This window comes from Myotis daubentonii, chromosome 2 (genome assembly GCF_963259705.1).
Source record: "Myotis daubentonii chromosome 2, mMyoDau2.1, whole genome shotgun sequence".
Taxonomy (NCBI): domain Eukaryota; kingdom Metazoa; phylum Chordata; class Mammalia; order Chiroptera; family Vespertilionidae; genus Myotis; species Myotis daubentonii.
The window spans coordinates 195299700-195527080 of NC_081841.1; the positions used below are offsets into that span (position 1 = coordinate 195299700).

Below are 227381 nucleotides of genomic sequence, written 5' to 3' on the forward strand. Positions count from 1 at the left end.
AACTCTGTCTCTGAGGTCAACAGACTCGAGTCTTTGTTGCTAAGATTATTTGATGTGGGTCAGAACCTCATTGTCCTGAGGGCTTCATGCTTAAGGGAGTGGTTGTTCAAGGGCTTGTATGGGAGTTGGAAAAGGCTATTTTCCGGCCCCCTTGTTCCTTCTCTAAGGGGGTCCACCACATGAGTAGTCACATGCCAGGGGAGGAAAGGTACAAACCACATGACCAGCGATATGGAAGTTGGGTGGGGGGGGAGTGTCTAAAATACGTAACTGGTGATATGCTAGGGAAAGAAAGATCACCCTGGGGCGGGTCCCCCTACACTACTTGCATTCCCAGTTTTGTCCCTTGCATCTGGGGCTTTCCACCCTGGTGACCTTCTGTACCTGGCTGATGGCTCCTACTCTGTTCATGTCTGTCTAACTGCTTACTATGTCAAAGCAGAAATCTTCCTTCTCTTTGAATACAGAAGGGTAGCTGGGTGGTAACTTGGTCATTTCTCCACTGAGAATTGGAGTGTAAGCAGTCAGCCCCTGAACCTGATCTTGTCTATGACAGTTTTGACAAAGGAGAAGTGATGCGGGGTAGTTTCCACGGTTGGGTCCTATAAAGTTTTGAATCTTTCACTTGGGTCTCTGAGAAGTCTTGCTCGGGAGGATGTGTGTGTGTGAAGCTAGCTGCGTGTACTAAGTCCATCTACCCTGGGACTCAATTTGTGAGTGTCCAAACCAGTCATGTCAGGAGGTTGTCTGGAGTTGCCAGATCTGCCCTCAGGTTCTGTCCATATCAGTAAAGGTACGAAATACGTGAGCATAGCCTCCAGATGACCCTCAGACGTCATCTAACTGCAATAGAATGAGGTACCCCAATTGAGAGCAACTGAGCCCGTCTCCAAACCTGAGAGATAATATATCATTTAAAGCCATTAAGTTTTGGAGTGGTTTCTGATGTAGCAATAACCAGAACAACAGCATAAATGTTCTTAAACTAGTAAACTTCTAGCTGGGCTACTTCTATTTAGGAACATTTTTGTGTTATGCCCCATGTATTCATCCAAATCTTTGAAGTCAGACATTTTTTGTGATTCAACCTATCTTCGCATGTGCTTCAATATTAAATATTCAGGACACTCAGTAAATGCTAAATTTAATATGGTTCCCTCCATTCTAATATATGTACATATACATATGTATGAAAACATATGTTTTTCCAACATTAAAATAAGCTATGTATACATTAATTTTTAAAATCTTGGTGCTAAGTTTACTTCTGAATTTCTTAGCTGATTATTTTAATGTAAATATAATCAATTTCACACTACTACTTCTACTTTACATAATAGAAAGATGCCATATTTCAATAATGTTTAGGGTAAGGTGGAAAAAAGGTGAGTTGTTGTAAGGGTCTACAAGGCAGGAAAAGGGGCACTTATTGTCTGTCTACACAGAATGCCAACAGTAATGCTTTATATTGCTAAACAAAGTAAATATTCTAGCATTGGTTCTTCCTGTACTGTCTGTGATAAGATTGACCACGTTAACATGATAACTCTAAGAGGGGAAAGGCCATGTCTAACTTTCACCCCTAAGAACTCTGAACCGTCACTTTATAAAAATTTACCAGCCTAAATAAAAACAAAATCTATCATTGGTACTAGAAAAATAACCTCACATAGTTTTGATTTACCCTAAATCAGTGGCATAATCTTTAAATTGATAGGACACTATCAAGTGCCAAATGCAAGTGGGTGAAAACTATTAGACAGTTATTAAATACTAGTGGCCCGGTGCACAGATTTGTGCACACTGAAAGAAAATTAATTAGAAGAAATATTTTAATATCACTGTTCACCCTTTCTCTATAATAGAAGTGTCAACCAAATTCACGACCAACAATGACAGATCGAAACACATGCATGAGATTGGTGCCAGCAAGAGCTTTATATGTTTGGCGCATGCGCGAGTCAACTTAGCCTTTTATATATAGAGAATAAACTTGCTTAATTAGATGTGCTTTCTGATTTAGCTAAACTTTTTCCAGCCCAGTGAAGCACCCCAACTTCTCTTTCAGGTAATTGTCAGTAACACAGCAATAAATATCAATACAAAGCAGATTATTATTGTAGATCACACAGGGAGAACAAAGGGTAAAATATTTAACTGCAGCAGTGTTTAACTATATTCTGTGCAGTGAGAAAACCTGAAGTCATTTTCAAGGTCCACCATTTCTTACTTTTTTTCAGTCGGGTCAAGTTTCTAAGCTTTCTAAATCTCTGTTTTCCAGCTGATGAAAAGAAAATAGGATTCCACTGAGTCTCCTATCTACCTACTTCAGGACTTCTGTGAGGATCAAATGAGATGAGGCACGGGAAAACGCTCCACAGACATTTGGTTAAAGTGTGAAAATGTTTGCACCTGGCTATAAAGCAAGTCGTGTTCCTGGGCTGAAGAAACTGCAAGGAGGCTAGTCATCACTATGGAGAGGAAGCCAGGTGTTGCTATGTGACATCATTACCCGGATGGTTGGACACTTAGCATATTAGCCTTTTATATATATATGTAGACTAGAAGCCCGGTGCACAAAAACTTGTGCACTGGGGGGGGGGGTGTCCCTCAGCCCGGCCTGTGCCCTCTCGCAGTCTGGGACCCCTCGGGAGATAACGACCTGCTGGCTTAGGCCTGCTCCCGGGTGGCAGAGGGCAGGCCCAATCCCTAGGTGCAGCCCCTGGTCGGGCTCAGAGCAGGGCCGATTGGGGAGTTGGGGCACCGCCCCCTGTCATGCACAGAGCAGGGCGGATTGGGAGGTTGTGATGCCACCCTCAGTCACGCTCAGGGTAGGGCCAATTGGGGGGTTGGGGCACCGCCCCCTGTCACACTCAAGGCAGGGTCGATGGGAAGGTTGCGGCGCCACCCCGTCACACACAGAGCAGGGCCAATCGGGGTTGGGGAGCTCCCCCTGTCACGCACAGAGCAGGGCCGATCAGGGGGTTGAGGAGCTCCCCCTGTCACACACAGAGCAGGGCAGATCAGGGGTTTGGGGCGCCACACCCTGTCACACTCAGGGCAGGGCCGATGGGGAGGTTATGGCTCTACCCTGTCACAGAGCAGGGCCTGTGGGGGGCGGTTGGGGCGCCGCCCTCTGTCACCCACAGAGCAGGGCGGGGGTTGGGGTGCTGCCACTGTCACACACAGAGCAGGGCTAGTGGGGCGGGGGTTGGGGTGCCGCACCCTGTCACACACAGCAGGGCTGATCAGGGGTTTGGGGCGCCTTCCCGTCACGAACAGAGCAGGGCGGATAGGGAGGTTGTGGCCCCGCCCCTGTCACACACAGAGCAGGGCCGATCAGGGGGTTGGGGCGCTGCCCCGTCACGCTGATCCCGGTGCTGGGAGGCATATTACCCTTTTACTATATAGGATAGAGGCCTGGTGCACGGGTGGGGGCCGGCTAGTTTGTCCTGAAGGGTGTCCCGTATCAGGGTGGGGGTCCCCACTGGGGTGCCTGGCCAGCCTAGATGAGGGGATGATGGCTGTTTGCAGCTGGTCACACACCCTTCAGGGTGGGGGTCCCCACTGGGGTGCCTGGCCAGTCTGGGTGAGGGGCTGAGGGCTGTTTTCAGGCTGGCGGGTGACTGAAGCTCCCAACCGCTCTTTTTTTTCTTTTTCTTTTTTTTTTATTCTGGGCCAGCTTTAGCACTGAGGCTTGGCTCCACCTCTTGGGCCTCAGCTGCTGAAAGCAGGTATCTGGTTTGTTTGGGTTCTATAATCAAAACACTGTTTCAACTCCAGCTTTGAGATCCCGGCTGGCTGAAAGCAGGTTTCTGGGGTTTTGTTTAGCTTCTATATTTGTAACAATGTTTCAAACTGCAAGCTCAGAGGCCGGCAGCGGCAGGCAGGAAACGTTGGAGTCCTCCGTCACTGAAGCAAGCAAGCCTCATGTTAGTTTCAAGCTACCTGGCTGCCGGCCGCCATCTTGGCTGGCAGTTAATTTGCATATCACCCTGATTAGCCAATGGTAGCGGAGGTATGGCTAATTACCATGTTTCTCTTTTATTAGATAGGATTATTAGATAGGATGTGTTTATCATAGTTTAAGAGCAGAAAGAAAACTCAGCTGAATTTTTATACAAGTTTTTATTTACAACTTGTTTAACAACTGTACACTTTTTGCAGCCTTGAAAACATTTTTGTACTTGAATGGGAAAATATAGTTTGACCAAATCTTAACTTTATTCTTCATATACATATACATATATTATATGCATACATATAAACATGTACATATAATTAATACCATAACAAGTTGGCAGTCATAGAATTAAATGAATGATATTAAAAGGAAATAAAGATTTCAAAAAATTAAAAATTTGTCTTGGACTTTATATCTGTAATTTTAATAAAAATTTCTTACTGAGGATCTCTATCCATTCATTCACCTCAGAAAAACAGTGAGAAAATCCACCAATTTAACAGAGTAAGTAGTTGGTAAACATGTGGAAAGATGCTTGTATGCCAGCCAATGTTGCTAAATTTGTATTGACTCCACTTGTAAAGTGAGAAATTTAGCCCTATGTGGATTTCATTTTTGGATTATAATGACAAAGAAAGAAATTGTGAAATGATTAATAGTCAACCAGAAATAAGAACATACCTAGCAACCTCCTTTTGACAAAGGCTAAACTTGGGTGGATAACTACAGTATCAGATATGAAACTAACAATTCACAGAACAATCAATAATACCTAAGACATGAGTATAAGGCTTTAGAGCTGGGACTGTAGTCAATACAACTCCAACTCCAATATACTAAGGGGTTTTCCAGCTTATCTGAAAAGTTTAAAAAGTACTGGGGGGGCGGGGGGCAGAGGGGAGAGGAGGAAGCCTTTTTCTATCCCCAAATCTTTGATAGAAATTATTAATAAAAATAAGGCAAATTATTAGATATGTTTGAATTTTACCATTCATTATACAACCAAAAATTGGGTGTTATAAATGAGGCAATTGTCAAAACATGAATATTGCAACACAAGACAAACCGGACATAACTCTTCCGAGTACACAGCATTCTGAATTACACATAACCTGCAAAGAGCAGAGTTGGTGACGGCAATGACATTTTAGTGCATATGACTTTTAAATAACTGAGGCTATTAAAAAACAAAGGCTACTATTAAACAATCAGAAGGCCTCAACTCATTGATTGGTACTTGTGTACAGTTATTTCCTGTATTTATACTAAAATGCTATTTCTTATTTCAAGCATATTGAAAATGTCCCTTAGTATGGCTCTCTGTAGAACACATTAAATTAGGCCACCAAGAAAATAATGAAATCAAATCACACCATTTACCCATTTGAACTTGAACAACAAGAATTTCATCATAATTGGCTTGGAATTTGATACTACTGGAACAAATCTATTGCTTAAAAATTTTTTGAAAGGAATACGAAAGCATCATGACTACCTAACAGGATAGTTTAAGTACCAAACTGAACTCAAAAGAATTATTAGTTTCTATTTTCATTAAAAAACTCACCAATGGCCTGGCTGGTATGGCTCAGTGATTGAGCACTGACCCAGGAACCAAGAGGTCACTGGTTCGATTCCCAGTCAGGGTACATGCCTGGGTTGCAGGCTTGATATGCCCCTTACTGGGGATCGCGCAGGAGGCAGCTGATCAGTGTTCCTTTCTCACTGATGTTTCTCTCTTTTTTTTTTTTCTCTCTCATGGATTTTTTTTTCTTTCTCATGGATATTTCTATCTCTCTATCCCTCTCTTCCTCGCCCTCTAAAATAATCAATAAAAACAGAAGAAAAAAACCCCTCACCAATGCATTTATAGATCCTTTTAGTTATGTTAAGTGCTTTAGTAATAGGCCAAGTAAATTAATAATTAAAAACCTTTTCATTAATTAAGTCACTGGAATAAAATGTTTGCTTCATGTATGTATGCTTCATACATAAAATTTAGCTTGATTCCTAATCCAAATTATTAAGAGCAAGAAACTGAAGAAAACCAAAGAAATTATTTAGATCTTGATGTACCTTTAAGATGGAAGACAATATGATCTTAGGGACAGAAAAACTGTTGGCAACTTTCATTAGCTCTTTATAGATTTAAAAGTAAAATAGAAGAATGTGTTTATCCATTTTTTTATAAATAAATTAAGCATTCATCAGTTTCTGCTTGGTAAATGTTAGAAACTATCATTATTGTTAAAACACTACATAAAAAAAACCCTGAAGATACTAAATTATGATTTATGAAATGATATAATATGCCTTTCTCTTGTCCTTATTTTCCCTTTGGGTATTATTATAGCACTGGCAAAAAGTATTTTCTGCAATGATAAAAATATTCTAAATCTGGTTTGGCCAATATAGTAATCACTACTTATGTGTGGCTGTGGTTAATGAAGTACTTAAAGTGTGGCTAGGTGACTGAGGAATCAGATTTTTATTTTATTTTAAATTGTTACATGTGGCTAGCAGCTAATAAATTGGACAGTGCAGGTCTAAAATCTACTCTAATCTAGATTAACAAGATGCCAATGGATGATCAAGACAATTAGAAGGAGACCTATCCATTCAACAACTAATTAGTAGATACCCAAAACATATTTCGTTGTGTGCGTGCATGTGTGCAAAGCACATCAGTAGAACAGGCAGTACTGCAGAAGGAAATACTACAGAAACTTCTCACACTATAAAAATATTTCTCTCACCTGACAATACAAAATAATACAAAACTCTAAGAGAATGTTCTTATGCAAAAATCTTCCTATTCTTTGGCAGTAATCGTGTGTGTCAATGCTTATGTAAAAACAACTATTCTAATACTTTTTGACTATCATTTAAATGCTATTATATTTAAGTTACAAATGGAAGAGTCCTGACTCCTAAAAACATCTCTTAGTAAGCTAAAAACTTTGCTATATTTGAATTCAGGAAAATGACCAAGTTCACAAAGCATATCTGTTATAGTAGAACTAAGAATATTTCTGTAGTATTTAGCCCTCTTAGAGCCAGCCTTTCCCCATCAACTCATGCCCACCACTTACCAGATTCTCTGACTTCATAGCTCCTGGCACTTGGCTTTCTTTCTCCTGTCTTTGGGTATATGCAGTGATGAAGAAACTATGAACCTTAGTTAAAGACAGTTTGTAGGTATTTTAGGAGCCAGGGAAATCAAAGGTAAGAATATCTTCTGATTCACCAGAAGACTGTTTACTTTTTATTACTGCAACTCCAGGAAACAAAACGTTTCAAGGGTGTTTGCATTTGGGAGAACTTGGTTTCATGAGTTACTAACTTATTGTGAAATATAAATTTTAATTCATGTTTAGCAACCCCAACCCACCTTCAAATAGATTTCCAGACTTAGAACTTCAGATCTGACTTTAAAAATTTTAGGAAGAGTACAAAGCCCATTTAGGCAATCTTTTACATTTTTCTTAGTGAGTGCTCCAAAATAAGGAAAATAACCCCCGTGGAAAAGATAAAAACATGCCACAGAAAGGTAGAAGGAAAAAAATTATCTAATATTAGTAAAGTGCTGTGAATCTTGCAATGAAGTATAAATAATACATAAATGATTAGAAGTAACAGTAAATAATAAAACTCATTTCTAATAGTGACATATATAAAATAAACATGATAGAATGTATATACAGTAATCACCGACCATATGTTGACAAATACACCAAGAATAAACGAGTCCCTTTTATTAATTTCACAATATAGTTGCTAAACTAATTACTATCTTTTGTCAATTTATCTCTAAAGTCTCCCATGTACATTATTAGAACCTCAGCATGCTTTGCTAGTTTTCTTTTTCTCACTTTGAGATTGTTCTTCTCATGGCATTTAATTTTTCCTTTAAGCTCTGAGTAGATATAATTCAGGATATTTGATAGCCCCTGGGGCCTAAAATTTTGCGGCTATGGATACCTTCTCTGATGACTTCATCTTCAGACCCTAACCATCTAATTCAGAGCCTGGTGATAATGTATTAGGTATATAAGGACTCTTCTTGAATATATATTTTTTAAATGTATACTCTTGCCTTCACTTTAAAAAAATTTTTCTGTGGTGCTATTATGTATAATTCAGAGGGAGAGATTTCTTCTCATCTCATCAAATCACAGTATTCTTTTTTTAAAAAAATATTTTTATTGATTTCAGAGAGGAAGGGAGAAGGAGAGATAGAAACATCAATGATGAAAATCATTGATCGACTGCCTCCTGCACACCCCCTAATGGGAATTGAGCCTGCAACCTGGGCATGTGCCCTGACTGGGAATCAAACCATGACCTCCTGGTTCATAGGCCGATGTTCAACCACTGAGCCACACTGGCTGGACAAATCACAGTATTCTTAATGACCTTAAATCACTACCTTAGGTCTAGTAATGGGCTAACAGTTTCAAAATGAAAACAGATGCTTTCCCCTCCAATATAACATATATAGTGTGTGCCTGGTTAATGCCTAATGAAGGGAAGGATAATTAAAAAATAAATTATGTTTTTGCCTATTCTTTTTTATCGGATGATCACATAATAAAGTCAGAAAATTTTATGTGAACTTTTACTTTAGGAACATTTATTAAGACAATGTAAGTTTTAATTGTATTAATACTTCCATCTGCCTGGATGTGTTTTATAGCTAGGCCATTTCTTATCCCAAAAATCCACTCTACTCTCTAGGATTTGCCTTAACAGCAGTTCTATTACTTTCTCAGATTTCTATGCTCACTTATATACATCATACAATCTTATCTTACAGAATGTTATTAGAAAATATTAGAAAACAGAAAAATACTGAAGAGACATAGCTGTAATTGCTGATATATAATTGTTAAAAAACATTTATAGATCCCCCAATACTGCCCAAACTCATAACTAGGTTCAGGTGTCTAGTTTTTCAATAACTAATGTCCCTTCTCTATCATTTTAAGTGCAATGTGAAGAATCCAAGTGCATTTAAAGATAACATTAAATATAAAGGTCATAAGTTTTTATATTCATAAAGATAATACATGTGAATTATATTATCTTTATGAATATAAAAGACTATTAAAAAAATCAGTACATACTTCCCAAAAACATAATCAGTGATTTAAAAGAGAAGTATGTCATTGCATCTGCACTATCCTTCATTTACAAAAAGGAAGCTAAATATTAATGCTTCCGTGATTTGAGGGAATGGGGAGGGGTAGACATTAGCTGTTAGAAACAAATTATTTCATGTGTTTTAGGCTTCTGAGAAATGAATGATATTTACTGCAAAACTTTAGGCCCTAAAATTATTGTGCTGACATTAGACAATAAAACCTTTGCAAATTTTTCAATAAAAGGAACATACACCAATTCTTATTTAAATATCTTTATAGAAAGTAAAAAATTGGATGACAGATACATAGAGAATAACCTTCCTCATATAAAAACTACATGATATAAAATCATTATAGTGACAAATTATGAGCTCTGAAACCGCTTTCTAAATGTAATGAAACTGGGCTGTACAACTACCAAAAGAAGCTGCTGAAGTTAACAGTGGGAGCTATAGGGAAAGAGATGATCATTACTGAATGGAAAATCCTTTTAACTTATATTAAAAAAAAGGACAAAATGAAAAAACATGCTCAAAGAATTTTCAAAGTTTCTGATATCCCATTTTAATTTTGTTGAGTGCACTCCTTCATCCTACTTTGGGATATCACACGGGCTTTGCTGTTAAGAAGTACAATGCTACATCCGTTCAACAGCCATTTCTAAGAAAAGGGCCCCTTCATAATACAAGGCTAAAAAGTAAAAATATCCTTCCATAGTTTAATGAACAGACAGCAAAAAGCATTTTGCCTTAATGTTGTTATTTTTCCCTTAGCAAAAGCAAGATGCTGAGTACTTTTCTCTCACTGTAGGACCAGAGATGTCTGATTCACGTGTCTGTGCACTAGCTAGGTTTGTACTTACTAGCTGTGAGTTGTGGGTGCTTTTTCAGATAAATCTCACAGGTTCCAACTGAGGATAAACTGTAACATTCCTGGAGTCTGAGATCTGGACAATTGGAGATTCAATGCAGAGTTAAGATAATTTAAAATTTTAGATTTGTGTTGCAAGATAATTCTTATATCGGGATAAAGATTTTCAAGTTTTTAACATGGTTATTATCTTTAAAGGATAAATGCTTATCTAAGAGCAAGAAATACTAAAAAATATTTTATGCCATTAGTTAACAAAACTGTTATTGAAAAGGAGATGCGAGTAAAGCAGCACATAAATAAAATGTCTTTTCTTCAACTAAACTCATCTTTCACTTACAACTTATTGCTGATCTATTTGGACAGCATGAAATAAAATGTCTTTTCTTCAACTAAACTCATCTTTCACTTACAACTTATTGCTGATCTATTTGGAGAGCATGAATTTTCATGCCTTTGTGAAAACTAATGAAATATATAGGCTGAAGTCTCTGGCTGGATAACATTTAGCTTAATTTTGTACATTTGAGCTTTTATTATATAAACAAAGCAATAAAACTTCAACAAAATTACAAACAATATTTCCTTATTATAATCTAAGTATCCCATTAAGCCAGTGGTTCTCAACCTTCCTAATGCCACGACCCTTTAATACAGTTCATGTTGTGGTGACCCCCAACCATAAAATTATTTTCGTTGCTACTTCATAACTGTAATTTTGCTACTGTTGTGAATCGTAATGTAAATATCTGATATGCAGGATGTGTTCAGGCGACCGCTGTCAAAGGGCCGATCGACCCCCAAAGGGGTCGTGACAGGTTGAGAACCGCTGCATTAAGCCAATGTTTTTTGTGTTGTTTTTTTGAACCAGGCTAGTGCTATCTAACAGAAATAATTCAATCTTGATCAATTTTGGAACATGGGTCCTTTATTTGGGGACTTCTTTTTCTTGACTATTAACAAGTAATTAGACAAATTATAAAAAGATATAACTGAAATTTTGGGAAGTTCTTTTAAGTACAACTGTATTGTTTATTCTCTTTTTAGATGTGGTAAACTACAATATTTGCTGCATTTTTTCCATAATGAACTTCTTAAATAGACACTGCAGAACATAAATTTTATGCTTTAATATTCCTTAGTTATTTACCTTATATTTTCCTACCATGGCTAGAAGGAAAACAGCAAATAAGCTTTTTGATTATAAGAATTCAGGCACTAGAGTAGGCTGATGGATCACCTCAACCTAATGCAATAACACTGTACTTAGTCCATTGGTGAGGACAGGACTAGCCCCACTGCCCAAGTGCACTGTGGCCACTGTGTCTAAGGGGTTTGTGATAATACAGCACAGCTCACATCTAAATAAAGCACCCAATGTCTTCCACCTTCCAGAGAGACCATGCATCATCGCAAACCTCCTGAGAAATTACTAAGCATTACAGGAGAGATAGCAATTTCATAAATCCTGTCCAAAGCTGGACAGAGTTGTCACTGTTATAGCTAAGTGTTACTCCTGCTTTAAAAAAAAAAAATCAAACAATGTTTAGAAATATAATTTCTTCTATATACTTGAAAGTAATAACTTTAAGGGTACAGTAAAGGAGAGTGAAAGTTATCACTGTAAAACACCAAAATGATAGCATAAAACAACAGATGCTGAAGAAAAATAAGAAGTAAAACTTCCTTCTAAAAGCTTGGCACCTTTCTAACCCATTTAGAGAACTATATCTGAGTAGGTGGGTGGGTCAGAGACCAGGACTGGGGCAGTAAAGAGAGAAGTAAAATAAAAACTTCGCATCTTATAGGATATAATCCTTTAAATAAATAGTTCATAGACTCTTTATGTCCATCTATCTTATTCTACAGGTATAATTTCCCAATTATTTTAATTTAACCAAGATTAGTTTCACACTCTGTTCTAAAACAGGTGAATCCTTATGTGATTTGTAAAATCGGGGTTGGGGGTAAGAACCATCCTAAATAGTTTTTGATCTTTTATTGTCAAAACTTTTTATGTTGATTAGTTTGGCTTAGCCTCCTGAAATCTCGCAATGCACTCTACTCAGGGGTTCTGTCCATTATCACTAATTCTTGCTGCTTTATGGTCATATTAGGCAGAAGCATTCACACTGCGCTTAGATTTCTGTACTTAATGTAAGAATCAGCACAATGCATAAAGTCATTTCTGTGTATATTCTAATACTTCCTTCAAGTACGATTTCTGAGGACAAATGAAAACACTACTAATTTATAGGTCGATTTTCTTATAAAAATTGAAGTAGGAATTTAAAACCAAACATTTGAGTACAATTTATGAAAATTCTGAATTACATTTGGCTTGATTTAAAATTACTAATTTGTATTAATATACAGAAATAAATGAAACCTGAACTTCCAAACAGCATGTACATAAAATAAAATCCTCTTACTTGGTGACCTATCTAAAAACAAAAACAAATTTAAAAATTGACCTAATTTCAGTAATTATTTTGCTTTTAATAAAATGGGCTATGGTGTAAGAAAAAGGCTGGAGGAGAACTTAAATATAATTGGGAACCAAATGCTTGAATTAATACGTAAAGGCAGGCAGAGGCATTTCATTTTCAAATAAATGATATTTTACATTTATGTAGCACCTTATATACTCAAAGTGCTTTACAATCATTATTACTTGACAACCATTCATCAATGTAAATAAACATGGTTTACAATCAAGCTATCAATGAATCTAAACACTTTGATGCAACCAAATACCCAAGAGAATCTGTTCAGTAGCAAATTCCTGGACTAATACAAAGAATTAAGAAAAAAATGTAAGAGAGACCTGTCACAACAGCACGTATAAGAAGTCCTTTGCTGATCTTAATGACTGATATTAAGATGTTAAGTATCAGGAATTATTGAGGAATAGAAGTGTTTATATTAATGAATAAATAAAACAAGAGATGCAAGTCAACAAGGAAGTTGCCCAAAGGGTAATGCTACCTATTACTTGTAAATATATGAAAAATAGGTCTAAGATATAGAGGGCAATTGAAACCATTAATATCAGCCACACTACCAGATTCTGATCCTCAGTTACTGTGATATTCCAAAATAAGAAACAATTAATGCACTGCCTGACTTTTTTTCTCTTCTGTAACTTCCCCCCAATAACCTAACCAATGCATTCACTTCTGCCAGCAACAAGATAGCAAGAAATAATAAAATTCTATGTATTTATGTTTTAAAAATAGTTTCCAAATCTTCAAACAAATTTAATTTCCTATAAAACAACGTGAAAACTAATTTTTCCCTCTAAATAACTCTACCAGGTGCCATAGGTAAGATCTAATTAGCACCTCTGCCAATATATTTATGTCTTTGCAAAAAGTGCATTTGCCAACCATTCATTTTATATAGTAAATATGCAAGTTATTTGAAGTGCATTTGGAAAACAATTGAGAACACAGATTAATACATCATAAAAAGATTAATTCCCTTTAAACAAAGACATTCTTATAAAGCATGGTAACACAGAGGCACAATAAAGAATATAATTCTTGTATATCAATATTGGCAGAAAATCTAATTCATTACAAAGCCTACATACACCATTGGGGAAAGGACATTTTCATACAAAGAAAAGTACTACACTATTATCCAACACTTTTAATTGGGCATTGAAAAAATTTTTGGCACATGAAAAGGAACTGAAAAGACTACAAAATAAAGGACCAAGAAACTAAAACATCATAGATACGGAGAGACAGTCCTCAGATGAGGAACAACTAAATATTAACATAACATAGAGACAAAAAATAAGCTGGCTGAATTTCCTGAAATGGTGTTATGTGTAACAGAAGTATGTTTTGAATGCAGGATGTTTTTATTCTACTGGCAAGACTTGTCTACCTTGCTGTGGCTGGTTGAACATGGCCTGGGTAAGATCTTCTCGTGCTGGTTGCTTGTCGTTGCCTAGCCAGAAATGACTGCCCTGAACCTGTACTAGCAAGTCTATCTTCAGCCGCCTTTTTATGCAGAGTCATTCCCTATATCACACAGAAAAAAAAGGTAATCAATGAAAAAGTAGTGGAACATACTCTCATAAAAGGCAATTTCATCATGCAGATTTTCTTACATTGCATCAGAAGGCACAATTAGAAATGTTAATTCTGCTCATTATAGATTAAAATTTTATAGATATTTCAGTTCCAACAATTAGGTACAAATTTTCCTTTGGAAAAATGAAGAGTTAGTTTTCTGAATAGACAATAACCAAAGCAATACATAATAGAGACAGATTTTGGAATATAGTACCGATTCTCAATCACATTTCCCTTTCAAATCAAATGTATGAAGTGATTTTCCAAGAAAAACAGTGCAATTGATTGGTAGCAGTTGATTCACAAGGGGCTGTGGCAATCAGGGCATATTTAGAATGGCAAACCACAAATGCACCTGCTGTTCCTTAAGGTGGAAAGGCACACTAGATTTCATACATACCACCATGCTGTTTTTCTTCACTTCAGGTGGACTTGTATTCTCAAACAACTTAAGAAAAGTTCCTGACAGCCCCAAACAGAGGCCCAACAGGGAGCAGGGGGTCTTTCTTGAAGACAGGAGGATGGCCTACTAGCTTGGAAGGGAGAAGAGCCATAATTGCTGGGCCCAGAGCACCTTAACCGGAGAAAATAACCTCTGGGGGGTGTACTCTAAACACAGAGAATTAATCACAATGAACAGCCTATGAGGAGATCAGGAAAAGAGTGGTTTTGGTCGTCATTTAATAAGCCAGTGAAGAACCTACACCAGACAAACATGGAGCACTGAGAGTGGCTGTTTAATCTGACCAGTGACTGGATACAAGTAAATGGATGGGAGGAAGTGGAAGGCAACAAGAAGGAAATGAGCAAATTGGGAGCCAGGAGGAGGGTCAGGCAGCTAAAGCTAAGCTATACTAAGACTCACAGCCTTCCCAGAATGAAATGGACAAACTGGCACAGAAGGCAGAAGACTAAAAGGTAAGTCTTCCTATCACTAGTTAAAACACTGGGCATGGCTTTGCATTTTTAATAGAATTGCAGTCTATCATATATTCCCAAATACATTAACACATTCCTCCATTTTGCCTACGAGACAATCCAGAATAGGTTTTTCACTCGATCTGAAATCAAAGCATTTAAGGATCTGAATCAAACTGACAGAAATCTATTGGTAATCTTTATTCAATTTGGCTACATATAAGGTATCCTCCAAAATGTATACACTAATAGTTGATAGCTCAATTTTGAAAATGAAATGTATTTCAATAAACAATGCCTTTATAATTATTCAAAGTATGTGTATATATTTTTTTGGATACCCAATATATTTATATTTCATTTAAAATATACTCTTTTTTTCACTCTCATATTCCAAGCAACTTATTCAAATTCTTCATACACTTTCAAGACCTCAGTATCCATCACAAAGCCATTCTCTGAGACACTCAATACCTTTTCCCAGCACTTGTCATCTTCACTTCCATTTCGGTTGAAGGAGATGCAGAACTTTCTGAATGTATGTATGAAGCTGTTACTGGCTATATTACCTGAACATTAACTTGTGTTTAGTCTACTCAGTTATTCCTTCACTCTATGAAGAGCTAAAAATTAGGACTATTCTTTAATATTATATCACAGGATAAATAAGTTTAGTTCCATTAGAAACACAATATGTGGAGTCATAAAAATCAATCAAGAATAAGAAATTACTGCCCTAACCGGTTTGGCTCAGCGGATAGAGCGTCGGCCTGTGGACTGAAAAGTCCCAGGTTTGATTCCGGTCAAGGGCATGTACCTTGGTTGCGGGCACATCCCCAGTAGGAGGTGTGCAAGAGGCTCCTGATCTATGTTTCTCTCTCATTGATGTTTCTAACTCTCTATCCCTTCTCCCTTCCTCTCTGTAAAATATCAATAAAATATATTTAAAAAAAAGAATATGAAATTACTAATAAGGATTGAGGGCAGAGCTCCAAGATGGCTCTAACTTTTAGGAAGGATATAGAGGAAAGAGAATAGGTGGAGTCAAGACTAGTTCCCAGAGAACTTCCTTAAATATATAACTTTTTCCTATTGTTTAATTTTAATTTTCAAGAAACCTATACTTGTTAACAGTAATAGTATTTTAAACTTACTGATTTTCTCTTTTGTTTTTTTACATTGTGATAAAATCTTAAATATGTACTTTTAACCAAGGCAAATATAAATGTGGACATGTCATGAAATTGTATTAATTTTAACAAAGATCAAAACGTAGAATTAGGAGGCCTGGGACACTAACCTTCAAGACACAGTATCAATTATAACTGTAAAACAGAAATAATGGTATTGTGCCATTAACACAGCTTTAGTGTTGAAGAGGATTGCTGAAAGGAATCTGGTTTAATTTCCTTTCTTAAGCAACTAACAATTAAAGGCAGAAAGCGGTCTTACTGAAGAGAAGAACAAAGAAGAAAAAAATGACAAAAAGTATTGAAAAGAGTACAGTATTCTCTAAAAACCACAACTATTTATATCCAGAAAATCATATTAAAGCAGAATGTGATGAGCATTTATTTTCCCCTGCAATACATTCAAAGTTTTTTGTGTGTGTGTTGGAAATCCAATTTCAAAACTTCCAGTCGTTCAGGGTCTATCAATCATAAACATGTTTTAAACCCTATGAGATAGTTAAACTACACTCAGTATAAGTACCATTCATGCAAAGTCCCACAAAACAAAAGCTACTGCTTCACTATTTAGATTATTACTAAAGTCCCTTTCCTCTCGAAGAAAATGGTTCTAAGAGACAGAAATCAAACTGTCATTTATCTTTCTATTCTCTAGGGATAATGATATGTTCAAAATATCCTAACCATGCATCTGATGGTTCTCACATCTGCTTTTCAGTCCCAAGATCAGCATTAGGTTTTGTTAGTGTGTGTTAGGATCGTATTACTTTCAGATTCCTTTGGCAGAATTACTTCTACAGTAAAGGGCATGTAATAAGTATTACATATTCACTGAACTTTACAATATGTTTACAGGTGTTCTTTTCTTACCATATTGTACCAGGCACTAACAATATATTTTTCTTCCATCTCTCTTTGACTCTTTGTTTTCTCATATTCTTTCTAAAATACAAGCACATGTAAACATGAAAAGCAATTCAATATCAATAGTCACAATTTACTGTCTACATTAATGGAGACAACCACATATAGTAAGGCTTCTAGAAAAAACAATAAAAAAATGAAATATCTTATTGTCTAGTACAGTGAACTACCTCTAATGAATGGAACATTCGGTCCCGTTCCTGAAGCTGATTTTTAAGAGCTTGTATTTCTGGTGCTGCTCCTTGATTTTGTTTAGGATCTAAAGTGCGGATAACCTGTAAAAAGTAATAAAAGAAAATATTTACAAGTCTCAAACTGAAAGAATGTAACAGCTAAGAAAGCACTTATTTAAAAAACGAAAGATAAACCTTATGAAAATGAAAGCTATCGTACAAAGATACTTTAAAATTTGAATGTATGAAATAATATTCAATTATTGCAACTTTTAATTATATAAAACTTTTTAATTATGTAAAAGAATCAATTATAAGAAGCCATTTTTGCTTAAAATTAATAAATTTTACTACAGCAAACACTACTGACAGCTATTTAGCCTTTCCCTTTCCTCTGATTTGGTTCAGCTAGCCCTTTGCCTCTGACCAGACGGGTACTGAGAAAGAGGTCTGATGGTTTAAAAGGCTGTCACTGTGATCTATCTCTTCTGTCAGTGGCTCGGGTTAGGCATGGGTACATGATGCAATTCTAGCTAGCCAACTGGAGGTCTTCTGGGAAAGTCTTTTTGCTTTTTGGCCCAGTACTTTTAGCATCAAAAATAGGCAAGCCTATAGAAAACTTGAAAGAGCAGAACAATAAAAATCCAGATCACCAATTACTGCACTGCCACATCTGACCCCTCCCCCTTCCCGCCGCCACACACACACACACACACACACACACACACACACACACACACCCCCACGCTTGCTCGTTTGGGGGACTACTTGAAAGCAATCCGCAGACCTCATGGCATGTAACCCTTAAACACGTCAACATGCATCTCTTTTGACTAAGGACATTCTTCTACATAATCACAGTAAGATTATCATCTGTAAGACAATATTTCTACAAATCATCAATCACTATTTGGGCCACATCCACATTTCCACAGGTGTTTCCAAAATGTCTTTTCAAACTGCCCTTCTGCCCCTGATCCAAGGCCCAAAGATTAATGTATTACATTTGGTCGTTAGGTGCCTTTTGGCTTTTAAAAATCACAACAGCCCCTATGTTCCCCCTACACTCTAATGCCTATTTTTGTTTTTCATAACATTGACTTTTATCCCAAATTCTGCATTTATTTGATGATTTTCTGAAAGTGTTATTTAACTGGTTCTAATACCCTTATTTTCCTTGGGAAATGAAAGGTAGGACTAGAAGATTGCTTAGATTCAGGTCAAGTATTATTGGCAATGATACTCTATCAGAAGGCACAAGATGTTGGTTGTTCTACCATTAGTGGAGGTAATTCTGATTACTACTTAATGTGGTGACTGCCACTTATTTCCTATATAAAGGTTCATTTTCCTCTTGGTACTTCTTGTTCTTCTCCTGATGCTCTGCATGAGAAGTCACTGTACCTGCATTTTGAGAAGTCAGTGGAACATTATCGGAAAGTGAAGTGAGATGTCCATGAATGCATACTTACACTTTTAGCTTTCTCTAAATATTTCTTATATCGTTCTTCCATTTGCTTCATTTCCTCTTCTTTCTTCCTTAAAGCTTCCTGTAACTCTTCAATTTTTAAGGCTACAGATGAGACAATAAAAAAAAATTTTTTTTAGATTGTAACAACTTTAAAAACATTTCAACTAACAGTAAGTAGTTAATAGCTTTGAGATGGATCTATTCCTATATTTTTTAAAAAAACAATTCACAATTTTTTTACAAAAAGCTTTTCTTATAAACAAAAACTCTACTATGAAACCACTCAAATTAAAAAAGATCCATTGAAGGATGGATGGATACACAAAATGTGATATGCATATATATACAATAGAATATTATTCAGCCTCAATTCTGATATATGCTACAACATGGAGACATACTAAGTAAAAATGAAAGACTTTATGCTAAGTGAAACAAGCCAGACATGAAAGGACAAATATTATGTTTCCAGTGGTATGAATAGGAATACTTAAAAGAGTGAAATTCACAGAGACAGTAGAATAGTGATTACCAGGGGCTAAGGATACAGAGCTTCAGTTTGGGATAAAAAAAGTTCTGGAGATGATGGTAGTTGCACAACATCACTACACTGGACAATTGAGTGATTGCACAACAATATGAATATACTTAATGCCACTGAACTGTATACCTAAAATGGTTAAAATGGTATGTTATGTACATTTTACCACAATGAAAAAAAGTAAAACTCTATGTTTTACTTCACCTTCCACAAAAAAGAATGAAGTCAAACTACAAATATATGTAAGTTTAAAAAGAAGTAAAACTTTGACTTATATTCAACTACATCACAAAAGAACTAATTTAATAAAGTATTCATTATCCCTCACAGTTAATGAATGAAAAACACAACTATAATTAGAAATTTAAGAAATACTGTGAAGATGACTATATATATATATATATATAAAAGAGTGTATATATATATATATATATATATGTATGTATATATAAAAGATATATATATCTTTTAAAAAATAAAGCAAATTCTTTAAAATAAGGCCTATTTCTAAAATAAACAATTTTATATAAACTCATCACTAGGGTGAAGTAAGGCTAACTAATTTAACACTATGCTAATTAGAAAAAACTCACAGCTGTTGTTAAATCTTGGTTCGAGATCTTCAATAATGGCTCTTTTCTTCTGCAATTCATTATTGGCTTCATGTAGTTTCTCTCTGTAACAAAATATATAACTGTGTCACCTACTACTGTTCAAATGAAAAATGTAAGTTCTTTATTCATGGGATTCAGTTGCACAGCTCATAGTGCTATAAAACAAAGATGAGTCTGGCCGGTGTTGCTCAGTGGTTGAGTCAACCTATGAACCAGGAGGTCACGGTTCAATTCCTGGTCAGGGCACATGCCCCAGTTGTGGGGTTGACCCCCAGTAGGGGGCGTGCAGGAGGCAGCTGATCAATGATTCTCTCTCAGCATTGATGTTTCTATCTCTTTCTTCCTCTCCCTTCCACTCTGAAATCAATAAAAATATATTTTAAAAAAAAGAATACTTAAAACAAAAATGGAAAAGACAAATCCAACATGAATTTAACAGATTTTTAAAAATAAGTTAATCTTAGAGTTTGAAATAGTAGTCGCTTTTGCCCCACTCTGCACAAGAGGGTACAAAGAACTTCATGATGCTTATATTTTTCCTAGGAAAAAGGGTATTATAAAAATTAAATTTAAAACTTTGCTGAGGTTTTACAATGCAAAATCTTATTGCAAAAAGTTGATGTTCTAAAAATAAGGAGAGAACACTATGCCAATAGAAAAAAAAGATATATGCAACTACATGGATAGATATCACAGACTGCTGAACACGGAAAGTCACATCAAATAGGGCAATAATGAATGAGTACATTTATATGAAGTTCAGAAAATTTAAAAATTTAGGAAAAGTGATTGAGATTAGCACAGTGGCTACTTTAGGGATGTAATCAATCAATTACAAGGGACAAGGATAAATCCTGGTGGGTTGCTGCAAACATTCTATATGTTGATATGGGTTACCTATGTATGTAGGAAAACATTCATTAAGCTGTTTGTAGACTTAGGGACTTAGGATTTGTGTATTTAAGTTATATTCCAATACAAGTGTAAAAATATGAATTAACAAAAAGAAACTTTGTTTCTGGCATTTATATGTGTAATTCTCCTTATACAGTATTTAGTGTGGCACTCTATAATATGAAAGAAAAAAGGCTGCCAAAATACAGAAAAATAGAAAACTTTGTTTTCTCTATTTCTACTCTTTTAAATGCATAATCCTATATAATAAAAGGGCAATATGCAAATAGACCAAACAGCAGACAACCAAACAACCAATCAAAGCGTAATAGGCTAATGATACACTAAGGCTGCCCAACCGTTTGCTATGACATGCACTGACCACCAGGAGGCAGATGCTCCGACTGGTAGGTTAGCTTGCTGTTGGGGTCTGGCTGATTGGGACTGAGCAAGATGGGCCACACACACTCTGGAGCTCTCCTGCGGTCCCTCCCCAGCCTGATCTTGCATCAGTGGGGTCTCTCAGCCTGGCCTGCACCCTTTCGCAATCTGGGATCCCTCGGGGGATGTCGGACAGGCGGTTTCAGCCTGATCCTGCAGGCCACTCCCCTTGGGAGAGCACCAGACTCAAGGCTCATGGCTGGCAAGTGCTGCTGTGGCAGCGCGAGCCTCTCCTGATCGGGACTGATTGGGTGTGAGCCTGTGGCAGGCACAGTGGGGCCGGGATCAGCGGAAGTGGCAGGTAGGAGCTGCAGGCAGTGTTGGACTGCAGGTTTCAACCTGACCCCTGCAGGCCACCCAGAGGGACCCCACCCACGCACTAATTCGTGCACCGGGCCTCTAGTATATTAATAAATCTTTTTCAACAATTTATTGAAGGTATCACACACACACACACACACACACACACACATAACAGTGTGGAAATAAATTAAGTTTACAGTTGTATGTGAAACAGAGTTTATTCTTGTATTATTATTTATTACTAGGTGCCCAGTGCTCCTTGAAAGGGACTGTGGGCCGCGAGGCTGCAGTGGACACGGGGGGGGGGGGGGGGATGTCTTGGCCCATCCTCCGTGCCCCCGCCTGGCCCCTCCAGCTGCAGCCCCTGGTCCCGCCTGCCGGCAGCCCCACTCCTGCTGCTGCTGCTGCTCCCATGAGCTGATAGCGCCGGCCCCACTCACACCCACTGATGGCGTGGAGTGATTGGGGCTGCCGCCAGCACCGGGTGCAAACAGCACCAGCAGCAGGTGGAAAAGCCTTGAGGGGCGATCGGAGCCTTCCCTCGCAGCCCGGCTTTGTCCAGAAGGTTGTTCGGAAGCACGTCCCATCTAATTAGCATATTATACTTTTATTATTATAGATTATTATAGATTGTATTGTTTTCTATATGAACAACTATAATCCTACTTTTGCCCCACCCTGTACACACACACACACACACACACAAAATAAACATATATAGTTTGGTTACCCATCCCAGAGGTAACCAAACCTCAGAATTTTAATCATTCTCATGACTTTTGTGACAGGCCTTTGTATTCCTATAAAATGTATTGCTTAATTCTGCCCAATTTTTACATTATACAATACTTATACTATATGTATCGTTCTGTGACTTCCATATTTTACTTAATATTATGTTCTTGTGATTCATCTATGTTATGTGTTAGTTCTAGTTTACACATTTTTACCCCTGTATAATGTCCTATTGTTGAAATTACCTTACTCTATCATTTTACAATTGGTATTATTTTTTGACTGACTGATTTTGTGAGACTGATTTTTTGTTCTACTTACGTATGCATTCATTGGTTGCTTCTTTTTAAATTGATTTCAGAGAGAGAAAAGGAGAGAGAAATAGAAACACTGAAGAGAGCAAAACATCGATCGGCTATCTTCTGTAATCCCCCTACTGGGGATTGAGCTCACAACCCTGGCATGTGCCCTGACAGGGAATCGAACTGGTGACCTCCTAGTACATGGGTCAACAGTTAACCATTGAGCCACATTGGCCAGGCTATTGGTTGCTTCTTGTATGTGCCCTGACTGAAGATTAAACCTGCAACCTTGGTGTATTGGGAATGATACTCAAACCAACTGATAAACTTGGCCAGGGCATTAGTAGTATTTGTATTGTTTCTACTTTTCTGTGATTATAAACAAGTAGAGGCCCGATGCACAAATTCATGCATGGGTGGGGTCCCTCAGCCTGGCTGGTGATCAGGGCTGACTGGGGGTGTGTGTGTGTGTGGGGGGGGGGGGGGAAGGCAGCCGGCTGGGACTGCGGGAGGTTGGCTGTGGGAGCACACTGACCACCAGGGGGCAGCTCCTGCATTGAGGACCTGCCCCCTGGTAGTCATTGTGCATCACAGCAACCGATCAACCGGTCGTTTGGTCACTTAGGCTTTTATATATATAGATGATCTTCCATACTTTCCTCTACTTGTCCTCCGGTACACATGGACAACAGCATTGCTAGGAATCTAGGGCAGTGATTTTCAACCACTATGTTGCAAGAATTTTTAAAACATGAAATACTTGACTAGTCAAGGGCACTGACCTCTTTTCCCTTAGGTTGTCAAATAAAAATATGACAACAGCCAACACAACAATAGCCTTCCAGTGTGAATGCCCTGTCTTGAACCATAAATATATAGCTCATATAATAGAGTTGCATAATAAGGCTGTGTGTGGTTGGTTACTTCTTGGTACCAGAAATCCTTGTAAGTATATGCATCTGATTTTTTAAAAAGTCACTATGGAGCAAAAAGAGTAGGTAATTACCATTATTATTTTTGGGGTAAATCAATAAAATTTATATATTTTTTTGTCAGATGGGCAAAAATGATTTTTTTGGTGTGCTGCAGATTTTCAGTAATTAGTTTATGTGTGCCATGAGATGAAAAAGGTTGAAAATTGCTGGTCTAGAGCACATATAGGGGAGTGGAATTGATAGGTCACAGAATATGTTCATGTTTAAGTTTACTAAGTAAACTGCTACATACTCCTGCGAGCAATGGTGAGAATTACCGTTGCTCAACATCTCTGGCAAGACTCAGTGTGTCTGATTCTTAAATTTTACCGATTTGGTGTGTGTAAAATGGTCTCCATTGTCACTTTAAATGTGTATAAAATTGACCATCATTTAAGATGTCTATGGTCCCTGTGTCTTCCCAAAGATATGATGAAGTCCTAATACCCAGTACCTACGGATGTGACATTTGGAAATAGAGTCTTTGGAGATGTAATTAGTCAAAATGAACTCATACTGGACCAGGGTGGGCCCTAAATCCAATGATTGGTATCCTTGAAAGTCCCAAGAAGGCACAGACTTACGGAGAGAATGCCATATGGAAATAAAGATAGAGATTGGAGTGATGCACCTACAAGCCAAGGAACACCAAGGATTGCTGGCAGCCCCCAGAGATATGAGAGGGGCATGGAACAGATTCTCTTAGGACTTACAGAAGGAACCAATCCTGTTGACACCCTGATTTCAGACTTCTGTTAGAGAATAAAATTCTGTTGGTTTTAGCCCCCTACAGTTTGTGGTAATTTGTTATAGCAACCACAGAAATGAATACAGGTCTCATCTCTAATCAATTCTTTTAATGACGATTTTTACCTTGTAAATGACTAAACACAAAAAATGGTCAGACCATAATTTTATGAAACAACCGGTATTTTCTTTTTGCCAATAAAGGAATGGGAAGAATTCAGTACTAAATCCTGACTCTAGGTAACCTTACAATGGCTGGGAGGCAACATTTTCTGTTCTAATACATTAAAAATCTGCCTATTGTTAGACTTGCTAGCAAGTATCAGTTGCAAGGAGCATCTCACCTTCCCCACATTAAAAAAAAAAATTTAGCATGAGGTAAGGTGCCAGACTACAGAATGTCTTTCCAGTATCAACAGAACAAGTAAAAATTATCTCCTGAGGATATCTGTTTTACTATAGTGCAACACTAACATTCTAACAGGTTCACAACTCATGGTTACCCTGCACTCAGTGTTTGCAAGGAGAGATGTTTGCTAGAAAGTGACAGGAAGGATTAAATTTGTTACTGGGTGTGAGAAAAATCATAAAACATTCCTAACATTGTCAACCTCAGATAAAGCTAAAGATGGATGAAAATTTCTTCCTTATGAGAAAACAAATGTAATATTTTGAAATTTATTTCACCATTTAGATTAAAAAGCCATGTTCTGATATATCTGAAATTCAAGGAAATGTTTGATAGTCTGCTACTGATAAACTTTATAATACTTTTTTCAAAAATTTACTTAAAAGGGAGGATTCAGGTCAGAGGAAGAGCAGCAGGAGAGATCCCCTTGGTCTCTCCCCTTGAAGTTTCGGCAATTTGAGCAGCTATAACTCAATAAAGGAATCCCCGCTCAATGTACAGTCATGCCTGAGATCCGCACATTGAAGCATTAAAAAGGTGGGCCAGCAGGAACAAACTGGGTAGGCTGGAAGGCAGAAGGAAGATGAGCCACTGCAGCTGGGAGCTAACTGCGGGGCTCAGCCTGGAGCGGGGAGGAACCCAGTTGTGGCTGGTGCTAGCTTCAGCCAGGAGAAGCAGAGAGACTCGGTGGAACGAGCAGCATGAGCTGAGGCTGAGTCAGAGACTGGGGGAAGGACACAACACGGGGTGCACCTGTGCCTCTTGGGTGGCCGGAATTCTAGACTGAGAAAGCCACAAAGGCCTGCTGCCTCATAGACTCTATCCTCCCATCTACTTCGGTGTCATGTTGTGGAGTACATTACCTGAAAACCCGAAAACTGGTACTACAGAATCACGATTTTTCCCGGAGCAAAGGGTGTACTCTGTGACTGGTCCCAGGTCAGGGCAAAGGGAGACCCCCGCAGAGGTTCAAGGTCACCATTACCAAGAGGGCAAAACAAAGAAGGCAACAGAGTTCCCCCAGGCCACCCAACCCACACGCATTGTGGCTACACTGATGGCAGCCAGAGACACTGCAGGGTCAGCACTGGAATTTCCCAGAGCTAAAAAACTTGTGATTTAACACCACCTACTGGAAAATGATAGAAAGACCTCTTTGTATTAATCTGCTAGAGAGGTGCCACTCAAACAGATACCTAGACAGAGAAGGAATTTATCAAATACCATGAATAACCAAGGTAGCAAGGAAGCTCAGAAAGACAATGAGAAATATCCACAAAGCAACCTTAAACACAAGGAAGTATGTGATCTAAATGACAGACAATTCAAGATTGCAGTTCTGAAAATATTCAATGAAATGGGAGAAAATACAGACAGGCAATTTATTGCACTCAGAAAAAGAAATTAATGACCAAAACAAGTATTTTACCAAAGAGACTGAAATTTTAAGAAAGAACTGAACAGGAATTCTAGAGATGAAGAACTCAATAAAAGAGGTAAGAAATGAACCAGTGAGCCGTGTATAGAGCATTGGCCTATAGACTGAAGGATGCCGGGTTCTATTCCAGTTAAGGGCAAGTGCCCAGGTTGCAGGCTCAATCCCCAGTAGGGGCCGTGCAGGAAGCAGCCGATCAATGATTCTCTCTCATCAATGATGTTTCTCTCTCTCTGTGTCTCTCTGTCTGTCTCTCCTTCTCCCTTCCTCTCTGAAATTAATAATAATAAAAAATGAACCAGTGAGCATAGGAAATGGAGTGAAGCAGATGGGAGGAAAGAATTAGTGATATCAAAGATACAAATCTAGAAATTATTCAGAAGGAAGAAGAGAGAGATTTGAGCATTAAAAAAAATGAAAGAAAACACTCTGATTCCACCAGAAAGAGCAATATGATAATAGGTGTTCCAGAAGAAGAAGAGAGGGAGAAGGGAAAGAAGAGCCTATTCAGACGAAGAGGTGATGAGAACTCCCCACACCTATGAGAATAGCTAGTTCCACGAATCCAAGAGGCAAACAGAACACCTAATGACTCAAACCAAAGAGGTCTTCTCCAAGGCATACTATATTAAAACTGTCAAAAATTAATGACAAAGAAAGAATTCTCAAGGCAGTCAGGAAAAAGAAGAAAGTAACCTATAAAGGAAAACCCACTAAGTTATATTTAACTTCTCAGCAGAAACTCTACAAGCCAGACAGAGTGGAACCAAATAGTCACACTACTGAAAGAAATTACCAGCCAAGAATAATATATCCAGCAAAGTTATCCTTTAAATATGAAGGAGAAGTAAAACCCTGGAATCTCATTTGAAAACAGTTCTAAAGCAGTCATTGTTCCAATTTGAGGATCTTTGGTGGAGACGACCCTTTAGACACTCTTCATATACATCTTGCAATGTTCTATATCTTCAAGGGATACCCAAGCCATTGCCTAAACACTGTGTAACACCTAATATAAAACACTTATGTTTCACTGGGTAATATAAGAATAAGCCTCAATAGCTTTTATACTTACAGATGTTCTTCAAGTTTCTTTTTTAGAAGAACTGACTGAAAATGGAAAATAAAAAAATAATTTATTACTTAACATTTTACAACTAATAGTTATTTTCTAAAACTTAAGCTCATAGTATTACCTAACTCTGAGTGAGCCCTCAGTCATCTCTCTGGTCAAAGAGCTCAAAACACATAATGTACCAAGTTTATTTCCCTTTGATAAGGGAGAGAGCAGCCCATAAGTAACAGCAATCAGTATAAAATACCCAGAAACTGCATCTCTGAATTACCTATTTATAGTTGGGGGGGGGGGGGGGGAAGCCACTCATGTAGACCTAATAATATCCCTGGACTCAGCAGGCAGGTAGAACTCTAATAATAATAGACTTTCCATAAGACATTTTTTATATTGTTTCCCTTGCATCATGATAAAGTCTGGGATCAATTTCCATAAATACTTAAGACTTATTTGATCAGTGATTTACAAATAGGCACATGTTGCAAATAATTTACATGATGGTATGGGAATATGAAGGATGATATATACACAGAATTTAACATGCTAGAGAATGCAGCTTTGATGGGGTATTTTTTTAAAAATCCTGAAAAGCAGGAGATCAGAATTGACCTAAAAATAATCAAATAGTAAATGGCATTTATATAGGACCCTTAGGTTTCATAAACTTAACACTTGTAAGGTACATATTAATTAGTGAATTCCATGAAACATTCTGAGGTAAATGGTTACATAATTAATTCAGTCAAACACAATTAATATAGGCTTATTAAACAAATTGTTCAATCAATCAATAGCAGTGATAAGGAGAAAAAACTCCACACACTAAGTTCTTTGATTTTCAGTCACTTTATTCGATAACGCCTACAGTAACTATTTAATCAAATCCATTCTAACACAACTCTGGAATATTTAAAATTCATTTCTTTGTACAGTATATTAACTATAGCTAGATCAGTGGACCATGAAGTCCTCCATCACTGCTTCCCTCAAACATAAAAAAGATAATAACCCTATTAATTTCCTATTATGCTTGTTCCTTCCTCAGTACACAGGGTAAAATGAAAATACTTTCTAAATACCTTAAACTTTAATTTTTCACTTATGTTGTAATTAGGCTCTACAAAATTAATTTTAACTCTGAGAAAATATATAATAAAATAATGATTTAATGAGTGGTTAATATATCAGGCACTGCACTAAAGCATGTCATATACATTGTCTCATGTGAACCTCACAACACTGAGTAACAGTAACCTATCTTATAGCTTAAGAAGGTAAGGCTGGGGAGATATTCAAGCTCTCAAGTGACAGATATCTTTTCAGAATCTTAACTGTAAAGCGCATAAACCTATAAGGCAAGTAATATTGGCATGTCCATTTTGCATAAAATCCCCATAATTTAAAATTTTAATACCATCAACTATAATGGCAGATAATATATAAATAATAAAATTGCTCAATATAGAGAAATGAATAGGAAGCCATACTTACAATAGCCTTGAGCAGAAACCATGCCAAGAGACAGAGAGGACATATTAGTATGAAGCAAACACAGCAGCCAATAGAAGGAACGATTTAGTAATTCATGAACAGAAGTAAAAGATATGCATTTTTTTTTCAAAAATGTACATTTTTCTTTCTTCTATGGTCTCCTCATCCTGTCTTGTTCTCTGGAGTTTTATACACTGTGGCTAGCTCAAATTATCCATATGACTGGATATAACAATGCTTTTCTGCTTCCAAGCTAAAAATAAATGACATAAAAATAATAATAAAAATGTGCAAACCATCCTACTCTAACTTAGGGTTACTGCAATAAGTAGAAATTATGTTGTTCTTCAGAGGGGACCAATCCCATTTGGCAGGTAGTTCTATGTATTATATATTCCTGAGATGCAACACTGTTGGTTAGTGAAAGAGAAGATGAAAGCAGCAAAAGTCTGTTGGGGGAAAGAACTACGTATCCTGCACCACACTACTTCTCTAAACCATTTTGAGGCATATCATCAGAAATAGGAAAGTTTCAAATGGAATATTTCCTAGATGTAGACAGAGATCTGAGAGAATTTCTAAGAATTTAGAGCAAGACATCTCATGAGCATCTGGGCAGTCAAATAAACTGACTAATTTATACAAATAGTACTTTAGAGGGCTTGCATTTCACTTCTGAAATATGTTCTCTTAAAGTAGTGGCAAACAGCATATTTAATTAAATTTGATTACCCAGGTGTACCTAACTAACCAGGCTATGCAAAATTATTTTTTTCAGAATAAATTTATGCATGTTTTAATGTAAGTAAGAGAATCAAGCATAAAGGTTATCGCTACAGCACTAATGTTGAGCTGATACTGATGTTTCACTGTTTTTACTTCCAAATGCATCACAGGCCCTTTGTGTCTCTGCCACAACAAATTAACAAAAGACGTCAAACTCTCAGAGACCAAAACTAAGTTTACATTTACCTCAGTGTGAGAGACCTAGAGATTTCACTGAACTAAGAGAAGTTCCCCACTTTGGTTCATCTCTCAGATACTCTTCGTTAGGTTTAATAAGATTTTAATACACAAATGGTGGTTTTGCTTCATCTCTTTATGATTTAGCATTCTGGGTAAAAGCAAGTTTTAAAAGTAAACCATGACATTTTACAATAGCTCCATTTTAATAAAGGAACAAGGCAGTTTCAATGTTGGTGACAATTTTAGGAAGTGGAAATCAACCTGGGAATCTAAGAACTACCATTACATTAATTCAAGGATGAACTAAAACCACTGCAAAGAAAAGCATGCTGCCAATATGTGCTCATGAAGCTTATGAAACTCCTAAAACTAGGTCTTTGATGAGCCTTTTTACATCTAATATTCTCAGGTTTAAGTGCTGTCCTAGTTTAACTCTCCTTTGATTGCTCTTGTCCTTATACCCTCTTCTGTTAATAAGGCTGATGAAACTGATATCTAGTGTTGACGCAGATCCCCAAAATGACTCTACCAATGAAAACGATCAAATAAGTTTACACTCAAAAGCCAGAGTTTATAACAAATTACACTGGCAACAGGAAAACACAAACAAAAAGAAACCAAAGAAACCCAACTGGCCGAAGCAAAGATTGGTCACTAAAACTTAGGTGTCTTTTTCCCCGTTCTTTACATTATTTTTGAGCATTTTATATTGTATACTGCAGTTCTATTGTATATTGTTCATTCAACATAACGAATTTGCAAAATACGGATCATTTGCACTGCATCAGAGACTGACTGACCACTACGTGCTACACAGCACTATTACGGATGGCATGAGGAGATGAAAAAGGACCTGGTGGCTGGCTCAACACATTTACTACCCTCTAGATTTGAGCATGCCAGTCAAGCAGGCAGGGCTATGACAGATATGCAGAGTGGCTAAGGAAATATTTTTAACAGGTTGTGAACTTAATTTGAGTGTGTTTTAGGGGTGGGTAGCAAGAGGGATTCAGAATTTAAAGATGATGGGATTCTAGAGATGACAATTTCCTTGAATATCACTTTTACATAAAAAATTTCTACCTGAACATGTTAAGTTCTACTAGCATTGTTTTTTGTTTGTTTTTGGCCACAGGGGAAAACCCTATACTTTGAAATCTGAGTTGAGCACTTGTAAAACATAAAGCTCAATTAACTTCTTAGTTGATAGCTACAAATAAACTTCTAATTCCCAGTAGAATAAATTGGAAAGAGACAATAGGGTATCATTTGGCTCTTTTTGGGAATGCTAGTAAAAGGAAAACATTGTTTCTTTTCTATAGTCAATATACGTAATTATAAAGTATTTTGATAGAGAACATCAGGTAAAAGAATAAAAGTTATAGGTTTTGTTAATACTATGGAACTGTTGGACCATGGTTGGTACATATTAAAACTTACATCTTCTGCTTTTGATCCTTGATCCTGTAAAGACTTTTGCAATTCTTCAACCTGTGACTGTACTTCCAGAAGTCTTTGATTCACCAACCTAGAAATCAAATGTACATTAATTTTCCAAATTCTGACTTAACATATCTTTTTTCTTAGGTTGTCATATGGTTAGAGACAGTATAGTTAACAAAATAAAGCCTAAGGTTATAGTAGTAGTAGCTCGCTTTTTAAATCATTTTCATAGTGCATGAAATTTCTATGATTTCCAATGTAGTGTTTTGTGGACACATTCTGTTGAATTAATGTGCCTATGCATATCTATTTATCTGAAGTTCACTTTGACATACATTTATTCAAACTATGTGTCAGGCACTATGCTCACCACAAGTGTTAAAGATCCCTGCACTTAAGGAATTTAGTGGGGAGGCAAAATGTAAACAAAATAAATATGACATAAATACTTCAACATAGTGCAAGATGTATACAGAAGAATGATGACTGCTCAGAGAAGCAAGGTCTGTACCTAATTGTGTGGAGAAATTAGGACAGGCCTGACTTAAACTGAGATTAGAATAACAAATAAAATACATAGTTAAGGATAGAAAAGGGGATTTAAGACAGAGAACTGAACATGTCCTAAGCACACAGAAAAATGAGAGGGTACAGTAAGATCATGAATGGTATGGCTGAAGAATAAGTTATGAGGGGTAAGAACAGCTGAAGATGAAACCAGAGAAGAAAAGGAGAAGTTGGGTGCAATCTTGTGTAAAATGAAAAAGCATCAGGAACTTAAAAAAAAGATGGCCTAAAATTAGGCTGGAACTGGAATAACCCAGCCAACCTTTAATAATGCTGATTCTGAAGCTCAATCTTCATAAATTCTCTTGGTCATTATGATGCAACATTCAGTAGCCCAGTTTGGTTCCCTAGGTCTTGGATAATGTTGAGGACTGCCAGAAGGAAGATACGCGATCAGATGATATTTTAGAAAGATCACGCTGGTTTGAGAGTGAAAGATGTATCAAAAAGGTCACAGAGCACGCATGAAGGCCCGGAAAATGCTACGACACTAATTACCACATATGTCTGAAACAGAAGGGACAGAGAGGAAATGTACTGGGAAGGCACAAGAACTCAAGGAATAAAAAATAACACTTAGGATACTGACTAGGAAGAATGTAAAGAAAAGCAGAAGAGTAAAAAGGTGGTCCACAGCAAACCACCAAGCACAGAGTAGAAAGAGGAATCTCACTGGAGAATAAATAATAAGAAAGTCTGGAAAAACACAAGACAAGGAAGTTACTGAAATTAAAAAAAAGAAGTTTGAGGAAGGAGGGGATGATCAACAACAATGAATTATTAGCAGAGAGATAAGGAAAGATAAAGTCTTAATTGCTCCCACTGGATTGGCCATTTAACAGATGACTAGTTATTTCAATAAGAAATATTTTAGTGAGATGGTAGTAGTAAAAGACAGATTGCCCCAAATCAAGGACAAATCAGGGAAATCAGTATTCAGAATCTAACCAGACAGAAAGTGTAATAAGATGTTTTGTGGGGTTTTTTTACTCAAGAAGGTACAAGAAATTCTGATCATAGACCTACATTCTATAAGTTAGTGAAAACTGCAGTAAAAATACAATCAAATCTATAATAATTGATGTTTTTCACATCAGGAAATATAATATTTGAGTAGGTTTTCAACAGTGGAAGAATTATCTGAAAATCTATATTCAATATGAAGAAAGGTACATTACGAGTAGTATGTTAATTGTCTAACTTTTCAGAAAGCAATATGAAAATGCAGTATACATCAAACTATAAGACTATTTCAAATACCCACCTTAGCCATTTTTAAAATTAGTCAAAAATATTGCAAGCCTATTAGGTGGAGGCCACTGTAAATGTCATAAAACATAAGTCAGTCCATATCAAGATGTTCTTTGGAAAGACTTGAAAGCAACTCAAAAGCCCAGTAACAGGAAATGGACAAAAAGCAAACATAGTAACAAAACTGCTCAAGTTTGAAGTAGCTTTAATTTGTGATTAGAAAGGGGAAATGTAGGGCTTTGATATCATTTTGCTTGAAGAAATAGAGAAGGGAACACTATTATAAAGAGGCACAGTACTTTTGGCAAGTTTGTCCATAAATGGAGAAACAGCTTAAAGTTCTCTTAAAAGGAAATGGAATTAACACATTATCACTTCTCAAAATATAATTCATGCCTTTGTTTAAGCTGCAGGGGAAGGGAACCTTTTTTCTGCCAAGGGCCAATGGATATTTATAACATCCTTCGCAGCCCATACGAAATTATCAACTTAAAAATTAGCCTTTTATATTTGGTCAAACATTTAATTAACTCACCCGTAATGCCTTGGCAGGGCCAGACCAAATGATTTCGGGGGCCATATACAACCCACAGGCTGGATGTTCCTCAACCATGGTTTAAGAGAATCAAAATCAAGACAAACAATCGAGAATACCTGTGGCTCAATGCAGCTGCCTATATACATTCCTACCTATTCTCTGTCTCCAGTTCATTCTTGCGAAGATTTGCATCATCCAGAAGGCTTTGCAATAAGGCAATTTTTTCATTGTCTGAACCCTCTTGATTAAGTTTTAATATCTTATTTTCATGCTGAAGACGAATAAGTTTCTCCCTAAATGAGTACAAGAAAAACTGATTATCTGGTACATTAATACAATCTATATATATAAAAGCCTAAGTGACCATTTGACGGGTAGCTAAGACACGCACTGACCACCAGGGGGCAGACACTCAACGCACAGGCATGGAAACATGGAACAGACTGATGAATCTCAGAGGGAAGGGGGGAGGTTGGGAAGAGATTAACCAAAGATCTTGTATGCATACTAGAGGCCTGGTGTACGGATTTGTGCACCGGTGGGGTCCCTGGGCCTGGTCTGTGGGGTTTGGGCCGAAACTGGCAGTCTGACATCCCCCAAGGGGTCCCACATTGCAAGAGGGCACAGGCCAGGCCAAGGGACCCCACCGGTGCACAAATTTGGTGCACTGGGCCTCTAGTATAGTTATCAAAATCCAGCTAAGTATAGTTACAGCTTTAATACATAGAATGGAAATGAAAAACAAAGTACCTACAAAGAATGCAGCTCCTGTTGTAACTGGATAAGACATTACATCTCGGGGCTTAAGTACTTTCTTTTTGAAAATGGATAATCTGAAGGTAACTCTCCAAATATCATGATTTGTAATGAAAGAGATTTCAAAATCCTATTTTTTTTCTGATTTGCACATTGAAGCTATGAAAGCATTTACATATTTGTTCTTTAGTTCTTATAAAAAACATGATCTCTAGTGCCATATTCTTAAATTACTAATCATTTGATGGCAAGATATACTATCCAAAGAAGAATGCCTCCAAGATATGCAGTCCAGCCCTGACTGGTTTGGCTCAGTGGATAGAGAGTCGGCCTGTGGACTCAAGGGTCCCAGGTTTGATTCTGGTCAAGGGCATGTACCTTGGTTGCGGGCGCATCCCCAGTGGGGAGTGCACAGGAGGCAGCTGATCGATGTTTCTTTCTTTTTTTTTTTTTTAAATATATTTTATTGATTTTTTACAGAGAGGAAGGGAGAGAGATAGTTAGAAACATCGATGAGAGAGAAACATCGATCAGCTGCCTCCTGCACATCTCCCACTGGGGATATGCCCGCAACCCAGGTACATGCCCTTGACCGGAATCGAACCTGGGACCTTTCAGTCCGCAGGCCGACGCTCTATCCACCGAGCCAAACCGGTTTCGGCCGATGTTTCTTTCTCACTGATGTTTCTGACTCTCTCTATCCCTCTCCCTTCCTCTCTGTAAAAAGTCAATAAAATATATTAAAAAAAAAAAATGCAGTCCACCCATTCCTATATATATGTAAAATTTTTGTAACAAACTAGATTATCAGAGCCAACTTATTGGACTGCATTGCTGTGGGATCCTGTGTTATGACAAAAGCTTACACTGAGGGATGTTAATAGCAACAGCCACAAAAAGCTTGCCACTACATTTACTGCAGGGACGATATAATTGATTATTAATCCATGTCAAGATATAACTGAAGATCTACTTCTTGAAAATATAATTCATTCTTAATTTACTCATACCAGATGCTATAAAAAGCTGTGCTTCTCATGGAAAAGAAAATACAAAAACAAAACAAATATACACAAAACAGTCTGCTCTTATTTTATAAACACCATAAATCTTATAAAGCAATTTTACTTTTGCTGTTGAAAATATGAAAGTCAAATTTGTGGCCCAACTCAAGCAATTATATAAAACTTGGTATATTTTATGTATGAACAACATGACTTTAACATATTTTTGAACTGTAAGTAAAAACACTCATTGTGGGGGGGGGGGTGAGAAAGGATAAATGAGAAGAAAATAGAAACCCTCTATAACCTTATGGTGCAAAATAACTGCTGCTGAAATACAGCCTTCTACTGCGATGCATATGTACACACATGCCAGCAGTTTAAAAAATGATCACATAGTATGTTACATTGATACATGCTATTTATACTTAAATTTTCACAATCATTTCATATCAGTAAATAGTATACTTTAATATTTTAAATGACACATTAACACATTGAAGAATTGTTATTTAATTTAATCATTGGGCATTTAGGTTGTTCCCAACCTTGAGATTTAATATGCTAATAATCATCAGCTTTATAAATATACCTTTGTGTATATCCTTCGTTATTTCCTTAGAATTAATTCCCAGAGAAATAAATTTTGGGTCAAAAGATAGTCACATTTAGATAATATACACTTTTTGCCAAAATGCTCAGAAAAAAGGTTGTACCACCATAAGAATAAAAATTTGTGCCCTGGCTGGTCTGGCTTAGTGAATAGAGCATTGGCCTGCAGACAGAAGGGTCTTGGGTTCGATTCCGGTCAAGGGAGTGTACCTCAGTTGCAGACTCAATCCTGGCCCTGGTCGAAGCATGTGTGGGAGGAACCAAATGATGTGACTCTCTCACACCGATGTTTCTCTGTCTCTCCCCTGCCCTTCCACTCTCTCTAAAAATCATGAATAAATATTCTTTGGTGAGGATTAAAAAAAATTTTTTTAACTAAACTGATTATGGTAATTATTTCACAATATATACATATATCACATCATTATGTTGTATAACTAAAATTAATACAATTAATATGTCAATTATATCTCATTATTAAAAAACTAGAGGCCCAGTGCACAAAAATTTGTGCACTGGGGGAAGGGGGGTGTCCCTCAGACCGGCCTGTGCCCTCTTGCAGTCTGGGACCCCTCGGGAGATAACAACCTGCTGGCTTAGGCCTGCTCCTGGGTGGCAGAGGGCAGGCCCAATCCCTAGGTGCAGCCCCTGGTCGGGCTCAGAGCAGGGCCGATTGGGGAGTTGGAGCGCCTTCCCCTGTCATGCACAGATCAGGGCAGATTGGGAGGTTGCGATGCCACCCTCAGTCACGCTCAGGGTAGGGCCGACTGGGGGGTTAGGGCACCGCGCCGTCACACTCAAGGCAGGGTCGATGGGGAGGTTGCGGCGCCACCCCGTCACGCACAGAGCAGGGCCCATCAGGGGGGTTGGGGCTCCATACCCTGTCTTGCACAGAGCAGGGTCAATCAGGGGGTTGGGGAGCTCCCCCATGTCATGCACAGAGCAGGGCCGATCAGGGGGTTGAGGAGCTCCCCTCTGTAACTCACAGAGTAGGGCCGATAGGGGAGTTGGGGCACCGGCCCCTGTCACACACAGGGCAGGGCGGATCAGGGGGTTGGGGTGCCGCCCTCTATCACCCACAGAGCAGGGCCGATCAGGGGGTTGGGGCGCCGCCACTGTCACACTCAGGGCAGGGCAGATGGGGAGGTTATGACTCTACCCCATCACACACAGAGCAGGGCCCGTGGGGGGGGGGGGGTTGGGGCGCCGCCCTCTATCACCCACAGAGCAGGGCCCATCAGGTGGTTCAGGCGCCGCCACTCTCATACTCAGGGCAGGGCCAATGGGGAGGTTATGGCTCCACCCCGTCACACACAGAGCAGGGCCTGTGGGGGGCGGGGGGATTGGGGCCCCGCCCCCTGTCACACACAGAGCTGCAGGGCGATCAGGGGGTTTGGGCGCTGCCCCCTGTCACGCTGATCCCGGTGCCGGGAGGCCTCGTGGCTCCACTGATCCCGGTTCTGGGAGGCATATTACCCTTTTACTATATAGAATAGAGGCCTGGTGCATGGGTGGGGCTGGCTGGTTTGCCCTAAAGGGTGTCCTGGATCAGGGTGGGGGTCCCCACTGGGTGCCTGGCCAGTCTGGCTGAGGGGATGATGGCTGTTTGCAGCTGGTCACACACCCTTCAGGGTAGGGGTCCCCACTGGGGTGCCTGGCCAGTCTGGCTGAGGGGCTGAGGGCTGTTTTCAGGCTTGGACTGAAGCTCCCAACCGCTCCGTTTTTTCTTTTCTTTTTTTTTTATTCTGGGCCAGCTTTAGCTCTGAGGCCTTGGCTGCTGAAAACAGGTTTCTGGCCTTTGTTTACCGTCTGTATTTGATACAATGTTGCGGTCCGGCTCGCTGAAGCTCAGCTGAGTAAAGCAGGTTTCTGGGTTTTTTTTAGCTTCTTTATTCACAACATAGTTGCTGAGAGTTGCAGCTGAGAGGCCAGCAAGTCAGGTGGGGAACGTTGGAGTTCTCTGTCACTGAAGCAAGCAAGCCTCCCTGTTCGCATCAGCTGCCTGGCTGCCGGCCGCCATCTTGGCTGCCAGTTAATTTGCATATCTCGGCCCAACTCTGTGAGTGACAGGGGGATTAGCCAATGGGAAGGGTAGCGGAGTGACACTAATTACCATGTTTCTCTTTTATTAGTGTAGATTAATTTTTAAAAAGTTGTACCACTTTATGTTTACTCTTTTCCCCATACCCTTAATATCAGTGACAATTACCACTTATAGTAGTTTTTGAAATTTGATAGGTATATTTCATTATGTATTAAACCTATTAGCTCATTGTCTATAACACATGTTGCAAATTTTTGTGCCTTTTACCATTTCATTATCTTGATAGCTCTCTGGACACAGAGTATATTTTAATTTTATTGAGTCATACTCAAAAAAGTCATTTTATTTGTGGACTCTTTATCATTGTTCTTTTCCTCAATTTAAAAATCAACTGCATTACCAATAAGCTCACTTAATAATTTTTTTGGACATAACCATTTACTTATGAATATTCATAAATAATGTGTTCATTCATTCAAATTTTAACAGTCCAATATCATTCATTCAAATTTTAACAGTCCAATATAAAGTACCACCTCAGATGGCAAAAAAGAAAAATTTACAAGATGCTTCCAGAGTTGGTGTTGGATTATACTCCTTTTGTGTTTCCTTCTTAAATAAATGCCAACAACAATCAATAGTCTTTATTTACTTAACAAGTATTTTAATGCCTATTTTAAATCACAGTTTATAAAACTCTTAAACAACCAAGGATATTAAAAAGAATCAAGGCCAGTGTCAATTTAAAAAGGGGGCAAACAGACTCACAGAAGATAAAAATAATATTCAGATTCAGCATTCTCTTTCTCCTGGACACTTGGTGTCTCCCCACCAATCTTTTATTCTTTTTTCAAAATATATGTTGTTATTAATTTTAGAGAGAGAGCAGGGAAGGAAGAGAGAGAAACATCAATAAGAATCATTGACTGGCTGCCTCCTACAAGCCCCCTACTGGGGATCGAGCCCACAACCTGGGCATGTGCCCTGACTGGGAATGGAAATGGTAACCTCCTGGTTCATGGGTCGATGCTCAATCACTGAGCCACACCAGCCAGGCCAGTCTTTTATTCTTATACATAAAGTCGGGCACATAGTGCAATAAATGGAATTTTTAAAATGCTATGAATAAATAAAAATGTAAGATACTAGTGAGGGAAGAATAGAACAGATGGGGAGATATTTCCTCCTGTCTACTGTATTAAATCTTTCCCAGACCATTCCACCTAATTAAAAGATGAGTTTTAGTGATGAGTTACTTTGCAGACTGATGGCAAAACATAGAGTTTGCTTTGGGGTCAAGTGGTTTTATGGCTAAATGTTTGCTAAGGGTACTCAAGCAGAGAGATGTCAGTTTGCTGTATAAGTGTGAAACATTGTCCTACTAAGTAAGAAGATCAAGTCTCTTGGGCCAGTTGAAAAATGCACCTAACATGCTGAAATCATGGACATCTGCTACTGAGTTCATGCTGAAAGTGTTAGTAATAAAGAATCCTATATAAGAAAAGTCTAATATGCTAAGTGTCCGGTCGTCTGGTAGTCCATTCAACCAATCAAACCGTAATATGCTACTGATATGCTAAGGTCACTTAACAGCTTGCTATGACATGCACTGACCATTGGGGGGATAGAAAGCTGACCAGTCGACCGGTTGCTATGATGTGCACTGACCACTGGGGGCAGACGCTCTGAGTGGTAGGTTAGCTTGCGACATGCCCTGGAGCCCTCCTGCTTCCCTCCGTGACCCAGAGAGTGCACTGGTGGCGGTTCCTCAGCCTGGCCTGCTCCCTCTCGCAATCTGGGACCCCTCAGGGGATGTCGGAGAGCCGGTTTCGGCCTGATCCTTCAGACCAGGCCGAATTCGTGCACCAGGCCTCTAGTAAGGAAATAATCCTCTTCATATTATAGAAAAGTAAGTTTTCTCCAGAAATAGTGCAGTGTGGCTGAACTTTATGATCTCCTTACCTGATTTCAGGTGTAACAATCTCTGCTGCCAGACTATCTGAAGACTCCTGACTTCCCAGAGGCATTAATCCTATAAATATGTAAACATGAATGTAAGGGTAAGAGAGAACACCACCATTTCCTTTAGTTTCCAGATGAAATCCTACTTTGAGCATCAGTTTTAATAGCTAAAATTTTTGTTTTAGTCACGTAAAAGATCATGTCACAGTTGTTTTACATTAATATTATGTCATTTGAACAATTTTAAAAAATATTTTATTTTATTGATTTGAGAGAGAGAGAGGAAGGGAGAGGGATAGAGAGAAACATCGATGAGAGAGAAACATCGATCAGCTGCCTCCTGCACATCCCTACTGGGGATCGAACCTGCAAATGTGCCCTAACCTGGAATCAAACTGGTGATCTCTTGGTCCATGGGTCGATGCTCAACCACTGAGCCATACCATCCGGATCATTTCCATTTTTAAGCATACAACTGAATGGCAGTAAGTAAATTCACTATGTTGTGGAATCATCACCACTGTCTATTTCTAAAATTCATCACCCAAAACATAAATTCTGTAACGATTAAGCAATAACTCCCCATTCCTTTCTCCACTACCATCCCCCATAAACCTTTACCTTCTCTCTCAATAAACTTGCCAATCCTAGATAAAGTGGAATCATACCAATATTTGTCCTTTTGTATCTGGCTTATTTCACTTAACAAAATATTTTAAAAATTCATTCATGCAGCATTTATCAGAACTTCATTCCTTTTTATGGCTTTTTATTTCATTCCATGGTATGTGTATACCACATTTTCTTTATTCATTCATCTGTTGATAAACACATGGGTTGTTTCTATCTTTTGAATAACGCTATTATGAATATTGGTATACCAGTATCTAGTTGAGTCTTTTGGGATATATACTTAAAATTGATATATGCTTTGGGTATATACTTTGAATTCTTTTGGGTATATACTTAGAAATGGCATTGCAAAATTTGGTAAGTTTATCCTTTTTTTAAATACTTTTATTGATTTCAGAGAGGAAGGGAGAGGGGGAGAGAGAGATAGAAACATCAATGATGAGAGAGAAACATTATTAGCTGCCTCCTACATGCCCCACACTGGGGATTGAGCCTGCAACCAAGGCATGTGCCCTTGACCAGAATTTAACCTGGGACCCTCCGTCCGCAGTCCAACACTCTATCCACTGAGCCAAACTGGCTAGGGCGGTAATTTTATCTTTTTTTAAAAATATATTTTATTGATTTTTTACAGACAGGAAGGGAGAGGGATAGAGAGTTAGAAACATCGGTGAGAGAAAAACATCAATCAGCTGCCTCCTGCACATTCCCCACTGGGGATGTGACCGCAACCAAGGTAAATGCCCTTGACCGGAATCGAACCCCGGACCCCTCAGTCTGCAGACCGACGCTCTATCCACTGAGCCAAACTGGTTAGGGCTTATCTTTTAACTTTTTTTTAAAAAAATCTTTATTGCTGAGATTACAGATATCTCTATTTTCCCCCTCACCCTATAGCTCCCCTCCACCAGTTCCCACCTGATCCCAGGCCCTTGTCACCCTATTGTCTGTGTCCATAGGTAATGCATACATGCATATAAGATCTTTGTCTAATCTCTTCCCACACACCCCCACACCCCTTTCCCTCTGAGAGTCGTCAGTCTGTTCCATTTCCATGCCCCTGATTCTATTCCATTCACCAGTTTATTCTGTTCATCAGATTTTTTATTCACTTGATTTTTTAGATTCATTTGTTGATAGATATGTATTTGTTGTCACTTTGTTTTCATTAATTTTTTATCTTTACCTTTTTTTCTTCTTCCTCTTCTTAAAAATACCCTTCAGCATTTCATATAATACTGGTTTGGTGGTGATGAACTCCTTTAGCTTTTTCTTATCTGTGAAGCTCTTTATCTGACCTTCAATTCTAAATGATAGCTTTGCTGGGTAGAGTAATCTTGGTTGTAGGTTCTTGCTATTCATCACTTTGAATATTTCTTGTCACTCTGTTCTGGCCTACATAGTTTCTGTTGTCTTTGTCTTTTGCCCTTGGCATTTTAATTATGATGTGTCTTGGTGTGGTCCTCTTTGGATTCCTCCTTTTGGGGTTCTTTGTGCTTCCTGGACCTGTAAGTCTATTTCTTTCACCAGGTAGGGGAAGTTTTCTGTCATTATTTCTTCAAATAGGTTTTCAATATCTTGCTCTCTCTTTTCTTCTGGCACCCCCATAATTCGGATGTTGGTACGCTTTTAGTTGTCCCAGAGGCTCCTTACACTATCTTCCCATTTTTTTCATTTTTCTTCTTGCTCTTCTGGTTGGGTGTTTTTTGCTTCCTCATATTTCAAATCATTGACTTGATTCTCAGGATCCTCTAATCTACTGTTGGATCTCTGTATATTATTCTTTATTTCAGTCAGTGTATGCTTAATTTCTGACTGGTCCTTTTCCATTTTTTTGGCATTCTCACTAAGATCTTTGAAGGTCTCACTAAGTTCCTTGGAGGTTTCTAGAAGATTCTTTAGTAACCTTATAACTGTGGTTTTGAATTCTATATCCAGTAGTTTGCTTTCTTCCATTTCTTTCATTTGTGACATGTTTCTTTGTCTCTGCATTTTGGCTGCTTCCCTGTGTTGTTTCTATGTATTGGGTAGCTGCTAAGTCTCCTTGAGTTGATAGAGTGGCCTGGTGTAGTAGGTGTCCTATAGGGCCCAGTGGCTCAACCTCCCCAATCATCTGAGGTGGACACTCTTGGTGCACTCCTTTGTGGGCTGTGAGCACAGCCTTGTTGTAGTTGAGCCTTGATTGCTATTGGTGTCACTGTGAGGAATTGATCTCCAGGCCAATTGGCTGTGGGACCAGCTGTGACAACAGTGGGAGAGCTGCTGTGCTGGAGACACCCTTCTGGAGCAGGACTTGCTTCAGTAGGGCATTGGTGCTCCCTGAGTCTGCCCTTTGAGTGTGTCACTTATGGCTGTGAAGAGTTGTAATCTGGTATGCTCTCACACTGACCACTGGGTACACTGGCTCTTGGGTCTCCAGGAAGGTGCAAAGTCAGCTACTGCCTGGGGCTACCCAGCAAGAGCTACAGAGAGATCTGTAGAGTCCTCTTCTTTGTATCAGGTTTGGAAGTGTCCATGCAAGGCCCAGCTGTAAAGCAAGGCAGGCTGGTGCTGGATGTCAGCCTTGGGCCTTTTATTTATAACTTTGGGGCTCCCTGACCCAGCTGCACCTTGTTTGACAGGTTTTAGGCTGAGAAAGGACAGGCCATTCATATGCAAAAGGTGCTGCGCACAGCTTGGGTGGGGTTGTAAATTGCGGGGTGTGTGTGTGTGTCTCAGGGAATCTCCAGGGCAGAGGGAACAGAAAGGCTGCCAGTCAGCCCTGCACCAGGGAGATCCCAGCATGGGAACAATGACCGCCGCGAGCACCTCCGTCTGGAAGAAAGCTGCCCCCAAGTTCCTGCTCTGATGTCAGACTGTCCAGTTTCTCCCCGTATGTGTCTGGGTCCCCCAGAGCCTCACCCGGCACTGGAGCTCAGAGGAAGTGGGAGCTTGTAAATTTAGCTTGTGGTGCCGGCCTTTTAAGAGGAGCAACTGGGCATCCAGCAGCTTGTGTGTCACTCAGCCCCAATCCGCACTGGTTTTACAGTCTGTAATTCTTACGGCCCGTAGGGACTTCTTTCCCCAGCTCTGGGACCCTGGGCTGGGGGTCTGGTGTGGGGCTGGGACTCCTTGCTCCTCCGGGCGGCCTCCACAGAGACGACCTCCCTACCAGCCCGTGCCACGCCTCCGCACCTCCTAGTCTCAGTGTGCTTTCTTCTTCACCTCTCTAGTTGTGGTACTTCCACTCAGCCAGCTTTCCCGCGGTTCTGGATGATAGTTACTCTGTATTTTAGTTGTAATTTTGATGTGGTTGTGGGAGGGGGCAAGTACAGGCATTTATTTACCTATGCCACCATCTTGGTTCTTCTTAACTCTTCTTTTCTTTTTTTAAATATATATTTTATTGGTTTTTTACAGAGAGGAAGGGAGAAAGATAGAAAGTTAGAATCATCGTTGAGAGAGAAACATCGATCAGCTGCCTCCTGCACACCTCCTACTGGGGATGTGCCCCCATCCAAGGTACATGCCCTTGACTGGAATCGAACCTGGGACCCTTGAGTCCGCAGGCCGATGCTCTATCCACTGAGCCAAACCAGTCAGGGCTTAACTTTTCTTTAAAAATATATTTTATTGATTTGGGAGAGGAAGGGAGAGATAGAAATATCAATGCTGAGAGAGAATCATTGATCGGCTGCCTCCTGCACACCCCCTACTGGGGATCGAGCCCACAACCTGGGCACGTTCCCTTGACCAGAATCGAACCCGGGACCACTCAGTCCCTAGGCCGATACTCTATCCACTGAGCCAAACCGGCCAGGGCTGTGTTTTAACTTTTTGAAGAACCACCAAACTCTTCCACAGTGGCTGCCCTTATTAATTTTACATTAATCAGCCACACAAGAGGTTTCCAATTTCTCCCCTCCCTCCCCAACAATTGTTAGTTTCCTTTTTTTCCTTTTTGGCTACAGCCAACCAAATGTTTGCAATGTGGTATCTCATTGTGACTTTGATTTGCATATCTCTAATGACTACTGATCTTGAGCATCTCCCCATGTACTTATTGGATATCTGTACATTTTCGGAGAAATGCCTATTCAGTACCTATGCCCATTTGTAAACTGAGCTGTTTTTTATTGTTATTGAGTTGTAGAAGCTCTTTATATATTCTGTATGTCAATCACTTGGTAGATATATGATTTGCAAATATTTTCTTCCATTTTGTGGGCTGACTTTTCACTGTTATAATGTCCTTTGATACACAAAAGTTTTTAATTTTGATGAAGCCTTGTTTATCTATTATTTCTTTTGATGCCTGTGTTTTTGGTATCAATTTCAAGGAATCACTGCCAAATCCAATGTCATTTCGAATTTCCTCTATAGTTTCTTCAAAAGGTTTTATAGTTTTAGTCCTTACATTTAGATCTTTGACTCATTTTGAGTTCAATTTTGTATATGGTGTAAGGGTCCAACTTCATGCTTTTGGATGTGGATATCCAGTTTTTCCAGCACAATTTGTTGAGAAGATTTTCCTTTGCTCCACTGAATGGTCTCGGACACTCTTGTTGGAAATCAACTGACCACATATGCGAGGATTTATTTCTGGGCACTCTTTTCTGTTCCATTGGTTTATATATGTCTGTAGCATGCTGTTTTGATTACTAACTTTATATTATGTTTTGAAATCAAGAAGTCGTGAGTCTCACAACTTTTTCTTTTTTTTCAAGATTGTCTTGGCTACTCAGGATTCCTTGGGATTCCATATAAATTTTAGGATGGATTTTTCTATTTCTGGAAAAAATGCTGTTGGTATTTTAATAAGGACTGCGCTGAATCTGTAAACTGCTGTCGGCAGTACTATCACCTTAATATATAAAGTCTTAAATGATTTCCTGTGATAAGAGCACTTTTCTCTTTAGATAAAAGTCCCTTAAACCTGGCCTGGTGGCTCAGTTGGTTGGAGTGTTGTCCCATACACTGAAAGGTTGCGGGTTTGATTCCTGTTCAGGGCACATAATCTAGGTTGTGGGTTCTATTTCCTGTTGGGGCTGGTATGGGAGGCATCCAATCGATGTTTCTCTCTCCCATTGATATATCTCTCCCCACCCCCTCTTTCTCTCCCTCTCCCTTCTTCTCTCTCTAAAATAAATAGGCATATCCTCGGGTGAGGATTTAAAAAATAAAGTCCCTTAACCCTTTGAGTGCCAACCAATATCCTAGGAACTATGCTAAAATTGCCAAAGCATTTTTGCTGATTTTACAGCAGTTTAGGAAAAAAATTATGAATCGCAAGTAAATGAAGTTACATATTCAAAAACTTAAGGAAATTTTTACTACATTGACATATTTAGCAATATCATCATCACTAATAAAAGCAGACTCAGAACTGGACGCCATTTCGAAGCTTTGATAGTGCTCCCGGCACTTTTGGCGAAAGACAGGAGGAGCGCGATTGTGCTTCCCGGCACTCTAGGGGTTAAAATCAACTCCATATATCAGTTGAAAAACAAATCACTGAATTTGAGTTTGATATATATATATAATGTTAATCCTCACCTGAGGATATCTTTTTCTATTGATATTTAGAGTGTGTAAGGGAGTGGGAGAGACAGAGAGAAAGATACATTGATGTGAGAGAGACACATCGATTGGTTGTGCCCTTGACCCAAAACCCTTCAATCAGTGGTCTAATGCTCCAACCACTGAGCAAAATTGGCTAGGGTGAATTCGATATATTTTTAAAGAGGTTATGAGGACCTTTCCAGAATAAGACTTTCTAGATTTATTATTAACAGAGATGATTTAATACATTTATACTTTTGAGCTAATAAAATCAAATATTTAAATATAATTAAAATATAAAGTAGGCAAGTAAATTTGATTCCGTAACTATAGACTTTTTGCCACAATATCTATGTAACAGTTTAAAATCTGTACAATTTTTCATTTCAATTGGTCACTTCACGAATTTTTCATTTTTATCTATTGGTCCAATCATCTTAAATGAATCTAATCATTTATACTAATACTGTATTAGAAATAAGTAATTTTGCTTGGGCTACTGAAATGGTTTTACCTTGAGTTGTAAGCTGCCCTTCTTGAGCCTGAACACAACGAAGTTCTTCAATGGTTTCCTTCAGAGAATCCCTTTCTGTTCTTAACCTCTGGAGAGATTAAAAACAAGGGAAGTTAGTGGAGGTTTTATGCGTTTATTCATTAGTGGACTTTTCCTTCCCTAATAAAATGATAAATAGTAGGGAACATGGATGTTTTGATCTTCTATGAAAGGATCACCGAAGGTAAAAGATTACAATAATTTTTTCTCACTTTACAGTACTGAATATCTACAATGTGCAAGGCAATATGCTATCCACAGTTAAACATAAGAAACACAACTGTCTACACCATCCTTAACAATAAGTACCTCATTATGTATATAACATTCTTTTTACTAAACACACAAAAAAATCAAAGAATTTAAATAATCAAAATCATGATAGAGAAAATATTTTTAAAAGATTCAAAATATGCTGAATAACAACCGAAAGAATTGTGTCTTCTATAATAATCATACAGAAAACAAAAATTCTACATAAACTTACAAAAAGTCATGAGCAAAACAATATAAAACAGTAGAATAATAAGTATACATAAAATTAGAAGTGAAAACATTCTTTTAATCTTTTATTTTAGATCTACTTCTGAAATATACATGTGAATCTTAAGTTTAAACTTAAAAATAAATAGGATCTCGAATTTTTAAATTTATAAATAGAAGGAATTAACCACAAAGCATGAATTAAATATCCATTTTAATATTAGTAGTCCTTAAAACCAAAATCCCTAATATATATACTCACATCCTTTTCTTTTTGAAGACTATCAACTTTTTCTTTTAGCCGCTTATATTCAAAATCTAATTTATCTGCTTTCTTCGATTCTTCTGATAATCTATTCTGCAGTTCTACTACCTGATACAGAAAGATACCATTAATTTTTATAATCTCAAACATTAGAAATTATCACTATTTTCTTCTACAAAAATCCCTTCCCCACAAATATATTTTTTAAAAATGTGTATGATACAACAGCCTAGCTGAATGGAGAGAACCAGCAACAAAAATCTGTGACTGAGTTCTAAAATCCAGACAAGGATGGGGAACGTCAGGCCCACTGGCCGCGTAAGGCCTGTGAAAGCATTTGGTCAGGCCCTGCCAAGGCAACTGCAGGTGGGACTCGAAATGCAATAAATTTAGGAGCTTTTTTAGTAGCAACATAAATTTACATTAAGTCAATTGTATTAAGCAAATAATGTTATACATATCCAATGGCCCTTGGCAGAAAAAAGATTCCCTACCACTGATCTAGAGTAACAATGTTCAAGATGATAAAAAACATGGAACTTCTATTTCTTGCAATACAGATAACTGTATAGTCTAAAATCCTTTTAACATAAAGTCAAAGAAATGCTAGAGGGGGAAAAAACCCAATTGTGTAGGTAAGCTTTTAAGTAAGTAAGTGAAATCCTCACTTGCTGACACAGGAGTGGGAAGTACATGTAGAAGTAAGAGGTGCAAATGGCCAAAAACAGGAACCCTGAGCTTTGAATTTAATGGAAGACAGATGGTTGTTAAATCACCTTGGACTCAAAAAGATGATGAGTCAGGAAATAGGTGGGTGAGGAAAAAATCCATTAGCTGGAAAAATCAACAGGGAAACTTGCCTTTCTTAAAGTGAATGCTCTGAGTTTGAAAAAGTATAACTTGAAAATTTGCAATACATTCTAATACATGAATTTGTGTTTAAAAATGTTGCCACATGCCTTGTCTGGCAAATCTTAAGCCAACAAATTAATTTAAAATAGTTCTGTTTGGTAAATGTTGTGGAAAATCTGACATAAGCAAAACCTACACTGTCTGGAGGAATACCACCTCAACCCAGGCCACCCTCCAGTATTCCCCAAGATAAAGAGGAGCCACTCTAAAGAACAAAGATCAAAAAGCAACAAGCCACCACCAACAACGGACAGCAGAAAAGCATAAATAACAGTAACAGCAACAACAAAATGGTAGACTAAGACCTCCAAGGATTTAGATTGTAATTATCAGATATAAAGTACTAGATTTAATACTTTACAGATAAAGAAGGAAATCTAAATTATAAAAGGAATAAGAGCCCATTAAAAATGATCAGGCTGCTTTGAAAGTGCATCTATAGACACTTTGTAAAAGGAAAAATATTATCAATGAAAAAGTGTATTAGGCTTCAGATGGGAAACAGATTTGTGTTTTATACAATTTTTCTACAGTATTTCTAGGTGTAGATATCTTTTTATTTACTTTGTAATTCATTGTTAACACTAAATCTGATGTCCTCCATTAGTTCTGAAAAATGTTTAGCCATTCCTTCCTTCAAATAATATCTTTCTATAATTTCTGTTCTCTCCTTTGGACTCTAATTAGGTCATTTCTCCTTTTAATTTCACACCTTTTCATCTCATTTATAATTTTCTTCATTTACATTTATTTATTAGTTAACACTCTAGCTCATTAATTCTTTAAACCTTGTTATATGTTTAAAATGCCATAATAAAATGTGGGGGGAAAGTGTATCCACCAAAAAAACCTGCCAGGGCTGTTCTACTAAAACTTCTCCAACTCATTTTATTAAGCTAGTATGACTCTGATGTGAAAATCAGATAAGGAAAGTGTTAAATAGAAAAGTTCAAGTGAATCATTGAGGCAAAATATTCTAAGTAAAATTAACAAAGCAAATCTAACAATGTGAAAACAACAAATAAATCCACAGTGACCAAACTAAGTTTATCTCAGGACTGCAAAGATGGCTTAAGCATAGAAAAATCCAGTAATATAATTTGTCACATTAATAGAGAGGAGAAGCACCATAGGGGTCTCTCAGGAAAAGTTGATGATTAAATTCAACATCCATTTAAGACAGACACCCTGAGCAAGTTAGAAATGCAGTGGAATTCCTTTATCCTAGTAAAAGGTGGCTACAGAAAACTATAGCAATCCTTATACTGGTAAAACGTTTAAAGCATGCTGTATAAAATCAAGAAAAATGGTTGTCTACCAGTATTGCTTCTATTTAAAATAGTATTAAAGGTCAGACATGCTGATTAAGAAGAAAAAGAGACTACAGAGTAGAAAGAAAGAAAGCTACTTTTATTTTACATCACTTTTGGCAAAAGATACAGCAGACAATACTAGAAGTAATATGAAAATTTGGTAAGGTTGCAAAATCAGTGTACAAAAATCAATTTCAACCAGATAAATGAGCACCAAGCTGAAAATGGTATACTTTCTTAAAAACCAAGTACATAAAATACCAAAAGTAAATATAACAAAACATGTGCATGATATTTAGAAGTATAAAACTTAATGGAGGGAGGAACCAAGATGGCGGCATAGGTAAACACCTGAAATTGCTGCCTCACACAACCACTTCAAAAATACAACTAAAAGACAAAACAGACATCATCCAGAACCACAGGAAGGCTGGCTGAGTGGAAATTCTACAACTAGAAGGAAAGAGAAAAGCACACTGAGACTCAGAGGAGGTGTGAAAGTAAAGTGCAGAGGTACAGAGGCATGTGGCAAGGACTGGCAACTGAAGGCGCAGTTGTCTTTTTCAATCGAGAGGGAGACACAAGCTCCCAACTGCTCTGAACTCCAGTTCCGGGCGAGTCTCTGGGGACCCAGACTCATATGGGGAGAAACTGGACTGTCTGGCATTGGGCGGAACTCGAAGGTGGCTTTCTCTCAAAGGTGCTTGCAGCGATTACCAAGGGACACTGAGACCGGGGGCCTCTTAGGGTAGGGCTGAGGATCAGCCATAGCTGTTTGCTCCGCCCTATTGATTCCCTGAGACCCCACCCCACCCAAGCTGTGTGCAGAGGCTTTTGCATATGAATGGCCTGGGTCTTTGCAATTTAAATTACCCAACAAACTGCAGCTGGGTCAGAGAGACCCAGAACATCCAAAAGAAGGCCTAAGGCCCCACAGCAGCTTGCAATGCTTCACAGCTGGGCCTCACCTGGGCACCTCCAAACCCCAAACAAAGAAGAGGAATCCACAGATCTCTCCGTAGCTCCTGCTGGGTAGCCTCAGGCAGAAGCTAAATTAGCACGTCCTTAGAGATCCAAGAGCCAGTGTACCTAGTGGTCAGAGTGGGACCATCCAGATTACAACTCCTCAGATCCATAAGGACACACTCAGGGGGCAGACTCAGTGAGCACCAAAGCCCCACTGAAGCAAGTCTTGCTCCATAAGGGTGTCTCCAGGAGAGAAGTTCTCCCACCATAGACACAGCTGATTCTCACAGACAATTGGCCTGGAGGTCAATTCCTCCCAGTGATACCAACTACAATCAAGGCTTAACTACAAGACTGTGCACACAGCCCACAAAGGGGTGCACCAAGAGTGTCCACCTCAGGTAATTGGGGAGGCTGAGCCAATGGGCCCTATAGGACACCTAGCACACAAAGCCACTCTATCAACACAAGGAACCAGCCAAATTGTGGAGACAAAGAAACAGGTCACAAATGACAGAAATGGAGGAAAGCAAACTACTGGATATAGAGTTCAAAGCCACGGTTATAAGGTTTTTCTTGCCATCTTCTGTGTTGCTTAGTTTGCGTGAGAATTAGGAAATGTCCACATGGCTCTGCCTTACAGGGCAGTTATAGCCAGAGCATCCATCCTTAGAAACCTCCAAGAAATTTAGTGAGACCCTTGAGGATATGAAAAAGGACCAACTAGAAATAAAGCATACACTGACTGAAATAAAGAATAATATACAGAGATCCAACAGCAGACTAGAGGATCGCAAGAATCAAGTCAACGATTTGAAATACAAAGAAGCAAAAAACACCCAACTGGAAAGGCAAAAAGAATCCAGAAATATGAAGATAGTGTAAGGAGCTTCTGGGACAACTTTAAGCATATCAACATCCAAATTATGGGGGTGCCAGAAGAAGAGAGAGAGCAAGATATTGAAAACCTATTTGAAGAAATAATGACAGAAAACTTCCCCTACCTGGTGAAAGAAATTGACTTACAATTCCAGGATGCACAGAGAACCCCAAACAAGAGAAATCCAAAGAGGACCACACCAAGACACATCATAATTAAAATGCCAAGAGCAAAAGACAAAGAGAGAATCTTAAAAGCAGCAAGAGAAAAACAGTTAGTTACCTACAAGGGAATACCCATATGATTGTCAGCTGATTTCTCAACAGAAACTATGCAGGCCAGAAGGGAGTGGCAAGAAATATTCAAAGTGATGAATAGCAAGAACCTACAACCAAGATTACTCTACCCAGCAAAGCTATCATTTAGAATTGAAGGTCAGATAAAGAGCTTCACAGATAAGAAAAAGCTAAAGGAGTTCATCACCACCAAACCAGTATTATATGAAATGCTGAAGGGTATCCTTTAAGAAGAGAAAGAAGAAAAAGGTAAAGAAAAAAATTATGAACAACAAATACATATCTATGAACAAGTGAATCTAAAAATCAAGTGAATAAAAAATCTGATGAACAGAATAAACTGCTGAATATAATAGAATCAGGGGCAGTAGAAAGGGAGTGGACTGACAATTCTCCGGGGAAAAGGAGTTTTGGGGGTGCGGAAAGAGACTGGACAAAAATCATACACCTATGGATGAGGACAGTGGGGTGGGAGATAAGGGCAGAGGGTGGGGTGGGAACCGGGTGGAGGGGAGCTATGGGGGGAAAAAAGAGGAACAACTGTAGTAATCTGAACAATAAAGATTTATTAAAAAAAAAACTTAATGGAAAGATATATTCACTGATAGGAATATTATTGTCATAAAGATTTCATTTATCCTTTACATTAATCAACAGAATCAATGTAATTCCAATTCCCAAAAGTTTTGGGTATAGAGGGAAAGAAAAGGTCTAAGAACAGATAATTTTGAAAAAGAGCAAGGTGCTGTCATACCAAATATCAAAGTTACTAAAAATCTATAAATAATAAGACTGTGAGGTACTGGTGTAAGAATAGACAAATAGACCAATAAAGTAGAAGAGAGTGCCCAGAAACAAACCCACATATTACATGGAAATTTAGGTATATGATAAGTTAGACTTGTAGACTGTGGAAGAAACTATCAGTAAGAGCTGCTAGGTTGACTGCTTGTCCAAAGTATCCCTAACCTTTCGCCCTACACAAAAATGTAGCTTAAAGACATAAATGTGCAAAACAAACTTAAATCTTTGTTAAGAAAATAGAGATTAGTCTTATATTCTTCTGTAGGAAGTGTTTTTTTAAACAAGGAATAACAAACATAAATCATAAAAATGTATTTAAAATTCATTATATTAAAATTAATCTCAAAAAGGTAAAAAGGATAGGTCACAGATTGGTAGGAAATATTACTTGTATAAAAAGATTAATATCAAAAACATATAAAGAACTTTCATAATCCAATTTTTAGAATGATTCTAAGATAAAAATAGGCAATTCACAAAACAAATGTGATCAGTAAATATATTTGTAATTAGGGTAATGCAAAACAAAGTATAAGTATAAAGAGACCATTTCATATCTACCCAATTGTCAAAATTTGAAGTTTGAAGTATTATTGTTAGTGATGATGTGGAGTGGGAAAAATCATGCAAATTTCTTGCTAATAATACAATCACTTTGGAGAATAATTGGGAAGTATCTAGTTAAATGAACATATTGTATGGAAGAAATTCTATTCAGTTGTAAAACTTTCACATATATATAAAACAGGTAAGGTTCAATACTGTTTATTCACAGTGGCATTTCTTGTAATATGAAATAAAAAGCTGAAACATTCTGTCAGTCCTTCAAAAGGAAAATGGATAAATTATGTTATAATCCAGTGATGGTGAACCTTTTGAGCTCGGCGTGCCAGCATTTTGAAAAACTCTAACTTAACTCTGGTGCCGTGTCACATATAGAAATTTTTTGATATTTGCAACCATAGTAAAACAAAGACTTATATTTTTGATATTTATTTTATATATTTAAATGCCATTTAACAAAGAAAAATCAACCAAAAAAAGGAGTTCACGTGTCACCTCTGACACGCATGTTATAGGTTCGCCATCACTGTTATAGTCATTTAATAAGATACTATACAGCAGTATGAATGTATGGGAGAAAGCTACTAGTACAGTGGTTCTCAACATTCTGGCCCTTTAAATACAGTTCCTCATATTGTGACCCCAACCATAAAATTATTTTCGTTGCTACTTCATAACTGTACTTTTGCTACTGTTATGAATCGTAATGAAAATATCTGATATGCAGGGTGGTCTTAGGTGACCCCTGTGAAAGGGTCGTTCGACCGCCAAAGGGGTCGGACCCACAGGTTGAGAACCGCTGTACTAGTATATACCTATCAACATAAACAAATCTTGCAAATATACTACTGAGCAAAACTAAATTATAGTAGAGTTCTTTCACTTTATAATTTATATAAGGTGGAGCAAAAGCAGGTTTACAGTTGTTTGTATGGAAAATAATACAATAATCTATAATAATAAAAGCAGAATATGCTAATTAGACCAGCTGTGAGGGAAGCCTGGATCCCAGGTACCTGCTGGCGGCCGGAGGGAAGCCTGGGTCCAGGCAGCTGGAGGGAAGCCAGTGCCGGCAGCCAGGAGAAAGATGGCCTATTCTTGCACGAATTTTGTGCATCAGGCCTCTAGTTAATGAATAATACAAGAATAAACTATCTCAAGTACTCAACAACTGTAAACCTACTTTTGCCCTGGATATCCTTAAAATGTGTCAAAATGCTATAAATTTAATCTACATACATATCCTATATAATAAAAGGGTGATATGCAAATTGACCCTAACAGCAGAATGACTGAGAATGACTGGTCACTATGACACACACTGACCACCAGGGGGCAGACGCTCAATGCAGGAGCTTCCCCGTGGTGGTCAGTGCGCTCCCACAGGGGGAGCTCTGCTCAGCCACAAGCCATGCTGACGGCTGCCAGTACAGCGGTGGTGGTGGGAGCCTCTCCTGCCTCCTCAGCAGCACTAAGGATGTCAGACTGCAGCTTAGGCCTGCTCCCCGCTGGCAAGTGGACATCCCCAGAGGGCTCCCGGGCTGCCAGAGGGATGTCTGACTGCCAGCTTAGGCCCAAACCCCCCGGGGAGCAGGTGGTCATCCCCGAGGGGTCACAGACTGCGAGAGGGCACAGGCTGGGCTGAGGGACCCCTCTGAGTGCACAAATTTTTGTGCCTGGGCCTCTAGTGAATAAATATACACATGCAGCAAAAGAATAGAGCAGTAGTGCCCTGGCCAGTGTTGCTCAATCGCTAACATATCCCCTGATCACTGAAGGGTCTGGAGTTCAATCCCCCATCAAGGGCACATATGGGTTGCAGGTTTGATCCCCAGCCCCGACTGGGGCTAATGCTAGAGGCAACTAATCGATGTGTGATATTTCTCTCTATCTCTCCCCCTTCCTCCCTCTCTTAAAAATCAATGGAAAAAATATCCTCAAGTGAGGATTAAACAAAACAAAGAATAGAGCAGTGATTTTCAACCGGTGTGCCACAGCACACTGGTGTGCCCCAAGAACTTTTAAAATATGCAATACCTGACTATTTAGTAAGGGTCACTGATTTTTCCCCCCTTAGATTGTCAAATAAAAAACTGACAACAGCCAACACAACAATAACTGTCTGGTGTGAATGAGTCAAAATTATACCTTTTTTTTGGTCAGATCAGCAAAAAATATATTTTTTGGCGTGCCGCAGAATTTTAATAATTACTTTACGTGTGCCATGAGAGGCAAAAGGTTGAAAAATCACTGGAATAGAGAGATGCATAGGAAGGAAACCACGAACAGCATAGCGGTTACTATAAGGAGGGGAAGAGTATGTTTTATTTTTTAAGCATGGACACATGTATTATTTTTTTACTGTTGCATATTTAAGTATTATATAATAAATTTAAAAATAAAAAGCAATAAAAGGATCTGCTATAGAGACCAGTCAGTAAGCCCTGGAGAAGAACTAAGTTTCAAAGGTAAAAATCAGAACACCATAAAAGCGAGTCAATAGATTTTTGATAAGCCAGGGGAGAACCTGCTTGAAAATGTCATCAGGACACTGTTACAATTCTTTACCTGTCTCTTATATGTCTCAAGTTGACTTCGAGCCGCATTGGCTTTTCTTAACTCTTCCTCTAGACTGACAGTGTTCTGCATATACATAGTATTCTTCTCTTCTAAGAGTTTAACCTGCCGTCTCAAATCACCAAGGTCTTCTAGCTTCTTTTTATATGATTCCACTTGGCCCTCTAGTTTAGACACTTTATCAGAAGAATGTCTAGAATAAGATGGGAAATCAGAAACACATTCACAGTTATATAACTATTTTAGATAGTGCTAAAACAAGAGGGATTGTGAGATAATAACACATTCTAATCAAATTATAAGATCAAAGATAATTCCAGGTTAATTTTTCTGCTCAGGTTAAAAAATATAACCAAATTACAGCAAAAATTGTAATGACAAAGGTTATATAATTTAAGGAAAGCAAATCTGTGTGTAGCAGGGGGTAGAGGGTTGGGGGTGTAGCCAGCAGACACACATGCAGTGGTAGAAAAAGCAAAATAAACTGCAGTGTCCAAATAATTTGGCAATTACAATAGCTGTTTCAGTGTAGTAGTTGGGGCAGATGGGGACACATTTTAGGGGATTAAGGAGAGAACATAAATTTTATCCTGTATAATCTAAATTTGTTCTGGAGGGAAGGAGAGAGTAATAAGTCTCTCCCTTTTTCTAAGATGAGAGAGAACTAAATGTATATATATGCTAAGGAGGAAGGTTCAAATGTGAAGAGAAATGATAATTCATATAACACAGTCCCTGTGTAAGCAAGAAGCATTGAGATCCAGAACATTGAAGAAGAAATTGGCACTGGACAGGAGGAAGAATAACAAGTCTATCTTCTAGAAGCAGAAGAGAAAAGATTAGTGGGAATGCAGGGAATTCGGGAGGTGCAGGAGATATAGGACATGGAGAGTTCCACAGTTCATGGCCTCTTTCCTCTATGCAGCAGGAGACAATGTCATCCATTGAACATAAGGATGGGTGAGGTGGGGTGCGATAGGCATGCAGGTGAGAAGAGTTATGAAAATATGTCATACCTAGAAGAGAAATGGGAGACAGCCATCTACTGATGAGCAGCAGAACGGTGGACCAGTGGTAAGAACCCAGTGAAGAGTAAGCTTATTAATTTGTAGTAGGACAAAACTGTATCACTATGTGAATTTCTCTATTTGTTCTCAGTATTCAGAGCAAAAGTGTAAAATATAAGTGGTTAGAATGATCCAACAGAGGATAGATTATACAAGAATGGCAAAGGTGGAAAAATGAAGTGATAGGGAGTGAGGTGCCTAGTGGGCAAATAGTTGAAGTGAAGATAAAAAGGTCCATCAAGGAGATGAAGCCTTGAGAGATATGACAGTATTTGAGAAAAAGGAAGACCAAGTGACTGCAGGACTCAAAATTAAAGAAAAGGAGTAGTAATAAGAAAAGCTCCAGAGATACACAAGTATAAAGTAATGGTCAGAGATTAACTTCTATTGAGAAACATTCATATAGCACTTATTTGCCAGACTGTTCCAAGTATTTACAAATATAAACTCACCTAACTCCATATATAAATCTGAGGTATGTGTGTGTATTATTTTCATGTTACAGATGAGAAAATGGTTACATGGAAGTTAAATAAATGATGGCACTGAGATCTAAATCCAGGTGGCCCACCTCTTGAACATCCTACTCTTTCCAGAGATCCTAGAGCTTGTGACATTGCTGGAAGAACTGTTCTGGGTGATGAGAGGTCTGGCACTGTACAAAGATGGGAAGATTGTTTACCTAAGAACATCTATTTCATCTTTTAGAGACTGAGCATCATCTGCCAAAGTGGTTAGTTCATCGTTCTGTTGCCGAAGTTCAGAGATTTCCTTTTCTAACTCTTCACAGCGTATTCGATAATCATCTTTGGCTGCTTCTAGTCTGTAACCAAAACAAAATAAACCAAGAGAGTACTATTTACTGTCTAATAATTCTCCTTAGTACAGTAAACAGAAATAAAAAGCATGAGGATAAACTCTTCCTGAATTTGTCTCCTACTTTTGTGACCATGAACTATAATTCTAAGTTTTCATTATCCTAAAAAATGGATTCCAATGTTCTGAGGCTAGTGAAAAGATAAAAACTAATTACCATTCCTTTATTTAGAAATTTAGACATCAAGTAATCCTTGTCAAAATACAGATGTAATTTATTTAAATTTTTAATTATAAAATTTATATTCTTTGTTGAAAATTTACAGAATACAGAAAAGCAAAAAATAGAAAAATCATGTGTTAAACTAAATAGACAACCACTATTAACAATTTTATAGTACACCCTCCAGTCTTATTTCTGTTCAGGTCTTTTTATCTCCACAAATGTGGATAATACTGTTTTTACTTAATTTGTTTTACTTAATATAAATCCCTCATTTAGATTTATAAGATTCTTTGTCTCTAATGTCACAAATATTTATCACTATTTACTTTTAATAATCTTTATGTATTTAATGTACTGAAATTCTTAGTTGGTTTTTATGTAATTCAATTGATAAATCTTATACTATATAGTTTCCACTTTTAGTATATGATTAGAAAGGTTTTTGTCATTTTAATCCTATATGGTCTGTTAGTATTTATATGGTTTCATTTTTAACATTAAAATTCTCAATTTCCCTGGAATTCATTTTGGTATCTGATGTAATGTAAGAATCTAACTTTTCCTTCCAAATATTTACCAACTGTCCCCAAACCATTTAACAAATAATTTAACCTTTCTCTATTGATTAGAAAAATACCACCTTTATCATGTTATACTCTCTTTATATACACTTGGGTTTCTGGATCTTCATTTGTGTTATTGGTTTGTTTGTAACTTGCTGTAGCAGTACCAAGCTATTTTACTTAGTATAGGTTTATAACATATTTCAACACTGAATATGGGAAGTACTCCCTCATTAAACTTTGTTCTCACAATGTTCTGGGAATCTCTTGATCATTAACACTTCTACATAAGTTCAAATTGGAATCAAGTTCAAATTACGTAACAATTTAACAGAAAAAGACATTCTTAAAAAACTCCATGAAAAACATGTTATCTCTCTCCATATATTAAAATATTATTAATGTATAATTTACATGTTTTTGTCTTATGAGTCCCTAATATTACAGTCGTCCCCACTTATCCATGGTGGATACATTCCAAGACCCTGAAACTGTGAATAGTACCAAAATCTAAACTAGTACATACCATGTTATTTCCTATGCATACTTACCTTTTCACTTAAAGGAAACACTTTCAGCTTTTCTTTGGCATATCCCAATTGCCAGCATCACTACTGTTGCATTTCGGGGCCATTATTAAGTAAAATAAGGGTGACCTGAACACAAGCACTGCAATACTGCGACAGCTGATCTGATAACTGCGATGCCTACTAAGTGAGTAATGGGTGGGTAGTGTACACAGGGTGGATACACTGAACAAAGGGATGATTCATGTCCTAGGTAGCATCCTACTACTCAGAATAGTTTGCAATTTAAAAGTGATTAATTACTTATTTCTGGAATTTTTCCTTTAACATTTTTGGACTGCTGCTGACCGTGGGTAACTGAAACTGCAGAAAGTGAAACTGTGGACAAGATGGGACTATTGTACATTAAAAAATTTTTTAAGTACTTACTATATAGAAATTTTTCCTGATGATATCAACTAGTTATTACTAGAAAAGCTTATGATCAATGCAAACTTCTTACAGTTACTTCTCCCCATTAAATATCTATTGCTTCTAAGAACTTTCCAGTTGATACTCTTATCTGTTCTAGGTAGACAAACATAAAACCTACAAACGGTTTGGCTTTCCAATATTTTCATCTCACTTCTTTCTCTTTTTTATTATTATTATTATTTTTTTAAATATATTTTTTTATTGATTTCAGAGAAGAAGATAGAGGGAGAGAGAGAGAGAGAGAGAAACATCAATGATGAGAGAGAATCATTGATTGGCTGCCTCCTGCACACTTCCTAATAGGGATTGAGCCCACAGCCCGGGCATGTGCCCTTGACCAGAATCAAACCCGGGACCCTTCAGTCTGCAGGGTGACACTCTATCCACTGAGCCAAACCAGCTAGGGCTCACTTCTTTCTCTTATTTCTTTCTCTAGAAAAGTAATAACAGCTAAACCTTATATAGCATCTCTGTGCCAGGCAATACTTTACATATATTAATTCATTTAATATTCCTTTCAAATTCTAGAAAGTAGATAATACTATTAGACCATCTTATAGTAGACAGATATGCCCAAGTCTACATAGCTAGTAAGTGGCAAAGCCAAGATTTTTTTAAATGTCTAGTTAAAAGTCAAATAAATTAATATTCATCCTATTATATCAGACTATAAAGAATAAAAAAAATACTAAGATATACTGTATTGATAAAACATTTGAATTATTAAAATACTTGAAAACACAATACTGTAGTATGTATTCTGAAACTGTTTCCTTTATAATGAAAATGTAAGGCAATTCTAAATACCACTTTCCCAAAACCATACTTTAAAACCTGGCCACAATTTGAGACTTCTGTCCAAGATGGCGGCACAGAAAGACACTGAACACACCCATCCCATAAACCCATTGAATTTACACTTACAGAGCAATTCCCCCTGAAGAACGAAGGGCAAGTGAACAGCTTCTGCACAGCAAATGAGAAAAAGGGGGAGAGAGAGAGAGAGAGAGAGAGAGAGAGAGAGAGAGAGAGAGAGAGAAACACAGAAATGGGTAGGAGAAACTCAGACATGGTATGATAGGAAACCCACTCCCAACACACCACTTGCAGGAGGGAGGGATCATCGACTCTCCTATCCTGGGGCATAGCAAAAAAGAGAGTGGTTTAAAGGGCACCTAGAATATAACAGAAGAAAATGGATTTAACAACCCTAGGGCATTAGCCAACTGGAGGGAAGCTGTGGAAACTCTCTTCCACTGTCGGAAATACAAGGAACACCACTGTTGTGCTCTCCTTCCACTTTAATCTCACGGTGGGAGCATAGTCCAGTACTCTAGCCAGTTTGCCAAGGCTGTCCAAGTGTGCACCAGGCCCTGGGCCCACACCAGCTCCTTGGCTTGCCCCTGGGATTCCCCTTGGCTTGAGCCCTCTCCAACTACAGCTCCAACTGGCCGGCCAAGGAAGCCCCAGTGTGGCTTGCCCCCAGAACTTCCTGTGGCTGATGCCTGCACAACTGTAGCTCCACTCAGCCTGGATAAGGTGGCCCCAGTGCAGCTTTACCCCAGGACTACCCATGACTTCAATCTTAGCTGGCTCCAGCGTCAGCCACTGCTAGCCACTACGGCAGCCACGGTAATGCTCAGCAGCCCGCTCTAGCTCCAGCTGGCTTACCAAAGGCACCCAGCATACAGAGTTTACAAAAAGGAAGCTCCTATTCAAGGCCACTGCTTCCATACCAGGAGGGGTTGCTGTTTTGCCTAATCCACAAAAACACACACAGATAGACAGCCAGAATGAGGAGACACAAAAATATGTTCCAAACGAAAGAACAGGATAAAACCCCAGAAAAAGAACTAAATGAACTGGAGACAAGCAACCAATAAGATAGAGTTCAAAACACTAGTTATAAGGGTGTCTATGAACTTGGGAGAAGAATAGACAAGCTCAGTGAGAACTTCAACAAAAAGATAGGAAATATAAAAAGATCAGAACACAATACAAAAACTGCAATAAAAAATACACTATAAGGAATTAACATCTGATTAGCTGATGTAGAAGAACAAGTCAGGGAGATGAAAGACAAGGCCATGAAAATCACCCAATTAGAACAGCAAAAAAGAAAAAAGAAAAGAAGGTAAGTTAAGGGACAACATCAAGTATACCAACATCCAAATCACAGGTTCTCAGAAGGAGAAGAGAAAGATAGGGACAAAAAAACCTATTTGAAGACATAATGTCTGAAAACGTCACCAACCTGGTTAAGTAAACAGACATCCAAGTCCAGGGAGCACAGAGAGGCCCAAACAAGATGAACCCACAGAAGCCCATACCTAGACACATCATAATAAAAATGCCGAAAGTTCAAGATAAAGAGAAACTTAAAAGCAGCGGGAGAAAAGAAGCTAGTTATATACAAGAGATTCCCCAAGAGACTATGAGCTGATTTTTTTAACAGAAGCTTTGCAGGGCAGAAAGGAATGGCACGATGTATTCAATGTGACAGAAGAGAAAAAACCTATAGGCAAGAATGCACCAGCAAAGTTATCATTCAGAATTGAAGAGATTAAAGAGTTTCCCAGATAAGCAAAAGCTAAAGGAGTTCATCACCACTAGACCAGCACTGAAAGAAATGTTAAAGGAACTTTAAGAGGAAAAGGCCAAAACTAAAAATAAGAAAACATAGGAAAACAAAAATTTTACTAACAAAAGCAAACATTTAGTAAATATAGTAAATCAACCAATTATCAAGCTAGTAAAAAGGTTAAAAGACACCAGTAGTAAGAGCATGTGTAAATACAATAATAAACTAAGAAATTCATACATGTACAAGATGAAAAATATTATGTCAAAACATAAATGTGGGGCCTTGGCTGGTGTAGTTCACTGTTTAGAGTGCCAGCCCACGCACTAAAGGGTTGCAGTTTTGATTCCTGGTCAAGGGCATGTACCTGGGTTGTGGGTTTGATCCCCAGCCCCTGTTGGGGTGTGTGCGGGAGGCAACCAATCGCTGTCTCACATCACTGTTTCTCTCTCTCCCTCCCTCTCTCCCTCTTTTCCACTCTCCCCACAAAATCAAAGGGAAAAATATCCTGGAGTGAGGATTAACAAAAACAAAATGAAACATAATTGGGGGGGTGTGAGTAAAAAATGTAATGCTTTTGAAATGTGTTCAAACCTAAGCAAGCATCAACTTAAAATAGACTACCATAAACATAGCTTATATATGTATATGAATCTTAGGGTAACCACAAACCAAAACCCTATAATAGATACACACACACACACACCAAAAAAAAAAAAGAAGAGAAAGAAACCCAAATAAATCACTAAAGAAAGTCATCAGTGTACAAGAAGAGAGGAGGAGAAGAAGAAAGGAACAGACAACTACAAAGAAATCAGAAAATAATTACTAAAATGACAATAAGTATATACATTCATAGTTACTTTAAATGTAAATGTACTAAATGCTTCAATCAAAAGACAGAGTGGCTAAAGAGAAAAAACCAAAACAAAAACAAGATCTGTGGATATTCTGCCAATAAGAGACTCACTTAAGACTGAAAGACACAGACTGCAAGTGAAGGGATGGAAAAGATATTCCATGTAAATGGAAACAAAAAGAAAGCTGGCATAGCAATACTTATATCAAATAAAGTAGACTTTAAAACAAAGACTGTAACAACAGACAAAAGGCATTGCATAATAATAAAGGGACCAATCCGACAAGAGGCTATAACTTCTAAACACCAATGCAACCAATGTAGGAGTGTCTAAATATATAAAGCAATTACAGGCAGTCCTCAGGTTACATAGGACTCGACATACGTCATTTTGTGGTTACGTCACCATCTCCCATTTATTTATTTAAAAAAAAGTTTCCGTCATTTCAACGTACGCACGTATGTGCTTTATGTTTTTTATTATTTATTTACCACAAGTAAAGGTCAGGAATTATCATTCTTTTAGATTCTTTTACTGTTTCACTTCATTATTGCTGTGTATGTGCTCCATGTGAGTGATGTATGTGCTTATGTAGGTGGGTTCCAACTTAACAGCAAAAATCTCGTTATATCACGCCATAGGAACAGATCTCTGATGTAACCTGAGGACCTACTGTATTAATGGACATAAAGGGAGAAATTGGTAGTATTACAAGTCATAATAGCGGACTTTAACATCTCACTTACATCAGTGGGTAGGTCAGCCAGATAGAAAATCAACAAGGAAACAGTGGCCTTAAATGAAACCTTGAACCAGAAAGACTTAATAAACAGCAAAATATATTTTTTTTTCTGGACCATTTTCCAAGATAGACCACATATTAGGCCACAAAACTAGTCTCAGCAAATTTAACAAGACTGAAACATAACAAGCATCTTTTTTGATTACAATGATATGAAACCAGAAATCAATTACAAGAGGAAAACTGGAAAAAAACACAATCACATGGAGGCAAAAAAATATGCCACTAAACATTCAATGGGTTAATGAACAAAATCAAGGATAAAAAAAATATCTCGAGAAAAATGAAAATGGAAACACAACAATTCAAAATCTTTGGGCCACACAGCAAAAGCATTTCTAAGAGAAAAATTCATAACGACACAGGCAAGTGAAGGGATGGCCTACCTCAAAAAACAAGAAAAATGTCAAATAAACAATCTAACCTTACACTTAAAAGAACTAGAAAAAGAACAGTCCAAAGTGAGTAGAAGGAAAGAAATAATAAAGAACAGAGCAGAAACATATAAAAAAGACTTAAACTATATAAAAGATCAATGAAACTAAGAGTTGGTTCTTTGAAAAGATAAACAAAATTGATAAACCTTTAACCAGCCTTATCAGGAAAGAGAGGATCCAAATAAATAAAATCATATAAATGAAAGAGAAGTGACAAACAATACCACAGGAATACAAAGATTTATAAGAGGATACTATGAACAATTATATAACAAACGAATTTGACAACATAGAAGAAATGGATAAATTTCTAGATGCATATAATCTTCTAATACTAAATTAGAAACAGAAAACCCAAACAGAGCAATTATACTAGAAATGAAATTGAATCAGTAATCAAAAAACTCCCAACAAACAGAAGACCAGGGTCAGACAACCTCACAGGTGAATTCACCAAGCATTCAAAGAAGAATCAATACTTATCCTTCTTAACTATTTCAAAAAATTGATTGAAAAAGAGGGAAAGCTCCTTAACTCATTCTACAAGGCTATCACTACATTGACACTCAAATCACACACACACACACACACATTACAGGCCAATATCCCTGAAGAATACAAATGCAAAAATGAGCAAAACGAATTCAGCAATACATAAAAAAGATCATATAGCATGACCAAGTGGGATTTATTGCAGGGGTGCAAGTATGGTTCAATAACCACAAACCAACTCAGGTGATATACCACATAAACACAATGAAGGAGTAAAAATCATATGATCGATAGATGCAGGAAAAGCATTTGATAAAATTCAACATCCAATTATAATAAAAACTCAATAAAGAGGGTAGAAAAAGAACATACCTCAACATAATAAAGGTCATATATGACAAACCCACAGCTAATGTCATACTCAACAACAAAAAACAAAAAGCTTCTTCTCTAAGACCAGGAACAAGACAAAGATGCCCACTCTCACCACTCTTATTTAATGGAGTATTAGAGTCCTAGACACAGCAAGCAAGCAAGCAAGCAAACAAAATAAATAAATAAATAAATAAATAAACATACAAATTGGAAAGAAAGAAGTAAAATTGGCACCATCTGCAGATGACATACTATATATAGAAAACCCTAACCAAAAAAATATTAGAACTAATAAATGAATTCAGTAAAGTTACAAGATACAAAGTTAATATTCAGAAATCTGTTGCATTTCTATGCACCAATAACAAACTATCTGGAAGAGAAAACAAAACAAAATGAAACAATCCCATTTACAATTGCATCAAAAAATACCTAGGAATAAATTTAACCAAGGTTGTAAAAAACCTGTACTGTGAAAACTACAAGATGAAAACTGATGAAAGAAATTAAAGACACAAATAAATGGAAGGATAAACAGTGCTCATGGATCAGAAGAATTATTACTGTGAAAATGTCCATACTACCCAGAGCGATCTACAGATTCAATGCAATCCCTACAAAAATACCAATGTCATTTTTCTCAGAACTGAAACAAACAACCCTAAAATTTATATGGAACCACAAAAGACTCTGAATAGTCAAAGAAATGTTGAGAGAGAAAAAAATTGCAGGTACCACACTCCCTGATTTCAAACTATCCTACAAAGTTATAGTAACCAAAGTTATAGTAGCAGTATGGTAATTGCACAAAAAACAGTCACATTAATCAACGGAACAGAATAGAAAATCCAGAAATAAATTCATGCTTATATGATCAATTAATCTATGACAAAGAAGGCAAGAATACACAATGGGGAGAAGACATTCTCTTTAATAAATTTTGTTGGGAAAACAGATACATGCAAAAAATGAAACTAGACCACTTTCTCACACTATATAAAAAATCTAAAAATGGATGAAAGATTTAACTGGAAGACTAAAACCATAAAACTCCTAGAAGAAAACATGCAGTAAACTCTTTGACATTGGTCTTAGCAGTATTTTTTGGATATGTTTCCTTGGCCTAGGTAACAAAAGCAAAAATAAACAAATGACACTAGATAAACTAAAAAGTTTTTACACAGTGAAGGAAACTAGCTTCAGATGAAAAGGTAATCTAGTGAATGTAAGAAGGTATTTGTAAATTATACTAGGTGTACCAGTTAATAATGCGTATTTTTTTCAATAGATGGAGTTACACATATGTTGATATATATGCAATTTGATATGTATGCTATTTCCTGGTATTGACAGCAAGCTTCCAAAACTTCGTATGTCAAATTTACTGAAGGTGTTAACATCATAGACATTTTTACGCTTAAAAATGTTGAATTTCATGCCAAAAAAAGAGCATTTGCAGGAAATTTTAATTCATTACTTTATTTTGAAGAAAAAGTTACCGTATACTTCGGGAAGCTTATGGTGAACATGCTCCATCTCAAGATACTTGTGAACGCTGGTTTAAACGCTTTAAAAGTGCTGATTTCAATGTGAAAGACAAAGAACATACAGGTCAACCAAAAAAGTTTGAAGACCAACAATTATAAGAATTATTGGATGAAGATGCGTGTCAAACTCAAAAACAACTTGCAGAAAGATTAAACATTGCTCAGCAAACAATTTCTGATCATTTACAAGCAATGGGAAGATTTTAAAGGAAGGAAAATGGGTGCCACATCAACTGAACGAAAGACAAATGGAAAACGGAAAAGTCATCAGTAAAATGTTGCTTCAATGGCATGAAAGAAAGTCTTTTTTTGCATCGAACTGTGACTGGCGATGAAAAGTGGATTTATTTTGAGAATTCCAAATGCACAAAATCATGGGTTGATCCAGGTCAACCATCAACATCCACTGCAAGGCCAAATCACTTCGGAAAGAAGACAATGCTCTGCATTTAGTGCAGTGGTTCTCAACCCTGGCTGCACATTAGAATCACCTGGGAATCTTTTTAAAATCCTGATTTCTGGGCCTCATCCTCCAGAAATTCTGTTTCTTTGTTATGGGGTGGGGCCACAACATTAGTAACAAAGAAACAGAATTTCCGGAGGATGATGCTCAGAAATCAGGATTTTAAAAAGATTCCCAGGTGATTCTAATGTGCAGCCAAGGTTGAGAACCACTGATTTAGTGGGATCATGAAGGTGTGGTGTATTATGGGCTTCTAAAACCAGGTGAAACCATTAATACTAATTGCTACCTACAACAAATAATCAATTTGAACCACGCTTTGATCGTGAAATGACCAGAATGGGCCAGAAGACACGGCAAAGTAATTTTGCTTCATGATAACGAACCACTACACACTTCAAAACCAGTTAAAGACACGTTAAAAGATCTTGCCTGGGAAGTATTAACCCACCCGCTGTGTTCACCAGACCTTGCTCCTTCAGATTACCACTTGTTCTAATCGATGGCACACGCACTTTCTGAGCAGCACTTCAAAACGTATGAAGAAGTGGACAATTGGGTCTCTGAATTGTTTGCCTCAAAACAAGAAAAGTTGTATTGGGACAGTATCCACAAATTACCTAAAGATGGGGGAAATGTGTAGCTAGCGATAGACATTACTTTGAATAAAGCACTTTTTTTAAAAAATACATTTTTATTGATTTTTTACAGAGAGGAAGGGAGAGAGATAGAGAGTTAGAAACATCGATGAGAGAGAAACATCGACAAGCTGCCTCCTGCACACCTCCTACTGGGGATGTGCCCGCAACCAAGGTACAAGCCCTTGACCAGAATCGAACCTGGGACCCTTCAGTCCGCAGGCCGATGCTCTATCCACCGAGCTAAACCGGTTTTGGCTGAATAAAGCACTTTTGATGTTTCTCTTGAAATTATCGTGTTCTCTTTGGTTACAAAATCTGCCATTATTAACCGGTACACCTAGTATAGTTGGTAAGGGGTTAATAACCAAAATATACAAATAAATCATTTTAACCCAACATAAAAACCAAACAAAAAAAACAATCCAATTAAAAGATGGGCAGAGAACCTGAATAGACACTCCTCTAAAGATATACAGATGGCCAATAGATACATGAAAATATGCTCAACATCACTAATTATCAGGGAAATGCAAATCAAAACCACAATGAGATATCACCTCACACTGTCAGAATGGCTATTGTCCAAAAAAATACCAAAAACAAAGAACAAGTGTGGAGAAAAAGGAATCCTCATGCACTGCTGATGGGATTGTAAACTAGTTAAGCCACTATGAAGAAGTGTGGAGGTTCCTCAAAAAATTAAAAAGAGAATTACCATATTACTCAGCAATTCCACTCCTAGGTATTTATCCAGAGAAAACAAAAACAATAATTTGAAATGATATATGCACCCCTATGTTCGCTGCACCATTGTTTACAACAACCAAGTAGGGAAAGATGAATAGATAAAGAAGATGTGGTGTATACATATACAACGGAACAGTACTTAGCCATAAAAGGGAATGAAATCTTGCCATTTCGGACATAAATGGACCTAGAGTATTATGTTAAGTGAATTACGCTGGAGAGAGAAGGCAAGAACTATTTGATTTCACCTATTTATGAAATCTTTAAAAAGAAGCAAACAAAGGAACAAAACAAAATAGAAACAAACTCATAAAGAAAACAAACTAATGAAACAGTGAGGTAGGGGAATGGACTGAAAAGGTGAAGAGGATTAAGAATTACCAATTTCCAGTTATAAAATAAGGCATAGGGATGTAAGGTACAGTATAGGGAATAGTCAGTAATATTATAATTACTACGTACAGTAACACATGGGTTACTAGACTTACTGTGATGATCACTTTGTAAGGGATATAAATGTTGAATCGCTATGTTGTACACCTGAAACTAATATAATATTGTATATCAATTATAATTTTAAAAAACTAGCCACAACTTAGAAACAAAAAGGTAAAAATCATATTTAGATTTTACTGTCCACCAATTCTTAGAAAGTCAAGATGCAAATGAAGGATTCTCAAAGTTTTTGGTCTCAGAATCCCTTCATAGTATTAAAATTACTGAGATTCTAAAGAACTTTTGTTTACATAGGTTTTATCTATCAATATATAATAAACCCATTATGTTAATACAGACAAGATAGTTCAGTGGTAAAAGTGGCAGTGTTTGACACTTCAGTGACTGAAATAGTCCGATTTAATGAGAGAGCTGGGTTGTCATAGCTGTTTCTGCATTCATCTGTTGTTTCGGTTTTCAGGCTGAAGCATATGGAGGAAATGCAGCTTTCCCCACAGGTGTAGCTGGGAAAGAGAGCGCTCTCAGACTCTGAGAGGGTCTCAGTGAGCCTGCAGGGTCCTCAGACCACACTGAACTGCTGATGTAAACCACAGGGGATGGATTGTTTCTACAGTTTCTGACTAAAGGTTTTAATTTTTTCCTGCTAAGGCAAAAAGAAAATAAAAATCCAGAAACATTTCGTTGAGGAATAATAAAGGATAGGCTGTCATACTAAGTTAGTTGATAAAGTAAAAATATAATTGATATTTAATGTCTCTTACTATTTTAACACTGGAAATCTACCTCTAGGTAAGAAACAGGTCATAACATATTTATAATAGTATTTTTATCATACTGCTAAGCCCTTCAATTTTGTGGTTCTGTTCTGTGTTGCAGGACGCCAGGTTTTTCCTTTTCTTCTTTTCTCTTTCACTATCTAAGTGCTATCAGTCCCTTCCTTATTCCTTTCGATCTTTTTCTTTCCCAGGTGTGTTTAGAAGACTGTCCCTTTAAATCAGTTTGTTCTTTAAGTAAATCTGTCTCTAGAAATCATGTACTTGGCATTTGTATCGTGTCTCTTTAAACTGGGTACTCAAAAGGGTACCAATCTCTTTAAATTCAGTTCCAGTATCTTTTTATGGCATCAGGCCCATTAAGGGGATGCACTGCCCTGGCCAGTGTGGCTCAGTTCGTTGAGCACTGTCCAGTACACCAAAAGGTTGCTGGTTCGATTCCTGGTCTGGGCACATGCCAGGGTTGCAGGCTCAATCCCTGATGGGGAGTGTGCAGGAGGCAGCAAATTGATATTCCGCTCTCACATCAATGTTTCTTTCTCTCCCTTCCTCTCTCTCTAAAAATCTACTTCTCTATCAACAGAAGAAGATGCACTTACTTTGAATTTTGTTCCCTGTAGTTTGTGGTCTAATCTCCATTTTTGTTTTAAAAATGATTTCAGATTTTGAGTGAATTTAATCTTTTTAGTGATTATTCCAACTCACCCATAGGCCCCTTCACTAGAGTTCTTCTGTCTTCCTCCAATTTCTTCCGCAGTCTGCCTTTACTTGCCTCCGTTTGCCTTTCTTGCCTGGCAGAATGGGGGTAGGACAGGTGTGTGGGATGGGGCTGGTGTTTGTTTTCTTTTTTTCACTCATAGTTATATTTCAGCTGGGGCATTCTGTCTTCAAGTAATACTGAAGTGTAGCTTTGGTAGAACTGTTCCCTTGATGTAAAGCTATTTCAGGTTATGTGGCAAGATTTTTGGAAAGTTGTTTATTACACAGCGTCCTTAGTCTGCAGCTACCCAGAAGTCCTAATACTATATTCTTAACTTTAAGAGATAGTGACCAAATTTTTAAAAGTCAGACTTTAGTGAGTGGTTTTTTACCTGAATGTTTCTTCTTGGAGCTGTTCTAATTGAGTTTGGAGCTGCAGATGCCTTCTTCCTGCTGGACTGTTAGGATCTTCTATAGGGTCAGATTGATTAAGTCTTTCCATTAATACCTGATTCTCTGCCAACAGGCTGCTTTTCTCCTCTTGCAATGCTGCAACCTGTTAGAATAAAGGAAGACAGCAGTTATTTCTTCCAATGACACCGGCATTGCCATAATCACCTGTGAATTACCATGATAAGTTAAAGCCTATTTTTTAAAAAGTACAATAAAAATTATAAAATACATAAAATAAATAAAAAGTACAATCAACCTCCACTTAAACCATTCAACATTATTTTTGGAATATGGCACAAGTAGAGTAATATATTAAGAGTAAGCAAGAATTCATTATTTTATTTATTTATTTATTTAAATATATTTTATTGATTTTTTACAGAGAGGAAGGGAGAGAGATAGAGAGTTAGAAACATCGATGAGAGAGAAACATCGATCAGCTGCCTCCTGCACATCTCCTACTGGGGATATGCCCGCAACCCAGGTACATGCCCTTGACCGGAATCGAACCTGGGACCTTTCAGTCCGCAGGCCGACGCTCTATCCACTGAGCCAAACCGGTTTCGGCAAGAATTCATTATTTTATATCTGAAAAGACAGTTAAGCAAAGATATATAGAGGGCAATTAAGCACACAAAAAGATATTTATGATTAGTCATTAGGAAATGAAAATTAAAACCACAATGTTACACCAATACACTTTGACTACAATGGCTAAAATTAAAAAACTGGATGTACCAGAGCGCACAAATGGAAGCCTCATACACTTCTGATGAGCATATAAAACAGTTTTTCATTTTCCTAAAAAATTAAACATGCAACTACCACATGACCCAGCCATTCTATCCCTAGGTATTTACTTGAAAACAGAACCACATGTCCATGCAAAGACTTATAAAAATGTTTATAGCATCTTCATGTGTAATAACGAAAAACTGGAAACAGCACAAATATTCATCAGCAAGTGAATGCATGAGTAAATTGTGGTATATCCATACAACTGAATACTATCTTAATTACAAAAAATTTAACTATTGATATGGACAACATGAGTAAATCTCAAAATAATGAAAGAAGTCTGACCAAAAAAAAACCACACCACACAACAGTACGCACTGTATGATTTCTTTTATATATAATTCTAGAAGATACAAGCTAATTTATAGGGACAGAAAGCAGTTTGGGACTAGAGGGGGATTACAAAGAGTCATGAGAAACTTGGAGGGTGATGGATTCATTATATTGATTGTGGTGATTTCACATGTTCATACATATGTTAACATCTATCAAACTTGTACATTTTAAATGTGAGTAGTTTGTTATATGTTGAGGCCCGGTGCACGAATTGGTGCACAGGTGGGGTGGGGGGGATGTCCCTCAGCCTGGCTGGCTATCGGGGCCATCTGGCCCAGTCCCAATCAGGGCCGATGGGGGCGGTCAGGCTGGGGGAAGGGACTGTGGGAGGTTGGCCAGCAGGTCACGGGGGAGGGACCGCGGGAGGTTGGCTGTGGGAGTACACTGACCACCAGGGGGCAGCTCCTGTGCTGAGCGTCTGCCCCATGGTGGTCAGTGCACATCATAGTTACTGGCCATTAGGTCGTAATGTTCACTTAGGCTTTTATATATATAGATTATCTCTCAATAAAGCTGTAAAAACAAAAGTTGCCTGCCATTTCTAATTCTCCCTCTCCATCCCCCATTGCCTTCTGAACTCTTTCTGGTTGGATACTGCCCCTACTTTTCCACCCGATCTGCTCACCCACTGACTTCCAGGTCACAGTGCTCTACCAAGAACACTTGACACAACCGATCACATCCTCCTCGTTAAAGTATTTTCTTTACTTGGCTTCCAGGACACCTTACTCCTGGTTTCTGTACCAACTCACTGGTCTACCTTCTTTCTTCTGCCATTAGAGTATTGCCCTGCCATTAGAGTATCCTACAGCTTTTCTTTTCTGAACACAGTGATGGCTTCCAGTTTCATGGCTGTAAACATCATCTATTCACTGACAACTCACACATTTCTATTTCTAGCCTAAAACCCTGACCTGGATATCATGTCCACTTGGATGTCTAATAGGCATCTCTAATTTAAACTGTCCAAGCTGAACTCTTAATTACCCCCCGCCCAGTCCTTCCACAGCTTTTCCCACCTCAGTAAATGGTAACTCTATCCTTCCAATTGCTTAGTCATAAGCCTTAACATCTTTCCACCACATCCAATCTGCCAGGAAATATCATTGGCTCTACCGTCAAACACATTTGGACCACTAGCCCTAAATTCTGATGACCTAAGCCAACATAATTTTTTGCCTGGATTACTGCAATGACCACTCAATTAGTCTCCTTGATTTGGCCCTATTTTCCCTATATTCTATTCTCCACACAGCAAAACAAGCACACTCCATTAAAACAGATCACAGGACTACTTTGTGCAAAAGCCTCCAATGACTTCCCATTACTCAAAGTCAAAGTCTTTCCAAAAGCTTATAAGACCTCTCCAGACTGATTTCCACACTCCCTTCCACTCCTGCCACCCTCACTGTCCTGCTGTTCCTGAATGTACCACCATGCTTCTACCTCAGGCCTGTGCTCAGCCTGTAATGCTCTTCCCTGAAAATTGAAGAGGCTTGCTCTCCTAACCTCTTTAGGATTTTACTACCATGTCACCTGCTCTGGTGCACCTATATTGACTACTCATTTTAAAACTACTAACTCTTCCTATCCTGGATTCCCTATTCTACCTTCTCTGCTTTATTTTTCTCTAGAATACTTACCATCACTTAAAACTATATTCTCTATTTATTGTCTGTCTTCCTTACTAGAATGTAAACACCTGGGGGCAGGAATATTTCATCTGTTTTTTATACCCGCCCCCCCCTTCATTGTATCTACAGTAACTTGAGCAGTGGATGGTACATAGTAGGTGCTCAGTAAAAGTCTACTGAATGAATGAATCTGAAATGCCAGCTCTATAATTTATCAGCTTTCCATAAATCAGTCTTTTTAAAAATTATTTTATTTTTTTATCGATTTTAGAGAGAGGAAGGGGGAGAAGGAGAAGGAAAGGAAACAAGAGAGAACGAGAGAGAGAGAGAGAGAGAGAGAGAGAGAGAGAGAGAGAGAGAGAAAGAAACATTGATTGGTTGCCTCCCATGTGTGCCCTGACTGGAGATTGAAACCATAACCTGGATTTGTACAGTGACCAGGAATTTAACCACGACCTTTTGGTGTTCGGAATGATGCTCCAACCAAATAAGCCACACTGCCAGGGCTGCGTAAGTCTTTTCTCAGAACAGAGTATGGCTCTATTCTATGCCATTGGTCTATTTCGTTCATTTCTGCTCTTTCATTCTTCTTTCTTAAATAAATGTTTATGGCTTAAAATCTTAAATTTTAAAAGTTCATTTCTTTGCTACTAATTTCTAACTTTAATTGCATCTTTATCACAGAGCATAATCTAAAGACACAGATTTTTTTGAAATTTTATTAAGAACTGCTTTATAGCCTGGCTGGTGTGGCTCAGTGGTTGAGCACTGACCTCCTATGAACCAGGAGGTCTCAGTTCAGTTCCCAGAAAGGGCATATGCCTGTGTTGTGGGCTCGATCCCCAGTAGGTAGCATGTAGGAGGCAGCCAATCAATGATCCTCTCTCATCATTGATGTTTCTACCTCTCTCTCCCTCTCCCTTCCTCTCTGAAATCAATAAAAAATATATATATATTTTTTAAAAAGAACTGCTTTATAACCTGGTATGTGATCAGTTTATAAAGGCTAAAACTTTAATGCTAGACTTATCAGACTAGCAAAGGTTGCTAAAATATTTTAACTCAATATATTTGGCAGAAATCCTTTTCACAAACACAGAAAAAGGAGACTAATTAAAAATAATACAGAAACATGATTTAAGCAAAATATCAAACAAGGCAAAGGAGCTTAAAATGAAAAGCTAGTTTCCTATTGACATTTTCCACTTCTAAGAGACAACTAGTTTTTAAAGAAATTTTAAAAATAATTTTTATTGATTTCAGAGAGAGAAAGGGAGAGGGAGAGGGACAAAAACATCAATGATGAGAGAGAATCATCAATGGGCACGCCCCTCACTGGAGATCAAGCCTGCAATCAGGCATGTGCTTTGACCGGAATCCAACCATGACCTCCTGGTTCATGAGTCAACATTCAACCACCAAGCCACGTCAGCTGGGCAAGAGACAACTAGTTTTAACTGTTTTAATTTCTATTGCTTTCAGTAGTTACTTTACATCTCTTAATAATATGTTATAAAACACTATTTCTTGATTTATCAACCTTAGACATTATCTAGTGACTCTTCCTCTGATAAATTAAATTACAGCAACTTCTGCCATCTCTCCTTTCCACAAAGATAGTTATATCACTATACTCACTCCCTTCATTGGTCACTGCTGCAATTTTCAACAACTACTCACTGACTCAATTACTCACCACTCACTCACTCAGGTATTCACTGTGTGCCTACTACATACTAGACACTGTTGCAATTTTATTGGTGCAAGACCTACTGTGATGATTAAAGCACAGAAAGTTCTTATTCCACCAAATAGTTATATATTCAAAATAAATCACATTAAATTTATAAACAAAAACATATTAAGTAAACCAATAAATACATGCAAAAATGAGAGTGACAAGTGCTATGCAGAGGGTTAAAGTAAGACTAATATGAGAGTCTGGATGATTATTTTAGATTGGCTGACCACGGAAGGACTTCTCAAGGAGGCCTAATTTAGTACTTGGCACATCTAAGTGCCCAATAAATATTTTATGACAAATAAATCAGGTGGTTTGAGCTGAGATTGAATGACAAGAAGGAGCCAGCCATGGAATGACTATTGCCCCCACAGAAGTGGTTCTTGACTCCCTTCTTGGAAAGACAAGAACATCAGTGGCCCGCCCCTTCCCTCATCACTCTTGCACTATTTTCATTCTCAATCTCTATACCTTTACTTTCATAATAACACTTCTCTACAAAACAATTCTAACTGTTGAAAAGCCAGAAAGCTTACATTAGAGGTCATACCATGACTATGTTCTACTGTTTTCTGCAGAGCTAAGTGTGTTATAGGGCTATCCTTTTTTTTTTTCTTTCTCATAACCTCTCTAAACCTTGCCATTCACTTTGAAATCTGTTTATACCAGTGAAACCAAGGGTCCCTATGACTTTGATTAAATTTAATTTTAAATCCTAGCTCTCAAAATCATATCCCTTTCTATATATACCCCTCAGAGACCTAGCCTTTCCCCCAATAACAGCAAACCCTGAGGCAGCAAAAGACAGTAACCGGACCTGACGAATGGTCATAGTCTGAACTTCCGGCAGGATGAAGATAATATCTTGACCTAAGTTATGTTTCAGCTCTTGAGCATTAAGGTGGAATGACCGCCTAGCCACTTTCCCATGAGACCAAACAGGGATCTGGAAAAGACTTCAGCATTGTCCTCAAAACCTGAAGAAATAATTTATTACCTTTACCTCAAATTTGACCAATCAGTTCCCAGCATGACCCTGAAATCTCTAAGTCACAGTGTCTTGTGATTTTGTCCTATATGTATAATCTGCAATCTACATGCCATCAGGGCGTCAAATTTTTAGAGTATAAGTCTCCATATTCAATTCAGTATTAAGTTATTTTGCTTTCTATACTACAAACTCCTGCTCATGCATTTCTCTGGGCCAGTGCATGCACGCAGGTGGAGTCAAGGAAAAAAACTGGAGTTACAGTAACACCAGGGATTGGTAAACATTTTTGTGAAAAATGAAACAGTGCCTATTTTAGGCTTTGAGAGACATAAGTCTCTGTGGCAAGTACTCAACTCTGTCATTGTAGCATGAAAGCGGCCACAGACAATAACATCAATGAGTGTGTGGCTGTGCTACAATAAAACTTTATACAAACAGATGGCAAGCTGTAGTTTGCTAATCCCAATGTATAACTTTAATTTTTTATTGTTCAAAGATAATATTTATATTCTGCTTGTAAAATTAATTAACTCTACTTTTATTATAACTCAGCATTTATGTATAGTTCTAAAATCTGAAAAACAATTAATAACATGTACATTGGAAAGGAACCAAGATGGCAGCATAGGTACACACTTGTACTTGCTGCCTGGCACAACCACATCAAAACTACAACTAAAGGACAAAACGGGTATCATCCAGAACCACGGGAAGGCTGACTGAGTGGAAATTCTACAAGTAGAAGGAAAGAGAAAAGCACACTGAAACTCGTAGGAGGTGCAGAGGGGCAGAAGTGTGGAGGTATGGAGGTGCATGGGCTGGCAACTGGATATGCTGTTGTCTTTTTCAATTGGGAGGGAGATACAAGCTTCCAATTGTTCTGAACTCCAGTTCTGGGCGAGACTCTGGAGACCCAGACTCATAGGGGAGAAACTGGAATGTTTGGCATCGGGCCGGAACACGAGGGCGGCTTTCTTGCCGAGGTGCTTGCAGCGATCATTGTTCCTGCACAGGGTCCCGGGACACAGACCCCGGGCATCTCAGAGGCAGAGCAGACTGGCAGCCATGGCTCCACGCTGATGATTCCCTGAGACCCCGCCCCACCCAATTTATAACCCCACCCAAGCTGTGAGGAGAGGCTTTTGCATATGAATGGCCTGTTCTTTTTCAATTTAAAGCCTAACAAACTGCCACTGGGTCAAAGAGCACAAAAGCTTCCAAAAGAAGGCCTAGACAACAGCCTGCATTACTTCACAGCTGCGCCTCATCTGGGCATCTCCAAACCCCAAACAAAGGAGAAATCTGCAGATCTCTCTGTAGCTCCTCGGGATGGCTCAGGCAGTGGCTGACTTTGCACCTCCTTGGAGATCCAAGAGCCAGTGTACCCAGTGGCCAGAGTGAGATCATACCAGAGTACAACTCTTCACATCCATAAGCGACACACTCAAGAGGCAGACTCAGGGAGCACCAAAGCCCCACTGAAGCAAGTCCTGTTCCATAAGGGTGTCTCCAGCACAGCAGTTCTCTCATTGTAGACACAGCAGGTCCTCACAGCCAACTGGCCTGTGATACCAACAGCAATCAAGACTTAACTACAACAAGACTGCACAGAGCCCACAAAGGGGTGCACCAAGAGTGTCAACCTCAGGTAATTAGGGAGGCTGAGCCACTGGGCCCTATAGGACACCTAGCACACAAAGCCACTCTATCAACACAGGGAAGCAGCCAAAATGCAGAGACAAAGAAACATGTCACACACAAAAGAAATGGAGGAAAGCAAACTACTGGATATAGAGTTCAAAACCACGGTTATAAGGTTTTTCAAGAATTTTCTAGAAACTTCCAAGAAATTTAGTGAGACCTTCAAGGATATGAAAAAGGAACAAAGAAAGAATAATATACAGAGCTCCAACAGCAGACTAGAGGATCGCAAGAATCAAGTCAAAGATTTGAAATATGAAGAAGCAAAAAACACCCAACTGGAAAAGCAAAAAGCAAAAAGAATCCAAAAATATGAAGATAGTGTAAGGAGCCTCTGGGACAACTTCAAGTGTACCAACATCCGAATTACAGGGGAGCCAGAAGAAGAGAGAGTGCAAGATATTGAAAACCTATTTGAAGAAATAATGACAGAAAACTTCTCCTACCTGGTGAAAGAAATAGACTTACAAGTCCAGGAAGCACAAAGAACCCCAAACAAGAGGAATCCAAAGCGGACCACACCAAGACACATAATTAAAATGCGAAAGGCAAAAGACAAAGAGAGAATCTTAAAAGCAGCAAGAGAAAAACAGTTAGGTTCCTACAAGGGAGTACCCATACGACTGTTGGCTGATTTCTCAACAGAAACTATGCAGGCCAGAAGGGAGTGGCAAGAAATATTCAAGGTGATGCATAGCAAGAACCTACAACCAAGATTACTTTACCCAGCAAAGCTATCATTTAGAATTGAAGGTCAGATAAAGAGCTTCACAGATAAGAAAAAGCTAAAAGAGTTCATCACCACCAAACCAGTATTATATGAAATGCTGAGGGTATTCTTTAAGAAGGGAAAGAAGAAGAAAAAGGTAAAGATAAAAATTATGAACAAAGTGACAACAAATACACATCTATGAACAAGTGAATCTAAAAATCAAGTGAATAAAAAATCTGATGAACAGAATAAACTGGTGAATATAATAGAATCAGGGGCATAGAAATGGAGTGGACTGACAATTCTCGGGAGAAAGGGTGTGTAGGGAGTGAGGGAAGAGACTGGACAAAAATCGTACTGGAGGACAGTGTGGGGGTAACGGCATGGGGTGTGGTGGGAACCGGGTGGAAGGTAGCTATGGGGGGAAAAAAGAGGAACTGTAATAATCTGAACAATAAAGATTTATTTAAAAAAATAACATTTACATTATGACTAAATATTATTTACTATATAACCTGTGTGCTTTGATTACACAACTTCCTATATGCATCAAAGCAATTCCAACTCTTATGCTTTTCAAAGTAAGATGCTGCTAGTGTAAATGTTATCATCCCTGTGTACCCATTATCCAGGTTTAACAAATATCAAAACATGGTCAATTATGTGTAATCCAGTGGTTCTCAACCTTCCTAATGCCGCCACCCTTTAATACAGTTCCTCATGTTGTGGTGACCCCCAATTTCATTGTTACAAATTGAACATAATTAAAGCATAATGATTAATTACAAAAACAATATGTAATTATATATGTGTTTTCCGATGGTCTTAGGCGACCCCTGTGAAAGGGTCGTTTGACCCCCAAAGGGATCTCGACCCACAGGTTGAAAACCGCTGGTTTAACCTATACCTTGACACAACTCTCCGCACCTCCCTCATTTTGAGGTAATCCCAGAAAAATAATTTTATTTCTTATTTTCTTTAATTGTGAGAGATTTCTTCAACTTTATCTTTTAACTAGTCTACGGAATTTTTATTTTGACAATTCTATTTTAAGTTTACTAAAGTGTTTCTTGATCTCTAAGTTTTCCTTTTTTAAAACAGCATCTTGTCCTTATTTTACAGAGGAAGTATCACTAATTTTACTGGCAGTACTAGATTAAAAGGGAAAAATCTCTGCAATTGTCACCACTTCCTCTATGGCCAGTTTCTGGTTTATATTGATCCTTTTATCTTTTGTTATGCAAATTTCCCTCACATTTAGAATTAGTCAACAGCATGGGTAACTGGTAGCTATATGGGATCACTTTAGGGCTTCACTTTAGGGCTTTATCTACAAGAAAATGACCTTTATGTAAATTAAAGAACCCAGAAAAAACAAAACAAAATGAAAAGGACCTCACTCTGCAATACTAATACTCAATCTAACCTCCCTATGCTTCTGTTTAAATTCTGTGGAAAAGATGGCTCTGACTGGGAAGCTGGCTATAGTATCGGTCATTCTATATGCAATGGGTGACAGGGTTGATGGGACTTAACTCTTCTACATAAAACCTCAAGTTGCAGCCTCACTCAGCCTTCCCTTGTATCTGTGCTCTCCATGGGGTTCTGCTTCCGTAGACTGCCCTCCTCTTGTTGGCCACTACGTTCTTTACTCCTTTCAGCCATTCAGGACTTTTCCAACTGCCTTCTGGTTTTCAGAGTTTGGTGAAAACTGGTAGTGTGTTGTGCTACTATAACCAAGCCGAGGGTTAAATATTCAGGAAAGGAAATTAATAATGTATTTGCTCAGCCTATCTTTAACCAGAAATATGTTTTCCTTTATTTTTCTTTAATTAGGGTTGCATTGTAGACAAACTGTATTTATGGCAGGACACAGTACATTTTGTGGTATTTACAGTGGTACATTTCAAACAGGTGGTACACAGACCAGAACTCTTACCTGCATATCTAACTCATGGCATCTTTGAGCAATTTCTTCCTTGGCTGACAAAGCTTCATTTAGTTCCTCTGTAGTTTTCTTCAACTGATTGGAAACAAAGAGATACAATAAGCATTTCAATATGAAGTGGCAACAATTAATAATTACATTTGTATAATAAGGAATTAAACATTATCCCCCTTTTCTTTATGAGGGACAGGGAGAAATCAAGAACCCTCTGTGCAAGAATCAAAAGAAGGCACTTCTAACTCTGAATATCTTTTAGTCCTAAATCTGTCTTTTCTGTACTTTGAATTTGGTTCTTTCTGCATATCAAGTTTTCCTACACATCTTCTTCCTGGCCTACTTGGTTCTTAGTAATGTTGACTCAAATAACAGAAATTTTACCTTAGTAAAACATGTATGTGCTAGAGGTGAAGGGTTTCAATTGTTAAACTATATAGGACTAGTGTATTTCAATACAAGTTTTTTAGTCATATTAAAACTTTATGTTAATTTGTGTATCAGTTTTAAAAGACTTTTATTATTCTGATCCTCAACATAAACCAAATATTCCTGAGTGTGCCCATTATATAAACTCCAAGTTAGCAAAGTATGAACAATTAATCAGTTATAACTAATTAATTAATCACTTAATTTTTAAAAAGAAAAAAATGGATTAAAATAAAATTATATTAGCTTCTCTTTTCATGTGACCAAACCTCTGTGTAATATAAATACAAAAAAATTCATTCAGAGTAACAACTTTAAAACCAAATACACTACAAAGTAAGGGAAGGACAAATTACAACTTGGGTTAAAATTATAGCATGCCCTAAGATTTTCCTGCCAAACATTTAGAAACTATGGAGAAGAAATGAAAGAAGAAAAAGACCACAAAAGCTTCTCTTCAAGCTTTGGGACAGATGTCCCAGAATAGCTGGAACACAGAAAGTGGCAATGTAACTAACTGCATTTTATTAAAATGCAATAATTAAAATTACAAATTAACTCTTCCATTAAAACCATAAAAACACCCTTCATTTAAAAATGAAGGACTAAGTTTCTCAGTGCATTTAAGTATGAATGTTAGAGGAGACATCTTCAATTGAAGAATAATGTGAAATAAAATGTAAACTATCTTCTTATCATAAACTAGAGGCCCGGTGCACAAGTTTGTGCACGGGTGGGGTCCCTTGGCCTGGCCGGCAATCGGGGCCATCTCGCCCAGTCCAGATCAACTGGACCCCAGCAGCAAGCTAACCTACTAGTTGGAGCATCTGCCTCCTGGTGGTCAGTGCATGTCATAGCGACTGGTCGAGTGGCTGACAGAACAGTTGACTGGTTGGACACTTAGCATATTATGCTTTTATTATATAAAATAAACCATAAGATTATTTATACCAATAGAAAATGCATACAATTTTCCAGAAAAGCATCTATTGTGTTAAATGTGGTATACAGAAACATATCACTAATAGAAAAAGAAAAATCAGGACTAGAAAACACAAATTACAAGAAATTAAAGAAGTTAATTTATTTTAAAGTGAGTTATGCAATAATAAAATGTGTAGTATCCATAAGTGGCTTAAATTCTTAAATTTTTGGTAAAACACAAAGAATTATACCGATATATTAAAAAAGCAATTTCAACTGAATCATCCTTTTCATTAATATTTAAACTTTATCCTTTTCAATCTTTGCATGGATAAAAACAATGCAAAATTAGGTACCTGGCGGTCAAGGTCAACATAGGCATCATTTCCAGCAGAGACAGGAGATTCTTTACTCATCAGCTGAAATTAGGATTTAAATGATTTTAACTATGAGGCAAAAAAGACATCCTATATAATATATTACACAACAAACATGAACATGCAGCCACTATAGAATTATAAAAATTAAAATGAAAATGCAAATGTAAAAGGAGTATACATTAAAATTTTTTAGTCTGGAACTTTGTTTTCATTCCAAGATAATGCCTTCATTTAAAATTATAGGTCTAAATTCTGATACTCATTTTCTCTGTAGGCCCAGTTTTATTCTTATAACTAAAAAGATAAATTTTTAAGTTAAAAATGTGGCCAAATATTTAAAAACATGAGTTTTTCAGTAAAAAATGGCAATACTAGCCCTGGCTGATTTGGCTCGGTGGATAGTGTCAGCCTGTGGACTGATAGGTGCCGGGTTCGATTCTGGTCAAGGGCCTGGGTTGTGGGCTCGATCCCCAGTCGGGGGCATACAGGAGGCAGCTGATCAATGAGTCTCTCTCATCATTGATGTTTCTCTCTCTCTCTCACTCTTTCTCTCTCTCTTTCCCTTCCTCCCCGAAATCAATAATAAAAGAAGGCATATAATAAATGTGAAGAAATACAGGAAAGTGACATAGTATTAAAAAAAAAAAAAGGCAACACTGAATATTTTTAAAGAATAAATGTGGGCAGCCTAACAGATGTAATTGATGTTTCTCTCTCCCTCTGTCTTTCTCTCTCTAAAAGCAATAAAAACGTATTTTAAAAAACACACGAGTAAATGTGGACAATATCACAATATCCAAAACGTGGGAAAAACCCAAATGTCCATCAAATGAATGAATGGATAAACAAAATGTGGTATTATCCAGACAAAGGAATATTATTCAGCCATAAAAATATTGATACATGCTACCACACAACCTTGAAAATATGTTAAATGAAACAAGCTGGGCACAAAAGGGCACACATCCAATGACTCCATTTAAATGAAATATCCAAAATAGGGAAATTCAGTGACAGAAAGCAGATTACTGGTTGCAGGGGCTGCAGAAAAGAGGAAATGAGGACTGCCTATTTAATATGTACAGGGCTTCCTTCTGTGGTGATGAAGAAGGTCTTGAACTAAATAGTGGTAATGTTTCCATAACATTATGAAATGTACTAAATGTCAATAATGGCAAATTTTATGTTATATATATTTTACCACAATGAAAATGTGCCTTAAATAAAAAGTCTACCATCTTACAAAAGCTTCTCTTCAATCCTGTAATTTTATCCAGCTACCTACTGTCCTCCTCCTAAATCCATCAGTCACCAAGACGATTGATGCAAGCTCTGATAATTTTCAACTCTGTCCACCCTAACTGCTATAACCTAGTTCACCTCCCATCATTCTTCACTGTATAATTATTTAGCTAAAGTCTTTTACTGCTCTACCTTTTTCTAACTTGTTTTTCTCAAATCCATTCTTCTCATTGCATGGATTTTCTCAGATACAGACTTCAATGTATTTTCTCCTTAAAATCTATTCATTGTTTCCCAAAATTCTGACTCTTTTAACAAAATTGCTCAATATCCTAATGATCTTGTCTCGTTTCACCTCTTATTTGTACCTTACAATGTTTGCTACAGGCATTCTTTTAATACCTCCGGCATGCTACACAGGACTTGCTTTCTCTTGTCTCCTGGTCTTAAGTACAATTTTTGCCCTTTCCTTACCTTATTTCATCCTTCTGTGTTTGGTCTAGATGCCACTTTCTCGGAAAAGCCTTCCCTAATGTCCCCAACCAGAGTTAGATACTCCCTGGAGGTACTCCTATATTTTTCCCCATAATGGGCACTTTTCATTTTGAATGCCTTAAATGCATCCGAATTGCTTGTTTAGCCATTTCTCCCATGAGGCTTACACTTTGTGAGTCAAGAGACCATGTCCATCTTTTTCATAGTTGTATCCATACTGCCTACCACACCTCGTAGTACATATTAGGTACTAACAAGTATGTGCTAAATGAATAAAAGGAATATGCACATAGTAAACATATAATCTATTCTTAAAATCTAATTATACATACAAATTTTATATGTTGCTTTGTTCACCTGACAGTTTAAATGTTTTCCCTTTGTCATAAGATACCCTGTAATGTGTGTGTTGTTTTTTTTCCAAGTTTTTATCAGCTACATAATATTCCATGGACTGGAACTATTATATTTTAATCACTTGCTCACCAATGGATAGACCTTTTTCCCCCTACATTTCCGTTAATATAAAATAACGGAAACATGGGGGAAATTCAGTGACTGCTGTGCCCAATCTTGGTCTGAATTTCTAAGTAATTCCTTGGGATAGAGTCATAAAACTTAAAAAAAGTTGGTCACAGATTTTAATTTTTAAAATATTACCGATTATAGACATAATGCCTGTTATTATAGAAAAATTGGAAAATGTAAGAAAGAGTATAGAGCATTCCACCACTTGGCAATGATTAACATTTTTGCAAATTTGTTTTCATTCATCTTAATTTTAATGTTTAACAGAAATGGCATTATGTTGTTCATTGTGCTCTGGTTCCCTACATGTTATAAGCCTTCCCCTATGTCACTATGTATTTTTCAAAAATATGCTTTAATGTCTACAATATATCATTGTACCATAATTTATTTATCCATTCCCCTAATGCTGGGCAGTTAGTTTTTTCTGCTTCTAATTTTTAGTACTAAGAAACAGTGCTGAAATAAACAATCTTGAGGCATTACAGCAGGGTGGTCATGGGTATGAGCTCTGGATTCAAACTGCTTAGATCTAAGTTCTAACTATGCTTCTACTTCCTGTGTGAACTTGATCAAGTTACACTGTGAGATTTAAATAAAAATGAGAAATTTAAATGAATATGACTTCTTTTAATAAAAATGGGATAAGTTCTAATTTACGTGTAAAGAAAATTTTTTTAAATGAGTAGAATCCCTCTTCTTAAATTTCTACTTGTATTACTTAAACTCATGTTTACTCCTTTATTTTCTCACAAGCTGTAAGCACAAAGCTCCAACGTACCTCTTGAATGGCCGTCATGACAACATGTTGAACAGATTCTTCCATCATCATAATGGCCTGGATGTACTCTGAAAACAAGAACAATCTGGAATGTCACTGTTCAAGTTAAAGAGAGTCAAGGGAGCAAAGACTAACCACGAATTCTTATAAGGAGTTGCCAGTGTTTCGATTCTTCCTAGGCATTCCTCATATGACTGCACATATGTGCCATATGTAAAGGCTGCAAATCACAGTATTTATCTTTCCTTAATGTCACCCAAATCCATCCCCAACCATTCCTTATAAAGTTCAGGCTACAGCTAATGGTCACAGGAATGCAGGATGCTAGGAATGTAAAGCAATGAAATGGTAAACCCTAAAGCTGGGGTGGAAAAAACTATATATTACTGATCTTAAAAATCTAAAAATTATCTTACTTTCACATTATTCTTTGCTACATGTTAAAAAAAACCTTTGAAGTCTGTGCTTTATTCTTATGAGACATAAAAGCACTGAACTGTGTGTAATTCCAACAATATTTTCTACTATAGGAAAGAAAAATCTTAATGGACCTGAAAGCTGCTTAGGAGAAAGAATTAAGATGAATTTAACATAGAAACTGATACCACAGGTAAACAAATATTGAATAACCCTGAGCTTTTAAAAATAATGATTCACATCTCTAACAAGCTCAAGCACCAACTTCATCAATCTTCCTCTTAACATTGCTGAAAAAGAGAAGGATCTCTTAGCTCAGTAGTGACAAAATTGGGGGAAAACAATGGCTTGCCTTCTTAAAAAGCCCTGGAAGTAGTTTTTATTATTTTCTTTTTTTAAAAAAATATATTTTATTGATTTCCCACAGAGAGGAAGGGAGAGGGACAGAGAGCCAGAAACATCGATGAGAGAGAAACATCGATCAGCTGCCTCCTGCACATCTCCCACTGGGGATGTGCCCGCAACCCAAGTACATGCCCTTGACCGGAATCGAACCCGGGACCCCTCAGTCCGCAGGCCGACGCTCCATCCACTGAGCCAAACCAGCTTCGGCGTTTTTATTATTTTCAAACCCAACAATGGATGACAAAAGTGACATTAAATATAAAAAAAATTAATAGGCCAGCTAGATTCCAATAAAAATGGTAAATATGTTTTAACTAGAGGCCCAGTGCACAAAATTCGTGCCCTCAGAGTCTGGGAGCCCTTAGGGGATGTCCGACTGACGGCTTAGGCCCGTTCCCCACAGGGAGCAGGCCTAAGCCAGCAGTTGGACATCCTTAACCTCGGAGGCAGGAGAGGCTTCCGCCACCACCACTGCGCTCGCCAGCTGTGAGCCCAGCTCAGGGTTTCTGGCTGAGTGGTGCTCTTCCTGTGGGAATGTACTACTGTCCACCAGGGGGCAGCTCCTGTGTTGAGAGTCTGCCCCCTGGTGGTCAGTGTGCGTCATAGTGACCAGTTGTTCAGTCGATTTGCATATTAGCCTTGTATTATCCTATATAATAAAAGCCTAATATGCTAAGTGTCCAGTCATCTGGTGACCAGTCGACTATTCAACCAACCAAAGCGTAATATGCTAATGATATGCTAAGGTTGCTCAACCGCTCACTATGACATGCACTGACCACCAGGGGGAAGAGGTTCCGACCAGTAGGTTAGCTTGCTGCTGAGGTCTGGCCGAGATGGGGCCAGACACGCCCTGGAACCCTCCCACAGTCCCTCCCTGGCCTGATCGTGCATTGGTGGGGTCCCTCGGCCTGGCCTGCACCCTCTTGCAATCCAGGACCCTTTGAAGTGTGTCGGAGAGCCGGTTTTGGCCCAATTCTGCAGGCCACTCCCCTCAGGAGGGCACCAGATGCAGGGCTCATGACTGGCAAGTGCTGCTGTTGCGGTGGCGGCGCACAAGCCTCTTCCAATCAGGACTGATTGGGCGTGAGCCCACAGCAGGCGTAGTGGGGCTGGGATGAGCGGGAGCGGCAGGTAGGAGCTGCAGGCGGCATTGGACTGTGGGTTTCGCCCGATCCCCGCAGGCTACCCCAAGGGACCCCACCCATGCACCAGGCCTCTAGTATAGGATAAGAAACATTTAGAAGGGCAAAATAATTAGGAAATTTTAGCATCATCCTGCCACACATATAAAAACAAACACAAAAACTTGTCTCAGCACTCCAAGTGTTATCTGAAGGAGTCTTACTGTGAAATTGTCAAATTGTTCTGTCTCTTTTGCCAAGAGACATATGTCTTTGGAATACCAGACTGTAATCCTTTGCTTGACAGGTAACTTGTTAAAAAGAAAAAAGTATTTTGATAGTACTATTGTACTATTAAAGTATGACATTCTGACATTCTGTTTCTGAATGCCAAAGATTTTAATCAAAAACATGTTTTTAAGGAAGTACTGTCCTAAGTACACTGTATATCCAATCAATGTGTGGTTAAACACAAATATACACAACACACTTAAATCACAGGCATTGTTCTTAGGCCAACAACAGGACTATATCGTAACTTAAAGTACTATTCAGTAAAAAACAAACAAAACCAAGCCTTTCGTCCAAGTTTAATTTTTTGTTTTGTTAATGAGGAGCACCCCGAGTGTTGAAATGCAAGGGAGCGCTTTTAGATATTCTGTTCCAACGTGCCAAACACAGAATTCCAAGCCTACTGCAGAAAACGGTGTAACTAGAATGACTGACTGTGAACATGGAAGAGAAGAAGCAGTGGTACTGATAATGGGGAAGGAAAACTTAATGACAGCCTACTGGGAGTGAATACAATGACAGAATAGGGAGGTTAGGAAGTTATTAGTAAGGTGTGAGAGGGGAAGCGTTAGTTAAGAAGCGGTGTTGCCACGTCAAGGCCCTTCCCCGCGAACACCGTAAAATGCTAAATGATAAAATGATGATGAGAACTACATTAATGTACAATTTTTGAAACGTAAAAATATAATGTAGAAGTCTTAGAAGTCCAAATACAAGTATGTATGATTACTGGGTGCAGAGCTATGAGACTATGCTGAGGAAGGAGGCGTGCTATATCAGGAGTTGATCCTGAAAACTTATCTTTTTGGTCCAAAATTTACAGTACAGTTTAATAGAAGAGTACTAAGTTTGAATGTGGAAGAGATAGGGTTTTTTGTCCTTGCCTAGCCTCTCACAAGCCCAAAATCTTGGGTAAGTCATGTAACACTTATGAGTCTGAGTTTCCTAATCTGTAAAAAGTAATTTTTTGTTCTGTTAGTGTCTAGTAGAGTACCAAGCAGAAAGGAAACGCTCAGTAAATATTATTATTAGTGTTTTTTCTACTACTAATCTTTGCTTCTTCAAATTTACCACCACTTATTTGTTCCAATTTGAGAAGTCAGATAGTTATTTCAATGTTCTGACCAATTGTTCCTTACTTCTAACTTAAGAAACCATCTTAAAGCCCTGATATTTAATTTTGTTTTTTTAAAAAAATATTTTTATTTATTTCAGAGAGGAAGGGAGAGGGAGAGCAACATAGAAACATCAATGATGACAGAGAATTACTGATTGGCTGCCTCCTACACACCCCACACTGGGGATCGAGCCCACAACCTGGGCATGTGCCCTGACTGGGAATCGAACTATGACCTCCAGGTTCATAGGTCGATGCTCAACCATTGAGCCACACCGGTTGGGTGAAAGCCCTGATTTTCTGTATGGTGCTTTATGGATTATAGAGCAAATACACAGACACAACATCACATACTTCTCATGGCCACCAGGTTTTGTTTGCTCACGCTGTAGATGGGGGAACATTGGCTGAATGTCCTATCTGATGTTGATCATGTGGCAAACGGCAGAGTCACGTTAGTAAGCCTTATGTTAACGTCATAAATGTACACTTACATATTACCAAGTAATATGTAATAATTCAAAACTCCGTTTAATTCAATTCTTAGCTCTCAACTGTGTTCCAGAGAGCAGAGAATGACCTCTGGATAAGTGAGATGTTAAAATCCTCTTCAAAGTTTTCATCATTTATATATAATTTCAGGGGAAAACTGAAACTAGGTTTTAAACAGAACACTTGATCTGTGTGAGAAGCTCAATAAATATAATTGTCTTCTTTTCCACAGGACTATGCATATAGTAACATCCTTGCCTTTTCCTAATCTTTCCCTCTAATAAATACAATTAGCCAAGTCGTTAATAGCTACACACTTCAAAGGACCCTTACTTATGTATTAAAGATAATCCCAAGAGTTGATTAATCTCCTTATAGAATCTTATATAATAAAAGACTAATATGCAAATTGTCCCCTCGACCGGGAGTTCGACCAGGAGCCGGCCAGTCAACCGCCTGTGGCCCCAACCTCCCGGCCAGCCCAGCCCCCAATCGCCCCCACACACCGATTGGGGGCGGGGCCAGCCAGCTACCCTCCCATGTCCCCACCCCGCTGCCAGCTGGGCACGATCAGCCCAATCGGGGCAGGCCAGCCGGACCCCACCCATGCATGAATTCGTGCACAGAGCCTCTAGTAAATATATAAGCTATTATCTGAATTTAATCAACTACATTAAATAACTTTTCATCCACCTTTTAAAATCAAAGCATCTGCTTATTTAGTTTGTCTTTAATCTTATTATTTATACTAATCTTCTAATCTTTGACAAAAATTTGTTAGATATTTCAGTAATATACAAAAAACAAAATGTAGCCCTAACTGGTTTGGCTCAGTGGATAGAGCGTTGGTCTGCGGACTCAAGGGTCCCAGGTTTGATTCTGGTCAAGGGCATGTACCTTGGTTACAGGCACATCCTCAGTGGGGAGTGTGCAGGAGGCAGCTGATCGATGTTTCTCTCTCATTGATGTTTCTAACTCTCTATCCCTCTCCCTTCCTCTCTGTACAAATCAATAATATATATTAAAAAACAAAAAAACACAAAATGTAGAAAATTCTCTATTTTAATTCTTGAGTTAAACTAAATAAACAACTAAAATTTCCTGTAAGAGCATGGCTGCTAAAATCTAAAAAGAATGGGGCTAGAGCGAAATAAATACATTATTAGAAAAAATTCCTGAATCAGAAACCAATAAAACAATGTTGACAGTTATTAAACTTAGAACTAGAACACCAAAAATTAGTACAGGCAGCAAGTTACAATTTGTTTTGTATCACCAGAGGTGGGTATGACAAAGAAGAAATACCTTGGGCTTAAAAAAAAATCCATCTTCTTCAAGGGTCATATAAATAGCAGTAAAATACTGTCATCATTTAGAATAGTCCCTGAATACTTTTATCCTGCTTCATTTCATCTCCCTTTACCCTCCTCAGTATTCTCTAATTATTTTGTCTCTTCAATCCCTCAAAGGTAACATAGGTCCTTCTGACATTCAATTTCTACTATTCAGATTACTCTTAACCCATATTCTCCATATCTTTGCTTAAATAACTTCCCTGCCCCCCTTATAGCACTCACCACTATCAGATTACCTCATTTTGGTGGCATTATTTATTGCCCTCCACCTCCACTCAAGTACAAGTTCCCTCAGGAAGGTATCATGCCTGCTTTGTCTGATACTGTGTTCCTAGCCCCAGCACAATGCATGAATTCAGCAAATATTTGTGAAATAAATCCTTCGTACTTGCAAACTAAAATATCTAATTTTAAGTCCCAAGAGCTGAACTGATCCAGTATATCATTATTATCTACACTAGAGGCTCAGTGCACAAAATGTGTGTGCAGGTACGGACCTTAGGCCTGACCTGCTATCAGGGCCATCTTCCCCGGCTGCCCACAGCTGGCCCCACCCCCCACTGCCACTCACCCCCAGCTCCCCTTTCGCCATCGGGTGATTGGTGCCTGACAGCCAAGGGAAGGGACAGAGAGGTCGGCTGTTCCCACCTGCTCGCAGGCCCTGCCCCCGCCATGGGTCGCCCTGTGTGGGGCAACCGGCTGGGCGGGGGCCTTGGCCTGGTACCGCCCGCATCCCCCGCCACCCACCCCTGTTCCCCGTTCGACATCAGGCGATCAGAGCCTGCCGGCCGAGAAAAGAACCAAGAGCTGGTCAATGCACCTCAATAGTGACTGGTCCAGCGGTCGTTCTGGTTGTTCTGCTTTTAGGGTCAATTTGCATATTACCCTTTTATTATATAAGAATAGAGGCCTGGTGCATGGGTGGGGACCGGCTGGCCTGCCCTAATTTGGGCCCCCGATCCAGGTGGGAGGTCCCCGCTGGGGTGGGGGGGCGCGGGGCGAGGCTGGTGGTTTGCAGGCCAGCCCGGCCTCGCCCCCATGGGGTGAGGGTCCCTGATGGGGGCAGGGCTGGCCTTGGCAAGGGGCCGTGGGTGGTTTGCAAGCCGGCCACGCCCCCACCGGGATGGGGATTCTTGCTGTGGGGCAAAGCCAGTCTGAGCCTGGGTGAGGGTTGCCAGCAGTTTGCAGGCCAGCCACACCCCCATCAGGGTGGGGGTCTTCACTGGGGTCAAGGCCGGCCTGGGTGAGGGGCCTCTGTTCTGGTCGCTGGTCTTTCTGGTCGTGATGAAGTTAAGGTCACTGGCCTTTTATATATATAAGAAGATTAGTTCATTAAATGATTTAGCTGGACCTTATCCAATTAAGAGTAAATTTCATCACATTTGGTATAGTTAAAAATAATCTACTCAAAGTCTTGTAAGAAGGAAAAGAATATCATCACGATCAAATGTATTCTAACAGCAAAATTAGAGAAAATGGCATTATTTGAGGATAGCCTTTAAAAGATGTTAGTTTGTACTAGTGATTTATAAATAAAATATACAATATGTATCACTTTAAAATATACTATTAAATATGTTTATATATATTTATATATTATATATACTTATACATATTTTACATGTTATAATATTATTTTAAATGCATATACTTCAAATAAATTACCTTGCTTCTGTTCACAATTCACAGCACAGCCTAAAATGAGCTGAAGCATCCTTCCGAGCTCTGCAGCATCAGAATGCTCCCCAATAAGGTTCACATCAGGAAGGGTAAAGTCATTAATTTGCTGCCCTAAAATCTAAATAGAGATAAAAGGATCAGATTTGCATTTATGTCTATAGGACCAAATAAAGTGTCTGATAAAGACTAGATTGTCGGCAGCAGACTCTCACTGCTAAGGACAGAGCTGTCATGTCAATCTCACTCCCGAGTCCCATTTTTACCCATACACCTAAGTTATAACAATTCTGAGTCACAGCAAGTTAGGCCCCAATCTGGTATATGGTATGTACACTTAGCAAAGAAACTGAGTACTACTGACCCCACTGCCATCCCCAGAAAACCTGGATGTGTGCACTCTGAAGTAGAGCCAGTGAGGTTCTGACCCAGGGGGCACCAGTAAGAGTGGAGATTAAATATAGGTTCATGTCCCCAGTGGTAAGATTCCTCCTAGTCACCTTCACCTATTTGACTCCAAAATGCTGACAGCATGACACCTGTACCAGGAAGAACAGAAGATTCCTTTCCGGGGAAATAAGAGTGATCCCAAAGGAAATGACTTATATGCAGACAAGTGGGTCGGTCTCTGATAACCCTACAGTGAAAAATGAAGATCCTAAAAGCACAGAAGCAGGATGAATGCAGCTGCAGTGTTATGGGTAAGGGGAGAACAGTGTAAAGGAAGTTAGACGGGTCATGCAGTACCTGGCGGCTCACAGTAAGAAGTAAGGATTTGATTCTCAATGCAATAGGAAACCATGGAAGACTTTGAGGAGAGAATGACATAATCAAATTTATATTTTAAAAAATCATCCTGGATTTAGAGTGGAGAACAGACTGTACGCGGCAAGAGTGAAGTCAGGGTCACCAGTTGACCACTCTAATAATCTAAGCAAGCGCTAATAACGATAGCTTGGTATAGGGGGTAGCAGTAGAGATAGAAAAAGCTGTAATTTGGAGGCTTAACTAATAGGTTTTTCTGATAATCTCAAAAGAAGGAAAGGACTATAGGGTGATTTATAGGTTTTGGGTTCGAGCAGCAGGATGGATGGTAGAGTCACATACTGAGATGATGAGAGTAGATGACGTAAGTATAAATGTAGATATGAATGCAAGTAAGCTTGTGGGGGAAAAAACAGTAAGGAAATCACGTAGGTTTTTAAGCTGTGTTATGTCCACTACAAATTTAAGGTAAAACTAGTTCCACAGCCTGATTTCACCCCCCACCCCCAGCAATGTCTTCACTATTCTGATGCAGACTGAGAAGATAAACTGAGTTAATCAAGGGAGGGGGTTTCGCTAAAAAAATACAGAGGAAGTACATAAGGGTGTTGATTATACTAATGCATGGACTCTAAACCACATTCACAAGTAAGGGAAGAAAGGAGAGAATAAATAGATGCAGAAAGCAAGGTTTAACATAAATTAGTATTTACCTACAAATTATTCATATTATAGTGAAAACTATCCAGGAACCATATAATATGGTTGTTTAAACCACATCCTAGAAACTATGGAAGATAAACTGATTATTAATTCTGAGATAATTTTTCCTTTACTTAAAACTATTACAAAATTAAATTATCCTATAGTAATATTTTCAAGCAGAATGAGAAAAGTCTTTACCTCATGATTATAATCCAGGATTCCTTTTAAAATTTTCTTTAGATTGCTTATCTGTTTAAAGAGAGAGAAAACAACTGGATAAATCAAAAAACAGTTTAACAAAAAATTTCTAAATCAACTAATCAAACAAGTTAATCATAAAGTAAATATAAAAAAGGAAATTTAATAGCATATTTGAATTACCATCATCATCAAAAAAGGACTCTTCATGGTCTAATTTATTTAATCTAAGATATTTATGTAACAAATTAAAGCTTCCAATAATATTAGAATTTCAATATTATGACCAAAATTGGATGGTGAGCAAGATTTAGCAGTTAAGATTAAATTATTCAGATTTTCTGCAGCTAAAGAAAAAATGTACCATCCTTCATGAAGACTTAAGTTTAGTGCTGTTTTCCATAGAAAAATGGAGTTGCATCTTACATGGAGGTTAAGTTCTACCAGTAAAAGCATGAGGTTGCCTTAACTGGTTTGGCTCAGTGGATAGAGCATTGACCTGCGGACTGAAGGGTCCCAGGTTCGATTCCAGTCAAGGGCATGTACCTTGGTTGCGGGCACATCCCCAGTAGGGGGTGTGCAAGAGGCAGCTGATCGATGTTTCTAACTCTCTATCCCTCTTCTTTCCTCCCTCTCCCTTTCTCTCTGTAAAAAATCAATAAAAAATATATATTTTTTAAAAAAAGCATTAGGTAAAAATTACCCTTGGAAATCTTTTCTTTTTAAAAATATATTTTTATTGATTTCTGAGAGGAAGGGAGAGGGAGAAAGAGAGATAAACATCAATGAATAGAGAGAATCATTCATCGCTGCCTCCTGCATGCCCCCTCCTGGGGATACAGCCCACAACCCAGGCATGTGCCCTGACTGGGAATCCAACCATGACCTCCTGGTTCACAGGCTCATGATCAACCACTGAGCCATGCCAGCTGGGCTACCTTGGAAATCTCTTAAAGTAACCTATTTTTTAAGAGCCATATTTAAGAGCCATAAGGTTAAAAAGTAATATGGTTATATCTTGAAATGCTAGGACAACACTCTGCGTTGCAAGATACTTGTGCTATGAGAAGCAACCTAGAAACAGAAAGGATGAGAGACCAACATACAGATGTCTCCCAACACTCACTCACTCCAGAAAACAGATCCAACGGCCATGTTTTCTGGGTGAAATGACAGACAGAATCACCTGCACTATTTATTGTAAGCCATTACTTTTTCCTCTATTTTTTTTTTTATCCAAGTCATATGGTTGGCATTTGTGTTAAGTTAAATGTGCATGTGATATGATTCTGTCGATCATCTACTTAGCTGTTCCTAGCCAATGTTAGTAGTTGAGGATGTCCTAGGAGGCAGCAGAACCTGTGACCATAAAATAAAAGAGGCTGAATCATGGCAATGTGATCCAATGGTTAACCACAGATACTTTTAATTAAAAACAAAACAAAGCAAAAAAAACCTGAAAACTTTATTTAAAAAATTTTTCACATATAAACTAATGTTTATACTTCTAGAAAAACCTGGAGACATGAAAAATATATAATACTAGAGGCCCGGTGCATGACATTTGTGCACTGGGGGGGGGGGGGTAGGAGTCCCTCAGCCAGGCCTGCGCCCTCTTGCCATCCGGGACCCCTCGGGGATGTCCACTGAGGGGTCCCTAGCTCTGCCAAAGAGGCAGGAGAAGCTCTTGCCACAGCCGCCGCTGTGTTTGCTAGCCATGAGCCCAGCTTCTAGCTGAGCAGTGCTCCCCTTGTGGGAGCGCTCTGACCACCAGGGGGCAGCTCCTGTGTTAAGCGTCTGCCCATGGTGGTCAGTGCAGTTATAGCAACTGGTCGTCCAGCTGTTTGGTCAATTTGCATATTAGGGTTTTATTATATAGGATACTTTATTTCCTTTATTTTAGTAGGTTCATTTTTTTCATATTTGAACATTTTAAATTAGAATGCCTTAAAAAAGCAATGTGTTCACTGGCCCTGGCTGGGTAGCTCAGTTGGTTAGAGTAGCGGTCGCCAATCTTTTGGACCTCAGAGACCACCAGTGGTCCGCAGAGCAACGGTTGGCGACCACTGGGTTAGAGCATCGCCCCAAAATGCCAAGGTTGAATGCAGGTTTGATCTCCAGTGAGAGCACATACGAGAATCAACAATGATAAGTGGAATAAGAAATCAATATTTCCTTCTCTCTCTCTCTCTCTCTCTCTCAAAATCAGTCAATAAAATTTTAAAAATCAATGTGTTGATTTCATTATATTTCCTAATATTTTCTCATTATGAACACTAGCAATTACCATTACATATTCCATGCACTATCTCTTAAGTACATTACATACATTAACTCATTTATTTCTATGAAGTGGATTCTATCACAATACTCATTTTACAAATGGGGAAACTGAGGCATAGAAAAGTTAAATTATTTGCGGGTAGTTTTTATTGCACGCTCACAGGTGGCGCGGGCCATTTTTGCTAATTTTTTGCGCAAATGGCAACGTTCAGTAAAATTACGATAACTTTAGTTTACGTATTTATACGTTACCCGCATTCTACCGCTAGTCTATAAAAAACGTATTAATATGTGTCCCTCGCTCTACTACCAGTCAACGTAAAACGTGTAAGTAAAACGTATTAATACGTTTCCCGCATACAATGTGTTAGACTTTCCCACAGATAGTAAATGGCAGAGCTGTGATATGGACATAGGCACTCTGGCTCAATTTACTACTTTCCATTACATTTTAGTGAGCAATTTCAGGTTACCTCCAACCTTCAAATTTAGATTATTTCACTAAAGACTACCTAAGTGTCTAAAGCTCACTGAACACATCTGATCAAAAATCAACAAATTCTATATACACCAAGTAAAAGGTTAATTTACAGATAGAAAAAAAGAAAATACCTTTAGCCTCCAATTATCTCCCACTTCGGATTTGATTCTGTTTAGCCAATTTTCATCAAAATATACAGGATCTCTAAAAATAAGAAAAAGCTAGCACATTAAGATCATATAGCTATCAAGCTAAAAACAAACAAAAAAGAAAAACAAAGAAAATTGAAACCCATGCCATATCACCACTTACTTGAAACATAAAAATGTATTTGCCACATATCAGTCATTGAATAGCTCAGTACATGAGACCAGATACAATTATAGATTTCTCTAAAATCAATTTGACTGTTTTCAGCTCATTAAAAAAATACATATTTTATAAAAACTAAAAGATAAAAAAATAAAAGATAAAAAAATAATAGTTTAAAAACAAATTATAGCTAAATACACTAACTTGGAATTAACATAACTTGTAGACACCACACTAATATCTAAAAATTTAAAATAGATGTAATTTTAAATAGACAAAAGAAATATACTATCAAGGTTAAAATGAAATTTTCAACTAATATTTCAATGACCTCCATCATTTAATACTTCAAATGCCACCAATACTGTCTCTAAAATGTCAATTTTTAAAAATAATGTAAACTGAGAACCTATTTTCTCTGATACAATACTAGGTGCTAGACAAAGTTGGACACCATTCTTATTTGCAAAAGGCTTAACATCTAAGATAACATTGGTGTGGACAAACAAACTGAACTGAAACAAGGACAGAACCTGAATATACTTATGGCTATTTTTCTTAGGAAAATCTCCCAACACTAGAAAGAAAAACAGAACAAAACTTTTTAACCCAGCATGATCCTCATTTCAAAGGTTCTGAAACTGATGCTCTAAGAAATTATTTGTTCAAGCACACAGAATGTTTGTCTGTGTTCTTGTTCACTGCAGTACTGCCCAATACCTCTTGTCCGAAACATAGCAGGTTCTCTATATTTGTGGACTGAAATGCAATTGCAAAGTGACAGCACATTCATTTAATAAGTTTCCAATCTACTACTTGGACAGAATATAGCAAGAATAGTAGTTTACAGCTTTCTTATATTCAGTATGACTTTTCTTAGTAATAAACTTTGACTCACTATGCAAGAATCTAGCCATAACTCTGTTTTGATAAGTAGTTACAATTTCAGCAATGTTTTCTAAGTAGCTCTTAATTGATGCTCTCAGGCTAGGATAAAACAACATAAAAGTAATTTTCTCCAAAATCTCAAAAGATTGTGGTTCTGCACAGATATGGACATAACAACTGATAATCTTACTGGGAGTGTTCTTCATGAGTAAGGAGCTAAAGATAGCTATGTCCTGACTGCTGCTAAAAAAGAAAAAAATGAAAAACAAAACTTACAAAACCATTTCCTTAGATTTTGCCAATACCAGCATATTTAGCTGTAGCTTATGTACCAGTCAAATGCCTTCAGAGAAAACAAAAAAATTAAATTTTATTTCTATTGCTAAAATTATTTAAACACTTCAATGTTCTTATTGAACTTACCCAAATTAAGGTGGGGTCTAAAACAAACACTGTATTTTTATTCCATTCCTTAGTATGGCATTTTTATTAGCAAACCTTAGTATTTTTATAGATATTTTGTTTCTTAAGTCTATTTTCTTTTAATTACATAAAAAATATTTTGGTTCCTTGCCATTAAATGTTTATTGGAAAGTTAGCTCTATTCAAGGGTAATGGAAGCATATGTCTGCACAAAGATTTGCACACTGATGTTCACAGCAGCTTTATCTGTAATAGGTCAAAACTAAAATAACTCAGATGTTTATCAGCAGACGAATAGATCATTCAACAGCCATACAATGGAATATGTGCAAACTATAAGTATAGGCAAAAACACATATATATCCCTAAATAATTGTGCTGCACGAAAAAAGCCCTAATTAAACTTGCAGTCAATCTGTAACTAAACAAGTACATGCCATCAAAAGTATTACTGCTGCTTACAGTTCTTATATTATGCAGAACACACGTCATGTAAGCACTTTATTTTTTTGTTCATGTCTTTAATCTAACCACATATCCATGTATAAGAACATACAAAGAGATAAAGCAGTTTATTCTTACATTTTTTGAAGAACCTGGGCCATCACAACCCCACTCGTTAAATCTTCCACAGTCTGGCATGGTGCATCCACATTAAATGTCTGGATCTGAAGGGGAAAAAAGATTCCACGGTTAACTATACAGAAGACTTCGTAGGTTTCTTTTTGTGAGTACCACATCTTGGGAGTTGCAATAAACTCCATAAGGCAGAAGTGTTGGAAAGATTTTCCCTTATGGGAAATTTCCTGCAGGTCATTATTGTAAATTTTTCCCTTTGGCAAAAGAGAAATTCTGGAGGACACTGGGTGTCTTCTCAGCATCCATTCTACTCACAGATGATCAATCTAAGATCTGCTCTACCAATGACTGACTTAGGGATGTATTAATAAGGCAAAGACAATTTGGATCAAAGAGATGCAGGGAATGCTTACTTGAACTTCTGGGAAAGAACAACCAATTTCCTCTTGATGTGAATAAGTATGTTGCCTCCACTGTCACTAGCAGTCACTTTGTGGCTATTAAGGGAATCCATCTCAGGATGAGGCCAATGCAGTGGAGTGCAGAGAAAAGGTTTAGAGAAACTAAGTCCTGGAGGCCAAAATTAAGCCACTACCTTAAAAAACCTTGAAGTCTCCTATTATGTGAGACAGACCTCTTGTTTAAGCCTGGCCAGATTGAGATTCCTTTTACTCAGCCAAAAATATGTACACAAATGTAGAAGTCACACTACGGTTAGGTTAGATATTCAATGCACTTTGATTTTATTTTTTTAAAATATATTTTATTGATTTTTTACAGAGAGGAAGGGAGAGAGGGATAGAGTTAGAAACATCGATGAGAGAGAAACACCCATCAGCTGCCTCCTGCACACCCCCCACTGGGGATGTGCCCGCAACCAAGGTACATGCCCTTGACTGGAATCGAACCTGGGACCCCTCAGTCCACAGGCCGACGCTCTATCCACTGAGCCAAACTGGTTAGGGCAATGCACTTTGATTTCAAATGTACTCTGAATTAGAACTAACCGTGTACTAGTCAACATGATGTGGCCAAAAAATAGTAGATATTATTTCCATGAGTAAGATAATACAGCTGAGCCAGCAATGATTACAGCCAGCAGCTCAGCCAGGACTTAGAAGGAAATAAATCACTGAGGACAGACAGATACAGGCCACGCTCTCACAGTTTATAGTTTAGTAAAATGACAGAATTAAAGGAAATGCAAACTGCAAGCACAAAGTTTAGAAGTGAGAGTGGGATGCAACCTAGGAAAGAAAAGAAGCTTAGTATGGATGGGGTGGACACTGGAGGAAGAGATAGATAGCACAGGGAAAAGAGCAAAATGGTGAAAGACAAGGTTAAAGAGGAAGCATTATTGTGCAAAACTTATTTATCCATATTAGGACTTGATCCTAAGAGCAATGGGGAGTAAGCAGCAGAGTGAGGTCAGGCGATCTGCATTTCACAGGGGTGGGCAAAAGTAGATTTATAGTTGTTCATAGGGAAAATACAATAACAAATAATAATAGAAAAATAAATTGTTTTGCGTACTCACAACTGTGAACCTGCTTTTGCCTACCTCTGTATAAAGACCATATGATTCTGTTGAGAATCAGTAACATCATTAAATGAATTCTTGCTGTTGCTCACCTTGCAGTGACCTCAGAAATTAACACATCTGTCTTCACACACATTTTTATTGATTGGATTATATGTCTACAAGATATTTCAGGATAACAGTACAATAAAACTTAACTATAATTGCACCTAACTGCATTAAGGCATAACATTCTACCTGACGGGCCGTAACCTCTCTTTTAATTCCAAAAAGCCATTTTAACACCACCCAATCTCCACATCACTCTCCCCCACAAAAATGTGAGAAGAGTAAAGCATGAGATCACCTGGAATTAGTGTTTCTAGAGCAGAGGTTCTCAACCAGGGCAACTTTACTCCCTATGAGACATTTTTGGTTGTAACAACTAGATGGGTGCTATTGGTATCTAGTCGGTAGCAGCCAGGGATGCTACTACTAAACATCCTATAACGAATGCACAGGCAGAGACTACAACAAAGAACTATACAGCCCAAAACGTCAATAATGCTAAGATGAACAAACCCTGCTGTAGAGCTGTGGTTTTCAAAGTGTGGTCAGGCCCCAGGCTACTAACGATAGCATCACCTGGAAAGGTGCTGGAAATGCAGAATATCAGTTCCCAACCCAGACCTACTGAATTACAAACTCTGGACGTGGAGCCTTGCATTCAGTGTTTAAACGAGCACTCCAATGAAGGTGATCAATACTAAAGCACAAGAGCCACCTCTTAGATCTAAACTGAATGCAATCAGAACACAGAGGTGAAATTACTTGTCCAAAGTCACCCTCAGTTAGTATAAAACAAAAATCAGAATTTGAACCCAGGTGGCCTAATTTCAGAACCTATACTCTTACCACATTATACCAACCCTCAATTTAAAAAAAAAATAATAATAAAGTTTTAAAAAGTATATGTGCTTTAACTTTTGTACATCTGATTTCTTATCCGTGAGAGGACAAAAACTGTTTGAGAATGGACTTAGGCAAAGCACAGAGAATGGATTGGGGAAGATAAATTATATCCACCATAAAAATTACATCCTCCATAATTTTACACACTGGTGTGCTTTTTATAGGCTGCTAAATAAGTAGTATGAAAATTATAGGGATATGTTAATGTTACTGGGTTTCCCAGAAGAAATGCACTGAGCCTATGGGGTGATGCTTTTCCCACTTAGCTTCCTGTCATTAACTGTTCACATCCCAGATTCTTTCTGGTTTTTCAGTCTCTATAACCCAGGAAAAAGCAATCTTTTCATGTACAGTTCAAGAAATTAGGCTTGACAGATGCAATAGGCAGGGCAAATTTTTCTGATAGGTAGAAATCCATTTTTGACTCAGAGGGTGGGGAGAGGAGGTAGGGTGGAAATTTTCAAGCACATCTTGCTGAACTTGCTTGTAGTATAAACTCTGATTTGGAATTTAAGCTTAAGATGTTTCCCATTGGTAGCGTGATACTTTGTCTTTTCGTAAGCATTCCTCTTTCAAAAAAATTTTTGAAACATTTGGTTCTTGGGCTAGTAAACTCTTTGATACAATAGCAATTTAACCACATTTGGGGCAATGATATGTTCCACAGAACTGAATTCTGCATAGGTGACTAACAGCCATCCCTCTAAGTGCTGAGTTTTATTTTTACCATTTCTATTGGAAGAACTTCTAAAATGTACTATATACCTCATACCTCAAAATAAATGCTATGTAGTTAAACTTTTATTTGAGATTCAGGATCATAACTATGATCTTCAGTAACTGAACAAGGAGCCTCTGGAAGTATATAAGATCTCAGCTCAAAGACTGAATCACCCAGTCTGAACTTTGAGTTCTTACATCTTCTACGTTACTGACAGCTGTCTGTATTTTGCTGAGTGCTGCAGTTACCTTCTAACCTGCTGTGTGCAAAGTAACCACACAACCCAGTTGTCTGTAAATTTATATTCAAATTAGAGGCCTGGTGCATGAAAATCCATGCACTGGGTGGTGGAGAGGGTCCCTCAGCCTGGGCGGCGTGCCCCCTCACAGTCTGGGAGCCCTCAGGGCATGTCCTACTGGCCTCCCGCTGTGGGAAGCGACCAGGCCGATCAGGGGAAGTCGCCGCCCCCATTACCCCACAGCTGCTGCTGCCACCAAGGCTGCCTGCCCTCGGTCCTCGCAGCCACCGTGGCTTTGTCTGGAAGGACATCAGGAAGAATGTTTGGCTGTCTGGTCTAATTAGCATATTATGCTCTTATTATTATAGATAAATTGTCAATGGGAATCTTTTCTTTGGAGTGTATTGTATACAATTTTCCCTCCTGTTTAATTTTAGAATTGTGTTCAGCATTAATCCGGCCTCCAGACATAAGGGGAGCTAGGAGACAATGTACATTTTCAGCTACCTCCCACATTCTCCACATAAACATTTATCCTGCTTTTCATAATGACAAAGAGAACAAACGTAGCATTAAACTCAACTTTCTTTGGAAACATTTCAATGTGCAATGTTTTATAATGTTTCCAAATCTTAGAATTGTACATCTCTGTGTGAACTCTGATCTCTAGTGTTGTCCATGATAATCTCTAATCTTCTCTTCTCCAGAAATTTTGCTTGATGAGCCTTCCAGTGGCGTTTCAAAAAGCCTTTTCTACAATGCCTTATTCCTTCACCTCTCTCCACGGCTGACAGCCTGGATTACCTGTTTTGACATTTTACCAGATTCTATAGAGGTGCTCTCACACTGTGCGCTTCTGTTAGTATCCTCTTCAGACTTCCCTCTAGGATTCTTCCTCTTACTATATTAGCATTTCTCACTCAAATAACTGCACTACCGTCTTTTTGCAGATGGCTCTGAAACACACCTCTTTGTTTCCATGACACCTCTTTCTAGACTTTAAACAATGCAGCCCTACTTCCAATTCAATTAGCTCCCTCATCTTTGCCCTCTTGCCTCTTTTTTTTCTAGCATGGAGGAAGGCTCTACTTTGTACAGACTCAAAAACGCACATCTTAAGATCCTTAATCTTCTGTTTATAACCTCTGCCAAACCTCTCCCTTCCACAGTATCAAAGAATGTGATAATGTCTTTCCTCTATCTATCCTCTGCCTGGTCCAGCCTTGGCCCCATTGTGCAGCTTATCAGCCTTTCTCGCCTCTAAAATACGGCAGTGAAACCCATCTCCCCGCCTGAAGCTGGAACCCATTACAGGTGTAAGCTGTAGGTCAATAGTATGGCAAACAATCTGAAATCCCGAGAATGGCCTAATACAAAAGCTAACGAGTAGTATCAAGCTCTGACATTGTATGTATTGTTTCAAAAGACATAATTGGATTCATGGCGTAAGCCAAATTAGGAAAACCTCAAACTGTCTTTATTACATTTTTTACAACCAAGCGAGGAATGCCCCTCTAACCTTTCCACAGAAGTGCTCCACACAGGAGAGTGACGTCTATACCCCAGGGATCTGAACTTGTAACCCAAGGCACCGCTAAAGGAATGTCTTTGGCATTTGTGTTTTACTTTTAACATTGAGTTCATCACCTCCATAAACATAGTAGTATTTTATTCTAAAAATGGTACCTAACATTTTCAGCTCTAAGACGAACGCTCCAAGAAGGAAGCACTAGGGTTCCCCTGTGGCCCTGACAACCTGTGCGCACACACACCGGGCACTGGCACCGCCGTGCGGGACACACACACAGGCCTGGGGTTTGTGTCCAGCTCTTGAAGAGGCGGCTAAAGCCACACATGTTGGCATCATAACCGAACACATGTTTACAGGAGGACGTGAGGCTCTCCACAGACGTTTGGCAATTTAACATCAGGATTCCACAACGTTGCCAGCGAGACGTCGAGTTCCACTGCTGACTCCCAAATACCTTCCCGATGTGTGTTTTATCTTCACTGCCTTTAATTAGCGCCTCCACACCGCTTCCTTTCTCATCGCTACAGCGCATCTCGCATTTTAAACAGTGTTTCTGGGTGCCTTTTTGTCCTTTTCCTACCCTCCCTTAAGGGCACTTCCCCTTTTCCAGTGGGCCGGCCCAGCCCTCCAGGGCTGCGCTCCATCCTCCGCGATCCTCACAACAAAGACGAGGAGCGTCGCAACCAGGGGTCCCGAGTGCCCCCGGCGGCCCCGGAGGCGGAGGGAAGCAACGCTTCGGTGTCCCTGGGAGCCGCGAAGCGCCAGCGCCTCATCAGCTGCAAACCACCGTAATTACAGTGCCGCCTGCACCCCATCATTAGCCTCCACCGGGCCCACACCTCCTGCCCGGGAAGTCGTCCTCGGACCCCGGGCGGAGCCTCCCGTGCCCGGCACCTCCCCGCCGACCCCCGACCCCCGCCCGGCCGCGGGTGAAGACGCGGCCGCCCCAGCCCTCCCCGGCTCCGCCCGCCCCAGGCCCCGGATGTGACGGCACCGCAGTCCTGGGCACTCGCCCCCCGGGACGAGCACTGGGGGGGATCCCGGAAAGGCGGCCTGGGGGAGAGAGGGTCTTCCCGGCCCCGCCGGTCGTACCCAAGTGAGAAGGCTCTCGCACAGCTCCACCCGCTCCGCCGACTCCACGTTGAACATCTTCCCCCGCTGGGACTGGCAGCGCCTCCCCACCTCGCCAGAAAGCGCTGCCGCTCGGGCTGGGGCCGCGTCGGAGGGTCCGGGCAGCGGATCTGGCCTCTCGCCCACCTTGCCCTTGGGCCCGGGCCGCCGACTCCGGTCCGGCGCTGGCAGCGGCTCCCGCACCGTCACCCCCGTGCCCCTCCTTTCCTTTCACTCCGGACGCGCGTCCGCTGAGCGCGCGCCCGGCCACGCCCGCAGCCCCGCGTCCCCGCCCCTAGCCCTGGCCGAGCCGCGGCCCACGGACCCCTGCGCGCAGCCGCGCTCCGGCCGCCCCGCCTCCCGGCCGCCGCCGCGCGCGCGCCCCCACGCCCACCCCCCTGCACGTCCGGGTGCGCGCGCGCCCCCACGCCCATCCTCTGCACGTCCGGGTGCGCGCGCGCCGGGCCCTGGCGGCGGCGGCGGCGGCGGCGGTCCTCCGCGCGCGTCCTCACGGAAGCGCGGCAATGCGCGTGCGCCCGTGCCCGCACTCCAAAGTGGGAAGGAGACAGCTAGTGGTCGCCCGGGAGGGGAGGCGGGGGCCGTCCCCGGAAATAATCTCTATCCTCAGGCACCGGGAGTTGGCGAGGTATCCTCTGCGGTGGAGAGGTACGCGCCCCCTACCCACCCCTCCCGGCCCGCGGCCGGCCACGCCCACCAGGGTCCGGGCCCCGGGCGCTGCCGGCGGGGCTCGGCGTGGGCGGCACTGCCCCGGGGGTTGCTGCCTGGGACCTCGGGGCTGCGCCTTCCTTCAGGAAGCCCGGGCAGAGCCCCAGAGTTGCCGGGTCCCGTCCAGAATCCCGGAGACGGTGCCAGGGCCCGAGTGGCGGGCGTCTCGGCGGGTCTAGGTGGGCTTGGCCGGCGGCGAGGAGAGCCCGCCACCCTTACTGGGGCTCGTGGATCCTCGCCCCCCTGAAGACTCGAGTGACGTCGAGGAGGGAGAGGGTGCGCCCCGGTTCGCGGATCCGCGAGGACCCGACCGTCACCGGGGCCTGTCTCTCCCGGAGTCCTGCTAAGTGTTGGCCTTGGTCCTTATGGCTAGTGGGTCGTCCCAGCTCGCACCTTTGTACGGGGGTGAACCTCTGCAGGGCTGCCGGTACAGTTCTATGCTCTGTGACAGGCGGAAAGTTGCATACAACGTACATGCTTAAAAAGAATTAGTAATAAAACACGCAGATGAAAACAGAACATTGCTGGTACCTCGGGAGTTCCACCCACACTTGGTATTCCCTTCTGAGCACGATTTCCTCCCTAGACTGTGACTTTTTTTGGTGCCTTTCCTTATAGTTTTACCACCTAGGTAAACAGTATAGTTTCACTTGTCTGTTTTTGAACTTGGATGAGTGGGATCATATTGTATTATTTTGTGGCTTTGGATTCCTGGCGAATTTGTATGTTTCTGTAGGTAACTTTTATTGCTGTCTAGTAGTAGTCCATTGTGCGAATATAACCGTATCCATTCTACTTTTGATGGGCATTTTGTTGTTCCAGTTTGGGGATACTAAGGACAATGCTAGAAGCATTCTTAAACCTGGATACTACTGCAAATGTGTAAGAGGGTTTTTTTTAGAATGCATGCCTTAGAGTCCAGGGAGGATTGTTGAGTCATAGGGAGTGCATAACTTTACCAGATGATGCCAAACTTTTATTGGAGGTGCAGCAGATTTCACTTCCCAGGATACATCTTTACTTTGGTTTGCAGTTCCTGGAGCCCCTTTTTTTCTCATTAAAAGTAGGTTTTGTCAGTGAGCATTCAGAACAATCAAGATGGCACTGACTTTTTTTATTTTTATTTTTAAGAGAGAGGAAGAGAGAGAGACATCGATGGGTCGCTTCCGGTGGGGATGGGACCCACAACCTTGGTATGTGTCTTGACCAGGAATCAAACCTACCACCTCTGGCATAGGGGATGATGCTCCAACCAACTGAGCCACACCGGCCAGGGCAATACTTACTTTTTAATAATGCCTTACAGAGTACCAGTTAACAGTTCGTATGATTTTTCATTATGTGAATGTAAAACAAATTTTTCTTGAAGTCTTCTCAATGATCTTTCTTTTAAACATTCTTCCTTACACTAGGGGGTCGAGAAATAACAAATACGTATCTCACCTGGCTGTTTCCTTTGATGCCTTGTGGGTCTTTGTCAAACCAGGTTTCCTACAACCCAGTTTCTGTGGAATCCCTTGCACTTAAAGTGACCAGACCATCACCCTTGTTAGGCCTGCAGTCAGTAGGTGAGCCTGGCTCCCCTGTCACTTGTTGGATGTAGAGGAAAACAGGGTGTGAGACTTTCCTGGAAGGACTGTTGTGTAGAGAGCCCCTATATTCCAGCTGCTCAAGTTTTCAAGGCTTGACACAATTGACTGAAATCTCCCTTTTCATGTCAGACTGCTCATCCCATGCATGATAGTACAGTGCTCTTGATGTTTCATTGTGTAGCCCCAATTACCTTCCTTGAAGGAAATTATTTTAAAAGCTTCGCGGACGTCAGTAATTGTCTGCAGAAACCATGTGGCCATCACATTCCTACATGAGCTTGGGTACAAAGACAATGAGTTTATCCTTTGAAGTTATGGAATTTCCTGTATTTTCCTTATTTTCGTGTGTGTGTGTGTGTGTGTGTGTGTGTGTGTGTGTGTGTTTCCTGAAAACTTTGGAAAAGACCAAAGAGGAGGGAGTGGAACTTAGCTGTCTCCTTACTGCAAGGTAATGTTCCCAAGTTTATCCTGTCTTCCCAGGGAATACCTACTTAGAGCTTTGATGAAGGACAGTTTGAGATGCTATATAATGCAGCTATGGGAAAGGTATGGCTAAGTTTTATCATGGTTCTGATGATTCCTTGACACTTGTTAATAACTGTTAATAACAGTAATCAAAATATTACAGCTCTGCCCTGGCCGGTGTGGTTCAGTTGGTGGGAGCAGAGTCCCATACCCCAAGGGGTCTTAGGTTCGATTCTGGTTGGAGCACATACTTAGGTTTCAGGTTTGATCCCCAGCCCCAGTCAGGGCCTTACTTGGGGAGGCAACCAATCAATGTTTTTCTCTCTCTCTACCTCTCTCTCCCCTTCCTTCTCTTTAAAAGAACATGTCCCTGCCCTAACCGGTTTGGCTCAGTGGATAGAGCGTCGACCTGCGTACTGAAGGGTCCCAGGTTTGATTCCGGTCAAGGACATGTACCTTGGTTGCAGGCACATCCCCAGTAGGAGGTGTGCAGGAGGCAGCTGATCAATGTTTCTCTCTCACTGATATTTCTATCTCTCTATCCCTCTCCCTTCCTCTCTGTAAAAAAATCAATAAAATATATATTAAAAAAAAAAAGAACATGTCCCCAGGTGAGGACTGAAGACAGAAAAATAATTATAACTCCCATTTACTGAGAACCTATATAATGTGCCAAGCAATATGCTGAATGTTGGTTGTTGTTTTTTGTCATTCCCTAAACTCCATAAAACAAGGTGCTTTTTTTTTTTTTTTTGCCAAAAAGTGGCTGTTCTGTTTGATATGGTTCAAATTAATGTTATATATTTTACATATAAGGAAGCGGAGATCCAGATTTTACTTAAGTACACAGTTGTCTGACTCCAAAATTTATGCTTCTTTGATATATTAAAGTATATTCCTCACTAAGATTTAGCCAGTTAAGCAATAACAAAGCCAAAGCTAGAAATTAGTTCTGCTTCTATAATTGTCCTATCAGTTACCAACACAGTTGCCAACATAGGCAGTATTTTGTTTCTGTAAATCTCAAGTAGTTAAAAACAGTGCTATCAACACATTTTCATATTTGACTGGACCCTATGAAATAGATTAGATACCACGTTCTGTAAATTTAATAACCTTGTTTCTGGGTTCGAAGTAAGCTGCATTTAGTAGCCGCTGTAACATGTGATATTCCCTGTGCACCGCTCAAGGGAATGAGATGTAGTCGATGTGTGTGCCTCCCGGTGCAGTGCCCTCACTGAGATCTTTGTAAGACACCATCAAGAAACAGACGGTCGGTAAGAGTGAGACTGAGACAGATGATTTAAATCTGAGCGCTTACGCCGAATTTTCATCTCTCACAGGAGGAAGCAGGCACTGGCTTTTATTTTTATTGTTAAAGTAATATATACTTGAAAAGAATTCAAACTATTAAAACTGTGTCCTGGGAAAGATTAAGACCTGGCTTTTCCGGTCCTCCCCACTGGTAGTCACTTTAACCATTGGTATTTATCTTTCTTGACTTAATTTTTCTATTGCAAAAAAACTCTGGATCATAGAAATGTAGTGGTGGGAGGAAATTAAGGAACCCTCAGGTTCTAGCTTTTCCATTTTGCAGTAAATGAGAGGTCCTATGAGATGAAGTAGGGTCATCATTGTAGTAGCAGAACTGGAGCTCAGCTCCAGGCAATGCTTGGGCTTCGGTTGAGAGCTATGATGTTGGACACAATCGATAGCACTGTTCTGTTCTAGATAAAAAAAACTGACTGTGAAAAGCAAAAGTCGGACAATTGAAGTTCAGATCCACTTTGGAATTCATTAGCAAGATTGAGGTTTATTGTCATCTTCTCCAGTAGAAAATCTTCTTTCTATTGTTTATCCCCTATAATCTTAAATTGGCTTCTTTTCAAACTAAGGTGGTATTTTAATACCTCATTTTTGAGCCACTAGCTCAGCCGTGGGCAAACTACGGCCCGGCCAGTTTGAAATGAATAAAACTATTGAAAAAAAAGACCGTACCCTTTTATGTAATGATGTTTACTTTGAATTTATATTAGTTCACACAAACACTCCATCCATGCTTTTGTTCCGGCCCTCCGGTCCAGTTTAAGAACCCATTGTGGCCCTCGAGTCAAAAAGTTTGCCCACCCCTGCACTAGCTCCTACAGTTCCTTTTTAAAAAATCTTTATTGATGAAAGTATTACAGATGTGCCCCTTTTTCCCCCATTGATCCCTTTTAGCCTGCACCCACCTGCACACCAGGCCTTCACCACACTATTGTCTATGTCCATGGGTTGTGCATATATATGCATACAAGTTCTTTGGTTAATCTCTTCCCACCCACCCAACCCCGCCTTCCCTCTGAGATTTGACAGTCTGTTCCATGTTTCTCTGTCTCTTGATCTATTTTGTTCATCAGTTTATTTTGTTCATTAGATTCCACATATGAGTGAGATCATGTCATACTTTTCTTTCTCTGATTGGTTTATTTCGTCTAGCATAATACTCTCCAGGTCCCTCCATGCTGTCTCAAGGCGTAAGAGAGCCTTCAGTTCCTTTTTTATACTCTGACTAGAGGCCCAGCGCACGAAATCGTGCATGGGTAGGGTCCCTAGGCCTATTCTGCGATCTGCTGCCGCCCACCCCGGTTCCCGTTTGCCATCCAGTGATTGGAGCCTGCGGCCCGGGGGAGGGACCAAGAGGTCTGCCTTCTGCCTGCTTGCCAGTCCCCAGTCCCGCCCCGCCGCCGCTGCCCACCCCGGTTCCCTGTGGTTACCCATTTGCTATCTGGTGAACAGAGCAGGCTGGGGGAAGGGACCAAGAGGTGGTCAGGGCACCTCATAGCGGCTGATCAATCAGTCGTTCTGGACGTTACTCTGTTATGTTCGCTGGCCTTTTATTATATAGGATTATAAGGGAAACTACTTTTGAAGCCCCCAGCAAGTGGGTCTCAGTCATCATTAGTAGTTCTCCCCATGAGAGCCCCTAGGTGTAGCGAGGCTTTCCACATGACAAGTAAGTGCAACTGACTTCTCTGTTCCTCTCAGAAATTTATCAGCAGTCTCCCATTTTATCCTTTCTCAGCCCAAGCACCTTCTTTGGTAGTACTGGAATTTGTGGAAATAAAAAGTAACTCATTTCAACAACTTTGGGAACTTCTATAAAAATAACAAGTAACATTATATCACTGTGCAGTACTTAACATATCCTGCCTGGGTCTCTGAGCTCTTGGAAGTGTTCATGAAGCAATATCTTAAGGGAGTCATTATGTGGAAATCCTACACACACACACACACACACACACACACACACACACACACACACACACATATGTATATATATTAGAATAAATATATGTATAGAGAGAAAAAATTAGGTGGGGCCAGTGTGGGACAGTGATTGAGCGTCAACCTATGAACCAGGAGGTCATGATTTGATTCATAGTCCTGGTCTGGCATATGCCAGGCTGTGGCCTCGGTCCCCAGTGGGGGCATGAGGAGGTGGCTGATCATTGATTCTCTCTCATTATTGATGTTTCTATTTCTCTTTCCCTCTCTCTTTCTCTCTGAAATCAATAAAAAAATTTTAAATGTGGCTAGTGTGAATGAAGATGTGCTGTAAGTGTTACACTGTACTTCATTTAAAATAAAAAAATAAATAAAATTAGTATAGTAGGCCCTACCTGGTGTAGCTAAGTGGGTAAAGTTTGGCCCATCCACTAAAGGGTCACAGGTTCGATTCCTGGCCAAGGGCTCATACCTGGGTTGTAGGTTCGATCCCTGCCCCAGTTGGGGCGTGTGCAGGAGGCAACCAAATTGATGTGTCCTCTTACATCAATGTTTCTTTCTCTTCCCCTCCCTCCTAACTCCCCCCCTCCCCCCCAAATCAATGGAAAGAATATCCTTGGGTGAGGAATAACAACAACAAAAACAGTACAGTAGAATTTAGTCACATTGCCACCGATTACACCTGGAAGGACATAGAAACAAATGTAACCATTCCATTTTTTAATACAACATAGTAAACTCCCTAAGTGTTTAGCATAGGAGAAGATCCTCCCAACTGTGAAATAATTTGATTCAGTAATTAGAGGCTGGGAATCTCAACACAGGATTACAGTTTGGTTATCTTTGAGCAGATGCAAGTAGTCCCCACTACCCTTAGGCCTTTTGACAGAGCCATAGCATCTCTAATTTAAAAAAAGGAAAACTGATAAAATAAAAATCTAAACTGACTACATGGCTCAATTCATGGCTCACTCCTAGCTCATATGAGGCTCTTTCTTCAGTTTCTTTTTTTTTCTTTTTAAATATATTTTATTGATTTTTTACAGAGAGGAAGGGAGAGGGATAAAGAGTTAGAAACATCAGTGAGAGAGAAACATCGATCAGCTGCCTCCTGCACACCCCCCACTGGGGATATGCCTGCAACCAAGGTACATGCCCTTGACCAGAATCGAACTTGGGATCTTTCAGTCTGCAGGCCAACGCTATCCACTGAGCCAAACCGGCTACGGCTCTTTCTTCAGTTTCAGTTGGCAGTTCATTTGACTGTTCTTTTGGATAAAAATACTGAAGTGAAGGCTCTTTGAGTTTCCTTGTGTGAGCCTTCATCGTGGATATCTGAACCCTGTCATTAGAAAGTTCCTCGTATATCAGGCCATTATTATGTGTAAAGCTGATGGAAGCCGCCTTTGATCTGCTTGTTTGCTCAAGTTTCTTCAGTGAGAGGTAATTTTCTTAGAAGCAGTGAGTTCAGATTCCTTCAAAGGTCTTGGACTCTCACACTCAAAGATTCCTCTTAACAGAGTCTCCTGATTAATGATATTGACTAAAACTCTTTTCAGTGCAGTTAAGTTACATAAATACAGAATTTTATTTTATTTTTTTAATTTTCCATCATCTTTTAATCCCTCTATGCCTTCTTCCACCTCCACCCAATCTCCTCCTTCCCCTCCCCAAAACACCACACTATTGTCAATGTCTATGAGTTCTCTCCTTTTTCTTTTTTTTGCTCAATCCCTCTACCCACCCCCACTAGAGCTATCTGCCTGCTCTGAGTAGTTATATATATTTAATCGAATCTTTATTTCCAGTTAGGTGTCTTATAAGTCTTTGAACTTTTTTGTTTTGCCATCTGAAAAACACGAGTAACCTATGACATTTGGACTTCGATGTGGTTGGGCTCTCTCTCCTAATACCTATAGAAATTGGGTATTATCATTTCTCTCTAGTTTAGTCTATGGCAGTGGTTCTCAACCTTCCCAATGCCGCGACCCTTTCATACAGTTCCTCATGTTGTGGTGACCCCCAACCATAAAATTATTTTCGTGGCTACTTCATCACTGTAATGTTGCTACCGTTATGGATCGTAATGTAAATATCTGATATGCAGGATGTATTTTCATGGTTACATATTGAACATCATTAAAGCATAGTGATTAATTCCGAAAACAATATGTAAATTAATTATATATGTGTTTTCCGATGGTCTTAGGCGACCCCTGTGAAAGGGTCGTTCGACCCCCAAAGGGGCCACGACCCACAGGTTGAGAACCGCTGGTCTATGGGAAGGAGAGTTTCGTGCCCTCCCTTTTCTCTTCATAAGGAAATGCAGCCTGAGAGTGACTCCATATGCCAGGCAGGGCAAAGAATTCTGAGCCATCAGTGGAGCTTAGTCCCAGCTGAGGCTACTAGTTTCCGAGCACCAGAATTTTCATTAATTCAAGTAGTCTTAGCATAGATAGAAATGTCCTATGGCCGCATCGCCTTTTATTTTCAAATTGCTAATACTATAAGTAAGGTAAGTAAGGTAACTCACTCTTATTTAAACATATTCTACTAAGTCCTCCTGGAAATAGGGCACTATGCTAGGTAATATGGGAATATGTACAGAAAAGACACTATTTTCTTCCCTATCCCTACATGATAAATTCTGTGATGTACAGCGAGTGCTGTGAGGGAGAAGAGGATCTGAGCTCTTTGGAGAACTTATGTGGTATTCAAGAATAAGAAAGGAGCAGTTGGGCAGGAGGAGTGTTTGTGTGTGTGTGTGTGTGTGTGTGTTTTAAGAAGCTACATTTGAAGAGAAAGTGGTATTTTTTAAAATTTTGTTTTAAAAAATGTACATGGATGATACATTATAGTAATTGTTTTTCTTAAAGGAAATAGAATTGTGTACTCTCCAAAATAATGTCTGGCAAATTTTAAAAAATGTATTTTATTGATTTTTTTACAGAGAGGAAGGGAGAAGGATAGAGAGAAACATCAATGAGAGAGAAACATCGATCAGCTGCGTCCTGCACACCCCGTACCGGGGATGTGCCCGCAACCAAGGTACATGCCCTTGACCAGATCGAACCTGGGACCCCTCAGTCCGCAGGCCGATGCTGTATCCACTGGGCCAAACCGGTTAGGGCTATGTCTGGCAAATTTTAAAGAACTCATTAATGGGGCAATCCACACTGGAGTTGTACTTAATGCAACCTATTTTAACTGGGTACTACAAAAAAAATTAAATATGTTAGAAGTCAATTATATTTATACTAGAGGCCTGATGCACGAAATTCGTGCAAGAGTAGGCCTTCGAAGCCCCAGCTCTGACCCCCCCCCCCCCCAGGTCGTTCCGGAAGGTCGTTCCATGGTCTGGTCTAATTAGCATATTAGCTCTTTATTATATAGGATTTTTATTAGTGTTTTTTTTTCACTGTGTCAGTTGTAACTTTCATCTTGTTTCTTTATCTTTTAGACCTGGAATGGCCAAATATCAGGGTGAAGTTCAAAGTTTGAAACTGGACGATGACTCAGTCATAGAAGGAGTAAGTGACCAAGTACTTGTGGCAGTTGTGGTCAGTTTCGCTTTGATTGCTACCCTGGTATATGCACTTTTCAGGTGAGACTGAAGGACAAAAGAATTGAAATACTATATATTTCCTAGGGCCACTGACTTTCTGACTGCTTCTAGTAATGCTTAATACTTAATAAGAAAAGCAAGTAATAGATCTCAGCAATTGTATATATTTACTAAAGTATTTTTTTCTATAAGGCCCTAAATGCTACCATACATTCCCTGATATTAGCTGTCTTATCAGATAAATCTACATTTATTATCATATTTTGAATAAAATATTAATATTTTCTATAGGAGTATCACTGTTTGAAAATGTAATTTTCATAATTGAATCTATCAACTTATAGGTGATATAATAAATACAAAATATTTTCAGTGTTTAAATATAAAACTGAGGCAAAAAAGAAAAACTCGTTTTATGGTATTTTGGGACTTTAGGTTAGAATTAAAGTTATTGTTATAGAATCAGAAATAATACTTAAAGATGTCAGATGTCTATATACCAGCGATTTTCAATCAGTGTGCCGCAAGAATTTTTAAAACATGGAATACCTGACTATTTACTCAGGGACACTGACCTCTTTTCCCTTAGATTGTGAAATAAAAAAATGATAGCAGTCAACACAACATTAGCCATTCAGTTTGAAGGAATCAAAATTATTCCTTTTTTTTTTTTGTCAGATTGGCAAAAAATACAATATTTTTTGGTGTGCTGCAGAATTTTAGTAATTAATTTATGTGTGCCATGAGATGAAAAATTTTGAAAACTGCTTCTATATACCAATACATAGAGACTAGTAAGAAACTAGAAATTTAAATGTTAACACATGGAGATAAACCTCGATATTACGGACTAATTCGGGCGAGGTGGTGTCTGTTAAAGCTGAAAGGCTGTTACATAATAAAGTAGGTTTTCTGAATGTGTATGTTTAAAAATTGACAAATCAGTTAGTTTGCCTGTTTTTACTTAGGTAGACATGTTTGTGTAATTAAAATTAAGTATATATGAAAAGTTTAATTTCACAGAATAGTTTTCTATATTACGGTGGTTTTAAGTTTATACTGAATAGGTGTAATAAATGCATGCATTCACCAGTCATCTGGAGTAAACAAATGCACACGGTTGGGTCGTGGCTCAGTGCACGTCAGAACGGTGGCTAGTGTGCATTAAGACTGCTGCAGAAAGTCAGCCAACCCGACAACAGAACTATGAGCGATGTAGTGTGATCACCTGCTAATCGTTTGCCAAACATTGCTTACCAGCAATGCTTCTTGGATTTAAATATGTAGACTATAGTTGTAGATATGTAGTATTTATTTATGTCAGTGAAATTGCTAGTGTTTTTTGCAACATATGGCCCATTTGCTAAAATTTGTTTAAAAAGGGTAGGGGTAAGGGGGAGAGATCAACCAAGGGACTTGTATGCATGCATATAAGCCTAACCAATGGACACAGACACCAGAGGGGTAAGGGCATGAGTTGGGGGGTTAGGGGGGCAATGAGGGGATAAGGACACATATGTAATACCTTAATCAATAGAGAAAAAAATTATTCAAAAATTACCCAAAAAAACCACAATAAAACCAGTGAATAACAACAACAACAACCTGTTAATTTAATTATAAGTAAATCTTGGTAAAATGCGTTTTAAAATTAACAATGTGTTCATTTTCACATACTACATAAGGACTGGAAATTTTGTCCATTAAATCCAAAGTCTGTTAAATCAAGGTCCGCATAATCAAGGGTTAAGTGGAGTTCCATTACATTTAGACATTTGACTTTAAATTGTTTTTATGTCTTCTCTGAAATGATGGTTATGTTTAATCAGCTTTCTTTTCTAAAATTTGAAAATTTTTTTCAAATATTTTTATTGATTTCAGAGAGGAAGGGAGAAGGAGAGGTAGAAATATCAGTGATGAGAGAGAATCATTGATTGGCTGCCTTCTGCACGCACCCTATTAAGGATCGAGCCCGTAACCCAGGCATGTGCCCTTGACCGAAATCGAACCCAGGACCCTTCAGTCCACAGGCTGATGCTCTATTGACTGAGCCAAACCAGCTAGGGCTAAAATTTGAATTTTTTTTACTAAAAATTGAATAATCATAGGATGGATTTCTTTAATTTTTCTTATCCCATTGGAATATTAATTTAGAATTCTTATTGCTGTTGGATATTGGTTCACCCAGAGAATAAAAGCTCCTCTATAGAGTAACACCAGGATTGTGTGGACTTAAAATATTGCTGTTAAAGAGGTTTTAGTTTAGGAAAAACTTTTACAGTCAAATGAAATTAAGCCATAATTCAGATATGAATCTTCACCCCCAACCTGCTAACCTAAGTACTTTTATTTTTCAATACTTACTTGTCTTATCCCATCCTATTATATCAGTCACTATTATACTGCCTTTGAGTATCCAGTTTAATTTTTAATGTTAAGATATTAGTGGTATGTTAGCTTTTGGCATTTCTACATTATATAATTTTAGTTGTTTTTTAATATTATTTGTATTGGTTTCAGAGAGGAAGGGAGAGGGAGAGAGAGATAGAAACATCAATAATGACAGAGAATCATTGATCAGCTGCCTCCTGCACGCTTCGCACTGAGATCGAGCCCACAACCTGGGCATATGCCCTGCAGGGGAATCAAACCTGGGACCTCCTGGTTCATAGGTGGGCATTCAACTACTGAGCCACGTTGGCCGGGCTATAATTTTAGCTTTTGATTTCTCTGTCCCCCCACCTCACCATAGGTTAAAAAGTTGGGAGAAGGACTTCATTAGATATGGAAAAGTGTTCAAATGCATAATAATATATAGATTTACATAGCTGCTTATTTTGAAGGAATTGTACAAAAGAATTAAATGTGTTCATTGTTCTTTTATTATTTGTAAGTCTGTGATTACATTAAGTCCAAGGTACTAGGTCTCTGGATTTCATCATTTGCCAGTTTAACCTGAAATGGGCCAATAATCAGTGATCTCAGAATAGCCTGGAATGTTCAGTTCTGGAAGTGAAGTACAGTTGTCCACTATCATTTACATTTTAGTTACCAGTATTCTAGGTCAAAAATTAGACCCACAAAGAAAACTGAATCATCTGACAGTATTTTATATTCAAAGTTTATTGTATTTTATTCAACAGAAATGCACATCAAAACATTCACCCAGAAAACCAAGAACTAATAAGGGTGCTTCGGGAACAACTTCAAACAGAACAGGTACTGTTTATGTAAATATGTGCATTTATGCAAGAAGTAGACGTTATTACTCCCTTTGTGTATGATATTGTGATGAAATATTAATAAATTACTTTTTGGAAACATAGGCCTCTTCCTGCTTTAAGACCTTAAATTATTCTATTGATTGTATAGTTTCAGATTAGAAAAATGACTAGTATTAATCTATTCAGGTGTTTTCATATTTTTTTAACTTGCTTTAAAAGACAGCGGTTTTCCTTTTATTTATTTGTGAGGAAAGAATCACTGTCTAATTGGCTTTAGTGAAATGTAGTGTAAAAACTATTCTTTCTAACATACATTTCTCAAAGACCTACAAAGAAATGACTATAAAGAGGGCTTTTTTTCTTTTTCTTCAGCAGTCAAAGTTAAGAAAACTAGTTAGGCAAAATAAGAAAATTTTTCTCATCTGCCCTGTCTTTGTTTCTAACCAGATGAACTCTCTATGACCCAGAAATGTAACATATTTTATGAGGCTGGATTAAGTAGGATATTATACACCTTCATGCTGAGATAGCTCACATCAAAAAACAAAATTTAAAAATTGATTTCCTACCCACCACGCAAACTTTAATTCCAACGAGGGTTTTCTTGATTATCCATTCAACAAATATTTATTGACAATCCACTATATGCCAGACAGTGTTCTAGGAATTGGGAATTCAATTCTGAACTAAACACACAAGAATCCTGCTTCTTAGAACTTAAATTAATTCCTCTTTCCCTGCCGCCGCGGAGTTGCGTGGAGGCGGAGGCTTGGGTGCTTCAAGATTCGGCTCCACCCATAACCCACCGCCTTGGCCGAGGAAGGCATTGCTGCTGGAGGTGTAATGGACGTTAATACTGCTTTGCAAGAGGTGCTGAAGCCCGCCCTCATCCACGATGGCCTTGCGCGGAATTCGCGAAGTTGCCAAAGCCTTAGACAAGCGCCAAGCCCACCTTTGTGTACTTGCGTCCAACTGTGATGAGCCTATGTACATCAAGTTGGTGGAGGCTCTTTGTGCTGAACACCAAATCAACCTAATTAAGGCTGACGACAACAAGAAACTAGGGGAATGGGTAGGCCTCTGTAAAATCGACAGAGAGGGAAAACCCGGTAAAGTGGTTGGTTGCAGTTGCGTGGTGGTTAAGGACTATGGCAAAGAGTCTCAGGCAAAGGATGTCATCGAGGAATACTTCAAATGCAAGAAATGAACAAATAAACTTGGCTTTTGTTTAAAAAAAAAAAAAAGAACTTAAATTAATTGATGCAAAAATAGTTTAAGCATGTTAGTAGTACTCTCTTCCAGAGCTGTTGTTATCAGTAATTCATGCTGGGATAGTGTTTCGTAAGCCACAAAATGATTTCACATACTATTCTTATTTAATCTTCAAACATAAGAAAGGCAACATTTATTCTCATTTAACATATTAGATCACTAAGATTGCCTTAAATTCACACTAGGGTTACATGACTAGATCTAGATATACAGGAGTCCCAGACTGAGGGGGATCTTCCAGGTTTGTTTTTTTACCACTGTCCTAGGCATGTACCTCATACCTTCCATAGCTTGATTAGAATAATTAGAATAAAGCTAGTGACTTATCCTATACTGTGCTGTCCTACATTGTAGGCACTAGCCACACATGGCTATTTAATTTTACATTAACTAATATTAATTAAAAATTCACTACTTTAGCCGAAACCGGTTTGGCTCAGTGGATAGAGCGTTGGCCTGCGGACTGAAAGGTCCCAGGTTCGATTCCAGTCAAGGGCATGTACCTTGGTTGCGGGCACATCCCCAGTGGGAGATGTGCAGGAGGCAGCTGATCGATGTTTCTCTCTCATCGATGTTTCTAACTATCTCTCTCCTTTCCTCTCTGTAAAAAATCAATAAAATATATTAAAAAAAAATTCACTACTTTAGTCACATTAGCCATATTTCAAGTACTCAATAGCCATCTGTAGCAAGTGGTTACCATACTGGACAGCACAAATAAACTTCCGTTATTGTATAAAGTTCTGTTGGACAGCACTGGTAACTGGTTTTTCATCAATTCCCAAAGAATAATAAGAGAAAAGGTAGGGGGGAGAACATTAAGTGCTGTATGTTTTTCTTTTTTGCACCATTAAAAATGACATAAAAGACTATAACTTCAAGGTGTGACCTTGGCTAAATTAAGTAGCTAAACACTGGTCAGGAATGTATGAATGAAAAAAATATTAAAAATTAAAAAAACCTAATACTTTAGAAACAGTTTGGCATTTGTTATCCTTCATTTATGGGTTAGCTCAGCCTTGTGTTACTCATTCTAAGGGAGTAAAAGAGAAACTCCTGAGTTATCCTAGGTTTTTATTTTTAAATTGTGTTCAGGAAAGAAGGTAGAGACCTTGCTGTTTATAAGTAAAACAACAATATTTACAACTTTAAATATTTCTTCAGCAAAGTTAAGAAAATAATTAACTTTATTAAACCTTAAACTATTGCAAATCTCAAATTTGATGAGGACCACACGGTATTGGCTATATTCTTAAGTGTAGCTGAACGTAAAGCTAGCTTTGAAAAGCCTGTGTTTCACGTATGAATGTATACACACTTTCTCCTCAGGATGCACCTGCTGCTGCTCGCCAGCAGTTTTACACTGACATGTACTGTCCGGTCTGTTTACATCAAGCCTCCTTCCCTGTGGAAACAAACTGTGGACATCTCTTTTGTGGTAAGCAAACAGTGCTGTCCTTGGTAATAGTGACTCTTTGGACCAAGACTCATATGTGGATTGCTCCAGATATCCTGCCCTAATTCTCAGCCTCTTTTACTTAGTGTCTCTGCATTCAAAGATGTAAAAAAAACTAGTTATTCAACTTCTCAATAAACAGAAATATGTTTCTTTGAATAGTAATTTAGGTATATCCATACCAGGATGGATTGACTGACCAATTAATTGTTCATCACTTTTTAGGGTTTCATTTATTATCCATCTTTCCCAAGGCAGGACGGTTCTTCTCTCAAGGACCCTGCCCAAGACCTTCTCTTAGCTCTACTATTTTTTACTCTGAGTCAATACAGTCAGTTCTTAGCCTCTTTTTTTGTTTGTTTTATAAAGTTTGTGTTTCATTTAAGGGAGATTCAATTTTTAAAAATATATATATTTTATTGATTTTTTACAGAGAGGAAGGGAGAGAGATAGAGAGCTAGAAACATCGATGAGAGAGAAACATTGATCAGCTGCCTCCTGCACACCCCCTACTGGGGATGTGACCGCAACCAAGGTACATGCCCTTGACCAGAATCGAACCTGGGACCCTTCAGTCCCCAGGCCGTCGCACTATCCACTGAGCCAAACCGGTTAGGGCCTTAGCCTCTCTTTCTTGACCTCAAGAGGTTTGGTGATGGAGAATGAGAAACCTAGAGCATGTAGTGGGACAAAAAGGCAATGTTGATTTCACACTTACTTAGTATCAGTAAGAGGTGCTTTCTACCCTCCAGAAAGATTTCATAGAGAAGAATGAGATGCCATATAATCATTGCTTGTTATGGTCATATGAGGTTGGGGAGAGTCAGTTATTACATGATAGTTAACATATTTCAGTTCACCTAACCCCACAAAACCAAGGCTCAGAGGTGTTAAGAAATTTTACAATGGGTAAATCTAGCTGCTAAGGGACAGAGGTAGTTTTAAATGTATGTCTAACTTCAAACTCTAGCTCAATTCTACTCTGATTGGTAGCTTATACAACTACTCTCTACTTAAGATTTATCCGATTTTTCATTGTAGTAATTCTTTGTTTGAACAGCTATAGTCAAGATAGGATTCTAATTGCTCCCAAAATGCACACAATTTCCATATAAAGACTAATTTAAAATGTAGCATACAATGGCCTTACAAATTATTTTGTTTAAGTTTCATTATATAGAATTCTTAGGTAATAGTGTTACTGTTGATGTTGTTGGGATGACATACGTATTTGAAATCCACACCAGGTACTGCGGGATTTCCCGTACCTGGTGCTAACTTAGTAAGTACTGACCAACCCCAGTATTGCTTCATCCAGTAATTCCAGCTTCTTTTCTAAGGTTTTTGCCTAAGCAGCTAACAAATTATAATTATCTGTTGGAAATGCTAATGAGGAGCAAAATAATGAAAGATCAGATAGGCAGAATTAAATGGCCATCAGAGAAAGCAGATACTTCCCCCCACTCTCAAATCTCTGGTAGATATTCCTAATCAGTTGGACACTTTTTCTGAGTCTGGATATGGACTCCACCATCCTCTAACACAGTACTCCAGGCAAGTGTTAGGAATCACTGAGGTTTGGCAGGCAAGATGAACTCTGTTTGCCAATCCAGGCTTAAGTAATTCATTGAGTGGATAACCCAGTCAATTGAAAGATGGCTGTATTGTGTTCTTGGTTTTACCTTTGGGTCTGAGGTAATAGGGTAGATTGCCTCTGATATCTTGCTCTACTTGTTAGACACTTTTATTTACTGTCTGTAAGTTCAAAGGTTAAGAAAACTAGTTATTCTACTTCTCAATAAACAGAAATGTGTTTCTTTGAATAGTATAGTTCAAGTATACTGATACCATCAAGAGCACTTTAGCTTAGTTCCTATATATGGAACTAGTTCTGTCCCTTTACAGGGAGTTAGAAATGATGCAGCAGCAGATTTTACCTTACTTGCCATTGTAGACATCATTATTTTATTTAATTCTCCAGCAGTCTTATGAGGTCTTATTCCCATTTTACAAATAAACTAATTTAGAGAGATTGTGACCCAGATTAAAATAATTGAGCTATCTCTCCCACATCCTATTTAGGTGGATCTCTCTTCTTAAAGAAGGGGAAAGTTGAGAAAAAGGAAACACATCAAGCATGTCATAGCAGATGTGTATGAACTGAAGTGTTTAATTTACTGGACCGTAGTTTCTCAGTACAGGCAAGTGGCTGTTATATAATTTGCAAAACAAGGACACCTACACCTCAATTTGTGGAAAAGAGATGTGGGATTAAATAAGTTCAGCCCGGGCCAGGGTGGTTGGAGCATTGTCCTGTGCACCAAAGGGTGGAGGGTTTGATTCTTGGTCAGGGCACATGCCAGGGTGGCGGATTCCACCCCACCTCCACCCCGTTGGGATACATGTGGGAGGTGGCCGATTGATGTTTCTTTTTCACATTGATGTTTCTCTCTCCCTAAAATAAATTTCAGATAAAAGATTGGTTAGCTTTTAAATTCATCTTTAAATTGTCAAACCAGTTTTTCCCCACAGTCACTGGAATGTCCAATTTGTACAGCTTTTGCTTAGCCCAGTGGTTTGCTCACCCGTCTCCTCTTCCATCCATTTCTTCTGGTGATTGCTCTTGCTATTCATAAAACCTGAAGTGTCCTCCCTCCTGATTTTTGCCCGTCTAAATTTTTGCCATCCTACAAAGTTCAAGTCTTTCTCCTTTGCAGGTTACTCTCTAGCACATCCCAGAAAGTTCTCCCTCTCTGTACTCCTTTTGTACTTAATATTACACAGTTCAATATTTAAATACCCTCTGATTGAATTAACTATGTCACCTTGGTCTCCTCACTTTGATTGCCATTGCTTCTTCTACATTCTGGACATTTATTTGATCTGGAAGAATCAGAATAAGGAACACAGGAGGCTAAGCTATGTTGCCAAGGCAAGAGTAAGAATACAGAGAAAACCCTGGAGGGAGGAGGGAGACATGAAGCACTTAGTTCAGATTCACAGTGGAACCTGGATGGTCTGAGAAACAGGTGTCCTGCAGAAAGGAAAATGAATCAGACCCTTAAACATCAGAAAATATTTAAAAATATTTCTTCTTCATTGTTACTGGTCTAAAATTTAGTGCTTCTGCTTTCTGAGGTCTTCTCTTGGACTGTGTTTAGCTGTTTTGCTGCCCACAAACACCTTCAAACAAAAAAATGAAACTCATCCAGTACAAAAGTGGATTCAATTACTGAACTGGATTATAAACTTTATTAGGGCAGAAAGCATGTAATCTGTATAATTTTGTTCCTTTTTCACACTACTTAATTACTGTTATTAATACTTAAGTAACTTGGCTTTCAAAACTCATAAAAAAGTAAGAATTGTGTTTTTGTAACATACTAGTATATATGAAATTTTGAACAGAAAATTTAGGCTGATTTTTTTGGTGTAATTTATACAATGATGTTTAATCATTGTTTTATTTATTTTACATAGGAAATGCAATATTTTCTAATAAGCCTCAAAGCATTGAAGCAATTAATGCATGCTTGCTCTTGTTTAAAAATACCTATATCTTAACTGGTATTTTAAATAAAAATGTTGTTTAGCCGGGCCAGCATGGCTCAGTGGTTGAGCATCGACCTATGAACCAGGAGGTCTCGGTTCGATTCCTGGTCAAGGGCACATGCCCGGGTTGTGGGCTCGTTCCCCAGTGGGGGGGCATGCAGGAGGCAGCTGATCAGTGATTCCTTCTCATTGTTGATGTTTTTATCTCTCTCTCCCTCTCCCTTCCTCTCTGAAATGAATAAAAATATACTTTAAAAAATGTTTTTTAATAGCTGGGAATTGTTATTAGATTTGAATTTGCCTGAAGAGATGTTGGATGAAGTAAAAAAAAAATTTTTTTAAATAAGATGACACTGTTCAAATATTTTAGGTATTTCAAACATCACTATTAATTTTTTCCCCCCTTAGGTACCTGCATTATTGCATACTGGAGATACGGTTCTTGGCTTGGGGCAATCAGCTGTCCAATTTGTAGGCAAACGGTAATGTTTGTATCCAGAGAGCATCATTAATGCTAGTTCATTTTGTAAATCTCTGTAGTTTCTGTATCTGAATTCTGAATTATTTTGATATTTTTAGAATTTCCTTTATCCAAAGCTTCTATGATGTTATTCCATTATTTTTATGTCTTTAAGACACCTCAAAAAAAGGTAATCCCTTTGAAATTCTTCAGTTGTAGGAAAAACAAATGGTAAGTGCCTAGAAAGTCTTTGTTGTAATACCAGCAAAGTAATAGCTGAACTAGCTAATCAGGCTTAAGCAAATATCCTTCATATTTCTTATGGAAAAAAAATGGTATTTCCTTTTTAACTTATTTTTAATCTGTCCTTCTCCAGTAAGGGTCCAGATAGCTTTAAATAATGAATAATTTTTTAACTGTTTTTTTTTTTTGAAACATAATCACATTGAATTATCCAGAACAGATTTGACTGTTATTGTTAGTCTAGAGCTACCTCAGGAGGGAGGCAGTAAGTTTTCATAAACATGTATTGAAGACTGAAATGTCAGCACAGATGGGATTGCCAGATTTTCTCTGTTTCTTTGACAAACTGGGAAAAGCAATATACTGAAAATTCTGAGAAACTGAAATTCTTAGTTTCTTTTAACTAGTAAATATAGCAAAATAGTCCAGAGACAGAGACGCATCGAACAGACCGTCAAACTTCACAGGGAAGGCTGGGTAGGCGGGGGTGGGCGGGGGGGAGCGGGTAAGAGATCAACCAAAGGACTTGTATGCATGCATATAAGCATAACCAGTGGACACAGACACTAGGGGGGTTAGGGCATGTGCTGGGGGGTTGGGGTGGCCCATGAGAGGTCAATGGGAAAAGGAGGCATATGTAATACTATATGTAACACTTTAAACAATAAAGAATTTTTAAAAAAGATACGCAAAAAAAGCTTATCTAATCATAAAAGAATATATACCAAAATAAGACATTCTCTCAGTTGTATATAGTTTTTCATAATTTCCTTTTTATTTTACTTTTCATTTAAAATAAAAATATACACCTTACTTATAATGAGTTATGAATATGTAAAAAGACAGCATCTCCCTAGGAAGTCTTCTAGTATGTAAAATAAAGTCCTAAAAAGGATAGTTTCCAAGTAAAGATGTCAAATTAGATATATATATATATATTTACTTTTGCTCCCTCTTATAACCTCACTAAAACAACAGTAAAGGATATATTTTTTAATATATATTTTTTTATGTTTAGACAGAGAGGAAAGGAGAGGGAGAGAGATAGAAACATCAGTCGGGTGCCTCTTGCATGCCCCCAACAGGGATCAAGCCTGCAACCTGGGTATGTGCCCTGACCAGGAATTGAATCGGCACCTCTTATTTCATAGGTTCACACTCAACCACTGAGCCACACTCGCCAGGTGTAAAGGATGTTATATAAAGACACAAACCCACAGAGACCAAAAAATAAAACAAAATGATATGAGAGGTGACGATTTTTCAAAAATTCTTTGTAAAATATGACAGACATACAGAAAAACCACACTAAACAAAGAAGTACAGCTCATTGAATTATCACAAAGCAACTCTTGAGTCATCATCACTCAGGTGAAGAAACAGAAATTGGCCAACAGCCCCAGAAGCCTCCACATGATACCGCCCAAATCTTCACCCCTTCTTCCTCTCCTATAGGCAACTTCTGTTTCACTTTTATCATAAGCATTTCCTTGATTTTCTTGGTTTTATTTTCTTAGCATACATCTCTAAGATTATTTAGTTTTATCTGATTTTTGGAGTTTAAGTAAAACCATATGGTATACATGTTACACACACGCGCCCTCGCGTATATTTGGGGGGGGGGGCAAAAGTAGATTTACAGTTGTTCATATGGAAAATAATACAATAATTAAAAAATAATAATACAAGAATAAACTCAGTGTCTCACATACTCACAACTGTAAACCTTTTGCCCACTCCCGTATACCTTTCAGCCTTTGTTCTAATTCTACCGCTCTCCATTACTGCCTTCATCTTTGGTGTAGGGGGAGGTTCAGGGCTTTCTCTTCTTTCCTTCTTCCTTCTACATTCCCAAATTCTGTCTCTTTCACATTTGACTCTTTATCATATGGTCAGGTGGAAAACCTTTTGGTTGTTTTTATACTGCCTCTCTGGATGATTTTATATCTGACACAAAGCAATCAACACTGAAACTTATTTGCACTATCACCTTTCATCATCTTTAACTATCTGCCAGCCACACTGAGACCAGGCCCTAGGTCCTGTGTTAAAGAATTAGTTCCACCACCCGCAGCTTTTCGCAGGGTGTATAGAAATTATCAGGTGGTATCCTTTGGCCCACCCATAAACTGGCTAGAGGCTAGGAAGATGGAGATAAACTTGTTTCAATATAATAGCTTTTGGATTTCTAACTATAGAGTAATTCATCCTGGAGGCAAGACAGGTGGCAGATACCTGCTTCACTTGCTGTTTCCCTGGAAATAATAATGCATAGGCTGATGCCTCTGGCTAGAACATGCTCACCACTTCCCTCCGTGAATGCATACACTAACACACGCATGGTCCTGCCTGTGTTTCAAGGGCTAGCTTAAGTTTCAAGGTCTCTGGACACTGCAGGGAGAAGTTCTTACTTTCTCAAGCACCACTATAACACCTACCACAGTGCCTTAGAATAGGCTGTTGAACAGGTCTGCCTCCCCTTCTGTCTTGGGGATTGTGATCACCAATGGGCAAGGCCATGTCTTCATTTTTTTTTTTTTTTTGTATATCAAGCACTTAGCACAGTGCCCACAATAAGGTGCTCAATTAATATTTATTTAAAGAATGCACTTGACAAATTCGTGAAGAGATAACAGTACGTGCTCTTCCTTCTACTGACTGCTGTTAGTCACTCCTTTGTTCAGCTGTTGGAGAGTATGTGGGTACTGGGAAGCCCAGGTTTAACAGCTGAACAGAGGAAGGACAGAAACAACAGCTGGCCTTGGCCAGTGTGGCTCGGTTGGAGAATCATCCCGTACCCTGAAAGGTTGTGGGTTCAATTCCCAGTTGGGGCACATACCCAGGTTGCAGTTCGGTCCCTGGTTGGGGCACATATGAGAGGCAACAGGTCAATGTTTTTTTTCTCTCTCCCTCTCTCTGAAGAAAAATAAACAACCAACAACAGCTAGATGATTCAAACCTGTCATTGTACAGCAACCATTTCTATCGGGGTTTTCAAGGTCTACATCTTCAGATTACCCAAATGTGGTCCTGGGATATTTGTGTATCCTCACCTCTACCATGAAGGAAAATGGGTTGAATGTACTATGTTATATAACAGTAACAAGAAGGAACTTTTTTTTTATTGTAGCAGGGCTAGGTGTTTGAGAACGTCCTTGCACTAAGTTAATCCTTGTATTATGGTTGGTAATATTCAAAGATATTTCAAATACCAGTGAGGATAAGGAATCATGATTTTAATCAAAGAAGAGATCCCCTGTTTTTCTCTCTCCAAGTGATATATATATTTTATGTCACTTGGCTCCTGAATGTTTTCTCATCATTCTTACATCTTCAACTGTAGAGAACTACTGACTTTTTTCCTAGTCTGGACTGGAAAATATTAGAACCAGTGTTTGGATAAGGTGCCCGTTTTATTTTATAGATGTTCAAATTAATTTCGCACTGGATTTTATAGAAGGCAGTAATCTTACTTTCCTGCCCTGGATAAGGTGCCCGTTTTATTTTATAGATGTTCAAATTAATTCCGCACTGGATTTTATAGAAGGCAGTAATCTTACTTTCCTGCCCTGGATAAGGTGCCCGTTTTATTTTATAGATGTTCAAATTAATTCCGCACTGGATTTTATAGAAGGCAGTAATCTTACTTTCCTGCCCTGTGTTGCCTTTATTAAAGGAAATGAGTGAAATATAAATTCAAAAGTTTCTCTCATTTTACTGAATAACACAAAATGAAAAAAAACAAAAACACGAATGCTGCAGAAAGGTATAACTTTTTTTTCTGTAATATTATAGGTAACTTTATTGCTACCAGTATTTGGTGAAAATGACCAGTCTCAGGATGTTGTATCATTGCTTCAAGATATTAGTGATTATAACCGGAGATTCTCAGGGCAGCCCAGATCTGTAAGTAACATTATAGCAGGTACAAAGTTAGAGGGAACAAAGTGAAAGTATAATGATACTTCTCTTTTGTAAAGTGAGCTTTACCAACAAATATTCTTTGACTATGAAAAACCTCATTGTTCACGTGTGTTGGGTAAAGTTTTTGCTTTCATCAGTGTTGTCATTCATTGAGCTACAGCTTTCCCAAGAACTACAGTGTTGCTATGTTAAAAAAAAAAAAGGCATTGTCAAAGCCTTTTATGAAAGAGATACCTGCAAAAAAGCAATAGGGAAAATTGGAGGGAGATGTAAAATTATCAACTCCTCTGTGATTCTAAAACAGGGTTTGTTTTATGAGAAAATTACAGCTGGGAGCTGCTGGAGACAGTTTCACACTTGTGTTTTACTCCAGTTATTTACCCTCGCCCCTGTCTGAAATGCTCCTTTAAGTAACCCTCTGTGTTATCTTAGCCATTCACGAACATTCTACTTTTAAATAACACTAATTCTACAGTTGACCCCTCCCCTTAAAAAAGGCATTTGATAGATTAAAAATTGTCACGTTTTATTGTCTCATTCAAGTTTTCTCAAAATCTAACAGAAATCGAGAAGGGTATGCATGACTGAATATGTATTTCAAAAACCAGAATATACTAAGTACAAAGGTAATGCATATATGGAAAGCACAGACCTCTCCTCCGAGCTCTAGACTTTGTATATCCACTGCTTAGCTTATACCTCCACTTGGATGTTCCATGGGCCTCTCAAACTTAACATGTATAATATTGAACTGATTCCCTCCCTAACTCAGTTAACTCTTTCCTCAGTCTTACTGAGCTCCCCCTCCCCTCCATCCCCTCATCTGATCTGTAAATAAGTCATACCATTTCTTGTCTTTTGGGGGACTCCTGTCATTTTTACTTTATAAAAATGTCATGTCTCTGGCTAGTATATTAGTCAAAGTCATCATCATCTCTTGCTTAGGACAGTTACCGTGGCCTCTTCACTTTGATGTTTTCCTCTGCGTAGCAGCCCAAGTAAAGTTTTTAAAACATAAGTAAGGCCATGGTGCTTTTGTATTTTAAAATGTGCAGTTTTTTGGCCTGGCTGGTGTGACTCAGTGGTTGAGCATTGGCCCATCAATCAAAAGGTCACAGTTTGATTCCTGGCCAGGGCACATGCCCAGGTTTTGGACACTGCAGTAGGCAGTGTGTAGGAGACAGCCAATCAGTTTTTCTCTCTCATCGATGTTTCTCTCTACCCTTCTCCCTTCCTCTTTCTAAAATCAATGTATTTTTTAAAACCTTACCGTTTTTGTAATAATGTTCCAACTCCTTACTGTGGCTTCCAAGGCTCTGCATGACTTGGTTCCTCCTTCCCTCCCTAACCTCGGGTGTCCCCCTCCCCATCCCTCACCATACTTCAACGACACTGGCCGCCTTTCAGCTCTCAGAACAGCTCCAAGTCCTCCACATTAAAGCCTTCACATGTGCCATTTCCTGTTTGGAATGATTGTCCCTCTGCTCTTCTCATGGATGACTTCTCATCCTTCAGGTAGTGGTTAAGTAGGCTGAGGCTTTCCATGACAACTAAGGTATTCTCTATTATTGCCCTCTGTACATTCTCTTCATAGCATCCGTCACAAAGCGCACTCAAGACTTGTTCCTTGTCTTTCTCTCCGTAGACTAGAAGCATCATGAGAGCAACGACTGGGTTTATTTACTCAGTACTGTGTTCTCACTGTGAAATTCAGTGTCTGGGATACAACAGGCCCTTAATGTTTATTGAGAAAATTAATGAATTATCCTTAAATTAAGGATTGGTACTACTACTCCCGGCCAAGAATATAAGCTATTGCTCTGACCCGGTGGCTGAGTTAGTTGGAGCATCATCCTGTGTACCAAAAGGTTGTGGGTTTAATCCCTGGTCAGGGGCGTGTACGGGAGGCAGCTGATCGATGGTTGTCTCTCACATTAATGTTCCTCTGTCTCTCTCCCTCTCCCTTCTTCTGTAAAATCAATAAAAACATATCCTTGGTTGAGGATTAAACAAACAAACAAAAAAACATGAGCTATTAAAATGCTTTAGTGATAAACAACTAGTGCTCTTGTACTCCCTTGCTCATATTCCTTATTTTGTAATGTCATGTCTATTTAAAGGTATACAGTTTCATCTGTTGTGGATGATAATGGGTAAATATTAGATATTGAAGCAACAAGAAAAACAATCCAATCATTCTTGTCCTCCTTAGATATTTGGGAGCCTCTTCTGCTATTTTTTAAAAATACATTTTTATTGATTTCAGAGAGGAAGGAAGAGGGAGAGAGAGATAGAAACATCAGTGATGGGAGAGAATCATTGATCAGTTGCCTCCTGCACGCCCCACACTGGGGGTTGAGCCCACAATCTGGGCATGTGCCCTGACTGGGAATCTAACCTTGACCTTCTGGTTCATAGGTTGACACTCAACCACTGAGCCACACCGGCTGGCCCTCTTCTGCTATTTTCCATCCAGCACTTTAACATATCCTTCAGTGACACCTGTAGGATGATTCTTTGAGATCAATGTTTCAAATTCAAGAACTACCACTGGACTTTAAAAAATCTTTTTTTTTTTTAAATATATCTCATTGATTCCCTACAGAGAGAAGGGAGAGAGATAGAGAGTTAGAAACATCGATGAGAGAGAAACATCGATCAGCCGCCTCCCGCACATCCCCCACTGGGGAAGTGCCCGCAACCCAGGTACATGCCCTTGACCGGAATCGAACCTGGGACCTCTCAGTCCGCAGGCCGACGCTCTAGCCACTGAGCCAAACCGGTTTCGGCTAAAAAATCATTTTAAGGTATTTATATTTTTAAGTGTAAAACATACCATTGCTCAATTCTTATTTTTTTGTGTCAGGTATGTATTTAATGAGTAAGAAAGGTTGGTATGTGATGAAGTTACAATATAATAAAGACATTTAGCTCTTACTTTGATATTACCTCATTCAAAGTTGGAGTAAGATTGTGATTAATATACAAACATTTCTTAGTAACTCATTTCATATTTCTTGTCTAATTAGATTTTATATAAATGATGCCATATGAGCAGTGAAAAAATAGCTGTGATAACAGAAAAGTATTTGTTAGAATATTTAAAATAATTTACCATAAATCTTGTAAAAACTGAATAGGTGTTTTACTTTAAATATTGATTTCTTCCATAGAGAATAGAATAGAAAATTAACATAGGAAGTGATTCTAAAAAGACCATTTTTGTTCTTTTGTGACCAGTTTTCCAAAAGGATTTACAAGATTTTCTTTATCTGGTGTTTTTTTGAAACTTTTTTCTGCCTTGGCCAGTGTTCTAAGTGGTTAGAGTATCAGCCTGCATACCAAAAGGTCATGCATGGGTTCAATTCCCAGTCAGGGTCACGTACCTGGGTTACAGGTTCAATCCCTGGCCTCATTGAGGTGTGTTGCGGGAGGCAACCAATAGATGTGTGATGTTTCTCTCTCTCTCCCCCGCTCCCAACCTCCTTCCCACTATTTCTAAAAATCAATGGAAAAATATTCTGGGATAAGGATTAACATAGAATAAAATAAGACTGTTTTCTCATCATTTACTCAATTATTCCTATTTTTGTCTCTATCTCCCTCTCAATTTATTTGACACTTGTTAAACAAAATATATACAATAGAGTTGGACTTATGACATTTAGACAGATTGTTAAAAATAGCAGCTGAACTGTGGGCAGTGGAATGACCACAGGAAGTGATTTGCTTCCTCTGGTCAGTTTCTCTTGCATCTACCAACCCCTGGATAATAAGATAATGAAAGAAGTTGAAGAGTCATGGTAGGTCATTAATACATAGGACCTTATTGGTAGATCATATAGTCAACTAATAACTATACAAAACAACTGAGAAGTTTGGAGTCAGAGAATAAACTGACTTGCTAAAGGTCATACAAGTACAGGGTGGGGTAAAAGTAGGTTTACAATTATTTGTATGGAAAATACAATAATTAATAAATAAGAATTATATTTTGTGCACCCACAACTGTAAACCTACTTTTGCCCTACACTGTAGATATTGGGACTATCTTTTAAAAACTTTATTTAGAAGTAATTTACACGCCAGAAGTGAGCCTGTTTTAAAGTATATAATGCAATGACTTATAGTATATTTAGGGTAAATATAATCTAATTACCACTATGATATAATTTTAGAATATTTCATTCTCTGAAAAGCTTTAATATTCTCTTACAATTATCCTCAACCCTTCCCCTCTCCCAGTCCTTGGAAACCACTCATCTATCTTCTGCCTCTATAGATTTTCTATTCTGGGTGTCTCATCATTTTATTTGAATGAGATCATACAATATATGGCCATTTGTCTCTGGCTTATTTCACTTGGCATGTTTTCAAGGTGCATCCATACTGTAACGTATCTCAGTACTTCATTGTTTTTTTATGTATTTTTTTATTTTTCAATTACAGTTGACATACAATATTATATTAATTTCAGGTATACAACATAGTGATTATACATTTATGTAATTTACAAAGTAATCACCCCAGTCGGTCTAGTACCCATCTGCCACCATATACTTATTAGAATATTATTGACTATATTCTCTATGTTAGTACTCCATTGCTTTTTATGGCCGAATAAATGTCACATTTTGTTTATCCATTCGTGAGTTGATGGACACTGGAATTGTTGCCATTTTTTGTCTATTATGAATTATGCTTCCATTAGCTTGTCTACCAGTTTTTGTGTAGATGTGTTTTCATTTTTCTTGAGTATGTGCCTCGTTGTGCAGTTGCTGGATATTATAACTGTTTAACATCTCGAGGAACTGCCAAACTGTCTCCTAAGGGGCTCTGCATTCCCACCAACAGTGTATGAGGGTTCCAGTCTTTCCACATCTTAAACATTTATGTCATTTGTTAAATTTCAGCTGTGAAAATTTTGCTCATTTATGTAAAAACCTAGTGTCTGATGTGTGTTTCTGTACATATTTAGAAACTTAATCGTTTTCAGAAAGGTGGGGCTTGGTATTCCAAAAATCTTTGTAGCAATTAGTGATTCACTTAATCTCAAGCTAAGCAGAATAAACATCCTAAGAAGGGATCACTTTCATTGCTATTCTTAGACTGTCAAAGCCGTTAACTTTGTGTGTCTTTAATGGGTAATATATATTGTGTGGCAGTTTATGAAGGTCATTTATATACAGTATCTCTTTTAGTTCTTGAAAGTCCTCATGGTACATAAATACTGAATGAGTTGATGACCTATCTCTAGTAGGTTAAACAAGTTTCTCCAAGGTCATCCGGCTAATAAGTGATTGACTTTGAATTCAAACCCAGATCTGTCTCACTTTAAAGCTGAGACTTGACCTCAAGCCTCAGACTCTAATCCGATACAGTCCTTTCTTCGTTTAGTTTACTAATTCATATTAGAGATAACTGAAGTTTTACCTTATTATGTCCTATATTTTAAGTTTGTTGACATTTTAGTTGCTTTTCAATTATCTGCAAGGCCTATTTTATAGGAACCTAGCAATCAAATAACTATTTTTAAATAAAATGATAACTAGAAAATATAATGTTCAATCAGTATGTGAAACTCAATAGTTCATGTTAACTGAGTTTGTCTGCACTTTGTAGGAAAATTATATTATTTGTAAGCCTGACACATTAGATGCCAAATCATAATATTTGTTCTTCCTCCTACCAGATTATGGAAAGAATTATGGATCTACCCACTTTACTGAGACATGCATTCAGGGAAATGTTTTCAGTCGGGGGCCTTTTCTGGATGTTCCGTATCAGGATAATACTTTGTTTAATGGGAGCTTTTTTCTATCTTATATCACCTCTAGATTTTGTACCTGAAGCCTTGTTTGGAATTTTAGGCTTTTTAGATGATTTCTTTGTCATCTTTTTGTTGCTTATCTACATCTCTATTATGTATCGAGAAGTGATAACACAGAGACTGAACAGGTGAAAAAAGAGTTTACTAAAATATGAGCTAATGTGAGAAATCAAACAAAAGGACTGACCCATGGCAGTGTAATGCATTTGAATAGTATCTTACAAACTTAAAACCACTGTATGACAAACATTTGATTATCATTTGGCAAGTAACTAGCAACGTATGACTGGAATTTTTACATGTTGCAGGTTCTAATATTAGGGTTAGCATTATAATAATTTACAACTGTATCTTGATTGTGTTGTCTATTAACTCTCTGGAAAAAAAACATGGAATTATATAAAAAGGGATGCTTTTTTTTTATATCTTCTTCTTTCCCCCCAAATTACTCAGATTAATTGGATGTATAGTAAGATATTGTTAAATGTATACTTTATCCAATTTTTCCTTCTCAGTGAGTACCTATATAATATATTGCAATGAGATGCATCTAAATATTTTTATTACAATAAAATATTGCACAATATTGGGCAAAAGTCAGTGTTTCTTTTAGTACTAAGTTTTACACATTTGGAGCAGTTCTGCTTTTCCATTCTAAGTCTTTGTTACCAGTTGAAAGTGAATGAAAACTTGAACTTTATAATCAGGTTTCACATTCTGGTTTCCAGAATACTAGAAGAATTAACAAGATATAAGACATTTATCTCTAGTCAGCACACTTAGTTCTCAGTTATGGCACTTACACAGGAGTTTGGTCCTTTTATAGGAACAGTGTATCAAAGGAACTTGTAAAGGGATTGTTTTTTCAGGAACCTGGGTGGTACTGTAAACGCATCATAGTTTGATGCATTTCTTAGGGAAGTGGTTCTTCATGGCTTGAGCTTTAAAGACCTTAGAAGGGTAGACCTTAAATCTGACAAATTACTGGGAGCTACAGTAACAGAATGGACAAATTTGGTTAGTTTTCTCTTGACAGAAAACTTGCAATACTGACTCTAGATGGCAGCAGATAGCCCAATTCATCAAGTCTTAGGAAGAATGAGCAAATGTCCAAGGTGGTTCAATAGGAAAGTTATCTTGGTTTATTTAATGGCTACAGCATAAGTATCAAACGTTCTCTTCTGCAGTTTTCCGTTTGAGGAGAACCAAAACCGCAAGTATTATGAAATCCTCGCTCCCTCAGCTGGCACTGCTCATGAGCAAACTGGACGGCAGAGTGGCGCTGCCGCCCAGAGGTGTTAGCTCTGTCCCCTGCAGTCACCGACAGTCATCCTGTCCATTCAGGTATTAGTGAGCCTCACCGTGTATAGACAGGCCAGAAAAATCTATCACCGTGTCCCAAATTAATCTAATTGCTATTAACTAATAAGATTCTGAGTAAAATATCAGTAATAGTGTTTTCTAATTTGGGCCTAGGACAAAACAATTGCTTGTCAGAGGGAAAAATAATAATGCTTAAATACAGCACATAATAATTTAAGCAATTTCTCATATACTTTTCTTTTCATCCTTGAGACAGCATGTGAATAAGGAGGGCATTGTCTTCCTTTTTTATAGGTGAAATCCCTATTACAGATGACAGGTTTTTTCGTCTGCAGCCATGCACAAATAAGTGACTGAACTGGCATTAGACTCCCTGGGACTCCTGCATGGGTTCAGATAAACGTGAAGGCTATTACCAAGGGGTGGAGCTGGAGCGAACCTGGGGTCATCGGGAGTCTCTTGGAACACACTGGAGTAGGATAGCTTAGGTGCTTCTAAGAGAAAAAGTGCAGAAAGATGACGTATCAAGACTTCATGAATCATCATTTTATACTTCCAAGTCAAACGTCTAATTGGGTGGCACACATCACAGAAAAACATTTCGGCTGCAGGTACCAACTTGAAAAACTAATGAGTAGGAATTTTTTACACCAGACTGGAAATGCATTTCCTACCAATTACAAATTTGATGTGGGCTATATAACAATATCTTTTTTTAAAGGATTTCATTTTCTGTGCATATTATAAGACTTTCCTGGTAGAGGTAACATACAAAAACACTATATGATCTGAAGTCTTATTAAATTGAAAGGGAAACGTGGACATCTCAGAATTCTGAACTGCTTATGATGTCATCTGTATTGATCACTGATAATAAATATAGGTGATATCTGAGAAAATATTTAAGCAAGTAGAGTCAATCAGTGTCTTAAACATAGTAACACTTCTATAATTCAGAGTGAGGTCATATAAATCAATGCAACAATTTGAATTTTTGTGAACAACAATATTGTAACTTGCACAAAAATAAGGCCCAACCCCAGGAGCAGGTAACCTGGGTAGGTCTGTGGAAACAAGACTGAGAAACAACTGTCTTCACTGCCCACTAGCACAGTGGTTTCAGCTCCCAGCTCCCAGCGTCTGAAAGCAACGGGGGAAGAAAGGACCGTGCTGGTCCCTGTGGTTGTGCAGACGCCTACCTCAGAGTTGTTACAGGGGACTGACCATTTGGTTCACACTTTGTGATTTCAGAATTTGTCAAACACGTATTCTTTTGAATAAATGCAATACATCTAAAATTTAAAAGCAGCTGGTATTTTCCTGTCTCTTTGATAGTTTGCTTTAACATTCAGAACTCCTGAAATAGCATTCAATATAATGTTCGCAATGACTTTTTCATTAATGGACATCCAATACCTCATCACATTTCTAATAAATTTTCCTTAGATGTTTTTAAATTTAAAAAGTAGGAGTGTTTTTGTTTTTGAGGAAAATTGCTTAATCTGGGTAAATCTATATTAATTCTGGACGAGAAGGGTGGAATTGAAATGAGAGATTAGGCTTGTATCCTGATTCCCCACTCTTGAGTGTGTATTTGATAACTGAAATGATCTTTTCTGAGTCTGTGCCCTTATGTCTGCATAACACTCATTCCATTCCCTTCTCCCTGAAACCCTACATGTACTCCCGGCTCTTCTGTTGTGCTAAATAGCAACCCATAAACCTGGGACTGGGTCAGAATAGGAAAGGGCACTGAAGGTTTGAAGGCCCTATGACTTGTCTCCCAGGACCAGGCTGGTAGGCTTTAAGGGCTGCTGGTAATCACAGAGATAAAGACAATCATGGAGCTTCTGTTGTTCCGTCAGAACCAGACCATTTTCATGGCGTCAGTATTTGTTTTAAGCATTGAGTCCTTGACTGCAAGCAAATTTGAGATGTTATCAGGCGCTGTCATCTTCATCCATCCATACCCTCTGATGGCCCCACATCCCAGAGCGGTACAGGAGAGGATTAAACACTGTCTGAAAACACGGAGCATGTCTGGGTATTCTCCTCCATTCTTCATCGGACTAGTGGTATTCAGCTACAGGCCTTTTGAGGGAAATGTAATATGGGATGTAGGAGAGGGCTAAGGGCTAAAGATGTTTTAAACTCACTGGTATCTAATAGATTTTAATTTAAAAAAAAACACAAAAATTTTAAAAACTATTTAAAGATATAATATTCAGATCAAGACATCCACCCCTCTAATTAGTCTTAGGGAAAACCTATAATTTGTATCTACATGACAATCTTGTTTCACTAATCCTAGAATATTAGAGATGTAAGGGTCCTTACAAATTGGCTAGTGTTTGTACTTTCTCTGTGAAAATCAAATGAAAGCTATGGGCAGCTCCCCAGAAAAATGCATATATACACATGTATGTATACTTTTTATTCCTTTTCAGGGGACTCAAGACCTGAACATTGTGGATTCTAAATTAAGAATTCTTCATTTAGTCCTATATATAGCCTTACTCCATAGATGAAGATAAGGAGGCCCAGAGAGAGAATGAATGCAAAGGTATTTTCTAAAATACAAGTGGTTTATAGGAAAAAAACACAGCTGGACAGAAATTAAAATCTAAACTGTTGATATCAGTGAGTTTAAAAACATCTTGAGCCCTCTCCTATGTCAAAACAAGTGGCTTATTTTCCTTCAGTTTATCAAACACGATAAAGTTTATCCTAGAATAACTGTAACAAAACTTCCTCTTTAAATGTCAATGTATAATTTCTTTTCCTTAAAAAGTATTTTAATAGTAAATGCATTAAACTTTGAAAAGCATCAAACTTCTAACTACCCCTCTTCAGTTTATCCCTATTTTATTATCTTTCCCTCAAATGGTCGTATAAGACATATATTCACTTCTTTAATATTTACTGAAGGGGCCAAATGAGCATATGTCATTCTCTTAAAAAAGGGCAGTTTTGCCCTGATCGGTTTGGCTCAGTGGATAGAGCCTCAGTCTGTGGACTGGAGGGTCCTGGGTTTGATTCCCGTCAAGGGCATGTACCTGGGTTGAGGGCACATTTGGGGGGTTTGGGGGGGGGGCAGGGAGGCGTGCAGGAGGCAGCTGGATCCATGTTTCTCTCTCATCGATGTTTCTAACTCTCTATCCCTCTTTCTCCCTTCCTCTCTGTAAAAAAATCAATATATATTTTAAAAAGGGCAGTTTTGCATATCCTATGTGGCCCTTGTTGGCTTACAGTGGTTCTCAAACTTCTGGCCCTTTAAATACAGTTCCTCATGTTGTGACCCAACCATAAAATTATTTTCATTGCTACTTCATAACTGTAATGTTGCTACTGTTATGAATTGTAATGTAAATATCTGATATGCAGGATGGTCTTAGGCGACCCCTGTGAAAGGGTCGTTGGACCGCCAGAGGGGTCGCAACCCACAGGTTGAGAACCGCTGGAAAAGCTGTTTTACTAAAGTAGAACATCAAACATTTTAGAAATCATAAAGATCACTGATTACCATAAAGTGAGCAGTTTGACCATCACTTCAGTCAACAGGCACATTACCACCGTCCCACCAGCCGCCCTTCACTGCCTCTCTGCAAAAGTAACCTCTTCTGACCTCCGTTTTGCCTACTTTTTTATTCCTTTACAAAAAATAGAATCACGTAGTATATTTTGTCTGACTTTTCTAAGAACCTTCCATAGTGATGGGCCCCAGCTTCTTTACTTCGGTTGCTATGTGGTATTCCATCGTATACCACCGTTTATACATTCAACTATTAGTGGGAACTGCGGTTTCTACAAACCATGATCAGTGGCCGCCCTTGTAAAGAAATCGGCGCCATAACCCAGCGACCTCAGCTTTACACCTGTCCTCCCTTAAACCAGCCGACCCCACAGACCATACGGCTCCCCGCGATAACCCGCCCCCGATCGATCAGCCCGAGAAAAGCGGGGCCGCGGAGCCGGACCTACAGTTCCGGTCGGCTCCCCTCCCCGCCTCTCGCGAGCACTTCCTTTCTCCCTCCCGGAAGGTCGCAGGCCCGCCCACTTCCGCAACGCTGAGCCACCGCCCCTCGCGCCGGGCCTCAACCAATGGCCTGCTTCCCAGGGAGCGTTACTTCTGACCTCAAAGCTAACCGGAGAGCGCAGGACGAACTCCTCGCGAGAGCAGGACGAACTCCTCGCGAGAGCTGAGGTTGAAGCTGCCTCCGCCATCTTGGAGATGGGAGACGGGGGATGGTTGTGGTCCTTCTGCTAAAGCAAACAACAAAACGGGCACATTAGGCGCCGCGGACGGAGGCGATCACCGCTGTGACTGTTGGCCAAAGCTACAGAAGAAGCGAGAGTGTCAAAGCCGAGAGCAGCGACATTGGTAGCCGCTTCACCTGCCTGCTGGGGCGGCAGAAGTGAGACGGCTGAGGACTGGAAGGATGGTGCAGTCCTGTTCCGCCTACGGCTGCAAGAACCGATATCATAAGGATAAGCCTGTTTCTTTTCACAAGTAAGTACCCGTTCGCCTCCGCTCGGGCTGGGGGCGCGCGGCCGATTAGGCTCGGGGGCGGGGCCAGGCGCGTGTCCGCGCGAGACCCAGCGAGAGGGGCGTCGGCAGGGGCGGGGCGCGGCCGTGCGCTCCTCGGGGTCGGCCCCGCGCAGGGCAGCGGGCGTGCCCGCCCGGTGTCGGTGCCCGCGCCCCCGCCGTTGCCGGCTGCGCGTTCTCGGCGCGTGTCGCCGCCCCTATCGGCGACCGTTCTTCGCGCCTGAAATCCGGCCCTTGCGCGAGGCTCACTCGCCGCCGGGAGTTGCAGTGTTCGGGCCCCGCTGGTCGTGAGGCCGAGAGGAAGTGCTGGCTTTCCCCACCGGGTCATGGAGAAGCCGGGTGGTAATGAATTACTCTTTAGAAGTAAATTTGAAATTTAAACAAGGGACCTGGAGCCCTAACCGGTTTGGCTCAGTGGATGGAGCGTCGGCCTGCGGACTGAAGGGTCCCGGGTTCGATTCCGGTCAAGGGCATGTACCTGGGTTGCGGGCACGTCCCCAGTGGGGGGTGTGCAGGAGGCAGCTGATCGATGTTTCTAACTCTCTCTCCCTTCCTCTCTCTCTAAAAAAAAGGGGGGGGGGGAACCTGTAAAACAAAGTCACTGTTTTGTGGGTGGGAGGCCAGCATCCTTAAGGATTGGTTTTTGGCCAGGATTTCAGGGAGGTTGGGGGGTTGCAGTGTCTAGGAGCCACCTCGAAGGGCCTCGAAGTGTCACTGCTGCAGGGGTCACATGGACCACAGTCCTGCGGACCGCGACCCGGTGAAGGTCGGCATGAGCTCCAGCAGGTGCCCGGGGAGCCCTGGGAGGAGAGCCTGCCCCACAGCGCTCAGGGCTGTTTTACCCAAAAGGTGCTGCAGTCAGGGTCCTGGAAGAATAACGCTCTCTTGAAAATAAAACCGCAAAGTGGAAATGACTTACTGATACTCAAATATCTGCAAAGTGTGACACGATGGCATTTTATTTCAGCCAGACTCAGTACAGTATTTTCAGATTTTATTACATTCACATTAGAACGTTTTGGCAAAAATTCCTGCCTGGGAAGGTTGATAGCTGAAAAATTAAAGCCGGTGGTAAGTTATGTGAATTTTTCATAGCTCAATGATTACACGAGCAACATGTTAAATATTCTTTCAGCGTTTTTATTTTTTTGGGGGGGGAGTGTCATTTATGTTGAACAGCAGATGTGGATGCATTTTTGTTTTTGATCTGGTATGAGAGGGACCATACACGTACATAGAGAGACCTTGAGTGCTGATGCTTCCCTCTTCTGAGAAAGGAATAGAACACTAACACTTTAGGATTCAGTTCAGGATGTCCTAATTATCACCCTTGATTTATTGGGATTTCCAAACGCGGATGAGTTGACCACCTCTCCGGTGTAGGCATCGGCCTGGAGACAGTGATTACATTTGTTCAGCTCTCTGCTTCCCCATTCTAATGAGAGGCAGAAGGAATCTAAAAATACGGAAACCCTTCCTGGGCTCTGGGAGCTGGTGAAGGATGGTGGTCATACTCAGAAACACCGAGTTTCTGCTGGCTGTTAACAGTTCATTGAATCCAAAGGAGTAACCTACCTCTCATCCTTTATCTAAAAAAGCAGGTTTTGGGGATTTTGGGGAAAGCTCTTGACCGAACCTCAGAAACAACCTGAGCACTTGTAATCCTTGGCGTTGACGTTTGCCGGTGATTGCGACCATGCTTGTACTTGCAGAAGCCGTTCTAGCAGGGGTCTTCCAGGAACCCTTCTTCCCCCCTTTTACATGGTGGCCCTGGGAGGGCCATGTCGGACAAAGGTTCATCAGATCTTCATGTCAGTAGAGTGAGGTGGTGGCATACCTTACGTGGAAGAGAAACTGGAAAAGTAAAATCACAATAAATTTAAACTCTTCCTACGTCCCTTTATCTGGGCCTAATTGACATTGAATAGGTTAAGAGGTAAATCAAAATAAATAACCTTTTGTTTCTTTATTATAGTGATTTAATATAATTTGATTAATTCATATTTGTCAGACTGTTTCTAAGAACTAGAATCTTCTTTTTCTCAGCCTGTAGATATAAACATGCAATTTTGCTTTACAGTGAACAGAAAATCACTGGTAAAATAATTAATACAAATTCATCCTATAGAATGTATTTTACTTGAAATTTTCAGTGTCTTCAATATAAAAAGTAAACAATAATAAGTGAGAGATTAGAGAGCTACACGATTTACCCTTGTGTATTTAGATGTGTTTGGAATACCTGTATCTGTTAGCGAAAGTTATTTACTATAATGGTGCGGGGGACAGATGTTACACGTTTGGGCCCTCCACACCGAACTTTTCTTCAGCTACCCTTCCCACTGCATGCATCCACCAACATGGCTAACTTTTTTTTTTAAGTAATATATTTTTGTTGATTTCAGAGAGGAAGGGAGAGGGGGGAGAGAGAGAAACATCAATGATGAGAGAGAATCATTGATTGTCTGGCTCCTGCATGCCCCCTACTGGGGACCAAGCCCACAACCCCAGGCATGTGCCCTTGACCCTTCAGTCCTCAGGCCGATGCTCTATCCACTGAGCCAAACCAGCTAGGCAGGGCTAACTTTTAATCCGTATATTTTTACATTCTGTAATTTCTTAATTGGTCTGTCTTATTACTAATATCTGATATTCTTAGAACTATTGTGTGATCAGTAAGATTTCTATAAGAAAAACTGCTTTAAAAAAAATACCATGTTGGGAGGGGTGACTTATATCCTACATTAGTGAGTGGTCACTTTACTGGATATTTAAAACAAGTACATTTTTAATGAACTAAGGTGAATAAAGGCACAACTAATAACAAACAAACAAAAGCAGAACTAGTGTTTTAATGAAATACTCCTCAGTGTGTTGACAATGTAAGATGTTTCTTTGCTAACAAAGTCAGAGAACTGAATTATATCATTTTCTTAGGTTTCCTCTTACTCGACCCAATCTTTGTAAAGAATGGGAGGCAGCTATCCGAAGAAAAAACTTTAAACCCACCAAGTATAGCAGTATTTGTTCGGAACACTTTACTCCAGATTGCTTTAAGAGGGAGTGCAACAACAAGTTACTGAAAGAGAATGCTGTACCCACAATATTTCTTTGTACTGAACCACGTGACAAGGTAATGTGTGTTTTAAAATACTGGCTTCTCCCCTCCCCCATTTTAAAAATTAATGTATTTATTGTGGAAAATTGAGAGTAGTCTTAAGAACATAAATGTTACCTGGAACCTATTCCTTATAAATAATCACTGTTAACAGTAATATACTTTTAAAAAATACAAAATATAGTTTATCAAAATTAAATATCTTCACACTAAGAAACTCAATCAAGCTTTGTAATTTATTTTAAGATTACTATGTACCTCTACTTTGTATATTGATCAGTTATTATTTTTTTTAATCAATGACAGTTCATTTTCAAAGTATTTTCCCCCTCGGTTTTAAATGCTCAGTAATTCATTAAATTGGATTAGTCATTCTCTTTCTTGCATCTCATTTCTACTTCAGGTAGAAAAATATAATTAAAACAAACTATTTCCTCATTTTGGAATTTTTTTTACCAGACTTCATTTTTAAAAAAGGTGTAATATTCTTAAATTCCACAGGTAGATTCTTTTAAACTGTTACTTCTAGTTATTAAATTCAAACATATTTTGCATTATTGTTTTAGAAGGAAGATCTGGAGCCACAGGAACAGCCTTCCCCACCTCCTTTAAAACCTCCCATTTCCCAGGTTGATGCTGCTATTGGATTATTAATGCCTCCTCTTCAGACCCCTGATAATCTCTCAGTTTTCTGTGATCACAACTATACTGTGGAGGATACAATGCACCAGAGAAAAAGGATTCAAGAGCTAGAACTGCAAGTCGAAAAACTCAGAAAGAAGCTCAAGACTGCACAGCAACGATGCAGAAGACAAGAACGACAGCTTGAAAAATTAAAGGAGGCCATACACTTCCAGAAAGAGAAAGACGTACCGGAGCGAGGTTTTGTGTTTCTCCCAGAAAATTACTTTGAAATAGTTGAAGTACCGGTATAGAAAGAGTGAAATTTGTATTGGTTTTTAATGGGGCAATACCACATACCCTCTTCTAGTCTATAAAGGAGTTTCATTTGAAAAAAATAGCACTTGATTACTTGTATAAAAACAATTCAGAATATTTTTTTAAATAAATTAGATATATACTATAAAATTGTTAATTCTTTTGTTTGTAATTTCGGGGTTTATACATTTTAACAAATATTTTGAAAGTTATAACTAACCTCAGAACTCCAATATAAGTTGGTTTTAAGACTGAGGGTTTTTGTTTTTTAATTTGAGCATTTATAGAAAAAATGTAAAAATGAAAGAGAATGAGAACAGTACAGTAAAGATGATTTAAGTTGAAAATTTAAAATTAGTTTATTGAGAGAACTTAGTTATATTTTAAATCAGAAGTATGGCTTAGATCATAGGACATAACTTCTCAGAATATAGTGGAACCTCGTTTCTCGAACTTAATTCTTTCCAGAAGGCTGTTTGAGAAGTGATTTGTTTGAAAACAGAATCAATTTTTCCCATTAGGATTAATGTAAATTGAATTAATCCATCCCAGACCCCCAAATGATTCCCTGTTTCAATCTTTCTTATATACAGTACGTACATGGCTGATGTACAGCTTAATTTATAAATAAACACTTCTTTTCTAAAATTTATGGAACCACGCCTATTAGCCTTAAAGGAATTTTTCATACATCACTGCCTCCAGAATGCTATCACCAGCTAACTTCTTTTCCTTTATCCAATCAGCAACAGTTTTCCTACCTATTCAATTGCCTGTGATTGCTGTTTTGTGAGCACTTTCACGCTCTTAGCTACATTAGCACTCTTAATGGCCTCTTTTTGTATTAAAATTGTGCTAATTGCCAGCAACAAAAGCATTCTCTCCTTTGCTTGTTGCCTTTGAGAAGCTTTTTGTTATGCTGATACCTCAGCATGAAAGAGTTATTGGTCGAAAACTGAAGTTTTGGTCGACAACTGAGACATTGTTTTCTGTGAATGACTTGGTCGAGAACCAAATTGTTCCGAGATGGGAGATGGTCGAGAAACGAGGTTTGACTGTATATACTGTAATCTTATTCACATATTCTTATTTGTAAAGTTAGAAGTTTCATTTATCTTAATCATTTGTCAAAGATAAATTGACAAGTCGATGCATTAAAAAAAGATAGGATATCTTAACATCAGAAAGTGAAGAATGGATTTTTTAAAAGTAGGCCCCTCTTTTGCCTAGCATTATAAAATTAAAAGTGTATCTCCAGTGAAAGACACACTCGTTAACAAATAGTAAGCCTTGTTATCAGTGAAGTAATAAAAATGGGTCTGATCCATGTCAGTAGAGTTTGATTTGTACTGTAATATGGTAATTTTTTAAAAATATGTTTTTATTGATTTCAGAGAGAGGAAGAGAGAGGGATAGAGAGATAGAAACATCGATGAGAGAGAATCAGTTGCCTTCCTCCTGCACGCTTCAAGCTCACAACCCTGGCATGTGCCCTGACGGGGAATCGAACCGTGACCTGGGTTCATGGGTCAATGCTCAACCACTGTACCACACTGGCCGGGCCATAATATGGTAGGTAATCTTGAACTTAACTAATTGATTTTGGTCAAGGCTTCACATAAAAAATGATTTCTTCACTTTTACCACAAATTAGAAATTATATCTCACTTAAATTATTTATATTCAAAAGCAACTTAATATGTAGTGTTTATTTTCCTGAATGTTGAGATTTAAACACTGAGGTTTCTGTTCAAACTGTGAATTGTATTCTGACTTTGTGATAAATTTTGCATATATTTGAAGTGAAATATGTTCTGAGTAAAGAAATACTGCCATAGCATGTACCTACTTAGATTTAAAGTAACAGTTTCAACTTTAATTGTTTTAAATTTCAAAGTACACTGAGGTAGTTGAAGAATAACAGACCTTTTAAGACAGTATTAAAAATGCTGTCCAAAGTGTTTTTGTAGACCTACTTTTCAGTGTAATTCACTGCAAGGCTGCCAATAGATAGTACTTTGATTCATGGAGATCTGATCTTTGATGAACCAGTATTTCAAAAACAGAACAGTTTGATTCGAAGATTACTTGAAGCTATTTAGTCTGATAATATTTAGAACTAATTCTAATGAATCACAACATTTTCCAGTTGTAAAGTCTCCATTTCATCTCTCTAGCAATTCTTGGAGGATATGTGGATAAATACTTTGTTTTTATATAAATTGTTGTCTACATAAAAGAAAATCTGTGTGTGTGTGTGTGTGTGTGTGTGTACACATGGGCATATGCGTGTGTACATGCAGGCATGTGTGTGTGTCCAGAATGAAGAATCCAACATTGAATTGTAAAAGTGATGATGATAATTACTAAACATCTTAGCATTATGACTTAACCTGGAACTATTTTCTTTTCATGACAGACATAAATCCATGCTTGGAGAGAACTGAGCAAGAAACATGTATACCAACTGTTTGCATATAAATAATATGTCATAGTTTAACATAGGGATTTTGAGGTACAGGTGCTTATTTCTGAATTTAAGATGTAACATTTGTTGAATGTTTTAAAAATTCATTTTGTCTATTATTTATAACATTGCCAAGAAAAGGATAACATTTAGGCTAAAATAGGTCCTGTTCAAACATAGTGAAACTCATTCTAAAACAGGGACAAGATTTCAATCTGAAACAAATTGGGAGAGGGCTTGTAAACTGCAGCATATTCTGAAAGGTAACATTTATTTTAGCATATAGCAACACACTAAAATATCCACCTGTGTGTGACATAATCTAGCTATAATTAATGGTGAGAAGAAATAATTGTTTCTTAATAGAACTGCTAGGAAAACAATAGAGTTTTAGAATTAGAAGGGACTTAGAAATCATTGAACACTAGCCCAACCTCTAAACCCTGGAAGAAATTTCCTTGTAAAATATTGCTGGCAGTCGTCATCTGTTCTTTCATTGCTGTTTACATTTAATCAGTTCTGCTTAGATTCTTTAAATTGGGTTTTGGGATTAGGATAGAATTAGTTGCCACTTTTTATACTTGTTTATAATACAAATATAAACTTCACTTTGAACTGCTGCATAGTTGAACTGTCAAATTCTAAATTACAGAAGTTTTGAATTTTTGTAAAATAATTCAAATGTTTACTAATTGTTATACCTGTTATGTGTGCTAAAAATATTTCTGCCATTGAAGTAAAAAACAGTGGTGTCTAAAATTACTAGCACAACTTTTCACTTGGAAATCCAAGAACATGAAATTATTTTCCTTTATAATTTGTGTAATCCCTTTCTTAGCAGTATAATGATAATGGTGAAGGCAAATAAAAGTTTCACTTGAATGTACGTTTTTTAGGTTAAATTAATGTGGACTTTTTTAGGTTAAAATTCTCTGATCACTTGAGTTATCAAAAAAATTGTACACACATGCACAATACCCAACACCTATGGCTTTTATAAAACCAGTAGTAAGTGACATAAAGTAATGTATTTAAAAGTCCTCATTATCTGTAAAAGAAAACTTAATTTGTGTTCCAGAATTTAAAAAGATAGCCAACCTTTAGTATTTAAAGGAGAAAAAGTGAACAGATGGGCTTGCTTGGTTATTACTCTCTAATATTGCGGAGTGCATTGGATGACAGTGAATGAAAAGCATTGCTCTTATCTGATGGTAACTTGTGTTTCTGGGCATTATGGCTTAGTACAGTTATGTATTAAAATATAGTCCTTGATGTGAAAGAAAAATAAAGAGCAAACACTGATTTGCAGACAAACCAAAATAGCAGTTATAATTAAGCTTTAAAAATGTGTTGAGAATTTTTATTCTTTTCTAAATTCATAGTATTTTGGGTTTTGAGATTATAAAAGTTTTATTTTAAATATCCTAAGGGATGTGAATAAACTTTCATTGTTTTAAACTATTTTTGGTGAGACAAACTACAATATTAATAAATAGACTTCTGGAATGGCTACATGAAGACCTGTGACCGGCTCCCCTCCATAACTGCCGTAACAGGTGAAAAACATTCTTTTTTTAAAATAACCATTTAAAGTTCATGTGGTCCTAAAGGCATACAACACATGGAACATTCAAGAAAACCCAAATCTCTGTAAGAACCTATTCTCTTCCTACACCTCCCCTCTCCCTCCCCAACCACACACATAGCTCAGAGCTACTCAGAGCTCTGAGTGGGTACAGCCAAGAAGACAATGCTCCCTCTTCCCTAACAAGGATATGGTATCTTTAAGGGAGGGGCAGGCTGCCAGTTCTCAGGCCCCTCTAGCTTTGTGTTGCAAAGGCTGAACTCCAAGTATATGCAGCCAAGAGATCAGGACTCCCTTTTCTCAACCAGTTCCCACTCATAGGATGGAGGCTCTACCCAGGTACAGCTGGTCAAGAATCCTGGGATGCTGAGCACCTCTTGCTGGCTTGCTTACAGGGTAAAGTTTCTGTGCCAGCAGTGCCAACGCAAGAGGATTAGTGGCTTCCGTAATTATTGCGCTCTACTCACAAAGTTGGCATAGCAATCCTAGAGAGGCCGGCCATGACTCGCACTCCCAGCTCCAGAAGAGTGACTCACGTTTCCCCAGGGGAGAGGCAGCCGAGACGAAGGAACTGATGTGGGAGAGTGGAAAGTTCAGGCAGGGTGCTCCCAAAAGCGATGGCATTTAGTGGTCAGCAATGTGGAGGCAACAAGCCAGATTAACTGACAACCAGGGAGAGAGGCAAGAAAAGCCCTCCTACGGCCATAACAAGCCTCAAAGACCAGCCTCAAACACCACCTCTCCAAAAGGGCCCGGCCAACCCTAAGTGGGTCAGACGGCAGAGCCCTTTGTGCCCCGGGCACCATCAACAGCAGCAGTCAACTGGCCATGGGAGCTAACATGAGTGTGATGCCTATTGAGGCAGGTGGGTTTAACAGATCCAGAAAATATTCGGAGAAAGGCCTATTAAAGCCTTCCCCAGGTGACTATGCACACCCAAGGCTGCACCCTCTAAAGAATGAAATGGAAAATTTCTCAAGCAAAAAACGAAGCCAGAAGACTGTGGGCTGATGTATTTAAAGGGTTAAATTAAACCAACAGCAACCTATACATCCAGAATGCAGTATCTTGCAGAACTGCCCTTCACACTTGAGAGAGACAGCTTACCGTTGTAATTAGCTAATTATTAATAATAGGAAGAAAGCAAAGGAAAGGCCAGGCATCATAAGCTTGGTCACCTAGGGGCAGCTTCACCAGGAAGCTGGAACTTTACCCTCCCCAGGGAACCACCAGTCTACTTGCAAATCACTGGGGAAGGGACCCAACAAAGGGGAGGGTGAGTGCATGTGCAATGACATCGGGTGACAGGGGAGGTGCTTGCCCATCAGTCCAATCGGGAAAATACAATTAGCCATAGGGGTGGAGCCAATGCAAGCCCACGAAATTCTGACGGCTCAACTGGTTAAGCTCCTAGTTATAACCCTGAGACAAAGAGTTCTTGCTCTGTTGTTTGCTTGTGCTTCTGTTTCTCGCTTGGTCCATGACATGCACTTGCCGTGAACCTCCATAGCCATCTGGCCTTAAGCAGCCACAGGGCCGATGGCCATGCCAGCCCCACACGCAGTGGACTGCAGCTGGGAACACAAGCTAAGCTGGCCAGATGCTGGACTGGACTGTGCTTTCATATGGAGTGAGGACTCTGGGCAGTGGCTTTAATCCTAGCTCTGCTGAAGACCAAGTGGGACTTTTTCCATGGTGGAAGGAGGGAGATGGGACCTGGGAGGAGCATTTCCTTAATGTTACACCATCAATAAAGCTTTCCAGGATACCTCACTCTCCCCTGGGGACCTCAGGGAATTCTTGTTTCCACAGCGCCCCAAGAATCCCACATCCACTAGTAACAGGTGGAGACTCGGAGGGGACCCCACCACTAACAAAATTATGACATTCCCAGATCAACAAAAATGAAGGGAATTCATTATCACCAGACCTGCCCTGCAAGAAATGATAGGATCCTGAAGGTTGCAATAAAAGGAAACACTAACTTGAAGCAGTATGGAGACAAATTAGAGCGTAATAACTTAAGGATGTCAAATTTAATCCCCATGGTAATGACAAAACAGTATAGAATATACACAAAAAGAAATAAAGGAATTAAAATATTTCACTATGGCCCTGGCTGGTTTTGCTTAGTGGGTAGAGCGTCGGCCTGCGCACTCAAGGGCCCTCGTTTGATTCCGGTCAAGGGCACATGCCTGGTTTGCGGGCTCATTCCTCAAAAGGGGACATGCAGGAGGCAGTCGATCAATGATTCTCTCCCTCTCCCTCTCTGAAATCAGTAAAAATATATTTTTTAAAAGTTTCACTCTAAAAAAAAAATCAATGAAACACAGAAGATGGCAATAGTGCAGAATTAGAGTGAAGCACATCAGTGCAGGAAATGGACCAAAATGCTGTAAAACATTGAAATCAAATAGCTAAATGAGAGAAATAAGTCCCTCCTTATCAGTAAATATATGTAAATGGAATAACTCCAATCAAAAGAGAGAGATTGGCTGAGTGGATGTTAAGAGCATGATCTAGCCCTGGCCAGGTGTCTCAATTAATTGAAGCATCATCCCATACACCAAAAGGCTGTAGGTTCGATTCCCAGTCAGGGCACATACCTAGGTTGGTTTGATCCCCAGTCAGGGCTCATAAGGAAGGCAACAGATCGATGTTTCTCACATTGATGTTTTTCTCTCCTTTCCACTCTAAACATATCCTCAGGTGAGGATTTAAAATAAAAGTGATCTAAATATGCAGTCTCACTTTAAAGACTCACTTTAGATCTAAAGACACAAATAGATTAAAAGTGAAAGGATGGAAAAAGTTATTTCATGCAAATAGTAACTGAAAGAGAACAGGTGTGGCTATACTAATATCAGACAAAATAGGCTTTCAATTTAAAAAGTTGACAAGAAGCCAAACATTTTATATTAATATAAAGGTTCATACAACTTAAGATATAACAGTTATAAACCATCTAATAATAGACCATCCAAATATATGAAGCAAAAATTGACAGAATTGAAGGGAGAAATAGTTCTATAAAAGCAAAGGTGAAGTAAAAATATTCTCAGATAAAAACTGAGGGAACCTGTTGCTAGCCAACTCATCTTAAAATAAGTACTAGAGGACGCTGAAAGCAAGTGACACCCTACAGTAATCTGAAGCAAGACTTGCCAGTAAAGGTAGTTGTGCAGGTAATTAATTATGATGACTTTATAACTGCGTTTTTCCTCTTAACTAATTTAAAAGCAATTGCATAAAACTAGGTGTAGCATTGTACTGTTAGGCCTATAACTTAGAGAAATGTAATCTACTTGACAATAACAAATGAGTGGGAAGAAAGCTGTGCTGAAATAAGGAAATAACACCGGCTAGTAACTTGAATCCTTAAGGAGAAATGCAGATTAAAAAGGAAGGAAATTCTGACGTGCTAAACGAGGCATGCGGCCCTCTGGCTGCGAGTTTGACTTGCTTGTGCTACAACATGGGTGAATCTGGAGGGTATTATGCTAAGAGAAATAAGGCAGTCACAAAAATACAAATACTGCATGGTTCCACTTATATGAGGTACTTGAATCAAAATTATGAAGACAGAAAGTAGAATGGTGGTTTCCAGGGGTTGTGGGGAGGGGAGGATGGGGAGTTATTGTTTAATAGATATAGAGTTTCAGATTTACAAAATGAACAGAGTTATGGGAATGGACCATGGTGATGGCTGCACAACAAGGTGAATGTATTTATTGCCACGGAACTGTACACTTAAAAATGGCTACTATGATGGGAAAAAAAGTGCTGTGGGGTCACTGACACTCAGGCTGGTGAAACAGTTCACACAGCTGTCATTGATGAAGTGTCTGCTACTGCACTTAAGTCTCGCATGACCTCGTGGCAGAGGTTGAAGATTAATGCCCCAGTATTGTAGATGAGGAGAGACGTCCAGGTGGCACTGGAGGTACATCGGTAGCTTAGCAAGAAACTGATCCAGCAGGTTGCATTCATTCTGGTTTTTATTTTTATTTTTTTAAAATATATTTTATTGATTTTTTACAGAGAGGAAGGGAGAGGGATAGAGAGTTAGAAACATCGATGAGAGAGAAACATGGATCAGCTGCCTCCTGCACACCCCTGTGGGGATATGCCCGCAACCAAGGTACATGCCCTTGACCAGAATCGAACCTGGAACCCTTCAGTCCGCAGGCCGACGATCTATCCACTGAGCCAAACCGGTTAGGGCTGATTTTTACTTTTTATTCTCTGTATCTTACGATGTTTTGACATCTCTCAGGGGCCTTTCAGACCCAGGGAAAGCCTGTCCCTCCCAGGGCTAATTCCTGGGGAAGGGAGAGGGATGGACAGCTTGCCTGGAACATACCTTTCACACACAGACTGGCAGATCCAAGGCCTTTAACTTTCACACACCAAGCCAGCATTCCCCCTGCCCTAAATCACCCCACAGCCAGGAATGGGACAAGTAGAGACCAACCCTATAGCCCCAAACCCACTAAAATGATTGGAACTACCAACCCTAAACTCTTCCCTCTGGTGCCTTTGCTGAGGGAATCCCAGGAAAGGCTCTGGCCTCTACTCTCCCCTCATGCCTGCCTATTACCCTCTGACCAAACCTGGTTTTGCCCCGCTGGCCCTGTGTGGCATGGTATGTCCCCTTCTCTTGGGAAATATAGGTCATAAATTCTTCTTTCAATGGTATTGGCCTTTCTGTGTTGGCACTCAGTCACCTCCATAAATCTAAATCCTGCAGGTGTGATTTTAGAGCACAGGTCTGACAGGCTGAAACCAGAGGTTGCCCCTAGAGGTCCCGCCTTCTGAAAAGGCCATTTCCTCCTCCAGGAAGTTCCTATAATTATAGCTTCACTTAAATGTTCCCTCTGGGTCACTCCCCTCCCCCCGCCCCCCAGCTAGATTGTTATTATGGGAGTGGAGTCTTTCTACTGGGCACTTCCCTGGTGTGCCCAGACATCTCTGCCCAACCCAGCACCCTGACCCACAGGAGATCTTTGGACTCGGCGGCCTTTCTGTCTACGAGCTTCCAAAGAAACACTGTTCTTCATTTATACCATACGGGGCTGGTAATAGGTGGGTTTCGGACTCTTGTGCACAAAGGAATCGCTGCTTAGCTGACTCAAGATCTCACAGCCAGCAAATGGTTGTACCCCAGTTCCAAATGTCATATTTCCTGATTTTTACAAATCTTACCAGCTGCCCACTGCCTCTTACTTTTTTCAAAAAAGTATAAGACAATCTCTTCCCAACATTTCTCCACTCCAAATATAGAATGGTGCTGAAATGTTGCTATTATACAAAGCAGCTAAGTGACAATTCAAGACAATATAATTAAAGGCCAACATTAGTGGTTGTGACAAGTAAAATGACGTGCCTTTTACACCTTTTCGCCTTTGATTGTTTTCCTTACCTGGAATTAGCTCTCCCCCTCAGCACCTAGGAAATGCCTTTGGTCCTTTTGGTCTCCTAGTCCCATCTGATTACCTCTACTGGGTATCTTTCCTGTACCTTGTGAAGACTTTTTATAGTACAGTGAGTGGCCAGATTATGACGACCATCCCATCAGTACAATGAAGTGAATTAGTTATGCAAATAATAATAATATTAAAACCTTGTGAGTATTTGCTTAGGAAGTTTTCAATATTCAGTATTTTTGGAAGTGTCAATGAAGTACTGATGGGGTGGTCATAATAATCTGGCCACTCAGTGTAGCACCTGTAATACAGTATTGGACTTAGTTGCTTCCATGGCTGTGTCTCTCTGCTAGATTGTAAGATACTGGAATGCAAGGGTCATTCACCATAGTCTTCTAGCAGGGTGCTCAGCACATGAAAGGCATTCAGTTGTTAAGGAATAATATCCAAAACATAGAAATAAGGCAAAGGATGACTGCAAGTCCCTTCGGAATCATACCAGAGCATTATCTAACAGGCTCTCCAAAGACTTCAATTCTCTAAGAAAGTGTACCTTTTTTTGACTCTTGGTAGGGATGCATGATTGTTGCCAGGTGGAAGAGATAACCCAAAGGATGCAGTCTTAATACTTTGTAGGATATTAACCTGTTTTGTAACTAATCTAGCCAACATATTTCAGCATCTGGCTTCAGTACCTACACGTATTCAGTCTTTTGAATACTCTGAACTAGTGTTATCGTCCTGCTGCTTCCTTCATGAAGGAATTAAATAAATCTTTTTTTTAAAATATATTTTATTGATTTTTCACAGAGAGGAAGGGAGAGAGATAGAAAGTTAGAAACATCGATGAGAGAGAAAAACATCGATCAGCTGCCTCCTGCACATCTCCCACTGGGGATGTGCCCGCAACCCAGGAAAATGCCCTTGACCGGAATCAAACCTGGAACCTTTTAGTCCGCAGGCCGACGCTCTATCCACTGAGCCAAACCGGTTTCGGCTAAATAAATCTTTGACATGTGCTCACTTTATATTTGGGTGACCTGTCATGCTTTCAGTTTTTAAAAATTACACTTTGATAGTTTTGGACGCCCCACCAGGAGTCCACAGAGACTCACCTGTCAGAGCCAATTAAGTTGTGTTGCTTTGTGGACTGTTTAACGCATCTTTTCTTGGCTCCAGAATGAATCCCAAGTGGAAACAGAACTTTATTTTCATTAATTCTCTGATTCCATGTTTTTTACTTTATTTCTGGTTCTTGGTCATCTGTTAGTTCTTTCATGATTTGGACTCTGTACTTTCCCATAACTGGGCCCAGGGACTGGTGTATAATGGACCACTAAGTCATCCTCTCTGAGTGGCAAGAGAACACCCTATGTAAACATAGCTTTGTAAGTGGCCAGTAAATTACTTCCCACTGGTGGGGGCAATAATCTGATTATATTTTTTATCTACTTGGTGATTTCTGTTGAGATTTATGGGGATCTATTCTCTGCTGAGTGAGTGATAACAGATCATTTGTTTTTGTTTATTTGTCTACTTGTGAACCCAAATTAATTAGGAATATGTCTTGTCATCTGGACTGACCAGTTTTTGTTTTCTTTTGACCAATGGCTGATGCTGTAAAATTGAAGCTATAGGCTCTCTGGTGTTTGTGTGGCCGTAATTGGGAAAGCCTTCACTTCCATATATATATATGAAGTATTTTCTTACCCATGGAGGCATTCATAAATTAGATGACAGTCTCTTAAAATAGTTCTGATTGGTTTATAGAGACAGTGTTTTCATAAATCTAGTGCTCCCAGAATTCCCAGAAAATATAGAAAGAGAACTTCTAATATAGCATGGGGCAAAAGTAGGTTTACAGTTGTGATTACACAAAACAGTTTATTCTTGTATTATTATTATTTATTATTTATTGTATTATTTCCATATGAGCATCTGTAAACCTACTTTTGCCCCACTCTGTATTAAATGTAATAAATAGTCATTTAAAAAATATCCTTATCACAGAAACTGCTAGTTCAGAAGCAATTTCCTATAAGAAACCAAGTTCATGTAATTAATGTGAATCTTTGAACAAATCAGACTGGCTCAACAATGTCCTATTCTCTCGTGGGCATTTAAGGAAACCCTTTCTCTTTCTTCTTTATATAGATTCCTCTAACATATAATTTAGTAGACTATACATTTGTAAAGTGAGATGAATTGTTTCTTAAATGTTCTAACTGACCCCTCCGAATTCAGGAACAAATATTTCTACTGAGTCTTTTAGTTTCGTGGTAGAGAACAGAGAGAGAATATGCCCCAATTCATTTAATATGGTCAATATACCATACTAGGCAAAGCAGTGTAAGAAAATAAAATTATAGGCTGAGCTCATTCACTCAGAGATAAATTCAAGTTAACTTTATCCTCCAAATGAAAGGATGGTTTAAGTCTGGAAATTCTATTAATGTAATTTGCTAGATTAACAGAATAAAGAAGACAAACAAAATAGAATCATTAATATATGCAGGGCCAGAAAGATAAATTTTAACATACACTCTGGATTTATTTTTTTAAAGCAATTCTTAGAAGACAGACTACAGAGTACTACTTCCCAATCGATCAAGGGCTGTACAAAGGTGCTGGTTTTCACTATTTCTATTCAATGCGATACCACATTCCAGGACAGTTTAATAAGATCAGGAAAACAGGAAAGAAGAATAAGAACTTAAAAAGAAAATCATCAACATTCAAAGAAAATATGATTGTCTCCATAGAAAGTCCAAAAGAATCTACAAATAAAGTCTTAGGGGCTAGTGAAATAATTTGATTATGTTATTGGGACATAAAATCAATATTAAAAGCAATTGCATTGCCTGGCCGGTGTGGCTCTGTTGGCTGAGCATCATCCCATGCACCAGGAGGTTGCTGGTTCAATTCCTGGTCAGGGCACATGCTTGGGTTTCAGGCTCAATCCCCAGTGGCGGGCATACAGGAGGCAGCTGATCAATATTTCTCTCTCATCGATGTTTCTATCTCTCTCTTCCTCTCCCTTCCCGTCTCTGAAATAAATAAAAACATATTTTAAAAAATTAATTGCATTAATATACCCTAGCACCAGAAAAATCAGTGAGGAAAAATGATTTTAAAACAATACATTTGTTTAAAATGTTGAATTACTATATTGTACACCTGAAATAATATAACCAATATAAGATTGTATACTGAAACTATACTGAAACTAAAAAAAAAAAATAGTTTTAAAAAGCCTATACATTTGCAATAAAAATATGAAATACCTAAGTATCCAAGAAATCCAAGGTCTTTATGGAAGAGATTATAAACCTTCAAGATGCCCTAAATAAAACACATTTGTAAACAGAAAGACTCAATAGCAAAGATTCTCAGAGCAGTTGAGATCATGTTCCCTGACATATGTTGTCAGTTTGGCTCAAATAAACTCTTATAAAAATTTTTTAAAAATAGCAAAATCCTCCCTCCCCCAGTTGATTCATGTACCTTGTGCAAAAGTCCATCAAGGTCATGAAACTAAACCACAAAGAACTATCACTGCACACCCAGTGGAACCATAGAAATTCAGAAATCTGACACTATCCAGCAGAGATGAGGATGCAGAGCAATGAGACTGCTCTAGGTTGCCATTCAGAGCATAAATCCATGGGACAATTTGGCAATAATAAAAACGACAAAATGTGTAAACATTATGACAAAACAGTTACCTTCTTGCTACCTAAGACTCACAACATTTACACATGAGAACATATTCTAGAATGTTCAGAGAAGCAATGTTTATGTTAAAAAAAGTTGGAAGCTACCTAAATGCCCATCAAAAGGATTATAGGAAAATCAATTATGTTACATCTATTAAATAGGATTCTGTACAGCAGCGAAAATGACTGCACTGGTCAACATGGAGGAAACTCATAAATATAATGTCGGTTTACAAAGTAACCTACAGAAGATTTCATACAGGAGAGTCCATAAACATATATGAACTTTTAGAAACATACAAAATAATACCAGCATTACTTGGAGATACATATACACGAGGAAAACTTATTTTAAAATGCCTTAAGATGACATACATACAATTCAAGCGAATGGATACTTCTGAAGGGCAGGGAGGTTCAGTCAGGGAGGGAGATTCAGGAGATTTCAAACGTCATTGATAATGTTTAATTATCATTGATAATTTCTTAAGCTGGAACATTGATTATGGTGTTCTTTATACTTTATGTCTTAGAAGATATTTTTTAAAAATTGCAACCAACAGTCAGTAGGTGGCAGGAAAAGCTTGGTATCTGCAGTGTCTAAAAGAAGAAACCGGGTTTTTCTTCCCTTAATCACACCAAAGCAATGCCTCCTTTAATGTCCCTGTGGTCACACATCACTCTTAAAATTAAAATGAATTAGCTAAAACAATTATTTTCTTTTTTCATATGCACTTGCATTCTGGTATTCATTGTTCTTAATCACTTTGGTCTTTCTTTCAAAACGTATTTAACTTTCCCATGGGGCAGCTCTGGCTTTTATTCTCCTGGCGTTACTACTGCAATGCTTAAGTGAACTGGGTTTGCACTGAAGGTTCATGGTAACAGAGGGTTATTCCAGCATACTTCACACACACACACACACACACACGCACACGCACACGCACACGCACACACACACAGTAAAGCTTTAGCCTTCACATCACTGTTCCTTACCTTCTCCCTCTCCTTGGATGCAGACCACCAACCATATTCTGAAATCTGCTTTCATATTCACTCACAAGAACTTTCTTCTTTTTTTTTGGTCCCCAAGTTCCATGGAAATAAAACATTTATTCTTTAGAGCAACTAAGCAATGCAGACTAGCAACTAGCTCAGCAAAAAGATCCACCTACATGTTTCCAAAGTAATACAGCAATCTTCTACCTAACACATATTCTAGCTTTCCTCTAAAACAGAGTTGAAAATTGGGGGTCAGGGTCTGAATCTGGCCAGCACATGTGTTTTGTGGGGCCACAAGCTATTCAACATGTTTTTTAATTTGTCAAAATTCAAAATCAAGAGAGCCATGCCTGATGTGGCTCAGTTGGTTGGAGCATCATCCCATACACCAAAAGGTCACTGGGTCGATTCCCGGTCAGACATATGCTCAGGTTGTAGGTTTAATCTCTGGTCAGGGAACATGTAGGTAGCAGCTAATCGATGCTTCTCTCTCTCTCTCTCTCTCTCTCCCTCTCTCTCTCTCTCTCTCTCTCTCTCTCTTTCCCTTCTTCTTTCTCTAAAATCAATAAAAGCATGTCCTTGGGTGAGGATTTAAAATCAATCAATAAGAGAGAGAGAGATCACAGAAAATTGAAATCTTACATTTCTTTTGAAAAATCAGAAATTCTGGCAATACCATTGGAGCAGAGCAGGCCGCCGGCATCTCCGGAAGGAACCTACGCAGATCACCCTTGGCTGTTGCTTGTTTGGTTCTAAATGATGAGAAAACATGCCCTCTTATGTTTCTTAGGGTTTATTTCTTTTAGGCAACCAATATGACCACACCTTTTTTTTTCTCTTAATCTTCACTCGAGAATATTTTTCCATTGATTTTTTTTTAGAGAGTGGGAAAAACAGAGAGAAACAATGATGTGAGAGAAGCACATCGATTGCCTCCCACACTCAGGCCTGGGCCAGGGAAGAGCCTGCAACCAAGTATGTACCCTTGACAGGAATTGAACCTGGGACCCTTCAGTCCTCAGGCCAATGCTCTATCCACTGAGCCAAACCAGCTAGGGTGACCATACCTTTTATTCTCTTTTAATAAACTGACTTTCTCTTAAAATTTTATGCTAAACCTAAACCTTATATAATTATGACAAATTTCAGACCAAAACGTGACTTGATTAAATTTGTTAGAAACTCCCTACTGTCTTGCAGGACAGAACTGGGGTTTCCAGATACGTGTCTCAAATGTAATATAAGCCACAGTAGACAAAACAGCGTGAACTTTTCCGTTCAGTCCCATTCGGCCACTGTTATATAAATATGACCTTAACACTGAAGTCCTTGAAGTAATTTGATTTAGTGTTTAGCTTGAGAGCTATCATAATCCTATCTTTTAGCTCCCTGACATTTAAAATGCCTCTTCACACAGCGGGAAAGGGTCACTGGTTAGCCCAGCAGGATTCAGGCAGCGTAAGCACAGGCGCCAAAGCTTTTCTCCTCCCATGATTCCAGGTGTTGACTCAGTGGATAACCTTCACTGTTATCTTGCCTTCACCCTCTCACGGTTCTAGGCATAAATATAATCTCTACATGTTGTATTTACATAATAGATCATTCTCTCAGTCAAATAAATGAATTACTGCTAAAGGTGTAAAGAGTTAACAAATATGATTATCTTCTGGTTTGGGTAAGTGGTTTGGAGTTTGGATTTCCAAAGCCCAATTAAGGTTCTTGGGGGTAAATGCTGAGGTTGATCCTAAACATCCATTCCACCTCCGATGATTAGGCTCTGAATCCACATGGCAGTTCCAGACTCGTTGCCTGTGATTGGCTTAGGCCTGGGAGTGTGACTTAGTTCTCACACTTGCGATGAAAGGTGAACTCTGGGAAAGTTCTTCTTTCCCCTAAGAGAGAGTCACAGGAGACAGACTTCTGGTTAAATGTGGTAGATTGGAAAAATGCCTCTTAGCCAACTGAAACTTCATTAAAATGCTTAGAAGGCCTGGCCAGTGTGGCTCACCCAGCCAGTGTGGCTTGCCCAGTCAGTGTGGTTTGCCCAGCCAGTGTGGTTCGCCCAGCTAGTTTGCCTCTATGGTTGACCTATGAACTAACTAGGAGGTCATGGTTCGATTCCTGATCAGGGCACATGCCCAGGTCACGGGCTCGATCCCCAGTAGAAGGCGTGCAGGAGGCAGCCGATCAATGATTCTCTCTCATCATTGGTGCTTTTCTCTCTTCCTCTCTGAAATCAATAAAAATACATTTTTAAAAAGGTAAAATAAAATGCTAGAAGAGGGATTAAAAACAGTATACATTCATAAGGGCAAAATTATGAGAAGAAAGACAAATTTTGGAAGGCAGGAGAGAGATAGATGAGTGATAACTGACTTAATGAACCCAAGAAAGCAGAAACCTAAGCCAGCAGCGGAGAAAGCCCTCAGTCGACCAGCACTGCAGAACACCAGAAATGCCAGCAGTTGAAGGCACTGGACACTAGTGAAATGAGGGGTGCCTGTCAGGATAACAGCAGGGAAACTTTGTAATGTCAGTATAACAAGTACTAGACACCAGGTTTCTTTTCCTCCTCTAAGAAAAGACTGTATTTCTTGACTGAAGGGGTCCATTTGTCCGCACCCCCAAAGCCCAGTGAGACACAAACAGGAGTTTGCAGCCAGGAAAGTAAGGGTTTATTAATTAAGGACATGGCACAGGTGAACTAATGCTCAAAGACCTGGCTCCCTGATGGCTTCCAGGGGATGGGTTATATAGGGGAAAGACAACATTAATCATGGTGACTAAAGGGGTAATTGATCGTTGTATCTGGTGTTGATGTGAGCCATGGAGTCATTCTGATTTTGCAAGGATGTTTTTGATGGGATCATTCTGCTTTCCTGGGTCCAGAGCTAAAACACAACTGAGATATTATTTTTAGTTTGAAAACTCTGTCTCTGCATTTAATAGACCCAAGAGCTTGTTCCTAAGACTACAGGATGCTGACCAGAACCTCACTGTCCCGAGGGCTTGATGATTAAGCAAGGGAGAGAGTGGTGGGTGAGTCAGGGTGCAGCGTGAGGTCAGTTTGAGTCATAAAGGGGGGGGAAATCAAAATAAAAGGCCAGATTAAAGAAAAGAAGGTTTCTGCATGGTTATAACTAGAGTTTCATCCTCTTGAGATATTAAAACAAAGGGACTCTGCCCCCTTCTAAGGATGGGGAAAGGCGGAGGCTGCCATGTGACATGTGGAGTAAGAATTACATTAAATGATGACACCTTTCCCCAAGGCAGGGTAAAGTGAATCAGGCACTTGCCCTGGGCATAAAATTTAAGGGAGTACCAAAAAACTCAGAAATCAAGGTAACATTTATTTACGTCAATCCACATTTTTATGATTTCCTTTGCTTACTAAATCCTTCATCTCTGATCTTATGTTATCACTTTCCTTCTTAAGTGCATCGTTTAGAAGTTACTATAGTGACGGTTTCTTAGTTAACTCCTAGGTTTTGTTATCTTTTTGTTGAGTGTCTTTATTTTACCCTGATTTTGAATGCTAATGCTAATGCTACAGGGCTCACAATTCTAGTTGGCTAGTTTTCTCTAAGCACTTTGAAGATATTATTCCACCACCTTCTGACTCATTTATGTTCAGTCTAAATGTCATGTTTTTGCACATGATCTGTCTTATCTCTCTTCTTGTTTTTGAAATTTTTTTCTTTAGTGTTCTGCATTTTCATTGTGGGCGGGTTTCTGTCCTTTTTCACAAGAGTAGTCTTTATTACATGCTTAAGTGAACAATCACTATTACATTACCTAGTCAGTGCAATATTAAACCATGTGCTTTCTCACCTCCCCTTTTTACATAGCATAAATGCAATCAATATTGGGGAGTAACATGCTTGTTTTAAAAGCATTCTTTGAAACGGTTCAGGACTGCACTATTAAATTTCATGTTTATCTTTGTGGTACCTAATTTGAACAACATGTAATAAGACATTATTTTTGAAAGGAATACTTTTGGGGGGAAAAATATCTGACCAGAATCTCTGACCAAATCTGAACTACCACCCTGTTCTCTAACAAATGCCTAACAAAAGAGAGGGAATGATGTACTCGAAACAGATTTTATGATAGTTTATATTTGCACATAAATTCTGCCACGCTATTCAGTACCACCAAAGTGAAATTCTCTAATCTTTTGTTGAAAATGAGAAGACCTGTCACCTGTTCCCAGCGAAACACTGATTGTTCTACAAAATCAGGTGATTTAGTCAGCTAGGAACTGAAGTGTGAAACATGGTCTTTCCAGGCGGAGAATTCATCAAATAAAGACCATTCTAGGAATATAATAATACTGAAGAAAATAGGAAGGCCAAGCAGAATGACCACCATGAAAAACTGACAAAAGCTCCAGGGAACGCTGCTAATGAATGTGCCAGTGTCTTGAAGCCAAGAAAGTTTACCTACATCTACTGGTTTTCTGTTTTCCCACTGACTGATATCACAGTTCTTCACTAAAAGGGCTTGTGGGAAAATTAGAGGGAGGTAAAGGAATTTTCTCCATTACTTTTATTTTCTACCTGAACTCTTTACAGTCCAGCCCAGAATCAGGAAAGCTTAGCTTGTGTTCCCAGCTGCAGTCATCAGTCCATTGTGTGTGAGTCTGCATGGCCCATGGGCAATGCAGCTTCCAGGAACATGGGCAAATGCAAGGGAGCAGGAGCACAACCAGGGGAACAAGAGAGAAATGGGAGAGCCAAGAGAGAGAATTCCTTTGTCTGGGGATTTTATCCTTCGAAGTTTTGTACCCTTGCAGTGGCCCTGCCACACATCCAATTATCTTTGTTTCCAGGTTAGACTGACAGGCATCTTCCCTTTGTCACCCTGACTTCACTCTGCATGCCCCCATCTCCCCTTTGTGGACCCTTCCCCCAGTGATTTGCAGGGAATGAACTGGTGGTTCCTTGGGGAGTATGAAGTTGCAGCTTCCTGGTGACCATATACCCAGATGGCCATGCGTACTTATAATGTCTGGCCTCCCTTTTGCTCCTTTCCTATTATTAATAACTAGCTAATTAAAACAATAACAAAGAGACAATTTGTTACATTGTGAAAGGCCAATGCCTGGCTTCAGAACATGTACGTGTTTTGTACTGTGATGAATTAGAAGTTACCATCTGAACTGTTTACTTAGAAAATAGAAGTTTGGCCATTTGAAATAATTTTACCCAGCAGAACTAGTCAGCTTAGTGATGTATTTTTGGACTACTTTTGAGAAAAAAAGAATGTTCCCAGCCTGTGTTTCTCAGTGGTTGAGCATTGACCTAAGAACCAGGAGGTCATGGTTCAAATCCTGGTCAGGGCACATGCCTGGGTTGCAGGTGCTATCCCCAGTGTGGGGTGTGCAGGAGACAGCTGATCAATTATTCCCTCTTATCATTGATGTTTCTATCTCTCTCTCCCTCTCCCTTCCTCTCTGAAATCAATAAAAATATATTAAAAATAAAAAATCTCAGATAAAAATTATACTCCTGCATGTTTGAGAACCTTCTAGAATTTTAATGTATATGTGGACAAGAATCACTATTATTCATCTCAATAACCTCTCTCTCTATCCCAATACCTTATATGTAGCATATACTCTGGGAATGCTTTTAAATAAAAATAGAACATTAAATGTATAGTTCAAAACACACAATAATACATTAGGCTGGACCATGCAAAATTATTTTTTGTAGGTCAAAACAGTTGAATAGCAGTTATTTCTTTGGTTCAACCTAATATTTGTTAGGGAAAGTGAAAAATAGTCTTGCCAATGGTCTCAACTGAACTATAAGATGTCAAATAAATTAGCCCTTTTGGTTTTGAATTTTCTGGAGAGCATATGGAAACTAATTAAACATATAATTCAAGTCTTAAGTTATAAATTCCTTAACTCTAAACTAAACTATAAAAATTAATAGCATAATATGAGCTTGCAGAAGGTTCTAAAATTTTTATTATAAGTCATGAAAGCATTGGACTCAAAGAGAGCACTGGATTTTTACATCTTCAAATGTCTTAAGTGAATTAATTGAATGCACTTTAATCTTTTTCACGTTCTTAAAATTTTCTATAGAAACCACTCACAAATTATAAAAAGAAAAGTCTAATAAGTCGACCCAAACACAGAAGAAGGTGGAAGTTAATGTTCTTAAATACAGGTTCCATCTTGTTGATCCCTTATACTAGCTTTTTAGTGGTTCCTATTACCCAAAGACCAATTTTGTTAATTTATCATTCGAATTCCTTCAAAATCTCACTCTAAGCTATCTAGTCAATGTGCCATCTTTACTCCTCAAAGCAAGTTGCCAAATTGGTTTACTTACCATCTTCTTCCTCACTTCTTTGTTTTTCTTCTGCCTAGAATGCTCTTTTATCAGTTGCTTTAGAGTTTATAGTATACATCTTTAATTTATCACAGTCTATCTTCAAATAATATTATTAAATTTCACATACGGTATCAGAATATATAACAGTATTTCCATTTTTCCTTTCCTGACCTTTGTGATATTATTGTCATACATTTCATATTCACATGTTATAACCCCCACAATAGATTTTTAAAAAATATATTTATTTTCATTTATTTCAGAGAGGAAGGGATAGAGAGATAGAAACAATGATGAGAGAGAATCATTGATTTTCTGCCTCTTGCATGTCCCCTACTGGGGATTGAGCCTGCAACCCAGGCATGTACTCTTGACTGGAATTGAACCTGGGACCCCTCAGTTCTCAAGCTGATGCTCTACCCACTGAGTCAAACCAACTAAGGCCACAATAGATTTTTTAATTTATGCTTTAAAAAAGTTATTATCTTTTAAAGATATTTTAAAAATAAGAACAATATTATTTCCATTTACCCACATATTTACTATTTACCAAGCTATTTGTTTGTTTGTGTAGATTCCATTTCTGTCTGGTACTATTTTCCTTCTGCTTGAATAATGTTCTTTAAAATTTATTGTGGCATAAGTTTGCTGGTGATGACAGTTTTCCTGCTTTTATGTGTCTGCAAAAATATTTATTTCCATTTTACTTGTGAAACATATTTTTGCTGGAAATAAAATTCTATGTTGACAGCATTTTTCTTTCTTTTAGTACTTTAAAGCTCCATAATCTTCTGGCTTGCATTATTTGTGACAAGGAGTCTGTTGTTAGTCTTACTTTGTTGCCTTGTATATAATGTGCCTTTTTTCTCTGTATAACAACTTATTTTTTCATCAATGGTTTTAAGCAATATCATTTTGTTGTACTTTAATATGTTTTTCTTCATGTTTCTTGTGCTTGGTGTTTCTTACACTTCTTGAATTTATATATATTTTTTTAATCAAACTTGGAAAAACTTTATGAATTATTTCTTTAAATATTTTTTCTGTCACTCTCTCCTCAACCTTCAACACAATAGGAGGATTTTAGATACACATACACATATATATTAGGCAGCCAAGATTTAGGGTGGGCCCTAAATAAAAGGACTGGTGTTCTTATAAGAGGAAGGAAAGGGAGACTTGAATAGACAGGGACAGAGGGAAGAAGGTCTGTGGAGACAGAGGCAGAGACTGGAGTTATGTTGCCACAAACCAAAGACGGCTGGCAGCCATCAGATTTAGAAGAGAGGCGCGGGGCAGATCCTCTTTCAGATCTACGTCTGACCTCCAGAACTGTGAGAGAATAAATTTCTGTTGTTTAGAGCCACTTAGTTTATGGGAATTTGTTACTCCAGCCCTAGGAATGAATGAATACATTGCCACAGTTTTCTCTTAGAAGTCTGGGTACAGATGAAAGTGTGTAAAAGTGTTTTGAAGAGCCCTAGCTGGTTTGGCTTAGTGTGTAGAGCATCATCCTGAAGACTGAGGGGTCCCAGGTTTGATTCCAGTCAAGGGCACATGCCCAGGTTGCGCACTGGATCCCCAGTAAGGGGTGTGCAGGAGGCAGCCGATCAATGATTCTTTCTAATCATTGATGTTTCTATCTCTCTCTCCCTCCCTCTTCCCCTCCCGGAAGTCAATAAAAATATATGTATTTTAAAAAGTGTTTTGAAGAGAAAATAAAGTTTTGGATTGGGAAATATCTGTACTTTCTAACTAAGTCTGCTGGATAAGTTATTTGATCATATTACAGTTTTCTTTCCTTGCAACATAGTGCATTATACAGAGTTAAAGCGTTCTAAAAAGCTATTATACAAACACAAATTTCCTTCTGTAGAGTGAGGAACTGAACAGAGAGAACTGACATACGACTTCACTAAAACGATCTACACAATATCACTTCGTCAGTGTACATTAAATATTTAATTTTACGGTAGATATGCAGTGTTTGTCAAGTTTTATTTTTCAAAAACTCTTCCTTTGAATTTGTCAAATCAAAATACCACCAGTGATGAAGAAAACCAAATCTGAGTTCATTGCTTCCTGGGAAAGAGAGAACGACATCATTTAAAAACACAAAACAGCTCATAGCCACTTGGCCTGGAGGTCAAACCCTCCCTGGAATTAGCTACAACAATCAAGATTTAACTATAAGACTTCGAACAAAGACCACTAGGGGGTACACCAAGGAAGCATAACAAAATGCGGAGACAAAGAAACAGGACAAAATTGTCAATGGAAGATATAGAGTTCAGAACCGCACTTTTAAGGTCCCTCAAGAACTGTTTAGAAGCTGTCGATAAACTTAATGAGATCTACACGAAAACTAATAAGACCCTCGATCTTATATTGGGGAACCAACTAGAAATTAAGCATACACGGACTGAAATAACGAATATTATACAGACGCCCGACAGCAGACCAGAGGAGCGCAAGAATCAAGTCAATGATTTGAAATGCGAGGAAGCAAAAAACATCCAACCGGAAAAACAAAATGAAAAAAGAATCCAAAAATGTGAGGATAGTGTAAGGAGCCTCTGGGACAGCTTCAAGCGTACCAACATCAGAATTATAGGGGTGCCAGAAGATGAGAGAGAGCAAGATATTGAAAACCTATTTGAAGAAATAATGACAGAAAACTTCCCCCACCTGGTGAAAGAAATGGACTTACAGGTCCAAGAAGCGCGGAGAACCCCAAACAAAAGGAATCCAAAGAGGACCACACCAAGACACACCATAATTAAAATGCCAAGAGCAAAAGATAAAGAGAGAATCTTAAAAACAGCAAGAGAAAGAAACTCAGTTCCCTACAAGGGAATACCCATACGACTGTCAGCTGATTTCTCAACAGAAACTTTGCAGGCCAGAAGGGAGTGGCAAGAAATATTCAAAGTGATGAATACCAAGAACCTACAACCAAGATTACTTTATCCAGCAAAGCTATCATTCAGAATTGAAGGTCAGATAAAGAGCTTCACAGATAAGGAAAAGCTAAAGGAGTTCATCACCACCAAACCAGGATTATATGAAATGCTGAAAGGTATCCTTTAAGAAGAGGAAGAGGAAGAAAAAGGTAAAGATACACATTATGAACAACAAATATGCATCTATCAACAAGTGAATCTAAGAATTAAGTGAATAAATAATCTGATGAACAGAATGAACTGTTGATTATAATAGAATCAGGGACATAGAAAGGGAATGGACTGACTATTCTTGGGGGGGGAAGGGGTGTGGGAGATGTGGGAAGAGACTGGACAAAAATCGTGCACCTATGGATGAGGACAGTGGGTGGGGAGTGAGGGCGGAGGGTGGGGCGGGAACTGGGAGGAGGAGAGTTATGGGGGGAAAAAAAAAGAGGAACAAATGTAATAATCTGAACAATAAAGATTTAATTAAAAAAAATAAAAATAAAAAAAAATAAAAACACAAAACAAAACAAGAAGCAGTGAGTCTCCCCCAGCAGAAGTTGAAATGGCTAAATATAGGACATAAAGGAGGTACACCAAATAAGGTGAGATTCTGAGTTCAGGCCTCTGGTTGATTCACTGGTAGATTGTAAATTCTTTTTCAGCTGGTCATTACAAGAGTGAGCACAGTTCTCAAGGAACTCTGGGATGGGTAGTTTAAGGTTCTTGTAGTTTCAGGGTCACATTGCAGGCAAATTAATATTGAAAGAAGCTAAACTAGTTAGGGTGAGGGGTAGAATAAGGAGGAATCCTGGGACTAGCTGAAACAAACAAAGAATGTGTTTTGCAGGAAACAGAATGTTATTTTCTTGGAAGTGAAAGAGAACAATGTTGCAAAAAGGCCAGCAACCAATCAGAGAGCGGCACAGGCTGCTGCCTTTATGGTTTGGGGAAGAAGGAAGTGTTCTGGTGCCTGGACTCCAGAGAAGAGAGTGCTCAGTGGGCGCCCCTGCCAGCAGGTTTATGAAAGTCTGGGAAAGGCTTTGGACACAAGCAGCCCTGCTTCAGCACATTGCAGGGTCGGGGGCAGGGTGGATTTTCTGGCACCCCTCTGCCCGGATCCCTCTCCTGCTACCTCTGACTCAGGGCAGCTGTGGTTTTGGGAAGACAGCCATGCTCAGCAAAGTACCAGGAGAGCCTGGGGCAGACAAGCTCCCATAGCAGCCTGAATACCAGGGCAGCGTTGGAGGGGGCTGCATGAGAGGGGTTCACAACTGGTTGATCAGGACTTTAGATTTCTTTGATCTCAGTTATATTCAGACTGGTGAAACTTAACCCACGTGAGTTCTGTCCATTATTATCTTTACCTCCCTGCCCCTTAAAAAAAATATAAGGCTGAGCTAACATTTGAGACTGGCAAGAATGGGAAGTTTGGGCATTATTTTGGAATTTATTTTAACATTTCTTCTTTGCGAACAGAGAATGTTCTGTATTGTATAGATTCTTTGTTACTTGTTGAGACTTTTTTGGAGTCCTAATAAGTCAATTTTTGCAAATGTTGCATGGGTTCTTGAAAAATAAAGGTGTATTTTCTGACGGCTATACTTCAGAATTGATCAGTGTGCCCAGAACATGGTAGGACTTCATAACTACCAACGTTGAATTAGCTTCCTCAGATGAAACACAGTGCTTGTATAGCAACGTCAGAATCCCTCTAACATTTTTGTTTTGTGACATAGAATTTTGTAGGGATACGTTATGTCCCAGAAATGTCTAACTGTATACATCACAGCAGATCTTCCTGAAGCCCCCGGAATGCTCCTCGGATGTGGTGTGCTGACCACCTGTATCAGGATCACCTGGGAGGCAGTTTTCCAGGTCTCTAACTAGACCTATTGAATCAGAATTTCCAAGGATTTCTTTTAAGACCATCTCCTACCCTTGATTCTTATGCACACTAATCAGGAACATCATATAAGAGACTTTTCAGCGTTTCTTCTTTGAAAGAACATGAAATCCGTATCATTTTATGTAAAAACGGTCATACGTTTGGGGCCTCCTCACTGGTATTCAGAGTCTGTTGTACCGTTGAAATGCTGCTCTCTCTGGAAGAACAATACCAATGTGCGTTGTCCCTACAGCACGTCAGTAGCTGCTGTTATATACATGTCCTAATTAATCCTGACCGCAGCACTGTGATATGAGTGAATGTTTCCTTCTTTGGAAAAGGGTCTCTGAAGATGTAATTAAGTTAAAGATATTGAGATGAATTCATCCTGGGTTACCCAGTAGGACCTAAATTGAATGACCAGCTTCCTTATAAGAGACAAAAGAGAAGGCACAGGCAGAGACAAGAAGGCCTCGTATGGATTGATGATTGACAGAAGCAGAGATTGGAGTGATGCTGCCACAAACCAAGGAATGCCTGGCACCACCAGAAGGTGGAAGAGGCGAGGAAAGATTCGCCCCACGACAGGCTTCCTAGGGAATATGGCCCTGCCAACACCTCCATTTTGGATCCGGTCTCTAGAACATTTAAACAACAACAACGCTGTTGTTTTAAGCCACTAAGTTTGTGCTACATGTTATAGCAGCCTAAAGAAACTAATACAGACTGGTATTGTTATTCCCATTCACAATCGCACAGCTGGGTCCACTGCAGTGCAATGCATCTATAATAATAAAAGCGTAATATGCTAATTAGACCAGACAGCTGAACGACCTTCCAGACCACCTTCCTGTCGAAGCCAGGGCTGTGAGGGCCAAGGCAAGCCGCCGTGGCTGCGAGGGCCAAGCCCCTTGCATGAATTTCATGCATTGGGCCTTTAGTGTTTTTATAATAGCCTCTGGCTCCTAGGAAAATGGTAACCTTGAATTGATTCTTCCTTTTAGGGAATTTATGATCTAAGAAATAAGTCTCTTATTTCAACTTGATGGACCCAGAAGTAACGACTGCCCGTTTAGTGACGTGAAAAGGCTAGAGAGAAGTTACAGAATTCCCAGAAGTCTGTGTAGGAATTATTCTAGCTGAAAGAGCATGGCCCAGCATGCCCTTCACTGGTACTTAGCCTAGTGGCGTCATGGCACAGCCACACCAGCAACCCCAAGGACATGGCTGTGGCTGTAACCCCACTGTCCCAGAGTTGGGAGCTTGCCTGTGTCAGCCTGTCCTTAAGCAGGGCGGTCTCCTGGCCTTTGACTTCTGTCATCTGGCATTATGTCCACTATTTCAACTCCCTTTACAAGTTAGTCTTGGTTTCCTCAGCTCATGTGAGGGATCCACAGCGAATGATAACCAAGTTAGTGCTAGCCATGGCCCATTTCAATAACAACCCTCTAAAAAAAATATTAAGCATATGAAGTATCCATGGATCTGAAAGCACTTGAGTATAGCTTTAAGGTTAAAGCATTAACTTTAGATTCAGACAGACCTAGAGAGGATCTAACTCAGCCATTTAACAGCTATGACAGATGGGGATCTTTAAGTGTCAGTGTCCTCACTTACAAAAGTGAATCTCACTTCATGGGGTTGCTGTGAGGATGAAGAGAGAGAATGTAAAGGGCTTGCCATGGTTGGCGTAGGGTTAGGGTTAGAGAGTGCTGGAAGGTAGCTATAATTAGCCTTCAAAGTCTTAACATTTCAACATAGTTTTGACTTTCTTTTCCTGCATTTCCCCAACCCAGGTTCCCTGATTCTTAAAATTTAGGTGGACAAAATGTGGGCACTCTAGGGTTAAATTTAGCCTCTTGTGAACTATAGATTTAAGGTTTCTTTGTGGCCTACAATTAGCATTTAATTTGAATACTTACCCTACTGCTGTTTGTTTTTCCTGCCTGAGAAATGTCAAGTGGGGTGGATGTGAAATAATCCTGACTGGGGATATTGAACATGTGAGAGTTTTAATGACAGTGGCTTTAAAAAAAACTCCTACAAAACCAAGCATATGGGATCATTAAATTATTGATGATGTTTTTGCTGCAGTGGATTTATAAATAATACATGTTTAAAGGGTTATTTCCTTAATGTTTCTTTAGGGAAACTAAAGAGTATTCTTGTTTGAGTTTAAAGAGAACTGACAGTTGGAGAAAGGTCAACAAAATGTTCATTCATGCAGTTTCTATGCCAAAACCCTCTTAAACTTCAAATAAAGATTATTTTATATAATCACACCAAATAGTCTCCCTTATTTTTAGAGCAGAACTTGGCAATAGATTTAATTGAGCAACGGGTTGGGGTTGGGTGGGAGGGGAACTTGAAATAATGAGAGAAGTTTCATATTAAACAGTATTACTTTTTTTCTTAGAAAACCTCCAAACTGAAGTTAGATTCTGTGAACAAAAACAAGAAAGGAACCCATCAGTTACTCTCAGAAGCCCATCAATTATCGGACACATTAGGTCAGTGATGGCGAACCTTTTGAGCTCGGCGTGTCAGCATTTTGAAAAACCCTAACTTAACTCTGGTGCCGTGTCACATATAGAAATTTTTTGATATTTGCCACCATAGTAAAACACTTATATTTGTGATATTTATTTTATATATTTAAATGCCATTTAACAAAGAAAAATCAACCAAAAAAATGAGTTCCCGTGTCACCTCTGACACGCGTGTCATAGGTTCACCATCACTGCATTGGGTCTTCAGGATATGTTGTTCTAAAAAGGGGTGGCGTGAGGTGGCTAGGGACAGAAATTGGAAAACTATGAAACCGGTTGTGGTTATTTTCCACCCAGGGTTGCCCTCCATGTGCCTGGAGGGCAGACCCACGGAGGGCCAGAAATTACAGGTCAAGTTTTGTTTTATATGCATATGGGTGGGTTTGGGGGAAAGGCATATGATCTATTGTTTTAATCAGGTTTATGGCCTGGAAAATAGTTCAGATCCACTGCTCCTTCCTTTTTCCTTTTGGAACTGGCAAAGAGGAGTGAGGAGGTCAAAGGCATGGGGGTGAGGGTGAAGGGAAGGGAGAAACTGAAGTTCTTCTGATGGTCATTAACTTCTTACCTCCCTTCAACCTTTCTACTTCCATAAACCACAAGGAACACTAAATGTTGGCTGGTTCTGAAAGGGAAAATAAGACATTTGGGGGGCTAGCTATCAGAATCTGTGCCAGTAACCTGCCTTCTGACGCACACTCTTGCTAGCCAATAAGCTCCATTCTTATCTGTGATGCCTGGCCTGCCTTGCAGAACCTGTTTCCCGGAACACTCCCATTTCACAGAGGCTATAAACCATGAACCACATACAACCCCCGAGTGGGTTGGCAGAGCTGGCATCAGACAGGCCTCTGAGTGTAATCTCACTTCCCCTATCCCAACTCACGGGGGACTGCAAAGCCCGTGAAAAGTCCAGAAGCCGGATCCATATTTGGGGGACAAAGGAACTAAGGATATAAAGGGAAAGCTTCATCCATATTCATCACTCAGGATTTGGAGACTGACTTCCCTGAGTCACAGCACCAGTGCATCTGCAAATAAAGGCTACTCTTCTGAATACCCTCTGAGTGCCTGGCTGATTAATTCTTCTGCGCCGCCTGGAAGCTTATCTGCAACAGTTCAACTATATCCTAAAAAACTAATCACTAGAATCTGAACATGAAACAGTATCCAGCAGCAGTCCTGAAGACAGCCCACTAAAGTCATTCTTTAAGCCGACAGGTGACAGTTATAGAGAAGGATTCTTGGATAAAGCAAAGACACAAAGCAACATTTAGAAAGTATGAAGAAAAAGTCAGTGAAAGCCTGACCAATAGAAACGGTTGAGGGTGATGTTGGTGATTTGGATAAACAGCCAACTGGATTTGGGATTTACCCTGAAAGCTAGTGAGGCATTGCCCAATTTGGGGTGTGAGGTGGCATTTTAACCATCATGGTAAAGTGTTGTCCAGAATTTTTCTCTTTATCATCGTAGGTTCTCTCCAAACTCCTCAGGACACTTCAGCCAAGGACCATCTGCTAAGGGGAGAACTTGAGTAACATCTTAAGATGACATAGCTGAAGCACCTAGCCCAGCGTCTGGTCTAAATGTGGTGCTAATAAATGTTAGTTCTTGTTTTGTGCCCTTAAGACATATGAGACTAATAGAATTTTGAGGGAAGTCATTAGTCTGAACTCTGTACAATTGCAAAGTATGCTATATTTGTGATGATGTCACAGAATGTTTGGGAAGGGCTGAAGGATCATCTTCAGGGCTAACTCCTTTTCTTTCCCCCAGCTTAATTTAGGTATAATCCTATATAATAAAAGGCTAATATGCAAATAGACTGAATGGTGGAATAACCGGTCGCTATGATGAGCACTGACCACCAGGGGGTCAGTGTGCTCCCACAGGGGAAGTGCCACTCAGCCAGAAGTCAGGCTCAGGGCTGGTGAGCGCAGCAATAGTGGCAGGAGCCTCTCCTGCCTCTGTGGCAGTCAGACATCCCCTGAGGACTCCCGGAGGCTGGGCTGAGGGACCTCCCTGAGTGCATGAATTTCGTGCACCGGGCCTCTAGTTGACAAAATTGTATATATTTAAGGTGTACAATGTGATGATTATACACACACACACACACACACACACACACACACACACACACACACATTATGAAGTGATCACCATAATCTAATTAGCATATCCATCATCTCACTTAGTTATGTCAGTGTAGGCAGTTATAGTTATTAATATAAGGGGAAAAGAAAAAAAAAGAAATAATTTTAATAAACTGGGAAGCAGCAACAAATAATAACAGAATCTCCATCTAGCGTACTGGTAAACAGACCCATTAACACACTCTAAGGGTGCTGCCACAGGCCACAGAATGGGACAGGAATCCTCCTTAGAAATGCTAAAAGCCCGGTAAGGGAAGTGGGGGAGGAAATTCCTCTGCTTGGCAATGAACTGAACAAGTGAAATGGGAGTCAGGGTGATGAAATAGAGGGGCAGGGCCTCGTGTGGGAACGATTGGAAAGGTAATTGGATTGGATAGAGGGATGAAACCCCAATAGAATTAATTTACTGGGAGGAGGGCCCAATCCAAGGCCGTGAAAAGTTAAAAGTTTGGGTTGGGTAATTTAAATGGTCCTTGTCCTTTTCCTAAACCAGGGGTTGTGAACCTTTCTTCTGCCAAGGGCCATTTGGATATTTATAACATCATTCAAGGGCCATACAAAATTATCAACTTAAAAATTAGCGTGCTATATTTGGTCAAACATTTAATTAACTCACCCCTAATGCCTTGGCAGGACCTTATATGACCTAAACCCGTGGTCGGCAAACTGCGGCTCGCGAGCCACATGCGGCTCTTTGGCCCCTTGAGTGTGGCTCTTCCTAAGCCTTAGGAGTACTCTAATTAAGTTAATAACAATGTACCTACCTATATAGTTTAAGTTTAAAAAATTTGGCTCTCAAAAGAAATTTCAATCGTTGTACTGTTGATATTTGGCTCTGTTGACTAATGAGTTTGCTGACCACTGGCCTAAACCAAGAAGATAGAAGGAGAATTAACAAAAGCCTTGGGGCCATGCGTCTAGAGCCTGCCCACCCTCTAGGTCACCAAAGCTGTGTTAATTCTTAATTCACAATAAAATCTTACCATCACGTTAAAACTTCTCCACACGTGTGCATTTGTAATTCTTTCCTAACGTCGCCACAAAAGGACCTCTTGCACACATGGCAACAGATATCATTTGTGTGTGTGTGTGTGTGTGTGTGTGATGAAAACACTTAAGATCTAGTCTCAGTACATTTCAAGTATACAGTAGCCATCATGCTGTATATCAGATCACCAGAACTTACTCATTTTATAACTGAAAGTTCATACTCTTTGACCAACCTCCTTACTTTCACCCCCCAGTTCTGAGCAATCACTGTTTCTGTGAGTTTGACTTTTTTAGATTCCACATATAAATGAGGCCATACAGTATTTGTCTTTCTCTGTTTGGTTTATTTCACTTAGTAAATGTCCTTTAGTTTTATTCATATTATCTCAAATGGCAGGATTTCCTTTACTTGTGGATGAATAATTATCTATCTATCTATCTATCTATCTATCTATCTATCTATCTATCATCTATCTTTATGACAAGGATGTTTAAATAAACAGAACTGTCCAGGTAGCATCCTGTGTTCAGATCATTCCTCTCACTTTCAGGCATCTCATCTGAATGATGATCACTAACCTAGAAGCCCTGCAGTCAGATAAAATTCTATAAGACACTCTTATTAAGACAGAAAGAGTGACTCATATTTTAGAAAGTTTTCTAATAACAAGGTTAAGCCTTGATTAGAGAACTCAGTGAATCAGAATACATTTTTTTGGGACCTAGCATACATTTTACCTATGGTCAGAGCTCAGTAAATGTGTGTTTATTCCCCTAAGAATTAAGGTTAAGACTGTGCTACAAAAATACCTCCTGAGCCGGGGCAATGTTTTCCATCCTCCCTCTGTCCTGTCTGCCTAGCGTTCCCGCACTGCTTTTCCTCACAGTTCTCACATGAAAAGTGATCTAGGGTGACAGGAAATGGGGTGACTCATCTGACATCAGACAGCTCTTTTGATTTGTCCTTTTCATTGGCCTCAGTTTCGGCTACTGGGAACCACCGTGTTGTTTGTGGATGTTTTTATTTTGCAGAAGACACACATGGACTGCAGTGCGACTCTGATGATTTCAAGGTCTGATGCGCGTGGCTGTCAGACAGCTCTTTGTTTTCCACAATCCTTTGACTAGAAAAAGCAATCACAGCGTGTTTTACTCATGCTGACCAGCAAGGGCCAGGGATGCCTTCACTGTGGTTTGTGTCTCTGGTTGTATGTATTCATACCTTTCTTTAAAGGTAGGTTTTGTTTCTGTTTTATCTCATAATCTCTTCTTAGTTCCATATATTTACTCTTCTAGTTGTGCTTGGTTGAGCAGAGAGATGAAATATTCTACGGGTAAATATGTAGTGTCTGCACAGGAATTACTGTTGTTACAGCTGTTAACCTATTTTTTATTGGTTAAGTTTAACGTGGAAAATAGGATTTTGGGGGTGGGATGAGGAGGATGGTGAAGCATTTTAAACCCTATTTTATTTTATTTTCCCAATTAAAACATGGTAATAATAATAATGATGCAGTTTTCTACCCACCTGTGCCACGGATGTATTCAACTTATTTGTATTTGTACTTAATACTTTTTCAAAACGGATCTATTTGTTAGCTGCTACTATTACTCGGAGTATGAACTCTTCCGTTTGGTAGGTAGTCATCTTTGTTTTGGGAAACATGTCATATTACGATGCTGAAATGTGTCCTGAAAGTAAGATCATTCATTTTAAAAGTTGAGACTGAGAAACGGACAACAGCTGCTCTGCCTGGACAAAACCACACAGTCATGTGCTGCCGGCTGTGCAGGGATTTGCTCTTCAAGACTCACGGCGGGTTTCTCTAAAATGTCTCAAAGGGAAAAGAAGGTCCCACGGGGGAAATGGGTAATGGGGAGGATTTTGATTGTCTGTTTTATACAGACATATTTCTACCATTATTAATTATGATGTCAAGAATGATGTTTTACATTTAAAATTGTTCTTTTCTGCTGAAATTTCAGTGTTTCCAAAAGCTTTTGTCAAACGACTCTTTTTATTCAATATTATAACACCTGTCCTTTTGTTCATTTTTACCTAATTAATTTTTCAGTTTCTTTAATGATTTTTTCTTTCAGGGTGTAAATATTGTCAACAAATTGATAGAATAATATTTCAGCTCTCAAATTCGAAATCTATAAGGGAAAATATAGAGGGGGTATTAAAGAAGTGAATTATGGCAAATGAAGGCAAGTAACCTACTTTCAATGCATTCTTAGAAAAATACAAAGAGGTAGGCATTAAACTAGTGTCTAAAATTAAGCAACTGAAAATGCTATTACTTAAGAACCAATTTTGCATTATTTTAAGAAACAGTTTAATTAATTTTGCCTTAAAAGCCTTGCATTCTCACAAATCCCCACAATAATTAAATTTCAAAGTTGATTTTAAGAAAGAGTATGGCTTGTGAAGACCTTAATGATCTTACTAGCTATTTCAGTTCGCAGCTAGCCACCTTGCTAGGTGAAGAAACAGGTCAGGGGGCGGTGACTATTTTGACAGGAAAGGGCAGGACTATCCCTTAATTACTGGATCAGTAAGACTGTGAGCTGCTCTCAGTGACATACGCAAAGATGAGAGCTATGTCTCTCGTTATGTGTGTGGTGCCTTAGACTTTGAAAAGCGCGTTTACTAACATCACTTCCTTGGCGATAGTCCTGAGATGTAAGCATTCCTGTTTTTGTCTTGGACTCCTCACTGCCCGGCCCCCCAGTGATGGAAGCCGCCAGAGACTCCCCAGCATCCTCTCTGCCTCTCTGTTTGGCTTGCAGATGGCGCAGGCTGTGCCTCGGAGGAGAGACTCTTTCACAAACTGTTTTCGCATTATAACCAGCTCATCAGGCCCGTGGAAAATGTTTCTGAGCCCGTCACGGTGCATTTTGAAGTGGCCATCACGCAGCTGGCCAATGTGGTAAGTGCCTCAAGTTCACCAGCTGTGCCTCAAGGAGCCCCGACTCTGAGGGGTCAGAGTCCCCAACCATTCTTCTACTTCCTGCACATGGGAGACACGGGAATTATAAAAATACAGACGGGCAAGAATCTTCATGGCTGCTGGCCCTGCGCAGCCGTCCGGTTGTGGGAGAGACTTTCCCCACCGATGCTATAATTATTCACATTAAGGGAGGATCGTTTTCTGGGAGTGTTTTTAGAGGCAGTTTGTGAAACAAAGAGGTGAAGGGGAAGTTGAAGGGAGCAGGCAGAGGGAGCTACCCTCACTGTGCCCCTGTTATGCACCAGGCACTGTCTACGCTGCAGCCATCTGCTGCATTTGACGGCTGAGGAGCTAGAAGCTCAGTTAAGCAGCTCTTCCCAAGCTCATGCAATTGCGGTGGAAGTGCCGTTTGAATCAGCCCCGTTTAACTCCAAAGCTCATGCTCTTTCTACTCCATACAAAAAGTTGCTTTATGGCTTCTATGTTACATAAGAAGAAAAAAATCATCTTCTTACTTATAGGATTCCATCCAGACCTGGAAAACCAGATGGGAATTTGGAGTTCTTATTTTAATTTATTGCTACCATGTTCAAGGGCAAATAGGACTAGAGTCCTTTCTTTTGACTAATTAATTATTCTTCATGCCCTACTTGCTGGAAAAGGAGACAGTGGTGGTTGGTACTCTAACATAGAGGTGGGTTCTGGGCTCCAAGGCATGGCGGAGCGGGGGCAGGCGGGGGAGGTAGGTCCGGCCTGAGGTGCAGGATTTGGACCAAATTCCAGGAATAGACAGGCTTGGGAAGTAAGGGACATTTGAAGCATTTCCAGAGTGTGGTGTTAGAGAGAGTTCCTGAGACAACAGTGCACAGAAGGAGGGAGCCACCTTCACCACATCGGTCCCAGCCCATGGATGGGAAAGAGGCCTCCTTCTCCTAGACTCGGCTCTGGGTGGAACAGTGGTGTCTCCCTAGGTATACCTGGGGAAAGACCTTCATGACAGAAGTGAAGTCAGGCCCCACCGTGTTTCTCCAACCCATGCTTCCCTGTGGCCTAGGCTGACCCTGGCCTGGTCCTCTAGTTTTTGGCCCAGGTTGGAAGTGTGTGTATACTGTTTTGAAAGAAGAAAGAAAGAAAGAAAGAAAGAAAGAAAGAAAGAAAGAAAGAAAGAAAGAAAGAAAGAAAGAAAGAAAGAAAGAAAGAAAGAAAGAAAGAAAGAAAGAAAGAAAGGAAGGAAGGAAGGAAGGAAGGAAGAAAAAAGAGAAACAGAAAGAAGAAAGAGGGAGAGAGGGAGGGAGGGAGGGAGGGAAGGAGGAAGGAAGGAAGGAAGGAAGGAAGGAAGGAAGGAAGGAAGGAAGGAAGGAAGGAAGGAAGGAAATAGATGTTAACTCTCACCTGGAGGGGACCACTCATTCCTTTAATAAATTTTTATTTAGTTCCTATTCTGATTCCTCCCCCCTACTCTTGCCCTCCCCCAGATAGCTTAGTACTGGACTGGAAGCCATATTTGTTTGGATTGGGTTCTTAGGAATGGAACGCTGAACTGAGATTCACCTAGACTGTGAGGAGGCCCGCCTCAGTGTACAGCATCACTTCAAACCCCTGGCTGATAGATCCTTTCAGGACATTGTTCTGAAGATGCGGGGTAGGGGACTGCTGAATAGAGATTTTGACATTTGCATTTGGCTGCTATCAGAGACTGAACAGAAACCACAGCTTAAATAAAAAAGTTTGTTTCTTTCTTGTGTAACAGAAATCCAAAGGTTAACAGTCCAGGAGGCTCACACCAGGTGACTCCGTGGTGTCAGCAGTTGCCCCACATGATGTAGTTGCTCAGGTCATGCACTACACAGCTCCAGGGAATGTCAATCACATGGACTGTGATGCTAAAAACATGAACCATGCATGGTGACATTGGCCAAGGTTCATTCTATCTTCCTATTTCACCATCCTTAGCCTGTGGTTTCTTCCCTCAGTGTTGCCTCATGGTCCAAGGTATTAATTCTACCTTACGTATTGGTAGAATTCTCCAGGAAATCCTATTGGAACTGGACATTTCTTTTCTGGGAGGTTTTAAATGAGCCATTCATTTTTAAATAGATATAGGTTATTCAGACGATCGACTTCATCTTTGAATTTATATAGTTTGTGGCTTTTGAAGAATTGGTCTCTTTTTTAAGCTGTTGAATGTATGATAAAGTTATTCTTAGTACTGTTTTCTCTATTCTTTTTAATGGCTCCAGGATCTGTAGTGGTAGCTATTTTATTCCTGATATTGGTGATTTGTGTCTTCTCTCTTTTTATTTTTGTCAACCTTGCTAGAAGTTTATCTATTTTCCTGTCCCCACAAAGAATTAGCTTGTTTTATTAATTTTCTTTATTGTTTTCCATTTCAATTTCATTTCTGCGCTTACATTTATTTTTTTCTTCCTTATGCTTGCTTTAGGTTTATGTTATGCTTCTTTTTCTAATTTATTGAAATAGAAACTTTGGGTTATTGATTTGAGACCATTTCTCATTTCTTATGTAAGAATTTAATGCTATAAAATGTCTTCTCTGCATTGTTTTTAGTTACTTCCCTCATATTTTGATATGTTTTCACTTACATGTATTTTAAAAATTTTTCTTTGAGACATTGTCTTTGATCACTGATTATTTAGAAGTGACTTGTTTAATATTCATGGATTTAGAGGTTTTCCCATATCTTTTTGTTATTGATTTCTATACTTGATCTTAGCCAAAAGGCCAAGAAGCAATTGTTATAGATTTCTAGTTTGATTTCATATGGTCAGAAAGCACATTGCATAATTTCAATTATTTTAAAATTGTTGAGGTTTATATTATGGCACATAATATGAAAAAAATGTGTCTGCTGCTATTTTGAGTAGAGTGTTCTATATATGTCAGTCTCATGGTTGATTATTTTTTCAGATCGTCTATATTTACGCTATTTTCTAGTAGTTCTATTGGTTGCTGAGAGGGGGACTGAAGTCTCCAGCTATCATTGGGGACTTGTCTGTTTCTTCTTTCAGCTTTATCAGTTTTTATTTCATGTATTTTGAGACTCTGTTGTTTGATGTGTGTGCAGTCAGGATCATTCTAACATCCTGGTGGACTAATCCTTTACCATTGTTAATGTCCCTCTTTGTCTTTAGTAATTATTTTTCCTCTTCAGAAGTAAGACTTTGCCAGATATTAATATAACTGTTCTTTTTTAAAAAATATTTTTATTGATTTCAGAGAGGAAAGGAGAGGGAGAGAGAAAGAAACATCAATGATGAGAGAGAATCATTGATCCACTGCTTCCTGCACACTAGCCACTGGCGATTGAGCCCGCAACCAGGGAAGGTGCCCTGACTGGGAATTGAACATTGAACTGGTGACCTCCGGTTCATAGGTTGACACTCAACCACTGAGCCACGCCGGCTGGACAATATAACCATTCTTCTTGGTGTGTTGAAGGCTATCTGTTCTTATGTGAGGCACCAGAAGTCCCTGTGGACCATATTCATTGTTGTCACTGAGCCATGGTGAGCTCTGGAGATAGCTCAGTGATGCAGTACAGCCAGGATGCACAGTCACCAACTCTCTTCTAGAAGGTTCTAATCTACACCCTCTGTTACTGTCTGAGCTGCCAGGTTGGCCTTAGAGATTTCTACATGGAGTGTATTTGCTGTTCTACAGAATGACTTGGCCACAGGTTTACTGGGTGGATGACCTTTTGGTGTATGAGTATGTCCCCTCCCCCCCTGCCCCCCCACCCCTCTGCGGTTCGCAGGGCTTGGGTGATGCGCTGTGAAGGAGTGGCCGGTTGCTGCTGGAAAACTCTATGCTGAGCTGAGGCTGACATTTCAAAGGGCAGTTGGGCTCAGGACTCAGAGCCTGTGCAAGCATGTCAAACTCCCGGCCCGCGGGCTGCATGACTCCTTTATTTGGTCTGTGTTAGTCTTTGAGTTTGACATGCTTGCTGTAGAGTGTTGAGGAAGGGAGGTTTTTCAGGAAATTGAGAAGACCATCAAAACAATGAACCAGGTTCAGATACCTATCACCTTCTGTGGTATTTTTCCTCCCTCTTTCCCACTCTCCCTCTGCTCTCCCTTCTTTCCTTTCATGGGCTCAGAAACCTTTATCGGCTATGGTGAACAGAAAGGCTTCACAGAAGTGGCGAGTCTTAAATCACATTTGAAAGACAGTCTTTCAGCCACATTTTCTTTCAAAGTCAACAGGGTTGAGGTCAGATGTGGAATATCATATTTCTGGCTGCTTTTTACAAGTTGACTTTTCAATCTTCTTTGTTTCCCTCTATTAACATGAATAACTCAGATTTGGCTCTTTTTAGTAGTAATTCTTGTTCTAAGATCCACCTCTATTAACAATACATTTGAGGCTAAATATATTGTTTCTTCTTCCCAGGATGAAGTAAACCAGATCATGGAAACCAACCTGTGGCTACGTCATGTATGTATCTACATCACATGTCCTCTTGGACCTGTGTTACTCATGGGTCAGCCTAACAATGCCCGATGGATAATCATCCAGTAGCATCCCCTCTTTCCATCTCCACCTTGTGAGAGAGCATACAATATCACCTTTCTCCAAAGCCTGAAGTTCAGCTCTGTGAATAGCTGGCTTGATGCAAGCTCCACAGGTGCAGGAACCTAGTGACAAGGTTCTCTGAGACAGAAACTCTGTCCTTCCTCGTTTCTGCTCACAAATCTTCTGTTTTCATCTGTAGCTTGAGCTCCAGAGTCAGGTGTCTGCCCTCTCTTTGATCCTGCTCAACTAATCCTGGAGAAGTCAGTAGCTGAGCATGACAGCATGTGGGTTAGGGTCCCACCAGCTGGTTTTAGGTTATACCATTTTGCTTTTTCCCTTGTATTAATCTTTTACTCAGATTTTGTAACAAACTCATCATCGCACACTTGAACAACCTTTCCAGCCTCAGAAATGAGTTGTACTCCAGTGTGAATATAGTACATGGAACATGGAAGTTGAGCCTAGACCCATGGCCAGCAAATTAATAATCACTATTTATTAGATAATTTATATTTTCCAAAGTTAGCTCAGCTACTTATCCCCCTATTTCGTTGATTTAATCTCCCAATTTTTGATAGAACCCAATGTACTCTTCAGTTAAGAACTTAATTTTTCAAAAGTACTGCTGAACAAACATAGAATTAAGATTGGAAGAAATTTGTTAAGAAAAATTTTTTTAAAAGCTGACTTCTATTTCCTTTAGATCTGGAATGATTACAAATTGCGCTGGGACCCAATGGAATTTGACGGCATTGAGACTATTCGTGTTCCTGCAGATAAGATCTGGAAGCCTGACATTGTTCTCTATAACAAGTACGGGAGCCGACAGCAGTAGTCTCTAAAGTTGCCTTTGGTACATGCTGACCCATACATAGCAAAGGGGATATTACTAATGGTCTGATTTATCTTGCAGTGCTGTTGGTGACTTCCAAGTCAAAGGCAAGACAAAAGCTCTTCTTAAATACGATGGCATGATAACCTGGACTCCACCAGCTATTTTTAAGAGTTCCTGTCCTATGGATATCACTTTTTTTCCTTTTGATCATCAAAATTGTTCCCTGAAATTTGGTTCCTGGACATATGACAAAGCTGAAATTGATCTTCTGATCATTGGATCTAAAGTGGATATGAATGATTGTTGGGAAAACAGTGAATGGGAAATTGTTGATGCTTCTGGCTATAAGCATGACATAAAATACAACTGTTGTGAAGAGATATACACAGACATAACCTATTCTTTTTACATTAGAAGATTGCCAATGTTTTACACCATTAACCTGATCATCCCCTGTCTCTTTATTTCATTTCTAACTGTGTTGGTCTTTTACCTTCCTTCTGACTGTGGTGAAAAAGTGACACTTTGCATTTCAGTTCTGCTCTCTCTGACTGTGTTTTTGCTGGTAATCACAGAAACCATCCCATCTACATCTCTTGTGATCCCCCTGGTGGGTGAATACCTCCTGTTCACCATGATCTTTGTCACCCTGTCCATCGCGGTGACTGTATTTGTGTTGAACATACACTATCGCACTCCAACAACACACACCATGCCCAGCTGGGTGAAGATGGTTTTCCTCCAGCTGTTGCCCCAGATCCTGATGATGAAGAGACCTCTGGATAAGACGAGGAAGACAAGTTCTGATAAAAACCCCAAAAGCATTTCCGGCAGGCCTACCAAAGTCAAGTTTGATAATCGCAGAGAACCCAAACTTCTGAAAGAGTGCTGCCACTGCCATAAATCACATCAGCTTGCCACCAGCAAGAGAAGATTAAGTCATCAGCCTTTACAGTGGATGACAGGAAATACGGAGCACCCACCTGAAGTCGAAGATGTGATTAACAGTGTTCAATTCATAGCAGAAAACATGAGGAACCAAAATGAAACAAAGGAGGTAAATGCATGTCTCCTCTAGCCTGTCCACCCGCAGCAGGACTAGGGACACTTTACAGACACGGTCAGATCTTCAGAGTTAGCTCTGTTTACCAGCGGGTCAGGCAGCATTACTCTAAGACCCAGTTCTGTTATTACACAGTTATGGGTGGACTGACCTGGGGTCAGGCAGCCCCAGAGCAAATCTCCACCTCCAGCAATGTTAACTCAAGTGAAATCCGGTTAAAATAAACATTCAGGGCCACCTTGGTTAATGAAACTGATGAAGCTCTTGTGCAAGAAAGTGTGAGACAAGAGGTGGAGAGGGGAACGCCGCCCACGGAGGGGAAAGAGAAATGACTATAGAGCAGCTTGCAATCTGAGGGCGGTGGGAGGAAAGGGAGGGTGAGTCCTCCACAGCTCAATCCTGCTTATTCTACTTCAGAAGGATTTAGGTGCTGATTGAATGAGCTCCAGGGATATTTTTAGCATCAACGTATTCTGCTCCCCGTGCCTAGAGTCTAACTATAGTACCATGGGCATCCTCCATCCTCCAAAGAAAGAGATCAAGGAAGTCACACCCACTTTCCATACCATAAGGGTGACTAGTTGAGGGCATCTGAAAACTCATGCTGGGTGCCTGATTTTGACCTCATATTGCAATTACAGCATCGTATCTCCCAGTGAAAGGATAGCTCAAGATCTAAAGTCTGCCCTGGGGGTGCGGGGGACGATACTGTGACTGCGTGTCACTCAGGTGGGGTGGGGTGCATCACAGGACAAGTGAGCTCAGAACTCCCCTCCATGGTGACACCTTCGTAAAATCTAGGGGAGAGTTGCTGTTGACTTAATCACCACCAGGGAGGGCTCTCAAGACACAAACGGAGATTTTGGCAGAAGTTAGGACAGTGATGGCGAACCTATGACACGCGTGTCAAAGGTGACACGCGAACTCATTTTTTTGGTTGATTTTCTTTGTTAAATGGCATTTAAATATATAAAATAAAGATAAAAAAATATAAGTCTTTGTTTTACTATGGTTGCAAATATCAAAAAATTTCTATAGGTGACACGGCACCAGAGTTAAGTTAGGGTTTTTCAAAAAGCTGACACGCCGAGCTCAAAAGGTTCGCCATCACTGAGTTAGGAGGTCAACAACTGGAAGGCTGTGAGAAAGGCAATGAACTCTCCATCAGCAGCATGATCCGGAGGTCTAGAGGGCTGCCTGCTCCTGATAAGGGGTCCTCCTTCATGCTGCATGTCCTACCCTCCCTGCCTCAAACCCGTTTCCCAAGACTTGCCAAGGGGACAGGTATCCACTGATGCCAATGACGAGAACCGCACTTTCTGAGCAGCTGTTTCTTGGGAGTGCTTCTTGCAGTCCAGAACGGCCCTTTGGCCCACGGAATCCTGGCTGATTGAAATCTGCCTGCTCTGTGGCCAGCTGCCCAAAGCACTAATGGGGTGTGAGGACCCACCCTCTTCAGGCAAAACAAAAGCTCTTCTGCGTGCTCTGTAGAGTTAACCAAAACAATACCAATATTTGCTTTAGAATTTGCCAGGAGCATTTTCTTTGAAAAGGAAGAAGCTTCTTTGTGAAACAGAGCACATTTCCTATGGTTTTGATTTTTAAAAATTGATTTGATTTTTTGTTTGTTTGTTTTGTTTGGCTTTCAGGTAGAAGATGGCTGGAAATATGTGGCCATGGTGGTGGACAGAGTATTTCTTTGGATCTTTGTCATTGTCTGCGTGTTTGGGACTGCAGGGCTATTTCTCCAGCCGCTGCTGGGGAACACGGGGAAATCTTAAGGATTCGATCTTTTGAAATTTGCAGATGCTCTGTGTTGTGTGCTCCCTACCACAAAGAAAGGGACAGAAAGCTGCCCATCTAAGTGCCCCATCTACTGAAGCTGATGACTAGACGGGAAAAGAGGACTTGATTGAAAAGGAGGAGCCGGGGTGCCCTCCTTTGTAGCACGACGCTGGAGCCCAGAGCTGGCAGCACCCCCAGGCCTCTCTCGTCTGGACATGTTCAGCTTCCAGGGCCATGATGAGCCATTACACAGCGAACCACGTCATCAGCATCAAGCCACACTACAGAGGGGTCCTGCGGTCCCTCCAGTTTATGCTGCTGATCAGCAGAATGACACAGGCCAGACACGAAACTCTGGAGCGTGGCCCTTGCTGACGTGTGCAATGCTCGTGAACTCTTGTGGGCTTGCTTGCTGGTGCATGTGTCTGTGATGTAGCTCACACGCCAGCATGATTTCATACAGTAGTTAGCACAAAGTGATGGCAGGTAGTCGCAGTCGACCTCAGCAGGCTGTATTTAATTAGCATTCATCCGGCCAGAAGCGAGTGGTGACCCAGCACTGTGGTAGGCATCGCAAAGGTGACGGAAATAGGCTGCCCCCGCAGTCCCAGCTGTTTAGGGAAACACGAACACACCGATCACCAGGACTAAGTGTCACCTGGGGAAGGAACTAGAGCAATCAAAACAGGAGAACATGGAGGGGGTGGCCAGGCAAACCCAGTGCAACCTTCGTTGTCTTTTCTCATCAACAGTTTCCCTTTGTGCATGGTAGCTGAGACCGAAAATAAACTTATTTCTTCTGTCAGAAATTGTGATCTGTACCTTTTGGAGCAATTCCTTTTCTGAGAGGGAACCCTTTGGAAACTCTGTTTTATTCCACTCAAATTTATTATCTCCTTGTTTGTTGTATAAATAGTATCCGAACAATTTAAAAGACACATTTTAAAGCAGAAAAAAGAAATCTGCCCTAACAAATGAACTACTTTTATTTTTGCCTTTTCCCTTCTAGTCCTTGCCTATATGCATCTATACTTTTTCTTTATTTAAAAAAATATATTTTTATTGATTTCAGAGAGGAAAAGGGGCAGAGGGAGAGAGAAGAGAGAGAGAGAGAGAGAGAGAGAGAGAGAGAGAGAGAGAGAGAGAGAGAGAATAAGAGGGAATCATTGATCGCCTGCCTCCTGCACGTCCCCTGCTGGGGATTGAGGCCACAAGCCAAGCAAATGCCCTGACTGGGAATCAAACCATGACCTCCTGGCTCATAAGTTGATGCTCAACCACTGAACCATGCTGGCCGGGCCACATATAATTTTTTACACTTCAATTTTACCTTGCAATTTTATATTTTTCTGGTTTCTCAAAACACTATATTAGCCACATTCCTTCATGATGTTACATAGTCTTGAAGTATACTTTTAAAGATGTCATAATCTTCATTGCGCTGATTCACCATGGTTTCTATTACCCCATGTTGATGCTTCCTTGTCTGACTCACGCTGGAGCATAAGGCAGTATGTGGCACACCATGCAGAGGTATTGAATTTGAATTACTCTGATTTGTGATTGAAGTACCTATTGTTTTATCTTTCTATCTTTACATTGGATTGGCTGTTACTTGATACTTTTTTTTTTTTTACTATCAAACCAATTCAATATTTAATTTTAAAAAAGGTGTAATGGCCCTGAATGATGTTGCTCAGTGGTTAGAGCACACCCCAAGGTCGAGAATTTTAGTTCCGGTCAAGGGCATGTACCTGGGTTGCAGGTTCACCCCTGGCCCCAGTTGGGGTGGGTGCAGGAGGCAACCAATCGATGTGTCTCTTTCACATCAATGTTTCTCTCTCTCTCTCTTTCCCTCCTCCCCTCCCTTCCACTCTCTCTAAAAAGCAATGGAAAAAATATCCTCAGGTGAGGATTAACCAAAAAACAGTTTTAGTGATGGTAAAATACATATAGCATAAATTTATCATCTTAACTATTTTTAAGTATAAAATTCAGTAGTATTAAAACATTCATAATATAGTACAATCATCACCACCATTCATCCATAAGAACTCTTTCATGTTGCGAAACTGGAACTGCATCCATTAAACAACAACTCTTCATGCTTCTCCCCCCTGCACTGGTAATTACTTTTTCACTTTGTGTCTATTAATTTGACTATTCTTGTATCTCTTATAGGTAGGTTAATACAGTATTTCTCGTTTTACAATTGGCACATTTCACTTAGCATAATGTCTTCAAGTTTCATCCATGTTGTAGCATGTCAGAGTTTCTTTGCTTTGTGTATGTATATGCAATATTTTATTTATCCATTCATTTATCAGTGGGCACTTGGGTTGGGTTGCTTCCAGCTTTTGGCTTTTGTGAATAATGCTGCTGTGAATATGAATGCACAAATATGTCTTTGAGTCCCTGATTTCAATTCTTTTGAGTATATACTTGGAGGTGAAATGGCTGGGTTTTGCTGTAATTCTAATTTTAATTTTTTTAAGGAACTGCCATTGTGACTGCATCATTTTACATTTCCACTCACAATCCACCAGCGTCTCATTTTCTTCACACCCTCACCAACACTATTGAACGCATTTCACCATATTCATCAGGGCAAAGTCGGGTGGAGGGAGGTGCAAGCGGTGGGAGAAGGAAGATGTTGACTTTGAGTAACACGGAGGCACCATCTGAGGGCCCAGAGAGCATTTATTGGGATGTCCCCACTCCACCCAACTTTCCCAAAGCTAGGGTGTGCCTCTTGCGTGTGGTGAGGGGCTGGGCAGTAAGAACAGAAGCACAACAAATGAGCATGGCCCCTTGCCCATCCCCCTTTTGACTGGAACTATCATCTGAATCCTCCAGCGGTACCAGCCATTCTGGAGATGCTATTACATGCCTTTTACACAAATGCACGCATACACACACACACACACACACACACACACACACACACACACACCTACACACTATTTCTAGTTGGTGTTTGGAAAAGTCTAAAAGGGCTATTGTCATGTAGGGCCTGGGGGTAGGGATCCTATAATGTGTGGGACAGACCAACGTAGGATCTTCCCCATCAAACCACCTGTAAACCTGGCTGTGAAAAAGTAGAACCCTCTTGAGGGTATGAGTTTGGAGCCCAGGCCTGTGAAGGCGCATGCTTAGCAGGCGTGTTGAGGGGCAGCCACACATTCTCACTGGATCCTTCTGGGTGGCAGGAGCATCCATCCGGCCGGAGAAACAATAAGGCTGACCCTCCCCGCTCCTCCAGCCTCCAAGGGTGGGATTCTGCACGTGAAGAGGATGTTAGGAGGCTACTCATCTTCACAATTTATGACCTTTCTATGATCTCCCCTTGGATACAAGGAACTATTCTTGTATCTCTTATAGGTAGGTTAATACAGTATTTCTCGTTTTACAATTGGCACATTTCACTTAGCAGTTCCTCTGTCCTGCACGGATCTCCTCTTGTTGCCCAAAGCTGGAGCCCTCTTCGAGCCTTCAGGGCCATGTCTCACTTGAGGACAGGCCAGGCTGCTGTGCCCCAAAGCGCTTACACTGCCCGGAGGTGCGACAGCGTGCATCCGTGGATGTGTTGCCGCCCCCGGCTACTTTTCCCAAACCTAAGATTGTCCACGAACCAAAGGAGTCGTGTTACTTCGATTTTCACTATGATTTTATTGCCACACTGAGCAGAAAGTCTTAATACAAAGAAGGAATATGTGTCAGGTTAAACACAAATGAGAGTCACCATGGCTATTAATGAAATAAATACACTTTAATACAAAATAGGAGGTGCTTCCATGAAAGAATTATGACACGACCAGAAAGGTCTTTCCCAGCATAGAGATACTGCTCTTTGGGAATTACAGGGTTCTAGTGTCGCTTGTTAGAGGCCAGCTTTAAAGGGACCAAGGTAAGAGTCTTTATAACTGCTGTGGTTCATGGACACAGGCGATCCCACTACATGTATTCCTGGACGGGTGGAGAGATCAGCTGTCATCATCTTACCCAGGGATTATTCTTAGCACTGAGGACTAGAAAGCCAGATAGTATGTCTCCTTGTACAACACAGCATAAACTATGCATCATCATCTCTGGTGTACTCTGTCAAAAGTATTATGCTGGAATTATAGTTGTAACTTCCAATTTTCAGAACATACAGGAGACAGAAGAACAAGTTAAATGACACCAGAAGCCAGCAACCAGACAAATACGAAACATGAGACATTCTTGGGGGAAACTGATCTAGTTTTTCAACAAGTCAGTGACAAGAATTAAAATAGATTTAAAAGGCACACCACTATGGGTTAAATCCTATTGTAGACAATCTGGCTATAAATTTAGGTTGTTCTTGAGAGATGGAAACTTAAATATGGAATTATTAATTTTTCTAAGTATGATAATAGTATTTTTAAAACTTTAAAATATATTTTTTTATTTATTTTAGAGTGGAAGGGAGACGGGGAGAGAGAGAGAAACATCAATGATGAGAGAGAATCATTGATCAGCTGCCTCCTGCAGGCCCCATACTGGGGATTGAACCCACAACCTGGGCATATGCCCTGACTGAGAAACAAACAGTGACCTCCTGGTTCATAAGTCGATGCTCAACTACTGAGCCACACAGGCCAAGCTAAAAACTTTTTAAAAAAATTAAAACAATTGTTAAAAAATCTTTAATTTTGAAAGTATTATATAGGTCCTCCTTTCCTCCAATTAACCTCTTCCAATCCACTCCCAACCCACCCCAGGCCCTCACCATCCCATTGTCTGTGTCCACGAATTATTCATTAAAAACATTTTAATCTGAGAAAAAGTTTAAGGTATGTGCTGAAAATCACACACAGAGAACTGGAAATATTGGAGGATTGAGCAAGAGTAAAAATTTGTCTTTATTTTAAATGAAAACCCCAATGCAAACTTGCTGGTACTGGTTTAATTAATCAATTGAGTCCTGACTATGTACACAGCTCTATTAGATGCTGTTGGGAATATAACAGAGGGTTATATTATGATATAGGCAAGGCCATAAAATTCACTTAATGAAATTCTAAAGAACAATTGCCTTCTAAACCATATAGCAGAAACTGAAAACACCATGGATTTTCAGAGACAGGGAGTTCAGTGGGGCCCATGTGCTCTGTAAAGGCTTCATGAGGAGGTGGAGTGGTAGCAAAGATCTGGAGAGTGAGAACAATTAGGACAGCTCTGTGTGTGCCCACTCCTGTGTGCATGCCCAGTGTGTCGACGAGTGTGTGTGCCTGCACGTGTGTGTCCAGGCATGTGTCTGTCCCACATGCTCACACGTGTGACGGAGAGCTGTGTGGGTCCTGCTGCGTCCACTTGGAATTAGCTGGCAAGATTGACCACAGAGGGTTTTTCTTGCTATACATTTGAAATAAAAATTTATTTGCTCTAAAGTTCTCTTTTGTAGTTACTTTCTGAGGGTTATTGTGATATATAAATATTTATCCTTTTCCATATTGGAAGCGGGTGTTGCCTCCCAATTTAGCTGCAATGAGGAATAAGCTGTACGCACATGTATAAAGGTTTGACCTTTGCTGTATTTGTGCCTGAAGGAGGCTTGGGGAGTGAATGTTTCATGTGGTATTTTTCAAAATTTGAGACTAGATTCTAATCAAAATGCATTTTTCTAAGATTAGTTTTGCCATTTACCTAGCAAACTAATGAGTTAAATAAAGTTAAAGTCAATAGCATTCTCAATAAAAAGAACAGTGATTTGCCCTTTGATTTCACAATCCTGTCAGGGATTTACGGCATCGAATCCTTGGTTTCATCACAATATTTTCCTGTAAATTCTGTCCTACAGTAGAGAGAAAGCAGATTCATTTTCCCAAAGGATCAAAGTTATAAGTAGAAATTGTGTAGTTTAAAAATTGTGAAAGCTCCAGTATACATATCCAAAGAATAGAATTTTAGAGTGGAAAAGAGTGTCAAAAGTGATGAGTCATAACCTCTTACTGACCAGAGAGGACAAATGATGTGCCTACGCTCCCACAGCTCACAGCTGGGAAATGGCTGGTCTAGAGTCCTTGTGCCCTAGTTTCTACTTCACCATGCTGCCTCCTTTTTAAAAAATTCCAATAAAACGTGCAGAAAAATATGGATATGTGGGTTACACACGGAGCCCCAAAGTTCTATCATGGCTGTTGAGATTTGTTCATCCTCAACACGCAGCTCAGGATGTATCTCAGGCAAAGCCACCAAGAACAGGACACAGGAGACCCAAGTCCTGCCCGCACAAATACCTTCTCCGAGGCCTCCTTGAATTCTCGGGCCTCAGTCTTGTTAGGCCTCAGTCCAGTTCCTGGGACATCCTTGTGCTGCCGGCGTGTGACCTCAGGCCTGGACATATGGCTCCGCCCTGAAGCCAAGGCAGGAGCCTATAGAGGTTCTGTTTTACTTAGACCCAGGCCCTCGCTAATGGCCACCACGAGTTTACTGTGGGCAAACCTACGTGTCCCACGGTTCAGTTTCCTTGGGGACGACACAGGCCCCTCCAGGAAGCATGTGCATTTGGGTGCTGTGCATACGTGCCGGCTGGATGTCAGTTCCATGGCGTGACTCTGTCTCCATGGTAGGTAAGTCAGATCGCTCTGGAGGCTTGTTCCTTGTGGTAACTACGCAGCCACATCTTCAAAGCGGGGGTGAAAATCAGGACGGAGCCCGCCACTGAGACTATCAGGAAGAGCCACAGGAAGATGCGGTCCAGCACTTGCGCTACGAATTTCCAGTCTTGTACTACCTGCGAAAGAGACAAAAAGATAGCTTCCACTTGGGAGGCGGGGCAACCATTCCGGATTTGTTCCACGGCACGTAGAGAGGGTAATATTCCGACTTACAGTTTTCAAAACACACCTAACACATCGCCTGCACGATAGGCTCGGATTCTTCCCGGTCACTTCCCTAATGGTGCCCAAGCCAAACGGCCTGTGGACACTGCCATCAACATTGGAGATGTACAATAGAAACACAGAATCGTTGATGCATTTGTAAGCATTGCTGATTAAAACGGGGGGAAACCCACTCTTTTTTTACACAAATAAAAAGCCAATATCTTTCAGTGTGATGCTTCCTGATATTACCTATGAAACGAACCACAAATTTATAAGTTAAGAATTTTCGTGGCTCAACGTCACAAGCCTGTCTTTCTTCAACCTCACACGTGGGCTTGGCTGCCACGGCTCCAGAAGGATGGACACTGCCAAGGAGGAGGCCTGGCCAGGAGATGGCAGGGATTCATGAGCGAGAGAGGAGACCAAGGCCCTTTGGAGGAAGGGAAGTCGGGAGGGATGGGCAACAAGCTGTTAAGGGCAAGGTCAGAGCAGGAATAAGCAGCGAGGCTGGAGGACGGGCCAGTCATCATCTTTAAAGGGGGAAAATGCCCTATTTCAAGTCGTAGATCTGAGTCCAGGACTGTTTTGAGCCTGAAATTCACAACCTTGACACACATTTTTTGTTCAAATCTGTAAGCTAAATAACTACACCCTTTTCTCTCACCAAAATATTGGTTGTATCCCTCTTTTATTTTTTCTTTATTGATTAAGACATTATATATGTGTCCTTATCCCCCCATCGCTCCCACACACCCCCACTCATGCCCTCACCCCCACCCTGGTGTCTGTGTCCATTGGTTAGGCTTATAGGCATGCATACAAGTGCTTTGGTTGCTCTCTCCCCCTTACCCCCACCCTCCCCTATCTTCCCTGTGATGTTTGATGGTCTGATTGATGCTTCTCTGTCTCTGGATCTGTTTTTGTTCATCAGTTTATGTTGTTCATTATATTCCACAAATGAGTGAGATCATAGTAACATTCTATTTTTCATATTAGTTTAAAAATCTGACACTTTCTGTTCCTTTACTTTCAAATACTATGGATAGAAATATCCATCACCCCATTTAAAAATGAGAAATTACCAGAGACCAGAATAGCCTATTTAAAATGTAGAATTGAATTATTTTAAATAGAATTAAGTCTAATCATAAGGACTAGCGCTTAACCCAGAGTTGCTTCACTCTCTCATATTCTGTTTTTGTGAACTTCTTAAAAATCCATGCCCAAATCCCTAATTTGCGTCAGGGTTTATTTTAAATTTTGTACATGTAAAGCAGGTAGCTAATAATGCCACATTTTAAACAACGACAGCAATTTTGTTGTAAATCGAAGCGAGAACATTCATTCTGGCGCAGCTCAGTGGCAGGCAGCATTATTCCGAACACCCGTCGACTCACCTGGCTGATAAAATGCTCCTTCTTCACGTGCCTGGAGATGTATCTAATGGAGTCAGCAGCCTTTTCCAAGAAAGCAACCAGAACCTTCTCTTCCTCCCCCATCTGCTTCTGTTTCTTTTTTCCTAGGACTTTACCTTTCACCACCCGTTTCCTCTCGTCTTTCTCTGGGGAAGAGTAGCGATCCACGTGGTGCTTCATGCAAAGTAATTTAGGAAGTCTTTGCAGAAAGAGCCTCTTAACCCAGGGGGCCATGGGGTGGTGAGTGGACGAAGATCTGTGGTGAACGTTAATGACGAACACGGTGACAATAATCGACAGGGTGACGAAAATCATGATGAACAGCAGGTACTCCCCAATGAGAGGGATGACCTTGGAGGAGGAAGGGATTATTTCCTCAATCACGAGAAGGAAAACCGTCAGGGAAACCAGGACAGAGGTGGACAAGGAAAGTTTTTCCCCTTCGTCAGAAGGCAAATAGAACACCAGAACCGTCAGAAAAGAGAGTCCCAGGCAGGGGATTATCAAGAAGAGGGTGTAGAACAGAGGCAGGCGACGCAGGACGAAGGAATAGGTGATGAACGGGTAGGAGTACAGACCGTCTCTCCTGTGTCCCTTCATCCCTTTGGCATTTAGGATTTCCCATTCTCCGTTATCGAAGAAGTCTTTCCTGTCGACGTTTTCGTTCATCAAAACGAGGTCGACCATGGCACCATCGTAAGTCCAGGACCCAAACTTCATGGAGCAGTTCTGCCGGTCAAATGGGAAAAACGTGACGTCCATGGTGCACGAGCTTTTGTAACTGGCAGGAGGGGTCCAGGTGACGGTTCCATTCGATTTCACGATGGCTTTGGTCATGAGGGAGCCTTCGAAACGCCCGTCAGCACTGTGGCAAAAGTAGTTTCACTTTAATGGCAAGCTGGCTCTTACTCGTTTGGTGTGTGTGTGTGTGTGTGTGTGTGTTGTTTTTGCCCACCACTGGACTATTTGTATTTTATTACTTTCCTACTACAGGGTCAAACAATAACTCGAAAAGAAACAGTTCCCTCGCTACTTGAAGTTGTGCATTTCTCTTCATTATTTTACCAACATCAGGCTTTTCTATTTCTGGTCCTAACCTGCCCAGCGTCCTTTTCTTCTCTGATACTTACTTTTCAAAGAGAACTATGTCAGGGAGCCAGAGAGATTCTGATGGGACTTTAATGGAATGAATTCCGCCGTATTCATCAGGATTCCAGCGTAATTTGTGGTCTGTCCATTCCTGCACACAATTAGCACACTGTAATTTTATTCTGAACAGTCAGTGTTTTTCACTTTGGAATCTTCAAGTTTATGTTAATTTACTAGCCCAGTGTTTTACTCACATAGTGCATTACTAGGTCTTGTGACCCTGTCTGTGGCAGTTGGAAAGATAGGGCTTGAGCCAGCCTGTCTCTGGTCTTGCCCAGGCCCCCACACCCATCCTACCTGGGATTTCCAAAATTGCTACATCTACCTCTCAATGAAGACGCTCAGCAACAAACAACACAGATTCATGATCCATTGTTTTCCAGCCTATTTTCTCTTATGAAACAAAAAGCAATGATAGATCTAACTCAGTTTCTTCTAGGTGACTTGGTCCAGTGATATTTTAATCTCACGGTAAAGGGTACAAATAATTTTGAATGTCACTCAAGAGTCCTGAACAAACATCCACCCGGTATGTTCCTATGAAACATCCAGGATCTGCTGACTACTCTTGATGACATTACAACTTTTATCCAAGGAAAAAATATTTTCCAAGAATTTTTTTTCTAAGTTTTAATCTGAACTTATCTTATGAGCACCCAATTACAGTTTCAAATTATACTCCTAATAGTGTTAGCCTCCAATGCTTACATATTTGTTCTCATCATAGAATGAAATTATAGCATGTTTTACAGGGGCTGATGGACCCAGATTAACAAGCATGACCATTAATTGATCTGATTATGAAGGTTAAGAGGATGACATATGGATGACCCAATTACAGTAGAAATGGACTTCCTTAAAAAGATTTTGGATCCAGAATCTTATGAAATCTGACCTGAAAATTAAATTCTTCTGTTCTACTGTCCCTCATGTAGACAGTTGAGTAATGATGTAGGATAATGCTAAACGACATTTCAGAACGCTAGAAGGGTATGCCCAGTGCGAGGCTTCCTGGGGCCCAGTGATGTCAGCTCTGTCATTAAAAAAATGGGGAGTCAGCAGAGGGATGACTTGACTGGATGGTAAAATATTACAATAAGCAGGATGCCTGGAAAGGATAGAACTACACACTCTAAATGAGATATTTCTATTTTAGACAGTGTTTGTGAGGCTCGATCCTTGAAAAACAAATTTTAAAAAATACGAGTCTTTAAAAAGCTACATGCCCCTTAGCTGGTTTGGCTCAGTGGATAGAGTGTCAACCTATGGACTGAAGGGTCCCAGGTTCGATTCCAGTCAAGGGCACATGCCCGGGTTGCCTGCTGGATCCCCAGTAGGGGGCGTGCAGCAGGCAGCCAATCAATGATTCTCATCATTGATGTTTCTATCTCTCCCTCTTCCTTCCTCTCTGAAATCAATAAAAAATATATTTAAAAAAATAAAAAAATTCTACACTCTAAGGGATAAAAATTGCATGACAATTTATGGAAAAACCATGCCTATGAAAACTGACAGTTTAAAAGGCCAAACTAATAAAGTATTTACCATGTTTACTTGGTATTCACAGGCTTATTTTTCCCCCTTTCCTCTGTCCATTTTGAAAAGCAAATATAATTTCATTCCCATGAATAATTTGTTTCTTGCTGAGGAGACTTTTACCATCAGCAGCAGGTCTGAATCTCAGCAATGTTGAGGAAAACTCAGAGTCGCATTTTTTGTCTGTCTCACTTTCACCTCACTTATGTTTTTAAAATTTATTTACAATAAAACTCACCTTTTTTGTGTATAGTTCTATATGCAAACAGTTGTATAATCACTAACACCATCAGGATACCAGAACAGCTCTGTTGCCCAATAAATTTCCCATTTGTAATCAACCCCTCCCACATCCCCAGCCCCTGGCATGCTGGTCTATTTTCTGATCCTATAATTTTGCATTTTCTAGAATGCCATATCAATGGAATCATGCAGTAGGTAGCCTTATGATACTGATTTTTTACTTATCACATGGATTTTGGATTCTTCTATGTTGTATTAACTTGTTCATTTTTATTAGTGAAGTCTCCCATTGTATGAATATACCACAATTTTTAAAATTTTTAATATTTTAAAAGATATTTTTTGTTGAAAGTATTACATATGCTCCCCCCCCCCCCACTGACCTCTTCTAGCCCACCTCCACCCTGCCTTAGGCCCTCATCACCCTATTGTCAGTGTCCACGGGTTATGCATATATGCATACAAGTTCTTTGGTTGATCTCTTCCCACCCACCCACCATCCACCCACCCCTGCCTTCCTTCTGAGATTGGATAGTCTATTTCATGCTTCTATGTCTCTGGATCTATTCTGTTCATTAGATTCCACATATGAGTGAGATCATGTGATACTTGTCTTTCTTTGACTGGCTTATTTTGCTTAGCATAATACTCTGAATATACTACAAGTTATTTAACCATTCTCCAGGTAAAATATTTGGATTCTCTCCAGTTTTTAATGACCATAAATAAAGCCACTGGTTTTCTGTCACCTGCACCTAAAACGTTCTCGGCTGATCCTGAGGAGAATCCCAGTGGACCCTGAGCAGGCAGCATGCTGCAGGCACACAGGCAGTGAGCCCCACGGCAGACAGACACGTTCTCAGACAGATCGACTGGAGTTGAGCCCTTACATTCTAGCTCAGTCTTGGAAAACAATGTTAGTGAGCACAGCTAATGAGCCCCACCCCACAGTTCCTCCCTTTGGACCAAAAGATTTTTGGAAATGAAATCATCTGCTTCTTGGATCCAGCTTTCCCTCCACTCCAGGCACAGCCGGTGTTCACCTATGTCCAGCTCTGCACTGCTAAGGGGGAAGGTGCACGGCTGACATGCTGGGGCCCCTGCCTCGGTGCAAACACCGGTTCTACCAGCTGTCCTAAGAGAACTGGGCCAAGCCCCAGGGCGAGGGATTGTTCAGCCGGAAAGGTTTGCCTTGCTTACTGGCCCTCGAACCGCAGCATGAACAGCTGTGGCCAGAGTTAACAGAGAGGTAGTGGTATATTATGGGGCTCACAGTTTGGGGGGAATTAATGCATTCCACAAGTGTGCCAGGCTTGTGTGCGCGTGGAACACACACCACCACCGTGTACTCCAGCCTGGTGCTACCTCAGAAAGTAAACAACTGACCAGACAACTGATAACCACACCTGGGGTCCTTGCTATGAAGGGGAAGGGGGTGCAGTTGTGGGCAGGGAAGGGACTTCTGAGGAGCTGACCCTCCAGCTGAGACCTGAAGGGTAAGAAGGAGCAGTGGGCGGTGGGTGCAGAGATCTGCCGTAGATGGAGCCGTGTGAGGGATGCGTTGGAAGCCCTGAGGAGGATGTAAAGAGATCTGTAGTGGATTCAGGCTGCCTTCCTGAGCAGTGAAGACAACGGGCTAGCTGACTTTGGTGACGGCTGCTTCCTTGGGTGCACCCAGGAGAGAAAGGGCACTGACGCCCTGGGCTCCCCATGTGGATTGTCCTTTATTAGTTGCAGGTGGAGAGAGTCACCCCTCACAAGCTCGGTGTCCTTCTGTAGCCAGACCTGGGGAATCGGACGCTGTCCCTGACATGCCCATCAGAGGGCCTCACCGAATTTCTACGGAGATGTGAGTCCACTGCCATGCTGGCCGAGCCCCGTGCCCCCAATGGCCACGTCGTGTTAGACTCGGCAGGGTCAGGATGAGGATCCAGAGCCCAAATCCTCTATCTTGTCCTCTAAGGAGCTGTGAGGTTTTCTGGGCAGGTGCCTGTTCTCTCCGGAATCTCTAGGAGCATCTGGAGGTTAACCTCCTGCCTCTTCCCTTCTTAAAGTAAGAGATTACAAATAATATCCTGTGTCTGTGGAGCACGTTCTAGCCATGACTCTCAGAGCCCTTGACAAATATCAGCTCCCCTTCCCACGGCTCCCAGTGGAGGGCTGTGTTATTGCAGGAAACAGGAGAGTAGGGGGCATGTCAGGGCCAAATAACAAAGTTAATCTACCCCTAAGAAAAAATGGAAAAATACTCCAAGTCTAGGTTTCCTAACTTGGGAAAGGACAATTTCAAATCCCTGTCATGAATATCCCCTTAAAGTTGTCTTTCCTTACATATATTACCTGAAATATCACTCATAAATGTCTACCTGTTACCACAATTCAGAATGAAATTTCATTGAAACCTAAATCATAAGATTTTTTTTTACCATAAATAAATTCTTCAAATTATTCTCAGTTTAATAGTAAGACAACTAGATAGTCAGGGACAAATATTCCTTGCTATTGCTGTGATTTGCAGCCTGAATAGGACATCCCTGGGTAGTTCAGTTATCTCAAGATCAGATGAGACTTTCTTAAAACCAAATTAATGTTGATTCATTTTAATCTTAAATACAGCAACATGACATATCATATGTCTCATATTCCCATTACATCCATGAATTGTCTGTGCCAACAGATGGGATTTGTCATTAAGGATGAGAAAACCCTCCACCCACCCACCCCAGCCTCCCGCCCCCAGCTGTCAGCCTGCTCTCTATCTATGAGTCTGTCTCTATTTTGCTTGTTAGTTCGTTTTGTTCATTAGATTCCACATATGAGTGAAAGCAAAGAAGAAAAAAAAAAGGAGAAAAAACTCATGGACCACATATGAGTGAAAGCAAAGAAGAAAAAAAAAAAAAGGAGAAAAAACTCATGGACATAGACAACAGTGTGGGGATTGCTGGTGGATGGAGGTGGGGTGGGAGGGGAGGAGAGATAAAGGAGGGTTTAGGGAGGATAAATGGTAATGGCCGGAGAGTTGATTTGGGTGGTGAACACACAATACAGCGTACAGATGATGTGTGTAGAATTGTGCACCTGAAACCTGTATAATTTGATTAACCAGTGTCACCCCAACAAATTAAATAAAAAGCAAAAAAGAAAGGATGAGAAAGCCTACAAAGGTGGCACAAGGAAATGACATTTACTGAGTCCCCGCTACATGCCAGATAATGTGTGCATCACATTCACACACAGGATCTCATGTAACCTCCCAAGGACTCTGTGAGCTAGGCATTGATTCCATTTTATAGATGAAGAGATTGAGGGGCAGAGAGGTGAAATAAGTTGCCCAGGTTTATATCGCCGGCCTTTTGACACCTAAATTTCTGCTCGATTACTCTTCAGGGTCCACTTGAATCAGAAGACCAAACGGGCCTATTTTGCTGAGATCAGGGCGAGGCTGTAGAACAGGCAGGACAATAAGATGGTGGGTAAGTAAAGGTCTGAGACGAATTCAGGGACTTGGAAGGGCCACTGCAGGTTGTACAGGGTAATCAGGCTTTGAGGCGATCGCTCAGACATTTCCAGCGCGGCGATCCCTTCTACAGCAGATTTGTTTCTTTCTCCTCAAAGACCAGCCCCAGGGATCTATCCAAAGAGGCCTTCCTTATGTTTGCTGAACTTTTTGTTGACCTAAAACAGGAAGCAGTTGTTGGAGGAACAACACTCGTTTAAGATGTCGGCCTTGGCAGACATTCAGGCAGCTCTCTTTTCCTCGGGACCCTCCTGGGGAGAGGAGAGGAGAGGAAACTGTTCCCAGCTACAGTGGAGCCAGCTCACTCAGAATCGTATTGTCTTATTGGTGTTTACCCCACAGTGCCTAGTCCAGTGCTTTACCCAGTGCCCAGCACAGAGTAGGTGCTCCGTAAGTGCTTATTGAGTGAGTAAATTTGACATCTGTCATCATTGTGATTATTCAAATAACACCATCTCGGCAAAGGGTCGGACCCTTGGGTCATAATGAAAGGTTGGTTTCATCTCCATTACGTTTAAGGTGCTTGGGATGCAGTTTTTTGTGGGTTTTTTTTTTAGCCCTGAACATGACAAAACAGAATCGGAATAGCTAGGGCATTACGTGCCTTCTCACACAGTTTCAGTGAATCAATGTTAATAATCTATTTATAATTTGCAGGGTTTTGACTTCTCTCTGGAAGCACGAAGGAGGAAGACAAATGAATTTGCAAAATAAAATCAATAAAGTGAAGTAAAAATAGCTCCACATAAAGGACTTTCTCAGGCTGTCTCTAAATTTGTGCTTGAGAGGAAAGAAGAGGCATGTCTAAATATAACCAAGAACTGTGGAAACAGAGGCTAACACAGAAGAATAGGGTAAAAAAAACAATAAAAACCACAACAGCACAAAAAACAGGTATCTCAGTTGTGTATGCTACCATGGAACATACTCTTGTTCCAATTACATCGCATTTTATCCTCTCCATAGATATAAGTTAGAAAGTAATTTTAGTAGAGTTATACAGGGAAAGGATTTCCGAGAGGAGTGTGAGAGCTTTGGGAAGTCTTGTTACTGGGAATGCTATTCAGGTGATTCACAACTTCTTCACGTTTTTGGCTTACACAACTATCGATTCTGTAAGACCCAGTTTAAATATCTCCTCCCCTTGGAAGCTCTCCCTGTCTAATTTTCACAGTTCCTTATGTGTACTTTCTTTATAGTGTTGATCATATTACAGTCGTTGTTTTTTGTTTTGTTTTTTTAACACAATTAAAACTGTCTTCTCTCCTTAAAGGCAGGGCTGTTTTATTCTTTGTGTGTCCAAGATCTACCGAGTATCTGGCACTTAGTAGGCTCTCAATAAACCCTGTGCAATGAATGAAAGATGCTATGAATCCTTACTTCTTTTTCTCCTAACTGTCTTTCTAGACCAAGTCCATGAGATGTCCTAGAGACTGAGGAATCCATGCCTTTGAAGACAGGATTAGAAACTAGCCTTTACAGAGATAGATAGCACTGTGAGAACCGGACGTCTTCCCTCAGCTCTTTCCCGTCTGAGGAAGGGAATGATTTCTCTATACTAGTATAAGCCAGACTTCACTTAGCAGTGTGGAAATTGGACACTTCAATTCACCAATCCTCAGTTTTCTCATCTGCAAAGTGGGAATCCTAAAAGATTAATTTATAAGGTGGCTGTGAGAATTAACTGAGTTCTTTCTCATGAAACACCTAGCTTAGTGCCTAAGCACTTAGCACGCAATAGTAAATATTAGGTATTATTGTTATTAGCTGCTCTGAAACTGAGATCCATGTAAAACACCAGTGATAGCTTTTCTTTTTACATCCACTTTATTGTTTTCATTGTCCATTTTTTTGTACGCTTCATCTTTCTTTTACCCTTACAAATATTTAAAAAAAAAATTTAAACCCCATAAAGTGACATCATGGCAGAGGTCAAATGCCTCCTATTCCATGCAGCCTTCCCTGCCTGCCACTCATGCCATAGAATTCACCCTGTTTTGCTCCCGTATTGTTTGTGCCATAAGATAGTACTTACTAATACCTGTGTGACATTTCACTCCTAATCCAGTTTGTGTGAGTGGAGCAGTTTTGATCATTTTCTTTGCGATTCTATGAAATGTGCGGTTGTTTTGCTATTTTGACTCCTCCTATGATTTAGAAACAGATCTTGATGTTTATAGGGCAAAGGCTGGGTGTGGCAGAGAAGGCCCAAACCAGGGAAACCCAGGTTCCAGCCGGATGAGCTATTAGATTCTATCTCTGAAAATGGGGACAAGGATACCTGCTTTGCTAATCAAGAGTGGCCGAGAACGCATGTGAGATAAGAGATACGACAACCTTTGCACATTAAATGTAACCCACGCCTCTGGCGCGGGCCCAAAGTCAGCAGGCTGGCTTTCCCAAGTGTCAGATGGCCCCCCTCCTACAGATCCCTCTTGCTCCGTTTAGTTGGAGGTTTTAGATTTTGATTCTGTCCTGACATGGAGGCGTTCTCCAGGTCCCTGATTCCGGCGGCCTAACTGCTGGGAGTCATTTCCAAAGCTTCAGTGAAGGCCCGAGAGCCCATGGCTTCTTCCCTTCACGTCTAACCTTGTTCTTTGGCTGATGTTTTCTTGCTTTCAAAACCTCAAGAACGTATAAGGCACCTACTATCTCAGTTTCACAGGACAAGGGTCCCTGGACCAGTGTTTTGTGTGGCAGATCAGTAAGAGCTTAACCGTGAGGAGCAGTTCGAGAAGGAGGAGTGTGTGAAGCAGTAAGTTTGTTTGTTGTTTTTCTTCCTCAGCCTATTTACAGAGAAGCTTTTCTTCTCTCCCCTGCAAGTTCAAATACGGGACTTCCTTTTGATTTTTATTAACTCAAAATACCTTCAAGTTCCACAGCCTCTGAAGTGGGATAAGTCTCTGAAGATAGAGATAAGTATATAGGACAATACGGATTATTTAGATTGTGTTTTTATACCTACATTCTCAGCTTATTATTTTCTCCTGAAGATCTTCATCTGCAAGTAAAATAAAATGCAGACCTATTTCATAGGCTGCTAACAGCTGCCAATGAAAGAATCAGAGAAACTGAAAGCAGTAACTATGCTCTCACTCTGATCAAAGTTTTTGGGTAGAAGCAACTTGATGACCCTAAATGAAGCTTGTGGATTCCCCTCACAGTTCCCGTTATCCATCGTTCCTTATAAACCATTAGCAGAGAGATCTAAACAATGTCCACTAAACCGGAATAAATAACTAACTTATTTCAATATAAAGAAATCAACAGTATCATGTTTGCATGTTTAAATTTAGCGAGATATTTAAGATAGCACCACCAAGAAGATTTTAAATCTGTGGGAGATTAAGTGGTATCTGAACATTCATTAAAAAATGAGCCGTAACCGGTTTGGCTCAGTGGATAGAGCGTCGGCCTGCGGACTGAAAGGTCCCAGGTTTGATTCCGGTCAAGGGCATGTGCCTTGGTTGCGGGCACCTCCCTGGTGGGAGGTGTGCAGGAGGCAGCTGATCAATGTTCTCTCTCATTGATGTTTCTAACTCTCTCTCTCCCTTCCTCTCTGTGAAAAATCAATAAAATATATTTTAAAAAACAACAACAAAAACCCCCGAGTAATTGCTAATGAGTAATTGCTAACAAAAACAAAACATAAGCAATTAAACCAGCCTTCTCGCCTCCTATCAAGGAAGTGCCAATATTTCCTCCTTTCAGATAACACGCGCAACATCCGGTTTTGAAAGGTAATGATTTCCTGAGAACTGGTGACCGAGCTCCTGGGGACAGACGCTTCTGTTTTAGGAAACAGGCCACAGTCGAGCTAAAGCAATCACCGAGGCAGAGCGCTGAAGACCAGTGATGGCGAACCTATGACACGCGTGTCAGAGGTGACACGCGAACTCATTTTTTTGGTTGATTTTTCTTTGTTAAATGGCATTTAAATATATAAAATAAATATCAAAAATATAAGTTTTTGTTTTACTATGGTTGCAAATATCAAAAAAATTCTATATGTGACACGGCACCAGAGTTAAGTTAGGGTTTTTCAAAATGCTGACACGCCAAGCTCAAAAGGTTTGCCATCACTGCTGAAGACCATTCAAACGCATTTTCAGTTACATCAGAAAAGCATATTCATTGCTTTGTTTGAGGTGTCATTTTATTCTGAAATTCATGGTGGACTCCTCCTGTCATTCCCTGCTTTCTCTCTGTAGGGAGCAACAAGACTCCTGGGGGTAGGTTTTTCCCACAGAGGACCGGTGGAGTGAGGGGGAATTTAACATCATCAGTTTTCTCATCCAAGTGCAGTGCCTTAAATGGGGGAAAGTTGCACCCTGGAGCCTTTATCCCCTTTTCTCCAAGTGGCCCAGGGACCAGTGCCCAGGCCTCATGATCAGTCACCCTCCCACCGCACGCCCCGTGGACAGTCCAACAGAAGGAACAACAACAGAAGAAGGCACCCTGTGAGAGCCCAAGACCTGCTTTCTGACTCTTGCAAAAGAAAATTAAAATATAATAGACCCACCCTGGCTGGGTGCCTCAGTTGGTTGGAGATTCATCCCGTACACCAAAAGGTTGCGGGTTCAATCCCCAGTTGGGGGGTCATACGGAAGGCAACCCACCGATGTTCCCCCCCCTCTTTCCCCCTTCCCTCTTTCTAAAAAATCAACAAAAACATATTTAATAAAATGAATTTAGGAAAGATTTTTTAACAAAGAAACCCACCTGCTCCCAAATATCCCCCTAAAGAACCCAATATGCCCTTTAGAATAATTATTTTTCAGATGGGAGCCTTTCTAAAGAATGGCGACAATCAGGTTGGCAAGTGCAGTTCTTGAGTTGACATTTACCTGTTTGAGCCACACATTCGTTGTCATCAGCTGGTTCTTTTCATCCTAAGAAAATGACAAATAAAAAGATGTAAATTCAATTTAAGTGAAGTTGCATTTTGGATTTCTTTTTTTTGTCAGAATGAACTCTCTGAATCTTACCTTTGAGGTGTTCAAAATGTAAAGAATTCTCAACGTAAGAACTTAAATGCATGAGATCCTAAAATGTTATGCATATTTTGCTTAAAATGAAAAAAAAAATAATTAAAGCAAGTAGCGGTTCATCGTGGTGGTATTTGTATGTAATTGCATAACCCAGGAAGCACTTTCGGGATGCCAAGTAGAATTAAATATTAGCTAAATTGGAGTGGGCTGTGCACGATTTTCTAGAAGGACTCCTGGGCGTTGAGTCAGCTGGGGTGGGTGAGTGTGCGGTGGGTGGGGGGTTGGGTAACGTGGGAGGATTACTCTGGGACTTTGGGGACCACAGCAGGATGATTTTGCAGGATTTGGGTTGTTACAGTTCGCCGATTTTCCAGGAACGCAATCATGGCAGAAGTACGAGCTCAGCAAGAACATTAGCAGAGAGTCCTAAAGTGTGGGTGAGGTCGGGGAAGGTGCGGGCGCCTGAGGGGCCCAGGAGGGTGGTGGGGTTGCCCAGGCACTGGCTCTGGCTGTCATCCTCTATCTGCCCTCACTCCTTGCAGTTGCCCCTGCCAGCCCTCCCTCAGCTGAGAGGACTCTGGATTAGCCTGGGTTCAGCTCTCCTCCTCTCCTGCCTCCCCGCCTCACCCCGGGTGCCCACAGCAAACCCGTCAGCGGCAGTGCCCATCCATCCTCGCAACCATATCCACCCTCCAGCAAAAAGGCCCCGCACTAACGGTGTCGCAGTGAAAACGCACCCTGTGACACTCCCCATTCTTTCCTCGGGTCATTTCACTGGCTTCGTGGGGCAGATTTTCTCTCCCAGTAAGTTATTTTTAAAATCGAAATGGCAGCCATGGGGAAAGAAAGCAAAATAAAATCTCAGACTCACAAAGAGGTTAAGGAATGCATGTTCTTTTTGGGTTCGTGTCAAGGATTACTCACCACATCTACAAGTTGAGATATTTTCAGTCCAAAGCGTACTTTTATGGTGTCATTAGAATTCAATACAGGGCGAACCCACTTCTGATAACCTTGGAATAAGTGTCTGAGGAGGGCGTCTTCAGTTTCGGCTATTGAACGGAACTCTGCGGCTGCTGCAAGAATCATGAGGGAACCTGAATTAACGGGAGAGGCATAACGGTTGCTTTCGCATCCCATGGCTGAACCTTCCCATACAGGGTGTCCCCGAAAAATGTATACACGCATTAAATAATTATAAAGGTGGTGTTTATTAAAATACCTTTCATTTTCAAAATTGAGCTATCAGCTGTTAAAGTGTGTCCACAGTTTTGGGGGACACCTTGTATTCCTACACGGCCTAACTCAGCAAAGACAGTTTTGAGGGCAGCAGGGTTCTCTTTAACCATTCTCCACACCCACGACACACAGCTAAAAGCTGACTGTAAACTTTACCCAGAGCTTGACTCTCACGGGGTCTTCACATCATGAGGTCAACACCTTGACCCCAAAAGATCATCTACTCTCCACCTCACAATTCACCTCCTTACAGACATGGGCTCTGTCCATGTGCTATTGTCCATCCCTGCCCATTGGGCCCCTTCTTACATCTTATCACAATTTGTCGTTTACAGTATTTGTCATTATTCGTCTTCCCCTTGAGCTCCATGAGGGCTGGCACAATATCCGTTTTATTTGATGATGCTTATCCAGCACCTAGAACAGTGCCTGGCCCATAGCAGGTGCTCATTTTATATCCATTTAATGAATGGACCGATGAAGGGAGTGTGTCAGGACCACTTTCCAGCCCTCCAGCACATATCCACTCAACCCCACCCCGTGCCCTGAGCAGTTCTCTCACTTCTTCCTGAGAACATCTTCCTTCTTGAAGACCTTCCCTGGTCCACAACCAGGGTCAGCGGCTCTTCTCTGCCCCTAAAGGTGGGAGAACCTGAGAAACTCCCTAATTTCAAGTTTTAACCCTCCAGTTGCAGAAATGGCTTAGGAATGCAGTCTAGAGATATGTTTTGTTTCTTCTCAGTGTTATCCTATCAAGTTTAAAACAAGGAAGCTCTTTGTTGTTGCTTTAAGTATAGCCCCCTCTTCATATATTCAGCAACCTATTAATATCCTACAGCAATTCATCCTGCACGGTATGTTTTACCATGGAAAACCTTTTTTCCCACTGAGAGATACACATTATGAGAAATGATCACATGCAAGACACCCCCCCCCCTCCCCAGTTTACCAGATCAAAACCCCAAAGTTCTTAGTAGGGAGAAAAGCACAATCGCACACATTCCTCATATGTGCAGGACACCTTCAGCTTATTAAGGGAGTAAATTCGAAATGCATCCTTGCGGCTCCTTGGAGTGAACAAGGGTATGGATAGGACAGGCTCTGTGACTGCCTCCACTCTTTCCTCCTTTGCTTTAGAAAGTGTATTAAAATGCAAATGAGTGACGGAGAGAGATAAAACCTTACATTTGTGCTTATTTATTTAAACTTGGATGCTTCAATACTCTCAGCAAGCGAGGCTGGGCGGCTGCCAGGGCAGCGCTCTGTAAAGGCCCTAGAACCTTCCTGGAAACGGAACGGGAGGGAGGAAATTGAAATTCCCCGAAGCCTTCGGAGGAGAGAGGTGTTCATTGTTCAGGCTGAACCTCCAGAATTTCCCTACCCCAGGTCCTGTCTAACTTTCTTCAGAATGCATCGCAACAATGATTGCGTCCCACCGTCTCCACTGGGGATCACCACCCTGATCCCGGACTCCCTCATCTCTCTCTTTTGGATTCCAGTTCCGCTTCCCAACGTCTCCCACTCTTGTTCCTTTCACAGTCCATTTCCTGCCCAGCAGCTAGAGACATTGCTTCAAAGCTGAAAAGCATATGTCAGCTCCCTGCTCCAACCCACCAAGGGGCTTCCCATCAAATTGAGGAAAAACATCCCAAGTTGTGACCATGGTCTCCCAGGCCCTCTGTGGCTGCTACCCTCTCCCCTCTGCCTGCAACCCCCCTGCCTTCTAGCGCCTCAGGCCCATCTGCTCTTTGCAGAACAGGCCAGTGTGGTTCCACTCTGGGAAGGCCTTGCCCCACACTGATTCCTTCACTTTTCCCCTTTGCTCAAATGCCTTCTCCTTGAGGAGGTCATTCTAAGCTACGGGATCTAAAAAATCTCTCCCCACTTTCTATCCCTTTATGGAAATTTCTCTTATGTCAGAGGCTTGATCATATTATATGTTTATTTGTTTATTGTCTGCCTGACCCACTAGGAAATGCCAGCTCTAGGGCTGTCTCCCCAGCTCCTAGGGCACTGCCTGGCACACAGTGGCAGCCGAGCTAACAAACATTGAATGACAACGCAGTTATGTGCTTGGCTTTTGTTTGCCGAGCAGTTTTTGGAGAGTTTGGGCCAGAGCTGAATTGCTAGGGAGAGGAGCGAGGCATGGGGGCCACAGATGTCCCCTTTCTCTGGCTTCCCCTGTGCAGGCAGCCCCTCCTTCAAGGGGGAGAATGCTGTTTGTGGCAGACACTGTTAGTTCCCTGCCCAACAGTCATTTACCCTTTCTTCCTTACCACCCGATGCTACTTTATTCAGGATTGCATGGTGCCCACTTAGAATGTTCCCCTCGCAGGCTCCCTTACAGCTAGGAATGGCCGTATGACACCTGTGGCCAAGTAAGAAACAAACAGAAGCCATTGAGTGAGGTTCACTCAAGAGGATGGAGTCAATCCAACCTGCACCTTTTCACCTTTCATCTTTTACCCTCTGCCCTTTCTTCTTCCTTCCTGGAACTGGGACATGATGTCTAGAGAATTAGCCACCCAATATGCAAGTGGGCCTGATGAAAGCTGCACATACAAGAGGGCAGAACGCAAAGCCTGACACAGCCTGGTCCCTGATGGCATGGCAGGATTGCCCCAGCAGCCCTGGACTGCCTGCCTCCAAATTTCATGGTGTGTGAGAAAAGCAATCCCCCTTTTGGCTAAGCTGCAGGGGCCGCTGTCACGTGCATCTGAGAGCCGTTCCACCTTCTGAGAGTGACAGAGTACTGACCTTCCCTGAGAGCCCTTGTGACCAACCTCAGCCCGATGAGTAAATATTACATAAGACAGCATCTCACAACAGATGGAGACACTCCAGGGAGCTGAGACACTGAATAACGTCTGAACCAACACACACTCGTGCGTATACACACACACACACACACACACACAGACAAACACACACACTTCTTAGCTTGGACGACCCTGAGCCATTATAATTTGGGATATGAAAGAGATCTCTCTCCTGGAATTTTACTCTCGTTTTGAAGGGAGGTGGGGTTGCATGTTGGGATGGGGCTTCTAAGATTAGGACCTTGACATTCCCAGCGTTGGTCACCCCGAAGACATACCCTCCTTGAGGATAGGTGGGCCCAAAGGGAGATGAGCAGGTCTGCTCCTTCAGGGACCTGTATATGCTTTGATCCATGTGTCCAGTGTCAGAGGGTGAGTGGCTGTCTGAATCAAGGGAGGAAAAACATAAATCTATACTGGCTGCTATGGGCTGAATGTTTGTGTCCCTTCAACTTCATGTTGAAGTCACGTTATATCCAATGGGACTGTATGTGGAGATAGGGCCTATCAGGAGGTCATTAAGGAGAAGTGAGGTCATCAGGGTGGGACCTCACTTCTCCTCATGAGGATTGATGTCCTCATAAGAAGAGAAGGGAAGACCAGGGATCTCCCTTCACACAAGCACTGAGGAGTAGCCACGTGAGGACACAGCCAGAAGGCAGCCGTTTACAAGCCAGAAAGAGAGTTCTCACCGGAAACTGAATTCCTGGCACCTTGATCATGGGTTCCTAACCTCCAGGACTGTGAGAATAAATTGTTAAGCCCCCAGTCTATAGTAGAGTATTTTGCTATGGCAGCCCAAGCTGACTACTACAAGTCTGTATTGACCAAAACAGACCCGACAGGCCAAAGGTGTCATGCTTTTGCCTAATATCGTCAAGCTTCCTGAACTCTCTGAAAATAAAAGCTGGAGCCATTGATGTTATTGGAGCAGGTATAGAGCACAGCCCTGGCAATGTTTCTGGTTTGTCTGCTTTGTAGACTAGAACATTATGAGGAAGAAAAAGTGCTTCCACCATTGATTTTTTTTGAGGCCAGGGCCTCAGTAAATATTGTATGATGTTTAGTGAATGAATGAACCAATGAATGAATGAATGCACAAAAGGCCTAATCGAGCTTTCTGTGCACAGGGGAAGGAGGCCGAGGGATCACAGCACTAGAGGATACAGAATCACAGATGTGCTCAAGACTACCAGGACAGGTGGTGTCTGTGTTAAGGAATAAATGCATTCCTGAAAAGCTGTGTGTAAACAACATTTTTGCCAATGAATATAGTTTAAATTAATTAGGCAAGGCCAATATCTAATCTAATAAAAGAGAAACATGCAAATTGACTGTACCTTCACCACACCCTAAGCCATGCCCACCAGCCAATCAGAGTGACTATATGCAAATTAACCCAAACAAGATGGCAGCCGACAGCCACGGAGCTGGAGCAAGCAGGAGGCTTGGTTGCCCCGGTGATGGAGGAAGCCAAGCTTCCCGCCTGCCGGCTGTGGCCTCCGCTCAAGGCAATAAAGTTTCAATTATAGAAGATAAATAAATCCCAGATACCTGCTTCCAGCCAGCCTCCACTGGGAGCTTGGGTGGCTGGGGGCTGTCGCCAGCCTGCAAACAGCCATCAGCCCCTCACCCAGACTGGCCAGGCACCCCAGCACTCACCCAGGCTGGCCAGGCACCCCAGCAGGACCCCCCTCCCTGAAGGGAGTGTGGCCAACCTGAAAACGGCCCTCAGCCCCTCACCCAGGCTGGCCAGGCACTCCAGCAGGACCCCCACCCTGACCCAGGACCCCCTTCAGGGCAAACCAGCCAGCCCCCACCCATGCACCAGGCATATAATAAAAGGGTAATATGCAAATTGACCCTAACAGCAGAATGACTGGGAATGACTGGTCACTATGACACACAATGACCGCCAGGGGCAGATGTTCAATGCAGGAGCTGCCCCCTGGTGGTCAGTGCGCTCCCACAGGGGGAGCTCTGGTCAGCCACAAGCCAGGCTGATGGCTGCCAGCACAGCAGTGATGGTGGGAGCCTCTCCTGCCTCCTCAGCAGCACTAAGGATGTCAGACTGCAGCTTAGGCCTGCTCCCCGCTGGCAAGTGGACATTCCCCAAGGGCTCCTGGGCTGCCAGAGGGATGTCTGACTGCCAGCTTAGGACCGGTCCCCTGGAGAGCAGACCTAAGCCAGCAGGTGGACATCCCCTGAGGGGTCTCAGATTGCGAGAGGGCACAGGCCGGGCTGAGGGTCCCCCCCCCCCAGTGCACAAATTTTTGTGCACCGAGCCTCTAGTAATAAGATAAATGGACAAAATCAAGAAGCTTCTCTTAGAAGGTGACACCGCCTCCCCCCACCCCTCACTCCCCCTCACCAAGTCAGCTTCCTGACTGGGAGGATGGGAGAGCATTTATATTCATAACTACTTCAGCATTAATTAAAGAAGAAGGAAAAGTGAAATGATAAAGAAGCCAAGACAACAGAACTGGGAAGGACCTCCAAGAAGATCTAAGCCCTCATTTTACAGGTGAAGGCTTGGGGGTGCCCAGAGAGGGAGTGATTTGCCCAGGGTCACCCCGTTCAGTTAATGAGTGGTGGGTGTGGCTCCTGACTCCCAAGTCCACAGTCTTTCCACCCGCCTATGCGACTCTGAAGATTGAGGAGGCAAAAGACGTTCCCGCCGCTACGGGCTCCTTACTGTCATATAAAAACTGTTCTAACAATTCACGTCTATGAACAGATGCTCATTGTTACGCTATTTTTGTTGCTGTGTTGTTGTTAGCATTGTATTTTCCAAAAACACTTTAGTGTTGTTTAAAGCAACGTGTTGCCGGGAGGAATGATGTTCTGAAACCAGGTCACAGTTCATCTTCGTTTGGTCTTAGGGAGACACTTAACTGTGGTGACTGTGTCCTCTGATCCTCCTCAAATCTGCCGGTGCACTGGCGGACTGCTTTCCCCGGGACCTCTAGAACGGGCACTCTATGATCACTCTTCTTGGAGGTGGTCCTCCAAGAAGACTTGACCATGGTCCTCCCACATGTCCTTGCTTTGAGTTCTGCTTTGCATGCTCATCCCTCTTCCCAACACACACACTTAGTCTAATGCACATCTTCAGAGGATGCGTGCTGCCTGTTTGCCTGTTAAAGCCTTTCACCAACTCTTTTGGTAAAAAAGGCATTTTGTTTCTCCCTTAACCCCAGTCCCTCCCCTTTCTCTTTTCCTCTCCCTCTCCCTGTCCCTGTCCCTCTCCCTCTCCCTCTCCCTTTCCCTCTCCCTCTCCCTCTCCCTCTCCCTCGCCCTGCTTACTCTTTGTCTCATTTTCCCTTGGGACTAGACAAGCAATTCCAGGGGCAGGGGCTGGGAGAGGCAGCACCAGAGAGAGAGCACACACGCAGGGGACTGGGACAGGCAGGGATGGGAGCCCTTGTGTATTTCCTCCAAGGGGAACCCGGGCTGGGAAAGCGCTCCAGGAGGGAGCGCTGCTCTTGGCTCAGGATGCTGAGCTGTGGCCAAACCTGTCACTCATTAGAATGAGAATCCAACAAATATTTACTTAACACTGAGAGGCCTGCACTCAGACCCAGAGACACGAGTTCTGGTCCTGACTCCAAGCCGCAGGATCTTAAGCAAAGCATTTAACCTCGCCCAATAAAAATACAGAGCGGGAGACCGGTAAGGGCCCTACATACACTCACACGCCCCTGCTTCTAGGATCTCTGCGTTCACGAAACAGCCACACAAGGTGACCTATTAATGCCAGATGTTTGCTGCCCCAAAGATATGAAAGAGCCAAAGTTGAAGATGCACCATTGATTAGAGGACAGACCTTCACCCCTGGCGGCCACTTATGGAAGCAGAGCAGGCGTCCAGGTAAAGGTACCTAAAGCTATCAAGGGACTGACAGGAGTCACCGCCGTGAGGAGGTGAGAGCTCTCTCCGCCCAGCAAGTGGAATCAGGAGAGATTCATTTGGATGAGGCACCCAGCAGCAGCTTGAGACAGAGGAATGTTTCTTTGGAACCTACAGCGTGACCCTTCCTGCGGGCTCTCAGACCCGCTGCTCCCTCCTCACCCTCATATCAATACTTCAGCAACATTCTGACAAACTCACTCCCACCAACGTATGAATAATTGATAAGACTAGATAGATGAAACTTCCCGTGATTACTTATGGTTTTATTGAAGACAACACTTCATTGTTTATTCTCTGCTGGGAGAGTAAGGAAATAATTGAAGAATTTCAAACTTCAGCAAGTATGTTTGAGAGACGTGCTTTTTGTTTTTGTTTGTTTTGACACCTTTTGGTATATTTTGGCTTTGCTTTCCATGATCATCACCTTGTCCCCCCAAAAGGCATACCACAAACACAGTAGCTTTTCTGTTAACACATAGAGCTAGCCTGCAGAGTGAAAGCCAATATACGTATTTAATGGATTCTTGCTAGCCGGAGAGGCTATTAGAATGGTTGTGTTTTATTCCCTCTTGCATCCCACATGCTAAAACCATTCCTAGGATACAGGAGATCCTCAGTAAATATTTATTGAATGAATAAACCCACGTCATCACGTGGTAAGAGCATTGGGGAGATAAATAAGATACAGTCCCTATTTCTGGGAGCAGACACAAACACACAGAGCATGATTTAGCAATATAAGGAATGTCACGTGGCCATGCACAATTATCCTTTTCACCGAAGCCAGAGATATAAAAAGGAGGGGTTCCTACTTGTAATTTGTGTGACCAAAAGAAATGGTTTCTTTACAATGAGTAGTAAAAGACTTAAGGAAAGGTGTACAGGTCTAAATATAGAAATGGACTCCAGTGGATCTAGAAATGTTCACAAATATGAGAGTTCCTAGGGTTATTACATAGATTTATTATAGATCTATGACCGATGTATACAGCTCAGTATACACTCTCAAACGCCTGCAGCCTACACAATGGGGATGAGGGCCAGGTTCTCCTCCAAATCAGATTTTTTATGGAACTGTCACTGTGCAGGGAGGAGGATGCATGGGTGAACCAAGAGGGTTTGTGCTCACTGCCCTTGCTAACCAGTGAGATGATTTCCCTGGAGAAAAAATGATAAGAATCAATCTTTTCATAGTAAATAGAATAGGAAGTTAGGGCAAAAACCCATTAGATGCATGCACACTAATTGGATGCTAACGCACACCGAAGTTGATTATTATTTTTGTGATTGGCAAATTGCATTTCGGGCTTTGCAGAGACCAAATGTAGTGATACTGGAGAGTCGGTTTGATGCCCTCTGCACTTAGAAGTCACTCTGTTTCTGAGTCCTGGCAGGAGGAAAGGCTACAGTGTTGAAGATATGATAGTGTCCAGGTGTGTGTGTGCCTCATGGGCCTACGCCTTTTAAATCGGGGATTTATTTCAGGGTTTAGGCAAATCTATGTCAGAACCTCTGGTTCTCCATCTGAAAATTGCAATAATCAAACGAGGCAAAAATACTAGTGACAAATAAATACAAATTGCTAAGGGAATGAATGACACTGTTTCCTCACCATCTGGCTCCTGGCTCTCACTGGTTTCTGGTGCGGTGGAAGGGTTTTCTGCTCCTACGTTACATAAAAAGTGAAATGATTTCAAAACCCAGAACACCGGCAGGTGCAATGACCACTTTCTCCTAAAGTTTTCAGTTTTCTGCTTCTTTCCTTTTTCCTTTCCTCTCTCTTCCTCTCTCCTTTTATTTGCCCTCTTTATTAAAAATGTCTCAATTTTCAGGTGGACAATAGTCACAAAAGGCTCACACATGTTCCCAGACATTTGATATACATCTTTGATTGTGATGTACAAACATACTAAATATGCCCATATACACAAAACTATTAAAATATTTATATAAGTCTACAAGATAGATTGGACAAAAGTATCTATACACAGATACGATGATTATTAGTAGGCAGGATATAAAAATGTCAATCCAATACATTTCTGTGCCAAGTATTTTAACAATTCTCTGAGTGACATTCAGTGCATCTGGTAATATTTCCCCTGTTTTTACCAAGCTCATAATGATCCAAAAGGAATAGCATGATAAATGACCAAAGCATAAACATTATGAAATTCCTGGATATGATTTCTTCAGCAATCTACAGATTTTATAGAATTATTCATCGAAGCCACATCCTAACGGTTACCCTACAGGTACCTATACATGACACTCTGTAATTCTAACATTCTCAGCACCATGGTTCCACCGTCCTAGCTTGAATGACTCCTCAGCGATAAAGTTTTCATTCAGTTTAACCCGAGCTTAAGCTTACCTGAGGGAGTGACACCCAGGACGGCGAGCACCAGGATGCAACCTGCCAGCATCATGATGTCATGTTAGAAGGAAAATTTCTTCCTTTTCAATCACACAGCGTTTCCACCGGGAGAGGGGGTTTGGGAAGGGACGTGCAGTGGTTCCGAGCCTGACCCAAGAGGAGCGCAGACACCTGAAGTGGGAGACAGCAGCCTCTGTCCATCTCACATCAGGGTAACGTTCCTGAAGCACACTTCATTGATTTCCCGTCAGCTGTCAGGTCCTGCGAGGCTACAGCGGACCTCTGGGTCCTAACTCCTGACTTATTAATTTACTCTCCTGCAAAGAGACGCAGGGCAGTGGAGAAAGGACGGGGCGAGACCGCTTCCGAAGAGTCTGCTGGAGATCCGTGTAAAGGAGAAACGCTGCATTTGATAACCTGTGTCCTGGGAGCTGGTGAAAAGTTTCTCCTGTGGGCTATTCCCCTGCTGTCTCGGAGCTTAAGAATAGGAATGAATCCGAGGGGGTCAAAGGCACAGAGCTCCTGGTGTCAAACAAGTCCTGGGGATGCCAAGCCAGCATGGTGTCCGTGGCTAGCAGATACTGTACGGCACACTCGAAAGCTGCTCACAGAGTAAATCCTCAAAGTTCCCATCACAAGAGGAAAAGTTTGTGACTGCGCTGATGGATGTTCACTAGGCTAATTGTGGCGATCATTTTGCAATATATACAAGTATCAAATCGTTATGTTGTACACCCCAAACTAAGGTGAAAAACAAAATTCAACTGAGCACATTTTAAAGATCTTATTGGCTTTATTCAATGATTCAAAAATCAGGCAGCACCCAACGTGGCACAGAGGGGAGCTCCGAGACGCGGTATGAAATGAAACGCTCTGAAAGGCAGAGGGAGCCGGTCCTACCAGAAGTGATGTGACGAGGTCACCTTCGTTTAGGGGATGGCAGGGCTTTCTCAGGCAGGTTACTTAACGAGTGCCGATCAGGGGGCTCCGGATGGATGAGTTTAACATTCCATTTCTGGGGAGCTGACACTGTAATTAAGTTAAATCTCTGTGTGGTGACATGGGGCTTAGCATAAGTGACTCCATTTTGGGCCCGCTGTCTTGTTTGTTTAACACTCATATAACGTTGTATGCCAATTCTGTCTCCGTTAAAAAATAATGAGCATGTCCTTTCGCTCCCTTGTTTCATGGTTTGCAAGCATCTTCGTGTCAGAGCATCCTCTGTGGTTCCCATCCTACAGGGTCCGGCTTACCCTTCCTGCAGGAGACAGTGCAGGGAGTTCCGTCTTGTTTTGTTTCCCTTACGGGACTTGGGGACTGCTGAGGCCACTTTTACTCTATGGATGTCTACATGTATGTGTTTGTTTGCTTTTAATGCCACTTTTAATTTTATCCGCCCTCTTCACAGTTGATCTGATTCTCGTCCAGTTCAGTGCTGTCTGTACCCAGAAGACCCCTAATCAATGCAAATCTAATGAATGAGCAACTGAAAGCTAGGGCCAGACAGAGGAGAGGCCCGGGTGGGAGCAGTCTCCCAGATGGAGACTGAAGGTGGTAGCAATGTACTCCCGGGCTCTGATGAACTCCACTTTAGTCACACTGCTTTAACCCAGTTTTACAACTTCTCCATGATCTCTCATCAAGCCCCCACTCTGTGCCATTAGCACCTTCCAAACACCAGGTGATGCTCAGTAAGGTACCAACAGGTAATGACAATGGCCTGGACTAGGAGGCAGGACTCTGTCCCCTGCTTGTGCCGACCTCTCCACCCTCCTCTCCCAGAGAACCTGGTACAGCACCTGGCTGCTGGCCTGCCTGTCTCCCTTATGGACCAGGGGCTCCCGAGGCCAGGGCTGCGTCCTCTCATCTCTGTATCCCTGTATCACATACAAATGCCTAAGGCGGCTGTTTGAGTGAAAGGAGGAGGGAAACAATCAGACATTTATTTCCCATCCATCTGAATTGTGTTCCAGGCCTGCTGGGAATTTACAACCGTCTCAGGAATAAATTAGCCACTAACACAGGGGTGCAGGAAGTATCACCTTCACTTGCAATAAGTCAATTAAAATCAAGCTTGCCATTCCACTGAGCTGGCAGGAAATCCAGTCTCAGTCATTACAGGAGCTCCATCCCCTTGCCTAAGATAGAAAAAAAAACACTAAACCGTGGGAAGGCTTTTGTGGCCCCTCAAATACAAGGTAGGCCTCCAGTCCATCTTGACCACAGCGCTGGGTCAGGGGCCACCCTACAGGGACCCTTGAAGTGCAGTTTTGCTCCCCTTTGCCTGGTCAAATGCCTCACACTCTGCCAGGAGTGGGAGTCTGGTGATAGGATCCCTCTCTCTGAGCCTCACACAGCCGCTGTCTCGGAGGAGGCCACCTCCAAAGGGTGAGCCTGGCTGCTGAAGGAGTCAGCCAGCCCTGGGAATTCCTTGCCTATCTCTCTTTACAGCCGCAAAACAGAGGATTAGCCCTGGCTGGGTGGCTCAGTTGATTGGAGTGTTGTCCTGTACACCAAGAGGTTGCGAGTTCAATTCCCAGTTAGGGCACACACCTAGATTGCGGTTCAATCCTGGTCAGGGCAAGTATGGGAGGCAACTAATCTCTCTCTCTCTCTCTCTCTCTCTCTCTCAAATCAATAAAAACATATCCTCTGGTGAGGATTAAAAAAATGAGAGAAATAAGAGGATCAAGTTGATTCCCCAGGTCCCTTCCAATACTGAACGATACAACCTCTGTGTGTGACAGAATCAAGATTCAGAATAATCTCGAAAGGCTGGAATGTTAGTCCCATACTCAGAAGATAGAATAGCTTAAAGTGAGCATATTTGTGCAACTTGGAACAAAATATATCTTTCTTATTTATGATTTTATTTCTGAGCAAACAAAATTAGAAAAACTAAATCATATATTGGGGTATCCACTTAACTAATTGCCTTTATTGCAAAAACCAAACCAAAAACCAAAATCTCTACTATGAGTATCCTGGTCACCATAAGAATGGCATGGAGAGCAGCCGCTCCGCGCTGCCAGAGCCACCGGGAACACCGTCCTCGTTTAAGGCAACACGCTTGAAGGAAGTTGAAGATGCTCATTCAGAGGGAGTCAGGAAACCCAGGGTCTAGAAAGGAGGCTTTATAAGAATTATTAAAGAGCACGGAGTTTGGATTAGAAAAAAGAAGTTTTAGGGACTTTGCCTATTTGCTAGGAAACGTTTGCATGTGACAACCCCTCCACATCAACACCATTTCATTTCATTTTATTTAAAAAATATCATTATTGAAAGTATTCTCCCCCTTGACCCCTTCTAGCCCGCCCCCGCTCCCTGCCACAGGCCTTCACCACCCTATCGTCTGTGTCCATGGGTTATGCATGTATATGCGTTCTTTGGTTGATCACTTCCCACCCACCCACCCTCCCCCGCCTTCCCTCTGAGGTTCTGCCGTCTGCGATATGCATCCATGTCTCTGGGTCTATTTTGTTCCTCAGTTTATTTTGTTCATTAGATTCCACATATGAGTGAGGTCATGTGATACTTTCAACACCATTTTACAAGCGAGGAAACTGAACACAGGGAGGTGGAGTCATTGTCGGATGTCACACAGCTACACGGTAGAATCAGGGCCTGAGTCATGTGCCATGCTCTTAATAAGTTACCCCGTTAACCAGAGTGTATTTATTCATAGGAAAATGCTAGTGGAAGGAGCACACACCCTGCCTTCTGAAGGCTCATCAACTCCATCTCTCCTCAGTCACCCATCAGGGATTTATGAACTTCCTTCTCTGGGTCCTTCCGCATGTCTGACCTCGGTCATTCTTGCTGCAGCCTGTCTGCCTCCATGTCCAGCCGGCACCACTGGAGTTTCAGATGCTCATATCTTCCTCTCCCCACCAGTGGGTATGTCTTGTGGGAGGAATCAGTGTTCACAGGAGTCAGAAGGTCTGGCATTTCAGTGCCCGAATTTGAAAGTCTTGCTGCCCTCCAAAATCATCTCCTATCCTTTGATGGCTAACATTTCACACTGAAGATGATTCTTAATTTGGTTTAAAAGTTATTTTAATCAGTTAACTTAAATTAATTGTAATGAATTCATTCTTTAATTTGATTTAAAACTTATTAAATCCAGAGACCCTGGGAGAGGGAGCACTTTAATCCAAAGTCTCTCAATCCTTTTCCTTCCTCAGCATGGTTCACATGGATGACATCCTCCCAAGAGTCACGTTTCTCATTATCCGTAGGGAGATGGCAATCATGGCTTAATAAGTGTCAAAGTCTCTCCTGAGACCCAACCAGGAAAGCCCAGGGACTCCTGGGAGTGCCTTGCAGTTTCCCCAGGTTTGACATGAACAGAGACAAGACCTGTGATGCTGAAAGTGCAGTTCTAGACTTGGGAGCCGCCTGGTGGAGCGGTGATCATACTGCAGGCTTAATGCTGATGGGCTCCTTTTCAAAGGATATATGCTTTATTTTTATGTAGTTCCATTTGTTTATTTTCTCCTTTGTTTACCTTGCCCTAGGAGATGTATTGGCAAACACATTGCTGCGAGAGGTGTCTGAGATTTTGCTGCCTAGGGTTTCTTCTAGGATTTTTTTTTATGGTTTCAGGACTTATATTTAAGTCTTTTATCCATTTGAGTTTATTCTTGTGTATGGTGTAAGTTGGTCTAGTTTCATTTTTTTTAAATGTTTTCTGCATAGCAAAAGAAACCATGAACAAAGTGAACAGGGAGCCCACTGCATGGGAGAACAGATTTGCCAATGATATATCTGATAAAAGTTTAATTTCCAAAATACAGTGGGGCCTTGACTTACGAGTGTCCGGGCTAACAAGTTTTTTGAGATACCATCTGTCTCTCGGCCAATTTTTTGCATTGAGTTGATAGAGTAATTTGAGTTAACGAGCTCCTTAACGAGCTCCTTAACGAGCTCGGTCTCCCAACGAATTAAACTCATAAGTCAAGGCCCCACTGTATATAAACAACTCATACAACTTAACAAAATAAAGACAAACAATCCAATTAAAAAATGGGCAAAGGACCTAAATAGACACTTTTCCAAAGTGCATAAAGATGGCCAAGAGACAGATGAAAAAATGCTCAAAGTCACTAGTCATCAGAGAGATGCAAGTTAAAATGACAATGAAGTATCGCCTCACACCTGTCCATCTCCAAATCAAAAACAAGTGCTGGCGAGGATGTGGAGAAAAGGGAGCCCTAGTTCACTGCTGGTAGGAATGCAGACTGGTGCAGCCACTGTGGACAACAGTACGGAGTTTCCTCAAAAAATTAAAAATGGAACTGCCATTTGACCCAGTGATCTCATTTGTAGGACTATATCCCAAGAATCCCAAAAAATCAATCAGAAAGAATATATGCACTCCTATGTTCATAGCAGTTCAATTTACAATAGCAAGACCTGGAAACAGCCCAAGTGCCTGTCAGTAGATGAGTGGATAAAAAAGCTGTGGTTGCCCTAGCTGGTATGGCTTGGTGGATAGAGTGTCGGCCTGTGGACTGAAAGGTCCCAGGTTCGATTCCGGTCAAGGGCACATGCCAGGATTGCAGGCTTGGTCCCCAGTAAGGGGCATGCAGGAGGCAGCCCATCAATGATTCTCTCTCATCATTGATGTTTCTATCTCTCTCTCCCTCTCCCTTCCTCTCTGAAATCAATAAAAAAAAAAAAGTACTTTTTAAAAGCTGTGGTACATTTATACCATGGAATACTATGCAGCTGTAAAAAAAGAAGGATCTCTTACCCTTCGAGACAGCATGAAGGAGCCTGGAGAATATTATGCTAAGCAAAATAAGCCAGTTAGAGAAAGATAAGCATCACATGATCTCACTCATATGTGGAATCTAATGAACAAAATAAACTGATGAACAAAATAGATCCAGAGACAGAAGCATGAAACAGACTAAAGCATGGAATCTCAAAAGGTGGTGGTGGGGAGGGGAGGAGATTAACCAAAGAACTTGAATGCATTTATGCATAACCATGGACACAGACAATAGTGTGGTGAAGGCCAGGGGTCGGGGGTGGTGCGGCGTAGGAGGGGGTCAATGGGGGGAAAAGAGGAACATCTGTAATACTTTCCAATAATAAAGATACATTTTTTAAAAGGCATGTATGCGTTTGATATTACTCATTCCTTAAATTTTAAATAAAATAAAAAAAGTAAAATAAAAGCAGCCTGCCTAAAATTCAAAACTAAGCTCTAGAAGACAGTGGGGTTGTTGACCTAAAAGCTCCACCCAGCCACGCACAGGGGTCACGGAAGGAAGTGCAAGGCCACAGTAGCTCCAGACTCAGCCTGGAGACCTTATTAGGTGAATGAGTGATGCCCACGACTGCACCGACTGCTCGGGAATCAGGCAAGCCACGGAGCGGGAAGCGCCCACCTTGGGGAACCCTGGCGTTTACTGCAGGAACGAGAGCTTGGACAGAGAGAAGTCGTCTCTAAACTCACCAGAGCAGCATTTCCCAAACTACCTGTGCTTCCCAACCATCGAGGGGAGCTTCTGAGAAGCACAAATTCCTGGATGGTTTCCCCAGGAATTCGGGTTCCGTGGGTCTGGAACGGGGCCCGTGCGGTTTTGAAGGGAGGTCAAGTTTACAGCCCACAGACCACTGGCGGGTATCCTCTTCCAAGTCAAGCCACAAGGACTGGGAGAAAACACTAATGACCGTGGAGCAAACCACATCAAACCACTGCAAACATGAGGAGAGGCCACACGGGTGCCAGGACCACAGGGCCCCCAGCCCCAGAGGCCCTAAGACCACACTGTCCTCAGGAAGACATCTGTGATCCTGGGAGGGGGGCCATGCCCCCTGCACGCAGACTCCTGGTTGGGGAAGGGCTGCTCATTGTTCCTCTGTTGAGAAATATGATTAAAGAAGACAAGTTAGGTGACCCAGACAAACTGGATTTAACACTGCATGAAGTGGACCGTCTCCTTTCTGAGGGCTGAAAATGGGGTGGACGCAGGAGGCTTTTATAGGATAAAGAGTCAAGGACAAGAAAGAGACGGGCAGGACATACCTGATTGGCTGGGGCCACACAGCGACCTTTGGCGTGAGAAGACCCAGAGCTGGCTTGGCATTTAGGGACCGGCTGACTGAATAGTCTATGTTTCTGGTCAAAGTCACCTAAGTTTTTGGTTTGCAGACATGGCACCCCAGGCAGGAGAGTTGAGCCTAGAAATGTATTTCAATGCTTCTAATTTCATTCTTCACCTGTTCTTTTTCTTTTCCTTCGTCCAATGTGAGTGACACAAACTCCCTTCACTGTTGTCATCATCGCCACCATTTTTTCAGTACTTTTTTCCTGGCCAGGGTAACTGTTGAGCCATTCCCGGTCAGGTTTGCCAGGCCTGAGGCTTGAGTTTCCAGCCCTGACCTTTCAGAGGCATTTTATTTTATTCTGGACTCTACGTCTTCAGCAGGGGTGCTTGTTTAGTGCCACACAGTAAGCGGTTGGACAGCCAGGCGTACTTGCCCTGGCATCGAAAACAAGAAGGGGCTTATGTTACAGGGTCAATCTCTATAATGAAAGGAGGTTCGTCTTAGCCCCGCCTGGCGGGGGTGCTGGCCAAGCAGGCTGCTGCCGAGATGGGCTCATGGGCCCAGGTGAGTGACCCCAGGTGTCCAGGGCAGATGCGCTAAGGGACCACCGGAAGCTGAAGTGAGAGAGCGCTGGGGTCAAAGCAGTTGAGGCCAAATCAGTAAACAGGAGCAAAGGGAATCCCTGCGCAAGGAATAGGGGCTGAATCTGAATTTCTTAGGAACTGGAGGAACTTAGGAGCAGAGCAGGTGGCACCGGGAGAAGATGAAGGGGGGCAAGAAAGGGGAGCCCTGGATTTCAACTGTGGGCGAGACAGCTCGGGGCTACAGCTCAAGCACCTGTTTTATTGAGGACCAGACAGGTGGGAGTGCGGGCGAGTTGTCCTAAGTAACAGCCAGCACTTAGCAGGGGGTGGGTGGCAGGTAACTAACTGGTCGTTATTCTCTATGAAAGGATGGCGGTGTGTGGGAAGAGCACTGGCCTGCGAGTCAGGAGCCCTAAGTAATGGTGTGACCTTGGACAAATAACTTTTGTGGCGTCAGATTCCTTATCTGTCGGGTAGAGTTGGATTAGATCAGTTCTCGATGTTCCCTTGGGGAGCTAAATAGTTAAAAATACTGCCGAAGCCGGTTTGGCTCAGTGGATGGAGCGTCGGCCTGCGGACTGAAGGGTCCCAGGTTCGATTCCGGTCAAGGGCATGTACCTGGGTTGCGGGCACATCCCCAGTGGGAGATGTGCAGGAGGCAGCTGATCGATGTTTCTCTCTCATCGATGTTTCTAACTCTCTATCTCTCTCCCTTCCTCTCTGTGAAAAATCAATAAAATATATTAAAAAAATAAAATAAAAAATAAAAAAATAAAATGTTAAAAAAAAATACTAATAATGCCTGGGTATTACTGATTTTAATTGGTCTACTGTGAGGTCTAGGAATCATATATATTTTTAAGCTCTCCAGCTAGTTCTAATCTGTAGGCAGAATGTAAATCACAGACTAGATGGACTGTACATTTCCATTGGGTTTGGGAATTCTGCGAGTCTCTGTTGTAATTAGGGTGACCAACCACCCCAGCTGACCCAGGGCTGTCCCCTGACCCAGAAAACCCCTCATGGTTGGGCCACATGTCACATCCCCTCCCCCACTTCTGACATCAGTACAAAAACAAAGAAGAGACATGCTCAGGGTGCCCTGGGTGTGTGCTCATGTGTGTGGGTTTTGTGTGTAACTTCACCTGCTACATACAAGTAACTGCCATGTTATAATTAAGTACACATTTGGGTAAAACCTACCCTGCATGGATTTCTAAAGATTATCTATCACCCATCCTAGCGGTTTCCTGTTCTTCAGCCAGATGCTTTGAGAAAGCGTGTTGTTGTTGTTTTTCTCTTTCTGACTCTAGTAAAAAATGAACAAAACTTAAGAACAGAACAGTTTTAAAAGACATTCATTCATTCGCAAGTATCTATTCAACCTCCACCCATTGATTCTTCTCGTTCTCCACCCCACATCCAATCTACCACAAAGTCCCATTTTCTCAATCTTCAAAACATATCCAGAATCTCAAAACCTGTCCCTTCGAACTGCCCCCACTTCTGTCATCCTGGCGCAGTGTCAGACAAAATCAAGTCACCACAGTCACTGTGGCAAGATAAGAGTCAGGGATGTGACGCAGCGGTGAGAGCGTGCTCTCCTGGGCGAGGAGGCGTGCCCTTGACCCAGGGTGAAGGCCCACCCCCTGGCCTGTGTGCGTCTGCTCACTGCCACCACACGCCCTGTGGCTCTTTGGCTGCCCTGGCCTTGCAGAAACACTGGGTAGTCTTATAAATCCAAGAACCGATCCAGAGAACATTTAATTAAGGGGCTACCAGGTTCCCTTCTTTCTACATCACAGTGACCTCAAAGCAGACACTAAAGCTCTTAGATTAAATTCGGAAAGTTTTATTAAACGTACTCCTTGATCTCACCAACTTGGCAATCCTATGTGAATCCTCCAGGCAGAACATGTCCTGGTCACAAAGATATTGCATGTTGGTACTTTCCTTTTTTTAAAATATCAGATAGCTTCTATTCCTACCCGACCCAGTGGGGTCATGGAGTCATGGATGTCTTTCTCCCTAGTCCCTTAACAGCAGGAGGGATGTTGGAAGATGTATGGGGCAGAGACAAGTGGGAGCTGGGTTCCTGGGTTTTAGTGTTGGCTTCATATCTGATCAGTTTAATCCAGTGTTTCGTGACTGGAAGCCATTATGTCCCCCACAGGACATTTGGCAATGTTTGGAGACATTCTGGTTGTCCCACCAGGAAGAGGGGTGCTACTGGCATCCAATGGGTAGAGGCTGGGGATGCTACTAAACACCGCACAGTGCACAGGAGAACCCCACAGTAGGGCTTATCCTGCCCACAGTGTCAATCAGTGCGCTGAGGTTCAGTCCTGCCTCTAATCCAATGTAGAGCAGGAGTCCAGCTCTCTGAAGGGATAAGGATGGGGGTAGGGTAAAGCGGAAAGAATGTTCTAGATGTTCTAGGAAGTGGCAAAGAGAAGGCACCCATGGATCTTCCTTCCTGGGCTTACGGTGATCAACAGCATTTAAGTAGGAATAGAAAGGTGTCTTTAAAAACACTCCCGTCCTAACAAACTGCAGAGACACAGCAGCAGCCTTGGACCACACAATTCTCTTCTAGAGTCCCAGGTTGAGGCTCCATCCGTCTGAAAAACATCCCAGTTACCCCGCACCCCTTCCCTGGGTGGAAGGGCCTGGACTCGCCCTGGTCCCGGGCTGGCAGGACTGGCTCTCAAAGAGGAATTCATTTCCTCAGGTGGAAATGCTCGACAGTTTCATTTTCACATTAGGCCTTTGCTGAGAAATCCCAATATCCACATATTCTGTGTATTTTAAACTCACTTGACTCTCATTGTTAATGTTGCCAATTCCCATGGAAAGAACATGTGAGATGACAAGTCAGCTCTTATCACTGCAAAATTTTACCATGGGACACAGATCATGAGAACAGGATGTATTTCAACAAGGGAGAACACTAAGAATACCACTTAGACATAATTATATCTCATCAAAGGCACAATAGAATTGGAGGGGAGGCGATGAGAGAGGCTTGTTCTCATCATGAAGCCCCCAGGAGGACTTCCCACAAAGG

General features: G+C 40.3%; 5 protein-coding genes and 1 pseudogene across 9 annotated transcripts; 4 read left to right on the forward strand and 2 right to left on the reverse strand.

The window, feature by feature from the left end:
- Positions 1 to 4109: 4109 nt before the first annotated feature.
- On the reverse strand, positions 4110 to 105158 carry HOOK3 (hook microtubule tethering protein 3). The gene is made up of 22 exons (XM_059685247.1): positions 104852 to 105158; positions 98782 to 98867; positions 96708 to 96780; positions 93813 to 93863; positions 92133 to 92265; positions 85267 to 85334; positions 82197 to 82259; positions 80485 to 80568; positions 70572 to 70735; positions 57383 to 57523; positions 55625 to 55826; positions 47319 to 47429; positions 46535 to 46622; positions 39847 to 39916; positions 33621 to 33761; positions 31110 to 31197; positions 27213 to 27247; positions 19877 to 19959; positions 18744 to 18844; positions 17269 to 17373; positions 17045 to 17116; positions 4110 to 14012 (listed from the first exon to the last, which is right to left on the reverse strand). Exons 1-22 carry the CDS (start codon positions 104906 to 104908, stop codon positions 13872 to 13874), a joined length of 2157 nt encoding a protein of 718 aa, XP_059541230.1. The 5' UTR covers positions 104909 to 105158; the 3' UTR covers positions 4110 to 13871.
- Positions 105159 to 105341: 183 nt separating this feature from the next.
- On the forward strand, positions 105342 to 135031 carry RNF170 (ring finger protein 170). Of its 2 annotated transcripts, none has more exons than XM_059685270.1 (7): positions 105342 to 105535; positions 114380 to 114449; positions 117628 to 117703; positions 120310 to 120418; positions 124397 to 124470; positions 128487 to 128597; positions 134308 to 135031. In XM_059685270.1, the coding sequence occupies exons 4-7, from the start codon at positions 120349 to 120351 to the stop codon at positions 134575 to 134577; spliced, it is 525 nt and encodes a 174-aa protein (XP_059541253.1). In that variant the 5' UTR covers positions 105342 to 105535; positions 114380 to 114449; positions 117628 to 117703; positions 120310 to 120348; the 3' UTR covers positions 134578 to 135031. The 2 variants fall into 2 exon arrangements, with proteins under 2 accessions (XP_059541253.1, XP_059541252.1); XM_059685269.1 differs by having other exon boundaries at positions 105344 to 105535; positions 114380 to 114523.
- On the forward strand, positions 118491 to 118955 carry LOC132226431 (small ribosomal subunit protein eS12-like; annotated as a pseudogene).
- Positions 135032 to 139991: 4960 nt separating the features above from the next.
- On the forward strand, positions 139992 to 147724 carry THAP1 (THAP domain containing 1). Of its 3 annotated transcripts, XM_059685272.1 has the most exons (5): positions 139993 to 140278; positions 143252 to 143447; positions 143999 to 144314; positions 145766 to 145943; positions 146791 to 147724. In XM_059685272.1, coding segments are annotated over exons 1-5 (762 nt in total). In that variant the 5' UTR covers positions 139993 to 140207; the 3' UTR covers positions 146792 to 147724. The 3 variants fall into 3 exon arrangements, with proteins under 3 accessions (XP_059541256.1, XP_059541254.1, XP_059541255.1); XM_059685273.1 differs by having other exon boundaries at positions 139992 to 140278; positions 143999 to 145943; XM_059685271.1 differs by having other exon boundaries at positions 139992 to 140278; positions 145766 to 147724.
- Positions 147725 to 176313: 28589 nt separating this feature from the next.
- On the forward strand, positions 176314 to 187597 carry CHRNA6 (cholinergic receptor nicotinic alpha 6 subunit). Of its 2 annotated transcripts, XM_059685275.1 has the most exons (6): positions 176321 to 176683; positions 178243 to 178382; positions 182814 to 182858; positions 183640 to 183749; positions 183850 to 184828; positions 186484 to 187596. In XM_059685275.1, the coding sequence occupies exons 1-6, from the start codon at positions 176605 to 176607 to the stop codon at positions 186613 to 186615; spliced, it is 1485 nt and encodes a 494-aa protein (XP_059541258.1). In that variant the 5' UTR covers positions 176321 to 176604; the 3' UTR covers positions 186616 to 187596. The 2 variants fall into 2 exon arrangements, with proteins under 2 accessions (XP_059541259.1, XP_059541258.1); XM_059685276.1 differs by lacking the exons at positions 182814 to 182858; positions 183640 to 183749 and having other exon boundaries at positions 176314 to 176683; positions 186484 to 187597.
- Positions 187598 to 190268: 2671 nt separating this feature from the next.
- On the reverse strand, positions 190269 to 217344 carry CHRNB3 (cholinergic receptor nicotinic beta 3 subunit). The gene is made up of 6 exons (XM_059685277.1): positions 216666 to 217344; positions 207246 to 207397; positions 206178 to 206222; positions 196016 to 196125; positions 194868 to 195750; positions 190269 to 193379 (listed from the first exon to the last, which is right to left on the reverse strand). The coding sequence occupies exons 1-6, from the start codon at positions 216718 to 216720 to the stop codon at positions 193221 to 193223; spliced, it is 1404 nt and encodes a 467-aa protein (XP_059541260.1). The 5' UTR covers positions 216721 to 217344; the 3' UTR covers positions 190269 to 193220.
- Between the last annotated feature and the right edge of the window lie 10037 nt (positions 217345 to 227381).

Coding starts and splice junctions, on each gene's coding strand:
- RNF170 (XM_059685269.1), top strand. CDS start 114,387: ATGGCCAAATATCAGGGTGAAGTTCAAAGTTTGAAACTGGACGATGAC. Junction 117,704..120,309: donor AACAACTTCAAACAGAACAG/GTACTGTTTATG, acceptor CTTTCTCCTCAG/GATGCACCTGCTGCTGCTCG. Junction 120,419..124,396: donor CTGTGGACATCTCTTTTGTG/GTAAGCAAACAG, acceptor TTCCCCCCTTAG/GTACCTGCATTATTGCATAC.
- CHRNA6 (XM_059685275.1), top strand. CDS start 176,605: ATGCTGACCAGCAAGGGCCAGGGATGCCTTCACTGTGGTTTGTGTCTC. Junction 182,859..183,639: donor CCAACCTGTGGCTACGTCAT/GTATGTATCTAC, acceptor TATTTCCTTTAG/ATCTGGAATGATTACAAATT. Junction 183,750..183,849: donor GACATTGTTCTCTATAACAA/GTACGGGAGCCG, acceptor TTTATCTTGCAG/TGCTGTTGGTGACTTCCAAG.
- CHRNB3 (XM_059685277.1), bottom strand. CDS start 216,720: ATGATGCTGGCAGGTTGCATCCTGGTGCTCGCCGTCCTGGGTGTCACT. Junction 207,398..216,665: donor CCTGGGTGTCACTCCCTCAG/GTAAGCTTAAGC, acceptor TGATTCTTGCAG/CAGCCGCAGAGTTCCGTTCA. Junction 193,380..194,867: donor AGGAGCATTTTATCAGCCAG/GTGAGTCGACGG, acceptor TCTCTTTCGCAG/GTAGTACAAGACTGGAAATT.
- THAP1 (XM_059685271.1), top strand. CDS start 140,208: ATGGTGCAGTCCTGTTCCGCCTACGGCTGCAAGAACCGATATCATAAG. Junction 143,448..143,998: donor GTACTGAACCACGTGACAAG/GTAATGTGTGTT, acceptor TTATTGTTTTAG/AAGGAAGATCTGGAGCCACA. Junction 144,315..145,765: donor GAAAGACGTACCGGAGCGAG/GTTTTGTGTTTC, acceptor TATTGATTTCAG/AGAGAGGAAGAGAGAGGGAT.
- HOOK3 (XM_059685247.1), bottom strand. CDS start 104,908: ATGTTCAACGTGGAGTCGGCGGAGCGGGTGGAGCTGTGCGAGAGCCTT. Junction 39,917..46,534: donor AGGGCAGCTTACAACTCAAG/GTAAAACCATTT, acceptor ACATATTTATAG/GATTAATGCCTCTGGGAAGT. Junction 14,013..17,044: donor TTAGTGCCTGGTACAATATG/GTAAGAAAAGAA, acceptor TGTGTGATATAG/GGAATGACTCTGCATAAAAA.